Consider the following 280,298-nt stretch of genomic DNA (forward strand, 5'->3'; position numbering starts at 1 on the left):
GGCCTTTTGCCTGAGCTGGACCTAAGGGGCGACAGGTAACCTCCTCCATGGGTGTGGTCGAAATTAAACAGTCTTGCATCCAGGAAGTATAACTGCATGTGCTGCTCACACAGGTGGGTCTGCAGAGAGCAGCTAGCGGCCTCAGATGGTCTCACACTCCGTGGTGGCAGTGGAGCAGGCTCCGCAGTCACAGCGGATGGCCACGGGATAGGTGTAGAAGGGGTCGACTCCCGGGGCACAGTTGGGCAGCTTGACAGTCACCTGTTTGGTCTCGTTGTAGGTACAGACTCGATGATGGGCTTCAATATAGGGGGGTTCCAGAATGGGTTTCTGTCCCCATAGATAGAAAACAGAGAATTCATTAGAACATATGATCTTGTTTCAGTTTTTTAGTATCATTTATCACTATCAGAAATTAACTTGTTATTCGTTGATTTACTTGTTGCTCTGTCGTCTCCCAGTAGAAAACAAACTCCTGAAAGCAAGAAGCTGATTTCACTCAAGACCATATTCTAAGCTCCCAGGAGAGACCATAGCACACAGCAAGTGCTCCATGCATAGTCAGCAAATGAATCATCTTAGTCATTGCAAATACCTTCTAACTGGTCTCCCCTCTTCCATTTTTACTCCCTACAATCTATTTGCAACACAGCGGCCCTGAGTGATCCTGTTTAAACCTAAGTCAGATCATGTCACTCCTCTGCCCAAAGCCCCAGTGATTTCCCATCTCACTCAGAACAAACATCAAAGACCTTATGATCACCTTCAAGACCTACATCACCTTCTCTGCAACTCTACCTTCTGAAATGCCTGCAACCATTCCCACCTCACTGACTTCCTCACTAGGCTCACGGCGGTCTCCTTATTGCTCCTCTGACCCACCAGGAACAGCCCCAGCTCAGGGCCTTTGCACTTACCGTTCCTTCTGCCTGGAACATTCTTCTCCCGTATGATTCACTCTTTCACCAACCTTGGGTTTTTGTTAGAATGTCACCCTCTCAGGGAAGCATTTCCTGACCATCCTATTTAAAATTGCAACATTCCATCTCCATGCCCAGAAACTTCCCATCCCCCATCTTGCTTTATTTTCCACCACAGCACTGATCAATACCACACGACGTAGTCTACCTTTCATTCGTGTGATATTCCTCCCACTCTAGAAAGTAAGCTCTTTTAGGACAGAGATTTTTGCCCACTGTGCCTCAAGTACCCAAAACAGACCCCGGGAGAGTTTCAATAACTATTTGTCATTGAATCAATGAAAGAAAACATTACAAGACAGGTTCCCGAATACTCTGTGCACTGTTCTGATCATCAAAAAGATTCATTTCCTTCCTTCACCTTTTATAAATCTTAAGTTCAAAGACAATTTTGATAAACAGAACACACAGATCAGAAAAAATATCAGCACCTAGCTGGAGTTAAAATCTCGAGCCCTGCAGTCAGAACTAAGGAGCTTGAGTCCCTGTTCTGCCACTTGCTGGAGACCTTGGAAAATCCACTTAACTTCCTGAAGACTCAAGTTTCCTCCTCTGTAAAACAAAATAGCTACCTCCCACCATTGTTTGAGAGATAAGGTAAGATGATATACGCAATGCACAATGTCTAGAACAAAGTAAATGTTCAAAAAATGCAATCCATTTTTTTTTTTTTTGAGACGGAGTCTTGCTGTCTCCCAGGCTGGAGTTCAGTGGCGCAATCTCAGCTCATTGCAATCTCCGCCTCCCGGGTTCACGCCATTCTCCTGCCTCAGCCTCCCGGGACTACAGGCACCCACCACCACGCCTGGCTCATTTTTTGTATTTTTAGTAGAGACAGGGTTTCACCATGTTAGCCAGGATGGTCTCGATTTCCTGACCTCGTGATCTGCCTGCCTCGGCCTCCCAAAGTGCTGGGATTACAGGCGTGAGCCACCACGCCCAGCCAATCCATTGTTCTTATTAGTGCAATTATTATAAGAAAGTAATGTAAATAATAACAAGCTTTCAAATGACAGTACCTTTGCTTTTTGGTTCTTCTTTGTTCTAGGCAAAAAAGAATATATATACATATGTAACTCAAGATGTTCTTGCATGAATGTCATGAAAATAGCAGCCTTACCTTTTTTTTTTCTTTTTTCTTTTTTTTTTTTTTTTGAGATGGAGTCTCACTCTGTCGCCAGGCTGGAGTATAGTGGCATGATCTTGGCTCACTGTAACCTCCACCTCCTGGGTTCAAGCAAGTCTTCTGCCTCAGCCTCCCAAGTAGCTGGGACTACAGGTGCATACCACCATGCCCGGCTAATTTTTGTATTTTTAGTAGAGACAGGGTTTAACTCACCTCTTTACTAAAAACTGGCCAGGCTGGTCTCGAACTCCTGACCTCATTATCCACCCACCACAGCCTCCCAAAGTGCTGAGATTACAGGTGTTAGCCACCACGCCCGGCCAGCCTTGCCTTTGACAAAGACCAGAAGAGCTGAATTTGTCCTGAACTGTTTTCTCCTACCTTCCCGTATTTGCTTTAAGTCCTCTTACCATTAGTACTCTGGGAACCTAGGCAGACCAAACGCCCCGTAAAATTTCATTTTCAGATACATAATTTTTTAGTATAAGTCATCCCAAATACTGTATGAGACAGACAGACTTACGCTAAAAATTTATTTATTATTTATCTTAAATTCCAATTTACCTGGGCTTCCTGGTTTTCTGGTTTTATTTCAGTTTGGGTTTCTGTGGGGAGGGGATTGGTTTTGTTTTATTTTGTTTGTCTGTTTGTTTGTTTGCTAAATCTGGCAACTCTATACCCAGATTATGAGGAATAGCTATTTTCAACAACCTTCAAATGTAAATCCAGCCAGCCTGTCATCATGAACATCCTTATTTTCAGACATGCTTTCAGTTAAGATCCCCCCCACCAAAAAATCAAGTGCTTTATAGCGCAGAAACTTTCAGATTGCTGGGAAAATGAATCTCATTCTTTTATTTATTTTCTATAGGTAACCTCCCTTTTCATAACACAGTCAAGACATGAATGAAAGCTGGCTAACATCAGGGAGAATCTTGTTCTTTAACGGTTTTGGTGTTTCCATCTTTCCAGTGAGAGCACAGTTCCTGACCTCCTATGGGTGACCATGATCCAATTAAAGACATTCATCAGTTTTTAAAAAGAAGAGAAGATGGGCTGAATCGAACGGAAGCAGGAGTTTGAGGATTTGGCACAGAGAGGGCTTCAAATAGCCCAGACACTAGATGCGAACAGGGAGAGGCCCTGCCAGGCCAGTCCCTGAACAGGAGGAGGTGCCAAGTGCCCCAGGTGAATTTGCTGCCAATTGACAGGCAAAGTCTACTTAGCAAAACCCGATTTTCATTGGGCTAGTAGGGCTCAAGCCCCTGAATGAGGCAAAAGAAAACTACTTTGATAGAGTAGTTTCATCCAATTTGGAGATTTCATCACTATGACCCAATTCCATTCACAGGGCCGTAATTGTACCTAAGCAAGAGCAGGTTACCCTCTGGGTCCCCAAAGAGAAGGCTATTTTTCCCAATGGCAGTGTCCACTCACAGTGCAAGTGTGATTCTAAATGGCCTTCCATTAGGCTGGAGGATCTACAGCTCCAGGGGGAGGTCCATCCCAGTCAACCAACAAATGTGTATTGAATGCCTTGTTCATACACGACATCTTGACAAAAGCTGTGAAGGTTATAAGAATGAACCTCTGTCCTGAAAAAATTTAAATCACGCGTGTGGTGGGGGAGGAAGTAAGACGAAAAGTAGAGCATAGTCAAGGGCTTACCTGCAAGTCAAAAAAGGCCCAGAAAGGGAGCTGGCACTGCAGATAGGCATCAGGAATAAATATGATAATGACAGATGGGAAGGAGAAGGGATATGAGGGAAGGAACAAAATGAGATCCATAAGGGCTATTTGATAAAACCTTTGAAAGTCACTTACCAAGGCCAGAGTAAGAAAATGTGCTGTCTCCAGGAAAGCAGGCAGACGCCATATTGCTGAGCACCTTGAAAGTTAGTTATTGAATCTGTAGTAGTGTGTGGACATTCAAGGTTTTTGGGCCAGGGAGTGACAAGATCAGAGACAGCACTTCATTGGTTACCAAGTGGGCAGGCCTCAGGGGGAAGAGCCCACAGTCACTACGTAATGTGATCTGCTGGGGTGCTGAATAGCTCTCTTCCTCTTCATCACTCAAACAGCTCCTCTTAGCCCAATAGGATTTTAACTTTGTTTGAGAGTGTTATCTCCACTTTAAATTAAATGTCTCTAAAAAGGCCAGGTATAATTGAATATGAAGGAACTTAATGGATCCGTCAGTGATAACCCCAGAGGGCTCCCAGAGACTTGAGGAGGAAAAGGGCTGCAGAAGAGGCAGTGAAGGGGTCTCACCCTTCACTGGGACCAACGCTCACCCTTCAGCTCAGGGCCTCTTTCTTGGAAACTGGCTAATTTATCCAAAATGAGGAAACATAGGGAGGAGTTTGGGTCACAAGCTTGAACCACAGATTGATTCCCAGCTTTACACTGACGCTCTACGTGACTTTGCAGCCACTCTCCCTTGAATCCCTCCATGTCATCTGTAAAACGGGTAGAACAGTACATCTTGACCTCCCAGAGATGATTCCCAGATACATAGACACAATGTAAACCAAATTCTTAACCTTATCAATGCTTTGTTAGAGGGGCAACATCATGTTTTTCAAATCACTTTTGGAAGATGCCAATCATAGTTTTGTTTTGGTTTTTTAAGTCCACAGGAAAGGGCAGATGTCCCAGCTCTACCTCATATCATTTAAAAAGTGAACTCTTAAGAATCAGACCCAAGCTGCTGGCCTAGAAGACACTGTCATCTGCACAACTTAGCAACTCACCTCCCAGGTCTCACAGCGACCCCAGCAGGCATCCGTGGTGATCCGAAGGCCCCTGCAGCCTGGCTTCTTGGCCAGGAAAGTAAACTCCCTCACGGCACAGCCCACAAAGGTGCGCAGGTTCCCACTGGAGGCACCGAGGACACAGCCATAGCCAGCCAGAAGGAGGAGGGCCATGGGGCCAAGGAAGAGGAATGCCAGCTTCATGCTGCTCTTCCGGAGAGGGAAAGGACAGAGTTTAACAGATCTGGCTGCCTTCAATGGCACAGCCAACCATGCATTTGTCACTATCAAAGGGACCTTGCTCCTAGCATTTCAGGGAAAATGAGCCCAGAAATTGTAAATGCCCACAAACTCCAACACAGGCATCCAGAGATTCCTGTAACTGGTGCCAGTGTGGATTCCATGGCCCTCTCTAGATGCCCATCCTCCAAGTGCATTCTCAGGCTTTTCCTTATTGTAACTTAACTGCTGCAGTTGACTTGTGTGTTAAAGAAGTTTGTCCCAGTGGTCTTTCCAAAATAAACATAAAATATGAGTAACACCAAAACTAATCCATAATCCAACAGAATACATGAATACATATAAATTATTTTTATTCAGGTCCAGGGTATTTGGGTGCCATGTTACATACTTTGCTCAAAACTATATTTTCAGTGTCATGATGGGGAATGATTTGGAGGGGTTGATAAATATTAATAATAGTATTCCCTATATGCATCGTTACTAAACCAACTCACCACTAAACATGGATATGCAGAAGATATCATGAAACCTATCACCTGAGTTGGTGGCCATTCATAAATGTGTCCTACTCACTGTAAATTGCTTCTGCTCTAGGCTTCCACTGCAACAGCATCTACTTATGATTCAATTTAAATCCAAATGATGGAAAGCATAGGAGTTATTTAAAACATAACCTCAATCCACCGTCAAGTCCACCCTCTCTGGGTCTTGGTCATTCCCCGTGCTCTTTCCGGAGCCAGAATCAACCCCCTTCATGCTTGGCCCACTAGACAGAACTCACGTGGATTTTGAAGTATAAAGGATATGGCATTCATGGACCTTTACCCCCTACTGAATTCATTATTCTCACAGTTCCTACTTCTGACCTTACTGTAGCAAGTTCTCTGGGCTTCCCCTCCTCTGGAATGAGGTTACAAATACGGAGAAGCACTTACCTAATCTTGCAGGAGCCCACTCTTCTTTTAGAGCTGAAACTTGCACTAAGATTTCAGGAAGTCACAATGAATGGTAGAAGTTTGCCCTGGGTAAATGTCTCTACCTTCTGTTACTGGGCTGCTTGATTGCTCAAATATATAGGAAAAGTCTTGTCAATCAAAACAAAAGAGAGGCAGATCCTTACAGGAACTACTAAACACATCAAAGCCATGGAATAGAAAGCCAGTCTCTATTTTCCAAAACTGATTAACTTAAAGGGTGTTGTTTTGTTTCTCAACATCACCTACTGAAATAGAAAGTTACCTTGGTGGGTGGCATAATCCTAAGGAAATAGTCAGAGGTAGTTCCACCTGGTTCTCAGGAGAACAAATGCATTGTGGCAGATGGATTAAATTTTCCTTCATGGTAACCACAAGTTTCCTTTGAAACAGGGGTAAGTGACTAGCAGCTCATGGCAAACCCTTTCCTTTAACCGACAACATGTTTCAATGCACTGAAAAACAACAAAACGATAATTCTTGCTGGAAAGAACACAGGATCACTACCTGAAAAGATGGAAATCACAGTGAGAAGAAACATGTCGAAAGTCTTAAAATTAGCTAAGAATTAGATGATATTAATAACGCCTTAAAATGAATCATTTAGGAAAAAATACCACGATGTTCCAAGTGATTATCTTCCAGCATGGGAATTAAAGAAAACTTTTCATTTCCTTTATATGGTTTTCAGCATTTTTCACATGTTCTACATTGGGCAGACTTTTGTAATAAAGAGTCAGTCAATATCAATGTTTTAAAATTAAAATAAACCAAAAGGTATGCATTTGTTCTGTCTGTAAGGACATTCAGTGCTGCTCTGATAGAGAAGTTTTACAGATTTTTGGTCTTAAATGATTCAAATAAGAACAAAATATTTTTATGAGTATGGGATATAGTTTATATTTCAATCTACAATAACAGCATATGAGTGGATTAAAAATATACTTGTTCATGGCATTTTTCTGGGTGCTCTAAAAAGTAAATGAAGCAGACATCATCTTTGCCCTTAGGAGTTTTGATATCATAGTAAATAATGATGTAGGCAGAGACATTGAAGATGCACACTAACTAACTAGTGAAACAAAGTAAAGAAGTTAAACCATTTCCACTTTCTGCAAAGAAAAGTGTTCTTTAAATAAATGTACTGCTCATTGTAGATTTCATTTTCAAAACAGATAACAATGCCCAGTGAGTCCATCAATTTACCACCCCTCTCTCTAGAGCAGAATTATTATACATGTTTTATAGAATATTGAACTAGGCTTGGAAAAAGGACTTTCTTCAGCGCTTCAGCCTGTGAGTAGCATAACCAGAACTGGAGTACTCTGGGGACGGACTGCTCAGCTGGCCTGATCTTCCTAACTTGCTGGCCAAGAGCTGGCCAGTCGGCAGTGAGCTGCCATCCTGGGCTGTTTCTGAAGACGGCTGCCCAACCCTTTAAGACCTGAAACATACACACTTGTGTCTGCAGAGTCACACAATAAAGACAGATTACAAAGGCCAAGAGCATCTTTCTTTCACAATCCCCAAGTTCTTTATAATGCAGAGATGTGGCATCATGCATTCCACCCTGTCAGCATTAACTTTATAAAAATGACAATTTGGCCGGGCGCGGTGGCTCACGCCTGTAATCCCAGCACTTTGGGAGGCCGAGGCGGGCGGATCACGAGGTCAGGAGATCGAGACCATCCCGGCTAAAACAGTGAAACCCCGTCTCTACTAAAACTACAAAAAATAGCCGGGCGTAGTGGCGGGCGCCTGTAGTCCTAGCTACTTGGGAGGCTGAGGCAGGAGAATGGCGTGAACCCGGGAGGCGGAGCTTGCAGTGAGCCGAGATCCGCCACTGCACTCCAGCCTGGGCGACAGAGCGAGACTCCGTCTCAAAAAAAAAAAAAAAAAAAAAAAAAAAAAAAAAAAAAAACCGACAATTTATAGTCACTAAGCATCTACTATGGTACCATGGAATCTGCTGTGCTCTTACATATGTTATCTCTAGACCTTACAACAATTCTTTATGTCAATTATTATTTTCTCATTTTTACATTGGAAGAAATAGAAACTCAATCGTTTTGTAACCTGCCTACTTCCAAAGCCTTCAACAACACTGGGAAAGGCAAATGGGTCTATTTCATCCCTGTAACCAACTACAGTTAATGGGAAGAGGCTACTTGGAATGTTGTGTTAAAGAAGGCAGCTGAAATCATTCTAAGGGCAAAGGGCAGTGGCCCATCAGCTTCATCCTGGGTGTAGGAAAGGAGAATGGTGTACGGATGCCACCTTTTGCAATCTAGGCCGTGTCGCACCTCTCTGTGGACAGAGTGAGAGTTTGTAGCGTGACTTCAAAGGCTAATTAATGCCCTGCTACCTACGGAATATCTCTGCACCATGGTGTGCATGTGCCTGCCACCTTCCCTTCAATCTACATTGAAGTTCCCACCATTAAAGTCCCTCTCTTGAGGTAGCAAAGAAACATATGAGTAATGACTCCAAGGATAGACTCTGGAGAATCTTCTCTCCTTTTGTTCCATGATCATCTTCACATGGATTTATTGTCACCTTGGAGGGTGAGGCACAAGATATACGTTCATTAGGGGCAGAAAGAAAGGAGAAGTTGTGTATGTGAGCAATCATCTTGAATTCCAGGGGGATCGTGACTCCAGAGGAAGGAGCCAAGTGTTAGTGCCTCAAAGGGGTGACTGAGAAACTGAGACCTGGTCCAGGGAAGGCAGTCCCACGTGGGGAAATCCTGGGGTGCACACTGTGTGCAGGAGATGGAGACACTGACAGAGCCTGGAAACACTCCCTTCCCTCCCGCAGCCATGTTGATTCTCAGTGGCACAATCTCCTTTGGGACTACCTTGAGCAAGTCACTTCTCTGAGCCTCAGTTTCTTCATCTGTAACACAGTGGGGTTGGACCCTGTGACTCCTAAGGCCCTTCCCAGCTCCAGAATTTAAATATTTATAAACTATTTTATGAGCACAAGAAGCTGAGGACAAGTCAGAGAGAGAGTGCGGAAGGTTACACAACCATAAAGTCAGCTACATTGTGCTGAAATCTTGATTCTGACACTCGCCAACTTATGATCTTGCACAAGTCTAGTAGCCCACCTGAGTCTCAGCTTCCTACAAAATTGAAAATGCCTCCATCATAGGGGTCATGTGAGGATTCTACAAAATAATGTCTATAAATTACTTCTCACAGGGCTTGATACATGATGAGCAGGCAATAATTATTGTTTCTCTTTCCTTCCCTGGAAATGCATCACTATCATGTGTACCACTAAGAAATAAAAAGCTGCCAATAAAAAATTACATCACACCAGCAATTGTTAGGCATATCCTGATTTCGAAGATATTAGAGGTGAAAAAAAAAATGTGAGTCTGAGAAGAGAAGAAGCAAAGTCTTTGGGGACTATGAGACCTCACCAGCATTCTGAAACCAGGACATGGGTAAGCACCAACCTTGCTTTCCCAGCCAACATGGGGTGCTTTAATCTGACACTAAAATTAACAACATGTTTTCAGTAGAAGAAAAAATCTAAAGTGTTAGGCTTAATTTTTAAAGTCCAAATCTCATATTTTGAGGGTAAAACTTTATCACAGTTGCAAATTTCAATATATTAATAAATCTTCATAAACACTCAATTTCAGTTCTGACCAAATATGGAGTCAAACCAACTAAGCCAACCAATGCTCACTGAGCACCCACTGTTCTTGCACAGGTATTAAATGAGAGCCCACAGGAACTAAGCTGCTTGCTGCATCACTTAAATCCAACTCTTAAGAGTTTAGAAAAGATGCGCATGCTCTAGTATGTTTTTCCACACTGTGTTCTCAAAATACACAATGCTCTACCCAAGGGTCAAATTAATTAGCATTATGCTTCCCATGGGTGGAAAAAAAGCCACAAATGAAGCTATGAGTTTCAAGGAACTAATAGAATTAATGACAGAAGAAAGGTCAGCCTTGAATTTTATAAAGTGGTATGTTGCTTTTAATACTGCTTATTTTCCGCAGAGGAGAGGGGAGGAATTCCGGGCATATGAATGAAGATGAATAGTGAAGACTTGGAAGAAATTAATTTTATTGAAAAGTCATTTCTTCCTTTCAAAGCACTGGGTATTTGTGGGTCAGCTCCTCATGTTATTGACTTAAAGAGATAACATTTGCCCGAGATGATGGTGCAGTTGCTATGGGAACATTTTTTTAACAAGACTAAAAATAATGACTCCTGTGTCTGATTTACTAGGACAAGTCAAGCCTTTCTCCATAACTGTCTGAAAGAATTATCTGTCAGTCGTCACAGATTTATTTCAAATTAAGGGGTACATGGTTTAGGCGCTGAAGTGAAATGTTTTTATTTCCGCCTGACTCTTCCACTTTTGAATATCATAGCTTTGCAGGGCATGGCAGACACATGCCTAACAGGGAGAAACAGAGCAGAGTTTAATGAGTCACAAAGAGGCATTCTTTATTTCAGGTGCATCCTGTATTCTCATTGGAATGAGTCCACAAAGCTGCTGGGTCCCCAAACTCTTCATTTGTAATTCCCAGGGCAGTCACACAGACAAGGCCAAGGTTTTTGTTAGCTAAGCTTCGAAGCAACAGCACTTCATTTGTTAGCGCTTGACTTTGTTCCAGAAAAGATTCCTAGGCTCCTGGCCACTGACTATGCACACGTGTGTCTGTGTGTGTCCATCTCTACGCTCCAGTGATGGGAGGATGGAGAAGGGGAGAAGAGAGCTGTTCTACTCGCCAGAGTGTTATATCATTTAACTAACAGGTATTAAGCAACTACTGTCTCACACTGGGGTCGCTGGGTTTATTTTAAAAAATTAAAATATAATGATGTTGGGAGGTGGTGGGCGGGGGGAGCGGGGGTGAGCTAACAACTGAGAGTTCTCAAAGATTTCTTTCCTCCTTCCTTTCCTTTTCCTACTCCCTCCGTCCCTCCTTCTCTCTGGGATTCTGTATTTTATTGAGCACATCATCGAGTGTTACCATATGTCAGATACATACAAAGAAAATTTGATGCACATATGAACGAAGCTAACAAGCTGTCCTCAAAGTGTCAATAGTCTAAAGAGGATGATAAATAAATCAACATATATGGACCTAAAAACTGCATCCTTGGTCATTTACCCCAGAGAAATGGAAATTTATATTCACATAAAAACCTACACATGTTCAAAGCAGCTTTATTCATAATAGCCCCAAACTGGAAACAACTCAAGGGCCCCTCAACAGGTGCATGGTTAAACAAACTGTAGTACATCTGTAACACGGAATATTACTCACCAATAAAAGGGAATAAACACACAATTTAGATGGATCTCCAGAGAATTATGCTGAGTGGAAAAAAGCTAATCCTGAAAGGCTATGTACTGTATGATTCCATTTATATAACATTCTTGAAATAACAAAGTTATAGAAATGGAAACTAGACCAGTGGTTGCCAGGGGTTAATAGGGGTCAGGTAAGGGTCAGGGTTGGGGAGGAAGCGTCATGGTTATAAAAAGACAACATGAAGAATTTTTGCACTGATGGAAATGTTCTGTCTCTTTTTTTGTTTGTTTGTTTGTTTGTTTTTTGAGACAGAGTTTCACTCTGTCACCCAGGCTGGAGTGCAGTGGCAGAATCTTGGCTCACTGCAAACTCCGCCTCCCGGGTTCAAGCGACTCTCCTGCCTCAGCCTCCCAACTAGCTAGGATTACGGGTGCACACCACCACGCCTGGCTATTTTTTTGTATTTTCAGTAGAGATGGGGTTTCACCACATTGGCCAGGCTGGTTTTGAACTCCTGACCTCAGGTGATCCACCCACTTCGGCCTCCCAAAGTGCTGGGATTACAGGCATGAGCTACTGCACCCAGTAGGAAATGTTCTGTCTCTTGACTGCAGTGGTGGATACACAAAAGAAAGATAAAATTGCATAGAACTAAACACACAAATACAAGCAAAATGGGAACTCTGAACCAGATCAGTCATTACATCAACGCCAATACCCTCATTGTGATATCGTATAATAGTTTTGCAAGATGTTATCATTGAGGGAGACTGGGAAAAGGGTACAAGGGGTGTCTCTATATTCTTATAACTGCATATGAATCTACAATTTTCTCAAAATAAAAAATTTGACTTTTGAAAATTGACATAACAGTAAATGTGATAAGTCCTATGATAAAAATGACAATAGGAGGCTCTGGGAGCTTAGACTAAGGTGTGGGGGCCGGGCATGGTGGTTCATGCCCGTAATCCCAGCACTTTGGGAGGCTGAGGCGGGCGGATCACCTGAGGTCAGTAGTTCAAGACCAGCCTGGTCAACATGGCGAACCCCGTCTCTATTAAAAATATAAAAATTAGCCAGGCGTGGTGGCATGCACCTGTAATCCCAGCTACTAGGCAGGCTGAGGCAGGAGAATCGCTTGAACCTAGGAAGTGGAGGTTGCAGTGAGCCAAGATCACACCACCACACTCCAGCCTGGGCGACAGAGCAAGACTCTTGTCTCAAAAAAAAAAAAAAAAAAAAAAGGTGTGGGGAGGAGTGTTGTCAGGAGAGACTTCCTTGAGAGGGGATTCCAGTTAGTTATTGAAGGGGTAGTGGGAGAGAGACAGAGAGTGAAAGAAAATGTATTCCAGGCAGAAGATACCACATACAGAGCAAGGGCTTTGTCGGTCTTGTTCACCACTATTTCTCCAATGCCTAGAACACTGCCTGGCTCACAGTTAATTATCAAAAACTGTTGCGTGAATAACTGAACACACGAATGAGGGTGTGATGAGTTTTTCTTTCATCATGATTGAGCATAAAGTATATTCAGGAAGAGCCAGGGCCAAGAATGGTAGCAGAAGGTCGGATGCAGATCGGGCACTCTGAAAGGTCCCCACGGTATAGTAAGGAGAAAGACAGAGCAAACAAACTGGCTGGGGAGGTTACTACAGTGACCTAGGCGAGTACTTTGCCTACAACTTCAGATACTGAAAGCCCTTCATGGTAAGTTCTATGTCTACAGGAGAGGTATCCAATAAAGATAGAAGTCACATATGCAATGTTAAATTTTCTAGTAGTCACATTTAAAAAGGTAAAAAAAAAAAAACTGGTAAATTAATTTAAATAATCAGTAGGTAATAACTGCTAGAAATAAAATAGATTTTATTTAACCCAACATTACCTAAAATGTCCATGTTTCAACATGTAATCAACATAAAAAGTTATTGATGAAATATTTCACACTCTTTTTTTTTTGTTTTTTTTTTTGAGACGGAGTCTCGCTCTGTCGCCCAGGCTCTGGAGTGCAGTGGCACAAACTTGGCTCACTGCAAGCTCTGCCTCCCGGGTTCATTCCATTCTCCTGCCTCAGCCTCCCTAGTAGCTGGGACTACAGGTGCCCACGACCACACCCGGCTAATTCTTTTGTATTTTTAGTAGAGACGGGGTTTCACTGTGTTAGCCAGGATAGTCTCGATCTCCTGACCTCGTGATTTCACACTCTTTTGACATCCTTTATTTTTATATTAAGTCTTTGGAACCTGGTTGGCATTGGCTGGGTGCAGTGGCTTACACCTATAATCCTAGCATTTTGGGAGGCCAAGGCGGGAGGATCGCTTGGGCTCAGGAGTTTGAGACCAGCCTGGGCGACATGGCAAAAACCTATCTCTACAAAAAAAAAAAAAAAATACAAAAATGAGCTGGGCTTGGTGGCTCATGCCTGTAGTCCCAGCTACTTGGGAGGCTGAGGTGGAAGGATCCCTTGAGCCCAGGAGGTCATGGCTGCAGTGAGCTGTAATCATGCCACTGCACTCCTCCGGCCTTGGTGAAAGAAGCCGGTTGGCAATGATAGCACATATAATTGGCCACACATCTCATCCAAAAGGCCACATTTCAAGAGCTACATGTGGTGGCTACCATATTGGACAGTGCCGATGCTTCCCAGTGGCAAGAAGTAATTATTTGAGCTCCTTCTAGACCCTGTTCAAGTAGCATATCTATTAATTCTTACAACAATAACCACCGCAAACCTATGAACTGTTTTATTACCTACCCTTTCTGACAAGTTAAACAAATTAAACATGGCTTTCCAGCTAAGCAGCGATGGAGCTGGGATTCAAATTTGGCTCTGGCTGACTGATTTGCACTGTATCAGGCTGCTTTAGCCACTTTGTTATACTGCTCCCGTGAGAAACCTTGGCCTAAAGTGAGGGGATCATTAGATCACCCTTATAGAAATATCTGAGTCCTCACCAGCTGAGCCCATGCAGCTGATGCGTGTGAAATTTCAAAGCTTAAAGCCGTGAGTCCATAAAAGAGAATGTTTTTTCTGAACTTATCAAAATGCTCATTTACCCAGAACCATGATTTCTGATCTGCTGAACCAAATTACTGGATTTGAACATCTCAATCTTTAGAAATATGCCTGTTTGCCTAACTCAGTCACTGCTTCTTACCTTAACAACACTGAAGAGCCTGCATCGGAGTGATTTATAGATAGAAATTTCTCCTACGCAGAGATGGCCCTGACATTTCATGAACAATGAAGCCAGAATGGTAATCAGGTCCAGAAAAGAAAAACTAATATAATCAAGAAGATGGAGGACTTTTATAATGAAGAATAGGATTGAAAAAAAATGCAACCCAGGCTGGAGGGATGGAAAATACAACATAAGATCTCGAAGCCATCACAACTGTGAGTGTACTGAACAGCAGCATTTTAACAACTAATGTAAGACCCATTTCTGCCTGTGGCTCCTGGGTCCTGAGTGTCCCTTGGAGTCAGTGACCCACCTTTGCAAAATACTGGCCAAAGATTAGAGATATAGTTTGAGACTTAAGAGCTGGGTAATGTATAAGCCTTAAACTCAAGATTCTGGGTTAACAAGCCATGGATAGAAAACAAACTAGACCCAGGACAGAAAGCTGAAACAGCGTGGATATTAAGCACATAAACATCTAACACTATTTATTGATTTCCTCACTATCTACTTGATCTCCTTATTTGGATGTCACAGAAACAGTGCAACCTCATTATGTCCCAAACAAAGTTCATTATCTTTCTCCCCAGGCTCTTTCCCATCCTATTCATCTTGTTTTTCATCTCTGTAAACAATACCACCTGAGATTCATTCTAGATACCTCCCTATCTGATATCCTACCTCCACCACACACACACAGTCCTGTGGTTCTATCTCCCAAATGCCTTGTGACTGACCCAGCCTTCCTAATTCAGAGCCCTTGAAGACACCTCTTACTGATGCCTCTCCTCTGCCTTCACACTTACCCTTTCATCTCCCCAACTCCTGCCTCTGCTTTGCCTCTGCTCATTGTCTAGCACTTGGCTTAGCTGCTGCTTCCTTCTGGAAGCCCGCCCTGATCCTGATCCTCCAAGTCTGAGGTTGGCACCCAGGCCATGTGCTCTCATCAAGTACCTCCCCTACAGCAGTTCCTTTCACACTGCATCATCAGTGATAGTTCATTTGTCTCTAGCCCCTATCAGACCATTAGCTCCAAGTACCTATGCCCGCCATGACTCTCCTGCCCACTCTTACATCCTCCATGCCTGCACACAGTAGCCAATAAACACTTAAGGAAACAACTGACTAAATGATTGTGGAGAACACTAAATACCACTTATTCTCATTTTCTCCTGACTCATATCTTTGTCAGTCTCCGTTAAAGTTTGGCAAATATTTCCAGAACAGCAAATAGTCAATCCAAAAAGACTTCCCTTCCCATATCTAAATGAGAACTCAGTGGGCCAGTGCAGATGCCATCATGAAACACCAAGAGCTTTGTGTTGGTGCAGTGTGGGACCCACACAAGGGGGTGTGAGCTTACCCAAGCAACAAGTGGTCCTGGAAGCATTAGGTTCAGGCAGCTGGGTCAGCACCACTCCCTATTATCTTCTTTCCCATCACAGGACATTAAACCTGATCACTTTCACCCCACACCAATTTGAACCAATTCCTCCTTGTGAAGGGTCAGTGTACACATCTGCTTCTTGGCATTTTGCTCTGTTTGGCTGGGTGTTATGACATTAACTTCAATTACTTCAGGGAGAAAAAAACATTTTCCCTCTCTGCAGCTTGAAATATCTCATCAAAGAAATGTGGAGAGTATGGAAATTAGATTTGATTGACAGCCAGCTATTTGCTTCCATCACTTCTGCCATTCTGTAGCTTTCTTTGGATAAAGGAGTTTGGGCTCTTCTGACAGCCCAGTGGGCAACAACCTCATTTTAATAATCCTCTCCCCTCAGGGGAAAAAGTAAAGACGGAAACTTCATAATGAAATTACTGTGCCTCAAAGATGTAGTAACTAGATTCTTCCTTTTTGCATTGTTCATGTCCGGGGCTCTGGAAACAAGATACACATTTCAGGCATGCCTAACACTTATTAATGCTCTATTTTCTGAACTGCCTTGAAGATAGATAAGGCCTTCAGCAGGCTAGGCCAAGAACATCAAGTTTTAGAAATACTATTGAAACACACACACACACTCAGTTCAACTCCATTCATCACATAAAATTATGGATCTAATTTCTCAGTTGAAAAAATTAAAAGACCCTTTTATTTTTAGACTCCCATGTAATCTTTTTTTCCCCCAGTATTATGATAGGATTGGCTGAGGTCGAGGTGATTATCTTCCATTCTCACTTCTCCGTGGCAGGCAAGACGGAAAAGCCTGGGCAGGATACATGTGGCCTCTGTCTCTCTACTCCACGCTCCCACCCTGAGTCTCTTATCTGAGTGGTGAGATTGGAAAATAAACATGGTGACTCAACATTTTGGAGATTTTAAAATTCAGGAAGATTTATCTCTTAGGATGGTTTTGGCTGCAAGTTACAGGTACAAGCCACTGAGGGGGCATAAACTTACTTTAGTTTAAGTAACAAGAAGCCCAGAGTCAGGGAGATCTGCCATTGGTGTTGCTGCTCTACAATGTCATAAAGGACCCAGATGCTTTCCTTTTTTCTGTTCTGCCATCCTCAGCATGTTGACATGCCTCCCCACCTCCAGCCTTAGTGTCCTGAAACAGCAACAGCTAAAGCAAAAAGGAAGGGAATCAAGAGAGGAAGGTATCTTGTTCCAAGCGTCTCTCTTTCAAAAGAGGAAAAGTCTTATAGAAGTTTCCTGCAGATTTCCTCCTTAATCACATGATCTAGATATCAAGGAAGGCTGAGAATAACGGTATCAGGCATTTTCAGCCTCTATAGTTGGAGACCAGCTCTGCTGGAAAGGGATAAAAGCAAGGAATAGCTGTAGGGTAGATAACCACCAGTGTCTGTCAAATGTGTAGCTTCAATTCAGGGCAAAGGTCATTTGACTACATATCAAGCTATACTCTCATTTAACTTCGTTCAATAAGAAAGCCAATATTTTTATCTCCTCCTGTCAGATTCTTGCATCTTATTTTTCTATTAGTTCCAAGCTCAGAGCAAAGAAAGGAACATAATTACTTATTACCTCTGAACACTAACAATTACTGCCAGGAGCATTGTTGACTGTAGGAAAAGCAACCACCACCCATTTTTGGGCCACAATTTCTTTATCTGAAAAGCAAGGGGGCTGGATGAAAGCATCTTTAACGCCCTTTCCAGCCCTGACGGTTTATGATCCCATGACTGTGCATTCAAATGCCTCCATGCAGTGAATCAAATCATAAGCACCCTTAAAAAATGTTATGAAAGGAAGAAATTTGACTGACATCGACTCGCATTGGCCTTAGGGAATCAAAACTTTGAAGCCAGTGTCAGTTTAATAAAAATATGAACTTACGAATGTGCCCCAGCCATGTTATTGAAAATAGCCATGTAATAGGCTTACAAGACTTTAGGAAAATTGCTGCTACCTTAAGAATGAGTTGTATAAGGCAAGCAGAATGACAAGGCACTAAAATGGATCTCTCCTTCATCAATTTCATTAAGCAATCATTAAGAGACCAACGACCTGTCTTGTAGTGCCACCATCTTCAAGATGTTACCTATAAAACCACGACGGAAGGGAAAAAGGGAGCCTGGAGAATTGTGTAAACCTGAAAGTGGGTACATCATTTTCACCCACACTACACTGGCCGTAACTAAGTCTTATGGCCCTGACCTAACTGCAAGTAAGGCTAGGGAATAAAGTTGTCCTGTCTACCCAAGAAGATGAAATAAATTGGTGAACACACAATTATTGTTCCCACCATAGCTTCTTCACATTTCTATGGAGCAATGCCTTCAAATTCTAATGAAAATGATTTTTATCTCCAAATTCTATACCCAACCAAACCTTCAGTCAAGCATGAGAGTAGAATAAAAAAAAATACAGACATGAGAGATCTCAAAAATTGTATACTCCACACACCCTTTCTCAGGAAGCTACCACATAATGTAAACAAGGAAGTATATAAAAGAAGAAGCAACTATCTAACATAGGAATCAGGGACCCAATGCAGAAAAGAGTTGAAGTCCCGAAATAATAGCTGTATAGTAGGTCTAAAGAGCAGCAAATCTAAACCGGAGCAGCAGGGTAACTGCATTTGAAGGATGGAGAAAGGGGAAATGGGCTGGTGACCTATTCTATCACCAGGTCTTAGCTTATGCTGCTCGCTCATGTTCCATAATAGGAAGTCAACAAATAAAGCCTAAAATTTATAAATTGATAAATAGCAGTACAGGCATATTACTTATAAATGGAGAAGTAAATTCCAAAAGAAACAGCCAAAAAGAGTTGAAAATGGTTGCCCCAGGATAGCTGTACCTGGAGGAGAGGGGAAGGTTGAGCAAGAGAATGCCATTTTTTATTGTAACTCTTGGTATAGTATTTGACTTTTTAACCATGTAATATATTTTTGTGCTAAAAGATTTGACATGTTTTTAAGTAAAGATGAGAGAGGGAGATAGAAGTTTTTATAATCTTGAGAAGAGGGAGGATTGTGGCAGACAGGAGGCAGGACTAGATTGCAGTTCCTACTCAGACAGAGCATCATGTGGAGTCTTGCGTCATAAACTTTTACTCTAGAACTACTGCAGGAATATATCAGGAAAGCTGAGAGAACCCACAGGCCCTCTGAAGGAAGTGTATTGCTCCTGCAGGACCCAAGAGACACCCCAAATACTGTGAGTGTCCAAACTGTGGAAATGGGAAAGGGGGATCGTCCACCCCCAAACACACACCCTCACTGGGGAATCCGAAGGCCTAGATTATGGGAGAAGATTCTGACCTTACCTAGAGCTGAGTCAATTTAGAGAGCCCAGTGAAATACATGGGTAGAGGAAGCAGCGGGAAAAGCCCGGTGAGCTCTCTGGATCCTCTAGGAAGCAATTTCTGCCTTGCCTCACAGGAGTACTTGGGGAGGGCTGCCAGAGGCACTGGGAAAAGGCCACAGGGAGAAGGAAACCTCCACCTGAACTTTGTAGCAATTCCAACCAAACGAGAAGTCTCCTGGCCAGAACTCGGGGGTGGGCTTGAATCCAGGGTACAGACTCCACAGGCAGGGAAGGACGAGAGCCCTACTTGCTTTTGCGCTGGGAGGCGGGTAGCCTGGGGCAAGTTCTCAGCCCTGCTCACCCACTGCCTGGAAACAGACTCCGTGCTGTTGCAAGGGGCACGGTGGGAGTGAGATCGGCCTTTTGGATTGCATGGGAGCTGGGTGAGGCCTGTGGCTGCCATCTTTCCCCAACTTCCCTGACAACCTGCATGACACAGCAGAGGTAGCCATAATCCTCCTGGGAACATAACTCCATTGACCTGGGAACCACACCAGCCTCAGCAAGACCCACCCAAGGAGAGTTTGAGCTCAGACACGCCTAGCCCTGCCCCCACCTGATGGTCCTTCCCTACCCACTCTGGTAGCTGAAGACAAAGGGCATAAATTCTTGGGAGTTTTAGGGCCCTGCCCACCACCTGACCCTCCCCATACTACCACAGCTGATACTCTCTTGAAAGCACCACCTTCTGGCAGGAGGCCAACCAGCACAAAAATAGTGCATCAAACAACCAAAACTAAAGACCCTCACAGAGTCCATTTCATCCCTCTGCCACCTCCACAAGAGCAGGTGCTCATATCCACAGCTGAGAGACCCACAGATGGTTCACATCACAGGGCTCTGTGCAGACAACCCACAGTACCAATCCAGAGCCTAGCAGACATGCTAGTGGCTCAATCCAGAAGAGAGATAGCAATCACTACAGCTTGGCTCTCAGGAAGACACATCCCTAGGAAAACTGGGAGAATACTACATCAAGGGAACACCCTGTAGGACGAAAGAATCTGAACAACAGCCTTCAGCCCTAGACCTTCCCTCTGACAGAGTCTACCCAAATGAGAAGGAACCAGAAAACCAACTCTGGTAACATGACAAAACAAGGTTCTTTAACACCCCCAAAAAATCATGCTAGCTCACCAGCAATGGATCCATACCAAGAAAAAAATCTCTGATTTATCTGAAAAAGAATTCAGAAGGTCAGTTATTAAGCTAATCAAGGAGGCACCAGAGAAAAGTGACACCCAACTTAAGGAAATAAAAAAAAAATGATACATGAGGAGAGAAATCTTCAGTGAAATAGATAGCATAAATAAAAAACAATCAAAACTTCAGGAAACAATAGACGCACTTATAGAAATGCAAAAAAAAAATGCTTTGGAAAGTCTCAGCAATAGAATTGAACAAGCAGAAGAAAGAACCACAGAGCTCAAAGACAAGGTTTTTGAATTAACCCAGTCCAACAAAGACAAAGAAAAATGAACACAAAAATAAGAACAAAGCCTCCAAGAAGTCTGGGATTATGTTAATGACCAAACCTAAGACTAACTGGTGCTCCTTAGGAAGAAGAGAAATCTAAAAGTTTGGAAAACATATTTGGGAGAATAATTGAGGAAAACTTCCCCAGCCTTGCTAGAGACCTAGACACCCAAATACAAGAAGCTCAAAGAACACCTGGGAAATTCATTGCAAAAAGATCATCACCTATGCACATACTCATCAGTTTATCTAAAGTCAAAACAAAGGAAAGAATGTTAAGAGCTGTGGGGCAAAAGCATCAGGTAACCTATAAAGGAAAACCTATCAGATTAACAGCAGATTTCTTAGCAGAAACCCTACAAGCTAGAAGAGACCGGGGACCTATCTTCAGCCTCCTTAAAACAAAACAATTATCAGCCAAAAATCTTGTATGCAGTGAAATTAAGCTTCATAAATGAAAGAAAGATACAGTCTTTTTCAGACAAACAAATGCTGAGAGAATTCCCCACTACCAAGCCATCACTACAAGAATTGCTAAAGGAGCTCTAAATCTTGAAACGAATCCTGGAAACACATCAAAACAGAACCTCTTTAAAGCATAAATCACACAGGACCTATAAAACAAAAATACAATTAAAGAAAAAAAAAGGTATACAGGCAACAAGTAGCATGATGAATGGAATAGTACCTCACATCTCTATACTAACATTGAATGTAAATGGCCTAAATGCTCCACTTAAAAGATGCGGAATGGCAGAATGGATAAGAATTCACCAACCAACTATCTGCTGCTTTTGAGAGACTCACCTAACACATAAGAACTCACATAAACTTAAGGTAAAGGGGTGGAAAAATACATTCCATGCAAATGGACACCAAAAGTGAGCAGGAGTAGCTATTCTTAGATAAAACAAACTTTAAAGCAACAGCAGTTAAAAGAGACAAAGAGGGACGTTATATAATTATAAAAGGACTAGTCCAACTTTGTGAGCCAAGGTGGGCGGATCACGAGGTCAGGAGATTGAGACCATCCTGACTGACACGGTGAAACACTGTCTCTACTAAAAAAAATACAAAAAATTAGCTGGCCATGGTGGTGGGCGCCTGTAGTCCCAGCTACTTGTGAGGCTGAGGCAGGAGAATGGCATGAACCTGGGAGGCAGAGCTTGCAGTGAGCCGAGATCGTGCCACTGCACTCCAGCCTGGGCAACAGAGCAAGACTCTGTCTCAAAAAAAAAAAAAAGAAGGACTAGTCCAACAGGAAAATATTACAATCTTAAATATATATGTACCTAACACTGGAGCTCCCAAATTTATAAAACAATTATTACTAGGCCTAAGAAGTGAGAGAGAGAGCAACACAATAAAGTGGGGGACTTCAATACTCCACTGACAGCACTAGACAGGCCATCAAGACAGAAAGTCAACAAAGAAACAATGGATTTAAACTAAAACCTAAAACAAATTGACTTAACAGATATTTAATATTTACAGAACATTCTACCCAACAACTGCAGAATATACATTCTATTCATCAGTACATGAAACATTCTCCAAGATAGAACAAACAATAGACCACAAAACAAGCCTCAATAAGTTTAAGAAAATTGAAATTATATCAAGCACTCTCTCAGACCTCACAGGAATAAAACTGGAAATCATTTCCAAAAGGAACCTTCAAAACCATGCAAATCCATGGAAATTAAATAACCTGCTCCTGAATGATCAATGAGTGAACAGTGAAATCAAGATGGAAATTTAAAAATTCTTCAAACTGAATGACAATAGTGATACAACCTATCAAAACCTCTGAGATACAGCAAAGGCAGTGCTAAGAGGAAAGTTCAAAGCCCTAAATCCTATATCAAAAAGTCTGAAAGGGCATAAACAGAAAATCTAAGGTCATATGTCAAGGAACTAGAGCAAAAAGAACAAACCAAACCCAAACCCAGCAGAAGAAAGTAAATAACCAAGATCAGAACAGAACTAAATGAAATTTAAACAAAAAAAATACAAACATAAATTTAAAAGCTCATTCTTTGAAAAGATAAATAAAATTGAGAGACAAGATTAACCAAGAAGAGAAGAGAGAAAATCCATATAAGCTCAATTAGAAACAAAATGGGAGATATTACAACTGACACCACAGAAATACAAAAGATCACTCAAGGCTACTATGAACACCTTTATGCACATAAAACTAGATAACCTAGAGAAGATGGATAAATTCCTGGAAAGACACAACCCTCCTGGCTTAAATCAGGAAGAATTAGATACGCTGAACAGACCAATAGCAAGCAGCAAGATTGAAGTGGTAATTTAAAAATGGCCAACAAAAAAATGCCAGGCCAGACAGATTCACAGCAAAATCCTACCAGACATTCAAAGAATAATTGGTACCAAACCTACTGACACTATTCCACAAGATAGAGAAAGAGGGAATCCTCTCTAAATCATTCTATGAAGCCACTATCACCCTAATACCAAAACCAGGAAAGTACATAACCAGAAAAGAAAACTATAAACCAATATCCCTGATGAACATAGATGCAAAAATCCCTAACAAAATACTAGCTAACTGAATCCAACAACATATCAAAAACATAATCTATCATGATCAAGTGGGCTTCATACCGGAGATGTGGGGATGGTTTAATATGCAAGTCAATAAATGTGATACACCACTTAAACATAATTAAAACAAAAATCACATGATTATCTCAATAGATGCGGAAAAAGTATTCAACAAAATCCAGCATCCCTTTATGATTAAAACTCTCAGCATAATCAGCATACAAGGGACATACCTCAATGTAATGAAAGCAATCTATGACAAACCCACAGCCAACATAATACTGAATAGAGAAAAATTGAAAGCATTCCCTCTGAGAACTGGAACAAGACAAGGATACCTACTCTCACCACTTCTCTTCAACACAGCACTGGAATTCCTAGCCAGGGCAGTCAGACAAAATAAAGAAATAAAGGGCATCCAAATCGGTAAAGAGGAAGTCAAGCTGTTGCTATTTGCTGATATGATTGTATATCTAGAAAACCCTAAAGACTTCTCCAAAAAGCTCCTAGAACTGATAAGAGAATTCAGCAAAGTTTCCAGATGCAAAATTAACGTACACAAATCGGTAGCTCTCCTATACACCAACAGCAACCAAGCTGAGAATCAAATCAGAACTCAATCTCTTTTACAATAGCTGCAAAAAAAACAAAAAACAAAAAACAAACAACAAAAAAAAACTTAGGAATATACCTAACCAAGGAGGTGAAAGATGAAAGACCTCTACAAGGAAAACTACAAAACACTGCTGAAAGAAATCATAGATGACACAAACAAATGGAAACACATCCCATGTTCATGGATGGGTAGAATAAATATCATGAAAATCACCATACTGCCAAAAGCAATCTACAAATTCAATGCAATTCCCATCAAAATGCCACCACCATTCTTCACAGAACTAGCAAAACAATCCTAAAATTCATATGGAACCAAAAAAGAGCCCACATAGCTGAAGGAAGACTAAGCAAAAAGAACAAATCTGGAGGCATCATATTACCTGATTTCAAACTATACTATAAGGCCATAGTCACCAAAACAGCATGGTACTGGTACAAAAATAGGTATATACACCAATGGAATAGAATAGAGAACCCAGAAATAAACCCAAATACTTACAGCACCAACTGATCTTTGACAAAGCAAACAAAAACATAAAGTGGGGAAAGGACACCCTATTCAACAAATGGTGCTGGCATAACTGGCAAGCCACATGTAGGAGAATGAAACCAGATCCTCATCTCTCACCTTATACAAAAATCAACACAAGGTAGATATAGGAACTAAACCTAAGACCTGAAACTATAAAAATTCTGGAAGATAACATCAGAAACCCCCTTCTAGATATTGGCTTAGGCAAAGATTTCATGACCAAGAGGCTAAAAGCAAATGCAGTAAAAACAAAGATTAATAGCTGGGACTTATTTAAACTAAAGAGCTTTTGCATGGCAAAAGGAACAGTCAGCAGAGTAAACATACAACCCACAGAGTAGGAGAAAATCTTCACAATCTACACATCTGACAAAGGACTAATCTTCAGAATCTATAATGAACTCAAACCAATTAGCAAGAGAAAAACAAACAATCCCATCAAAAAGTGGGCTAAGGACAGGAATAAGCAATTCTCAAAAGAAGACATACAAATGGCCAACAAACATATGAAAAAATGCTCAACATCACTAATGATCAGGGAAATGCAAATCAAAACCACAATGCGATACCACCTTACTCCTGCAAGAATGGCCATAATCAAAAAATCAAAAAATAACAGATGCTGGCATGGATGCAGTGAACAGGGAACACTTTTACACTGCTGGTGGGAATGTAAACTAATACAATCATTATGGAAAACAGTGTGGAGATTCCTTAAAGAACTAAAAGTAGAACTACCATTGGATCCAGCAATCCCACTACTGGGTATCTACCCAGAGGAAAAGAAGTCATTATGCAAAAAAGATGCTTGCACACACATATTTATAGCAGTACAATTCGCAATTGCAAAAATGTGAAACAAACCCAAATGCACATCAGTCAACAAGTGGATAAACTGTGGTATATATATAAGATGGACTACTACTCAGCCATAAAAAGGAATGAATTAATGGCATTCCTAGCAACCAGGATGAGATTGGAGACTATTCTTCTAAGTGAAGTAACTCAGGAATGGAAAACCAAACATCATATATTCTCACTCATAAGTGGGAGCTAAGCTATGAGGATGCAAGGGCATAAGAATGATGCAATGGACTTTAGGAACTTAGGGAGAAAGGATGGGAAGGGGGTGAGGGATAAAAGACTACAAATTGGGTGCAGTGTATACGCTTGGGTGATGGGTGCACCAAAATCTCACACATCACCGCTAAAGAACTTATGTAACCAAATACCACCTGGTCCCCTATAACCTATGGAAATAAAAAATTTAAAAATAAGTAAATAAATAAGTTTTTATAATCTTTTCCTTTATTGTACCCAAAGGTCTCACCTAGGCCCTTATCATGTCCTCAGAAGGTCAAGGAGAGAAAAAGGAAACAAAGTAAATGTGCACATATATAACACCTTTTTTGAACCCCAAGCAGAATATTTTCTCCTTCATCCAATTAAAAAAAAAAAAAAAAAAAAACAAAACTTGCCAATGGCCCCCCTTCCTGAAGAATTTCAAGGGGAAAAGGGAAAGGGCTGGTCACAATAGATCTGGCCTGAATTTGTCTGTTCTCATACTGATATAAAGAAATACCTAAGTCCGGGTAATTCATAAAGAAAAGAGGTTTAATTGGCTCATGGTTCCACAGGCTGTACAGGAAGCATGGCTGGGGAGGACTTAGGAAACTTACAATCATGGTAGAAGGTGAAGGGGAAGCAGGCACATCTTACATGGCTGGAGCAAGAGGAAGAGAGAGAGGAGGGAAGTGTCTCACACTTTTAAACAACCAGATATCATGAGAACTCTATCACAAGAATAGCACCTGGGGGCCGGACACGGTGGCTCACACCTGTAATCCCAGCACTTTGGGAGGCCAAGGTGGGCAGATCACCTGAGGTCGGGAGTTCGAGATCAACCTGACCAACATGGAGAAACCTCATGTCTACTAAAAATACAAAATTAGCTGGGCACGGTGGCGCATGCCTGTAATCCCAGCTACTTGGGAGGCTGAGGCTGGATAATTGCTTGAATCTGGGAGGCGGAGGTTGTGGTGAACCGAGATGGCGCCATTGCACTCCAGCCTGGGTGACGAGTGAAACTCTGTTTCAAAAAAAAAGAATAGCACCTGTGGGAAAATCCACCCCCATGATCCGATTACCTCCCACCAGGTCCAACTTCCAACATAGGGGATTACAATTCGACATGAGATTTGGGTGGGGACACAAATCCAAACCATATCAGGGCCACAGACAGAGCCCCTGGAGTATCAGTAGTGACCCCATGTACGTTGGCCCTCTCCTCCATTGTGCCAAAAAAAGATATAAGGTATTTTACACATTTTTCTGAAATCAAGAGGCACTATATCCTTATCTAATGGCTTCATAAACCTCTCAAAAAATTTTTTTTGTTCCAGCACAGTGGCTAATACTTGTAATCCCAGCCCTTTGGGAGGCCAAGGTGGGAGCATCACTTCAGCCCAGGGGTTTAAGACCAGCCTAAGCAACATAGTGAGACCTTATCTCTACAAAAGATTAAAACATTAGGTAGTGCATGCCTGTGGTCCCAGCCTACTAGGAAGGCTGTGATGGGAGGATCACTTGTGCCTGGGAGGTTGAGGCCACAGTGAACTGTGATCACACCACTGCACTCCAGTCTGGGTGACAGGGCAAAACTCTGTCTCTTTTTTTTTTTTTTTTTTTTTAGTTTGACATGATGTTTTGGTGAGCTCATGTTGACTGCCAATGAATATTGCCTTCCTAAGTAATATATACCTTTCAGGCTTACCTTTGTAATTTCAACAACTCATCTTCTGATTTTTTTTTTAATTTGGGCAACATTCATTGATCTCTTGGCACTACTGCTGCCCTCCATGATTTTGAAAGTTCACAAAAATAGTTTTGTTGTCATTTCTATAAGATCTATTAGAATATAATTTGCTAGGTCCTAGATTCTTGACCATATTCATTGAATGAGGGTTTAATTGCCTCTTTCAGCAACATTCATCCTATAGTCATCTGTCGAGCACCATTCCAGGTTCTGGGATAGAGATGTAAAACATACTAAAAGTCCCTATCATTCAGTAGCTCTTTGTCTAAAGAAACAGCTGAAAAATAAGCCAACAATTACAACAATTTTAAATGCCATAACAGAGATTTGTGTAGGGAGCTACGGGTTAGAAGGGCACTTAAACAAGCCTGGAGGGGGCAGAGAAAGCTTTCCGGGATGAAATGTCCTCTGAGCATGTGAAGAGCTGGGAAGTAAATATGCCAAGAGAAAGAAAAGGGCATTCTGCACACACTTAAAGGCTCAGAATTAAGGGATAACTCAGAAAGTTCAGGAACTGAAAGTCATTTGGCCACAGGGAGAAGTAATAGGAGAGGAAGGGCACATCAAAGGTGAGCAGGGTCCGGTTCTGCTGGGAAGACACTAAGGATCTTATTCAGAGGAGTGAAATGATCAGATAGGAGTTTTATTTATTTATTTATTTATTTATTTATTTAGAGACAGAGTCTCACACTGTTGCCCAGGCTGGAGTGCAATGGCGTGATCTCGGCTCACTGCAACTTCTGCCTCCTGGGTTCAAGTGATTCTCCTGCCTCAGCCTCCCGAATAGCTAGGATTACAGGTGCCTGCCACCATGCCTGGCTTATTTTTTGTATTTTTAGTAGAGACTGGGTTTCACTATGTTGGCCAGGCTGGTCTTGAACTCCTGACCTCATGATCCACCTGCCTCGGCCTCCCAAAGTGCTGGGATTACAGGCATGAGCCACTGCACCTGGCCTTCAGATAGGAGTTTTAAACAAATCCTTCCAATCCTGAAAACTAAAGTGTGTGTGTGATAGGAATCAGAAGGTGAGATTCAGACTCAGTGACCAGACATGAGACCACTGAGTTAATGAGGGGAGAAATCCTGAGAAGACAATGGAACTGTGGATAAAAGAGGAGAGAGACCAGACACCGCGACTCAGGCCTATAATCCCAGCACTTTGGGAGGCTGAGGCAGGTGGACTGCATGAGCCCAGGAGTTCAAGACCAGCCTGGGCAACATAGTGAGACCCCATCTCTACAAAAAATACAAAAATTAGTCAGGTATGGTGGCACATGCCTGTAGTCCCAGCTACTTGGGAAGCTGAGGCAGAGGTGAGAGGACTGCTTGAGCCCAGGAGTTTGAGGCTGTAGTGAGTCATGACCATGCCACTGCATTCCAGCCTGGGCAACATAGCGAGACCCTGTCTCAAAAAAAAAAAAAAAAAAAAAAAGGAGAAAGAGCAATCAAAATCTATCTGGGAGGTTGACACTTGACAGGATCTAGTTACAAAAGGATGATGGAGGAGGACACATCTCCAGTGGCTTGTCTGGCTTTGCTGATGGGATAGACGGTTGTACTATTGACCAGCAGGGGAGTTTGGGGGAAGAGGTTTGGGAGCAGGTGAGTGCACTCTGTTGACTTTGAAAGATTTGCCGGACAGTACAGCAGAGATTACTCACAGGTAGAAAAGTAGGTCTGCACTCCAAAAAGAGGTTGGGGCAAGAAAGAAAACAACTGTTTTGTTTGCACACTGGGGTGGTAGAAATGGTTTGGGATGAACAAGATCTTCCAGGAATTATGTGGAGTAAAGAAAAGGGGCAAAAAGTCGAATACAGAGCCTTGTAGCTTAGTACCTACTAATTTAGACCCAAGTGTTTATCTCCTCAGGGATCCCACAGCGCCTTGACCTAACAATCACCATTTTTAAGTTCATGAAATTTTTTTTTCACATTAAACACAATTAACTTAAAGCTAGGGACAGAATCTTGATTTAGTATTCCCAGGATCAAATACACAACTAAGAATGTCTACATGTTCAATAAATATTTATTAAACAATGGTATATTCATATACAAGAGGGAGAGAAATAGCAACTCTGACATGCTTCTGTTTCAAAAAATTACCAGTTTTTAGCATGTCACTCAAAACCAACTTTTATCTAAGAACCCACTCCTTTCCCCTCTCTGTCCCCTCTTTCACTTTACTCACTTCAGAGCACAAATCTGGTTTCCAGACTCTACCACTTGCTTCCTTGCCTCACTATGAAGAGTATTTTATATTTCTGAATGTCCCCAGTTCACTTTTAAAACTAAAAACCATAGAAATAGTCTTGACTGACTTCTGCTTTCCAATTATCCTTCTCCGAGTCCCTGGCAAGGCGGGTGAGATCAGCCTCCTGGCTGGAGACGCCACCAATGTGAGCATCGCAGCTTGAGAAAAAGAGAGCTCGATTATTCTATGGGAGGCTTTTGCAATCAGAACCTCTCCCTGGGGACAGTTTATTGACATTGGAAATTCGTCATGGTTACAAAGCACTTTGATTTCACAAAAATAAGACTGTCTTCTCTGCTAAGGTGGCAAGTCGTGTTTTGCTTTTTATGAATTAACTAGGCAAGAACCACAAGTGCAATGCTGAAGAGCCAAGATTTCTCTCCCCTCCCTAAGCCAGCTACCTAAATACTCAGAAGACAGTGATCTGTGTACATAGTCACAAAATCAGGAGAGTCAGTGAGGAAGTAAAGATGGAAAGCATTTTATCTTTAAAAGGTAGCTCTTTCATCTTTAAAAGGGCAGGCTCTTGCCTATAGAATCTCATGTTCCCAGCCATTGTGTCTTGCTTGGTAACAAACTGGAAGCAAATACAGTTAAGGCACTGTGCTTAGTCTATTATAAGAACTCAATCAACATTAACTAAAGAGCAAAACAAAAACAAAAGGTGACAACGTCTGAGTTCTGGGAGTTAGCTTTAGTTAGTACAACGCAGCCAATAGTTGGGAGTGGGAACCCATTCAGAGCTCAGGCCTAACTCTTTCTACACCTGGGAAATGAGAGTAACAAAATCAACTCCCTAGGCTCAACGGGATGGGCAGCATTTAAAGGAAAGTTCTCCTCTTCCTTTCCCCACCCTTGAGACGGGACTAGAAGATGTTTATGGTGCCATTTTATACCTAATAACAGAAAAATATATTAAAATAACACCCAATACTGACAATGATGTTATGCAAATAATGTACCCAAATTCTACAACCCACGCAAATTGACACAAATCTTATGGAAAATACTTTGCCCATATGTGTCAAAGGTCATAGAAAGTTTTCTACCTTCCCATTCCTGGCAATTTATCTTAAAGGAAAAGAATTTAAATGAGAATACAATATATGCAAAATATATTTACTACAGCATTATTTTATAAAAATAGCAACAGAAAACATCCTACTCACACAAGGATAGGAAAATATTAAAGTATGCTCCATCTACACAATGGAATAATACCTATCCATTAAAATTATTATAAAGACTACAGCATGTGGAAAAACATTTGACATTAGGTTAAGGAGGAAAATCAGAATACAGAACTATACATAATAAATGCTAGAGCTACACCTGTTTAACAATTATGCAAGCCTATGGACATAACTGGAAAGTCATAAATTATAATTAATTTTTTAAGGTGAGTGGATTGTGTTTGCCATTAAAACTTAATTATTTCAAACCTTCAAGGAAAGAAAATCATGACACTATTTAAACAATCCCAGAGAGGAAAACATCCCAATTCTTTTTACAAAGACACTAATGCAACGACAAAAATAAATTAAGAGAACATCAGAAAAGAAACCTATATTATTTCTCTTATAAGTACCTATGTAAAAATGCTAAAGAAAATGTCAGCAAGTTGAATTCAGCAACATATTAAACAAATAACATACCATGACCAAGTTGGGCTTATTCCAGAAATGCAAGGATGATTCAGTAACAGGAAATCTGTTCATATAATTCTCCATATTAATAGACCCAAGGAGGAAAAACACATGATATCATCTCAACAGAGGCTGCAAAAGCATATGATAAAATAGATGCAACATTTATTTTTGACTTAAAATAATACTTAATTTCTTAGTCCAAAAGGAAAAAATGGGTACTTTCTCAATATCATATGTATATACATACATATATATATGTGTATAGTTATACTGAATTTTGATTATTCAAAACTATAAAAACTCAGCAACAGATGCTTAGTCTGATGAGTCCCTTGGAGACTAAATGGGCACAATGACCATTCAAAGGCTCAAAGCAGGCCCTGCTATTAGAGAGTGGTCTTCCCAGATTCTATCTTCAGCCCGAGTTACTTTACCTCTGTGCTCATTAAGATGCTTTGTGCTACAAACAATACCCATTCTCAACTTTCTCCAGTAGTTAAACAGACAATTCCTAGTCCCTACCCTGGCCTCCAGGGACTCTTATGTTCCCACCACTGCCGCCCTCTTATCACCAGTCTCCACCCGACTCAGCTCTATCAGCCTCCTGGTTTTTCCTAAAATGCACCAAGCACATTCCTGCCTTCGGACTTCTGAATTTGTTTCCCCTGCCAGGAAAGTTCTTTCCTCAGATATTTTAATGGCTCACTCTCTCACTTTATTCACTTCTTTTACCACATTGCCTCAAATAGCATGCCTCTCACACACAGGACCCCCGGCAACACTCCCCATCCCCTTACCCTGCTTTATTCCCTGGCGCTATAGTATAGGTTTATCTGTGTGTTGTTTTCTCTGCTACCATAAAGCCAGCTTCATGAAGGTAAACACTCTGACCATATTGTTCCCTGCTGCATACCTAGTATCTACGCCAGTGCCTGGCACATAGCGGACATATGCTGAATACGTTGTTGAAGCAAGAGAAAGCCTGACTCATATAGGTTTCAAAATTAGGAAATTTGTTGTTTTACATAGCAAAATTTCAGAGGTAGAATAGGCTCAAGGAGAGAGCAAAGCTTGGTCTCTTTCTCCCTGAGATTTTCTCTGTTCCTCCCTCTTTAGCATATCAGCTTTGTCCTCACATGGAGGCACCCTCATGGTCACAACATGGCTGCAGCAGCAACTGGAGCAAGGTACTTTGTCTTTCATGTCCACTGAGAAAGAGCAAAACTCTGACAAGTCATTCCTTTCAGTCTGATTGGTCCCCTTTAGTTCATGTGCCCACCTCTGAACCAATCACTGACGAGCAGGAGGGAATTCCATGACTGGTTCACATGAATCAGGACCCACCTGTAGAGAAGGCTGGTGTCAGCCTCCGCAGCTTCAAGTCATTGCATGAGGAAGGGGCGGGAGGAAGCCTGAAGAAAATCAAAATTGTATGTGGAAGTGAGAAGTAGAGAAAATGGATCCTGGATAGACAATGAACCATGACCACTAAAATCTCTGACTCCAAAGGAACTCCTCAAGCCTAGGGAACTCTTTCTCATGGAGTAACTGGCATCCTGGGATCTTGGAACACAATCCTTGACTTGGGATATTTTTTGAATTAAATACCACTCTTAGATTGGGAGCTGCCTCAGCACCTTTCCTCCTGGGAAAGCCTGAGCTCTGAGAAAAAGAGATAAATACAACTCTTTCTTGAAAGGGAAAAGGAGATAGAAACAATAATAATTCAAAATACATTTCACAGAGAGCAGTTTTTCCAAACTGATATCAAAATACAAAGCATCTACATAGTAAAATATTCCTCCACAGAAATTAAAGGTCATTTAATTCATATTCAGGCAGTGTGAATAAAGGCAGCAATTCAGAGCAGGAGAAAATATTTTGTCAGCACAATGAGCAAGGCTGTAAATTACCGAAAACGTCACCAGCCAGACACTCTAAAGTGTTAAACAAACAGTTTGACTAACAAGTTGCTCTGGGTACATCTCTTGCATTAGGGTGATTTACTAGAGAATAGAGGACAAGGAGACATTCACCAAAAAGCATCTGAAGTCTTGCCTACCCTTTGAACCACGATGCAATATCCTATTTCACCTGCTGCAAAACCACAGACTGACATCTAGTATGTCATTCCTGAAAGGGGTTCAATCATATTGTTACATTGTGACTCCTTCCCTAAAATCCCTACATGACTCTTTCTTTTTAATTATCTGTTGAGGCCTCACTTACTGTACTGAGACATTTTAGGGTGGATATTTCACATGCCTTGAAAATGCTGCTTTTCTCAACGTTAGATACACCTAAACCGGTATATGTTGGCCCCCTTCCCCCAGCCCTCAATGCTGGAGGCTGCATACAACATGTAGCAAAGCAAGCCTTTGGTTTCCAACACAGAAAAGGTAACACTTTGAGCATAACTTTCTTGCTTCTTTCTAATTGTCTTCTTCAAAGGGCTTCTGGTATTCATGTGACATGAGCCCCGACATTATCCAGAATTTATAAGAACTTTCATTAAAAATATCTACCGATTTTGCGATGAATGAGAGGGAATGGTAGGAGATTTGAAGAGGCATGTTATTGTATTACTAACCAAGAAAGTCAATGCAAGTTGCTCCAGAATACACAACCAGCAAGGAACAGAGCTAGGAGCAGATTGTAGGTGCAAGACGCCCAGCCCAGGGATCCTTTTGCTACAACAATGCCCTGAGTAGGTGGCCAACTCCCTTTCTGGTGTGTCTTGCTATAGACCCAGTTGGCGCCCACTCTTATGCTGTGTAGTAAAGCACAGATTTAACTCTGAGGTTCCTTTCATCCAAAGGAAAGTTCTGGTGAAGACTTAAATATCCATAAAGAGATATAAATTAGAGTAAATAGGCCAGGGATAGTGGCTCATGCCTATAATCCCAGCACGTTGGGAGGCCAAGGCAGATGGATCACTTGAGCTCATGAGTTTGAGGCCAGCCTGGGCAACATGGGGAAACCCCATCTCTACAAAAAATACAAAAACTTGCCAGGGATGGAGGCATGCACCCCTGTAATCCCAGCTACTTGGGAGGCTGAGATGGGAGGATCACTTGAGCCACGGAGGTCTAGGCTGCAGTGATCCATGATGGTGCCACTGGACTCGAGCCTGGGTGACAGAGTGAGACCAAGAAAAGAAGAGAAGAGAGAAAATATGGAAGGAAGGAAGGAAGGAAGGAAGGAAGGAAGGAAGGAAGGAAGGAAGGAGGCTAGAGTAAATATAGGTAGAAATACATATGAAATAGTTGCTCCAAAAAAATCACAGCAACTCCTGGTTCTGAGACTTGTGAGAACTTTCACCCACTGTCCCTCACTAAGCATGTGATATAATGAACAGTGGTACCCACACCATCTCCATAGACAGTATCAGATCAAGTTTAGGCTGTCTCAAGTTGCTTCTTATTGAAGGTAAATGGCCTAGTACCAAAACAAGGTTCAGTAAAAGAGCAGATGAGTTTGCCAGAGAGGGACCAAAAAGAAGTTTAGGAAGTATACATCTCTCTAAAATGGAAAGCAAGCCAGAGAGAGGAAAAAAAAATGGACTGGGGGTCTACAGAAGACAAGCAAATGTTTAAAACAGTCACTGAGTGGAATGGAGACAGAGGGGTTTGAGCTGAGTAAATAGGCAGCCAGGCTGCAATAAGGGGTCAGATGAGATGAAATGACACATCTGCAGAGACACCAATTGCCAGGTCTACATGACTTTATTCAGGAGCATCCAGCACCCCAGGCAAGCAAGGGTGCAGAAAGGCAGAAAGCAAAGTAAATTGAGCCAAGATCTCCAGGCCAGCTGAAAGGCAAGAGGCTTGAGAACTCTGTGTCGCCAAAAAGGTGGGTGAGAGAATGAGGCAGGGGTCTGAGCTAAATAGATGAGGAAGGGAGAGAGGAACAGGGAGGGTAGACAGCGCATGGGGTTCTTGCAGCAAGAGCCATGTCACATTTTGAATCTCCAGCACCCAGAATAGTAGATGCCCAATGTATACTGAGTTTATGAATGAATGCGTGAAATGGATAAATGAATTCACACACAATCCTGAATGTATACACACACACACACACACACAGAGAGAGAGAGAGAGAGAGAGAGAGAGAGCCTTATATACTACACTAGAAGACCAGGGTCACCATCAGACAGAGTTCACCATTATTGTTAAATCTGTTCATCCTTGTTACCTCATTTGGGTTCTTCATTGCTTCCCTTGCTACACCTTTCAAGATCTAAAATTTTGACTCAGGCTCTGCATTTTGGGGAACTCAAGCAAAGACAGGGAAGTCTCCTGGGAGACGTCTACAAAAGAATTTCCTCTCCAGTGGAAAGAGATCTGTAAGGAGAAATTCTTCTTCCTCCTTCTTGATGTACTGATATGAGGGCATGGTGCCCGGAGCTGTGGCAGCCATCTTGCAAGCAGGAGGATACAAGCCTGTGAATGAAAATCAGTGCGACGAGGACAGCAGAGTGGTGACAGTAAAGTCCCTGGCCCTTTGGGTATAAAAAATTAATCATCAGACTTATTATGTGAGTTTATAAATGTTTTCATTCCATAAGCCATTGTTATTCCTAATTTCTATTAGTTGCAGCTCCATCCTGCCTGACACAATGACACCAAAACAGTGTCCCTCACCTGCAGGTTTTTGTTATACAAGGCTGCTGCAACAGGGGAGATGGCGTTGAACTCACTAACCTGAAATATTCATGAATTTAGGTTAGGAAGTTCAGAAGCATAATTACTTAGGGTTGGTCCATGGGTATATTGATGATGATATTTCTGACCAATTAATTCAAGAGAGACTGATGGAAACAGATAAAATCTAAGCCTCGTATCAGCCAATAATTTGACCTCCCCCTTCCTCTCAATTAGCAAAACAAATTCAAATAAAATAGTTTACAATTCATATTTGTGGATCTTACTATGTACCAGGCACTATGTTGAGCACTTCATACAAATTATCCCTTTTAATCCTTGGGACAATCCTATGAAGTAGAGAATATTATCATTTCCATTTTAGAAATGAGGGAAGTCAAGCTGAAAGTAACCATCAGACTCCCATCTTGCGGCAAGTTTCTTCTCTGTTATAATCCTTACCCTTTGGTATTAATGTTAATAAGTAATATAATATGCAATTGTCAGGAAATGAGAGAAAGAACACCAAAATGCAAGAGACCCCAGTAATCAAGTGTTAACAATAAACCTAATCAGTGTGTAGGCAAATAAAGCCAACTTATTCAGAATTTAGAATAAGATAATTTGGAAAAGTTAACTTTTACATATCTCTTCCAATTCCATTATCCAATTTCTCTTTAATGGGCTCTAAGTGGATTTCTACCTCACTCCTTCCATGACTAGATCTGGGGAAAGTTTCTTTCAGAAAGGATACCCACATATTACTGAAACATTCTCCAGCCATTTTCAAAGTTTCTCCTAGATAATTAATCTTCTTTTCATGTTCATAAGCCACCAATTACATGTCACCAATGGTAATGAAAGCCATATCATTAAAATATAAAACTTTTAAAAACACATCTTACAAAGAAACCACAAAGAAAACAAAGATATATGTTGGTTTACTTTAGAGTAACATAGTAACTCCATGCCATTTAGACAACTCTCCAAGTAAACCACAATTTCTATTATTTATAACCATGACATTTGATCAAAGAAGAATACATGTGGCTTATTTCTCCATACTTTTTTCCCTGGTAGTTAAGCCAAACACAAATTTCATTATCTGGTTTCTAGTCACAAGAATGACTGTGATTGTTCTCAAATCTCAGACATCACAGCCAAAAATTTTTGAGAGGGATTGTAGGTAAATCTGAAGAAACAGAAAATAGCAGTAATGGTAATGCTTTTTAGAAATAGTCTGTCAAATGGAGGAAAAAGGTTGTAAGTAGACATTTTTTTTTAGTGCACTAAAGGAAATCTGTAATCTCTTCTCTTTGGAACTTGTCACTCAAATTCATTGAGGTTCCAGGATAGCTTTAGGATAAAGTGGTGTCATACTGGGTTTTCTAGCTCTCTGTAAGTATTCTGTAGCAGACTTCAGCTTTTTCTTTGAAGAAAAGCAACAACAATTGTTACTCAGAGGTTACTATTTGCACTCACTCTCCTCATGAAGAAAAATATCTAAACTACTCCTTGTATAAAACTTCCATTTGGCGATGAGGGAGAAATCTATAGAAATATATATACCACACAGAAATGTGCTAGTAAAGCTGCCAGAGAGAAATGTACCACTCAGGTAATTCCACATATTAAAGCATATTTATAAATGTACTAAGAAAAGAAAAAAAACATTGAGAAACCAGTAGAATTGTGTCATGCATTTTACATGTATTATCTAATCCAGCAACCACCCTATGAGTTTGGTGATATTAACCCCATTTTACAGGAAAAGAGAATAATAAACTATCAAAAGTGATGTTTAAAACTTGTTGACTCAATCATTCCCTGTCCTACACATGTATTTGTATGTGTTTCACTTCAACAGAGAATTTAGAAATAAAAACTTTAGGCTGAGCCCAGCAGCCCATGCTTATAATCCCAGCACTTTGGGAGGCTGAGGCAGGAGGACCGTTTGAGGCCAAGAGTTTGAGGTTACATAAACTATGACACACCATTGGATTCCAGACTGGGTGACACAGCGAGACCCCATCTATAAAGAAAATTTAAAAATTAGCCAGACACGGTCGTGCCTACCTGTAGTCCTAGCTACTCAGGAGGCTGAAGCAGGGGGGATTGCTTGAGCCCAGGAGCTCAAGGCTGTAATGAGCCAAGACTGCACCACTGCACTCCAGCCTTGGCGACAGAGCAAGACCTGTCTCTTTAAAAAAAATTTTTAAACAAAAAAGACTTAATCACATGAAATCATTGAACACAAGAGTAATACTGGATGTACATATGAATAGACAAAAGCTTTGTCTAGATCACTGGTTCCCAAACTTGTTGGTCTCAAGATCCCTTTATTTTCTTAAAGATTATTGAGGTCCCCCAAGAGCTTTTGTTTATGTTGGTTCTATCCGTCAATATCTACCACAGTAAAAATTAAAACTCAGTAATTTTTAAAAATCTACCTATTAATTTTAAAATAACAATAATAAACTCATTGCATTTTAACATAAATGCCACATTTTGTGGAAAAAATAACCATGTTGTCAAAAAATACTAAGGAACACTGCTTTCTTTCAGACATTTACAAATCACTTTAATGTCTGACATATAGAAACATCTAGATTCTCATGGGTATATTTATATTCAATCTATTGTGGTTTTTTTTAGCTGATTTATGAAGAAAATCTAGCCTCACAATGATACATAGTCAGAAACAAGAGGAATCTTTTAATACTCTTTTTAGATAACTGTGGATACTCTTTGATACTAAACCAAAACTCAACCAAAACTTACATTTCAATATGCAGCAGAAGTGCATTAAGCATTCTTATATCATCATCCCAGATATTAAACTGATTCAAGTACTGAAATTTAGTAAAATTAATACTTTTTGCTGCTTTATCAAAGACATTCTTAAGTGAAACTAGTACTATATATATATTTTTTTTTGAGACGGAGTTTCACTCTTGTTGCCCAGGCTGGAGTGCAATGACATGATCTCGGCTCACTACAACCTCCGCCTCCTGGGTTCCAGCGATTCTCCTGCCTCAGCCTCCCGAGTAGCTGGGATTACAGGCATGCATCGCCACACCCGGCTAATTTTGTATTTTTAGTAGAGACGGGGTTTCTCCATGTTGGTCAAGCTGGTCTCGAACTCCTGACCTCAGGTGATCTGCCCGCCTCGGCCTCCCAAAGTGCTGGGATTACAGGCGTGAGCCACCACGGCCAGTCAACTAGTACTATTTTTTAACTGAGAATGTGTGGTGGTAAAAATTTTAATGACCACTTTTCTCAGGTGGTAGTTTCTTAAAGGTTAGTGGTAATGTAGAATCTGAAACCATTATCAATAAACTTTTTATACTGAATTAGCTTAAAATCTGTTGGTCTATCTTGCACTTTGAATGGATCTCTTACCCAGGCAGGAGTTTGTAATATCCTGCATCAATCACTTAGAAAACATTAGTTCACTGACTTGGGCAAACCTTCCAAGTGTTCTCATATTTTCTCATACAAAATTAAAAAGAAATACATTAATTAATATTACCAGCATTCTCATCAGAAAAGTCTTGAAGTTTTTGGAAGCTGTCAAGCTCACAGTAGCAGAAATATGTTTTCCAAAATTCTAATTTTGTCCTTGAAATGTCCAATTGTATTGTTGACAATAAATACTGTCAGTTATTTTCCTTGAAGTGACAGGTCACTTGCTTCATTTTCTAGAAGATATCTGCCAAGTATCCAATTCTAAATAATCACAATTTGTCTGTCATTCTTTCAAGTAAAAATGGTGTTCCATGGAGGGGTGGTAAAGTCAGTTAATCCAGCTCTCAATCACGCAAACACTTTTCCTCAAGACAATATAGTTCAAAATGCAGCACACTCACATTATGTAAACCTCTCATAGCATCATCACACAAAGTATTAAGATGATTCAAGGATGGAATCCTTGAATCATCCTTTCCAAGGATGGAAATTTAGTAAAATTAATACTTTTTACTGCTTTATCAAGAATTTTCTTAAGTGAAAGTAGCATTTTTTTTTTTAACTGAGAATGTGTGGTGGTAATTTTTTTTTTCCTTTGAGACAGAGTCTCACTCTGTTGCCCAGGCTGAAGTGCAGTGGTGTGACTGTGGCTCACTGCAACCTCTGCCTCCCAGGCTCAAGGTGATTCTCCTGAGCCTCAGGAGAATCAGCCTCCTGACTAGCTGGGATTACAGGCGTGCACAACCACACTCGGCTAGTTTTTGTATTTTTAGTAGAGACAGGGTTTTCACCATGTTGGCCAGGCTGTTCTCGAACTCCTGACCTCAGGTGATCCACCCGCCTTGGCCTCCCAAAGTGCTGGGATTCCAGGCATGAGCCACTGCACCCAACCATGTGGTGGTAAAAATTTTAATGACTACTTTTACTGTTTGGTGTTGCTGCCTTAATTCACGCTAAAGCACCAGCACTTTTGTCCTCCACTGCTTTTATGCCACCAGAGCAAATGTCAACACATCTAAAAGAATAAATGACATCTTAATATTATTCCTTAAACAGTTTTTACCTTGCAAACCTCCTGAAAAAGTCCCAGGGTCTGAAGACCACACTTTAAGAACCATGGCCCTACAGAAGATATAGACTAAAACTAGAAAGAGAGAAAGGGGAAGAGAGGGAGAGAAAGAGAGGGAGAGATGATTTTTTGCTCATTTGTTTCTAGAATTCACTGGGTTTTTTTTTAACCTAACCTTACTCATGGTAGAACTAAAACAAATAAAATCTCAATACATTTTCCAAAAGGTAATCGCCAACTTCGACTAATAGTCATGAGGTTAGCAACCCATTGACTCGCACTGATTACCAAAGATTTCAAAATCAAATTCCTATGGTTTTTAGGAAAAGCTGCTTTAATCAGAGAAGGGCCTTTATATTAGACAATTAATCCATTAACAAAGTTGAATTTCAGATATGGTATTGGGAGTTGCAAACAACTTACACTTCCTCTATGTAAGTGAAATGACCAAAAAATTGAGCAGCAAAAAGTCAATATATGGAAATTGGACTCAGTTCTTCCCCCGTTTAAGCCCTTTCAGTAACTTTAGATTGCTCTTGGGATAAAATCCAAACCCTATGTCATGACCTTGGAAGTCGTGTGTGATCTAGCCCCTGCCTGCTTCTCCAGCCTGGCTCCTGCTCTCTCTCCACTCGGAACATCTGTCTTCTCAAGGCCTTCACTCCAAGCAAAAGACTAAATATCACGCTGAATTTTTAAAATTCTAGTTAGATAAATGACAGAAAGAAGAAAGAGATAGATTTTACGTATAGTATATATCACTTAACACGTTATGTTTAGAGAAACGAAATCTTATAAATCCTTTTCTTAAAAAGATATATTTACATGACTTTTAAAGCAACCAATATTAACAGTCCTGCTACCACTCTGACCCCTTTTATCCTGTTCTGCCCTCAGACAACATGTATATTAATTTCTTACTTATGTTTCCAGTGTTTTCTTAGGCAAATACAAGGAAATAACAAAAAAACCTTATATTTGCCTCTTTTTTTTTTTTACAAAAAAATGCATACTCTAAACTCTTCAGAAATTTTTTTTTTCACAAAATGATACCTCTTTGAGATCTCACCTTACCAGTTCATAGAGAGCTCCTCATACTTTATTTTTTGCTACATGCTATGGCAAAGGATATTTCATCAGTTCCCTATTGCTTCATTGTCTCTAATGTTCTGCTACCACAAACCATGCTACAATGAATAACTGAACACATTATGACTGTTTTTTAAACCTAGTCTTTCACCTCCTCATCAGGAGGAAAGTATAAGCATGCTTGTATTCTAATCCCTCAGCCAGCCCCTTGATCCTGTTAGCTTCCAATTTTTCATTCTAGAGCTCCAAAGAGCTTCATTTTAAACAGAATTCCAGAAAGCTTAATTTAAATTACACAACTGTGCAAACAAGAGAAACCAACTCTAGTGAACTTAAAATAAATAAGAAAAGGCCAGGCGCAGTGGCTCACACCTGTAATCCCAGCATTTTGGGAGGCTAAAGCGGGCAGATCACTTGAGGTCAGGAGTTCGAGACCAGCCTGGCCAACACAGTGAGACCTCATCTCTACTAAAAAATATTAAAAAATTAGCTGGGTGTGGTGACGCATGCCTGTAATCCCAGCTACTCAAGAGGCTGAGGCACGAGAATCACTTGAACCAGGAGGTAGAGGTTGCAGTGAGCTGAGATTGCACCACTGCACTCCAGCCTGGGTGACAGAGCAAGATTCCGTCTAAAAAAAAAGAAAAAAGAAATGAGAAAAAAGTCTGGAGAACAGGCTCAGACATTAGCACGGCAGGACTGCCCCAGTCAGGCTGACATGGGGTGGCCCTGGACAGTACAAGCCGTCACTGGTACTCCCGCCCTCTGGCACTAAACAGTTCTGCTGTGCCTCCCCTACCAGACATCGGAGGCTTCCAGTCGAACTCTCCTCATGACACAATGAAGTGACGCCTCTTTTAGAGGCATTACTCTAGATTCTACAACTCCGAAATGGAGTGGGAGATGAGCTCTGGATTTTCTCAAGAGTAGGAAAGAGATTCAGGTGTTTGGCAGTTGAAAACCCAAAAAAATGAGTACCAAATTAGTAGCACAGCTGCAACTGGAACCCACATCTCATGGTCATGAGTCTGGCCTCTCTCCCCTCTGCTTTAGTAAGTTGTTCTATCTCAATGAAGACAAGGCTAGAACTGGCTAGAACTCAGATCCTCCGGCTCCTCCACCGGCTGCAATGCTGTCATTCATGAAAGTCCATAGATTTGCCATTATGGCTGATCAAGAATGGAGAACAGCCAATTATTTCCCTCTTCTCTATTTAGATTATTTCCAATTATTGTTACCCTGTAGGAATCTAGATGTGCCAGCATTTGTAGAGATGCCTGGCTGATAAAATGTCAAATAAACCAGCTTTCAACTTCTATCCATAAAGTTGTAGCAACTCAGGGCTAGAAGGGACTCTGCCAAGGCATCAGGGCAATGTTTCTTAATCCAAATATACTCAGAATGGGCCTGGGTACCTCTTTTGTGACTCTTGATAGTACTGGCCTAGAAGGGGACAATCTGTAGACATCTCCTTATGCTTGAGGAGTGCTAGGCTGACCTGCAGCTCCTCAACATGTCAGACCACAAAGGGCAAATCCTTGCTTGGGAAGTAGGTGATGTCCCCTGTTCCCTGCACACACACACACACACACACACACACACACACACACACACACATACACACATAGAACCTCTCATTCCCAACTGGTGTCCTCTCACCCTCCAGGAAACTCCACTCCTCACCACATGAAAAATGAGGCTGTAGCTTCTGCCCTTATTCATATCTGGCAATGTCTAGCACCTGCATAAGCCAGATGCGAATGAACATTTTCCTAAGCACAGATTTTTTATGGCTCCAAAGGGAGAAGGGTGTTCTGCTGAGTGACAGGAAAATGAGTTTCCAATTCCAATTCAGTCTCTTCACTGGCAATGGCTGTGGTCATTTTCCTCTAAAATTCTTTGCATGCAAATAAATCCTGTCCAAGTAAGTGTTAATTTTCCAGCTAGAAAGCATGGGCTGGTCTGATATGACAGAAGTACACTCTTCTGAGCTATTCCTTCAGCCAAATACCTGGTGTGATTGAGCCAAAGTAGCCTCTACCCCGTCTTGGCCTCCTTTGGTTTTGAAGACCTTGCAGTAGCCATCCTAGACCCTTGACACCAGCTCCAAATAACTTCCTCTGATGCTTAGCTCTTTCTCTTGAAGATAATACAGATTATCCCCCATACCAGATAATGCTGCAAGCAGTAATGTCTCATATTTCTGCCACATCCCTTATTCATTAGCATCCTAGGTGCTGCAATAAATCACCACCAAGTGGTAACTTACTCTTTCACCCTTCTCATGGCCAGAAGTCCAAAAGCAAGGTGTGGGCAGGGTTGGTTCCTTCTGAAAGCCCTGAGAGAGAGCCCATTCCATCCCTCTCTCCTAGCTTCTGAGGGCTGCCAGCAGTCCTTGGCTTGGGGCTACATAACTGCAATCTTTGCCTCTGTCTTTATATTACCTTCTCCTCTGTGTGTCTGTGTTTCTGTCTCTCTCTTTTATAGGGGCACCTGTCATTGGGTTTAGGGCCCACCCTAAATCCAGAATGATCACATCTCAAGATCATTAACTTGATTATATTTGCAAAGACCCCATTCCAAGTAAGGTCACATTCATAGTTCCTGGTGGACGTATCTTTTGGAGGGGCACTATTCAACTCACTACACTCAAGAGAAGAGAATATAGGAAAGCCCACCTGCTCTTAAGAGGAGACAGGCAGGGGTGGAGAAATGGTAAGGAGGCTCTACTCAGCCAGCCTGTCCTCCGTCTCTGGACAGGTCACACTCCAGGCTTGATGGCAAGACATAATGTGACACAACTTGACGTAAATTGGAAACTACTTTTTAAGAGTTAATAAGAATTATCTTTTTTTAAAGAATTAGCATTTTCTACTTAGCAAGAGACTCTAAAACTGCCTATATATCACATCAACTAAAATGATCATTACCTATATGACCTGTCCTTGGGAGCCCCATCTCCATCCAAAAAGGGAAACAGACTGTGAGTTTTTTGTTGTTTTTTTTTTGTTTTGTTTTGCTTGAGACAGAGTCTCACCCTGTTGCCCAGGCTGGAGTGCAGTGGCACAATCTTGGCTCACTGCAACCTCCGCCTCCCGGGTTCAAGCGATTCTCCTGCCTCAGTCTCCCAAGTAGCTGGGACTACAGGCGCCTGCCACCAGGCCTGGCTAATTTTTTTACTTTTAGTAGAGATGGGGTTTCACCATGTTAGCCAGGATGGTCAGATTGTGAGTTTTAATTAAAGTTGGTTGGGAAGTTGGACAAACACTATCAGGGGTAAATATAAGGTAGGGCCAGCCACCATCGAAGGAGCCTTCCTAATAGTGAGGGGTAAAAATGAATCTTCCAAAAGAGAAAGATAATATATTTACATAAACGTAGAGAATAGGATCCTCACTAGGACTAAGGATTACATCAATCTGGATGAAATGGAAACATCTGTAAGGATGCTGCTGCTCATGCAGTAGCAGTTTGCCATGCAGAAGAATGATGTACTTGGTCAACCGTGATGTAAGGACGCCGATGGAAGGACATGTCCATGACATTCAAGACATCATGCTGAATTAAGCTCATGAGATACATACCAAGTTAGACAGGCATGATCCTTAGGGCACTCAAATGTCTGGAGATTTGTCACTTTGATCTGCTACAGAGAAACATTCGAGATTAGTAGGGACCAACCATCAACGCCAAGCAGCACTCCTGAGCCGCGGGAGGCCCCCAGCTGGTATCCCAAGGCTCACCTTCAGGGTGTATCCCCAGGAGTGGACATCAGCCATGGCGTGCCATGACAACTTGGCTTGTTAGAAGCAGAATATGGGTTTTCCAGCCTGAAGCCTTTTTATCATGTGTCAGGAAGCTTGAGGTGCCCTGACTGCCACTCGAGGGGACAGTCATCATGAGAGCTGCTCATCCTACTCGAAGGTCAGTCTGCTGGAGGAAGTATGTGGGCAGTGACCCAAGGGCCTGCCGGGTAGTCCATGTCTTTTCAGGTGGATTAAGAATCACAAAGCGCAAAGCCATCTCCAAATGTCCCATCCCTAATTCCCCTTTAAGCCACTCTCACCCAGTTGTGTCCTCCTTGATGCTAATATTTCCCAAGAACCCCAGAATCTATACCAATAACTTAGCTTCAAGAGAATTTGTCCTACTCACGAAGCACAGAGATAGTGAACCCTAAAGGCATATAAATGTGCAGAGAAAATAAATCTGTCTATGATGATGAAATAACAGGGCCAGGACAACAGTATCATCCTTGCCCAAAAAACCTAACTGTCATCCAATAGCTTTTCTTATATCTATAACCCTGCTGGAAGAATGGTAAACCTTGCTCAGCACTTCTGGAATGCAAGTGAATCAACTGTCAACCTCCTTTAACTCTGCTTGATGAAAGGCTTACACAAAGCATATCAATAGAAATTTTGACACATGGAAGTGGGGTGATACTGTGACAAATACCTAAAAATGTAAAAGTGGCTTTGGAATTGGGCAGAGATTGGACGAATGGTAGAGAAAACATAAATTGGCTCAAATAGGCTATAAGTAGATGGGATTTTGAGGATGGCTGCTGATGAAGGTGCAGAAGGAAATAACATGTTATTAGAAACCAGAGGAAGGGAGATGCTTGGAGTGGCAGAAAGCTGAGCAAAGTTGTTTCCTGTGGTATATGGAAAGCAAAACATTAAGGAATGACCTTGGTTATGTAACTAAAGGGATTTCCAAGCAAGATGAGGAAAGAACTACCTGGCTGCTTCTTGCTGCTTATAGTAAATTGCACAAGGATACAGATAAACTGAAGGAAAACCGTTAAACAACAAAGAACCAGGACTTAATCATTTGGAAAAGTATTAGATTTCCTAGATAGCAAAATATGTTAAAATTAAGAGATCGCTTCTTAGCACTGTCAGGAAAATATGGCATGGAGAAAAGGCCAAGAGTGTGACTATACAGCCTTTTATTAGAATCTAAGACAGATCAGAGGATCAGAGTAGTTTTCAGTTACTCAAAGGGCTCTTTCAACACATTAAAGGTATACCTCACAGATGCTTTAATCAAATCAGAGGGACCTGGGGAGCTTAAAACTCTTCTCCCTCAGTCTTCTCAGCAAGAGGCCAAGGTAGAGAAGGGCTATCTCAAAAAGATCTGTAAGTGTGGCTTTTGTTGAATGACACGAACCCCATTGAAATCTGTGGAAGACCTGCAAAGTTTTCAAGGAAGTTATTTCAGCAAAACCACTGCCAAATTGGACTGAAAGGAATAGAGATAGTACAAAATGTAGAGATGCATTTGGACTCCCAAAATCCTACTTACAGAAAACAAGCTGGCCGGACGTGGTGGCTCACACCTGTAATCCCAGCACTTTGGGAGGCCAAGGCAGGTGGATCACAAGGTCAGGGGTTAGAGACCAGCCTGGTCAACATGGTGAGACCCCGTCTCTACTAAAAATACAAAAATTAGCCAGGCGTGGTGGCGGGCACCTGTAATCCCAGCTACTCAGGAGGCTGAGGCAGGGGAATCGCTTGAAACCAGAAGGCAGAGGTTGCAGTGAGCCGAGATCATGCCACTGCACTCCAGCCTGGGTGACAGAGCGAAACTCCATCTCAAAAAAAAAAAAAAAAAGAAAAAGAAAACAAGCTGATACAACTAAGCTGCAAATGCATGCTATCTTCCACTTTAAAAAAGGATGGATGATTCAGAGGGTGGAAGCAAGAACTCAAAGGACAAAGTCAAGAGCCAAAGAGGATTATTCCCAGGACTCCTTTGTACCTCCCATTTTCCCCTTTTAGACAGAAATATCTTAGCTATTATCCTATTCCTATTCCACAACTGTTTGTTGTGTGCAGGGTGATAACTTGTTTCTCTAGTTTTAAAAACTGACAGATCTAGGGGAAATTTACCCAGAGAGTGAAGTTTCTGACTTAGATGGTGAGATTCTAGACTTTGAACAGATGCCATAATAGGATGAGACTCTTCGCCCCTTGGGAGAAGATGAATGTATTTCGCATGTGAAGGGACATGTGGGAGAGGGCAAATCATTGAGAATCAGATAGCAAACTGTAGTGGACAGATTCTGAGATGGCCTTATTGATCCCCACTTCTTAGCATTCACACTCTTGTGTAATCCTCTCTCCTGAGTGTGGCCTGTGCTCATGACTTGTTTTTAATCAATAGAATATGGCAAAGGTGATGACATGCCACTTCTGTGATCACGTTACATAAGGCTGTAATGCCCATTTTGCTAGAAGACTCCTTGCTGTCTTTGTGTAGCAAGCAGCCATGGTGAGGAGGTCCACAGGGTAAGGAACTGAGGATCGTCTCTTGTCAACAGCCAGTTAGAAACTGAGGGTAGCACCCAGCCAAAGGCCAGCCAGAGACAGGTTCTCAGTTTTATAATTGCAAGGAACTGCATTCTGCCAACAACCATGTGAGCTTGGAAGCAGATCCTTCCCCAGTCAGTCCTTAATAATAGATCATAATTCTGGACTATACCTCAACTACAGCCTCGTGAGAGATCTCAGCAGAAGACCCAGCTAAGCCACACCCAGATACCTAATCCACAGAAACTCTCAGATAATACATGTGTGTTGTTTTACATTGCTGTTTGTAATAAATTGTTATGCAGCAACAGATAACTGATAAAAATTTTAGCAAACTAGCCTGGGCTTTCCAGGAGTCTCTATGTAGAGCACAGCACTCAGACTTCTATGCTCAAGGCCCTGTGGGGGCTTCCCATGGAGAAAAAAAAATGGGCTCACTCTGCAAATATTTAGGCTAGTAGATATGTTTATTATGCATATTATCCATTCACTTACTTATCCAACACATGCTTACTAAGTACCAACGATGTGCAAGGCACTTTTATTTTAGGAGCTGGGCTACTGCTATGAGTGAGACAGACAAAGCCTTTGCCATGATAGAGCTGACATTCTAGAAAGGGAGGTAGTCAACAGGTAAGTAAACAAATTAAGTCAAAGGTAATTTCGAATGGCAGTCAGCTATTCAGTAAATAAATAAGATGATGAGATGGGATTGATTTTGGAGAAGGGACCCTGTTTTAGGTAGACCAGTTAAAAGAGTCCACTGACGAGTTGACATCTAAGCAAAGAGGGTGAAAAGCAGCCAACCATACAAAGTGCTAGGGGCAGAGGAAACAGCAAGTGCAAAGGCCCTGAGGCATGGCCAAGGACAGGACAGTGGCCAGTGGGGTTAGGATGAATGAGAAAAGGAGAGGAGTAGCGGGAAAGAGGATGAGAGTTAGGTAGCATCACCTTGAAAGCCGTGGTCAGGAGTCTAGTTTTTATCCCTTGCGTATCAGGTAGTTTTGGAAAGGTTCTAGAAAGAGGAGTGACATCAATCCATTGCCCTTTCTTCAAGCTTTCTGTCATTTATCTGAATCAGTGATGAATCACGGGATGGAAACAAACTATGAGTTTCCTGGGAAAAAAACACAGCAAGATCTTTGTATTTATTCCCTTAGGTGATCATAGTCCTGTTTCTTTTATAATCTAAACCTGGAGACGTACTGCCCTCCCAGGTGTTGCTGAGTACAGCCATGCAGTTGGCCAGGACCACCGTGGTTGTGGGCACCCTCACAGGAAGTCGCACCTGAGGAAATCATCACTGGTCCTTCTAGAAGTGGAGACACAGCCACACCTGGTCACCAGATATACACTGGAGCACCACAGCCTCTTGTCACTAGATGGTGACAGAGCAGAATACAGTCTCTCCCAACCTATCTTCTGTCTCTCACTCCAGTTTCTTGTTTTTGTCTTTAAAAAGAAACCAGTAAAAATTCAGCAAGCCACTCATGTATGAAACACGCACTTTTCTGCAAGGATATTACACTTTGATAAACAGTAAAAATGAAAGGATGCATGTAATTTCTTCATGAAAATAAAGCCTCCCATTGATGTGTTTTTTATTCATAAGCCTTTAAAATGATTCTCCCCAGCACGTCCCTTCTCCCCTCCATCTGCTGTAATTTAGCTAAATTGTCCTTTCAGCCAGCATTTATGGATCTTCAGAGGTTTCTCTCTGTGATAATTCCTCATCAAATTACCAATAAGAAGGATATGAAACTACAGCCCCCACAAGGATGCCTGGTGACCTTCGGCCCTGAGATTTACAGTCTGCGGAAGCAATAAAGTTCCTCTCCCTCTCTTGCCGATGGCCTTCTCTCAGGTCCCTCCGTGTGGCCCCTTCCCAGCCAGCCAGACCTCCTGTAGCCAGCACTGGGCTTTCTAAAGAGACAATGTTGTTCCGGAGTTCTCACAAAGAAATTGGCCTTCCTTTGCAAATCCACAGCTTGATTTGTTCAGTCATCATCACTTGACACTTCAGATTGCTCATTATGTGAATTCGCTATTGTCTGAGACGCTCCAGGTGCTGAAGTGCAATGGGGAACAGTGATAATATCCTTTTTGTGTCAGTGAAATAGCCTGTAAACGCCTAACTCATTAACACCATCTGATGTTCACATTTCCTCATTCAAGCAAACTAGAAGGCTATTTGTGCCAGGTTTCTTTCTAATCTGGGATACAATAAACAGTGGCACAAATCAATTCCTGACCCCTGCATTCTCAAAAGCTAAAAAAAAAAAAAAAAATGTATCTGGGGAGGTATCAGGCAACCTGTTCCTTCCTAACGCTTGATGTGGATCTGCTTTATCTTTATATATGTAATCACACTGGCCTCAAAGAAAGCCCCTTTATACCAATAGGCCTGTCTCAATCTGCTGAGGCTGTCTCAGGTTTGTGACACTGAGCTTTTGAAAAAAGAATGCAGGCTATTTATTTGACCCATTTTTCAGGCACTGAGACTTTAGTAAAACATGGTTATGCCTCCTGCATGAACACTCTCTTCTCTCCTTTTTTGACTACTTTTAACTAATTTTCACTTCTTAAACTGTCAGTAATTGCTTCCACATTTCCAGTTGGCTTATACTGCTCTTTCTTTTTTTAGCAACTCTACAGACATTAAGGATTCAGCTCTCTTGTTTCCACCTATACCTCTTCGCTCCCACCCTAATAGTTATAGCATCATTATTAATTAAATCAATAATCAAAGCTTGTGACTAATATGACTGTAAATATTCTCTGCCAGCCCAGTAATATACTATGATTACTTTTCCTCTTAGAAAGCTTTTTCCCATACAGTCTCTAATTGCCTATCTTATTCTCTTATCCTGTCTGCCATTTACATTTCATTAATCCTTTCCAATTATTGTATCAGTTTTTCTACAAAGTCCTTCCTTCAACCCTCCCCTGCCCCTTTTTTTGTTGCTTGCAGTCTTTCATCCCCATGCTTCAATCTACAATGGTTGCTTTCTAGGCCTGCTGTATAACTATCGTATTTCCCATTGGTGCCCCCCTAGGAGGGATCCACTGTTTCCTGGATCCTGTCTTCTGCCTTCTTGTTTTACTCTCTTTGTTTTGCTGGAGTACATCCTCAAGTAGTTTTGAACCTAAGTAAAATGCATGAGACGTAAATTTTCTGGATACAGCATGTCTAAAACCTCAACCCTCACAATTGAGTGGCTGCATATGGAAGTCTAGGTTGAAAATCACTTTTCCTTAAAAATTTAAAAGCATTGTCCCATTGTCTTTTTCACCCAGTGATACTTTTGAGGAGATCCATCATTCTGATTCTTGATTCTCTAAATGTTTTCCCCCTATTGGGAGCTTTTAGGATCTGTCTACTCTTTATTCTTCATATGTTGCGAAAATTTCAGAAGTATGTACCTTGACGAGAGTCTTTTTCACTCATTTTGATGGGCACCCAGTGGACCCTATAAATCTGAATCTGGGTAATCCTAGGTATATACCAAAGAGAAATGAAAACTTGTTATCAAACGCCTGCACACAAATGATTATAGTAACTTTATTCAAAATTATTTACCAAAAATTGGAAACAACCCAGACTTCCTTTAACTGGCAAGTAGACAAAGAAACAATGGAACATATTCAGCAATAAAGGAATAAACTATTGATTCACACAACATGGATGAATCTTAAATGCATTTTGCTAAGTGAAATAAGATAGGTCCATTTGTATGGCTACATATTGTATGATCCCATTTATATGGCACTCTGGAAAGGCAAAACTATAGGGAGGAAAATAGATTAGTGGTTCCTATGACTTGGGCTGACAAGAGGAATTGCCTGTAAAGGAGGAGCATGAGGAAGTTTTGAGGGGCAATGGAACTCTTCCACCTGGAACTGTGGTAGTAGATACCAGGTTCTATGCATTTGTCCAAACCATAGGACTGTATAAAACAAAGAAATAAATTGTGCTATATTTAAATTTTTTTTAAATCAACCAAGATGTGGAGGAAAAGATGAAAAGGAGATTATGACAAATGACTAACTTTATTACAAATTAATTATAATAACCACACTGAAGTGGATGGGGAAGGAGTTGACCTAAATTGCTGTGGAAAGCAGTGCTTTAAATGAATACTGTGAAGCTAAAGACAAAAAGAACTGTATACAAATGCTGTACTATAGTTGGTAAATTTGTTTCTTATTATAGGTGTTGGTTAAGAACTCTGAAACTACCTTACTTGTATATTAAAGTTGAACAAATAAGTAAATATATTACAGATCATATTACCAGTTTTATCACTGTTGGAGAAGGGAGTTACTAATAAGGAAAGGGAGAGGCTAGAATGAATTCTGTGGTGCTGGATTAGAGTTGGAGGTTTTAACAATGTATTCATGTTTTTAAAAATATAGGCAGATAAATATGGAAACACAGATGTGTGTATGCAGTAGTGTACAAACATAAATATCCTAGAAATCTCTACTGGGAGGGGCTAGAAACAGCAGCAATGAACACATCTAGCATCCAGATCTTGGTTTCTAAATACCATTCTCTAATAAAAGAAAGCAAGATTCACTAGAGAACTGGTTGTTCCTGGGGCTAGGGCAGGAAAAATATAAAATAAACCTGAAGCATGTGATGGTGCCAGAAAGAAAGAAAGTGCTTTAAAAAAGAGGGGTGTGTGTATGGGGTGGGGTGCACATATCAAAAGGTCATGGGAGCCAACCTGAAAAAGCTCCCAATGGAACAACTTAAACAAAATAATAGTACTGGATTATAACCCAAAGGATAAAATTAAATCCACAAGTCCACATAGATATAAATATGTGAAGAAATAGATAAACGGGGAAGAAGCAACTACTCTTCCTTACAGAAGAATTTCAATTCGTAAATTTATTAGGAATGAGAGAAAATAGAAAACTGCCATTAGAACACTGTATTAAAAATTAGCAGACAAGAGTTTAAGCAGAAATAGACATTTACATAGTCTCTAAGTATTTCCTCCAAAGTATTTAGTAATTATAAAAAGAAAAATAGTAATTTTATGGTGCAAAGTCCTTCTAAACAGAACCATAGCCAAATGATCAAGGTTAACATCACCAGCAATACACACTGACAACATGTACCCCTGATATCATGCACTGAAAGAGGCATATCATCTCCGAAATGCCTTTCCAAACAATGTATTCACTGCAATCTAATCATGAGAAGATATCAGAAAAACCCAAATTGAGGGACTTTCTGAGAAGCAACTGGAGAAGTACAAAAGTATCAGTTGTGGAATTTAGGGAAAGACTGTGGAACTGTCACAGATTGGAAAAGACCAAGGAGACATAACAATTCAATATAATGTGGAGTCTGGATTGAATTCTGAAAGACAAAAAGGGAATTAAAAGAAAGACTGGTGAAACTGGAATAAGTTCTGTATTTTAGTTAATAGTACTGTATCTAAGACAATTGTACCAAGGATAAATGTTCTACGGTTATAGAAGATGTTAACACAAGGGGAAGCTGAGGAGAAAGTAGGGTACTCAGGAATTTCTGGTACTATTTTTCAACACTTCCCTAAGTCAAAAATTATCTAAAAATAAAAAGTTTCAAAAACAAATTTGAATTAAAATGAGTCATTTTAAATAAGCTAAGTTACAAGTATAACAGCACAGAACAACATGAACCATTGAACAACATGGGTTTGAATAGCACTTATACACGGATTTACTTCTGCCCCTGCCACCCCTGAGACAGCAAGACCAACCCCTCCTCTTCCTCCTCCTCCTCAGCCTACTCAACGTGAAGATGACAAAGATGAAGGCCTTTATGCTAATCCATTTCTACTTAGTGAACAGTAAACATATTCTCCTTATGATTTTCTAAATAACATTTTCTTTTCTATAGCTTAAGAATACAATATATAATACATATAACATACAAAACATGCAAACATACAACATATGTTAGCTGACTTTTTATGTTACTGGTAAAGCTTCTGGTCAGTAGGCTATTAGCAGTTAAGCTCTTGGGGAGTCAAAAGATTTTCGACTGTGAAGGGAGTCAGTGCCCCTAACACCCATGTTGTTGAAGAGTCAACTGTGTATGGCAAAATTCGTGACAGTGATATGTAAATGGCTGATGTGTGGGAACCTATAATAATCTTGACTTAGCACGATGCCTGATATGCAGAATAGATATGTGTCAGGGGAAAAAACTATGGTTCTTCATAACATAACCTTTGAGGGAAGATCTGCTTTCAGAATATCTGATTAAAATCCTAATAAACCTCCTCTTGCAGATAAACACGATAAAATCTAGCCAAAATACGAAGAACAAAGTGCAAAATACAAAGGAAGGAAGGCAACTAGAAAGCCCTGAAAAGCATATTCTGGAGGGAAGTCAACTCGGGAAGAAAAGGATGATACTGGGTAAGCTTTCCATGTTTATGAGTTTGAGGCTGAGAGTTAGCACTACGTGAGGTAGAACACCAACAGAAAAACTGTCTTTCTGGCCTGAAGAACCAGAGGAGAGAGTTCGGAGCAACCACAGACACTGGGAGTGAGGGTATACCCCACAAAAGAGAGAATCAGAAAAGAGCAAACGAAATCCTGCATATAACTCAGCCCAAATCTATGGCTAACCCCGCCCTTGCAAGCCTGGAACAAACTCCAGGAAAGGACAAAATAATTGAACTGAGATTTGAGCTTCAGCTGCTGCCCCAGAGGAGGTGGCAGTTTGAGTTCTTCCAAGTTAATTGTTTGCTAAAACAAAATAATCAAAACTCTTCAGAGGAATACTACAGAATACAAAGTTCCCATAACATAATATTCAAAATAGCCAGGACAGGATCCAACATTGCTTGACCTATGAAAAACCAGGAAAATGTGACAAATTCTCAAGAAAAAGACTTAAAAACAGATCCTGAGATGACCCTGATGTTGGAATTTGCAAACAAGAAATTTATGACAAATATTCTAATTATGCTCAGTGATGTTAAGAAATAGTGAATGATGAGATAGGCAATCTCAACAGAGAAAGAGAAACTATAAAAATGAACCAAGTAGAAATTCTAAGGTAAAAAATGCAATATCTAAAAGAAAAAATATACTGTATGGGCTTAACAGCAAATAAAGATGACAGGAAACAACCAGTGAACTTAAAGATAAATCAACAAGTTATCCAATTTAAAGAGCACTGAAAAAAAAAAGACACTCTTTAAAAAAGAACATGGCACACTCACTAAGATGACAACAACAACAATAATAATGAGAAAATGAGTCCTGGCATGGATGTGGAGCAATTAGAACCCTCTGCTGGCAAGAATGTAAAATAGTGCAGCTGCTGTGAAAAAGTTTGACAGTTTCTCAAAAAGTGAAACAGCAATTCTACAATTACCAATATACCCAAAAGAATTAAAAATAGGTATTCAAACAATAACTTAAAATTAATGTTCCTAGAAGCACTATTTATAAGAGCCATAGAGTAAAAATAACCTAAATGCACATAAACTGATAAATGAATAAATAGATGGTATATCCATGACAGAATATGGTATATCCATGACAGAATATTATTCAGCCATTAAAAAGAATGAAGTACTCATATATGCTACAACATAAATGAACCTCAAAAACATGCTAAGTGAAAGAAGTCAGACACAAAAGGTCACATACTGTATGATTCCATTGATATGAAATATCCAGAATAGGTAAATCCATAAAGGCAGAAAGCATATTAGTGGTTGCCAGGGGCTGAGGCAAGAATAGGAAGTGACTGCTTCACGGGTACTATGTTTCCTTTTAGGGGGAAGAAAATATTTTGAACTAGAAAGAAATGATGGTTGCACAATATTGTGAATATATCAAATGTCAATAAATCATACACCATAACATGGCTACTTTTACTATTTACTATTGTGAATCTCATCTCAATTAAAACAAATTTTTAATCAACAGTACCTCTGTGACCTATAGTACAATACCAAAAAGTTAATACATAATTAGTGTCACAGAAGAAGGCAATAGAAAGAATGGGGCAGAGAGAATATTTGAAAAATAATTATTTCAAATATTTGACTAGAAACTTACCAAAAACATCATGAAAGATTATAAATTTAGAGATTTAAGTTCAATGATACACACACACACACACACACACGCACACACAGAGAGATCTAGATTCCTTTCTTACAACCTACACAGATGTTTATCCCAGAAATTTAATGTAATTAAGCACAATAAAACAATCATATCATTTTAATATATTTAATAAGTATTTAACAAATAACATTCTTCATTATAAAAACTCTCAGCAAACTAGAAATAAAAAGGTACCTCCTCAATCTGATAAAAGGCATCTAGGAAAAACCTATGGCTAACAACACATTTAATTAAGATTAAATAAATGAAGAGCAATACCATGTTTATGGATTATGTCTTAGTCCATTTTGTGCTGTTGTAACAGAATACCAGGGACTAGGTAACTTACAAAGAAAAGAATCTCACAGTTCTGGAGGCTGGGAAGTCCAATATCAAGGTGCTGGCATCTGGCAAGGACCTTCCTGCTTGTCATCCCAAGATGGAAGGCAAGATGTGGAGGTAAAAGGGGGAGGACTGGAGAGGGAGGGAGGGAGGGAGCAAGAGAGAGGGAGAAAGAGAGAGAGACAGAACCAAACTCACCCTTTTATTAAATAAAATGAACCCACTCCCTGTAATAACAAACCCACCCCCAGTCTCCCAGTAATGGCATCAATACATTCATGAGAGCACAGCACTCATGTAACCCCAATCATAATCCCACCCAGGCTTTTTTTTTCCCTTTGGTAGACATGCTGCTTCTAAATTTTATGCAGAAATGCAAAGGACTTAGAATACCGAAAGCAATTTTGAAAAATACAAAACTGAAAGACAACTTGATTCAAGACTATTATAAAGCTACAGCAATCATGACAGTGTGGTTCTGGCATAAGGATAAAAATATCAACCATTAGAACAGAAAAGAGAACCCAGACTTAGATATACACTTTTAATATATCTTATCTTTCTGATAAGAAAGCAGTTCTTTGGGGAGACTTTTCAACAATTGGCCCCACAATAACTGAATATCCACATGGAAAAACTGGACCTAGATTCCTATTTTACAACCTACACATAATAATCCAAGATGAATCACAGACCTCAATATAAAAGCTGAACTTATAAAGCTCTTACAGAAAAACGTGAGAGAATATTTTTTGGCCTGGGATAGGAAAATGGGGGAAGAACCGTTTCTTAGGTCACAAAAAACAATCATAAAAGCAAATAATTCTGCCTTTCCGAGAATGTGTATTGTATAATGAACACGCATCATAGAAGAATCAATCATGTACATTTAGACCCATTATTTAATTTGTGAGTCTCAATTTCCCCATGTGTTTAATAAGGCTAATAATCTCATTGATTTTTTTTTGTAATAATAAAATTGAGAATCTATCCAGAGGTTCTCTCATTTGGCTGATAGGCAATAAATGTTTATCTACTCTTGTTTCCAGTGGTCCACAAAAAGTATGTGCCTAATAACAAAAAAGCAATACTTTCTCCAAAAAAAATCATTAAAAAAAAGTCAAACTAATTCCCCTTTAACAATCACATACTTTGGTCTCCCTTAAAAAACTTTAAAAGTATAATGTAAACTTTAACAGAAACATTACTTATCTAATAGACATACTACTTATACAAAAATCTGTATCTTTAGTGTACATTTACTTTGCATCCATTCTTGTAAATATTTACTTATAGACAGGAAGCAACATTATGCAAAGAATTAAATATTTTCTTAAAATCATCTCTTAAGTCTCTTGAACCCTAAAATTTTCTGTTACAAGTTTCTTATTTCTAACTTACCAAGAGGTTGATCTTCAGGTGCTACAAGTGGTTATGCTTTGAAATACAAAATTGCTGACATATACAAGGGCTTTTCCCTTCCAAACCCAGATTAATTTTAATATGAAATATTAATTGGTTAATTCCACATGGTTCCAATTTGATGTAATTTAATTAGCTAAGGGCGTAGATCACACCTAAATCAAATACTTTACAAAAAAAAAAAAAAACTATCCCATGGTAGCTTAAAGATAACTGCAAATCACTGAAAATACTTCTCATTGATTCACAGTGAGGACTATGCCCCCTCCACTTGAATCTGAGCAGGTTCTGTGACCGCCTGACCAATAGAATATGATGGAGGTGATGCCATGATAGTTTCTGGGCCCAGGCCTCAAAGAAGAGGCAGTTTCCACTTCCTGCCTCCTAGAACCCAGCTGCCATGCTGTGAGGAAGCCCAAGAAGAAAGTACTGTGAGGAAGAACTGAGACCCCTGGTTTAACTCCAAGCCAAATGTCAGCACTAACTTGTCAACCATGTAAGTGAGCCATGTTGAAAGTGAAGTTTCCTGCCCCACCTGTGACACCCTGGTTGACACTCGAGGATCAGAGACACGATGTTCTTGCCAAGTCCTTCCCAAACTATAGATTTGTGATGAGAATAAATTGTTGTTTTTCTAAGCCTCTACTTTTGGAGTAGTATGTTATACAGCAACCGATACTGGACCATTTCCCAATATTACATACTCATAATCATAAACTGACTTCTCAAAATGAAAGCCTGAACATACCAACCCCACTGCCTCAAAGCTAAGTTAATCAAATCTAATATTTGTATGGTTCAAAAGGCCACGGAGTTCAGAAACAAACAAACAAAAACAGCCAGGCACCTGAAAACTCTTCACTGCTTCTTTATTATGATGCACCCACAGTACAGAACCTCTCACACATCTGTGAAAGGGGAAGGTTACATTTCTTTTTGGGGAGCACCTTCATTTTTGTTTCTGTTACCACTTTGAAGAAAGCAAATCATTTCCAAAGAAAAACATTTTAAATTCCAAGTGTTTAAGACTCAGCTTGTATTTTGTGGTGTTTGAAAAGGAAGTAGCATGTTTTAGCCAGAGGTGGAAGATTGTTTTGTGGCATTTTAAGTTTGATGTGGATCAGAAGTCTTCACTGTCTGGTTGAACCAGTCTATAATTTTCATATGCAACTTTTCATATCAAAAATGTTTCATTTTTACCTCTACTCACAAAGAGATGCTGTTTAAAAAAACACACACACAGCTAAATTTAAAACCGATCATGAACCACAGCATTACTAACAGGGAAAATGAACTTTTGCTGCCCTCTCCTGCTAAAACAATGAAATACTAAAATACCAAAAGATTTATGAAGCTAAAGCGAAGTCCTCAAACCAAAAGCAACAGACATGTCATTCTCATTATACTTCAATCAAAAATCAGACAACAACCAGAAAATGCATTGGTAATATTTATATTTGAAAATTCCCCATTGATACATGAGGTTTGGATTACAACTTATTTACAATAAGTGATTTCAAAAAAAGTAAAGAAAGAGGAAGGGAAGAGGGAAGGAGGAAAAGAGAAGCTGAGAGAGAAAAAAAAAAGAGAAAGGTGGGGGAAGGAGGGAGGGAAGGAAGAAAAGGAAACCTATATTCATAGACATCATAATATGGGATGTTTATTTCCAAGAGAGATACTACTGCTGCTATCGTGCACAAGAAGCAGCACAAATTAACATTCCGCTAGATCACAATTTGCTCAACTTTCTCTCAAGATGCACAATCCTTCTTTTAGGTTTTCAAAATTAAATATAGAGGAATATAAAATGCAATGCCAATATACCTACTACAAAAATCTTTGTGGCTCATTCCTTAACTCCACTCAGAGAAGCAGCTGAGCCAGAATACAAAAATAAAAATATTGATGTGCAAATAAAACATCAGTGATCATGTCTGGTGCCACCTTTTTGTTACAGGTGACTGTCACTTTATGATAACATTGGTAATAGCATCAAAAGAGAATCTCTTCATTTCCTGGGCCAGGTCAGTGCATCCAATTAAAAGGAAAAAAGGAAAACAAGGAAAAAAAACCACCCCAAACCCCAAAAAACTCTAAACACTTAAAAATGCCAATAACATCCATACATCCCTTTCCCATCCCACCCTCATCCCCACAAAAAAATAAAAAAGCTTTTAAAGCTCTAAATATACTTTTTTTGTTTCTTTCCATAGTGTGATTGAGCCTAGGGCTATACATTTAAGTATAGCAGGTGCAATTACAAGCAAGTCCTGGCTCTGCACCCTGGACTATCCCACGCATAGGAGGTACAAAATAAATTAAACCCTTTCATTTAGGCAAACAAGCCCAAGATGAAGGAGCATAACCCTGCTTGTGAGTATCCAGTGGCATCGAGGGTATTATTTATTTCTTTTTTTTTCTTTTCTTTTATAAAAAACAGTCAAATGTTAGGGAGAGCAAAATATAATAAAATTTAAAAGGACAAAAACTCAACACTGAAGGAAAACAACTGGGGATACTTCACAATGAGAAACAGGAATGCATGCTTGATTCAAAGTATGAGATGGGTGAATTCACTCACATAGTTGTTCTAGGCCCACAGCCTAAGGCCTCAGCGTCATTCTAAACCACAGGGTTGTGTGTATTTTTCTCTTCCAAAGACACTCTTAATCCTATCCCTGAAACCAATATGGTAAGGATAAGGTTGGAGTGATCATCACTCACTAACTACAATATTTGCTATTTAAAAAATATATTTATATATAGTTCTGGAAATTATGAAGCAAACAAAATATAACACAAAGATGCATTTGTCACAATTAACTCAAGTTGCAGCAACAGCAGAATTGTGGGAAGGGACAGAGAGAGAGGGCTGCTGCAAATGCAGCAAGTACGTCCTGAAATATGTCACATAGTGCAACAGTCAGATTACCTCAGTTACTCTGCGTCACCGCACACAACATGACTAATGTCACATTGTCACTTTCCATTAAAAAAGAAAAAGACGGTGTTTCTTCTCAGAAGTTGCCCTACGAATTTTAGACATATAGCTTTAATTGATTCTATAAATATGTCTAAAATGTGGCTTTATTCTTCTCAGTTTGGAATGATCAACATACAAAATTGACATCAAGGAGGAGAGCTGTAAGTGTTCACCTTTACTCTTGAAGACAGGGTAAGGTACAAAAAAGGATCCTGGCCTTTCTCATTTCAAATGACTGCATTTCATTCCAATGAGCAGAGATTCTTCATAAACCTGTGATTTTAATGTCTTCTACCTAAAAAGATGAATTAATGGCAAACAAAAGTTTACACTATATAAACTAAATATAATGCAGAGTTGAAACTAAAGGGCTAAAATGACAAGGGCTAAAAAGGAGAAGATTTGTTACAAATTTATTTTTTATCACATTGTTCCAGCATTTTTAAAGTCAGTTGTTTCGTCTTTGGCAGCCTCTGCCAACTTTACAGTGAATCCCCATCAATGTTCTTTAAAAAAAAAAAAAAAAAAACTATTAATTCCATTAAACCATGTTGCGTCTGGTGTTGCATATGACTTTTTTTTTTTACTGCTTTTTTTTTTCTTTTTGGAATTAACAATGCCAGTTTTGTTTGTTTTTTTACAAAGTTACCGAGATGACAATATCCATAATTAGCTGACTCTTACGTACACACTGTGACCTGATCATCCTGAAAAACTTTATGGGGGAGAAAGGTCAGCAGCTTCTCTTTCTTTTTCTTGAAAATAATAAAACTGCGTATTCTACTTTATATTTAAATGTAAGGAAGAAAATATACAAGCCCATATTTATATTGTATTTCTATTAAGAGCAACAATAGTTCATATGTTCATGTTTGCTACTATCACAATTCAACATATGAACACAGATCAGCTCTATACCATGAATACTGCTGGAAGTGATGGTTTAGGATTACCAACTCACTGCTGCCATGACCAAAACAAGCAAATGCATCCTGGAAATAAACCTCCAAACACATATCTTTCAGTACGTAATAATGCAACTGCATTAGGTAAGTACATACTGTACACAAATTTTATCAGCAGTTTACCTACCCAAGATGTAAGATTCTTCATTTAAATACAAAGCAGAGAGCCAATAAGATATATATATATATATATATATATATATATATATAAAATACAGCCCTAGATTTTGTTTTTTTTGTTTTTTTTTCTTAAACAATTTGGTCACGATGCACCTTTGATATAAAAGCATTTTTAAACTTTATTATTAATACTCAGGACATTAGGAATTTCCAGATTTTTTTCAGTAGCATTTGTAGAACCACTTTTGGTAACAAATACAGTAGTTAGGAATATGCATCCAATTCAGAATGCATAATAATGTTTATCCTGAATCCTTTCCGGCTAAAAACAGGGCTGGCGCTGTGATGAGATATAGAACGAGAATCTACAAAAAACACTGTAACATGTTTGTTTTTTCCCAGAGGCTACATCCTCTTTTGCTGGAATACTTTATAAATACATATTAAAAAGTAAGGCAACAACTCCAAACAGTCCAAGCTGTTTGCTCAACTCTTTTCCCAATTAGATTTGCAATCCCGGTGATCAATTTCATGGTTGTATTGTTTAGTGTTTGTCTTTCTTATTTCAAATGGTCCAAAAGGATGTTTTTCTCACATTTCTAAAACATCTCTGGTATGTGTGTTCAATGATATATGCAACTAATACTGGTCAGGTACTGAAGCCTGTGATGTCCCAGTGCCTGTTTTCAAAGGATTCAAGACATTGATTTGGATTCACCATAAACTGATGCATGAATCCGATATTCCCTTCCCTACTATGTTTATCACCTCTTCTCTCTTAACTCCTAATTTTAAAACTAAAGGAGTACCAGGACTACCTGGTTACTGGAAAGATGTTCACCCCAGTAAACAAAACTTTTATCAGGGACTTTTATAATTCATGACCCCATTCCACGTGGACATTCAACTCAGGAAGATGTGCAAAAGAAAAAGATGTTAAATTACAGTCAAGTTATCCAGAGGAGGATGTTACACAAACTTATAAGGAAATGACAGTCTTTTTTTCTTCCTTTACTATAAATACATTTAACAGCTTAGCAGAAAGACAAGCTAAATTTAAGATTGTTCACATTTGAAAATTGTATCATACTCTCTGCTAGTGATAAATAAGGAACTCCCGATAATGGAATTTTAACATAGCAATTTCATCAACAGATCTTTGAAGACCGATTTTTTTTTTTAAAAGAGGGTGAGAACAATGATTATGTTTGCAAAGTTCTGAGAAGTCCATCTACTGTCCAAACTTTGGATTGAAGTCCTTATTTTGTTTTTTCCTTTACTTAGAGACAGGTATATACAGTGCTGCTGTAATAATGAAACAAAGGTGAAATCTACTGTAAAGTTGCACAATACAGAAAACTGTTGCTCCATCTTCTACTACATAAACGTGTGACTCCACAGGTTAGTAATGTTGTTGTCATTGTTTTTGTTAAGTTGGAATTATTCCATCACGTCTAAGACCTCTCTTTAACTCCAGATCCTCCAATTTTTTCCACAATTCTTCACGCTCCTTTTCTTTCTTTTTCTCACTGAGGAAGAAACAGAATACAATGTAAACAGCTGAGGTTTAATGAGATTATGCAACAATGAATATTTTACAATTTCACCTTAACACTCCTTTATACTTAGCTTAATTGAGAAAATTAACTTTAAAATTACTAAGAAACAAAAATGGGAATGACTTATATGCATCAGTTATTGTAAAATCAAGGGCATATTAGTGATTTTCACTTGCAGCTTAGTAAGAATCTTAATTTTTCTTTATCTCCAAATAGTTTCTCAAAAAGGATGCTGGAGATGACACTGATACAGAGAATATAGTAGGTCAAGAAAATATATCTGCTCCTTTATTCCTATTTTTCCCACCTCATGCATATTTAAATTCTTCAGTAGTTTAGAAGAAACTGAAAACTTGTGATTTCACTTTTAATGATCTGAAAAGAACTTGGTTGATATTATTAAGTATTAAATTTTAATGCATCAAGCCTTCAAATTGGGTTCAATATCAATTTCACTGATTTTAAATTTAGTGATTTTCAGACTTTGAGATTTCACTATTTGGTAAAACTTCCCCCAAAAATTAGATGTCCAAATTAGAATCGACAAACTTTATATTTTGCCAAGGACATTTTAAAATTACATTTTTACAAAAAAAGGATTTTTAACATCAACCAAGTAGGAAGTACATGATGCAGGAATATAAGACTATATTGTAAGTTATATAAATTCACATTTACTAAAAATAATTCACTACACTGTCTCTGGTTTTTTTCCATGTTGCAGCGAACCAATAAAAAGCAGACCCAGGCTGGGCGCAGTGGCTCACGCCTGTAATCCTAGCACTTTGGGAGGCCGAGGCGGGTGGATCATCAGTGAGACCCCGTCTCTACTAAAAATACAAAAATTAGCCGGGCATGGTGGCGTATGCCTAGAGTCCCAGCTACTTGGGAGGCTGAGTCAGGAGAATCGCTTGAACCCGGGGGGCGGAGATTGTGGTGGACGGAGATTGCAGCGAGCCGAGATCACACCACTGCACTCCAGTCTGGGGGACAGAGCAAGACTCCGTCTCCAAAAAAAAATAAAAAAAAAAAAATGCTGATCCAGATTAACATTCATAAATCCAGGAATTCAGATAATTCCTGAAAATGGGGGCTCCACCATCTCAGGCATGGGGATGTAATCCATGCACTACCCCACTTAGCAAGGATTAAAACTTCAGCCACAGTACAATTTCTACGCAGGGAAATCCACATGGGTTGAGTGAAATTTGTATGTAATTCCAATGCCTCATTTTTTTTAAAACATTATAACCAATGTTTTTTAAAAGTTATATTAATATCTAGAGCAATAGAGATTAATCTTCATCCCCTCCAACTCCCAAAAAACTCAAGAAAAACCTAAGTAATTTTATATTCTTATTCCACTAGAGACTTGAGGAAATGTTGAATTATAATGCCATAATAGTCTGGTATTAACCAGAAATGTTTAAGACCATATGGGAGCACAAACCAGTGGAACTCTTTACAATAAATGTTTATGGCTTAGTAAAGCCATATGGTAATTAATATCATGATCTAATAGGTAATATTTTCATAACTTAGGCCTTGTTTACCATAATTAGTTTCAGCTATCTCAAATACAAATCTGCACAATATAAATTTCAGTAAGCAGACTAGTTTTCATAAAATTACCTATTTGTTAATTTTGACCCTGAAAAAATTGCACTTATAGGACAATAAGGGCAAGATTAGATAATCCTCCAATCTTCTTCTGGCTTTTTTGTTTTTGCTTTTGTTCTTTTCTTAGAGTCAGGGTCTCATTCTGTTGCTCAGGCTAAAGTGCAGTGGCACAATCATAGCTCACTGTAGCCTCAATCACCTGGGCTCAAGCAATCCTCTTGCCTCAGCCTCCTGAGTGGCTGGGACTACAGGTGTGCACCACCACTCCTGGTGCATTCCAGATTCTAAACATAATCAAGCTGTTTGACAAATTATCACTTTTTGTTTCTCAGTACAGTCTGGGAATAATTATGAGGTCTAAATCAATGTTAGCAAAAAACACAATTTGGGTATATATAAATCAATTGTATAGATCCTGCTGACTTTCGATGAATATGACCTTTTTATTTGGAGAGATAAGGGGATGGTAAGCAAGGGCTTGGAATTTTACTCAACTAAAAAACATTTCAATGTATTTCAGGTTCACATTGCCCTAATTTGCAGTTTTAACCCATTTATGCCAGAGGTTGTAAAACTTTCTTGTGAAAAATCAGACCTTGACGATGACCTTGAGCAGTGGGATAGAAATAACTCCCACAAGCTTAGCGTTCCAATAATGGAACACTAGGCATAAATTGGTTAATTAAGTGTTGACATCATTAAAACATTCATCATCTTGTTACTAAAGTGTTTCATGTTTTTGATCAAATATGGCACTCAATGCAATTTATCCTGTTGGGCTTTTCCTCCAACTGAGCATTATGCTCAGTTATCACACGGCTTTCATACTGACAACTCTATCTTTAAAAATCCTAAATATTGCTGACACAGTTATTGTCACCCCCAATCTTTCCCACTTTTCTCTCTCCCTGTAGGTGGAAATTTTAACGCTTAACCACACTGTCATGCAGGGGATATTGTCAAATTCTCTTCTAATTTCAATTTTACATAGCACTAATGTTGGCATATGTATCTAACAGTGTTAAGTACTTATTCCACCCACCATTTTCAGATTTGTAATACTTCAAAATTTGATCTGAACTGAAACCATTAACTTCTTGCCATCCTGAAGTAAAATTGTCCATTCAGTTATTCTCTGACAGTACCAACTAAATTTCTTCATTCCCTTGTCCTATTCCCACACCTATGGAGAAACCAATGTTTCCATCTGTCAGTACACCCTTCTATTGCTCATTTGACAAATTATTATTCTTGCTTTTAAAAACCCATTTTCTTTTTTTTTTTTTTCGAGACGGAGTCTCGCTCTGTCGCCCAGGCTGGAGTGCAGTGGTGTAATCTCGGCTCACTGCAAGCTCTGCCTCCTGGGTTCACGCCATTCTCCTGCCTCACCCTCCCGAGTAGCTGGGACTACAGGCACCCGCCACCACGCCCTGCTAATTTTTTGTAGTTTTAGTAGAGACGGGGTTTCACCATGTTAGCCAGGATGGTCTCGATCTCCTAACCTCGTGATCCGCCCGCCTCGGCCTCCCAAAGAGCTGGGATTCCTCTTGTTGCCCAGGCTGGAGTACAATGATGCAATCTCTGCTCATGGCAACCTCCCCTTCCCGGGTTCAAGTGATTCTCCTGCCTCAGCCTCCTGAGTAGCTGGGATTACAGGCATGTGCCTCCACGCCCGGCTAATTTTGTATTTTTTAGTAGAGATGGAGTTTCTCCATGTTGGTCAGGCTGGTCGCAAATTCCCAACCTCAGGTGATCCGCCTGCCTTGGCCTCCCAAAGTGCTGCGATTACAGGCGTGAGCCACTACGCCTGGCCCCCATTTTCTCATTAAGAAAGTACACTCATTATAAATAACTGTAATATGCCAGAATATCATAATCAACCTCAACCAGGAATAGATAAAATAATAGTTTTATCTATTCCTGGTCCCCTTAGTTAATTCTCATCTTTTTCAAGGGTTTAGTCTATTTAGTTTAGATAATAACCAGAAAATAGTTTTATTATTGAAGTTCACTAAATACAAACCAAATAATTTGAGTGGAAATAAGTTGTTCTTCAATATTCTCTCTCTTTTTTTTTTTTTTTTTTTTTTTTTTGAGACAGAGTCTCACTCCAATGTCCAAGCTGGAGTACAGTGGCATGATCTTAGCTCACTGCAACCTCCACCTCCCGGGTTCAACTGACCCTCCCAACTCAGTCTCCCTAGTAGCTGGGACCACAAGCGCATGCCACCGTGCCTGGCTAATTTTCATACTTTTAGTAGAGACAGGGTTTCACCATTCGGCCAGGATGGTCTCGAACTCCTGACCTCAGATGACCCGCCCGCCTCAGCCTCCCAAAGTGATGGGATTACAGGCGTGAGCTACCGTGCCCAGCCAAGTTCTTCAATATTCTTGATGAGATTCTACGGATTTAATCCTGGTTCAACTAGGATAATAATAATGTGCTTTCAGAGAAGATGTTATGCACAAAGCACCTTTAACGATGCAACACAGTATTAAAATGTACCCTTGGCCGTTTTTTTAAGTAACATCCTTTAAAGATTTTAAGTTTGGGGCAAGGAGGGTTATCATAAATTTATAATTTGCAACAATCGCTAATATACTGAATTAAAAGTTGTTTAGGGCTGGGCGCGGTGGCTTACGCCTGTAATCCCAGCACTTTGGGAGGCCGAGGCAGGTGGATCATGAGGTCAGGAGATCGAGACCATCCTGACTAGCACAGTGAAACCCTGTCTCTAGTAAAAATACAAAAAATTAGCCAGGCGTGGTGGCGGGTGCTTGTAGTCCCAGCTACTTAGGAGGCTGAGGCAGGAGAATGGCATGAACCTGGGAGGCGGAGCTTGCAGTGAGCTGAGATCGCGCCACTGCACTCCAGCCTGGGCAACAGAGCAAGACTCCATCTCAAAAAACAAAAAAAAAAAAGTTGTTTAAACTGTGAGTATGGAATAACATATCCCATAATTGATAATAATCCCAATATTCTGGGTAAAAAATCCCAGCCTCTTCTGAGATTCTCAGCTAAATACTCACCACATTCCATAATTAAGTTGGTTTTCATAAACCACATCCCTGGTAACTTAAAACAAAAAAATCATTGCAATGGTCCCTCTGCCATCAAACCTTTCCCCTCATTGCTCTTTTTATCAATAAAATGCAAGTTGACAGACTAAAAATGAGACAAAGCAAAGCACCAAGGGAACCAGAGAGGTTCAGCAAGACCCTGGGTATGAACACTCGCACACATCTCTGGGTCCTCTAAGGTCCATAGCTTTATGATATACAAAGCTGACATCTGCTTATGGATGATCAAAGCCAAACCACAGGCGCAACTACTAAGAGCTCTCTAGACTTCTATAATCTCCCCAAGTACATCTTTTGGAAAGTAGAATGCATTGGACAAGATTTTTACTAAGCCATAAGCATTTATTGCAAAGAGTTCCACTGGTTTGTTCTCCCATATGGTCTCAAACATTTCTGGTTAATACCAGACTATTAACCTTCATGTTCTTTTCACTGATCTTTAAATTGTAATAAATTTGTTGGGTTCTAGTAAGTCCTGGGCCCAAGAGCTAGATAAATGGTGCCTCATTCCCCCTGCTATTGGAGTGAAGTACAAGATCTGCCCAATTATACTTCAAGTAAGTTCAGAGTGGGAGTGAATCCCAGAGAGCAAACTACCTGATGGTCCCTTTAAGTGAACCTAAAATACCAGTTAAATGCTGGGCTCTTAACCCTGAGGCAGAAGTGAAATATTATTAAAGAAAGGAAAGAAAGCGGGCTTTATCAAAATGAGTGTCAGGAAGCTTTGTTACTCAGTGGCACAGTAATAAATAAATAAAGACACAGTTAATAAGTGTGCAAAAATGAATATATAAATACAGTCATGTGCCAAATAACAACATTTCGGTCAACACAGACCACATATACCACGGTGGTCCCATAAAATTTTAACAGGGTTGAAAAAGGCCTACTGCCTAGTGATTTGTGTTACAATTGGCTACGGTATTCACCACAGGTTTGTAGCCTGGGAAGAACAGGCAATACTACATAGTTCAGGTGTGTCATAGTAGGCTACACCATCTAGGTTTGTGTAATTACTGTATACTTATGATGTTCACACAATACAATTGCCTAAGGATGCATTTCTCAGAACATATACTGGTTGTTAAGTAATGCATGACTGTAAACAAAATTGTGCTGCTTAAGATTTGGGGTACAATTAGGCAACTTCAGCAAAGAGCAAGGAAAAAACTCAATAGCTTTATGCACAGCTGACAAAAAAGCTTTAAAAAGTTACCGCTGACGATCTGACTTGTATGTGGCTGTCAGCTCGTCAAACATGGTGCTGTTCATTTCCATAAATGCCTTCAACACATTGTACACCAACGCCACAATAGCCCTGGAAAGCACAGAAAAAAAGGAGTGTGTTAGTTAGTCTTATAAAATGGGATACTGAATGAAGAAAGCAAAAGCACAACTTTTGTCTGAATGATTTCTCGTACTGCACACTGTCTGTATCCTTTTTTAGTTGGAACAACTGAAAATGACCTACAGTTCATTTCCACATCAAGAGATTTCAAGGCAAGATAATTTTCTGAGGGGTGGTAGAACTAGAAAAAAAATCTAACTTTGCCCTTCTAATTTCTTTTTTTTTTTTTTTGCAACGGAGTTTCGCTCTTGTTGCCCAGGCTGGAGTGCAATGGCACCATCTTGGCTCACCGCAACCTCCGCCTCTTGGGTTCAAGCAATTCTCCTGCCTCAGTCTCCTGGGTAGCTGGGATTACAGAAGCGAGCCACCACACCTGGCTAATTTTGTATTTTTAGTAGAGACGAGGTTTCTCCATGTTGGTCAGGCTGGTCTCGAACTCCCAACCTCAGGTGATCTGCCTGCCTCGGCCTCCCAAAGTGCTGGGATTATAGGCGTGAGCCACCACACCTGGCCTGCCCTTCTAATTATTGGCACCCAGAATAGAGCTGCCTGTGGGCATTTGATAATTTCATTTAATAAAAAGGCAAGTATAATAGTAAAGCAATTTCACCCTAAAATAAGGATCTGTGATAGCACTAACCTTAGACATCTGAATTTGCATAGAATTCTATTTTCTAAATAACACATAATTCATCAAAATCAGAAGCTACTTCCCTAGAAACAAATGTTATATATATATGTGTATATATATAAATTATTCTTATCCAAAGAAATGAAATCAAGCCCTCATGTAGGTTGGGTGGTTCAATATGAATTATCTGTCTAGCTCTGATCTGCACCAGTCCTGCTGACCCAAAATATATGCTGATAACTGGCAAGCTGGGATGGTTGCTATTAGCTATGGGACACTATACAGCTAAACAGCCAAAATGGTAGCCCATACTTAACAAGAATTAGCTCTTGGGCAATGTGAGGACAAGGTTATGATGGGCTTGATAGCTTCAGACTAGAGTCTAAATAGCTTTTCCTTTTGCAAAAATATCCGTTGCTTCCGTTTTGCAACAAACATGCTCCTAATACCACTGAAAAATGCATTGGTAAAAATTAGCCATATATTAAATAAACCATGAGTCTGATGTTTCCAAAACATTTACAAGAAAGTACACTTGCTGTGTAGCTTCTGCCTTGTGCCATTAAAAGGAAAATTTAAGTTCTTTTCTGTTAAGGTTCCAGAATGACCTTCCTCCCAAGGGCAGTGATGGGAAAGCACCAAATGTAGTATACTGAGTAGTTACAGACACTTGCTAGAACCGTTCTCTAGGTCCTCAAGAGACTATCTGTATAAAGGGACTTAACTGTTTATCAGCTCCTTATTTTTACAAGTTCTATTAATATAATTAGGCAAATTTGAAAAATTAGAAATGTGATATTTTATAATTACATGCAAAATTTTTAAAGATAAACATATTATGAATATACTGAATTGTATCTCCCAATTTTTAAATACCACATTAAATTTTCCTTCTATTCCACAGAGAAAAATGTAAAGGCATTCAAATTCAGAATGCTTTAACTTTCATAGGGCTGGATGTTAAACTTCCCTTGATGATTTTAAACTCCTTCCTTTCCAAGAGATACATATAGCGACTGAGTTGGCTGTTAAATAGATCACACTAAAATGAAAACCTAGTCAGACCACTTCCCCACTTAACAACCCTTCAGTACTTCCTCATCATCTACTTGGTGAAGGCTCACACGAGTCCCACAGTCTTTTCTAGCCACATCCTCTAGCACCCTCCCCAAAAGACCTTGTGCCTCAGCCCTCCCAAACTCACAGGTCTCAGAAACTGACAGCTGCTTTTTACATCTTTGTGCCTTTTAACATGATGGATGGACCCACTGTCTGAAAGGGCTCTCCCCATGCCATCCACCTGCCAAATTCCTTTCAGATTCAGTCTAAGCATGGCCATGCTGTCAGTATCTACACACCTCTCCTCTCAGCTGCAGTGCCTCCCCAAAAGATCTGCTACCTTCATAGACAGATCAAGAAGCCTGTCTAGTAAACAGATACTTTAACCGGTATTTTGTTAAAGTATCTGTTTATTTTCTCCAGTCAGTGAATCCCCAGAAGGTAAGGATTTTATCTTTTCACATACGTCTTCAGCAACAAGGACAGCATCTGGCACATAATAAGGCTGAAGGGAAAGAAAGAGAGGAAGGGAGGAAGAGAACGGAGGAAAGAAACTGAAAACCTACGGATTCCAATGTTCTTTTGAAATCCTATAAAGGCTGGAAAACATGATGGGAAGGATGACGTTAGAGTTTTCTTCTATCAAACTCATGATGTATTCATTATTCCAATAATAGAGTGCTCTTTCTGCCACCTTTGGGAAAAGAAAAATAAAATGTTAAGAGAGAGAAAAAGACAAAGATAAAACAAAATTATAAATCTTTCCAAACAAAAGTATTTCAAAAGGCTATTTGTAAATCATTCAATTAGAGGTAAAATTAAATATTAATCACATTTTAATATATATATATTTTTTGAGATGGGAGTCTCGCTAGTGGCGCGATCTCGGCTCTCTGCAACCTCCGCCTCTCGGGTTCAAGCGATTCTCCTGCCTCAGCCTCCCGAGTAACTGGGATTACAGGCACATGCCACTATGCCTAGCTAATGTTTGTATTTTTAGTAGAGGCGGGGTTTCACCACATTGGCCAGGATGGTCTCGATCTCCTGACCTCGTGATCCGCCCACCTCAGCCTCCCAAAAGTGTTGGGATTACAGGCGTGAACCACCGTGCCTGGCCCACATTTTAAATGTTTGTGGATTTTTAATCTCTTGGAAAATTCCAAAGTGGGCCAGGCACGGTGGCTCACACCTGTAATCCCAGCACTTTGGGAGGCCAAGGCAGGCAGATCACTTGAGCCCAAGAGTCTGAGACCAGCCTGGGCAACATGGGGAGACCTCGCCTCTACAAAAACACAAAAATTAGCCGGGATTGGTGGCATGTGCCTATAGTCCCACCTACTTGGGAGGCTGAGGTGGGAGGACTGCTTGAGCCTGGGAGGCGGAGGTTGCAGTGAGTGGAGATCATGCCACTGAACTCCAGCTTGGGTGACAGAGCAAGACCGTGTCTTCTCCTCCCACCAAAAAAAAAGTCCAGAGTGGTTCAAGTGGTTCATCGACTCAGGGAAGGAAAAGAAGTTTTCCTGTTAATTTATATTCTTCTCTAATTCTGCCCATGTCATCTGATTCCACACTTTCCTGACATCACTTTAGCACATCTCACTGGTCCCCTTTCTTATGTTTTTCATCACACACACTTAGATCGAACCCAGGGCCCAGCATATGGTTAGCATTCAGTCACAGCTACTGAGGAACACCCACAGTTGCTCATCCCTGTAGAGCGGCCAATATTTACTAAGTACCTCCTATGGGCAGGCACTGTGCCTACACAGCAAGTAGAATGTATCATCCTTACCACCATCCCAGAAGGAGATACCATTGTGCTCATTTTACAGGTGAGGACACAGAGACTCAGGGAGACTGAGTAATGTAGGCAAGGTTACACTGACAATATGGTAAAGACTGGGGCCTCATTTCTAGGGCTTCTTCCAGAGTTTGTTTCTGGTCCCTTCCTGTGCAAGCCAGGAGATGTCTGCTCAGTTTCTGGTCTCAGGGACACTGGCTGCACCTACCCTCTCTGCTCTCTTAGATCCCTTTTCTCTGCCCACCATGCTATCAACTGGCTCTAATTTGGTCTGCTGGGCCTGATTGGCTCATCTTGGATTTCATGAATTCAAAAGAACATCTCAAAAACAAAACCTAAAATCTCTAAAAAGGGTAGTTACAGGGGAAAAGGGAAAAAGGGGTGGCTTCCTTCATTTATACAGATTAAGAAGCCCTGTTTTAGAAGAGAACAAAATGGTATAAGATGTATCTACCGAAAGACACTGAGAAAACAGAATTTTTCCATTTACATTATTCAGCTTGGTTCAAAAAACAAAACAAAACCCTGAGACTCATTAGGCACCAGACCCTGAGAGTACAAAGAAAACAATCATTACTGCATGTTCACTATATGCCAGGCACTGTGCTAAGTGTCCCACATATATAATATCTCATTTCCTCACAACCAACAGAGTTGGTACCATTACTTTTCTATTTTGTGGATGAAGAATCTGAGACTCAGAGAAGCCATTGGCTCAAGGTCACATGGCTAGTAAGTGGCAGATTCCAAAGTCTCTATTCTTAACCTCTTTACTCTGTTATCCCTAAAGAGTTCGCACACTGGTGGGAGAAGGGGCATCTACAAGCCTATCCAATGTAAACTGTGACAGATGCTATATCAGATATATGAATAAAGTGTCAGGGGAAGGAGGGGAAAAGAGCAGAATCAACAATCCAGATGACTTGGGAAACAGAAGGGTGGCAGAAATGTAACATAGGTGGGGCTGGGTGTGGTGGCTCATGCCTGTAATCTCAGCACTTTGGGAGGCCAAGGTGGGTGGATCATTTGAGGTCAGGAGTTCGAGACCAGTCTGGCCAACATGGTAAAACCCCCATCTCTACTAAAAACATAAAAATTAGCTGGGCATGGTGGGGCATGCCTGTGGTCCCAGCTACTCGGGAGGCTGAGGCACAAGAATCGCTTGAACCCGGGAGGCAGATGCTGCAGTGAACTGTGACTGTACCACTGCACTGCAGCCTGGGCAACACAGCAAGACTCCATCTCAAAAAAAAAAAAAAGAAGAAAGAAATGTAACATAGGCAAGTGGCATTTAAGCTCGGCTTCGAAGGATGAAGGAAAGGGCATTCCAGGTAGAGGGCATTAAGGAAAGGAGGACAGAGGCATGGACGAGGACAATGTGTTTGGGAATCATCAAAGCAAATGACGTAACTGACACAGATAAAGCAGGAGGCAAGGAGAGGGAGAAAAAAAGGAGTAAGAATGAGGCTGTTCTGAACATTCTAACTGGTTAGAGGAAAATCCTAGGTGCCTCCTTCTTTACTGGCATCCTCCCGTGGTCTCTTTGGACATTCCTCCAGAATCCAATATTTACCTGCCATTTAACTCTAACAACTTCCTTAATCTCTTATATATCCATTTTAATATGTAAACCCACTAATAAAAGTATGTATCCAGCCCCTTAAAGAGGAAAGGTATTGTTTATGCAAAGTTAAAAATTACTGTGTCTGACAACAGGACAGAGCCACTACTTTCCTGGGATCCACTGTCCTTCTGCACACACAGAGGCAGTGTCACCAGCGTGCAGACCTCAGATCTTAATGCCATACCTGAAGCAAGCAATGATAAGTGTCTGGCTACATAAGGCGGCCACTCAATAAATGGATGAACCAGCAAATTCATTAATAAATGTTTGTGGATGAACCAGCAAACATTTATTAATGAACACTTAATAAATAAGAGCCTCTTCCCTTTGTTCTCAATTTTACTTCTGCCAAATAATTTAAAATCCTTTTTTCTTTCTTCGACAAATTGAATTGTGTCCCCTCCACAATTCATATGTTGAAGTCCTAATCCCCAACGTGACTATATTTGGACACAAGACTTTTAGGAGGTAATTAAGGTTACATGAGCTCATAAGGGTGGGGTCCTAACCAGATAATACAGGGGCCTTATAAGAAGAGGAAGAGAGTGAGATTGCCTCTCTCTGTATGCACATGCCAGGAAAGGCCACGTGAGCATACAGCAAGAAGAAGGCCATCTGCATGCCAGAAAGCAGGATCTCACCAGAAACCAACCATGCTGTCATCCTGATCTCAAACTTCTGGCCTCCAGGGCTGTGAGAAAATAAATGTCGTTTAAGTCGCCAGTCTTGTTATGGCAGCCCAAGCTGACAAAGACATGGCCTCTCTTTTCTAAGCTTCTGAGTAACGCTTAGGCCTTTCTGGTGATGCTCTTTTTTTTTTTTTCTCCTTTCTTTTTTCTTTCTTTTTTTGTTTTTTAGATGGAGTTTCGCTCTTGTTGCCCAGGCTGGAGTACAATGGCATGATCTCAGCTCACTGCAATCTCTGCCTTCCAGTTTCAAGCGATTCTCCTGCCTCAGCTTCCCGAGTAGTTGGGATTACAGGCGCCCGCCACCACGTCCAGCTAATTTTTGTATTTTTAATAGAGACAGGGTTTCACCATGGTGGCCAGGCTGGTCGCAAACTCCTGACCTCATGATCCACCCGCCTCAGCCTCCCAAAGTGCTGGGATCACAGGCATGAGCCACTGCGCCCAGCCGATGATGCTCATTTTTAAAAAAATACTTGTTCCTTGACCTCCATAATGCCAAACATCCTGCTGAAAACTGAAAAAAATAAGGTAAACAATCCAGATGTGTGAGCACTAAAGGCCCTGAGTGGTATCAAAATATCTATATACTGTTCTGTAATTTTTCCATTTTTATTCAGGCTTGTCATGATTTCTATCTTCTTTTTTCTTGCTTTGCGGTACAACTGCTAGACTGCCATAAAGTCACTGCTTTAACATATTAACATGTCTTTTGGTCAGAAATCAAAACAACAGCAGCAGCTAGTGTCTCTAACTATACAGCATAGTTGACAGCTTAGGGAAAAAGTCCGCCATCAAATGACACCGTTAGAGGTCTGGTTCTGCGCTAAGAACCACAGTCTGAACAATCTCTTCCAATCAATAGGCACAGTCTAGGTTTATGAAACGGGCCTTAGGTGAGACAGCCAAAGAATCAAACCTAACGTGTGCTCCCCCAGTTTACCCTTCTTCCCTCCTGTGTGGGTTCCACAGCACTGCAGCCATGGCCCCAAGAAAGAAAAGTGTTGCCCCGAGTGGCCACGAGGAGGCAGAGCAGTGCTATGGGAAGGTCACCGGCTTTAGCAAGCAGCTACACCAAAGATCAAAATTTGACTCTACTCTCTATTAACTTGGGACCTATAGTAAATTGTTCTCCAAGCCTCATTTTTTTTTTTTTTTCATCTAGAAAAGCTTCAGAGGATAATGGGACATTTATAAATAATGTACCTAAAGTATCTAGCATAGTAAGGAATATTAGGTTTTCTCCTTTTCCTCTTAAACATTATTTAGCATTCTCTCTTACACACTAGAGAAACCTCACCAGCCCACTTATTTAGAAATTATCTGAAATACTTTTGACCACTTTGAGCTTCAGTGTTCACATCTGTATGTCTTTAAAAAAAAAACATAATGCCCTCCTTGCAGGGTGTTAGGAGAATTAAAGTTACTGGAGAGAAAGCACCATTACTGTGGCTGTTAGGCAGCAAGTGCTCAAGATAAGCTGGCCACTATTAAAATTATCATCATGTGAGGGGATAGCAAATAAACAATAGGTAGCTAGGGTCCATTACATTGCTTTTGAAACAAATAAAATTTAACCAAAATAACTCATGCTCCCTGGCTCATGTCCTCTTTACTACTAACCTGAAAATGGGGGCTAGATACACACTTGGCGATTTGTTTAAACAAAGGTTCTTGGATTTTAACAAATTGTGAAGGTTCAATCACATCCAATATTTCTTCCAGTTCCCCAAGGAACATGACCTGTAAGTACAAGCAAAATACAAGATGTGAGGCACATCATGAAAAAAAATCCATAAGAACAAGGAGGATTAATGAGAGTTTGGATTATTTTAAGAAAAATTTACACATAAAACCAAACATACATGAACCAGTCATTATCCCATGTTAGAAGATGTTCGTTCCACAAAGAATTCACCATAGGGTACTTGGAAAAATTCTACGTACTTGGAAAAAATACTCTACTTGGTATATATATTACATAGAACGAGGGACACTCACACACTGCACCGGCCCCTGAGAAGCAAAACTGACCCCGTAGGGCCTTCCTCTCTATTATTAGTAATCCAGCTCTCTTTCCACAACACTTTTTTTTTTAAAAAAAACAATGAGAAGGTGGCCCTCCTAAATGGAAGAGGCAAAAGTTCAAATGTGGTTATTTGCCAAATACGTACAGCCCCTGCTACATGCTCAATGCTCTAGAACGCACTCATTAATACAACAAAAAGTTCAAGAAACACAAATGAGCAGACTCACTCACATGCAGGTGCCACTTCAAACCCATAAGCATGCACTGACGCATTCTCGACACACACACACACACACACACACACACACACACACACACGCTTGCTCTCTACAAAGCACAGTGAATCTTGTGAACTCAGCACCGGGTGCCGCAAGAAACAGAGTTTTTAGATCACAATATGGAGCCAAATCTGCAGTAGAGTCAATTGTTTTAAATATAATGGGAAAATGACAGATAAATAAAAACCAGTTTACGTATTTAGCTATGAAAAAATAATTACTTTGAAAAAATAAAGTGAGCAATCAAAATATGAAAAATAACAATGCCTTCATATTTTGAGATGTATCTGGGTAGCAATGCACAGTTCAATTTTATCTAACAGATTTTAAGAAATTAAATGACTTTCTGAAATTAAAATAGAGTTTGGAGAATTGAAGCTGATTTGAGAAGGAAGGCGTTTCTGCTAAAAGTAAAATATAGTAGACCCTTGCCATTTGTTAATATGTATATGGAATTTCTCCCAAAGTTTTAACCAAATATAAAACTAACAGCTGATCTTTTTTTCTGAGCCATTTTCCACATGGTTGCTAACCTTCCAGAAGAATGGCTGCAGATCTGGTGCTCAGTTAGGCTCAACTCCAGCTAAGAAACTCATGCACTACCCCATAACAACCTCACAAAGTAGCACATGCCTGGTGAATTCTCAGCAAAGGTACAAATGATTGTAGGCCTGAACCCCCCAGGGTCATTTGTGAATGGCTGAAACTAAAGGTCTGTTGTCTATTCTAAGATGACACAGCAAGATCCACCTATACCATGCTTTAAAATGAGTATTTGGGCAGGCTGCTCTAGCGTCTATGTACAGTGACAGCAAAACCTTCATATTATGAAGGGGGCCACTCGGAAGGGAACATCAACAAAGCTAGACAACTGGACACCTGATTGGGGCCTGGCCTGGGCTTAGCGAGGCTGAAGAGCACAGTGAATAAAAAGACAGGGTTTAGGAGTCAAGGAGGCGAGTTCTGGCCTAATCATCTGTACTTACTTAGTGTACTGGGGCAGGCTATTTAACCTCTCTACAGTTTCATAACTAGTAAAACAAGAGTTCTGACAGCCCTGCCTTATAGAGTTACAATGAGGTTTAAATGAGATGATGCAGTTTTGCTTTGTTTTGTTTTGTTTTGTTTTGTTTTGTTTTGTTTTTGAGACAGAGTTCACTCTTGTTGCCCAGGCTGGAGTGCAATGGCACCATCTCGGCTCACTGCAAACTTCTGCCTCCCGGGTTCAAGCGATTCTCCTGCCTCAGCCTCCCGGGTAGCTGGGACTACAGGCATGCGCCACCACGCCTGGCTAATTTTGTATTTTTAGTAGAGATAGGGTTTCTCCATGTTGGTCAGGCTGGTCTCGAACTCCCGACCTCAGGTGATCTGCCCGCCTCGGCCTCCCAAAGTGCTGGGATTACAGGCATGAGCCACTGCGCCCAGCCCTGATGATGCGGTTTTATACATGCTTAGCCCAATCCTTGGCACTCAGCAAAATATTCAGTAAGCTATGAACACTCTCTGACAGTAAGCACTTACCTCTTTTTGACTACATGTTTTAGGCCAAAATTTCATTAACCCCCTAATAACCTAAAATGAAAAGGAGAAAAACAAATGGCATTTAACTTTTTCATATATACTTCTGGGAAAGGTAATTTTTCTTAAGTTTTTGAAATTATGGAAAAAAGACTTACTGGTTCTGTGAGTGAAGGATCTTTCTCCAGAAACTGTACTATACAATATGCCAGCTGAGTAAAAAATAAAATAAAAGGCAAAATTTTAAATTCTATACAGTAAGGGCTCAAAAGATACACTATTAAAACTTCCTAAAAGGTTTCCAGACTGCTTTTAATAACTTCACATTCAATTCATTTTAATTATCATAAAATCTATATAAAGTAAAATAAGAAACTACTTTTTCAAGCCAAAGACTAATATTAACAAGGCTCCAGGGAACTTTTCTTTAAAAAAGAGTATTAGGACATGAAATATGCAGCTAATGAAAAGCAGAGGTGAGACATCACATTCAGCATATTGTGGAATTATCTCACCTACATACACTTTGAGCTACATCTCAGGGGCTTCCTTTCTCTCTTTGCTAATATCAACAGTACTGAGTTTTACTGTAGTTCCACAAGAGTCCTCTATGGGAAGTAAGCACTTAATAAAAACTTTGCCAATTGCCTGAAATGGCACATGCAAACTAAAGCAGTTTCACGAGGAGATAAAAGGTTGTACCTGCCAGTCAGAACCTGGAGAAATGTAAGAATAGTTCTACATCTGGTACTAACACATCTAAGTAAGATTGTTTAAAATAATAATCATGAAATATGATATCCCATTTCAAAAATCAAAGGCAAGATTTGTAAAAGGGCTTGTAAAGATTCTTGGACAAGAAAACCACCCTCGCAAAAGAACATTTTGATGGTGTTCTAAATTAGAAACATATGGATTAATTTTTCCTCGAAATAGAGAATTTCACATTTAAAGAGGAACAGTGCTTAGAAAAATGTGTCACGTTTTTATGCAAACTCAAAACCTTCCCAATGGGGGGAAGAGGGAGTCAGAGTCTGGCAGTATTTAAAATCTTCCTATCCAAAATTTAAAATACTACCCAATAACTTATCTACCCCCAGTGACATGGTGACCATGCAAGGCAGTGTTAGCACAAAAATTAGAATGGGGACAAGACAGGGTATGCTTTTTAAAGTGATGAAGGCTTAAAGGAAAAAAAAAATGTGAAAATACTGATTGATTTGTTTACTTGTGAGAGTGCTTGTGTGTAGAAAGTGATAAAGACATGGTGAGTGACCTAGAACAGGAGGCAAAAAGGGCAACTGATAGACTAACGCAAAGTAGGATGGAACAAAATATTCAAGAACATTAAAACATGATTACATAGTCCAAAGATCTACATCTGCTAAGCTCCTGTGCATTTTATTATATGTAATAGGTTCAGTATGTTATTGTGTGCACTTGGGAAAGTCATATAAGTTCTCTGTAAAATAAAATGACCAAACAAGGGTTCCTCCCACTTTAAAAATATTTCCATGATTCTACTGTGCATAGAAAAAAAATGCATACATTTTTATTTCCCTCGGGGAGTATTTTAAACTTAAGTAAGTCTCTTTCCTTTGGGAATGAAGGCGATAGGCCCGGCGCCGTGGCTCACACCTCTGTAATCCCAGCACTTTGGGAGGCCAAGGTGGGCGGATCATGAGGTCAGAAGACCCAGACCATCTTGGCCAACATGGTAAAACCCCGTCTCTACTAAAAATACAAAAATTAGCTGGGCATGGTGGCGTGCGCTTGTAGTCACAGCTACTCGGGAGGCTGAGGCAGAAGAATTGCTTGAACCCGGGAGGTGGAGGCTGCAGTGAGCCAAGACTGTCCCACTGCACTCCAGCCTGGGCGGCAGAGCAAGACTCCGTCTCAAAAAACAAAAACCAAAAAAACAAAATGAAGGTTATATCAATATCAAAAAAACGAGTTTGCAAACTTTTTATTTTGCTTCTAAAAGTAGTTGTACAAAATCCTCCTACCTGTGCATGGAAGAGTGATAAGCTCCTGACAGTGTGTAAAGGGATCAATACTTTCACCAGAAACTGTTTGTGTTCTGCCTTAAGAGGTAAAGCAAAGCCATTGATAATACTAGGGAGAAAAAAGAGACACAAATTAGCAATGTTACCACAAGTTGAACTGAGACAAACTGTTCTTGTGATATTAATTAAACTTAATCAGTTTGTTTGTACAAAACAACATAATACCCACCCCAGTGGCATTCAGAATTTCCTTTTTTTTTTTTTTTTTTTTTTTTTTGAGACAGAGTCATCTTGCTCTATTGCCCAGGCTGGAGTGCAGTGGCCCAATCTCAGCTCACTGCAACCTTCGCCTCCGGGATTCAAGCTATTCCTATGCCTCAGGCCTCCCAAGTAGCTGGGATTACAGGCACCCACCACCATGCCTGGCTAATTTTTTTGTATTTTTAGTAGAGAAGGAGTTTCACCATATTGTCCAGACTGGTCTAGAACTCTTAACTGCAAATGATCTGCCCACCTTGGCCTCCCAAAGTGCTGGGATAATAGGCGTGAGCCACCACACCCAGCCAGGATTTCTTAATGACTTCAAGGAATACAAAAAGTTGGAAGGAAATTTAAGAGAAGAAAATTTGCTTCTGGTCACCCAACAAAGGCTCCTGTGCTCCTAAAATTAGTCAGATGGTTTCCAAAAGCTCTTTATCAAAACCCTTTATTTTCCCTCCCTTTTCCTTCTCCAAATAATGGCCCGCCTTGCTTGCTTCCGCCTTAAATATGACCTTTTCCATTTCCAGACATCATTCCTTCTCATTCCTGAAACCTCTGCCCAGCCTAGGGAAATCACTGAGAGAAAGCCATGTGACTCCACCTTCTTTTTCTCTTCATATTAGGAGAAAAGATTAAGTAATCATATTGTCCAGCTACATTATCCTCCCTTGTGTGTAGAAACTTACACCACAGCTCTTTCCAATTCATTCCACTACTCCAGGCTGCAGCTGTTCAAGGACTATACCTGGATACACAACTCCTTTGAAAATGGCAATCTTTCCAATTTATTATAAACTTGCTTTCAACAGATAAGGCAAAGGACCAGATAGCCTAAAAACTAATGAGAATAAGATGTTTTGGAGTAACTAGCCTGACCACAATTAGATGTACCATCTTTCTAGTAATGAATGAACTGTCAGCTCTTTCAGTCATTCCAGTGGAAATGGCAATGCATACTTGTGGAACAAGGGGAACAGGAAATTGTGTCTTGTAGAGTCAGCTGGAAAATATGCTAATAGGCACAAATGAGAGAGACCCAATGTACATACAGCAAGAGAACTAGGTGAGCATCTCTTGGTGCCACCTGAACCTAATTTTTAAAATAATATTCATCTGAGATTAGCAATTAGAAAAACCGTGCTCACCTTCCTAATATTTCCAGCAGTTCAGCTACACCATTGAAGTGTTCTGTTTCATAAACAAACCTGAGAGAAGAGGAGAAAAGGGAGGAGAAAGGAGGAGAGGAGGAGGAGAAGGAAGGGATAAAAAGAGGAGGAGGAGGAGGAGAAGGGGGAGGAGGAGGAGAAGAGGAGGAGGAGGAGGAGAGCGGGGAAGAGAGGAGGAGAGGGAGGACAAGGGGGAAGAGAGAAGGAGGAGGAGGAGGGGGGAAGAGAGGAGGAGGAGAGGAGGGGGGAAGAGAGGAGGAGGAGAGGAGGGAAGAGAGGAGGAGGAGAGGAGGGAAGAGAGGAGGAGAGGAGGGAAGAGAGGAGGAGAGGAGGGAAGAGAGGAGGAGAGAGGGGAAGAGAGGAGATGGGGGAGAGATGGGGGAAGAGAGGAGAGGGAGGAGAAGATGGGGAGAGAGGGGGAGGAGAGGAGGGAAGAGCGGAGGAGAGAGGGGAGAAGAGGGGGGAGGAGAGGGTGGAAGGGAGGAGGAGCAGAGGGAAAAGGGAGGAGGAGGGGGGAAGAGAGGAGGAGACGGGGGAGAGATGGGGGGAAGAGAGGAGGAGAGGGAGGAGGAGAGGAGGAGGAGGGGGAGGGGGAGAAAAGGAGGGAAGAGAGGAGTCGGGGAGGAGAGGAGAAGGGGGGAAGAGAGGAGGGGAGCGGGAAGATGGGGGAGGGAGAGGTGGGGGAAGAGAGGAGGACAGGGAGGAGAAGAGGAGGAGAAGGGGGAGGGGGAGAAAAGGAGGGAAGAGACGGGGGAGGAGAGGAGAAGGGGGGAAGAGAGGGGAGGGGGAAGATGGGGGAGGGAGAGGTGGGGGAAGAGAGGAGGAGAGGGAGGAAAAGAGGAGAAGGGGGAGGGGGCAGGAGAGGAGGAGAGCGGGGAGGAGAGGAGGAGAGGGAGGGAGAAAGGAGGAGGACAGGGGATAGAGGAGGAGGAGGAGAGAGGAGAGGAAAAGAGGAGAGGAGGAGGAGATGGGGGAGGAGGAGAAGGGGGAGGAGAAAAGCAGGGGAGAGGGAAGAGGAGGGGGAAAGTAGGGGGAGAGGAGGGATAGAGAAGAAGCAGTGGGGGGAGGAGGGAGAGGAAGAGGAAAAGAGGAGGAAGAGGAGGGTGGGAGGAGAAGATGGGGGAGGAGAGGAGAAGATGGGGGAGGAGAGGAGAAGATGGGGGAGGAGAGGAGGGGGAGGGGGTAGAGGAAGAGGCAGGAGAGTCAGTAGAATGAAGGAAGGCAGGCAGAAAGGGAGAAAGAGAAGTCAGTACACCGTTTTCAGATATTTGAGATTTACTTAATACTCATAAAAACACCAACTTTGCTTCTCCTTCTTCCCCCATCACACTCCACTTACCTTAGAAAAATATTGTTAATCTGTTTTCGGATAAATGCTCTAAGACCAAGAAACTTGCCATAAATTCTGTGTAAGACTGTTTTTAAGTAGTCCCGTTCCCGAGGGTCTTCGCTGTCAAATAGCTCCAGAAGCTGTTGTAAATGAAAGACATTATAGCTGTCAAAGGCGGTTTCAGAAAAGGATTTAGGAATTCTATTATTTAAAATCCCCTTCTTCCTTCCTCAAAAAATGTGTTGAATATCTATTATGTGCCAAGCACAGTGCTAGTCTTTGGGCATATCATGATAAACAAGTCAGACAAGGAGCTTATATTCCACTAAAGAAATACAAATACAAAATAACAACAATAAAAGTAATAATATGAATAATAGCTAATACACATATGGCACTTACTGTGATCATCAGGCAATTTTCCAAGCAATCTACATATTAATCCTCCCAATGAGATAGTTTTGTCCCCCTTTTACAGAAGAGGAAACTGGGGCACATAGGGTTAAGTAACGTGCCCACGGTCTCACAGCTAATAGGTGGTAAAGCTAGAATTTGAACCCCAGCAGTTGAGGCCAAAAGTCCGTAGCTCAACCACTGCACTATGCTACCTACTGATATTCCAAATATGCAGTTAAAATAAGCTGACTGCCTGTGGTGACTCATGCCTGTAATCCCAGCACCTGGGGAGGCCAAGGCAGGCGCATCACCTGAGGTCAGGAGTTTAAGACCAGCCTGGCCAACATGGTGAAACCCCGTCTCTAGTAAAAATACAAAAATTAGCCAGGTGTGGTGGCGGGCACCTGTAATCCCAGCTACTCAGAAGGCTGAGGCAGGAGAATCACCTGAACCCAGGAGGCAGAGGTTACAGTGAGCTGCGATCGCGCCATTGCACTCCAGCCTGGGCCATAGAGCAAGATTCGGTCTTTAAAAAAAAAAAAAAAAAAAAAAAAAAAAGGATAAGCCTTCAGCTCTACTAGAACATCTAGGAAAATGAAAAAACCTGAATCAAAACAAACATCAAAATGTCTCAATGATACTGGCAATGGTCCTTTTTAGATCCAGACTCTTGTTATGTAGGTGTGCTCACTCTGTAAATAGTCAACGAAGTGAACATTGATTATTTCTGTTGTATGTTATATGTGAATAACTTTTTTTTTTTTTTTTTGAGATGGAGTATTGCTCTGTTGCCCAGGCTGGAGTGCAGTGGCACGATCTCAGCTCACTGCAACCTCCGCCTCCTGTGTTCAAGCAAGCAATTCTCCTGTCTCAGCCTCCTGAGTAGCTGGGACTAAAGGCACCTACCACCGTGCCCAGCTAATTTTTTGTATTTTTAGCAGAGACAGGGTTTCACCATATTGGTCAGGCTAGTCTCAAACTCCAGAACTCAGGTGATCCACCCACCTCAGCCTCCCAAAGTGCTGGGATTAGAGGTGTGAGCCACCATGCCTGGCTGTGAATAACATGTTTAAGTTCCCAAACATTTGTAATCTAAAGTTAATAACCAAATCCTGATAACATCACATCTACATGCTCAAAATGAGGTCCACGCAACTAGTCCAAAAGAGGTAACAAGCTAAAGTTTCAGCCAAATGCCAGTGAGCACAACAGATTCAACTCAATCTCTATCAAAAGTTCTAGCTGCTTTGTTTTTGTATCATTGACAAGTTGATCCTAAAATTCATATGGAAATGCAAGAGAACCAGAAGAGCCAAAATACTCTTGAGGGAAACAAAACTTGAAAGATTCACACTTCTCTATTTCAAAACTTAGTCCAAAATACCAAGACAGTGTGGTACTGGCATAAAGACAGACATACAGATTAATGGAATAGAATTAAGAGCCCAAAAGTAAGCCCTCACATTTATGGTCAACTGATTTTCAACAAGAATGGTCAATAAACCATGAAAAGTGCTCTATTTTATTGATCATTACAGAAAAGCAAACCCTGGCTCACGCCTGTAATCCTAGCACTTTTGGAGGCCGAGGGGGTAGATCACGAGGTCAGGGGTTTGAGATCAGCCTGGCCAACATGGTGAAATCCTGTCTCCACTAAAAATACAAAAATTAGCCAGGCGTGCTGGCACATGCCTGTAATCCCAGGTATTCGGGAGGCTGAGGCAGAAGAATTGCTTGAACCTGGGAGGTGGAGTTTGCAGTGAGCCGAGATCGCGCTGCTGCACTACAGCCTAGGCAACAGAGGAAGACTCCATCTCAGAAAAAAAGAAAAGAAAAGAAAACCCAACCAACAAAGAGATACTCATTGGATGGCTATAATGAAAAAGAGGGATAATAAAAAGTGTTGGCGAGGATATGGAGAAACTGGAACCCTCATACATTGTTGGTAAGAATGTAAAATGGTGCAGCTATTTCAGAAAACAGTTTGGCAGTTCCTTAAATCTCCCACAGAGTTACTATATGACTAAGCGATTCCACTTTCATGTATATATCCAGCAGAACCGAAAACACATGTCCACACAAAAACTTGTACACAGATGTTCATGGGAGCAATATTCATAATAGCTAAAAACTGAAACAACCCAAATATCCGTCAACTGATAAACAAAATGGGATGCCATGGAATATTATTCAGCCATAAAAAGGAACAAAGTAACTGATACATGTTACAACATCAATGAATCTTTCAAACATCATGCTAAGTAAGTAAAAGAAACCAGACACAGAAGGCCATACAATGTATGACTCCATTTATGTGAAATAAGCAGAATAGGCAAATCCATAGTGACAGAAAGTAGAATGGGGAGTGGCTACTAATAGGTCTGGATTTCTTTCTTTTTTTTTTTTTTTTTTTTTTTTTTTTTTTTGAGACAGAGTCTTGCTCTGTCACTAGGCTGGAGTGCAGTGGCGCTATCTCGGCTTACTGAAACCTCCGCCTTCCGGGTTCAAGCGATTCTCCTGCTTCAGCCTCCTGTGGGTCTGGATTTCTTTGAGGGATGATAAAAACATCCTGCAATGATACTGTGGTGATGGTTGCATGACTCTGTAAACATACTAAAAACCACTAAATTGGAAACTTTAAAATGGTGAATTTTATGGTGTATGAATTACAACACAATAAATCTGCTACCTTTACAAAAAGTCAGTGTGCAAGTTCCTCTGGCTGAAGAACAAACTTGGAAATTGGTTTGAATGTTACTGAGTTGTTTTTTTTAACATTCATCATCATTGCAATAAAGCAAAATTCAGTTCTAGTGTCTTTACAGCAAAACATTTCAAGAGCACATAACACACAAATTAGACTACCATCGTCATCAAAAAGGCTATCCAGATATATGTAAGTTTGACCTCAGGTGATTTAGACATGAGGTTGACACTGACAGCAGAATAAAAACCTCATGGTCAATAATCGAATGTGCTTTTGTTCGGTGTTTTAATTTGAATAAAAGACAAGAGTTATGGACCAAAAAAAGGCCCCTCAAACATGGCAGGAAACGCAAACTAAAGGATGGTCTTCAAAAATAGGTAGAGACAGGACACAATTTTTAGCTACATAATGCCATCCACCATCCATCTATCATTCATTCATCTGTTCATTTTAAAAATGAGTATTTCAAGTAAATATTTATGGTGTGCTTATTAAAAGCCAGCCAGTGGGCGAGCTGTCAGGGATACAATGATAAGCAAGACAGATACAGTCTTTGCTTTCTCAGAGCCTATTCTAATGGGGAATACAAACAAGTAAATAAACAGCATGTTAAGTAGTTCAGGATGTTGTATAAATACACAGCAGACACATCTACTGTATTTGGAAGAAGTGGAGTGATCAGCAAAGGCTTCTAAAGGAAGAGACATCCAGGCTGACCGATGAAGAAATGAGGAGTTAGAAGTGGGATATGAGTGCTCCTCACAGGTTCAATAGTACATGCTTTTCCTAGCAGCCTATCCAAACAGAAGATGTTGTTAACTACAGCTCTCTGCCCATTCAGCAATACAATAAATACATACGTACTGAGTTCTTTCTATGTGCCAGCGATGGTCCTCATTGCTGGACATACACATTGTTGAACAATTTTGGAGCCCATCAGGGGAGGTAATGGGCAAGTTAATACATTTCCACAGGAAAACATTCTATCTAGGAAAGAAAGGCATGTGGCCCCAACCAGCCAAAAAAAAAAGGCCCCATATAGACTCAGTATCTCTTTATCTATAACATGTTCCAAATGACATAAGACCTCTAATCCACCTACCCAATCCACCCATCCACCCATTCCCATTCCAAGGTTAATAGAAATAATTAACCTTGTAAGTTTTATTTTTTAAATTTCGTTTCTACTTTTAAGTGTTTCAAAAGGCTTTAATGAATAACTTGTAACCAACATAAGAGAAGGTTTGAGGGTGTGTAGTATTAGCAAAACTTGAATCAACCTTCCTTGTATACTGTTAATCTTGAGTTTAATGAATACACAATAATTAAGCAAGAAATGTTTGATGTTTTCATTAGGCTCTCAACAAAATGCATTGCCGAGTGCCTAACTTTAGATATTTACAAAGCCACAAATATTAAATGTATCATATTCTATGAGAAAGATGAATTGCAGTATTAAACTATTTTTCTGCTTCTCTGTAGAGAACATGCTTTTGATGATTTTATGATGTATGAGAGAGAAATATAATAGTGCACAGGCCAAAACAAGGGGGGGTAGGATGAACTCTGATGAGCTCTGATTTCCAAAACAAAATAATATGAGTGTGCTTAGTCATATCTATAGTCCCAATCACTCCCACACAAAAAAGAAATATAATCCCACACCTGTAAATGCCTAAGTGGACTGTGCCATCCCTAATATAACAGGTAGCTTGTAGTCAAAGAAAAGAAGTTAAGAAGCTGGAGCGTTTCCAAGGTGATTACAGAGCAAAGACAGACCTGTCAACATACTAACTCCAGGTTTACAAAAACCAGCCTTCTTGAAGCTCACAAATAGGGTTAAACTACATAGTGATTTAGCCAAATAACCTTTCTTTGAACTTCATAAATCTACAATGAAATGAGAAGAGTGAAATGAAAAAGGGCTGTAAGGGTCTTCCAGCTAGGCAGGGGGATTGAACCTCTCTCCTCTTGAATCCTCCCTAAAATGACAGTGAAAGAATAAGAATAGAAGAAAGCCTTGGCATAGACAGGACTGGAGAGAAAATTTAGACTTATTTGTAGACTTCTCAAAGATGGAAGTGGATGACAAGAGGTAACTATCTTAAGTTTCCTCTTTCTCCAGTCTGCTAAGTGTTTTTCCATTCTGCAAGCAGGGAAGAAAGCCAACGAGAAGCAGGCCAGTTCACACCACGGAACCCTTACAAGGCTTAAAAACTAAAGGCACCAGATATATTTGATGGTAAGGGTGTGAGAAATAGCTAAAAACAGGAGGACTGGTTGAAAGTCTGTAGAAGACCCCCCAGATCCCTATCCCATGTGGTGTATTGATGATTTACAATGTAAGTCTGGAGAGAATGAGTAAGTATCTAATCTTGGAGACATCATACACGTTAAGTAAAGCACTTATTGGAAATAATGGGATGAAATAAAACTCTGCATACCTAAAAGTGACATATTTGCCAGCTTTCTTCCCTGACCAGGCTCCCAATTCTGTATAAGTCAGAAGATCAGAAAGTCCCTTTTGGAAGAAACTGACAGCCTCAAGAGGAAAGACCTACAGATATGCTAACAGCTGAGGGTTTCCTAATGAAATGGCAAGGTCCCTGACCAGTTATGCCATTCAAAGTCACCAGTTGCCAAGTGTCACCATGCAAATATAAACACACATGTGCACACGGTAACATACACAAGTTCTAAGCAACTTTTCGGTAGACTAACATGTAATTATGACTATGAAGTCAAAGATCACCAGATATTTTAACATAAAAGACCACAACAAACAATTATAAGGAACTCAGAGGAAACAGGCACAATGCTAGGAGTACCAAAAAAAATTGCAAGAAGGAAACTATTAACATCTTCAAAGATAAACAAATATGCTGGATCCTTGAAATAAAACAGTGCTATTATTCAGGTGGATATTCAGGAAATTTTTTAAAAGCTTTTAGAAGTTCAACATATAATAAATAAAAATTTTAGCAGAAGCACTAGAACATTAAAATGAGCAACTCTACCCCAGAGCATATAACCAAAAAACAGAGATAATATATAGAAGAAGATTTTAAAAACCAGAAGATCCAATACATAATAGCAATCCAGAAAGACATGGAGACAGAAAAACAGAAAATGAAGAGAAGGAAATTATCTGAAGAATAATTCAATTCAATTTCCAACAAAAAAAAAGTCATCAATGTCAATATAGATATGGTCCATTAAGTGTTCTGCACAATAAATGAACAAAGATCCACACCAAAGCACATCACTTTCTGGATGTGGAGACAAAGAGAAGATCTCAAAGAAGATACAAAGAAGACAGGTCATTATAAAGGATAAGGCATTCACCTGGTGCAGGCCTTCTTAATACCCACACTGGAAGCTGGAAAACAATGGATCAATTCCTTAAAACATCTGGGAAAGTTCCAAATTTACACTTAGCCAAAATGTCAATAAAGTATGTAGGCAGGCAGGGCACAGTGGCTCACGCCTGTAATCCCAGCACTTTGGAAGACGAAGGCGGGCTGATCACTTGAGGTCAGAAATTTGAGACCAACATGGGCTAACATGGTGAAACCCTGTCTCTACTGAAAATACAAAAATTAGTCTGGCGTGGTGGCATACACCTGTAATCCCAGCAGCTGGAAGTTGCAGTGAGCCAAGATCGTGCCACTACACTCCAGCCTGGGCGACAAAGCGAGAGTCTGTCTCAAAAAAAAAAAAAAAAAAAAAAATGTAGGCAGAATAAAGACGTTTTCAGACAAGTGATCTCAGAACACTTACATCCCATTCATGCTTTCTTAGGAAGAATCTAGAAGATATGCTCCACCAAAGAAGAAGTTAAACAAGCAAAGACACAGTCTAGAAGGGCACCAAAGGGAAGTGCTGGGATGACTGTGTGGATGGCCCAGAGTGCCAATTAGAGCAGGATGACCAGGGCTCCAGGAAGAAGGTCTCCAAGAAAAAAAAAAAAAAAGTAACTGATAGACTAGTTGATATGTGGGCCATACTGAGAAGGGCTGTATGGTTACTCTCAGAGAATTAAAGCACACACTAGTGATGAATACACAGGAAAGCAAGTAAAAAAATAAGGCACCTATTTTCCAGGGTTAAAAAAAGAAAAAAAAAAGCTCTACAAGAAAACAAATGTAATTATGTGCCTTGGAATGAACAACATGTATACAATAGTACTCATCTATCATGTGATTCATTCAAATTTTGTGATATAACAAATGTAGAGAGGGAGTTATAGTGGGAGATACATAATGGCTTACAGTAGGAAGTCAATAGACATAAATAAAATCTAAAATCACAAGTTAAAAAATAGCAGTATAAGCATGCTGTTTAGAAATATGGAAATAAATATACAGAAACAACTGGAAGACTTAAGTGTGGTTACTTCTAGGAAATAGGACTCTGGTTTGGAGAAAGATGAGGCAAGAGACTGCTATTTTTCATTAAAAATCATATAAACATATTGGAATTTTAAAAGTAGGCATTATCAAAACTATTTTTAAAAGTCATTAAGAGCAAAAGGTTTCGAGCAAAACAACCCAGTTGCTCTCTGCTATAATAAAGAATTACCCTGCCCTATTCCATGTAAAGTAAGATTTTAGAGAACATCAGAATTCTTCAAATAGATAACCGATAAAATTGGTATTCTAAATGTTTTCATCCAAAGTGCCACAGAGCACTAAAATCAGATGTCCACATTTCTGGCTTTGTTTGCAACTTTCTCCTACTACCTGAAAACTATCTTCCTCATACTTTCACCTTGGCCAAATACAGAGAAAACAGCCCAGAACAAAGAAACCAGAGCCAAAGGTAGTCTGACTCCAGTGAATCAGAACGACTCAAGGGATGCACTGTATAAAATGAAGCAACCTATGGGGCAAATACTGAGAAAGGACAATGGGGACAAGGCATCAAAAGGTTGCGATCACAAGCTTCTGGCAATTCTGACTCCAAGACTCCTATGGAAATTCAATACAAAACTTTCGAAAGTGTAAGGCGTACAAATATGAACAACTCCACCAAGTCACACGCTTTTATTTTCCTCCATTTAATTTCAAGCATTCTTTCCACAAACCAAAGAAGTCCATTTTTTTCCCCTTGAGCATACTATCTATTTCAAGACAACCTTGTGATTTAAATTTTTAAGACAACCTATTTGGTCAGCAATTCAAGAAAGAGCTATTGTGCTAAATAATGATGCACTTAGTGGGAAGCAGGCAGGGACTAGCTACATAATTTGTGGGGCCTAGTGCAAAATAAACATGCGGTGGTCCCTGCTCAAAAAGTATTAAGAGTTTCAAGACAGCAAGAGCAGAGCACTAAACCAAGCACAGGGCCCTTCTAAGCACAGGGCCCAGCACAACTGCACAAATTATACAACCAGGAAGCTGGCTCTGAATGCAGGAGTCAGAGCAATAAAGCCCTTTTTACAAGATTTTTGAGTTATACACTGGACAGGACAGGATGAAGTGATGTTAACTGGTAATTGGCAATGGCTATCTCATAAAATTCCAGGTAGAAATAAATGCTCCCAACACTTACTTGCTATAGGCTGTGAGAGAGAAATGTAAACATTTTGACATATTCAAGGAACTCGTTTGGAAAATAGTTCTTTGTATTGGAGCTGAGATTCAAGGCCTTGTGGAATTTATTTCAGTTTAGAACTAAAATTTTTTTAATAGGTTGGTTTGTGTCATGTCCAATTTGTCTTGAGTTTTTAAAAACACAATAACAAAAGGTCACTTTTAAGGACAGGCTGAATGATTTGCATGATCTGCATAATTTACATGATAATTACAGTACCTTTCAGCTAAATATAACAGCAAATGTGAAGTACAAATTACTAAATAGCAATCTCCAGCAGTACATATGTTTACGGGGATACTTGAATAGTATGTCTCTCAGCAACCACTGACTGTTTTTCAGATTTGCAGAGTAGTTGAAAGTAATCTTTAGAAATATGTTGCTAAACTCTTGCCACAATAATCCACCCAATGAAATAATCGAAGTATTGCTAATTCATTTAGGTCTAAAGAAGGGGTTGGGGGATCATAAAGAAACCATTTTCCCAACCATCCCAATACAGATGAAAATTATCTTTATTAAGAATAGACAAAATTGTTCCATAAAGCCTAGGCAAGTCTACATAGTCATAGCTCTAGAAGGCAGTTAACCAAGTTACTTAAGTCTGAAATCAACATTACCACAGACAAAAGTGCACTATGCAATGAATGGACTATCTTTGATAAATCTCTAACAGCTTTCTTGTCCAAACACTTAAGTGAGTACACAAAAAATGCTACAGGTTATGTAAATCTAGATTTAATAAAAATCACACTGAAATTCAAGTGAGCCAGTCATACTATTCTAGAATAAAAAACAACAAAACCCTTCAAACAAAAACATTCAAAACCCTTGAATGAAAAACGACAGACTGTTGGCCAGGCGCAGTGACTCACGCCTGTAATCCCAGCACTTTGGGAGGCCGAGGCGGGCAGATCACGAGGTCAGGAGTTCAAGACCAGCCTGCCCAACATGGTGAAACCTCATCTCTACTAAAAATACAAAAAATTAGCCAGGCATACTGGTGCATGCTTGTAGTCCCACCTATTCAGGAGACTGAGACAGAAGAATCACTTGAACCCGGGAGGCGGAGGTTGCCGTGAGCCGAGATCGAGCCACTGCAATCCAGCCTGGGTGACAGAGCTAGACTTCATCTCAAAAAAAAAAAAAAAAGAAAAAGAAAAACAACAGACTGTTTTGTCTGGCTCTACCAAAATATGGCTTTCCAGCTTCTCTTGAAAAGCCAAAAGATCTAGCAATACTTGGCTCACTTACCTAGAGACCAACCGTTACTGGGAGCGGATTGGCAGCAGGATCCAAGCTCTCTAAATCGCCACAGTTTCCATCACTCCTTTGGTCATACCAACACTACTTAATCATGTACCATTTGTCTGTCCTCTGTAAAGATTTAAATGGGCTATCCCTGGTTTTCACACATTATAAATTATACGTTCCTGGCACTAATAAACATTTATGTTCAACACTGATTGGAGGAAATCAGTTGGCAAAGTGGAACTGAAGAGAATCCAGAGACACAGGAAACCCATGTAACATCTTAAGAGAACCCAACAGCCTGTGAAGAACCATATACGTAGAGTTGAATGGATACCAATGATTTTTAGAATAAGAGTTGGATTTCAAATAATTCATAACATGCTAGGTAAGACATGACAGGCTAACACTATATGATTTCATGGACTGAAGCTATTAAAGAAAACAGAGCTTAAGAAAGTTCTCAAAACAAGAATCCTAATAAAAATATTAGTGACACCACCAGCATAACGTTTACTGAATATGAACCATGTGTTGGGAATACTTCTGAGAGTTTGTATAGGTATTTAGTTGTTAAATCTCCACAACAACCTTACAATGTGATTATGATATTTTGCATCTACTTTCTAGATGAGGAAACTGAGGCACACAGTAGTTATGTCACTTGTCCAAGGTCGAATACAAAAAAAATGGCAGAGCCCGAATTCAAATCAGTCTGTACACTTAACCACCAATCTATACTGCTTCCTGATAAGGAAGAAAAATTCAAGGTATTGAAAAAGGCACTTGAGGCAACACAGGAAGCTTTCATTTGAGCTTTAGATTTTCAAAGGGCAGATACAAATGGTGAAAGGAAGGAAGCAACGAATACTGGGCATAAAAGAATGGTGCTATCATACAAAAATAGTCTTAGGAAGGCTAATGCACAAAATCAGCTGAGGTTTATGAAAAATGCAAGGCAATAAAATGAGAATGTACTTGCAGATGAAATTTTTTATTCTTATTGATTACAACATATATGCTTATTTTTTTTATATAAAAAATAGAGATATCTAAAAAATAGGAAGTGAAGATCATCACACATAATCACCCCCTTCCAGCCAATTAACAACAATTTGGTAGAACTCCTTTCAAAATTGTTAATGCATATTGCTATAGTCTGAATGTGTCCCCCAAAATTCGTGTGATAAAAATTTAATCTCCAATGAAACAGTGTTGGGAAGTAAGGCCTTTTGGTGTTGAGGTCATAAGGGCTCTGCCCTCATAAATAGATTAATGCCACTATGAAAGGGGATTTGGGACATGGGTTCACTCTCTCTCATCCTTCTGCCTTCCACCATGTGAGGGCACACCCAGTAAGATGACACTCGTTAGATGCCAGCACCTCGATCTTGAACTTCCCAGCCTCCAGAACTGTAAGAAATAAACTTCTGTTCTTTATAAATTACCCAGTCTGAGGCATTTTGTTAAAGCAGCACAAAAGAACTAAGACAAAAATACTAACATTATTTTTCCCTAAAATAACAGATACAGGCTCAAAAATTATACTGTTCTATAACAATGCATGTTTCACCTAAAATAGATCATTGAGTAGGTCTATCACATTCTTTTTACAAACTGATGAATATTTCACTATATGAATGTCCACAGTACAATTACCTCCTACTAAGGAACTTTGAAGTTATTTTCCAATTTTCTAATAATTATTAGCAATGGTGCATTCAATAACCTTTGTATATATATCTTTTGTACATATCTGATTATTTCTCACAGAATTGTTGGGTCTAAATTTAAGTTGATAGAATACTATCGGTTTTCTCTTCAGGACAATTATGCCAATTTAACGTATATGTGTATATAGCCATCTATTCATATATTTATTCATTCGTTTATTTGGTACATCTTCTTATGGGTTTTATGGCACGCTCAGCAGGGTCATCTCCACCTAAGGCGCTATTATGTTCCATTCTACTGTTCCAAAGCCATACTGTTTTAATTAACTTACCTTTTCCTTTGTAGTATATTATTTAATAAGTACCATATCATTAGTCATCTTTTTCAAAAATTTATTTCATAACTCTAAACGTTTCAAGTTTTTAAAAAACTAATTTTAATTAGAACTGCACTAATGTATAAATAATTTGGAGATTATATAGACATCTTTCTGATGGTGAGTCTTTCCATCTAGCAATATGCTACATTTCTGCATTTATTCAAGCCTTCTTCAACTTTCATATATATTTTTAAAATTCTATTTCAAAAAATGAAGATTTTAAAATTAATACTGGAAGCCAGGCACAGTGACTCGCCTGTATTGCCAGCACTTTGGGAGGCCAAGGTGGGCAGATCACTTGAGTCCAGGAGTTCAAGAGCAGCCTGGCCAACATGGTGAAACCACGTCTCTACCAAAAATACAAAAATTAGGGCCGGGCTTGGTGGCTCATGCCTGTAATTCCAGCACTTTGGGAGGCCGAGGCAGGTGGATCACCTGAGGTTGGGAGTTTAAGACCAGCCTGACCAACATGGAGAAACCCCGTTACTACTAAAAATACAAAAAATTAGCCAGCCGTAGTGGCGAGTGCCTGTAATCCCAGCTACTCAGGAGGCCGAGGCAGGAGAATTGCTTGAACCCAGGAGGCGGAGGTTGCAGTGAGCTGAGACTGTACCACTGCACTCCAGCCTGGGTGACAGAGCAAGACTCTGTCTCAAAAAAACAATCAAATAAACAAAAAATAGCTGAGTTTGGTGGTGCACGTCTGTAATCCCAGCTACTCAGGTGGCTGAGGCATGAAAATCACTTGAACCCGGGAGGTGGAGGTTGCAGTGAGCTGAAATTACACCTCTGCACTCCAGCCTGGGCAACAGAGCAAGACTCTGTCTCAAAATAAATAAATAAAACTAAAATTATTGGAATCAAGAAAAATAATACATTCTATCAATGCGGGCAGATAACATATGAGGGGGTTGTGAAAAGATGAATTAATATTTAATGAGCAACTACTATGCCCCATAGGTGATACCAGTAGACATTTTTACAAGTCATCTCATTTTATCTCATAACAAGCCTACTTGCTGTGACTTGTTGTGATAGGTGATCTTAATGTCATTTTATAAAAAACGACACTGAGGCTCCGAGTGGTCAATAATCTGCCCAAGGTTTTCAGTCACCTGTTTAAGATTGAAGGCAGGGATCCTGTCTTTGTATCCACACTGCCAAGTGAACTAAGCAGATTTGACAACTGTCGATTTTGACGTGTCTCCTGTTTTACTTAACAGTATCTCATTTATCCTGTTATCCCATGTCATGAATCAGGAAATTCAGGCTTGGACAACAGGTATACAAACTTGCTGAAAGTCATACTGCAAGTAGGCAGAGAAGCCAGAGTTTGTATGCAGTTTCTTCTGACCCCAAAGTTCACATTCTCAGCTCCTAAAATATACTTACAATATATAGGGAAGTCAAGATTCAAACCCAAAGCTTCCTAACTTTCCACTACGTCATAGTAAAATAGCTCAATTCCTATTTTGCTTTTGTATTCACTGACAGAGGAATGACAGTCAGAAGACTGACTGCAAAGAACATATTCAGCTGCTACAGAAAATAAGTTGAAATCTCATGGATACAATAAATTCTGTCTAACTGAAGAAAGAAATTTTAAGCTGAGATTACCAAGATTCTTTTTTGAGACCACTGAAAACCCACAGAAAATAGAAATCTGCCCAAAGAAAAGAAACAGGGTAAACGTCATCCTGATTTGTCAAAAGGAAAAGGATGTAGGTTTCCATGTCATAAGAGAAACACACTAGGAACAGGTGGCACCATGGGAGACGATGGAGTTCAGAAAAATGCAAGGACAAGCGGGGGTGTGAAAAAGACCTGACTACCGAGTGCAGAGGTTAGAAGGACCTGTCAATTCAAGGACAGTTAAGTCACAGTGGGAAAGAGGAGGAGGAATGAGTGAGACGGGGGATAATGGGGTAAAATATCAGCATCAATCCCTCAAGCCCCAAAGGCCCACCCACTCCCCAGCAGAACCAAACTGGCCAGGAAGGGATCTCAGGAGAACCAGTTAAGAAATTAAGGCCCCCTCTTAGAAGGCACCGGGAGCGAAGGTAAGTCATCAGCAGACTAAAGGGTAAGGAAAAGGACAGGAGGCCAACTTACAGATTACCAACATGAATGAGCAGGGTATTCTGGAAAATGGGAGCTAACAGGTGCCCAGGGCTTATTCCCAACATGGCAGTTAATGCACTGATTAGTCAGATGATTTCATTCAAGCTCTCAATGGTGGTGCTGATTCTGCCAATACCCCTGCTTGCCACTTTCACAATTCATTCAGGAACTGGGGTGAGCCCTGGTGTGAAGGTCAAATTTATAACAGATCCAGCAGATGGAAAGTAAAGAAGGCAACAATTGGAAAAATGAGGAAGGGGCTGAAAACATAAAGTATATAAATGAACTTCACCACTGACACTTTATTTCTTGTCTCTGGCAAAATTTTAGGACAGATGAACAAACCCATGGTTTGCAAGCACTTAGGGCAGGATCATCAGTAAACAGCACTAGCTCTAGACGTTCACTAATACCACATGGCAGATAAATGGCATTCCTTTTTATGATAAAGTTACAAGGCCTATAGATGACAGTAATGCTATAAACACAGAGTCCTGGCTTTTACCATAGCATCTAATAGTCTCTATGTTCTCCATACAACCAAAATTAAGAAATGCAGGAAGGATGATAATATACTAGTAAATTTCTGGATCAAGGATAAAACTCAAAGATTACTGATTAATGATGAAGCTGTGTAATATAGGGAATTTCTAAAGGCTCCTATCTCAACCCTGGCTAGTTTAACAACTTTTTCTTTTTTTTAAAATTATTTTTATTTTTATAGTTTTGGGAGTACAAGTGCAGTTGTGTTACATGGATATATTGCATTGATATAGTTTGGTTTTTGTTCCCTCCAAATCTCGTGTTGAAATGTGATCCCCAGTGTTGGAGGTGGGGCCTAGTGAGAGGTATCTGGATCATGGAGGTATGGAGGTGGGTCCCTCATGAATGGCTTGGTGCTGTCCTTGAAGTAATGAGTGAGTTCTCACTCTATTAGCTACCGTGAGATGTGGTTGTTTAAAAAAAAAAAAAAAAAAAAAAAAAGCCTGACACCTCTGCCCCCTCTGTCTTGCTCCTCTCTCACCACGTGACACACATGCTCCCCTTTTGCTTTCCACCATGATTATAAGCTTCCTGAGGCCCTCACCAGAAGCAGATGCTAGTGCCATGCTTCGTGTACAGTCCGAAGAACAATGAACCAAATACACCTCTTTTCTTCATAAATTACCCAGCCACAAGAATTCCTTTACAGCAACACAAAATAGACTACTAGAAGCATGGCAGTGAAGTCTGGGCTTTTAGCGTACCCATATATAATAGTGTGCACTGTACCCAATAGGTAGTGTTTTATCCTAGTTAAACAATTTTAATCAATGACTTAGATGAGGCCGATAGCATATTTAGGTTACAGATGTCATAAAGATGGAAGACACAGTGAATAAGGTAGATATGAATAAGGGATAAATGATTCCACAGGAACATATGCCAAGTACTACACTTAGATAAAAAAGCCAACTGTGTAACAACCAACAATAAGCCAGGCATGGTGGTGCACACCTGTAGTTTCAGCTACTTGGAAGACTGAGATGGATCACTTGAGCCCAATCTGGGCAACATAGCAAGACCCTGTTTGTTTAAAAAAGGGAAAAGAAGAGAAACATGCAGCAATATGCAGAAAGCTCAATTAGAAGCCAGCTATAACCAGAAGCTTAACATAAGTTGGCAATGTCATGCTACAGCAAGAAATGCTCATGAGACTTTTCCTTTAAGAAACCTAAAGTCACGACAAGGGAATGAAAAAGCCAACTCTAAGCCGCACTGGGCTGACCAGGCTCAGGGCATTCTGTTCAAATATAGATGTCATATTAGAGGACAAATGGACACAACCAGGATACTGAAGGCTTCAAAACTAACAAATGAGAGAAGGTTGACAGAACGAAGAACTCGGTCTAGAGGAGAAAATGCATACTGACAGCTGGTAGGCTAGATCCAGAAGGCAAATGGGCTAGTTCATTCTGTACAAGATTTTAGTAATACCAGAAAACTTCACAGAAGAATCTGGATTTCTATTTATCTTGGGGATTGGCGAGGAGAAAAGTCTGGGGATAACTGAATGAAGAGGGGTAGCCAAAGCCCCATTTAATAGGAACCAGTCTACATCCTATTGTCTGACCCCTGGCTTTCAGACTTACTATGTATGAGGCTATGAGCATTTGAATTGCAACCACTGTTATAGAGAAAAAGAGTCAAAGGGTGAACACAAAAGCTGTGTTCTAAGACCTGAAAGGTTATGTCTGGGCTACAGATATACTAAGAAATTATTCTGGGGAGAATAAAGACAAAGGGTACAAGGCATAGAGAGGTTCAACATAAAAAAAGAACTTCCTAACAAAAATGGAACAAGCTACCTGTGTATATGGCTTTTCTTCACTGAAAAAGGGTCTCAAAGGAGACTAATTTGCTAAAGAACTAGAATACATAACCCAAAATGTCCTTTCCAAATCTGGGTTTCTCTGATGTTTTCGTATTATAAGTTTCATTATCTTCAGTACTGTCTACCATGGACAGCACACTGGGCTGAGCCCTGGATGTTTTTGTGTAAGAAAAGCACTGGCTTCATAGTAAGACCATAGGATTTACTGATTCCATGTCAACTAAATACAGGCTCTAATAGAGAATTACTATCTGATCCTCTTAGGCACATTAATTCACAAAAAATAGGAGAACCCTATTATTTCATTAGTCTTCAGATGTGAGGGCTACTTCTCCCTTGAAGTCACTCCAAGTTACAGTGAGGGAATCACAAGAAGGCATCACGGCATGATGGACAGAAATCCAGAATAGGAAATGTGCTTGAGCAAACTTGATAATCTTTCTAGACCTCAGTTTATGCATCTATAAAATGGGGCGGAGGGTGAGGGAGGGCATAAAAATTTAGTCATGACTACTTTACAAGACTGTTGTACAAATCAACTAACGCAGGCAAAGGTGCTCTGACAATTAGACAGCACTATATACATGCAAGGCTTTCCAATACAAAATGTAGATCTACTATGTATCACTTACATTTTTTTTGAAATAAGTTATGCTTCCCTGGCATAACAATCCATACCAATTTACCTATTTACCCCGTGATCCACGTATCCATCTATTTACCTACCTTTCCATCTCTATTTCAGACCTCACTTTTCCAAACCCTCTCATGTTAAAGTGTGAGCCAGGATTCACCAGTGTGGTACCAAAGTACTCTAAATGTGAAGTATTGCTCAAGGATCCGCCCCATGTACCTAGGGGAATAGGGTGTACAGGTACTAATGAGCCGCACAGGCAAGGCACCAAAGCTCCTTTCAGCTCTGAGCTGACATCTGAACTTTGGGTTTAATTCCACTTAGCCTTACTTAGGATGTAGAGAGGCCTCCATGCCCCTCAGCTCTCTGGAAGCTTGCCTGACCCTGTTGGATTGAACCCTATGAAACTGCTGTTTTGAGTGTCAAAAACAGTCAAAAAATTGGCTATGGTTCAACCTATATATCCTAAATTCCAAATGTATTAATTTAATTAAGGAGGGAAATGAGATCACAAAGGTTATCAGCCCCATCCCAGTAAGGCACAGGAGACCAATTTCCTGCCAAATTAATGTTTTACTTTTTATTTTATTTTTAGAGACAGGGTCTTGCTCTTTTGCCCAGGCTAGATCAAATTAATGTTTTAAATTTGAAATTCTTCTTACCGGCTTACTAGGAGATAAACATTTATTCTTTCCTACATTAGATGCCCCACATGTCACTCAGAAGAGAGCTACACCAGTTTGGCTCAAGCACCCATTTTTAGAGACGAATATATCAACAACAGGAGCAAGGAAGTGTTACCTAAAACTTCAGTGCCATGAAAGCACCCAAGTTCCAGGTAAAAAGGAAGATCCATTGTTATAACATGCACAATGAGGAGTCAGGAAAAAAGTGTTCCCGGAGATGTTCCAAATGGAGACATGAGAGTTAATCCCTTTAGGGAAATTTTAGAATGTTAAGCTATGCTATTTTCTAGCAGTGAAATCTCATCAGTACCCTGACTTTGATTATTTATTACAGGTTACTTATGCTTTGAAGTCTGAGCTTGCCTACTCAGTTTTAACAGATCTACACCACACTTCTTTAAGAATCCTTACGCAAATGTAAGTCTTTAAGCTATATAACGATTCCCACAAACCAAGGTTATATAAATGAAATTCCTTTATAATTAAATTTTTAGAGAAAACTGTAGGGATTTAGGCATTAGCATTCCTGGCTATTTAAAATGTAATTGATTTCTACCATAAATAAACTTAAATGTACCTATTACTTTTAATAGGCAGTAATGGAAATTAACTTATGTTTATATATATATATATATTTTGTGGGTGATATAACTGTCATTGCAAAACTTTTTTAACAAACATGAAGAGAAAATGAGATAAAGTGTTAACTGGATGACAAATACACACAACCACAATAATTTGCTTACCTGTAATACAAATTTCTGATCTATATATTTTTTGGCAATGCTGGGTTGGAATTCTTGGCTTTCCAAAAATCGTATGAAAAATTCATATACAAGCTGCAACAAACAGATTATAATTAATTTCAAATTATGACTCACTGAGAACAGTACTAAAAACCACCAAAAGCCTGTAACACTAAAAGTGACAGGGCTTAGAAAATTGATTTTAATATCAATCAACAAACCAGGCCAGCCTTTCTTGTGGCTCACAGTTGCTGTTATGCTTTCAACTTTTAAAATTTTAAATTAGAAAATACAACTAAACAAAGCAAAGAAAAATTTCCCATAATCTTGCCATTCAGAGACAACCACTGTTAACATTTCAATGTATATATTTCCTTCTACAACATACTAATGTACTATAAATATATTCTTCCAGTTTTGCAAACTACTTGTACCATTTAAACAATATATTATGTATATACTTCATTTAACATACCATATAAATATATTTTTACAGTTTCACAGACTACTTTTACCATTTAAACAATGTATTATGAACAATTTACATCAATAATATCTCAACTATCATTCTTAGTAGCTGTAAGTAGTCCATTATAATTTATAATGAATAATTCCATTATTCATAATTAATTTAACCAACCTCCCAGGCTTAGACATTTAAGTAGTTTCTGAATTATTTCTCCATCATTCTGCGACAACGTGCATCACATAACATACATCAGTATGTACTTGTTCAATTATGTCATGAGGAAATATTTCTAAATGTGGAATTGCTAGATCACAAGATATCCAAACATTCAGAATTTTTGATACTCACTGACAAATTTCTTTTCAGAAAGTTTATGGCAATTTCTACTCATCGGATCATAAGATGGTGTGGCACAATATACCCATCTGCAAAAAGTCAGCCTCAAATAATTGTTCTGATAAACAGTGGGGAATCACTGCGTATTCTCTTTGCATAATAAGCCTATGTCAAAGGCTACATCAGATCCTGACGAGGTATGCAACAGTATATCAAAACCAGAACCTTTAACTGGTACAACTGCCTGCGCCTGCAGTCTCAGCTACTCAGAAGGCTGAGGAGGGAGGACTGCTTCAGCCCAGGAGTTTGAGTCAAGCCTGGGCAAGAGAACAAGACTCTGTTTCTCTAAAAAATACATATATAATCCAGAACTTTTTAAACCATGAATACTGGGTTGAATGCCTAACTCTTTTCCTTACTAACTGTGTAACCCTGAGCAAGTTAACTTCTCTGAAACTTTGTCTCTTCGATTTTATAATGGAGATGGATAGTCTCTAAGATTAAATGTGAAAATACACACATAAAGCCCTCTGCACAATGACTAACATGTATCATCATCACTATTCCTAAAATAACATTTGCTAACTTTTTGGTCTCACTCCTTTACACTTAAAAATTAACAAGGACCCCAAAGCTTTTGTTTATATGAGATATATATGATATATATAATATCTAATCAGAAATAAAAAGTGAAAAAAACTTTAAAATTTCACTGTTTCATTTAAAAACAAGGTGCATTATATGTTAACATAATTATGTTCCTGAAAAAAAAAGAAAAAAAAAACTTTACTTTCCAAAAGAATTGAGAAGAAAGCCATTGTTTTATAGTTTTATAAATCTCTTTAATATGTGGCTTAATGTAAGACAGATTTTCATCTGCTTCTATATCCAATCTGTTGTGATATGTCATTTTGGTTTAAGTATACAAAGAAAATCAAGGCTGACGGAGATCCAGGGAGATCTCCATCAAAAAAGGGAGAGTATTTTACTAGTTTCTTTTTCTCCCACATAATTGTAGATATTCTTCTTTGATGCTACACTAAATTCAACAAATTGTCATTTCTTAAAGATTAGTTGCAACACAGAATCTGAAATGATATCAATGAACTTTTCATACTTTGTTACACTAAAATCCAATCATCTGTCTTGCACTTTGAATGGATCTTTATCCATGCATGCTTTCCTAACATCATTTGCCAACTGGAAAATATTGGTTCATTGAGTTACGCAGCTCTTTTAAATGTTGACATGTTTTATTATACAGTATCTAAAAAATCACATTCTTTATTATCTCAATTTTATTTTTAAAAAGTCTTTAAGCTTTGGGAAGCTGCAAGCTCAAGGTGACAGATGCAAGACAGATACAAGTTTTCTAAAATTCTAATTCTAAATTCTGCATTAATGCTCTAATTTTGTCAGTGGTAACAAATATTGTCAAATGGTTTTCTTGTTTGTTTCAGACAAAATATCCGCCAAATACCCAAGCCTGAATAATCATAGTTTGTTAGTCATTCCTTCAAGTAAAAATGATGTTTCATGAGGAGGAAAAAAAAAAAAAAAAGGCTAGTTTGGGTTACAGCTCAAAAACTATTACACAAATGCTTTTCCATAAGATAACCATTATATTTCAGTATGCAGTGGATGTTACTATGCATACTTCCCATTGTATCATGTAGAATATTTTTAAATGTGTGCTTGAGGGTCAAAATGTAATAAAATTATTAATTTTCACTGTTTCTTCAAAGATGTTCTCAAGTGAAATCGGCTTTTTTACATTTTTAATTACAAGTACGTGGCAGTGAAGAATACTCAACCAGTTTGACACAAGTGCCTTGATTCTCGTTAAGGTAGCAGCAATTTTAACCACCGCCACTTTTGCAATGAATAGTACAAACGTCAACACAGTGAAAGGACAAATCATATATACAGCACTGTTATAAAGGTAGTTTTGACCTTGCAGGACATGGAAAATCAGGTCTCAGAGCCCCTCTAAGGGTCCACAGATACCACTGATTTAAATGTTTCTTCTCACGTCAGACTCTAATTTAAGACTTAAATTAGGGATTCACGTTAGCATTTTACTTCCTTATAAAACTATGTTTTTCTCCTTGGAACTCTCTGAATTCAGAAAAATTTCTTTCCTAATGATCCGGACGTTGCCAAATTTCACATGTTATTTTGCTAGTCAAAATAATGCCCAAGTCCTAAGACCTCAGAGAATTGTTCCTTTTCTAATACACTCATCTGTCAACTCTCAGTTTTACATACAGAATGTCAGCCTTATTCAAATGACCCCATCAAGTGGGTTTTAGCCCTCTTTCGATTGCCACAAAGAGGGGAGATTCTCATCTTCTAAGCTGGCCTGTGGACTGGCAAGGCTTTCCAGCAAGACTGGCAAAGTGCTCTCTCCTCTCTGGTCACTTGAAAGCAGTTATGGTCTAAAATGTTTGGTGGAAACACTTCAGACATATTTATTAATAAGCATAAGTGTTCTCTGCACTTAAGAGAAAGATTCTACGTCAAAATCAAAAATCTCCCTTAAGTTTCTAAAGAGAAAGACTGGGGGCTGGGGAGGACAAATTACTTTTCAAGGTTACATAAATGAATTCTCCAAGGAACTTTAGTAAGAAGACTAGCATTCCTGTTTGTCAGTCTCAAACGGAAAGCACTAAAAACAAATTCTTAATTGTAAATGAAAGTCCTATAAAATTGTATTCTACTGAAGACACACCTAATTTCAGAAAATACATAAACAAGATACTATTTTGGATAACTGAAAAGGTTGAATAACATACAGAGTAGACCCCTTTGACATATTTGAACTAAAAATTATTCTTTTGTCTATTTTTAAAGATCCCAAAAGATCCACAATTTGTTATAATCAGTAATTTTTTTACTTTTTTTTTTTTTTTTTTTTTTGGTGAGATGGTCTCGCTCTGTTGCCCAGGCAGGAGTGCAGTGGCGCAATCTTGGCTCACTGCAGCCTCCGCCTCCCAGGTTCAAGCAATTCTCGTGCCTCAGCCTCCCAAGTAGCTGGGATTACAGGCGTGTGCTGCCACGCCTGTCTAATTTTTGTATTTTTCATAGAGGCGAGGTTTCACTATGTTAGCCAGGCTGCTCTCAAACTCCTGGCTTCAAGTGATCCACCCGCCTTGGCCTTCCAAAGTGTTAGTATTACAGGTATGGGCCACTACGTCCGGCCAATGGGTAATTTTGTGTATGCCACAAATTTAAATCAAAAAGGTATGCAGGAGCAGTCAATTAGCTGGGCAATGAGCACAGCCAACCACTCAACAACCACATCTCAATGTCATTTTGTTGTTTTGACCTCCTCCCGTCAGGTATTTATACTTTCTTCCTTGCAAAATGTGTTCCAGAAAAGGAAGCGTACTGCTAATTATGAAGTTAATAAAAAGTGAAAAGGTCTAAAACTATGCTGTGTTTTGGTCAGAAAAATAGACAGTTGGATCAACTAAAAAGTAAAATGTTAAACTTCATGATAGGTGACTATGACATGAATGACCTATCATGAAAAGAAAAAGAGACTTCTTATACATTCAGTGACTGCCCTCATTAGTGCTAAAACCACCTAACACTGAAAATGGAAAGGTGGCTAATTTGTGCTATAAGAATATACAAAGGAAACACAGGATTCTTGAGACCAAGTCAGGAGCCTTGGTCCAAAAGCAACAGATGGTGAAGGCAACAGTGTGCCTAGTGACCTAAACTTTACTATGAATGAAGGTTGATTTACGAATTTTAAAAGGTTCCTTCACCTGATCCAGCATTAGTAGGTCATATTTCCCCTTGAGCTAAAGAAAGGACCAAAGGATAATAACCTTGAACAGGATGTCAACACACATGAAACCAGCCCATATTATAATACCGTTTCTGCCTTTATATCCAAAAGGGCACAGGTCTCATTACCATTCTTCACTGTTTCTTTGGTTTTAGGATTTCAGATTAACTAATGGTTAATATTCCTGCAGTAATGACAGTGTAAGCTAGAGTGGTTTTTTGTGGCAGAATTAAAGAGTTTCAGAAATTAATTTGGTCCTGTATTTTACAGAGTCATTAAGTATGGGAAGGATTAACTGTAATAATGAGTAAAAGTTTATTGTACTTTAGGGGAAATTTATGTCTATGGTTATCATGACATAGAATATTCAAAAAGCTCTTGCAAATGGCAAGAGTGGTCCCAATGTCTTCTTTCGAATACAGAGAAGACAATATGCTGAGGCTTTGAAGACATCTCTTTCCTTGTCTTTTCCACCATAAGATGTGAGACTACTGAGGAGATCGTCTTTTTGTTGTTGTTAAGTTTCTTCCAGACTAAACTGTAATTCAATGAACTGTCACCAAACATTAAGAGTAAGACATGACAATTCACCCATTCAAAAAAGTAATTCTTTTTTGGATTGTGTCACAATCTGGGATATACCTATGAAAAGCACAAATAGTTTTACAAGTTTCTTAGATTGCAGACAATATGTCTGGGACCTTAAAAAAAAAATCAAACATCTAAGATAGTAAATCAATTACCGTGTTTTAACTAATTTACCCAGTCTTAGCATTGGAGGCAGGAATACATATGCATAACACGCCTGAGTAAGAGCTGAGAAAACAGAGCCCCCAAAAGCTCTCTACGTAACAACGGGAAATAGCACACGTGTGTACTTGCAGAAACTTTGAGTTGTCAAAGCAGGACAGACAGACTTGCAAATTTGTGTCAGAAATTCTGAAGTAGGGGGGAAAAACTCTTAGAATATCTCTAGGCCTTCTCTCTCTGCTGCACAGTTTGTTTGCTCTTCAAAAAGTCAACCTGAGGCCGGGCGCGGTGGCTCACGCCTGTAATCCCAGCACTTTGGGAGGCCGAGGCGGGCGGATCACGAGGTCAAGAGATCGAGACCATCCCGGCTAAAACGGTGAAACCCCGTCTCTACTAAAAATACAAAAAAATTAGCCGGGCGTAGTGGCGGGCGCCTGTAGTCCCAGCTACTTGGGAGGCTGAGGCAGGAGAATGGCGTGAACCCGGGAGGCGGAGCTTGCAGTGAGCCGAGATCCCGCCACTGCACTCCAGCCTGGGCGACAGAGCGAGACTCCGTCTCAAAAAAAAAAAAAAAAAAAAAAAAAAAAAAAAAAAAAGTCAACCTGAACCATGAATACATTTCTACGAAAATGCAGCAGCTTCTGCCTAGGGGTGAAGATGTACAAGGTATTATTCATTTTCTTCCACCCCTTCCCCCTTGCTATTTGTCGAGCAACCTAAGGATATTCTGACTCAATGGAAGGGTGACTTTGGGGTTCAACATGTACAAATTTCCTTGCTCTATTCTTTTGAGAAATTTTGGCCTTCAGAGAAGGCAGCACAAGGAAGGAACGAGCTGGAAAATTACCAGTATGTATTATACAAGTTAATACAATACAGATGGCTCTAATGCTGGAAACAGAGATGCAGTGATGCCCCTGATCCATCCTGGCACATAAGTGTGATTGGAAAACATGGCCTTCTCAGTGCAAGAGAACAGAATTGGCCTTTACCCAAGCTTTCTCTCAGCTGTTACTCTTCCTTACAGTACTGTGAACGAAATAGCTATTACAGTTTGGTTTTGTCCTTCTAACTAAAGAAACACATTTGTAGTTAATGTGATGACAGACATACAAAGTTCCCAGGGTACATACCACTAAAAATGAGATATATACTCTGTGAGCTAATCACATCCAACTAATGCTAATGTGAAAATAATTCTGTGCTTTGTTGGAGGCTCTAGAGGGCAGGATCATAAAGAAGCTCTAATAGAGAAATAAGAACTGCTGGCTGTACCTGCAACGTGGGGTTGGGGGACACTAAAGCATCACACTGACACTATTTTATTCTTTTGGCATTCTAATTATCAAGAATAAGAAACATAAAAAACATTCTCTAACTTTCCATTAGTGTACTCTAATTTGATTTCTTGGTGAATAAAGCCCTTCAAGGAATTCCCATGCTAATCAGCTAATGAGTTAATGGAGTTTTCTTTTATAACAAATGGTATTTCAAAGTACCTGTAAGTGTGGCCACGATGCCTCAAGGGTAGGTTCATCTTCTTCTGGATCAAATTCATTGCTGTCACTAGGAGGGAGAGTTCTGAATATATTGCAAGATACCTAAAAATAAACAAGCAGCAGAGTTAACGGGAAGCACCTTCTGCACAGTTTTACACAAGGTCCTTGGAGCCAAGCTGAGGGGAACCCAGATAACAATGCACAAGGAACATCACCAAACTAGAATAAGGACCTCTTTCTATAGGCTCTGAGGTGGGGACCACCTCCAGGCAAGCTGGAAAGTAGCAAAGCAGCACCATCCTACTCTCTTGAACACTATTAATCGTCCTTATTTAACCCTTCCCTCCCTAGGTCCCCATGATTTCATACCTCCCATCAAAGCCTGCTCTTGGTTACTTACCAGTCAAGCATGTTTCTGATTAACCAACTGACATAAGAAATAAATAACTGCTGGCCGGGCGCAGTGGCTCACGCCTGTAATCCCAGCACTTTGGGAGGCCAAGGTGGGGGGATCACGAGGTCAGGAGATCGAGACCATCCTGGCTAACACAGTGAAACCCCGTCGCTACTAAAAACACAAAAAATTAGCCGGGCGAGGTGGCAGGCACCTGTAGTCCCAGCTATGCGGGAGGCTGAGGCAGGAGAATGGCGTGAACCCCGGAGGACGGAGCCTGCAGTAAGCCGAGATCGCGGCACTGCACTCCAGCCTGGATGAAAGAGCGAGACTCCGTCTATTTAAAAAAAAAAAAAAAAAAAAAAAAAAAAAACTGGTAATGGGCTTCATGTGCTTCCCTTATCAGGCTTATTCACTATTTGCAAACTTATGGTTGAAATAACAGTGAAATTTCAGGCTTTTCTAATAACCTTAAAAATATTCCTTATCTGTCCTCAACAAGTTGGTTTACAAAATAGTAATGATACCCAGAGTAAAATCCTATCTGTGATATAAACCTCTATAAACTAGGCATTCCTTAACTATAGGCAAGATCCAAATTAAACAATGGTTGTTCAAAACATGGCCATGAGTTGATAACTGTTGAAACTGGGTGATGAAGAGATAAGGATTCATTATACTATCTATTACTTCTGTATATGTTACAATATTTCCTTTTGTTTTTTTGAGACGGAGTCTCGCTCTGTCACCCACGCTGGAGTGCAGTGACGCAATCTTGGCTCACTGCAACCTCCTGCCTCCCAGGTTCAAGTGACTCTCCTGCCTCAGCCTCCCAAGCAGCTGGGATTACAGGCGCATGCCACCACACCCGGCTAATTTTTGTATTTTTAAGTAGAAACCAGGTTTCACCATGTTGGTCAGGCTAGTCTCGAACTCCTGACCTCAAGTGACCTGCCCACTTCAGCCTCCCAAAGTGCAGGGATTACAGGCGTGAGACACCACACCTGGCCTATTACAAGATTTCTATAGTAAAATGTTTATGTTTTAAATGTTGTTGGTACTAGTCTCAGGATTCCTTTCTGGTTTCTGTTTCTTGCCCCACTCACCCACTCATCTTTCTCCTAATGACCCAAACATATCCTCCTAATGACCCAAACATAAGACAGGGAGGGACAGGAGAACATGCGTAAAAAGTGAGAAGGGAAAAAGAAAGGAGATATTGCATCAGAAGCCTTAGCTGGCCTTCCTATGTAATGCAGAAAATACTGAGCTACATAATATACTGCTCTGAAAGAGGAAAGAAGAAAGGCTTTGGGGTATCCACATAATCTGAATGTGTTTATTCATCCAGTAAATAATTATTAAGTGCCTATTACGTGTACACACTGTTCTAGGCACTAGGAAAACAGTAGTGAACAAAGCAGATAAAAACCCATGCCCTCATGGAACTTACTATATTCTAGTTAAAGCCACAATTATCCCCATTTCCTAGCTATGGAAACTGAGCTCAGATGGGTAAGCTACGGGAAGGAGATTCAATTTTATTTTAGTGCAATGAGAGGCCATTAGTGGATCTTAAAACAGAGAAGTGGCATGATCTGATTTTTGCTTAAAAAAAAAAATCACTCCAACAGCTATGTATAGAATAGGCAGGAAGAGGACAAGTTAGAAGGCTGTGAATGTGACAAGGAATGACGCTGGCTTGGCAAGGATGGTAGGGAAGACAGAAATAGACTGATTCAAAAAGGTAGTGCTTTGCTGCTGGCTTGGATATATGATGTGAAAGAACTAATTAAGGACAAGACATAGATCTGAGGCCATTAACCGAAGATGGAGATTACTGGAAAAGGGAAAAGTTTATTTCTTTACTTGCTTATTTTAGCGGAGAGATTCAGGGATCTAGTTAGAGACATATTAAGGGAGCAGTATCTAGGAGGCAATTAGAAATATGAAGTTGGACCTCTGAGCTGGACAGGTCAGAACCAGAGACATATAAGACTCAGCAGCATATAGATAATACTTAAAGCCACCAGACCAAAGGGATCACCTTGGAAAGGAGTAAACAAAAAGAAGAGAAAGGGTCGGCCGGGCGCGGTGGCTCACGCCTGTAATCCCAGCACTTTGAGAGGCCGAGGCGGGCGGATCACGAGGTTAGGAGATTGAGACCATCCTGGCTAACACGGTGAAACCCCGTCTCTACTAAAAATACAAAAAATTAGCCGGGTGTGGTGGCGGGCGCCTGTAGTCCCAGCTACTCGGGAGGCTGAGGCAGGAGAATGGCGTGAACCCGGGAGGCGGAGCTTGCAGTGAGCCGAGATCTCACCACCGCACTCCAGCCTGGGCAACAGAGCCAGGCTCCATCTCAAAAAAAAAAAAAAAGACAGAAAGGGTCCTTGGGCACCCAGTATTTAGAAATTGGGTAGAAAAAGAAGAGCAAATGAAAAGAAGCAGGGGATAATAGAAAAGAACTAGAGTTTGGGGTCTCAGAAGCTAAGAGAGAATAGTGTTTTAAGGAAGAGGTCAAGAGCAGCAAATGCTGTTCAGAGCATTGACTAAGATGAGCATAGAGCCGTATCTATTGGACTTGGTGGTCCTATGAAGTGTACACTATTACGATCCCTGATTTACCATTGAGGAAATAGAAGCATGGGTGTTATTAAGCTCTAAGGTTACAATTAGTAACCAGCAGAGTTATAACTGGACCCAGGCTGTCAGGATCCCCAGTGTTCTTTCTAGAAGAAAAGGTAGACCAACTTTCTTATTCGTTAGCCTAGATGACAGAAAAAAATGATCATGTGAGAATATGCTTTTGCTATCGCTAATGACAGCACACACAGTTCTATTGTTTTATTTTTGTCCCTTCCAGTGATTACTAGAAATTATTTTTATGAAGAAATAAATGACTTTTCAGATAACTATCAACCTACGACTTCCCTTCAACCAGCCAGCTATAATGTAATTGACAGGGCAAAGGTTCTTTAATTACTCAACTTTGAATCTTCATTAAACTATACATGTAATTCAAAAACTGAGTCTTCATCCCAACTGAGTCATTTATACGTACTACACTTTTTAACAAGTGTTTTTCCTCTCCCAAGACATGAAAGTAAACCATGAAAGGGGGGAAAAGGGGGCTTCTCTATAGTAAAAAATCTGGGTAAAGAAACAGAAACTTCTCTTCCTTTGTACTCCTGGGCATATAAACTCTCTTACAGTGTCCACTGCACGCTGCAGCAACTATCTGTTTAGGTATTTGTCTCTCCCTACTAATAACTAATTAGGAATATACAACACATTTGTCTTCCCAGCATATACTAAGCATTTAATAAATATTCACAAAATAGAAGTTTGGATATATTAATAAAGCTGGGTATTGTGGTTTTGCTTTAAACAAACTTCAACATTTTCTTGGTGACTTGAATAAATTTAAGTTATTTCTAAGGATGTTTATCCCTATATTGTGTTCTAATCTTCTGACTTAGTCAAAACTTCATCTCTCAGTTACAGCAAAAGAAGGCCAAGTTGGGTAAATAATCCAAAAGGCAGGTAGTTCTATAAGTATATACATTTCATTTAGCTACACACTGTCATTTCTTCAGATTTATCTTCCTGTCATGCTTTATTTAGTTTACTTCTCAACATTCACCAAATGAGGAATGAGAAAGCACATGTCTGCTGGGTTGGACAATTCAGAGTTGACTGGATTGGTGAAGTAGTTCTCTACCACAATGGGAAAGAATGGCAAAGCATATCAAGTGTCATAGAAATGGCCAAACCTCTGACCCAGCCTGGAATATACTAGGTACTTAATAAAAATGTTATAAATGAGCCATTACTCCCATCCTTGAGAATTTGCCCTGAGAAACTAATCCAAGACAAGAGTGAAAAAGCTACTTAAAGCTGTCACTTGCAACATTCTCCAAAAAATGTAAAACTGGAAATAACCTTTATGTCCGGCATCAGAGAGGTTTATCAACTCAGTGGAATATTGTGCAGCATTAAAGATGATGGCTATATGGGAGCACCAAAAAAAAAAAAGTTTATAAATAAAGATTTGGACGGAAAGGCAATTGAAAATTGTGTGATTATAAGGATAAGAATGTAAATGGTCCACTAAATGGAAATTAAAAGCTGTATTAAAGCAAGAGGACTATGAATGATAAACACAGTCCTAAAGCATACGTTAAAGATATACACTGTGAGTTACACCTTCCATTGCAAGATGAAAATGGGTCTTGAACTTGTTTATATAAGACTACTGCTGTCAAGCGAGAGTTAAGAATCACAGCCTCCAGGAGTGCCAAAGGCTTATCAAAAAAAAAAAAAAAAAAAAAAAATCACAGCCTCCCACAATACCAGAGAGCTTGGCTCATGAATGAATGATTTAAGAATTAAATGAATGAACCAGTTTAACTGTACAGTTGAGCTCCAAAATCATAAATTTAAAATCAGGTCATCCATGGATGGGCTTCCATTGGGGCACGGGGGAGGAAGCGGGGAGGCGTGTCTCTAAATCCCCTGATTTATCTGCAACAGTTTGTATGTTAGTCCAATTTGGGAAAAGGCCAGTTGCCTTCATCAGATTTTCAAAAGACTTCCAAGATCTAAAAATGGTTAAAAACCAAGGTCCTAAATAGTAAATTTGCTTCCATTAAATCTTCCTTTATCACTGGCAGTCACTTTTAATTTATAGTTTACGGTTAAATGGATTATTAAATAGGGCACTTGCATGCTTATGCAAATGTATCACAGCCATGAGTAAGCACCAACATCACTCCCCACCATGCAACAGTTTTGTGAAGAGCCTATGCGGCTAGATTAAAATGCATTCAGGTATTTCCAAAGTCACAAACGGTCTCTATTATATTAAAATATATGAGGTTCTAGCCCTACACCTCCTATTTTATTCATTCAAAAGTGGACTATCAAAAATGAACAAAAGGAAATTTTACAGTATATTAGATACATTTATTTTTCAAATATTGTATTTTAAACTACACTGGTGTCAGTGCAAAGTAAAAAAAAAAAGTTTAAGAAATAAATGCCTCTGAGGTAGTCTAATTCCTTTTCATACCAAAGATATTAGAATACACATCGGATGTTAGGATCAAACTAAAGGCTTGAAGGGGCTGGGAGCAGTGACTCATGCCTGGGAGGCTAAGGCAGGAGGATCACTTGAGGCCAGGAGTTTAAGACCAGCCCTGGTGACATAGCAAGACCCCCATCTCTCTATTAAAAAAAGAAAGAAAGAAAAAAAGGAGGCTTGAAGTCACTGGCCTGGCCTCCAAAAAGTGGCTATAAGGACAAAGCAAGGCTGAAGGGATGGGAGGAAAGGATGTCAAAACCTGGACAACCCCTCTTCAAAGACAGAAAACCTCCACTAACGAGCTTTTAGAATCAGATCAGGTTAGAAATTATCTTATCCAGCCCCTTCATCTTAGGAAACTGTGGTGCAAAGAGCTTGCAAGTTTTTCAGGGTAACAAATTACCATGAAACACAGAGAAAGTTCCCAGGGTTCCTTCTGATACATCACTTCCACCCTGACCCCTGAAGACCGTGGATGGACCTGACTTCTTTATTTCTCTCTTTTTCCTCTCATCTTCCCTACTCCCATTTCTTTTTAACATTTTTACTACTCTCATTTTCTCATCTCTCCTTTCTCATCAGCTCCTTCCGAGTTTTTTTGCCTGCCAGTGCCACTCAAAGGATGACTTCGCTCAGCATTAACAAAGAACTATAACGATCTCTCATCCCCACTGCCGGTTCAGACCTCCAGCAGCAAACATCTTGATTACTGCACAGTTTCCTTTCCGGTACTCTCTTCCTCACATCCCTTCTTTTTGTCTCCCCCAGTTAGATTTTGAAGCACTCAAGGACTCTATTCATCTCAGAATGTCTGGCACCTAATATACAATAAATGAAAATAACTAGAGGTGCCAAATAGAACTCAGGACACTGGTGAAATCTGACTTTCAGATAAACGACAAATAATTTTTCAGTATAAGTTCGTCCCATGCAATATTTGGGACTGTCTTATACTAAAAAATTATTCACTATTTATCTGAAATTCAAATTTAATTAGATGCCTTGTATTTTTATTTACTAAATCTGACAACCCTAAAATAACACTAATATTAAGAACCTCTACTGAAGGGGCAAGGTCAAGGACCTCATAACTGCTTGCTTTCAGGGCCCGGCTGCTCTATTATTTTTCAGTACATTAGTTTACTGCTGACTATTGTTAAGTATGGTGCTGCAACAAAAACAAAAAAAGTCAAATTCTTGGCCAAATGTGAAAGAAGAGACTACAAAGTTTCCAAGTTCATGACCTCATAAACAAAAGAGGAAGAAGCATTTAGGCATATTTTTATCAGTTTTTTATTAAACTTACTACTTTTTGACTTGCAAGAGCAAAATACAACTGTTATATTTCTAAATAGTTATTTAAATTACTGCAGAAAAAAAATCACCATTCCTAATCCATTTCCATAGAAATTACTAATTTTACACTATGATTTTGATTGGCATTTTGTTGTTAAGGAAAATATTATAATAGAACAGAGTGTGGCTAGCACCTAATAGCTACTCATTAAATATCTGCCAATATTAACAAAAAAATACACACGAAAGATAAGGACAATACAATGAGTGCTTTTTTAAAATTCATGAATACTTTGAATTTCCTGTAGTTATATTTTTGTTAAGATTTGAGGCTCTGGTACACTGGGCATGTAATGTGATCAGGGGACCACTTGTACCACAGTATAACAAGTCAATTTAAATCATCTTTGTGATTTAGAATGTATTTTCTAGATGGTTGAGTATCATCTTTCTTGAATAAAAGCAGATGAACTAGCTGACCTCAAAGATATTTTCCCCCTTTCATCTGTGAAACTGTAAGTTCATACAATTATACAATATTGCAAGCATATCAACTATAAATACAAAAAGAATGTTATCATGGCTATAAAGTGAATTTTAAGATTACATCTAAAAGGTAAATTTTCTAACCAAAAAGACTATATGAATGATGATAAACAGAAAACATTCCAGGAAATTTAAAGTTGCCACTATTTCTCCAGCACTATTCACATTAAGACCTCATCATGCAAGTAACAATTTCAATGGTATCCCTGAGTTTTCTCATCCAGTTTATGTATTCATTCATTCAATAATTCATTATGCATTAGAAAGAAACCAAAATGATTTAATCATTTACAACCAGGAGGGGCTAGTAAATGCAATGCTGTCACTTAGGTCATCATGGTTTTTTGTTTGTTTGTTTTTGTTTTTTGTTTTTTGTTTTTTTTTTTGAGACAGATTTTCATGCTTGTTGCCCAGGCTGGAGTGCAATGGCACCATCTTGGCTCACTGCAACCTCCACCTCCCCGATTCAAGTGATTCTCCTGCCTCAGCTTTCCTAGAAGCTGGATTAGAGGTACCCGCCACCACGTCCAGCTAATTTTTTGTATTTTTAGTAGAGATGGGGTTTCACTATGTTGGTCAGGCTAGTCTTGAACTCCTGACCTCAGGCGATCCACCCGCCTTGGCCTCCCAAAGTGCCGGGATTACAGGCGTGAGCCCCTGCACCCGGCCGTATTATTTTCATAATATTTTATGTTAGCACAAAAGATGAATCTAAGTAGATACGGTGAAATTGAACCTTGAAAGAAAATAGGCAAATCATCAATATTTACCATGAATGTCATTTTTTAAAAAACAATTAAATCTGAAACAAAAATATGAATATAAGCAAGACTTACTTTAAATCTCTAAATCAGACATTTAAACACCTAAGACTATTTTCAAACAGATTAGAATTTATATTAAATATTCAACCCTAACACCAGGCACAGTGGCTCACGCCTGTAATCCCAGCACTTTGGGAGGCCGAGGCGGGAGGATCACTTGTGGCTAGGAGTTGGAGACCAGAGTGGCCACAATGGAGAAAACCCATGTATACATACATACATACATACATACATGCATGCATACATACATACATACATACATGCATACATACATACATACATGCATACATACATATTCAACTGTAAGAATAAGAACTAAAATTCTAACCAAATTTTCTAACATAAAAATAATAAATAATAACATATATAACGTCAAGTTACTTTTGGTAACACCAAATTTAAGAGTTGTTAATGGTCTCAATAATAAAGAACCTCTCAAATCTGACATTTTTAAATGTCAGCTCCTTTAAATTAATTATAGATAATTATTGATAAATAAACATAGAAAGATCTCAAAGCATTTGTAATTATGCCTGAGGGACTTAGAATCAGAGCAGACAAATATCTTTTAAGCCGATACTTTAATTAGGAAACAAATGGCAAAATCTGTAAGCTTTCAATTACCGCTTAATTTAATTCACTGGTAATTTGTTCAATCAAATAATTTGTTTCTAAAGCCAAACTATGTATCTTAATTACCACAATAAATCTACTGTAGTTTCCACTTCAGACTAGGTATAAAGTCTTTTTTTAAACCTTGTCATCTATATGAATTAACACAGCTACTTAAAAGTTATCTGAATTTAAGAAACCATTCAAATCTGTTATTATAGTATAAAGGCATGTCCTGGCCAGGCATGGTGGCTCACCCCTGTAATCCCAGCACTTTGGGAGGCCAAGGCAGGCAGATCACAAGATCAAGAAATCGAGACCATCCTGGCCAACATGGTGAAACCCCATCTGTACTAAAAATACAAAAATTAGCTGGGCATAGGGGCGCATGCCTGTAGTCCCAGCTACTCGGGAGACTGAGGCAGGAGAATTGCTTGAACCCAGGAGGCAGCGGTTGCAGTGAGCCAAGATCACGCCACTGCACTCCAGCCTGGCGACAGAGCTAGACTCTATCAAAAAAAAAAAAAAAGCATGTCCTTAACACCTAATTCTAAGGATCAGAAATTTAAATTTAAGTCAGTTTGACAATTTCCTAGAATAAGCCATCCACTGCAGGTCTAGCTTTATTGCCTAACACATTAAATATTTAACTGTATTTGCTATGTAATGTCATCAATAATTATAATTTTCAGACATTATTATTCCAAACATGTTTATTTGAGTTACATATGATTCCTTGAGTCAAAACAATCTCCTCAATATCCTTGTTTATCACAAATGTAGATCTCAGTTGCATGATAAGAACTATCTGAAATACTGTAACAAGTAGGTATGATCAAGCCACTCCAGCAAGCCTGTCCATATCTTTATCATAAAACTGCATTTGCGGACAAAGCTCTATACTTTTGTGAAGACATTCACTGAACCAATGACAGGGTGCATTGTTTACATGTGACTAAGAAACATGCACTTGTGACAGTTGTGAGGTTTGTTTTACAACATCTAGAAATCCGGAAGAGGATTTAAAAGGAGATTTCTAAAGCGAGTAATTACTTTAGAAATAATTAGTAATTATTGTTACACATTTAGAAATAATTAGTAATTATTCAAATATACTTTAGGAATAATTAGTAATTATTGTTACACATTTAATGTCATACTTAAATCTGTATTAGCAGGGCTTTCTAGGACATAACAACTATTCTATTAAATATGATTCCTGAAATGAGGCAGAAAGAACATATTAAAATGATCAGAAGTTTAACAGGCAATTGAAGAAAGGGAATATCAAAAAAAAAAAAAAGCTTAAAACTTATAATACCCAATTAGAATTTTTAAATATAGCCAATATTCAAAAGGCAGTATTAAATTAATAGAAGTCTTGGCCATGTACTATTTTCATAACACACAAGGAAGACATCATTTTTATTTATATTTCCTGCATCAAGTATTTATTTTTTACTCTACTGGGTATACACTACAGATTTACACAGACCAAAAAACAAACACTGTTTTCATTGTTATTGCTGCTTACTGCTGTTAGAAGCAGTCGGAGTATTTAGCTGATAATTGTTATGATGAATTGGTATAACTAGATTTAACATACGGTGATTGCTTCTACAAATAATTTGGTCCCCTTAGACACGGAGTCTCTAGAAGATCGGAGCACTGCCAACTGTATGAAAGAAAGGAATCTGTCCATGAGATATCAAGAATAGAGAAACAATAGAATTTGAATACAGATCAAATGTAAATATAGGCATGGTTTGGAAGACTATGTCAACACTTCGTTAGAAGGGGACAACAGGGAAAAACTGAGTGAAAGAAAGGATTTTGTCTTTTGTTTCCACTCTCCTTGACCTGTGGCATGTTCATCAGAAGACAGAGGTGCCACAAAGACAGGAAAAGAGAAGAGACTGGGGGAAGGGGAGGGAAGAAAGAAAGAAAGATTCAAGGGAAAAAGAAAGACATTTGAGCTGGCCCCCTCTATGCAGTGATCACTAATGCCAAACTAGTATAATCAAGTTAATAGAAGCAGAATTTATAATAGCTGCAAACTAGAAACAACCTAAACGTTCATCAAACAGTAAAAAGGATAAGCAGTCATAACCAAACCCCCCAAACATATATAAGCTGTTTAATTCCTTTCATATAAAGTTCTAAATTAGACCAAACTAAGTCAAACTAAGTTTTCATTAAGTATTAATGTCAGGAGAGAGGACTCAAACCTAAAAAGTCTTAACCACAGCGCCACATACAGTTTTGTTTTTTGTTTTGTTTTGTTTTTTTTTTTTTTTTTTTTTTTGAGACAGGGTCTCACTGTGTCACCCAGGCTGGAGTGCAGTGGTGCGATTACAGCTCACCACAGCCTCAACCTCCTGGACACAAGTGATCCTCCCACCTCAGCCCCGCAAGTAGCTGGGACTACAGGCATGTGCCACCACACCCTGCTAATTTTTATATTTTTAGTAGAGATGGGATTTCACCATGTTGCTCAGGCTGATCTCAAACTCCTGAGCACAGGCAATCCACCTGCCTCGGCCTCCCATAGCATTGGGACTACAGGAGTGAGCCACTGTCTACAGTCATATTTAAAATAGGGGCTCTGTGGGTACAACATGGCACCAGTTGACTAGTGGGCTTGCCTATAGTGAGACTGGCTGGGCTAATTCCTTACCACCTGTTCATGCCCCTCCCTCCAGAACTCCCTTTTAAGTTTTGTCTTTAGGTCTTTTCTCTTGGGCTTGCCTGATTCTGCAGAGAAGAATCATCTAATCTCCTGGCTAGAGTGCATAAGGTATCTGGGAACTGAGTGGGTTTAGTCTCAATTCAACATAGTGTCCTACTTTCAGAAAGGTGCGCGCTGCTCTCAGCTGTGCGTAATGTCCCCAAGTCCAGATTCCCTCTAGTTTAGCCTCTCCAGAGAGTAAAGCTTCAGTGTTCTGCTGGGATTTGAGAGAGCAGTTACATAGCTACCTGGTTTTGGGAGAATGGGAGAAAAGGAATTCTGGCTACTTCTTATACAGACTTTCCAGCGAATCTCCTGTTTCGCCCCCATGCACCCTTCCTTTGAGAGGTTATCTTTCTGAAGTTCCTCGGAGTTGTGCATGTGACTTGCCCTGTCTTGACTTTCCTTGCTGCTGCTTTGGGTTCAGCTTTCTCTGATGGACCAAGGTAGTAACCACTGTTCATTTGCTTTCTAGCTTCCAAAATGTTAATTTTGAGATCTCTCTATTTTGCTTTGTTCTTGTGGGTTTTATTTCCTTTCAGTAATAACTTTTTCATTTCAGTAATTGTGGGGAGATTTTAGGGAATAAAAGTAAACATATGCATGGGTTCAATATACCCTATTTACTCAAAAGTTAGTGATTATTTCCTATTAAGTTATTTCTTCCATTCTCCAGTAACTTCTGCTAATTCAAGTAATTTAATTTGCTTATGCAAAAAAAATCAGTCTCTTTTTAGTGGGGAAGAGTCCAGTATAACAGCAAAAAAACAAACAAACAAACAAAAAATGGCAGATACTCTAATCTTAGCCAAAATAAACTGAGAGATCTTCACAAGAGTTTCTTTCTCAGAATTAGCACCAACTACATTAGTGGGTCTTAGTATAAAATAAAATAGAAAAATAAAGCATGTTCAGGATCTGGGAATACTGAATGCAAAATTCAAATGAACGCCTCCAAGTCATGATTTCATCCAGTGAAGAAGTACACAACCTCCCCAAAAAGAAAAATAAAGGTCAGCACTAGAGGTAGAACAAGTCCCAGCCCTTAGTATGCTGCTCTCCTCTCAATACTCAGTCCCCTATCACCTTTTCCACTACGACCTCTGTGTCCAGGGCACATGGATATCCTTAATTTCTTTACTTCCAGTTACATATAGAGCAGTTTTGACATCTCACTATCATCTCAAATTCAGGCTGGTCAAAACCAATTTCACTCTCATTGGACTCCATTTATCTCTCAAAGAGAATTCTCCTCCCACCTCCCCATTCTTTCAAGAAGTTCACTATTTTTTTAACCCTTTGGAGTTTTTGTTAACTCTTCTCCTTTATCTGCTATATACAATTTGTCAACAAGTCATTTTATTTATTACTTCAAAATGTCTCTTTGGTGCTCATGATGGTATTACTTTTAATAGTGGAAATTTGGAAACTGTTTAAATATCCCAAATTGGAAAATCAGTTAAGTAAACAATGGTACATCCACATAATGGAGTGTTAGGAACCATCAGAATTATGCTTTTAAAAGATTATTTAATTACAGGAGAGTATGTTTACATCATAATGATAATGTATATATAGTAAGATTAGAAAAAAAGGTTTAACAAGGAAAAACAGGAAAGAGCAAAAGGGGAATTTTCTGGGGAGATGACAATGTTCCAGATCTCATTTGGGGTGATGACTATACAAGTATATATAATTGCTAAATTCATTGAACGTTCATTGCCTAAGATCTGTTCTTCAAATTTTATTACAAGTTAAGTATATCTAAATTTTTTAAAGGGAAAAAAGTCATATTAAAAAAAAAGCAGACTAGGAGCAGACTGGCCAAAATGTGGGTAATGATTGAATTTAAATACCGAAACTATGGGTGATTCTTTTTTTTGATAAGGGTGGAGAAAAAAAACGGAAGATGGTGAGTTCTTTACATATTCTTAATTTCCTCTTCCTCTGCAATCATCTGACAAACCTAAGACAACAGCCCTCTGCCACAGGCCATCCTGGGTTATATCTGCCAGCCTAATCTTCCTTAAAGGAGCACAGACTTTCTTCATAGGGTCTGGAGAAAGAAAAGTAAGAATATAGTTTCATTTCACCTCCTGTTCAAAAATCCTTACAACTCCCTGCTCGCCATCTACAAGATTAAGTCTAACCTCCTCTGCTTAATTTGCCACACCCTCTCTAATCTAAACTCATCCCTGCCTCTCTCCACCTTACTGCCCACAAATTCTGACCATGAACCCTCCGCTTCCATTCGGCTCCTATTTCAAGATCAAACTTTGCTCAAAATAGGAGGCAACTTTTTACCTGCTGAAATGGTGACAGCAATGTTAAAATAATTATCTCTAGAGTCTGTTATCCTCACACAAAACCATCACAGGGAAATGATATTTCACACAGAGATGACTGTATTGTACTCGCTCCAAAATTGGAAATGTAGCAGTGAGTCCAAAAGTGAACATTGTTGATATTAAATCTTAGAATCCAAAAATAGACGTGTAAACATTGCAATAGTCATAGTGCTTACTGTGTATAAATCAGTGCAGGCCCTCGTACCGCCTGGGTTGGCCTCAAGCACTCCCGCCCCACACAGGCTAACCATGTGATACCAAGGCTTTGCTGCATTTCACCATCTGGGGACTGTGGGTCCTAAGTCCTAGAAGGTTACTAAAACTGAATTGAGTGTTTTCTGTAAAAGCCACAGTGCACAAGTTGATAAAACAATACCAACATAAGGCTTTTTTGAGAACACAAATTCTAAACATCTGCTATGAGGACTTCATGGTTCCAAATCAGCTAATGCTCAAACAAAAATTAAGCCTCTTGAATTGCGAATTTTTAAAAAAGCATACACAAAACATTTGAGGCTCCTGATGTGTGTTTCTGACTACTAGGTATGTGTTATTAATTGAAATCACAAAAAATAAACAAGAAACACAGCCAAAACTAACTGTCACTGTCTCTTATACTCTGTGTCTATGTGCACGTCTCTGTGTGTGTCTGTGACCTTTCATTAGCAAAACAAAGCCCTGAGCTAGTTGGTGAGTAATTAAAACACACCTGACCTACATATAACCATAACCATATAACCATATTTAGCACATATAACCATAGGTTCTGTCCATAAACTAACATTCCTCCTTATCCCAAAACTACTGCTTCATAATGAATTAAGTGTGATATGCCACTCCAGGGGAAGACAGGACAGCCAGCCCTCCCCGTTGACAGTGACACATAGCTGGCTTCATCTTAGTTCCTCTGAAGGAAACCAAGAGAAGGATCTAGGGGCAGGAACTGACCACCAACCCTGTAAGCTTACATTTTAAATGTGCTTTAAACACCACTGCCTTCTGATTATTTTATTGCTGAAACAACTGTCAGAGGCATTTGAACCTGAGCAACTCCATCTTGAACAGGGGCTGGGTAAAATAAGGCTGAGACCTGCTGGGCTGCATTCCCAGTAAGTTAAGGTATTTTTAGTCACAGGATGAAATAGGAAGTCAGCACAAGATACAGGTCATAAAGACCTTACTGATAAAACAGGATGCATAAAGAAGGCAACCAAAACCCACCAAAACCAAGATGGCAAGGAGAGTGACCTCTGGTCGTCCTCACCGCTACACCATGGTACTACATGGTACCACATACCAACGCCATGGCAGTTTACAAATGCCATGGCAATGTCAAGAAGTTACCCTATATGGTCTAAAAGGGAGAGGAACCCTCAGTTCGGGAACTACCTATCTCTTTCCCAGAAAACTCATGAATAATCCACCCCTTATTTAGAATATAATCAAGAAGTAACCATAAAAATGGATGACTATTTTTATGCCTATGGACTAGCCCTTCTTTTATTCCTTTGCTTTCTTAATAAACTTGCTTTCACTTTACTCTATGGACTCACCCCAAATTCTTTCTTACATGAGATCCAAGAACCCTCTCTTGGGGTCTGGGTCAGGACCCCTTTCCGGTAACACAACTACTCTCACTTTACAGAATAGGATATAACACATTTTGCACTTTGTTATTAAGGGCAGCACAAATACAAAACTTAATTTTCCAACAGTTTCTCTATTGTCTACAATTTTTTTTTAATCTGTCTAAGAGAAAAAAGCCAGAAATCTCTGAAAATGAAGTGGCCTGCCTTATTCCAGAGAGTGGTCTATCCTATTCTCATAAAGCCCTTACCTTCTGCAGGAAGGCCAATTCCACAGTATTTCAAAGTAGCCCATTTAGCACCTAACATTATCCTCCCAAGACCCCACTCCCTACCTTTCTGAAAAGTATAGAAACATCATATTTTCCAATAGAACTTCCTTGTCCATTTTGTCAAAAAAATACACTTGCTCTCCAACTTAGCAAATAATTATAACCAGCCTGATTTTTACTGAGAAATGTCTTTCCTTGTGTGTGCCACTCCTGACCCTCCTCACCATGACCCCACCAGCTGTCCCTCTCCACTACTTGGCCAACCCTCACCTCTCTCTACTCATCACAGAAATGGCATTTCTACTCTATAGTCTAGTGTCTTTGCACCATTTTTCAGAGGCAACTTGCTCCTGAGAAGTCACTGAATAGCATATTTCTTCTTGTTTTCCTACAGATCAAGTTTGGCTTTAAATACTGGTCAGCAGCCAACTGCCTCCTGGAAATGACCTGCTCATTGTCTGCTTGCCAGATTCTTGCCTCAGGCACTCCTGTCTCTGTGAATTCCACATTGAGGACACTCATTTTCTCAGCTTTTTCCTGCTCATCATGCACCACTGTGGTGTAACCAGCTTCCTCCAAACAATCAGCCAATAAATCCCTCTCTTTCATTTCTGTGTCTCCTCAGTAGAGAGACAGCCAAATCATACAAACTAACACCAAGAGCTGGGATTATCCAAGACCCACTTGCACATGCCACAAGCAAGATTTCACACTTTGTCATCCATGTGCTTAATAGATTTCCCAGAAGCATTGCTTATACCTTTAAACCACATTTTCAGCTTCAAGGTTAAATTAAAAGGTGGGAGAAAAGAGAAACCAAAACTTGAATGCAGTACTGTAACTTATCCTGCAAAATTCTGCTGCCAGCCACTGGGGGGAGGGGTAGAGACAGGGGGAGTATACTCATTACAGTGAGATATTATTGGATATATCAGTGCTAGACAAGTCACAGCTGTCAAACAATTTTAAGTATATTAAAAACTCTGAACAACCTTTAAAGCAGTTAAGCCAGAAGGACTACAGCTTGTAAATGAAGCAAATAGCAATCTCGAGTAGCTCAGTGGCTTCCTGAGTAAAAACCCTCTCTTTAGCACATTTAAATTAAAACTAAACACTTTAAAATCCTTGTCAGATTCCTTAAGAGAGAATGATTGCGGAGAGAAATGCTAAATTATTACTAGAGTTGGGGACGTGAATATGCAAGTATATCAGGAATTCATTTAGATGAACTTAGGGCAGTATATATATAAATGTATATATAACTATAAACACAGGGGCATATGCAGTTTCACAGGCAGTTCTCCCAAAAAAAAAAGGTATGAAAATAAAACTTCATAGAGAGTTTGAAATCAATAGTCAGACAAAAGATATGGAAAGTCATCTGAAAAAGACAAAAAAAAGCTTTCAGGTTAGCAAGACTTCATTGTAACCAGAAAAATGTATTAACCAATATAGACAGGTTAAGTCTACTGGGGTGCTAGAGATGGTACCATGAATAATGATAATAATGATATGGTGACTTTAACAATGCTTACCACAGTGCTAAGCACTGTTCATAAATTAATTTTCAAAACAACCTTATAGAGTTATAGTATAATAACAAGCTTAGAGGGATGAGACTCACCTGGGATCACATAGTTCAGTAAGTGGCCAGACTGGGTCCTGGTCTGTTTTTTTTTTTTGTTTTTGTTTTTGTTTCTGTTTTTTGAGACGGAGTTTTGCTCTTGTTGCCCAGGCTAGAGTGCAATGGCACGATCTCGGCTCACAACAACCTCCACCTCCCAGGTTCAAGCCATTCTCCTGCCTCAGCCTCCACAGTAGCTGGGATTACAGGCATGCGCCACCAGGCCTGGCTAATTTTGTATTTTTAGTAGAGACGGGGTTTCTCCGTGTTGGTCAGGCTGGTCTCGAACTCCGGACCTCAGGTGATCCACCCTCCTCGGCCTCCCAAAGTGCTGGGATTACAGGCGTGAGCCACCGCGCCCAGCCGGGTTCTGGTCTGTTTGTCTATGCCACTGACCCAGGAAGGACAGTAAAAAGGAAAAGCAGGCTGTACACACATAAGTGCTTCCAAGGATTAGGATGTCCATCATGGAGATGGAGGGATGTTTGAATCATCTAATTAACTCCCCTTGCTCTGAATTCAGGCTAACCAACCAACCTAAGGATTCCTTGGCAGCTCGCATAGCTTGCCTGCAGGGAGAGAAGGCACAGTTCAAATACACACAAACAGCTATCCACTGAGCAGTGCCCTTCTCACTCTGAATTCATACACTGGCACTTTCAATTTCCATATACGTTTTCTGTGGGTCCTACCAATTCAACACAAACAGGGCTGCAAGGTGGGGCCCCTCTATGATGCACAGGTAAGGTATCGCCACGCCAATGTTACCACATAAGGAGCACCAACGGGCAGAGGAGCCTGATTTTTGGAACTTCTAAGGGTGGGGCAGAGAGAGAAGTGGAGTGGGAAAGCACATGAACTCAGGGGACTGCTATCTGGGTGGAAGAGAGAGAGGGGTGTTCTGAAATACACGGCCTTCCTCCTGGGCTCCTCCTCACCTCCTCAATCACTATTTACTTTTCCAGACTGGGAATAAGTGGTAGGGTAGAGAGAAAAATTGAGAAGCAGCGTTAACAATTCAAGAATAACACAAAGGGAGTGTAAAGCTACTATATAGGGCAGCAGAAGTGGTAGGAGAGAGGGAGTGAAGAAGAAACTGTTCTTAAGCAAAAAAAAAAAAAATGAACATTTAACCCCAGAGCATACTATGTGGTCTGGCCTTGTCAGAAGCAGCAAAATACAGGGAAGGGCTTAAATCAAAGGCTTTTTTACTTTTTTAGAAGAGCTCAAGAAACAAACATAGCACAGAGGCAAGACTCCAACTTTTAGGGGTTTTAGACCTCATTCCTATTGGAAAGAATAATTCCAGGAAAGCATTATGGCTTAGCATCTAAGAGCATGGGTTCTGGGCCGGGTGCAGTGGCTCACGCCCGTAATCCCAGCACTTTGGGAGGCCGAGGCAGGCGCATCATGAGCTCAGGGAATCGAGACCATCCTGGCTAACACAGTGAAACTCCGTCTCTACTAAAAAATACAAAAAAAAAAAAAAAATTAGCTGGGCGTGGTGGCAGGCACCTGTAGTCCCAGCTACTCGGGAGGCTGAGGCAGGAGAATGGCGTGAGCCCGGGAGGCGGAGCTTGCAGTGAGCCGAGATCGCGCCACTGCACTCCAGCCTGGGCAACAGAGCGAGACTCCATCTCAAAAAAAAAAAAAAAAAAAGAGTATGGGTTCTGGAACCAGATCACCAAGGTTCAAATCTCAATCACCCAGGTGAGTGGCTTTGGACAAGTTTCTTAACCTCTCTCTTCCTTTACCTTATCTACAAAATGGTATCTATTAGATACTACCTATGTCACAGGTGGTTCTCATTCAATGTGAAGATTGAATTAACTCATATATTGTTCCTGCAGATTTTTATGCAGGTAACAATAGAAGGCATACGGGTGCTGGCCATCTTCTTTCATTAGTACACACCTTTGTGAAGAGACTCTAAGGATTAAGTATATGGCCACAAGTCTAAATCGTGTAACTTTACAACAACCTACCTAAATTCACACCATATAAAACAAAAAATCTGAACAGTCAGACATGTATTTAAGATACTGAGTTCACTACCAAAAGCCTTCCCACAGAGAAACTCTAGCCCAAATGGTTTCACTGGTGAAATCATTCTAACAACTTCATTTTTCATCTTTAGTTACTGCCAGAAATGGGGGGACCCCGTTCCTTTCCAATCTTGTACTCTCCAAGTGAGCAGCATCCAGCATAGATATTTAGTGCACACAGGGTAAAATCGCGCTTAAACCATTTTTGAGTCACATGTACCTTTGAAAATTTAAGCAAAAGCAAGTTATTTTCTCCTATAAAAATACATAGAACACAGCAGGGCGCGGTGGTTCACGCCTGTAATCCCAGCACTTTGGGAGGCCGAGGCGGGCAGATCATGAGGTCAGGAGATTGAGACCATCCTGGCTAACATGGTGAAACACCGTCTCTACTAAAACACAAAAAATTACTCGGGTGTGGTGGCGGGCACCTGTAGTCCCAGCTACTCGGGAGGCTGAGGCAGGAGAACGCCATGAACCTGGGAGGTGGAGCTTGCCGTGAGCCAAGATCGCGCCACTGCACTCCAGCCTGGGCCACAGAGCAAGACTCCGTCTAAAAAAAAAAAAAAAAAATACACAGAATACACAAAATTTTGCAGTTAACCTAAGAGGGTTCAGTGACCCCAAGAAATCCATCTATGGGCACCCCAAGCTGCTAAATCAATACTGTTAAATGAGCTTTAACTGGATTAGCACAGTTAAATTGTGGGAATTGAGGAAGTACAGACCAGTTTCCCTACCCTTTGAAAAATTACGAATGCTAACAAACTGTTCCTAACCTTGAGCAGTAAGTTCCTCCTGATTTCATTCTACAAATGTCTTTGGGAGATCTCATTATCATATCCTTAAATTTTTTCCTTTGTACCAAGGAATTCTTTAATTTCTAATCTAATTCTCAGGTCTTCTTTTACGCTTATCCTATCCTTCAAATTTCCCACCAGCTTCAGTTATTAAGTGTGCTTCTCAGATATCACTCATTTCTCTTCCATTATGTATAATTCTAATATTATAAACAGTCCACCCTCACCCACCCACCCCCAATGGCTCTTTTGCTATTAATGCATATCTACAAATCTTATCTCCTTTGGATCTAAAGAGTCACCTCCAAGGCAAATTCTGGCCAGGATGTATACAGTAGTCCCCGTCCTATCTGTGGTTTGACTTCCCATGGTTTCAGTCACCCATGGAATAAGTACAATAAGACATTTTGAGAGAGAGACAGAGAGAGAGACACAGAGAGAGAAGGAAGAGGGAGACCACATTTACGTAACTTTTACTACAGTATATTGTTATAGCTATTCTATTTTACTGTTATTGTTAATCTCTTACTGTGACTAATTTATAAATTAAACTTTATCATAGGTATATATGTATAGGGGAAAACATAGGATATACGTATGGGATTCAGTACTATCCACAGTTTCAGGCATCCCTGGGGTCTTGTAACATATCCCCATGGTTAAGGGGGGACTATCATGGTTATATTCTTTATCAGATGCAGGAAGATGAAAAATGGAAATTTCATATTTCCCCCCGGCAGTTATCATTCCAAAGCTACTTTTAGATAGTTGTTCTTTTATTAAAAGAAACTCTCTGCCCTTCAGCTAATAATGTAGCGAGGTTAACCAAGCACTACTAAGAGTACATGTCGGCAGACTCTGAGAGATTTAATTGCAACTTCATAATTTTCTACAATGTCATATTATTGTATTAAGAGGCTAACCAGAGCTCTGGTTTCCAGTTAAATCAAAGAATGTATAAAAAAAAATAAAGCACTTAGATAACCAAGTGACAGGTTATAATTTGAGAGTAGGAAAAAACAAAGCTAATAGTGGCCAAGAAACAACGTAACGAACTCAAAGAAAGACCTCAACAGCAAGGAAGGAAAAACCAGTGAATATATTTTATCTTAAAACTAAATTAACTTTGGAAAATTACATATTCTACCATTTGAGGTATAAGCAGAGATTGAGAATTGAAGCAGACTTTGAAACCAAGAAAAGCCAAGTCCTAGAGACAAAATAAAAATAATAACAGCAAATGATCAGTGTGACAAGGTTGAACACTTTTTGTAGGAGAGAAGTGACAGGATTTTACTCTAATGAAGACAGTACACCCAAGGTGCGAGCAATTATCTACAGCCGTCATCTCAACCTCTTGATTTTTTAATCTACTCTTCAACCCACTAGCTCCCACCTGTACCACTGCACTGAAACAATGATTCACTGGTATCATCTAGAGTTCCATCATTGTTCTTTTCCTCCCCTGCCCTACTCCCATTCTGATAACTACCAATTTCCACCTCCTACTTTCCACATCTAGGTCTCCCATAAGAACCTCAACATTAACTCATCGAAAACCAACTCCTCAGCTTCCATCCAAAGCCTGCTCTCCCTACTCCCCAACAGCAGCACCACACCACAAACTACCCAACTGCCAAAGCTATCCGAGACTCCTTCCTCTCTCACACTCCAAAAGTTCACATAAATGCTAACAAGCAGCATCAATTTTACCTCCTAGGTGAATCTCAAATGTTCCTTTCCTCTCCTTCTCTACTTCCATGCCTGCAGTTCGCTTAGGCCCTCCACAATTTCTCCAATAAAACAGTCTCCTAATTGATTCCTCTCTGCCTTCAATCTCAGCCTCCTCCAATCTCTCTGTCCCACTGTCACTGAAATACAAATCTGACCATGTCACTCCGCCACACAGAACCTTTCAACACTTATCCATCCATTGTCTGTCAGGTTCTTTCAGACTGGCCCACATCCACATCTTCAGCTGCCACCATTCACCTCCTCCCACTCTCCAACACACATATACACATAACACTGTAACAACGTAGCATGACTGTGTTTCCCTGTATATAACATGTGGTTTGGGAATTCCTTTGCATCACATAATTCTCTTTAAGTTCAGCCACATTCATCTTTTAATACCCTACTGAGGCTATAATCATTCTGTCAAGCCTTCCTTAACCACCCTTCTATCTACCTTCACGTCCCTTTACTCCTTCCTTGCCTTGTACAGACTTTACTACTATATATATGACATTATCTTGTTACTGTTCACGTGAGTATTCCCTCTACCAGATTGTGAGCTCACTGGCAAAGTGAAGCCCTGTCTTTTTTATTAGCAAAATGTAAAAGTGTAACACTGAGTCATTTAAATAAACATTAAGAATTAACTAAAACAATGTCTTCACCCATGAGATTTCATCTCATATTTGAAGTATCCCCAAAAAAAACATTTTCGAGAAAAAAAAAAGATGTGCAAATATAAACAATATAAAATACACAGAGTTCAAGCTCAGGTAAATAAAAATTTACACAAGGTGATTTGGAAAGCCAGAAATTCCAAGAAATCTTTCAAATGGATACATAACAACAAAACCAAAAAGGCATTAGCATAATGTGGTTAAAAAAAATATGCCTCAGGGACAGACACCTGACACTTGAGATGATGTGAAGCAGAATGGAGCAAAGCCTAAAGGAGCTGGAAGTCCTGATTCTCATTTTTTCATCAGCTATGACTCCAGGAGACCCCAAGAGAAATACATGACACAAACCACTTTCTGAAGGAACTACTTTGCACAATGGCCTGTAAACTTTAAGAAAGGCATAATCCATTCAAAATTTCTTAGACTGTGTTGATCAAAAGAGGTGTTAGTTTTCAGAAATGGAAAGATGTAAGGGATTCATCATCAACTCCCTCTATTTATAACAGAAGAAACTGAGGCTTAGAGAGAAAACTACTTACCCAAGTTCTTACCACTAGTTAAGTGGAAGATGAGAAATGAAGACAGTGGCTTCCATGTTCTCTGTCTGGGACTCTTTATGGGCTATTTTGCTTTACAGGCACACCTCACATACATTATAGGATCAGTTCCAGGCCATCACAATAAAGCAAATATCTCAATAAAGTAGTCACACACATTTTTGGTTTCCTGGTGCATGTAAAAGTTGTGTTTACAATACACCGTAGTCTATAAAGTGCACAATAGCTTTATGTCTAAAAAAACAAAAATGGATATACCTTAAAAATACTTTATTGCTAAAAAATGCTAACAATCATCTGAGCCTTTAGCGAGTTGTAATCTTTTTTGCTGGTGGAGGGTCTTGCCTTCATGTTGATGGCTGCTAACTCATCATAGCGGTGGTAGCTGAAGGCTGAGGTGGTTGTGGCACGTTCTTAAAATAAGATGACAATGAGGCCAGGTGTGGTGGTCTCACGCCTGTAATCCCAGCACTTTGGGAAGCTGAGGCGGGCAGATCACAGGGTCAGGAGTTCAAGACCAGCCTGGCCAACATGGTGAAACCCCATCTCTACTAAAATACAAAAATTAGCTAAGCGTGGTGGTGAGCGCCTGTAATCCCAGCTACTCGGGAGGCTGAGGCAGAAGAATCACTTGAACCCAGGAGGCGGAGGTTGCAGTGAGCGGAGATTGTGCCATTGCACTCCAGCCTGGGCAATAGAGTGAGACTCCGTCTCAAAAAAAAAAAAAAATGACAATGAAGTTTGTGGCTTCGATTGACTCTTCCTTTCATGAAAAATTTCTCTGTAGCATGTGATGCTGTCTGATAGCATTTTATCCACAATGGAACTTCTTTTCAAATTGGAGTCAATCCTCCCAAACCCTGCCACTGCTTGATCAACTAAGTTTACATAATGTTCTAAATCCTTTGTTGTCATTTCAACAATGTTCACAACATTTTCAGGAGTTGATTCCCTCTCAAGAAACCACTTTCTTTGCTCATCCATAAGAAGCAACTCCTCATTTGTTGAAGTTTGATCATGAGATTGCAGCAATTCAGTCAAATCTTCAGGCTCTACTTCTCATTCTAGTTATCTTGCTATTCCCATCACATCTGCACTGCAGCTACTCTCTCTATTGAAGTCGAAGCTCTCAAGGTCATCCATGAGGGTTGGAATCAACCCCTTCCAAACTCCTGTTAATGCTGATATTTCGACTTCCTCCTGTGAATCACAAATGTTCTAAATGGCATCTAGAATGGTGAATCCTTTTCAGAAGGTTTTCGATTTGTTTTGCCCAGATCCATCAGAGGAATTACTATCTATGGCAGCTACAGCCTTAAGAAATGAATTTCTTAAATAATAAGACTTGAAAATCAAAATTACTCCTTGACCCATGAGCTGAAGATTGGATGGTATGTCAGCAGGCATGAAAACAACATTCGGCCGGGCACGGTGGCTCACGCCTGTAATTCCAGCACTTTGGGAGGCCGAGGCGGGTGGACCACGAGATCAGGAGATCAAGATCATCCTGGCTAACATGGTGAAACCCCGTCTCTACTAAAAATACAAAAAATTATCTGGGCGCAGTGGCAGGCGCCTGTAGTCTCAGCTACTCGGGAGGCTGAGGCAGAAGAATGGCGTGAACCCAGGAGGCAGAGCTTGCAGTGAGCTGAGATAAAGCCACTGCACTCCAGCCTGGGGGACAGAGTGAGACTCCATCTCAAAAAAAAAAAAAAAAAAAGAAAAAGAAAACAACATTCATCTCCTTGTATATCTCCATTAGAGCTCTTGGGTAACAAGGTGGATAGTCAATGAGTAGTAATACTTTGGGGGAAAAGAAAAACAAAACGTTTTTCTAAGCAGTGGGCCTCAACAGTGAATTCAGAATATTTGGTGGACCATGTGTAAACAGAAGTGTTGTCATCTAGGCTTTGCTGTTCCATTTACAGAGCATAGGCAGGGTAGATTTAGCATGGTTGTTAGACGCCCTAAGATTTTCAGAATGGTAAATGAGCACTGGCTTCAACTTAAGTCACCAGTGGCATTAGTTCCTAACAAGAGAGTCAGCCTGGCCCAAGCTTTGGCACTGATTTCTCCTCTGCAGCTGTAAAAGTCAGAGATGGTAACATCTTCTAATAGATGGTTGTTTCATCCACATTGAAACTCTGTTGTTTGGTGTAGCCACCTTCATCAATGTCTCAGCTAAGTCTTCTGGACAACTTGCGGCAGCTTTAGCTTCTACAACAGCATTTAGTGCTTCACCTTGCACTTTTATGTTAGAGAGATGGCTATTTTCCTTAAACCTCATAAGCCAACCAACCTCTGTTACTGTCCAACTTTTCTTCTGCAGCTTCCTCAACTCTCTCAGCCTTTATACAACTGAAGAGAGCCAAGGCCTTGCTCTGGGTTAGGCTTTGGCATAAGGAACGTTGTGGCTGGTTTGATATTCTATCCAGACCACTGAAACTTTCTCAATTATCAGCAATAAGGTTGTTTTACTTTCTTATCATTCACATGTTTACTGGAGTAGTAGTTTTAATTTCCTTCAAGAACTTTACCTTTAAATTCACAACTTGTCTAATTGTCTGATGCAAGAGGCCTAGCTTTTGGTCTGTTTCAGCTTTTGACATGCCTTCCTCACTAAGCTAAATCACTTCTAGCTTTTGATTTAAAATGAGAGACATGTGACTCTTCCTTTCATTGGAACACTTAAAGGCCATTATAGGGTTATTAATTGGCCTAATTTCAATACTGTTGTGTCTCGGGGAATAGGGAGGCCTGAGAAGAGGGACAGAGGCTGAGGAACAACCGCTCAGCAGAGCAGTCACAACACATACAACATTTATCGATTAAGTTTGCTGTAGGGGCACATTTCATGGTGTCCCAAAGCAATTAAAATAGTAACTTCAGGTCGGGCGCGGTGGCTCACGCCTGTAATCCCAGCACTTTGGGAGGCCAAGGTGGGTGGATCACAAGGTCAGGAGATAGAGACCATCCTGGCTAACATGGTGAAACCCTGTCTCTACTAAAAATACAAAAAATTAGCCAGGCGTGGTGGCGGGCGCCTGTAGTCCCAGCTACTCAGGAGGCTGAGGCAGGAGACTGGTGTGAACCCCGGAGGCAGAGCTTGCAATGAGCCGAGACAGAGCCACTGCACTCCAGCCTGGGCGACAGAGCGGGACTCCATCTCAAAAATAAATAAATAAATAAATAATTTTTAAAAAGTAACTTCAAAGATCTCTCATCACAGATCACTATAACAGATATAGTAACAATGCAAAGGTTTGCAATATTGCAAGAATTATCAATATGTGACACAAAGATATGAAAGGGGCATATGCTGTTGGAAAAAATGGTACCAACAGTTTTGTTCCACACAAGGTTGCCACAAACCTTCAATTTGTTTGGGCACAGTGGCTCACGCCTGTAATCCCAGCACTTTGGGAGGCTGAGGTGGGTAGATCATGAGGTCAGGAGTTCGAGACTAGCCTGACCAACATGGTGAAACCCTGTCTCTACTAAAAATACAAAAATTAGCCAGGCGTGGTGGCTCCCGTGTATAATGCCAGCTACTCAGGAGGCTGAGGCAGGAGAATTGCTTAAACCCCGGAGGCGGGAGGTTGCAGTGAGCCAAGATCGTGCCATTGCACTCCAGCCTGGGTGACAGAACAAGACTTCGTCAAAAAAAAAAAAAAAAAAAAGCAACCCCCAATATCTATGAAGTGCAATAAAACGAGGTGTGCATGTGATTTGTTTATACCCATAAGAGCTGCTTTGCTTTCCTAATTCTAGAAGTCTGTAGGTGGTATCCAGACTTCATTTAATTGTTAAAAATGGTTTCCACAACACATAGATTACTTTTATCTCTTACTCTTTTCTTCCCCTAACAGGAATACCAGTTCTCAAAGTACAAGTCCCATCAAGTTGGATCAAAAGCTCTCGGTACTAATGCTGATACTGTAACATGCCATTATACATCATTACTCATCCTGGTTTGCAAAACCCATCTATCACTTCATTAGTATTTCATAAAAAACACTATCATTTCCCTCACTAATTCTGGTGAAGTGATTTTGTTTTACAGTAACACGAAAGAGAAATCAGCGGGGACAGTGATTACCCAACAGGCAGGATCATCTTGGAATTAGAGAACTTAAGAACCACTGTGGCAATGGAATAAAACACATCTCAGTGACGGAGTATTTTAAGTACAAAGAAGTAACAGTGGGTTCCACCAATGATCGTAAAATCAAGTATCTAATAAAATCATTGAAATGTAAAAATAGTATTTACTGAATACTTGCCACATGTTAGAGACTGTTCTAAAACTTTTATAAATATTGTCGCTAGTCCTCACAAAACCCCCCAAAGACAGGTATTACACAAATTAGGAAAGTGACCAGCACCAGGATGTATATATACAATGGGCTTAGAGGGAATGAGGGCACCAAGTGGGACGTGGTTCCAGTTTTCCTTACAGAACAGTAAGCACACGTTCTATGGACTGTATATGTATGTATGGTGTTGAGTACCCTGATATGCAAACAAAAGCACAAGCATGTTACCTAGGTGGAATATTTAAGGAGGGACTGGGAAAACTATGGCTACCCTCCCCCCACCCTATGTACCTCTTAGCACCACACAAAAATGGAGAACCCCTAAGTTAAAGTAACTTGCTCACATTGATGTAGAAAGTATGGCCAGAGCTGGCATTTGAACCCAGGTCTGTATGGTTCCAAAGCCTTGCCTTTTCTTTTCTTTTCCTATTTTTTTTTTTTTTTTTTTTTGAGATGAAGTCTTGTTCTGTCACCCAGGCAGGAGTACAGTGGCACAATCTCAGCTCACCGCAACCTCCACCACCCAGGTTCAAGCGATTCTCTTGCCTCAGCCTCCCAAGTAGCTGGGATTACAGGCATGTGCCACCATGCCAGGCTAATTTTTGTATTTTTAGTACAGATGGGCTTTCACCATGTTGGACAGGCTAGTCTCAAACTCCTGGCCTCAAGTGATCCACGCGCCTCAGCCTCCCAAAGTGCTAGGATTACAGGCGTGAGCCACCGCGCCCAGCGCCTTGTCTCTTTCTACTCTATCATAATATCCCCTTTCTGTAAATGCTCCAGAGTGTCTAAGTACCGTATATAATTAGTAGCTAACAATTTCAGAAATCACCAAATATGAAAAATAAGTTATACTTCTAAGAAGCCGAAACTACCATCTAGAATTTTCTAATGCCCTAGAACAGCATGTACACTAACAGACTCAATGCCTCCTAAGATAAAGCTCCAGTGTATTTTAAAACACATACAAATGATAGGAGTCTCTTTTTTTGGCTGGAGAATGGGGAGGAAAAGAGGGAGAAAACGGTCTCCCTTAGGAGACCAAAGCTGGTTTAACACCAAGCTGGTCCATATGGATGACAGAATTTTTGGATTATGCTAAACACTCAGTTTAAAATCTGGGTATAATCCAATGACATCCAATATCTTAATCATAATTTGAGAGACTGAAATGCCTACATTTTAAGGAGGAATTCATTCATTCAACAAATTTCAAGAAGACCTGGACTAGGTAGGAGGTATTATGGATGCCACAGATATGTGCAGGACACAGTTCCTTCTTAGGTGTGCTTACACCTAATTAGAAAAATCAGATAAATATGTGAAAAGACAAAAAAAAAAAAAAGGAGCAAATGAACAAATTCCCAAAATGGTGAGTTGCCAAGAAGCAGAGGAACTGAAGGAAGGAAAAAGCACTGTGTTTTTTCAGGAAAACAATAGTAGCACTTTAAGTCAGCCCTTGAAGGGAAAATGAGAATTAGAACTAGAGGTGAGGGAGTGGGGAATACGTGAAAGTCCAGAAACAAGGAAATAAAGGCTATTTAAATCAAATCAATACCAAATGCTGGTGAGGATGTGGAGCAGCAGAAATTCTCATTCACTCCTGGTAGGAATGCAAAATAGTACCACTACCCTGGAAGACAGTTTGGCAGTTTCTTATAAAACTAAACATACTCGTTACTTATAACAAGTAATAAAAGTAAATGCAAATTAAAAAAAAACTAAACATACTCTTACCATACAATACATACAGCAATTACACTCCTTGGTATTTACCCAAAGGAGCTGAAATCTTATGTTCATAAAAAAAACTTGTACACAGATATTTATATTAGCTTTATTCATAATTGCCAAAATTAGGAAGCAACTAAAATGTCCTTCAGTAGGTGAATGGATAAACTATGGTACATCCAACCAATAAAATGTTATTCAACACTAAAATAAATGAGCTATCAAGTCTTGAAAAGACATGAAGGAAACTTAAGTGCATATAACTAAGTCAAAGAAGCCCATCTGAAAAGAGTACATGCTGTATGATTCCAACTATATGACAGTCTGGAAAAAGCAAAATTATGGACACAGTAAAAAGATCAGTGGTTGCCAGGGAGTTGAAGGTGGTGGGTGATGAAGAAGTGGAGCACAGAGGATTTTCAGGGCAGTGATGTATGGTATGTATGGTACTATAATGGTGGATACATGTCATTACACATTTGTCTAAACTCAGAATGTCCAACACCAAGAATGAGCCCTAACGTGAACTCTGAATTCTGGGTGATAATGATGCGTCAATGTAGGATCATCAATTGTAACAAATGTACTGCTCTGGTGGGAGTGAGGGGGGAGGTGTTGATAATGGGGGAGGCTGTGCTTGTGCAGGGACAGGGGCATATGAGAAATCTCTGTACTTTCCTCTCAATTGTGCTGTGAACCTAAAACTGCTCTTAAAAAATTAAATTTTTAAAAATAAATAAGTATACAGATGTCCTCATACAAAGGCAAACTGATGTGTGTATAAGGATATTCATAGAGTACTGCTTAAATATGGTACATTCACACAATAAATATTATGCAGCTATAAAAAGAATATGGCAACTTTATATGTACTGAAATATATATTGCTAAGTGAAAAAAGCAAGGTACAGAAAATACATAGTGTGCCACCATTTGTGTGCTTACAAAAAAAAATATTTATACATATGTTTGCATATACTTATATATTCATGAACTATCCATGGGAAGATACAGAAGAAAGTCATAACCGATACCTCTGTTGGCTGATGATACAGGTAGGCTAAAACCAGGGACTGTGCTCTGCAGAAGGCAGGTAGACTAGAGAAGATCCTCTGCATCACATTAAGAGGTTTAGATAGCATGCAAACTCAAGAGCAAGGTTTCTCAACAGTGGCACTTGTGATATCTGGGGCCAGATAATTCTTTATTGTGGGGGCCACCCGGTACATTGTAAAATGTTTAGCAGTATCTCTGGCCTCTCCCACTAGATGCTGGTAGTACTCTCCTCTCACATCTAGTTGTGACTACCAAAAATGTCTCTAGACACTGACAAATGTCCCCTGTAAGGTAAAATCACACCTGGTTGAGAAGCACTGCTCAAGAGCCACACGGTCATCTTTAACCTACAAAACATTCTAGTGCTACATTCCTGTAAATTAACAACAAATCCAATATACATTCAGATATAGAACTGAGGAATATATTGGGCATCGTTTTCAGATGACCTTCATTATTTCAGTCACAGTCTCACGCTGAGATCATTCAAGTGCCTTTGCAAATCTGAACTATCATTTTTAAACATATCTACTCCATCACAAAAGTCTCTTTTCTGCATTGGTTGAATACAAATGATAAAGAACTAAATACAAAAGCCAGGCAGATGTTCCGCAGTACACAGAGAGTGTGCCAGATCCTGCAATGGACTCCTCAACGATGCACTGACCTTAAGGATCTCTGAGGCTATTTCACCAGTCAGTAGACCAGCTTCCCCACCCTGCAAAGCCCATCCCCAAATAGCGTGCACTCTCCAGCTCCAAGATCTTCTGGGATGCCAAGAAAGGCAACTCTCCCACAGAAATCTATCAGAAAACCACATTTTGGCTCAGCTTTTGAAAAACTAAAATAATTGTTCACACAGTAAGAATGTAATTACTCACATTATGTTAATAATGTTTTTCCTCATAACTCCTAATGACCACACAAAATCTAAGACACTATTCAAAAATCATAAAAGGTATCAACCCTGACTTCAAGGAGATTATAAAGAGAAGCGTTAGTTATAAAGCCCAAGAGAGGCCTTAACTACATTCTACAAATCACAATTTTATTAAGCATTAAGCCATTTCTAATATACCACAATGAATAAGATTAAAAAAAAAAAAGACATCCAACAGGCTTGAATATTTTTCAAACACGGATCTAAGACTTTTGTTATTTTCCTGTGTCTTTTCTTTTGCCAAAGCTAGAAATCCAGTAATACCCTGGCAATCTTGGCTTCATATTTTGAAGTCATTTATTGCTTCAGCACTGTCGTAGTTAAAGTTCTGGATTTCGTTCTCATGAAATCATGCTCTTCAAATTCTAGCACTGTGCCGACTACATTTGCTTAGCTCTCCAAAGGTTGGCTCTCATTTGTGGAGTTGACCTCCAATGACCTCACTCTTGCAATATATACACCTGTGAGTCACTATGGAAGATGCTTAAAAGTGTCCGCGGAGAAAAAAAGAAACTCACCATTCTAACTACTTCAGGGTAAGTCTGCTCTGTCAAACAGCCTCTGCTTATTGTAATGTAGTCCACCAGTTCATTAAGAGTGGAGCGCTTGTATTCTTTCATTTTAAGATCAGATAGCGTGTCCATGAAGTCAAAAATGACACAGCACTGCTGAAGTTTCTTTAGGAACAGTTCAGGCTGCTCTGAGGATGGAACGTCTAAGAAAAAAAAAGGAAATGGTGTAAGTCTGTCATCAATTTCCAGGTAACAGGAATTCTCTGTGAAAGTTACTTCAAAGGCAAGCTAAAAAAAAATAAGAATTCACATGACAACAGTGTTCTTTTTCACAGTTACACATGGGTGGGAGGGGATACCGTATCTACTACTTCAGAGACCTTGTCTTTGAAAACTACATTGTACCAACAAAATTGACTGTATTTGCTATTCCACAACCAAGGATTGACCAAAATCCCAAAAGACTTTAGAAGGTTGAAGCAAATTTTAACCAAAAACACCCCAATGTCAATACCTTTAAATTAAAAACACTGAAAAAGGTCAAACTTTCCCTTATAAGAAAGCTTTCGCTGTGGTTTAAATTAGTTTTACTAAAAAATTTCAAAGCAGAAATGTCAGTTGATTTATTTTAATTTCATGCTGACATCCTTGGTATTTAAAGCTATTGTTGTGTGTTTATATTTTTTTGTTTTGTTTTGGCTTGATCTGTATGAAGTTTCTTTCTGAAAGAAACCTGAAAAATCTACTAAATGAAACAATACCAACTCTCTCAAAAAGAGCACACCAGCAATAAGAAAATAAGAGTAAATGCCATATAAATCTACATTCTCTTTTTACCCATCTTCTTGTACTGTGAGAGAAAACCACTAACATCTTATATTAATATGTTCCCAGAATGGACATCTGCTCTTTTCCCGCAAACAGCAGGTCAGACATTTGGCTTGGCGTTGTTTCTAAAAAATATGTAGAAATTTTAGGTTAGTTGAAATTCCTCAGCTAGAAAGGAGCCTGATCTACAGTTGGACTTCAAATATACCGACTAAGCTGTAGACAGCCTATCCCCTCCTATCTTCTTTCCAATATTTCATTCCCCCAAACTGGAGCTTCCCTGGAGAAGCAATGAAAATTATAACCAGGGTAGGCTCTACTGCCTTCATCCAAGGTGATTAGCTCATTAATCCTCAGAACATCCTTAGAAAGAAGCAGGTGGCATTATTCTTCTCCATTTTTCACACACACACAAAATAGAGACAATCATTGAGGTCCCACAGGGAATGGGTTACAGAGCTGGGCAAAGTGCCCAGGTCTCTAACCACACTCCCATGTTCCTTTTGTACTAAGCAAGAAGGACCTTAACAGTGTGTAGTCACTTGCAGTCATCCTCAGTTGCCAGCCTTCTGGTAAATGCTTTACAATGGCCTCCTGGCTTGGGCTGCCTGCTCCCTGGAGAGGAGGGCAACAGCATACAGCACCCCCCTTACAGCCACCAGCAGCAGGAAGTGAAGGCCAGCCTCATTTTCACAGGACCCACCAGGCTCCTCTCTACAACCTTCTACCCCACCTTACACCCCACAACCCAAATGCCAGCATAGCTACCTCGGACCTCACAGGCAATTCTGGCAAAACACTGCCAGTTAAGTAAACCTAGATGAGAGTGGATAGGACACCTAAATACATAGGCTTTCTCTACCAGACATTAGAGAACAAGAAGCAGTCCATATCTTTGAATGTATAGCATCACTCCTACTCTCAGCAAAAACAAGTATTGAATTTAGAAATTATTAACCAGTGAGTTTCCCTTCCCCCATCACTCCTAGGTCCCCAAAAGCACAATGTGTCTTGCAGTCATGATATAGGTCTTATCCTATGCCCCCCTGGATTTAATCGGTTTTACAATATTTAGCCTTAGACTACAAGAACTAAATTCAGTCAGACCAAACTCTCTAAGTGCTACCTGCTTTGGGCGTTTAAAATAAATAAATAAAAATGAAATAAGGCTGCTTATGAGCATGACTATATCCTTAACCAATGACTAATTCATGCACAGGACCATCACAGTTAATTACTAAAATCTTTCGAGATCGAAATCAGACCCCAGACCTAGCAGCCGAATGGGAATACTGATGCTGCAAAGGGGGCAAGAAAAAGCTTTTTTTTTTTTAGTTTGAGATGAAGTCTTGTTCAAGCAATTCTCCTGCCTCAGCCTTCTGAGTAGCTGGGCTTACAGGCATCCACCACCACACCCAGCTAATTTTTGTATTTTTAGTAAAGACAGGGTTTTGCCATGTTGGCCAGGCTGGTCTCAAACTCCTGACCTCAGGTGATCTGCCCACCTCGGCCTCCCAAAGTGTTGGGATTACAGGCATGAGCCACCGCCCTGGCCAAGAAAAAGCTTATTAATATAACATTCGTTACAGGTCAAAATCTTTAGGGAAATTTTAATTAATTCAATATTTGATATAGTGATTTTAATAAAGTCTAAAAATCAGACTATCTACATGTTGAACTCCTTAACATAGCATATATAACTTATAAAAGCATCGATGAATTGTAGTCTTTCCTCCTAAAGTACATCATCATTTAAGCAGTGACAACAACAATTAACATTTGTGGTCACTGCAATAGTACTCAAGAGATTCATATACTTAGCAGTTCAAAAAATTTAGGCAGTTAACACTTAGTCCTATTTTTTAATGTTAGGCAGTTGAAATTTATCCTTTATTTGTGCAAAGTGATATAATGTCATAGACAAATGTGAAACAGGCTATCCACCTGTCCAGTGGAATAAGGATAATAACTTACATTTATTGAATATATTGGGTACATTTATTGGGCACTTTATCTAAGCACTTATACATATTATATCTCCTTTAATCCCTTCAATGGCCTTCTGCAGTAGGTACTATTTCTAACTTAACAAATGAGTAAACCAAAACACAGAGTCAGTGACTTGCCCATAGTCACACAGTTAATAAGCAGTGGAGACAGGATTCAAACCCAAGTGGATTGGCTCCAAAGCCTGGACCCTTCACCACTGTGCAATGCAACACGAAACACAGTGAAAGACCAGAGTGATACCCTATTCCAGAACACAGGGTGTGTGCAAACACAGAAGAGGAGGAAGAAAGCAGACAAAATGAACAAATGACTCTCCATTCATAAAGCATCATGCTAAACCCCTTCTCTATCTCCCCTCTAGCCCATGCACCAAGAATTAACACAGCAAAAGCTGCGATTTGTCCTTTATCATAAACTAAATTCTTTCTAAAATGACCTACCTTCATTAAATTAAAAAACTTGCACAGTCAAGATGAACCAAAAGGGGGTTCTTAAAGAGACAATCCCTTTATGGTAACAATTTAGGAAAGTTTTATACATGTTGAAGGATGACCAGTCCAAACAAGAGGTTCTTCATATAATGTCTGGGCCTCAGACTGTCCCATATAGCTAATACTGCTCCCAATCTCCTCTCTCATCTACCTAGTCCCAGGTGGATGTGAAAAGGTAGAATGTGAGAAGGCAGGACAGGCCAGAGATCAGAGAAGGAACAATCTCTGAGTAGTCCAGAAGGTTTCCACTATATAAGAAAAGTTTAGTGTCTATGTAAGCAGTCCCTGAAGTAGATCCAAATATTCTTTTTAAATAAACATTTATTAAAAGGATCACTTAAGAAGCCATAAAGAGAATCTCATAAAAAACAAAAACATATCATAAAGGCAATGAATTCTGACCACAATACAGTAACACTAGATTTTAACAACTCAAAGCTACCCACCTCCAAAATCCAAGTCACCTGGAAATCTAAAAACTTCAGAAGTCAAGACTGAAGAAAAAAACAAATTACAGTCATTAAGAAATAAATGTGAATTAGGAAAATTAAAGGTCATCTTAGAATCCCAAAGCAGACCAGGCAGTGGATGCTTCCGTCACCTATCTTCCAGTGAAAACCTCTGGCCAGCAGAGGCCATCCCTGCTCCCAGGAAAGGGATCCCACAGAAGCACGGCCATAAATAATGAGCAATCAATAAGCGGTTATGTAATACCGTGAAGGTCACTGGCACAATGACTCCTCCATCCAAGGTTGTATGTGTTCAAAAGAGAGAATAATTGATCCCATTATCACAGCTTGGTAAGATCCCATAAGGTCAGATTCCACTGCTCTAGAAGAATTCTTAAAATTTTAAGTTGGTTTCCAGAATATGTTTCTCCACCAAGAAAAGAATGCAATGACCAGCTAAACTGTACTTCTCACTGCACTGTACTTCTCTTTACTTTTTAGCAGTAGTCATTCTCCCCCTTATGTCTTTATATCACCGTCTTCCAGTATCCACCTATCAATTTTCATCAATAAGCAGGGGAAAATGACTACGCCTACCTCCAAGGTGTTCATTACATCTGAATATTTTTTAAATTTACGAGTGTGACATGCAATGGGAAAATGGACATAAAACTCAACACAGAGTGAGGATGCAATCTCAGATTAAGACAAAGATTCTCTTTGTATCTAAAGAAGTCAACAGGATCTATATACAGTTTAGCTCTTGCTGGGGGGCACTCCCCTCACCCTAATCATGATTTAAAGGGAAGGTTGTTTACAATTTGCAGAAGTAGCTCATTCTTCCCTACTAGTCCACTTCCATCATTCCACCCTATCTAATGTTTGGGGCACATAATCATGGATCCAATATCACCTCACATTTTCTTCAGGCCTGCCTCATTCAGCACTTTGCAAAGCAAAAAGTAACAAGGGTAGAAGAAATAAAATATGTGCCCAGTCTCTTGAGTTTGGTACTCTGGGACTCCGATCAACAAAAGTTGTTAAAAATCAGAACGTTAAATTCACATTTGCAAATATGCCAGCCAAGTAAATAAAGGAGGCCTACATCATTATATTTATTACCCATCATATCATAAAAATAAGGTAAATTGCTTTTAAAAAATAAGTTAATAAAGAAAATGTGGACTGGCAAATTATTTACACATAAACTATTGAAATGTATGTGGAAATAGAGTGAATAAGTATTTCTATAAAATGTTCATATGTTTGCATTGGAAGCTAAACTATAACATTGCTTGAGCTCCTAATGAACAATATTTATAATATCATTCAATGAATATCTATAAATTATATTTATATTTCCATTCAAAAGATCTAAAATAAAATTCTTCTAAATTAACAATACTTTTTACCTGAAAATGTCCTAAGGTATTACTCACTTAGCCCTTTTACTTCTATTTCTCCAACTTTCACAAAAAATAATAGGACCAGCACACAATGAGAATAGTAAGTATGGCCTCTGATCCCACAGAACTTTCTCTTAAGATGTACAAATCCTCATCCATGTATACTCTGTCCTTCACGGGCAACTCTCCATAAACTTCAACAAAATCACTGAGAATTTTACTTGCATAAGACATACGAGTCTATATTTACAGAAAACTAAGTGTCTCATAGTTCTAAGGAGATGCTTAATACTAAAACATTAACATAAATAAAACATTATTAAGCAGATTGAGCCGTGATAGACTGAAGCTAGGTACACTAGCATATGCGGTAAAATGCCTAATTACCTGCCCATGTAGTCTGTCCAAATCATTGCTATCAATTTTACCTCTACCTTTTCATAGCACATATTTCAAGAAACCTAGAAATAATCCTATTTTATTAGTAGAACTAAGCTTCCATTACAGGAATTGCTTTTGACACCAGTAAATCACAGATATAACCAACAATATTTCCTCAAAACGAGGAGACAACTATAAGCCTTTATAATAAATCAAATAATAGACTTCATGTCCTATGAACTGGAGCCAAATATAACATGTTGATTACACAGGATATTTCAATGCACATAAGCAAATAAAAAACTAACCCAGAACCAATCTGTTAACTAAAATAAGCATTAAATACTTGACCAATCCAATTACTTTATTATTGTATTCAAAGAAGTGAGTTCAAAGATGTTTGTTGTTGATGATGGTGGTGATGGTGGTGGTGGTGGTGATGTGATATTTCACTGCTAAGCATTTGTATTTTATAAAAGTGACTCCAGTGATTTCAGTATGTCACTACGGTTAAAAACCACCGTTTTTAAAGTAAGCACTCTAAAATCCTTCTTTCATCCCCTCCTCCTTTGAAATTCTTTCTCTCCATTATTTAAAGCTAGCAGTGAAAACTTTTAGTTTCCAAGCTAAGGAAGGTCCCTGGAAACATTTACAACAGTGAAAGCGTTCTTTCTTGGCCTTGGCTATAATAGGTGAATGTCGAGTTGGCTGCTTTTAGAAATCTTGCCAATCTGTTAGAGAGCTTGAGAAACACTTTGCTGATTATTAGCATACACGTTTTTTAAAGGTTCAAAACGTGTCATAGAATGACTAGCACAGATAGAATACTGTCAAAAGGATGAGATGAAGGTGTGGGTATTGACTGAAATTTCCAGGTAAAAAGAATAGAGACAATAACAATCATGAACACTTACAACCATAAAGCACTGTACTAAGCTCCTGACACACATTATCCCTTTTAATCCTCAGAATATCTTAGGTGTAGCCACTATTAATATCCCAGTTTTTCAAATGAGGAAACTGACACCCAGAAAGGCTAAGTCATTTGTCCAACATGACACACTGGAAGGGCTGCAGCTAGTATCTGAACCCCAGTAGTCTTACTGCCCCAACAGTCTTGCTGCGGAGGAGGGAAGGGGCATACCAATAACAATGATGATAATGGTGATGATCATGCTAAATAACAGCAACTAACCCCCATTAGAGTTGTACATATACTTCCATTGCTATGGTTAGTTATTTGTTTAAGAGAAGTTGCAGTCTAAAAGAAAAATTGGTTGACTTTTCTATTAAATACAAATATTCACGTTTTAAAACTTACAACAGTATAAAATCAGCCTTAAGCTAGTGAACAAGTTTAGGCAGGTAGGTTTAAGTTTTAGATAATAATAACATATTAATTATTCTTCCCAAATGAGACAACGAACATGTATTTATTATTATTGTGTCATGAAGCTCTCCAGTTTCCCTTTCCCAAAAGCTAACAATATGCTCTCCAATTTACAAATAAAAACCAAAGGTCACCACCACTAGTACAAACTAGTATGGCTTCAAGCAGCAAAATTACATGATTCAGGGCTTTCGTGTTATTTTGACACTATGATCTAATCAGAAGAAATAGAAAATATACTCACACGCACACATACACACATGCACACTGATAAATGACACACAGTGATAAATGCACACAGTGATAAATGACACAGTGTTTCCAACACTGCATGTTATCCCTCATGCTTTATCTTCTAATGCCAAGTTGGTTACTGAAACTTGTCAACACATGAAAAAATATTTTAAAACTGATCAACTCCTCATTAGAGGTTTAATTATTTTCCTGCCACCAAACTCACCACAGGACAGATGCCACCAAAGGTTCTGACAAAGTCAATGTCTTTATTAGTAATTCATTTCCTAAGGGCTTATTTCCAGGGCAGTAATGCCAGGAGGGAAAGAACCGAGGCCTTTTGAATATGAGGAATTCCTAGAGCTTGACAGGCTATACTAAAAAAGAGCTGCAAGAATTATATACAGTATTCTACAGTTTGCATTTCAGTGGTTCCCTCTTTTGAGGATGTTACGTGCCAGTAAAATTACAGAAAAAAAAAAAGCAGTTTGTCAATTTTTCTTCAGGTAAAGGCATTAAAAACATAGCCACCATTTATTTTCACTATAATTTCATAAAAATAAAGCACCTTTATAATAACAAAAGAAGATAAAGAACGATCATAGAATAAAAGACAATACTTCCTTTCAAAAGGAGGGTTGGTGCTGGGCACGTTGGCTCCCACCCAAAATCCCAGCACTTTGGGAGGCCAAGGTGGGAGGATCGTTTAAAAGCCAGGTGTTTGAGACTAGCCTAGGCAACACAGCGAGATCGCGTCTCTACAAAATTTAAAAAAAAAAAAAAATTGCTGGGCTTGGTGGCGTGTGCCTGTAGTCCCAGGTACTTGGGAGGCTGAGGTGGGAGGATCACTTCAGCCCAGGCTGCAGTGAGCTATAAGCGTGCTACTGTACTCCACCCTAGATAATAGTGTGAGACCTTGTCTCAAAAAGATATAAATAAAAATAAAAAGGAGGGTTAGCAATTACCCCTCACACATACACACACACACACATGCATGTGCACACATACACACATAGAGTGGTATATTCTCTCTCGACCTTCCTTTCTCTTCTTATTTTTCACTTTTCCCAGTACTGCCAACAACTTTTCCAAGGGCCTGTATTTGGGGATCTCTGAGCCATATTATTCCTTTCTTCCAATACTTTTCTAGAAGCACGGACAACAGAATTCTAGCTGTAATGACAGTACCGATTTCAACTGTATTTTTTTTTTTTTTTTAGACGGAGTCTCGCTCTGTTGCCCACGCTGAAGTGCAGTGGTGCAATCTCGGCTCACTGCAAGCTCCGCCTCCTGGGTTCACGCCATTCTCCTGCTTCAGCTTCCCGAGTAGCTGGGACTACAGGCACCTGCCACCTTGCCCGGCTAATTTTTTGTATTTTTAGTAGAGATGGAGTTTCACCGTGTTAGCCAGGATGGTCTCAATCTCCTGACTTCATGATCCGCCCACCTCGGCCTCCCAAAGTGCTAGGATTACAGGTGTGAGCCAGTGCACCCAGCCTTCAACTGTAGATCATCATAAAAGCTGAGAAGATAAATCATACGTTCTGCAATTGTAAAGGAAGAGCAGCCATGTCAGTCCTTAAAATTCTTAACACAAAATTCCCATGAAACTGCACATACCTCCATTCAAGCACTTGCTACATTATACTGCAACTTTTTTTTTAACCAGCACTACACCTGCCTTGCACGTTTTAATAAACTGTTCGTATCAGAAGTTTTAGAATATAGTAGGTACGTAATGTTAGTTGAGTAAGTAAATTCTACATATTTGCATCTTATTTCCCCATGTTTTCATTTTTAAATTATAACTTTATTCCTCCAGAAATAAAATTAGACTAAAGAATAGAGGAAAAGGCTTGATATAATGTATTTAATAAAATAAATTATTTCCTAGTATATTAATAATATCAAGTCATGAAATGCAAATTTTAAAAGTAAGATGGTTTTATGGCTGGGCACAGTGGCTCATGCCTGTAATCCCAGCACTTTGGGAGGCCGAGGTGGGCAGATCACCTGAGGTCGGGAGTTCGAGACCAGCCTGACCAACATAGAGAAACTCTATCTCTACTAAAAATACAAAATTAGCCAGGTGTGGTGGCGCATGCCTGTAATCCCAGCTACCCGGGAGGCTGAGGCAGGAGAATCGCTGGAACCTGGGAGGCGGAGGTTGTGGTGAGCTGAGATGGCGCCATTGCACTCCAGCCTGGGCAACAAGAGCAAAACTCCATCTCAAAAAAAAAAAAAAAAACTAAGATGGTTTTTTTGTTTTTGTTTTTGTTTTTGTTTTTAGGCAGAGTCTCGCCCTGTCACCCAGGCTGGAGGCAATGGCACAATCTCTGCTCACTGCAACCTCCGCCTACTGGGTTCAAGTGATTCTCCTGCCTCAGCCTCCCGAGTAGCTGGGATTACAGGCACGCACCACCACGCCCAGCTAATTTTTTGTATCTTTTAGTAGAGACGGGGTTTCACCATGTTGGCCAGGATGGTATCGAACTCCTGGCCTCGTGATCGCCCACCTCGGCCTCCCAAAGTGCTGGGATTACAGGCAAGACAGTTTTTAATGACCCAATATGTATAAATATAAGAAGGAGTGAAAAGAGCCAGCTTATCTGAAAGAACCTAACCAAAAAAAAATGCATTAGTTCCTCAGTTCCCTGAACTATGTTCCCTTATTAATATCCAGTAAGGTAATGCCTTATTTTAACAACTTATTTAAAACTCGAATTCGCTTTTTTTTTTTTTTGATACGGAGTCTAGCTCTGTCACCCAGGCTGCAGTGCAGTGGCACGATCTCGGCTCACTGCAAGCTCCGCCTCCCGGGTTCATGCCATTCTCCTGCCTCAGCCTCCCGAGTAGCTGGGAATACAGGCGCCCGCCACCATGCCCGGCTACTTTTTTGTATTTTTAGTAGAGACGGGGTTTCACCGTGTTCGCCAGGATGGTCTGGATCTCCTGACCTCGTGATCCGCCTGCCTCGGCCTCCCAAAGTGCTGGGATTACAGGCGTGAGCCATCGCGCCCGGCCGAATTGACTTTTTAAAATAAACAGAATGGTTTATATTCAAGGATAAGAGAAAAATAGGGAAAAAATTCAAAATGAAGATGAGTATACAACATTAAGTAGCATAATTTGGAAATGCCCTCTATAGCAAAATAACCCGAAAATTTTGTCATTTATTATTTATAAATGAAAAATGAGAAGGTCTAGTGCAAAGGGAATGGGCTCCTCTATTCATTCACTCACTCTATCATTCACTGATCCGCCAAATATTCATTGAACACCCACCAACAGCCAGGGACTACTGTGATAACATAATGAAGAGGAGACAAAAGTCCTGAGCTTTACATTCTAGCAGGAAGAGACAAATAATAGAAACTAAAAATAATAAACATGTTATACGGTGTATGCTATGGGGAATAATAGTGTGCAGGGCAAGGGGGACTAGGCACGCTGGGGTTGAAGGGTACAATGTTAAACAGAGCATTCACCTGGAAGATGACATTTGAGCAAATACTTGAAGGAAGTGGGGTAGTCAGCCAAGGCTGTCTGGGGAAGAGTGTCCCAAGGAGAGAAATGGCAAGTGCAAGGTACTGTGGCAGGAAGAAGGAGCATGCTGGTGAATCTGATGATCAGCAAAGAAGTGAATGTGGCTGGAGCTGGAGTGGAAAGTGGGGAAGAAAAGGACAGAAGAAGAAAGGACAAGTGGCTGCAGAAGATCATCTTGGGTCTTGTGAAACACGGTGAGGACTTTGGCCTGGAATCTGGTTCTGAATTAGAATCACACTTTTACTGTTTACTGACAATGGACAAGCCACTTACTTCTCTGAGCATTAGTTTCCTTGCATGTAAAATTAAGAAAATATACTCTGGCCAGGCACGGTGGCTCATGCCTGTAATCCCAGCACCTCGGGGAGGCCGAGGTGAGCGGATTACCTGAGGTCAGGAGTTCAAAACCAGCCTGGCCAACATGGTGAAACCCCGTCTTTACTAAAAATATAAAAATTAGCCAGGTGTGGTGGCATGTGTCTGTAGTTCCAGCTATTTGGGAGGCTGAGGCAGGAGAATCGCTCAAACCCAGGAGGCAGAGGTTGCAACGAGCCGAAATTGTGCCACTGCACTCCAGCCTGGGTGACATAGTGAGACTCTGTCTCAAGAAGAAGAAAAAAAAAAAAAGACAAGAAAAGAAAAAGAAAATGTACTTCACAGGGTTGAGTAAAGATTAAATGAAAAATCATTTCTAGGGTGGAAAGTGCTTTCCACAAAAAAGTCATCATTCGTTTGACAAATATTTATCAAGTATCTATAAATACTGTATGGAATCAATTTCCTATTTCATAACTTATTAAAACTATCTTCTGTGCAGAAATACTTATATTTGCTATTTCTGGCACACCTTCAAAATTAGTTTTAAACAATTTTTTAATTTTATTCTGAAGTATTTCTAGAAACATTAAATTTTTGACCGGGCATGGTGGCTCACGCCCGTAATCCCAGCACTTTGGAAGGCTGAGGCAGGAGGATCACTGGAGTCCAAGAGTTCGAGACCAGCCTGGGCAACATGGTAAAACTCCACCTCTACAAAAAAAAAAAAAAAAAAAAAAACAACAACTAACAAAAGATTAGCCAGGCCTGTAGTCTCAGCTACTTAGGAGGCTGAGGTCAGAGGATGGCTTGAGCCCAAGAGGCAGAAGCTGCCGTGAGCCGTGATTGCACCACTGCGCTCCAGCCTCGGTGACACGGTAAGACCCTGTTTCAAAAAAAAATTTTTTTTAAAGAAACATTAATTTTTTGTTAAAATTTTATTCTAGTAATACCAAACTTGAATTAAACAAAGGCCATCTATTTAGAACTCTCAAATAACCATAACTTCTCTTCTGCACTTGTCTTTTAAGACAAGGAGCAAATCATAAAATCCTAATTTGATAAAAAGGAATTACGGAACAAATTTCCAGGATGTGCCTGAGAGTCAGCATCACTGAAGCCCAATTTTCAGTCAGGTTCAGAAGTATGAGAAACAAAAATCTTCAAGAAAAAAGATTATTTTTTATTTACGCCATGCTTATAAGGTAAGGAAATAAGTTAATGGAATTAAAGATTTTCAGCAAGCATGTAACATTCAATTGACCCTCCCTCCCCACAACCCGGCCAAAAAAACGGCAATAAAAGGAGACATTATTTTCAAGCATTTCAGTTAATTGAGGGTCCTTCCCCAAGAGATTACTTCTAAAGGGGATAAAATGGCCTATGTATTTTCCATTTGTTTTGAAGATTAACATCAACACCAATTGTTTCAGAATAAAATGAACCTGCAGCTATTTTAACAGCCCACTTATCTGTTAATTCATAATTTATAGTTGATCAAAGACATCATGAAACTTAAAAAAAAAAAGTTTTAAAAATACAAAAAAAAAAAAACAACAACAAGAGTCAATCCAATGTTGCAATGCCAGCTTAGAGATGCTATTTTTGAACCTCTGTTGGGATTTTAAAGTATGAGAGCTTAAGCTCCTGAGACTGACACAGGACTGAGAACAGTGGAATAGCTTCTAATCCCAAGAGTAATAAAGAGTGTAAATTTATAATTAAAGTCATAATCTCAGCAGTAAAATCCAGGGATGGCATGTAGTACACAGGCATGTAGTACACAGTCCCCTAATTGTGAAGCTCTCCCATGCTTCATACAAAAGATACTACTTAATTAATATAGTTAAATACAAATGTAAGTCCACATAGAACAGTTGAGGAAATCCAAAATTCAAATCTGAAATACCATGCCAAGAGACAAGAAACCCATTTCAAAGCTTTATTTCCTCGTGTGTATAAAAGCAGAATTATTCAAGCATAAAACAATAAAGACGGAGAAACTTACAAGTGTGTACTTACGTATGTATGTGTGTATACATATGTGTATACATACATATGTGTATGTATGTATGTGTGTATGAACAGTTTTGAGTATATGACTCCAAAATCAAAACTTGGAGAACAGTAATGCAGAGAGTTTAAAAAGGACAGCGAACGTGTCTGGGAAGCTTAACACTTTCAGAACAGAAAAGTATTTAAAAACATTATTGGCCGGGTGCAGTGGCTCACGCCTGTAATCCCAGCACTTTGGGAGGCCAAGGCAGGCAAATCACGAGGTCAGGAGATCGAGACCATCCTGGCTAACACGGTGAAACCCCGTCTCTACTAAAAATACAAAAAATTAGCCGGGCGTGGTGGCAGGCGCCTGTAGTCCCAGCTACTCGGGAGGCTGAGGCAGGAGAATGGCATGGACCTGGGAGGCGGAGCTTGCAGTGAGCCGAGATCTTGCCACTGTCCAGCCTGGGTGACAGAGCAAGACTCCGTCTCAAAAAAAACAAACAAACAAACAAAAAAAACACTATTTACAACATGTTCCTTCTATGCTGCTGGTTTCCTAGCCACAAAACATCCGTCTCCAAGGGTAAGACAGTCACTGAAACCTAAAGATATGCATGCTTACAGTGCAATTCTAAGCACAGCCTTTTTCTGAATTTTGATATAATTCAGCATTCTATGTCTAATACTGTAACCCAGAGTTTAGCTAAACATGCCATGGGGTAGTACAAACATTTTCTCTTCAGATTGTACTGAAAATGACTTTCCCTTTCAGAAAACATATTATATAACTCTATCTTCCACTTAAGGAGCCAGACCACATATGAGAAATAAGAGTTGACCTTAATAAGTATAATAAAGTTAAAACTAAGCTCGGCAACTAGGTCCACTATCTCAAAAGTCTGTCAGTTATAATTCTGGAAAAACATCACAGAAACGTTTAAGATGTCAAATGAATTCGATTTCTTTCAGCATAATTGGGAACTTGAAAAAGAAATGTAAGCCCATTCTGCATTCTTCCAGATGGCTGAGGTTGTCCTTGGGGTCACACACACACAGACTTTGAAATCAGGGGACCTGGGTTCCAATCAGGCTCCAGCTGGGCAATTTTGGGCAGTATAGTGTGACAGCTAAGACGATGGGCTACAGAGTTAGACTGCCTGGAGTCCAAGGTCAGCTTTGCCACTTCCTAGCTGGAAAAGCTTAGGTGAGTCTCTAGCCCTTAGTTTCCTCATCTATAAATGAGGGTATAATAACAGCACCTACCCCACAGAGTTTACTTAAGAATTAAGTGAGTACATAAAAATAAAAACACATAGAAGAGTATCTGGGACACATTTGGTGCTCAATAAACTTTAACTGCTAAATTAATGTTGTTGTTAAAAAGCACTGCTGAGCCTTAGTATCTTTTACAAAATGAGCCTAAAAACAGTAGCTTTGTCACAGTGATAGCACGAGCGTTTAAGACACAGAATGTTTACTGAATATTTTCCATATTCTAGGCATTGTGTGAAACACAATGCCAGTCTTTTTTTTCAAAAATGAACAATATAAATTGTTGATACATATAGATCTCCCCTCCCTTTTTGGTATGTCTGGTTGTGTAAGCATATTTGAAGAAAATAATATTGACCTTGACCTACTAATATAATACCCAGTGAAATAACTTCAAAATAAAGTTGTAACTTGATTAGAGGAAAGGTAAGATGCTGACTCAATAGGTGAGATGAGTCAGCTATCAGTACATGCATCAGCAACGTGTCAAACTCCTGAAGGGTGAAGAGAGTTAGCATTTGGATGGAAGAATGAATGACAAACAGAGCATCTGGGACAGAGAAGCTAGAATTTATGAAGACTGCAACAATCTGGATGAGCACTGCCAAAACAAGGATACCACTTGGGTCTCACACATCAAGGCTTCTTCTGATATAATCAGGTTTATGCAAAATGTGCAAAGGAAATAAATAAACAAGCAATGTTCGACAGCTTTGTCCTTGGAGCCAAAATTTTAAATTAGTATCATACTCACAAATATTAATACTTATATATACTAACTAAAAGTAATAATAGTAACTTACACTTAGAGTTCTTTACAACATATTCAAAACAAACAGTATTAACCTCCCACTAAAATAACATAAAATACTAAACCACTTCAAAGTATCTCTAAACCTTTCTTTTCCCCACACACTCTGTTATTTAGAGATCTAAGGACTTAACTAAAATTTTGCAAACTTTTAATTGCCTCCTAGAAGGGTTCAGACTAAGTCTGGAAGGGATATGATAGGTGGTTTCAACCTTCCCACAACACGAATTTGTTTAGAATCTACCATGTTTAACTTAATCATTCATTCATTCATTCCACAAATATTTACAGAACACTTTTTACATGCCAGGCACTAGTCTAGGCTATAAATATACACTATTAAGCAAAACCAAACTTCATGTTCTTAGCCTTCATGAAGCTTACAGACCAAATGGAGAGAAACCCTAATTAAATGACCATATAGATAAATATAAAAGTTAAAACATTTTACATTACAAAAAAAGGTACAAGAAGATATTATAAGGGCATATGTTGTAAAGAATGAAAACAAATGGATCTACTCTCAAAAAAAGTACAGTCCAGGGGGAAGCAAGATTTGCACCTATTAATAATGGCAAAAAATACAATTAAAGTGGCCGGGCGCGGTGGCTCACGCCTGTAATCCCAGCACTTTGGGAGGCCGAGGCGGGCTGATCACGAGGTCAGGAGATCAAGACCATCCTGGCTAACACGGTGAAAACCCATCTCTACTAAAAAAATACAAAAAAGTAGCCAGGCGTGGTGGCGAGCGCCTGTAGTCCCAGCTACTCAGGAGGCTGAGGCAGGAGAATGGCGTGAACCCGGGAGGCGGAGCTGGCAGTGAGCCGAGATCGTGCCACTGCACTCCAGCCTGGGCGACAGAGCAAGACTCCGTTTCAAAAAAATCAAGTAAAGTATCTGAATTTCATGGACCAAGTTGAGAGACAGAAAAGAAAAAAGCACCTGACAAGGAAATGGACCTCCAGCTTAGGTCCTTCATTATATCCTCCCATTAAAATCTTACAAAATTCCTGCCTAATACATGTTAATATTCCCATTTTACCTGTAAGAGAACCAAGGCTGCAAGATATTCAGTTTTATTATTCTGGGTCAATGGCTAACGTGTAAAAACAACTTCACTACAAAGAACCAGAAGGGATAATTTTACACCAAAATGAAATACTTCCTCCTCTCCATTTATTTGGACAGATAAATGTGGCAGTAGGATTATAAAGAATAAACAATGATTTTTGTCCTCCTCATCTCCTACCTCCCCACACCCCCCACTTTTTTTGAGACAAGGTCTCACTCTGTCACCCACGCTAGAGTGCAGTGGCACAGTCACAGCACACTGTAGCCTCGACCTCCCTGGCTGAAGCAATCCTCCCATTTCAGCCTCCCAAGTGGCTGGGATTACAGGCATGCACCACCACACCTAGCTAATTTTTGTAGTTTTTGTAAAGACAGTGCTTCACTATGTTACCCAGGGTGGTCTTGAACTCCTAGGCTCAAGGGATCCTTGCCGCCTGGACCTCCCAAAGTGCTGGGATTACAAGTGTGAGCCCCTGCATCCAGCCTCCTACCTCCCTACTTATAGCCCAGTTCCAACCCCAAGGCACACAGTATTCCACAATCACACTCTGCACTCATAACCTTTCCATAAGTTTAAAAAAAAAAAAAAACCGACTTGCCCTCTGATAATGTGGTGATTGATTATCCTGTCTACTAAAGGGTTAAGGGGTTATCTCTAGGAAGAACATATTTATATTATTAAAAAATACTTCATAGTGACAATAACAAAATGGCTTCATCCAATTGCATAATTTTAATAGGAATTTCCAGCATAAAACAAGCAAATTATCTGAAGACTCTATTGACACCTAATCTACTTTCACAGGATCATAAAAACAAGCCTTTATCAACAGATTAAAAAAAAAAAAAAACGTGGCTGAGCACAATGGCTCACACCTATAATCCCAACACTTTTGGAGGTTGAGGTGGGAAGATCAACACAGAAAGACCTCCGTCTCTACAAAAAAAAAAAAAAAATTACAGCATCCTAATAAAAAGATAAAATGTCTAATTCTGAAATTTTGACAATCTACATTGCTTGCTTGTACCATTAATGCACCCTGATATTACAAAGGTGACCAAGCAATAGCTTCTGAGCCATTTTTTACCCCACCCTGAAGTCCAAAGCAAGCATAGCATGCAGATGACAACATTTCTTTGAAAAAAGCCAAGTGGGGCAAGTTCAAGAGAGACCACTCTGAATGACATTCATCTAGATTCCAGAAACTCTCATATTACATAAATCTGCAAAAACACGCACCAGGCTCTCTTTGAGAATGGAGAGTACACATAAAAATGCGTAAGTTTCAAATTTCTGATAAAACCAGATGTCTTATGTATAGATTGTTCATAGACCCAGATGGGCCAGAAGAACCTCATTCATACAACTCTCACAAGTTTTCAGAATCTATCCTCTATTGAAAATATCATGATCTCCTACAGACAATACACTCTTTCAGGATCTTGACTATAAGCAATGTCAAAATACACTTGTTAATTAATGAATGAATAACCCAAAATAAACAAGAGTCACTGAAGACAGGTCAGGTATTAGAAAAAGATACGCATTCTAAAGAGCCATTTCCTGTTTCACAATAAATAGTTTCTGAAAATCTTGAATGAGTCATCCCTTCCCAGTCATATCATGTATACATAATAATAGTAAAAACTTAGTAAGCACTTACTCTGTGGCAGTCACTATTATAAGGAGTTTACATGTATTAACTCCTTTAATCCTTTCTACAATGCTGTGAGGTAGGTATTACCAACCTTATTTTTACATATAAAAATTGGCCCAAAGATATTTAGCAACTTGCCCACCATCACACAGCTGGAAAGGGGGCCCTGCTGAGCTTCAGACCTCCACAATCTGGCACCTGTACACTATCCCACCTCTGCTAAAGACTAATGAGAGCTGGCTTATCACTACTGATCATTTTTGTTTTCATCTAATATCTACAACGTACACTGGAGGGACCATCTGGAAGGGTTAATCTTCCTAATCTTCCTAACAGACTCTTTAACATAGATTGAGGAAGACAAGCATTCTGTCATCTATCTCCTCTTTGTACCAAGCAAAATGCAACTACCAAGGGTTAGAAAGATTCTCCAGCTGGCCTGTTATTTCTGTTAATATTTAAAAGCCCCCTTAGGCTGGGCACAGTGACTCATGCCTGTCATCCCAGCACTGTTGGAGGCCAAGGCAGGTGGATCACCTGAGTCAGATGTTCAAGGCCAACCTGGCCAACATGGCAAAACCCCATCTCTACCAAAAATACAAAAATTAATCGGGCATGGTGACAGGCGCCTGTAATCCCAGCTACTCAGGAGGCTGAGGCAGGAGAATCGGCTGAACCCAGGAGGCGGAGGTTGAAATGAGCTGAGATCACGCCATTTCACTCCAGCCTGGGTGACAAGAGTGAATCTCCATCTCAAAAAAAAATAAAATAAAGGACCCCTTTACATTAGTGTTAAGTCTCTCAAAAGATGATTCAAAGTCTTCTCTAACCTTCCAGCCTTCTCCTTTGCACTAAAGCTGGCTTACTTCAAGACTTCAACCTTGTTTGGATTTAATTTACTGTTCAGGAAAATGTAATGACACAGAAGTTTGGTTGTTTCATTTTGTTTTGAACACCTGACATTTGTTGAACTTGCATATGATTTGGAGTCTAACTGAGAGTTCAAACCTGTATTATCACCAGCACAGCCTAAGGTCAATTAGAAAGCCAGTTAGGTTGAATTGCTTTCAGCTAGTGATGGGACAGAAAGGAAGCATGAATAGAACAAGGAATAAACAAAGGAAAGGTGGAAGATATTTTAGACAAGAACAGCACAGAGGTGAGAGTGAGCACATTATGGGAGAAATTATAAGAAGATATGCATGTCTAGGGCATGGAAGACAGGTGACTAGAAAGAGTGGGAAATGAGAGGGAGGAATGAGGACATACCTGGCCAGAAAGGACTTTACAAACTGCAGGGTAACCTGGGTTTCATGTGGCTGACAACACAGAAATGTGGGACAGGAGCAAACATAATGAGAAGTGTTTTAGCGGGGGCTGAAGGGAGGCAATCAAATTAGCCAAAAACAATGTCATCAGAACCAAGTATGAAGAGTTATGAGGGCTTATACGAAGTTGATGGCCGTGGAAGAATAGAAGAAAAAGAAGCTGAGATACCAGAAGGTAAGAAACAAAGGGATTTTTTAAATTACATTAGATATAACAGAAAGGAAAGATAGTCAAAGATTACTAATGTTTCCAGGTTGGAAGAATGATGATACTGTTGGTAAAAATGAAACAATCAGACAGAGAAGTTAGTCAAGGAAGTTCATGAACTGTAGTGGCAACAACAGAATGTGAGGTAACTCCAAGGGAGAAAAAGACTCGAAATAGGACTGGAAACAAGGGGCTATAAATTAAACGGTAGAGATTCCAGAGTTTTCCCATAAAGGTGAAAGTTGAAATCAAAGGAACAGATAAGCTCAATGACTGAGTAAGGGGAAAACGAAGAACAGAAGGTTAAAAATGGAACCATGGGGCAGCTAGAGACAAGCTAAAGAAAACTCAACAATGAGGCAGAAAACTCAGGATAGGAAGGGACAGAGAACCAAGATGATGAAGTGCCCGCAAAAACAAGAAGTAAAGCTCTGAGACATTTCCCAGTGCTAACAGTGTACTAAAGATATACAAGAGTAAAACCTTCCGTAATTTTAAAGAAATGCCTCTAAATGCTAATGAAACAACCAAAACAGCTCTCTAGGAAGTCTGAGAAATGTCTGATGCAATCAGACTCAAGAGGCTGAGACAGGGCTAATTGTAATTTGGTTTTGGTGTGGATTTTATTAAATGAAGAAGAGTAACAGGAAAAGGGGATGACATGGAGAGAGAAAATCAAGTCTCTTAAAGTTTTTAGAAACTTGGGAGTTTTAACCCACATGCATTTGACTTTAACATTAAATTCTAATTAGTGATGTCAGAAAAATTGCAATAGAAAAGCCAAGGTGAAAAGAAAATAGTGAAAGGTAAAGAGAAGGAACCTGGATTTAATTCCGGATTCAGTAAAGAATCATGACAGTATTAAAGTTGGAGTGAGCACATGGTTTGTATTATTAAAACCTGAGGGAGAGACATTCATATGATTTGTATTGTTAAAAAGATCACTCTGGTCACAATGAGTTGAATGAATGGAAAAGAGGCAAGATAAGAAACAGGGACACCAGTTAGGAGACTACAGCTACATAGGAGGCAACTGTTACAGAATCGTGGGAAGGATTGGAGACAAAGTGGACAAATTAGAGATAATTTACTGGAAGAAGAATTGGTAGAATCAATTGTGCTTGCTGATAGAAACTACTCTGGGGGGAGAATACAGAGGTGAAAAGTGACTAACAGACAGAGAGGGATCAAAGGTGACTCTTGGCACTTGCCCCACTTCTCCACGTTCAGTGGGTGGGAGCCGGGTTGTCTGGTTTGAGCACCTGGGTGAACAGAGGAGTCAGCAAGTAAAAGAGGGAAGAAATAGTTTGGTGGGGGAAATCAAGTGTTACACTGACAATGTGTTACATTAGAGATGTTTATAAGACATATACATGGAAATGTATTGTATATACAAGACCAAAGTCTGAAAAGAGTGAGGTGGAGATAGAAATGTGGGCACCTCAGCTGGGCGCAGTGGTGTGCTCCTATAATCCCAGCTACTCGGGAGGCTGAGATGGGAGGATGGCTTGAGCCCAGGGAGGTCGAGGCTGCAGTGAACCACAACTGCACCACTGTACTCCAGCCTGGGCAATAGAGTGATACCCCATCTCAAAAAAAAAAAAAAAAAAAAAAAAAAACAAGAAGAAGAAAAGCAAAAGAAATGTCATATTTGGGGGAAAAAAAGGAAGAAAAGAAATGTGGACACCAACAACATATAAATGGTAATATATAAGTGGTCTTAAAGCCAATAGGCCGGATGAACTCACCTACGGCAAGAGTGCAGAAAGTGAAGCAGAAGGAGCTCTGAAGAAACCCAACACTTACAAGTTGAGTAGAGGAGGAAGAGCCAGCTAAGAGAATGAGAAGAAACAGCCAGAGGCAAAAGGAAAACCTGAGCAGGGTCACAGAAGCCAAAGAAGAGTATGTTTCTACAAGGAAAATGTGGACAAGTGTCCAACGTTGCTGAGAGACATGTGACATGCAGGTGGCCCTGACAAGAGTAATTTCAGTGAAGCGATGATCAAGGCAGATCAACCCACACCTCACCCTCCCTGCCCTATCAACATGGCTTATCACTTCTTTGCTTCTTTTTCTTGGGTCTTTCAGCATCTATTCCTGCCTTCGTCAACTCTTTATCAAATTCAAACTTCCCTAGAGAAAGGTTCTGCTGGAACAGCATTTCACTCTCTTCTCTGTTGGGTAGAAGCTCTGGGCCACATTATATCTTGCCTATAGATGGGATGATCTTGGGTCACGGAGTCACCCAATCCGTCACGTGAAACCAGAACACACGTACCACATGACATCCATTAGAAGGGGGTGTCTGGATATAAAGGGGCAGTCTAAGTCCTGGCCTGTTTCCAACACACTTTACAAATACTTAAATCAAAGACCAATGAACACTTTTAGTGATGAAAGTCTAAGGAAGCTTATAAATTCTAGGCAGTTTACTTTTTCTTAACTTGGGATGGATATCCAGATGTTCAATATATCACTGTTTTTTTATATATTACAATTAGTTTACAAAAATTATTTATAATCTTTCATTTAGATAATACATTGAAGACTAACAATTTTTGGAGGAAAAACTACAAAGGCAAAGAAGAACTGTTTATAGGTATGAAGTCACAACATTTAACACACTTAATGATTTACAGAAAAACACTGCCTAGAAGTGGCTTTTAAAACTTTTATGATAAAATATTAAAAAACATAAGATAGTTTTTTTAAATAGCATGCATTCATGCCCTATTAAAAAGAAGGAAAAAGTTTCCATCCAAAAATATTCAGGCCCTATAATTTTAACCCACAGGAAAGCCAAGCTAAAATGAAAAAACATTCAAAGGGAAGTTTACAGTGGAAACTCTGACAAATGCTTAACTACAGTGTCATGAACAGCACTGCTATTGTATGCATGTCTATATATTCAAACATGAATACATACATTCTTCATTTCAATTCATGGCCATAAAAATAGAGGATTATGATACTTAAATCTTCTATCTGTCATTGATAAACCTAAACAACAACAAAAAAAGTAAAAGCATTAACACAAGCTGGAGTCAGAATATTCCACAAACAATGCCCTCACATTTGAAAGTAGGAAGAATGCTAACTTAAACCTGTATAATGCTCGAGTTTTTCAAGCTTTCTCAAAATGTATTATTTCTTCTTCTTTTTCCCCCCCTTTTGCTTTTTGTTGTTGTTGTTGTTCTCATGGAAGGCACAACACTGGATCAAAATGAGTTATTTCATTTAATGATCCTACCAACCCAGTGAGCTAAGCTGGCTAGGTTTGATACTCACTTTGCAATTGAAAAACCCAAATTCACCAAAGATAAATGCTTTGCTCAAAAGTATATTTCAGTAACAGAGATTATATTCAAGTACATATCTTATAGGCTACAAAAAGACCACTCCTCCTTCCGCTAAAGTTTATATTATTAATAACATATCCTTTAATAAGGAGGCTTCAAATCCCTGCTCAATCAGTTCAAATATCACATACCATACTCTGACTTCTAAATCAGACTCTACTGTCCACCCAACTAATAGTTTTATTAATCAATCAATGATTAGTAGTTTTTAGGCATTCAATGCCCTACTATATGGATGTATTACCAGCACAGAGAACCCTATACTGCTGGTGATCACTGTTCTTCTATCCTTAGATTTTTAAGGCCTTTAGATCCATTAACAATTAGTAATCATAAAATCATCTATAAATTACTTATTCATGACATTCACAGATAGGATCACATATTTAACACAAACTTAACTGAATAAGAAGCTACTTTATTATACCTGACTAGTGTCCACTAACAGCTGAAAACTAAGAACAAGAGGAAGCACTTAGACTGTAGAGTAGTAGAGTCTGTTTTATGACTTTACTACAAACGTACACACACACAAAATATGAATCCAATACATCTCCATTTCTAAATGGTGATTTACAAGGACCAAATCTCCACACCTCCCATTTAATTAGTGGGCTGTTCTCAGGAGTAGGCTTATAAAGGCCACAATACCTACTAAATATTTGGATTACAGCCATAGAGTATCAGCATCTGCATCATTTCGTAAAAAAAGAAAACCATTCTCATTAAAAAATTAAGACAGCATATAATACTACTACTACACCTACTATACATCTGCCTCAGCCAAACTCAATAGACCATCTAAAAGCAAATGTGCAATGTAGTAATATTAAATAATATAAATAACCACCATTTATTGAGTACTCAATACATTCCAGGAACTGCCAACCTGCTTTAATGATAACAACAACAAAAATTGCAGCTAACATTTATTGATCCTTGATAGTCAGCCAGGCAATGTTCTATGTGGTTTACAGAAATTATTTCACAACATCACACATTACAAATGGAGAATCCAAGATACATAGAGACTAAGTATTTCACCCAAGGTCATAATGGCAATTAAAAGAGGGGAGGGGAGAAGAGAAAAAAAGCAGTAATGGAGAAAGGAGATGGGAAGGAGAGGAGAAGAGGGAATAAGAAAAAAAAGGGAAAAACAAATTAGATATATTGCCTATAAAACTTAATTGCCAAATAAATGCAAATACTCATTTTAAGGAAGGTCCTTAAACCTTTTCAAAGAAAAGTATAAGGCAGCCATAAGGTTAAGGTTCTCTTATCTATACAATACAGGATCTTACTGAAAAAGCTCTTAATAAAAATGTACACTGAAGTGCTATCACTTCAGCAGCATATATACTAAAACTGGAATGATACAGAGAAGATTAGCATGACCTCTTTTAAGAGAAAAAAATTTAAATATATATATATAAAATTTTTAAATGTATACTGAAACTACAAATCCAAAAATCCACGAGAGAAACAATGAAGTCCAACTGATATTGCTCTTACACAAAACATGGACAAACAATTCAGCTTGGAGATCCTTCAAATATTCACTTGAGGCTGCTTTTCTACTTCAAATGGGGAAATAAAAATGACATAGCTTCAGTTAATACTTGGTCACCTGCTTAAACTACATATAAGAAACCAAGGAAGGGCAAATTGAATAAAGGTTTTTATGATGTGGATATCTATCCTGTAGAACTGAAAACAGACTATTTTCAAATGACTTGGGACACATCGAATGACAACTTGTGGTCCTCTGCAACCTAACATCTGGCCTCTTTTTGAGAACGGTGAAACTGAAACCCAGAGGTCTCAGTGAAACTTTTGGTTTCACAATTACTCAGGATCTCAAAGAGCTTTTTAAAAATATGGATTATATCTACCAATATTTACCACATTAAAATTAAAAATGGGAAAATTTTTAATATTTATTAATTCATTTCAATACAATTGTAAATATTTTTTAAACTACTTTAAACCACATTTTCCTCAAAAAAATGAGTGAGAAAAGTGGCACCATTTTACACTTTTATACATCTCTTTAACATCTGGCTTAATAGAAAGCAACTGGATTCTCAAAACCCACTTTTGCTTCAATTTCCTGCAACAGTACAGGTAATGCAGATTCTGGAAAACACGGTCATGGGAGAGGGAAAAACATATAATGTCTTAAGTATTACTATAAAATTAGTTTTGACCTCACAGACCCCTGAAAAGGTCTCAGGAACCTTTGGGGATCCCCAAAGCATGCTCTGAGAACCACTAATCTAGGATATGAAGTACACACTGAGAAACCATGAGAACCTGGCTCCAATGCTGACTTACCCTGAGAGGAGATTAAGTCACTTAACTTCTCTAGATGCCAATCTCCTTCTCAATAAAGAAATCATTGGCCGGGTACGGTGGCTCATGCCTGTAATCCCAGCACTTTGGGAGCCTGAGGCAGGCAGATCACTTGAGGCCAGGAGTTCGAGACCAGCCTGGCCAATATGGTGAAACCCCCATCTTGTACTAAAAATCCAAAAAAAAATTAGCCAGGTATGGTGGTGGACGCCTGTAGTCCCAGCTACTCAGGAGTCTGAGGCATGAGAAATGCTTGAACCCAGGAGAAGGAGGTTGCAGTGAGCTGAGATCATGCCACTGCACTCCAACATGGGTGACAGAGTGAGACTGTTTCAAAAAAAGAAAGAAAGAAAAAAATCATTAAGAACAATACCTATCTCCAGTCTGTTATTCCCAGATTTCATAATAAAGATGAAAACACACAGAGATACACTCTGAGCTCTCTGGAAGATTAACTTCTATATAAAGTCAACTTCCAGGGCCTCTCTCCCATGGTGCTGTGGGTGGGGGAGGAGGGGTGCTTTTCTCCTCAGCGAAGACTGGAGGCAGACATCACCCCTCAAGGATCATCCTCAGAACTGCCACGTGCTGGACAGCCTTGTTTTTCTACCTCACACATTTACAGTAAAAAAAATAAATAAAGCCAACTTCTCAGGTACTATTCAGGTGAAAGCTTCACCTGCCTGTCCCTAAATATTCTAGCTCCGTTCACTTGGCACCTTGCTAAATGAACTGACTGGTTTGTTTGTCTACACTTAGAACAGACACTGAACAAAACATAACTTAAGTCTTTAGTACAATAAAGGTAAGAAGTGGCTGCCTGTTTAACTCAGTCTATGTAGCACCTAACACCATACTGACAACAAACTAAAATTCTTTTCAACAAATCTTAACTGAAAAGGATGATCTCTGAGAATGGGAGAACCTAAAAAAAAATTCTCACTGAATCCCAGTTAGTGAAATGAAACTGATGGAGAGGGAAGAACTAATATATGCAATAAAAGATTAGGTTAAACCATATGCAAGTGCCAGTTTTATACATCAAGATGGTCAAATATTGGAAATTTCATCTGGTTCAACCTAAAAGAATGCCTTATTTTGTTAACACTCAGACTAACAGTGTTAAGGCACCAAAGGTCGCTACTCAAATTTGAATGCATACATAGTAAAACTTTCCACAAAGAATTTTTGCTTTGTTTTTCCTTTTTGTAATATAAATATTAAAATATACTCAAAAGTAGAAAGGACAGTATAATAAACCTTCACATACTCATCACCCAGGATCAAAAATTACCAACCTTTTACCAATCTTACTCCACAGATAATTTTAAGGAAATTCATTTCCACAGCCTCAATTTTCTTTTTCTTAAGAGTTGGGGTCTCGGCCAGGTGTGGTGGCTCATGCCTGTAATCCCAGCACTTTGGGAGGCCAAGGAGGGTAGATCATGGGAGGCCAGGAGTTCAGGACCAGCCTGGCCAACATGGTGAAACTCTGTCTCTACTAAAAATACAAAAATTAGCCAGGTGTGTTGGTGTGCCTGTAATCCCAGCTACTCGGGAGGCTGAGGTGGGAGAATTGCTTGAATCTGGGAGGCAGAGGCTGCAGTGAACCGAGATCACACCACTGCACTCCAGTCTAGGCAACAGAGCGAGACCCTGTCTCAAAAAAAACAGTTGGGGTCTTACTCTGTTACCCAGGCTGAAGTGCAGTAGAGTGATCATAGTTCAATGCAGCCTCCAACTCCTGGGCTCAAGGAAACCTCCCACCTCAACCTCCCAAGAAGCTGGGACTACAGGCACAAGCCACCATGCCCTGCTATTTTTTCAATTTTTGGTAGACATAGGGACTCACTTTCTTGCACAGGCTGGTCTCGAACTCCTAGTCTCAAGCGATCCTCCTTTCTCAGCCTCTCAAAGTGCCGGGATTACAGGCATGAGCCACTGTGCCTGGCCAGACTCCATTTTTTTATGTATTTCATCCTAAAACCACCAGCCTGAAATCTTGTCTGCAATGACACTGCAAATTCTTCTTTTTCAGCTTCCCTTTCAAAATCTTCCTTCTCTCACATTAAAAGGAGAAACACACCTGCTCACTGATCCCAAACCTTAGCACAGCTCACTTCCCTCCCTGTCACCAAACAAAGGGTCGGTTTGAGTGTTAAGAAAATAGCAACTGGAAAACAAATTCTTTTGCAAATCTAGTAGTTTATCTGCTTTCAACAATACTGAAGGAGGATCTAACCAATTGTCATCAAAAATAATTTTTGGTGGTAGATTGATTTTTGACACATAACTCAGAAACAGTTCAAGGGACTGAGTGATGCTGCAATAACAGAACACTTCCCATTCCTATCTCTTATTTATATAATTAGGATTTGTCAGTGCTCTATCACAATAAAAAAGAAAAGTATGAAATAGAATTGGCCGGGTGTGGTGGCTCACACCTGTAATCCCAACACTTTGGGAGGCCGAGGCGGGTGAATCACCTGAGGTCAGGAGTTCGAGACCAGCTGGCCAACATGCTGAAACTCCGTCTCTACTTAAAATTTAAAAATTAGCTGGGCGTGGTAGCGTGCACCTGTAATCCCAGCTACTAGGGAGGGTGAGGCAGGGGAATTGCTTGAATCCAGGGGGCGGAGGTTGCAGTGAGCCGAGATCGCACCACTGCACTCCAGCCTGGGCGATAGAGCAAGACTCCATCTCAAAAAAAAAAAAAAAAAAAAAAAATTGATGCTAAATCCCCATTCTGGCAATAATCAATATTCACCCATGTATGAAGAGCTCATTTATTTAATTTAAAAAAAGCCACAGTCCTATGCATTTCATTGAGATACATTTCCAATAACTATTTAATAGTTTTAACAATCATTTATCAAAATGTAATACCTTTATATTAGTTTGAATTATGTGATAATGGCAATGACAAATTCTGTTTACTTCTGAATTGAATTAACACAGCCTCATGGTCACAAGACATTTTAACTTTCTTTATTTTAAAATGATATATTTTTAAAGTATGAGAAGTATGAGAGGGTTATCGGTTAATAAGACTTTCGAGTCTAAAAATATTTTTTATTCTGACAAAATTCTGGAGTGAGTACAATGGAAATACAACTTCAACAAACAGTTAAAGAATTCATTCAATTTTTTAGAAGATGATGGTAGGAAACAAATTGCTGTCCACCAGTACCTTTAAATACATATATAAAAGTAATGCAACAGTTTAATTATTAAATGTCAACATTTTAAAATATCCTAGAAATTACACGTTATGCAACTATGTAAACATGTAGGAAAAAAACTTTTCAGAATCAATACAAAAAATACATTGTTTTACAAAATTCTTTCAAGCCTATATGAGCAAAAATGTTTGAAAACTGTTGGCATGGAGGCCGAGCACAGTGACTCATGTCTGTAATCCCAGCACTTTGAGAGGCTGAGGTGGGCAGATCACCTGAGGTCAGGAGTTCGAGCCTGGCCAACATGGTGAAACCCCGTCTCTACTAAAAATACAAAATTAGCCGGGCATGGTGGCGCGTGCTTGTAATCTCAGCTACTCAGGAGGCTGAGGCACAAGAATTGCTTGAACCCAGGAGGCAGAGGTTGCAGTGAGCCAAGATCGCACCACTGCATTCCAGCCTGGGTGACAGAGTGGGACTCCGTCTTGGAAAACAACAACAACAAAAAAAAACTGTTGCCATGAGTCACGCGTGATTTTAGCCTCTATTTAGATGGTATTCTGAAAACATGACCTTTGGTGAAATCTTTATTTATTTAGTTGTTGGGGTTTGGTTTACGCAAGAAAGGGGAGTAATATGAGAAGGCATGAAACACATCTGGCTGACTCCGACATCTGAAACTAATAAATACAGTAAACCAGACTGTTAACAAAACATTTTATCTGAATGCATAAAAATCTTAAAAAGTGTTTAATTATATTTACTTTTAAGTACCAAAACAAGGCATAGTCAGACAGCCCCTAGAAAATCTAACAGAATAACCTGTTCATCATCAGTTTAATTTACCCAAGGCCTACTGTGAGCTGGGCCCTCAACATACAAGTACACATTCCTTGAACAAATAATTTTGAGCATTTTCTAGGGCTCAGACACTGTTCTAGGTACCGACAATACCGCAGTGAACAAAAGTGACAAAGATTTCTGTCCTGCTGGAGTTTACACTCTAGCAGGATGCACAGATAATAAACATTAGAAATAAGAACATAATATAGGCCAGGCCCAGTGGCTCACACCTGTCATCCTAGGACTTTGGGAAGCTGAGGCAGGCAGATTGCTTGAGCCCAGGAGTTCAAGACCAGCCTGGGCAACATAGCAAGATCTCATCTGTACTTTAAAAATATAAATAAAATTTTTTTTAAAAAATCATACAGTATGTTGAAAACAGACAAGTGCAAGAGAAAAAATAAGCAGAGCAAGGAAAGGAACATGGGGAGGGGGGGTCACAGTTTTAAACAGAATGCACTCGCAGACATAAAGAAGATAGATATTTGCCTAATTATGACATCAGTGTGGTAAGTACTATAGGAGATTAAGGCTGTCAGTGGGAATGAGGAGGAGATACCTAGTTCTCCCTCAAAGAAGTAGTGATATCTGAGCCAACTCTTGAGAGAGCAAAAAGAAGGGGTTGGCCAGAATCACAAGAGGAAGAAGGGCTCTCCCAGCCAAGAGAATAAATAGCCCGTGCAGAAAGGGCACAGAGAGGTGCACGTACACAGCGCATTCACGGCAGGCAGCTCCCCATGAACTGGGAGGAGGAAAGAGGGCGCCACTAGAGAAAAGCTGGGCAGGTTCAGATCCGAGAGCTTCCATTTTCTGCTGTGGGGTCCAAGGGAGCACACTACCAGCTCCTGCAGGCAGCTCCATGAAAGGTGGGTCCACAGGGGCCACGCTAGAGACAGAGACGTATTGACATTCCCACAATAGGAAGAAAGGAAAGAGCAGAGCCGAGATGGGGGAAGGAGAGAGCAGCACAGACTCAAAAAGCTCCCGAGGCCAGGCATGGTGGTTCACACCTGTAATCCCAGCACTTTGGGAGGCCGAGGCGGGTGGATCACGAGGTCAGGAGTTCGACACCAGCCTGGCCAATATGGTGAAACCCTGTCTCTACTAAAAATACAAAAAGTAGACGGGACTGGTGGCGCGCGCCTATAGTCCCAGCTACTCAGGGGGGCTGAGGCAGGAGAATCGCTTGAACTGGTGAGGCGGAGGTTGCAGTAAGCCGAGATCACACCACTGCACTCCAGCCTGGTGACAGAGTGAGACTCCACCAAAAAAAAAAAAACTCCCAAGGAGTTAGAAGCAGAAAGATAAAGGGCCCAAAGCAATGAAGCTCAGGCCACAACAGAGATGATGGGGCCACTCCCTAAAGGCAGGAAACCTGTGAAAGGGACCGGACCAAGGAGTAGCTGGAAATACAAGTCTGGACTGGAGAAAATTTTCTAGCCTGGAGATACAGACTAAAAAGCCTGAGAGGGGAAACTGAAGGCATCAGAATGGATATGATCGATCTCTTTCTTTCTCTTTCTCTCTCTCTCTCACACACACACACACACACACACACACACACACACACACAAAGAATCGTATCAAGTGTAAAGAAGAACACCAAGGACTTCTAAGCATTTCCTTTTTCAGAATGAACTTGCTCACATGAACACTATTATTAGTATTTTTTTCATCTGTCTTAAGCATACACTGTGTCAAACACCCACAAATATTCAAAAGCAAAAAAAGCAACTTCTTAAGAATGAGGCAATGACAAGAACGAGGCTATTACAGATAACTTTTGGAACCACAAGAAACAAAATTATAATTCAAACCAAAGAGAAGTATTCTGAACCTACTGAAAAAATTGGGAAGGCCAGACACAGTAAGTTCTAAGTCTAGGCCAGGTATATTTTCAAAGTCCTTCACACTTTCCTTAAGCTAGCAAAAGATATGGAGAGGTTCAAAAACACTATCAGGGCACCACAAAGTTTGATTTTTATGGCCTAATATTTTAGTAATTCACAATAAAAACACATAAGCCAATAGTATCTTGTAAATTTACAGGAATCCTAAGCAGCAAAGAACTACCCACAAAAAACAAGTTTGCTCATCTTTCCTGAGAGGTTGCACTTTCAACAATACTTCTGTATTAAGGAACAATGCAACAGCACTCTTATTTTAAAATTAAATAGTTTTTCAGCACTTTAAGAAAAGAAAAATAAACACCTCTGAAGCAATTAATATATTCAAATTCAACAGTCATTTCTTTCAACAGCTTTTTTACTTGTATTGTTTTCACAAAAGTAAATGTTCTATCCAAAAGAAACATCAATTTCTTTTACAGAAGTTTAGCCTGTTATCTAATTCACAAAAGAACTGCTACTGCTATACTCATTTAAAAAAAAAAAAAAAAAAAACATACTGGCAACAATATGAATTAAGATATGTGAATACCCTCTTCCATTTTATTTTATTTTATGTATTTTAGAGACAGAGGTCTCACTATGTTGCTCAAGCAGGTCTCGAACTCTTGGCCTTAAGCAATTTTCCTGCCTCAGCCTCCAGAGTAACTGGGACTACAGGCACTAAGCCATGGTTTGTTTTTTTTGTTCGTTTTTTGGGGGGTTTTTTTGAGACGGAGTTTCACTCTTGTTGCCCAGGCTGGAGTGCAACAGCACGATCTCGGCTCACCACAACCTCTGCCTCCCAGGTTCAAGCGATTTTCCTGCCTCGGCCTCCCGAGTAGCTGGGATTACAGGCATGTGCCACCACGTCCGGCTAATTTTGTATTTTTAGTAGAGACGGGGTTTCTCCATGTTGGTCAGGCTGGTCTCGAACTCCCAACCTCAGGTGATCCACCCGCCTCGGCCTCCCAAAGTGCTGAGATTACAGGCATGAGACACCGCGCCCAGCCAGCCATGATTTTTTTAAGGTAGAGAAAAATAAAAGTCTGCAAGTGTTTTCACTTCTAGTAATTCATAAGAATTAACACTATTATCTTTGTCATTGTACATATACTGACAAACTTTTTTTTTTTTTTTTTTTTTGATACTGAGTCTCCCTCTGTCACCCAGGGCTGGAGTGCAGTGGTACGACCTCAGCTCACTGTAACCTCTACCTCCCAGGTTCAAGTGATTTTCCTGCCTCCACCTCCCAAGTAGTTGGGATTACAGGCATGCGCTACTACGCCCAGCTAATTTTTGTATTTTTAGTAGAGACAGGGTTTCACCATGTTGGCCAGGCTGGTCCCAAACTCCTGATTTCAGGTGATCTGCCCACCTCGGCCTCCCAAAGTGCTGGGATTATAGGCATGAGCCACTGCACTGGCCGACAACAAACGTTTTTGATGGCGAAGTCCCCTAAAGGCATTTCCTCTAAAAAATGTACCCTAATCCCATTTTAAAGTTCTAGGTCCTCTTTTCCCAATTCCCACTTCTCTCCTCCCCTCTCCTGATTTCTCCTCCCCCGACCCCACCCATCTTTCTTTCCCCATTACACACACACACACACACACACACACACACACACATCCTTTAAACATTTCTACCAGGGAGCAATTTTTCTTCATGATGCTCACAAGTAGAAACATTTGCACAAATGGTAGGTTCCCTAACAAATCCCAAAAGGAGCACTCTTTTCTGGTATAAGTTACACACACATTCATACATAAATATCTATTATGTATATAGGCCAGTATTCTTACTTTGAAATGTATACTAAATTATATACACACTAGATACAAAATCCCATCACAAGTGTTTACCAATACCATCATTTGGGTTATACCAGAATATAAAGCTGCAAAACACATGTGGTCCACAGTACTCCACTGTTTCCCACCCTCCCATTTCCTTTCCTATCCTGTTCCTGCTTTCCTGCCTCCTTTTTCCCCACCATCCCGCATAAACTTTAAGTCCCAGTCTGTGGCTCAGCTAATCCCATGTCTAACCCCTGGTCTGTTAACTCTGAAGGCCCCTTTCCACTCCAGCCTTTCTCTCCAACCACCCTTAGAGGGTTCTCTCAAATGACACTTCTTTCATGAAGACTTTCCTGGCTGATTCCCTGAACCTGATGTGATCTCTCCCATCCTTTGAGCTGCAGGGGCCCCTCATTCACATCTCTCTTACAGCACTTAATTTGACTGCATGATGCAATCATATCTGCCCTCTTGAATTATATACAATTATATTTGCATCCCTGTAGTCCTATGAGACCAGCACATAACATGAATACAGCTGAACTGTCTCAAACCCACATGCTTCTGTAACAAATAATGTATTTCCAATACAGCTGTCCATAAACCCACATCTATACTCAGGCCCTCTAACAAGAATATTTCCTACCTTAGGAAGAATCTGAGAAAGTTATTTGTCGAGAAAAGTAACACAAAACCAGTATCCTAGTATTTTAACACATTGCCTCAATTTCCATAATGTCATATTACTTGAAAGTGAAAATAAACATTAGCTCAAGTTGTTAAGACATAAAATAAGAGAAATGTGATATAGTCCAGTAGGAAATCAGATTTGGAATTAGAACTATTATAATTTACCACCCCCCCCTCTTAAATTCCTCTTGTCTTTTTCTCCAATGCTCCTAAACATTGTTGCTAGTAACACCAACAGATGTTTTGCTTCTTCAGGTGAATAGTTTGGAGAGGAGAAGCTTGAGAATGGTTAAAAAGAAGGGAAGTGAAAAGTGTGGATAAATGGATGGGGTCAATGCCAACGATGTAGGCATTTCGAAATCAATCTAATGATTTCTGAAAAGCATTCAGAGACTGCTATATAAGCCTGAGAGGTATATCTATGTTTTGAGGGTCTTAACAAATTTGTAATTTTAGTCCTTTCTATACAAATTAGTGTTTCACCTTTCAAAACATCTTTAAACCCAGTAATAATCTCAATCGTGTATGCTCTATGTATTTCCTCTGTCAAAGAATACTTCCTCTTATTTCTACAACTCAACAACACTTAATTTCAGGATTCCATCCTCACATTGATCATCTCAACATAATCACTTTTTCTTAATTTTCCTCTCAGATTCAGTCCAAATATTCTTTTCTCAGGTGACTCCAACTGCTTTATTACAGTACCATCAAGGTTTTAGTAACTTCCTCTTCTTTATTTGTCTTTCACATGGTCTCAACTGCTTCCTTATATTCTCCCTCATGTCTCCAAAATAAAAAATGACATGAAATGAGACACAAAACTGGGAAGCACCTTTTACATTATACTGTATTACATAAATATTTTATTTCTATTATTCGCTCTCATGTTTTTGCTTCTTTCCACCCCATCTCACCCACACACCTACTTAGGACAATTTCTTCCAAACGCTTTCCTGCTAAAGGGCACTGCTTGCTACTTAGCAGGCATTTAATAAATATTCTTTCAGTGAATGATTTTTTTTTTTTGAGACAGGGCCTTGCTCTGTTGCCCAGGGTGGAGTGCAGTGGCACAATCATTGCTCACTGCAGCCTCAAAATCCTTGGTCCAAGCAATCCTCCCACCTCAGCCTCCCAAATAGCTAAGACTAGAGGCGCACACCACCATGCCTACCTAATTTTTGTTTTATTCTTTTTGTAGAGACAGGGTCTTGCTATGTTGCCCAGACTAGTCTCAAACTCCTGAGATCAAGCAATCCTCCCACTTTGGCCTCCCAAAGTGCTGAGATTGCAGGTGTGAGCCACTGTACCCAGCCGTGTGAATGATTTTAAGAGAATCCCCTAGACTCTATAATTCCTTCTAAAAAATTCCCAAAAAAGGGCCAAGCATTGTGGGTCATGCCTGTAATCCCAGCACTTTGGGAGGCTGAGTTGGGCAGATCACTTGAAGTCAGGAATTTGAGACCAGCGTGGCCAACATGGCAAAACCCCATCTCTACTAAAAATACAAAAATTAGCCTGGCGTGGTGGCGCATACCTGTAGTCCCAGCTACTCGGAAGGCTGAGGCAAGGGAATTGCTTGAACCCAGGAGGCAGAGGTTACAGAGAGCCAAGATCGCACCACTGTACTCCAGACTGGGCGACAGAGCAAGACTCCATCTTAAATAAATAAATTAATTTAATTAAATATAAATATAAATATAAATTTAAAAATTCCCAAAAAGACTTTCATGAAAGCTATCATGGAACTGTGTTACCCAACTACATGACCAAAAAGACCTAAAGAATCTAAGCAACTTTAATTTCTGGTTTTACAGATGAAGAAATGGAAACCCAGAGGCGTTAACTGACTTATCCAAAATCACACAGATGGTTAACGACAGAACCAGAATTAGAATCCAGGTCTTCGAACCTCTTTACTTTTGTGTACTATTGGTGGTATTGGATTTTTGGTTTTGTTCTTGCTTTGATTTAATTACTTTTTGCATTAATTTGGGGGGGTAGTTTATTTCTGATTTTAAAAATAGTATAGGCTCACCAAAGAAGATTTGGAAAGTAAAAAATGAACATAGAAAACTGCTAATTCACTTTTCAAGTACCACTGCCTCTCACATACCCTCACTCAACACAAACTATTTGTCCCAAAACTCTTCTTCATGGATTTATATAGCCCCATACTCAATGTTGGTCACCAAATACCATAATTTTTGTTGTTGTTGTTGTTGTTTTCTTTTTTTTTTTTTGAGACAGAGTCTCACTCTCACCCAGGCTGGAGTGCAGTGGCCCGATCATGGCTCACTGCAGCCTTGACCTCCCAGGCTCAAGTGATCCTCCCACCTCAGCCTCCCAAGTAGCTGGGACTACCGGTGCAGACCACCATGTCCAGCCAATTTTTGTATTTTTTGTAGAGATGGGGTTTTGCCACATTGCCCAGGCTGGTCTTGAACTCCTAAGTTCAAGCAATCTGCCCTCTGGCCTTCCAAAATGCAGGAATTACAGGCATGAGCTGCTGCGCCCAGCCAATACCAAAATTCTTAATTTTAGGTATCAACAAGCTTCCTGATGACACCAAGATTTAGAACGTTTCTATCATGGTATGTCAGAATTCAAGTACAAGTCATCTTCCTTTTCTCTGAGTGATGCCTTTCTCAGCTACATTATCTATGTTTAAAGAATACATGGAACTAGAAAACTGGCACACGCACAGCCACAAATCCAATGAAGTCCAGGCCAATTTATATCATTACCTACAATGCTGAAACATGATATATTTTGAGTATCTTAAAAACAAGTAGCTGAGGTAAGCAACTATAAACATATTTTTTTCCTTAAATTTTATGTATATGTTAGTATATGAATACCTAAGTCTGAATGACCTCTAGCTAATAAGTAGTAAAATTCTTGCAGAGTAGAAGAACTAGGCCGAATAAAATTGTGCTAACCAATATAGCAGCCACTAGCCACATATAACTACTGAGCACTTGGGAAATATGACTAGTCCTACCTAGTCAATAAATGGTGCTGGGAAAACTGGCTAACCATATGCAGAACGAAACTCGACCCCTACACCTTTCACCATATACAAAAATTAACTCAAAATGGATTAAGGACTTAAATGTAAGATCTCAAAACTATAAAAATTCTAGAATAAAACGTAGGAAATATCATTCTGGAATGCAATAAAATCAAAAGTTGACAAGTGGAACCTAATTAAACTAAAGCACTTCCGCACAGTGAAAGAAATTATCAACAGAGTAAACAGACAACCTACAGAATGGGAGAAAATATCTGCAAACTACACATCTGATGAAGGACTAATATCCAGAATCTAGAAGAAACTCAAACAAATCAACAAGAAAAAAACAACCCCATTAAAAAGCGGGCAAAGGACATGAGCAAACACTTCTCAAAAGAGGACATACAAGCAGTCAACAAGCCTATGAAAAAATGCTCACTATCACTAATCATCAGGGAAATGCAAATCAAAATCACAACGAGATACCATCGCACACCAGTCGGAATGAGTACTATTAAAAAGTCAAAAAATAACATGTTGGCAAGGTTGCAGAGAAAAAGGAACGCTCATACACTGATGATGGGATTGTAAATTAGTTCAGCCCCTATGTTAAGCAGTTTGGAGATTTCTCAAAGAACTAAAAATAGAATTACCATTTGACCCAGCAATTCCATTACCGGATATATACCCAAAGAAAAATAAATGGTTGTTCAACCAAAAAGACACCTGCACTCTCATGTTCATCATAGCACTATTCACAATAGGAAAGATATGGAATCAACCTTCAACAGTGGACTGGATAAAAAAAAAAAATGTGGAACATATACACCATGGAATACTATGCAGCATAAGAAGAATGAAATCACGTCCTTTGCAACGTGAATACAGCTGGAGGTCATTATCCTAACTGAATTAACACAGGAACAGAAAGCCAAATGCTGCATATTTTCACTTAAAAGTAGGAGCTAAACATTGGGTACACATGAACATAAAGATACGAACAATAAACACTGGGGACTTTAGAAGGGGGAAGCCAGGTGGCAAGGGTTGAAAAACTACCCACTGGATACTATGTTCACTATTTGGATAACAAGTTCAATTCGAAACCAAACCTCAGCATAGAGTGATATATTCATGTAACAAACCTGTACGTGGACTCCCTGAATCTATAATTTTAAAAAAAAAGCAGTATGACCAGTCCTTATTGAGATATGCTGTAAATATAAAATACACATGAGACTTCAAAGATGTAGTGTGAAAAAAAGAATCTAAAAATAGCTCATTTTTATATTGGTTACATGTTGAAATGATAATATTTTAGATATACTGAGTTAAAGAAAGTATATTATTAAAATTAATTTCAGACTGGGCACGGTGGCTCATGCCTATAATGGCAACACTTTGGGAGGCCAAGGTGGGCAGATCACCTGAGGTCAGGAGATCGACACCAGCCTGGCCAACATGGGAAAACCCCGTCTCTGCTAAAAATACAAAATTAGCCAGGCATGGTGGCATGCACCTGTAGTCCCAGCTACTCAGGAGGCTAAGGCAGGAGAATCGCTTAAACCTGGGAGGCAGAGGTTGCAGTGAGCAGAGATTGCACCATTGCACTCCAGTCTGGGTGACAAGAATGAAACTCCATCTCAAAAAAATTAATTAATTAATCAATTTCTTCTGTTTTTCACTTTTTTAAAATCTGGCTACTAGAAAATTTAAAATTACATATGTGTCCTACATTTGTGGTATCATATTTTTATTGGGGAGCACTAAAGTAAGACAATAAAGGAAACAAAGGGGACAAAGAAACACATCAAGAAACAAAGGGGAAAACTTTCCACTCCCTAGGCCCTGGAAGAGCCCAGAAACTTTCTGTGTTCACAAAAGAAACCTAATAATTCTCTGTTCTTCAATAACCCGACCTACAGCTTACTACCTCTGAACAAGAATTACAGGTTTATCTTAAAAGCACACTGATTTTTTACATCTTTATATATACCTAATATGCTTAGCCTAAACCTAAATTGTCATGAAAAAGGAAGAAAAAATAATAATGCTTTATTTTCTAATAGGAGATCTTCCTTTTTATTCAAAAGGAGACTTACTTCATGAGACTTTCTGCACCAAGCAGCTGTTCTTCCCAGTTAAGGACTCAAAAATTCCTGTTTCTCTCTTACATGATGGTTGACAATGTAAAAAATTAAACCAAATATAAAGGTGGCCTTTAGAAAGGCTTCTACTAAACAAGCAGTATTCCATGTTATTATGGCTCTGAGGCCTCTTATAAAAATTTTTAAAGGGTCATAACAGGTTTAAATTAATCCCATGGAAAGAATCTGACATTTTAAAAGGATCTGATGACTCAAAACATTCTTTTGGACTCTCCCAGCCTCTTCACTGGAAATGCACTCAGGACAGTCATACCAGTTGGGTTTCTTGTATGATGGCACAGATCAAGTACAAACTTGAAATGTGGAATAAGAAGAGTTATCATAGGTTCTCCTTGATCATCAAGTGTTTTGTTTTTGTTTGTTGAATTTTTTTGTTTTGGTTTGGTTGGGAAGGATGGTGGCATGTGTGTGTTTTACTTTTGCATTTGAGTGGAAGGGGTACTTAACAGCAAAACAATGACAGCCAAGTCTTCCAGTCCAGGAATTACCAGGAGCCTTATCAGAACCAGAAATTGCGTCTTTAGACAACGTTTATAGCCTCATAGAAGATACCAGGCTTCACTTTGTCAAGCTCTACTAAATTGGCCTGCCTGTCCCTACCACTGAGCAAAACATGAAAAAGCTAGAAACAGCAACACAAAGTCAAGAGCAGCCAGCCGCTCTAGGCAAGGAATTCTGATCTACTAAAGGTGAGTGTGGCACGCAGCCATAAGAAATGGGGTAGAATCAGTTTAAGCAAAAGAATCATCAGATAGTTGTATGATAGAGCACCCTAACTCCTTTGTGTAAAGCACTGTTGATAGTCAGGCCCAGATAACTCTTTTTTGGTTTGGTGGGTTGTTTTTTTTTTTTAACCCCAAACTCCTGGGCTCAAGTGATCCTCCTGCCTCTGCCTCCTGTGTAGCTGGGACTACAGGCACTTGCCACCAAGCCAAGCTAATCAGATAACTATTTATTGTGAGCAGCTCTTCTGTGAACTATAGAATATTTAGCAGCATCCCTGGCCTGTCTGCCACTAGATGCCAGTAGCAAGTCCTTACTCTTTCCCGCTTCAATCCTCTCTCAAGTGTCACAACCAGGTCTCTCCAGACATTGCCAAATTACCGCGCGCGCGTGTGTGTGTGCGTGTGTGTGGTGGGGGGAGGGGGAGGGGAGCAAAAGAACCCCTAGGTGAGAATCATTGGTAGAGAGCAAAAACACCAGAAACAGTTGTGACAGCAGCTAAATAAAGGCTGCTTACACTGTATCCAGTGTGACAAACTGTACTCAAGCTGTTAGTTTTGCACATGTGGCAAGACATATTTCTGACAAAATTTCTGATATTACTAAACATGAAGGATAACAATATAATGAAGTACTCTAGGAATATTAAACAGGTGAGCTTCAAATGACACAGGATTCTTAAATCACTGTGGAAGTGATGCTATCTGCCTCACTAACTAATTTAGCTTGTAAACTTTTAAAAATAAGATTAACCAGTAATGATGGTCAAGTATTCAGATGATGTTCCAACTCCTAAAGTCGGGTTACTTGTTCTTTTTAAAATTATAGCTTTAAATTTTAACTGTTTAAACTGTAGGAAGAAGGTATTCTCAAATACTCTACTAGAAATGTAAAACGCAACGTCTAAAGCAATTTAGCAGCACCTACCAAGGCTTTTATTTTTTACCCAGAATTCCACTTTTAAGAATGTATCCTATAGACATACTCCCCTATGTGAACACAGAGATATGTCTTAAGTAGCTCCCCACCAGCGTTGTTTACAACAGCAGTAAAATAAAAATGCTCCAGATGTTATCAATAAGAAAGTGGTCTTAAGTAAGTAACTACTTATTCATACCTTAGAAGACTGTACCGCCATTTATTTATTTATTTATTTATGAGACAGAGTCTCACTCTGTTGCCCAGGCTGGAGGGCAGTGACACATTCTCAGCTCACTACAACCTCTACCTCCTGGGTTTAAGCAATTCTCCTGCCTCAGCCTCCTGAGTAGCTGGGATTACAGGTGTGTACCACCACACTCGGCTAATTTTTTGTATTTTTAGTAGAGACAGAGTCTTACCAGGTTGGCCAGCCTGGTCTTGAACTCCTGACTTCAGGTGATCTGCCCCTATTAGCCTCCCAAAGTGCTGGGATTACAAGCGTGAGCCACCGCGCCCGGCTGTACAGCCATTTAAAAAAAAAAAAAAGACAACCAAAAAAAAATGACAAACTTTTCAGTAGGAAATGAAACATTCACAGAGGCCAACATGGTGGATCATGCCTGTAATCCCAGCATTTTGGGAGGCTGAGGTGGGTGGATTACTTGAGCTCACCAGTTCAAGACATGCCTGGACAACATGACAAAATCCCATCTCTACAAAAAATACAAAAACTAGCCAAGCATGGTGGTGCGTGCCTGTAGTTACCTAGCTACTTGGGAGGCTGAGATGGGAGGATGGCTTGAGCCCAGGGGGCGGAGGCTGCAATGAGCCAAGATCACGCCACTGCACACCAGGCTGAGCAATAGAGCCAGACCTTATCTCAAAAAACAAAAAGCAAAAACAAAAAGGCCAGGCATGGTGGCTCATGCCTGTAATCCCAGCATTTTGGAAGGCTGAGGCAGGCGGATCACTGGATGTCAGGAGTTGGAGACCAGCCTGGCTAACATGGTGAAACCCCGTATCTACTAAAAATACAAAAATTAGCTGGCCCAGAGGCATGCACCAGTAATCCCAGCTACTTGGGAGGCTGAGGCAGGACAATCACTTGAACCCGGGAGGAGGAGGTTGCAGTGAGCCAAGAACGCGCCACTGCACTCCAGCCTGGGTGACAGAGTGAGACTCTGTCTCAAAGACACACACACAAAAAAATTCATAAAAATATATATAGTGAGAGAGAAAGAGTACAGTACTATTTTTATAAAAATAAACATGTCTGGCCAGGCACGGTGGTTCACGCCTGAAATCCCAGCACTTTGGGAGGCTGAGACGGGCAGACCACTTGAGGTCAGGAGTTAAAGACCAGCCTGGCCAACATGGCAAAACCCCATCTCTACTAAAAATACAAAAAAAAAAAAAAAAATTAGCTGGGCAATGTGGTGACCTGTAATCCCAGCAACTAGGGAGGCTGAGGCAGGAGAACTGCTTGAACCCGGGAGGCAGAGGTTGCAGTGAGCTGAAATTGTGCCACTGCACTTCAGCCTGGGTGACAGTGCAAGGCTCCATTTAAAAAAATAAAGTAAAATAAACATGTCTACATATATGTATATGTAGACAAAAAAGTCTAAAAGAATATATACTAATTTCTTTTCTTTTTTTTTGGCAAGCATTTTTGGGGTTTTTTTGTTCATTTTTTCAAGAGAGGATCTCTCTCTGTAACCCAGGCTGGAGTGCAGTGGTGCAATCATGGCTCATTGCAGCCTCAACCTCCTGCGTGCAAATGATCCTCCTGCCTCAGCCTCCCAAGTAACTGAGAAAACAGGCATGTACCACCTTGCCCAGCTAGTTTCTTTGATTTTTGTAGAGACAAGGTTTCCCTATGTTGCCCGAGCTGGTCCCAACTCCTGGGCTCAAGCGATCCTCCCGCCTCAGCCTTTCATAAGCGCTGGGATTACAGGCGTGAGCCACCATGCCCAGCCAAGCATATGGTTAAGCCATCTACAGTATTTTTCAAGACCAAGACTTAAAAACAATTTGCACTGTTCATTTTACATATTAAGTGTTGAAGATTTTTTTTGTTAAATATCACTACTTCTATAAATCATGCTTTGTGGATTATTCTGCATCATACACTGGGATGTATTGGTGTTCACCGTTTATCCAGCAACATTATTCCAACACTGCTTGAGCCCTCAAGAGTGAGCCACTTGGCCAGGCACAGTGGCTCATGCCTGTAATCCCAGCACTTTGGGAGGCCAAGGCAGGCAGATCACCTGAGGTCAGCAGTTAGAGACCAGCCTGGCCAACATAGTAAAACCCTGTCTCTACAGGCTGAGGCACAAGAATCGCTTGAACCTGGGAGGCGGAGATTGCAATGAGCCAAGATCACGCCACTACACTCCAGCCCAGGCAACAGAGTAAGACTCTGTCTCAAAAAAAAAAAAAAAAGAGTGAGCCACTTAAGGCTTAATTAAATTTGCCAAACCAACCTCAAAGAGTTAAGAAACCTCATCCAGCTCGCCTCTTGAACCATAACCCATCAATAACTAAGAACATATACAGAGGGAAATAGTTCAATTTAGAACATTGTTTTAATAAGTGTTTACAAAGTGCTTAATAAACATGTAATTTATAGTTTAATTTAGCAGAATCTCATCATATGCAGTCAAATTTAAATGATTCTAATTTTCCTTTTCAATTTATTGATCTGAGTAATCAAAACTAATGGATGTGATTTTTCTTCTCCGACTTAAATCTTAAAAGAATAAGCAAAGAAGCCAAATGCCTGAAAGACTGACAGAAATAAAAATTAATAAAAATTAAAATCTCAATTCTAGATTTGGAATAACAAACTATTTTATCTGGGTACACAGTTTAAAAAAAAAAAAAGGTAGTTTTCCAAGAATTTTTCTGGTTCTAAAATACACAGGCAGAGACACACTTCAAATCAAAATGTCAGGCACTCACCATAATAGCTATGGCCTTTAAACCACCCCAGTACCCCTCCCCCTGCCCACAGCTCTAGCCAGTTTAACTGCTTTTAAATGGAACATTCTAAATTGCTAAAAATAAACTATCTCTATTTCCTCCTGCTTAAGTTTTCCCATTTTCCCATGACATTTTAACCTTTATTCAGGCAGTTATGATCACAAACATGCAATACCTATATGATACCATTTCTAACCATTTTATATACAGATGCATAAACGTATGACAGTATTTCCTTTCCCTTCAAAAAACAACATGGCAAAATAACTTGCAAGATCTCTAGCCAATTAAGAACCCTGGATCTGAAGACTGACTCCGTGGGATTTCATAAAACTTGGCTCCCCATCAAAAGGCCACAATTACTCTTTCTTGACTACAAGCATCATCTCTGGATTATCCACACCTCTTCCATCTCCAAAGATAACTAAAAAAATACAGGGTAACTAAATGAGTATAAAAACACATGAACCTGGCCAGGTGCAGTGGCTCCCCCCTGTAATTCTAGCACTTTGGGAGGCAGAGGTGGATCACCTGAGGTCAGGAGTTCGAGACCAGCCTGGTCAACATGGTGAAACCCGTCTCTACAAAAAACACAAAAATTAGCCGGACATGGTGGCACATGCCTGTAATCCCAGCTATTCAGGAGGCTGAGGCAGGAGAATCGCTTGAAACTGGGAGGCAGAGGTTGCAGTGAGCCAAGACTGTACCAGTGTGCTCCAGCCTGGGCGACAGAGGGAGACTCCATCTCAAAAAAACAAACAAACAAACAAAAAAAAACAAACACAAAAAACACATGAACCTGCTCAAGGTTTATGCAGAAAGTGGAAAGGTAAATCAATGATTAATGCAAGATGTCATACAACATCCTCCTTTAATGGCCAGAAGCATACTCACGTTAGTGGCATCACCTGGCATCACACTTCTCTACTGTTCAATATTTCTATTATAATATCAATAAATCTCATTTTCTTATTCACTTAGAATAATACATTTGGTATGTGGTGAACTTCTGGCAATAACTGAATTTAGTTCCTACAGCTTATGTCTTATTTTGAGCATGATGTCAATTCAGTCAACAAAACTAACCATCTTATCAGAAATGAACTTAATATCTCTTCTTTGTAATTTAGAGAGCTTTTTCAGGTAGTATCAACCAAGTCTTGAGGGATTTTTAAAATGTTTGTTTTTTTCTTGAGACTTAAGGTCCTAAAGACAAACAGTGTGGTTTTTATTCAGTGAAAAAGCAAAGATTGCTTAAATTCTCTAAGTTCTACTTACAAAAGAAACTACAAAATATATGCATGCTTTTAAACAAATGTATACTATCAGGTTGACCTCTCTGTCCACTTCACTAACCTCTTGACATCATTTCTTTTCTTTTCTTTTTTTCTTTTTAAGTCTACATCATGCTTTGCTTGACATGGTTTTAGAAAAGGATGTTTTTCAAGTTTTGTGTGTATGAACCTTTGGAATGTTTTTAAGTGTCTTGGATCTTCATTAATATCACTAAAGAAAATACAATAACAAAACATTTTTATGAATTCAGGAAGTACTTTTAAGTAATTTTTTTTTTTCCCAGACAGGGTCTCACTCTGTCACCCAGGCTGGAGCGAGATGGCACAAACATGGCTTACTGCAGCCGCGACTTCCCCAAGCTCAAGTAATCCTCCCACCTTGGCTTAACAAAGTGCTAGGATCACAGGCATGAACCACTGATCCAGCCTTAAATAATTCTTCATTAGTCACAAATCCCTATATACATCTGAAAACACCAGTACAAATCAGTCTGCAGATAGGGGTTCATTTGGATAATCAAATCCCTTATAACAACTTCATATACCTCTCCAGCATTCGTGGCCCAAAATTAGAAACCACTGGCAGAGACTATGAAATATAAAACTGCCTAGTTACAAGCAGAATGGCTCTTTAAAGTAAATATTAGGAATCGTAAGTGAAAATTTATTGTGTGTCAGGTACCAATGTTTTCCCACTATAAAACTGTATTTCCAAATTTAAAATCAAAATTAGTCATGAAAATCATTTATATATGCACGTTTACTTCATCACAGGCAATTTTTAAGAAATGCAGCTACTCATAAAAAGGCCCCAGGACATACTGGAACACAGAATGTGCCAGCTTCCATTTCCACCACCAAAGAGAGAAGGTTGGTTTTGGTTTGAGCTCCACTACCCAACCAGAGTATCTGTAACTAAAACCTTAATACAATTTTGAACATATCACAGGTCAGAGCTGCCTAAAAGAGAGAAAAATATATATGACAGCAGAAATGTAAAAATACAAATCATAAAATAGCCACCTCACTGTGAAACTAGAAGGGCTATGGCAGTAATAAGGATGAGAAAAAGAGCAGCAAAAACACAAATTTAGAGATTTCTCTAAATTAATCAATATTTGGTAGTATCTTGTTATTATGAGAAATAAGGCTGGGTGCAGGGGCTCACACCTGTAATCCCAGCACTTTGGGAGGCCGAGGTGGGTGGATCACCTGAAGTCAGGAGTTCGAGACCAGCCTGGCCAACACGGCAAAACCCGTCTCTACTAAAAATGCAAAAATTAGCCAGGCGTGGTGGCACTGCGTGCCTGTAATCACGGCTACTCGGGAGGCTGAAGCAGGAGAATCACTTGGACCTGGGAGGCAGAGGTTGTACTGAGCTGAGATCGCACCACTGCACTCCAGCCTGGAAGAGAGACTGGGATTCTATCTCAGAAAAAAAAAAAAAAGAAAGAAACCAAGGAATTTTTGCTCTGGATAAGCCCCAAGAGACCATCTATTCTAGTCCAGTTGTCTCATTTTACAGATGAGGAAACTGGCCCAAAGAACTTAAGTGGCTTGCTCCGGGTCATTCAGCTGACTGGTAGCAAGTCCTGATCCCAGATCTTCTGGTTCCTAGCCCAATATCTCCAGTTTTTTGTCTGGTATTTCACAATCCCTCTGCCACATCCTAATCTGGATTTGACTCATTATTTATGCTGAAAATTATTTGGACAATGTGTAACTATTGTAAACAGGTATTTCTCAAGCTTCATTTAACTATCCTGCACATCACTCAAATTAAACCTCAGCAGTTTTCCCATCTATAGAGGGGGTGGTGATGGGTATGTTTTGGGCACTATGAATTTTTCTTATAGGAACATATTGTCTCCCCTTTGATATTGAAAGTCTATGAGAAATAAATGTGTTTTTAAAAAATTAGTTTCAAAAGCAACTTTTCTTGAAATTCACTTTAATGAAAGTAAAACTTGGTTTTCAGAAACCGACGCCCTAGATTTATTTTGACTTTAACTAAATCAGATGGGTACATCACCTCTCATTCAAATAAATACACCAAGGTGCCAAATGAAGATGCATACTTACAATGCCAAATGCTGCAGTTCTTTTTACCAGCTAAGTCTTTGTGACAGGAAATCGTTTACATTGACTAAATTCTAAACTCAGGATTTAGGACAAAATAATAAAACTGATATGAATAATTGTTACATACTTGTATGGTTAACTGGTAATGACACAGAAACAGTAAATACCAATATGGAAGACCATAAATGAACCAATTAGAAATATGACAGATCCCTGGGTGGGCACAGCGGGCTTTGGGAGGCCACGGCAAGAGGATCTCTTGAGGCCAAGAGTTTGAGACAATAGAGCAACATAGATAGGCAATATAGCAAGACTGCCGTCTCTACAAGAAAATTTTTAAAAATTGCCAGGCATGGTGGTGCATCTGTGGTCCCAACTACTCAGGAGGCTGAGGCAGGAGGATCTCTCGAGCCTGGGATTTTAAGGTGGCAGCAAGCTATGATTGCACCACTACACAATCAGCCTGGGTGACAGAGTGAGACCGCATCTCTAAAAAAAAAAAGAAAAAGAAAAACTATGACATCCTAGCGTAACAGCAGCTAAAATTTATAGAGTACAAATTGGAGCCAAGTGCTTTCCACATGTTAACTCATTTAATTCTTACAACTCTACATCTACATACTATTATTATCTCCCACTTTACAAATCAGGAGACCAAGGTAGAGACAAATTAAATGACAAGTCCACAGTCAGACACTTGTAAGAGGGAGAGCCAGGATCTGCATAGAAAATGTTAATAAGGGCCGGGCGCAGTGGCTCATGCCTGTAATCCCAGCACTTTGGGAGGCCGAGGCGGGCAGATCACCAGGTCAGGAGATCGAGACTATCCTGGCTAACACAGTGAAACTCCATCTCTACTAAAAGAAATACAAAAAAAAATTAGCCGGGCGTGGTGGCGAGCGCCTGTAGTCCCAGCTACTCAAGAGGCTGAGGCAGGAGAATGGCGTGAACCCGGGAGGCGGAGCTTGCAGTGAGCCGATACAGTGCCACTGCACTCCAGCCTGGGCGACAGAGCAAGACTCCGTCTCAAAAAAAAAAAAAAAAGAAAATGTTAATAAGATATAATGATGGTGGAAATTTTACATCAAATGTCCAGAATAGGCAAATCCAGAGATACATACATAAAGTAGATTAGTGATTAAAGTAGATTAGTGATTGCCTGCAGCTGGAGAGAGAAGGTAGCGAGAGGAATGAGGAGTGACTGCTAATGGGCACAGAATTTCATTCTGAGGTGATAAAAATGTTCTAAAAATAGATTGTGGTGATGGTTATACAACTCTGTGAACATACTAAAAACTAATGAATTGCACACTTTAGATGAGTGAACTGTATAGTACGTGAATTATGTCTCAATAAAGCTGTTAAAAAATATGGTGGTGACATATATTCAAAACGGAACCATACTCAGCAATAAAAAGTGGAAAAGACAGTTAGTTGCCAGTATTAGGGGAAGCAATCTGAGTTCTCTATTTTTGCTACTTTGTCTAAAATTATTTCCAAATAAAAATTAGAGTTTTGTTAATTTTTTATTTTTTTGAGACACGGTTTTATTCTGTCAGCCTGGCTGGAGTGCAGTGGCGAGATCTCAGCTCACTGCAGCCTCCACCTCCAAGGTTCAAGCAATTCTTCTGTCTCGGCCTCCCGAGTAGCTGGGATTATAGGCACGCACCATCACGCCCAGCTAATTTTTGTATTTTTAGTTGAGATGCGGTTTCACCATGTAGGCCAAGCTGGTCTCAAATTTCTGGCCTCAAGTGATCCACCTGCCCTGGTCTCCCAAAGTGGTGGGATTACAGATGTGAGCCACTGCACCCAGCTGGAAGTTGTTTTTTTAAATGGAACCATCTACATAGCATGAAGCAGAGGGCACCAGACTTAGAGGCAGGAGGTGCTGCCCGGCCTCCTGACACCCCTAACTTCCCTTCTCGAAGTCCTGAGGGTGACAAGATTCATCCTGCTCAACACCTCACTTGCCATGAGGACCCCACAGAAGGTGGCATAATGAAAACACTCCCACTTGCCAGGATGCAGTGGCTCACGCCTGTAATCCCAGAACTTTAGGAGGCCGAGGCAGGCAAATCATGAGGTCAGGAGTTCGACACCAGCCTGGTGAAACCCCATCTCTATTAAAAATACAAAAATTAGCCAGGCATGGTGGTGTGTGCCTCTAATCCCAGCTACTCGGGAGACTGAGGCAGGAGAATTGCTTGAACCTGGGAAGCAGAGGTTGCAGTGAGCTGAGATCATGCCACTGCACTCAAGTCTGGGTGACAGAGCAAGACTCCATCTCAAAAAAATAAAAAAGAAAAAGAAAACACTCCCACCACAATACCCAAATGCCATCTATAGGAAGGATAAATATTACCATGTTGAAATTTTATAAAATTTTATAAAAGCAAATCTACCAGTAGAAAACTATCAGAAAAAGGTGTCTGAAAGCTCATGAAATATAGTAATAGTCAATAACTAGGCCGGGTGCAATGGCTTACACTTGTAATCCCAGCACTTTGCGAGGCCAAGGCAGGAAAATCACTTGTGCCCAGGAGTTTGAGACCAGCCTGGGCAACATAGCAAGAAACCTCATCTCAGAAACAAAAATACAAAGACAGAGGACTAGCACATTAATATTATGCACTGCACAACCTCTGAAGTTGCACATGGGAACCTTGAAAGATAACCAGTAAAGCAGTGCAATATACAGGAATGGTCCAATGAGCAATACAGACCATAAATAAAAAATTACATACTATAAGAGCCAAACAGGGAAAGTTAGCCATTTTTTTTTTAACTACTGTATGTACAGAGGGATTTTGGGAAAGGCATCATCAGAGTGAGCTAGACTAGACAAAGCTTCTTGGGAAGGCCTCCTCTTGAGCTGAGCCCTAAGGAGACAGAAGACGAATTTCCATCTTAGGAGGAATGAATAGAGCAAAGGCACTGAGGCCATTGAAGAACGTGGGGTGTGGAGTGACAGGCAGGAACAGGCCTCTATGTAGAGGTTAGAAACAAGCACTATGACACTGCCAAAGCAATATCCAGTCTGCTCAAAAAGCATTTGAACCACCTGGACTGCATATCCCCCAGGTAAAAGATAGCAAATCAACAACTCCAACCAATTTCTCAGGTGATTCCTATGCCCACTGAAGTCTGAAAACAACTGTTCCAGAGCAAAGGAGGTAACATAAGGCAAGCAGTAAGGGCAAAAAACACCACATTTATATCACATGTTAACACTGCAAGGAAGACAGTTGTTTTAGATGTTCTGTTTCAATACTCCCTACTATTATCCTTCCCCAAAAGCACTTTAATTTACTATATAGTTTAATGAATTTCACATCTGAAAATCATTAATAACCTGTCTTCTCTTAGGTATACTGAAACTACCAGAATTGCATGGGGGCCTTGAAAGCCCTTATTTAAGAGGTTCCGATGGCAAGATGTGAGGAAAACCATTTGGAAAAAATCCCAATCAGTATGCCTCCCTGCCCCAAAATATGCTTTACTAAGAAGGGCAGAACCCTGGTTTTAAAAGCAAAGCAAACAAAACAAAAACTCTTTCAAGTTCTGATTAAGCATGCAGTCCCAAAATCACACGCCAGTGTCCTCTGAGTGCAAAATTTGAATACATCACTTCATTATTCAGAAATGAAATAGATTAAAAGAGCTAGGGAATATGAGAAGTTTTGAATCACTCTCTAAACTACTTCCAAATTTTTCTTCCCAATCAAGAATCAGGCACAGGTATAGATTATTTCCACCGTAACACCTGAGTAGCCACTTGCCCAAGACCTGTACGTATTGTATAGATTATAAATTTCAAAGTTCCAAATACCTCTCACATTTTCTTGGCAAGCAAAACTTTTCTTGGCAATCAAAAAAAAAGCAAAAACAAAAACAAAAAAAACCCACCCAAGAAGTCAATTGGCCAGGCACGGTGGCTCACACCTGTAATCCCAGCACTTTGGGAGGCCAAGGCAGGAGGATCACTTCAGGTCAGGAGTTCAAGACCAGCCTGGCAAACATGGCAAAACCCCATCTCTACTAAAAATACAAATATTAGCCAGGCGTGGTGGCTCACGCCTATAGTCCCAGCTACTTGGGAGGCTGAGGCAGGAAAATGGCTTGAACCTAGGAGGCGGAGGTTGCAGTGAGCTGAGATCTCACCACTGTACTCCAGCCTCGGCGACAGAGTGAGACTCCACCTCAAAAAAAGAGGAAAAAGAAGTCAATCAAGTACTGCTTGAGAAACTATTTACTCATCGTATTAGATGTTTGGGGGAATGAGATACAAAAAACAAGGCTTACAGTCTAACTGGGGAGAGAAAACCTATACCCATGAAAAGCAATGGCCTGTAGAATGCAAGTGCCTTACACGTCTTAGTCACCCTTTACCCCCAGGGCATAGCATAAAATATGTGTTCAGTAAACACTGTTAAAAAAAAAATGCTGTCTTGGTCATCTTTGTCACTCCAGCATCTAGCCAAGTTCCTAATGCAATGTTTGCTGAATGAATGAATGATACCATGCTGTTCACATAAATATGTCTTGCATGACTTAGGTTAAGAAGATGGGGATCATTAAGGACTAAAGTAATCAAGAAAGATTTCATTGGGAAGACAAAGTTTTGAGTTATGAAATCTTAGAGCTGAAAGAAATCTTAAAGTATTACTAAGACCGGCCGGGCGTGGTGGCTCATGTCTGTAATCCCAGTACTTTGGGAGGCCGAGACAGGCGGATCATTTGAGGTCAGGAGTTCCAGACCAGCCTGGCCAACATGGTGAAACCCTGCCTCTACTAAAAATACAAAAATTAGCCGGACATGTTTGCTTGAACCCCAGCAGCCGAGGCTGCAATGACCCAAGATCATGCCACTGCACTCCAGCCTGGAGGAAAGAGTGAGACTCTGTCAAATAAATAAATAAATACTAAGACCATCTAATCTGGTAGCTCCAAAAGAAGTTTCCAAAGATGCCAAAAGCAGCTTTACACCTCTAAGGTTAAGAAGATAATTAACCTTGGTAATGACCACTTTAAAATTGAAGAAATCCCATAAACACCATGGTCATTACGATACATTAATAATGACAACCTGCTCACACACTGAACACTTCGCCATTCACTCTGCTCTCCCCACCCCTTCTCCACACTAAGAAGCCCATGCAAGGAGGCTGAGTTCTTCAAGCTCGTCTGCCTCCAAGCAGTCCTTGATAAAGTATGGACTGCAAGCTGGAGAATCACAGCCTTCTGCACACACTCTACAATCTGAATCTAAGCTGGTTCATAAAAATTGAAGACCAACAATCTGGACCAGCTGCATCCCCTCTCACTTGACAGAGTTCCACAGAGAAATCCATGCATTCATTCAGGCAACATTCAGTGACCGTCACATACTACCCTATTACCCACACCAGAAACTCAGTTAGGAACATAGTAGACACAGCACCTGCCTCCCAAGGTATCACTGGGTGAGGGAGAAAATACTACAAATAAATTACAAAGCAATGTGGGGAGTATTATAATCAATATGAAAAAATATATACACCCTAGGTATCCAAGAGACAAAATCACAACGTTGTGTAAAGTCAGGCAAGGCTTTCAATAAAAGGTAGTGTTTCTTTCATTCATTCTTTGACAAATATTTTCTGAGCATGTAAATATTTGCATGCTTCAAAGGGCACCATCAAGAAAAGGCAACCCACTAAATGGGAGAAAATATTTGCAAATCATATATTTGATAAGGGACTTATACCCAGAATATAAAAAGAATTCTTCACCTTAATAACAAAAAGATTGGCCGGGCGCAGTGGCTCAAGCCTGTAATCCTAGCACTTTGGGAGGCCGCGGCGGGTGGATCACAAGGTCAGGAGATGGAGACCATCCTGGCTAACATGCTGAAACCCCGTCTCTACTAAAAATACAAAAAAATTAGCCGGGCATGGTGGCGGGCGCCTGTAGTCCCAGCTACTCAGGAGGCTGAGGCAGGAGAATGGCGTGAACCCGGGAGGCGGACCTTGCAGTGAGCCGAGACTGCGCCACTGCACTCCAGCCTGGGCGACAGAGCAAGACTCCGTCTCAAAAAAGAAAAAAGTAATAATAATAATAACAAAAAGATAATCCAAAAGTAGGCAAAGGATTTGAATAGACATTTCTCCAAAGAAGATACACAAATGGCCAGTAAGAACATGCAAAGATGTTCAACATCATCAGCCATCCAGGAAATGCAAATCACACCCAATAAGATGACTATCATCAAAAAGAGAGAAAATAATACGTGTTGGCAAAGATGTAGAGAAATTAAATCCCTCATACCTTCCTGGTGGGGATATAAAATGGTGGAGCTGCTGTGGAAAACAGTTTGGCAATATCTCAGAAAGTTAAAACAGAGTTACCAAATGACCCAGCAATCCCACTCCCAGGTATAATATTTACCCAAGGTAACTGAAAGTATGTCCACTAAAATTGTACATGAATGTTCATAACAGCATTATCCATAATAGCCAAAAAGCAGAAACAACCCAAATGTTCATCAACTGATAAATGGATTTTTAAAATGTGGCACAATGGAATATTATTCAGCCACAAAAAGGAATGAAGTGCTGACACATGCGACAACATGGAGGAACCTTGAGAATCTGGCCTCAAGTGATCCCCTACCTCAGCCTCCCAAAGTGCTGAGGTTACAGGTGTGAGCCACGGTGCCCAGCCTGGGACAAGAGTATTAAATGCACCCATTACCTCCTATCCCAGGCCACTGCTGCAGGGGGCACAAGGGAGGATCTCAGTAGCCTGGGTAAGTAGTGAGCACTAAAGGACCATCAGTGGGCCTTCAAAAACTCACAAGTTGCCTTACAGAAAGGATATGGGGCCTTAAAGGCCTAGAAGCAGCAGTGAGGGAATACCAACTGCCTACCTGCTGTGAGTACAAGGCCCCTTCTAAAGACCTCTCTCTTTCCTGGCATCCAACTACCATAACTGTTAATTACCTTGCTCCTGGATTAATCTCAGAAGGGCAGTGTGGGTTCCTTTTAGAAGCCATGAGATAAACATGGCACTTCTCCCTTGGTACGATTAACTTTACTAAAAATACCAGCGTTTAGAACGAAAAGAAACAAATAGATTATGAAATGCAAAAATCTCTGAATTTTTAAAGTAAAAAAAAAAAACAAGACTTAAAAATAACTGCAGCAAGGGTAATTCTCTTTTTTTTTTTTTTTTTTTTTTGAGACGGAGTCTTGTTCTGTCGCCCAGGCTGGAGTGCAGTGGTGTGATCTCAGCTCACTGCAAGCTCCGCCTCCCAGGTTCACACCATTCTCCTGCCTCAGCCTGCCAAGTAGCTGGGACTACAGGCGCCCGCCACCACTCGGCCAATTTTTTGTATTTTTTAGTAGAGACGGGGTTTCACCATGTTAGCCAGGATGGTCTCCATCTCCTGACCTTGTGATCCGCCCACCTCGGCCTCCCAAAGTGCTGGGATTACAGGCGTGAGCCACCGCAACCGGCCCCAGCAAGGGTAATTCTCTTATGCCTAGGGGCACTTGATTAGATAAGTTTGAGAAGCCTGACCCTAGGGATTTATCATAAACCCACAGAACTCTTTTCTTCCGGAGCCTCAGTTTGTATGAGTCCCCTTTGTAGAGATCCAGCTTGAGTGGCACCTAATGCCTTTGGGATCCAATGTAATAGCCTGATCCAAGCCCATAAACCCTCACTCCACCCTCCTTCCCACCCCCACACACACTTCTACACACACGAGTGTTCTCTTCCAGCCCCTGCAGCTCTCAGGCCTTCATTACCAAGTGTGTGCTCTTCCCTCCTCGCACACCTCACACACCTCTTTGGAGCCACTATGCACACAAATGCTTTCCTCTCTAAACCACGCGGCTCACTTGTTTACCCCAATGCTATGGCAACCCCCTCCCTCTGCCTGTCACTCTTTGTTCTGTCACTCTCACAAAACAACTGCATATATTCGCTAGTTTCATAGGGACCACAATGGCACATAAAACTGTGTCCTGGGTGCCCATTTAAGCCCTTCTGGTATCATTTTCCTGAATTCTTCAGAAAATATGCCTTCTATATATATTAGCTAACATTTCCTGAGCATCTACAATAAGCCTTTTCCATATATCACTGCATTGAATCCTTACAACTCTAAGGTATGAGCCCTCTCAATATTCCCCTTTTTACCACCAAGGAAACTGAGGCATAGAGAGATTAAATAACTTAATCTAAGATCACTCCAACAGTAAATGGCAAAACTGGACTGAAGTCCTAGCTTGTCTTCCCCAAAAGGGGATGTTCTTAACCCTTCCTCTCGTAAGAAGCCAGAGTCCAGAAGAGACCCACAATCCTGACTGTCATTATCAGCACCCTCTTTCCACTAAATATTTAAAGCTCTCTCTTGCTTTGCTTTCCAGCTTTCTAATTCAACCAGCTTTGGGGCAGCAAAACATAAATTTCCACTTCTGGAATGGGAGACATCTCCAGTGAAAGTTACCTTAAGGTCCAGAAGAAGCCAGGCAGAGAAATCACATGTCTCAGCTTTTCCACTGCAAAATTTCTATTTTATACTTGAAGAATATGATTCTAATCAAGTACAAGTTAATCTGCACCTGAACATCTTCAGGTCCATTAATATAAAATCAGTAACTTTTTCAAATCAAAGGTTTCAAGAAATTAGATTTATCTGGTTCTTTAGCCTTCAAAGTCTGAGTCAAATAACTCTTACACAGACTTTGCTGCTTAAAATCCTTCACTTCTTCTCTAGGCCTGTGTAGACTGCAAATATTTCCATTACAGTTGCTTTTGGGACTCATACCCCAGTTGTATCTTAGTCTATGACATGCGCTATAATTTAAAAATCATAGAATTACCTTTATTTTAAAATATCCTTTTTTTTTTTTTTTTTTTTTTTTTGAAACAGGGTCTTGCTCTATCACCCAGGCTGGAGTGCAGTGGCGCGATCTCAGCTCACTGCAACTTCTGCCTCCAGGTTCAAGCGATTCTCGTGCCTTGGCCTCCCAAGTAGCTGGGATTACAGATACGCACCACCACACCCAGCTAATTTTTGTATTTTTAGTAGAGAAGGGGTTTTGCCATGTTGGCCAGGCTGGTTTCGAACTCCTGACCTCAAGTGATCCACCCGCCTTGGCCTCCCAAAGTGCTGGGATTACAGGCCTCGTGAGTCGCTGTGCCAGGCCTAATTTTAAATATTCTGTGCATCAGATATTTCACTAAACCAGACTGCCCCTCCTCCTACTCATTCTCATCTCATCTCATTATTCCAAATGTTAGAGGTTTGACTATATGTTACAAACACACACCTGCAAATGGAGTCAATGCCTGTGGACTAACAGAACCCATATTCAAAGCCTGAGAATCAGCTATGGGAAAGCCATCTGAGAGACAAATTATACTTGAAGGACAGCAACTCTATCCCTGAGTTAGCTAACGCTCAGCAGAAGTCTGGCCCACTGGGACCTAAGCAATTTGGTACGTAGATCTGAGTATAATAAGGTTTGGGAGCTTGCAGGAATTTCAAGAGTACACAAAGAAGGCATCAACACCACTACCTGAGCATCCATGCCTAAGTAAAAAGTGTTTGCTCCATGTGCCACCCTCTTCAAAAAAACAAACATATGAATACTCATATTTATGTAAACCATAAGCATACAATGATTATATATTTAAATCCATGAAGATGGGTATTTATAAAGAAAAATGACCATAAAGTCATCAAATTAAAATTCTGTTGGCAAAAAGGGATAGGATGAAACTTTCCTTAAATATCACAACACCGGTCCAGCTGAGCATCAACGAATAGGAGAAAACCAGCTGCCTCCAGCCCAACAACAATGGGACACAGACCTCACCTCACTTCTAGGGAAGAGCCACCACTAAGACCAGGTGATGAATGTCACTGGACAGTGATTCTGCTGAGGCTTAGGTGGCATACACCCTGCACCAGGCACTGTTCTAGGCACTGGGGATAAACAGCAAACAAAATACTCAAGGTCACTGCCCTCATGGAGCATGCAGTCTAACTGAAGGGGATAGAAAATAAACAACTGTCAAGTGGTGATAAGTGCTAAGGAATAAAATACAGCAAGCCAGAGACTGGTAAGCAAGAATGTTATTTTATGTAGTGTATCATTGACAGCCTCTCTGAGAAGGTGACATATAAACAGAGACCTTAAAGAAGTAAAGAAAGGAGACACGCTGAGTATCCGGTAGAGAAAACCACAAATGCAAAGCCCTACGGCCTGTTAGTGTGTTTGAGAAACAGCAAGGAGGGAGTGTGGCTAAAAGCAGTGAGTTAAGATGAGGTCAAAGAAAGAGCCACATCATGTAAAGTTTTGTAACCTCAGAAAGTAATCTAAATTTTATTCTGAATGAAATGAGAAGCCAGTGGAAGGTTTTGAACAGAGGAGTGACATAATCCGACTTCTGTTTTTAAAAGCTTGCTCTGGCTGCTGTGTAGAACACACGTGAAAAGGTGGAAGCAGCAGGGAACCTGTTGGGAGGCAAAAGATGATAGTGGTTTGGACTAGGAAGTAGCAAAGGAGGCAGAGAAGATAGTGAGAAGTGGTTGGATTCTAGACATATTTCAAAATAAAGACAGTATCCATTGAACCAAGGTGAGAAGTCCCAAGTACATTTATGGCAGATTGCAGAAATGGCCACAAATTCTTTCCCTCCTTGTGTTCATGCCACTGCAGTATAATTTTATAGCTCCTCCCACAAAGAGGTAGTCTTTCTCCATCCTTGGAATTTTAGCTGGACTTGTAACTCACTTTGGCCAATGGGACAATAGCAAACATGATGCAGAGATTTCAAAAGTTGTTAAGCATTTGCATTTGCCCTCTCTTACTGCTTTAGAGAACCCCAGAAGCCACCAAGTGGAGAACCCCAGGCTTTAGAGAACCCCACAAGCCACCATGTGGAGAAGCCCAGGCTAACCTGCTGGATGATGAGACTCACAAAGCCCAGGCATCCCTGTAGCCCTTGCCAACCGTCATGTATGTGAGTGAGACTATCCATCTGACGGGATGTTCATGAGTGAGCTCAGAGGAGAAGAGAACCATCACATAGCTGAGCCCAGCTTAAATTGCCAAACCACAAAATGGTGAACTAAATAAATGCCTGTTGTTTTAAGCCACCAAGTTTTGGAGTGGTTTGTTGAGCAGCAAAAGCTGATTCAAAATCTATTTATCCCCCAAATCGAATGCAAGCCACCTAACAGCATTATATAAAAGGCAAAATTTCAATTCTAAAGTAAACTGACATAGAATGGGTATGGTGTTGATGAGCTGATTAGAAAAGGAAAGAGCACAAGTCATAAATCACCGTGTAGCTCATTAAAATGTAGTATGATAGAGAGCTGAGTTCTCTGTGCAAAAAATTACCAAGATAAGAATCTCAGCTGGGTGTGATGGCTCACGTCTGTAATCCCAGCACTTTGGGAGGCCGAGGTGAGTGGATCACATGAGGTTAGGAGTTTGAGACCAGCCTGGCCAACATGGTGAAACCCCATCTCTACTAAGATACAAAAAATTAGCCGGGCGTGGTGGTGCACCCCTGTAATCCCAGCTAGTCAGGAGGCTGAGGCAGAAGAATCACCTGAACCTGGAAGGCAGAGGTTGCAGTGAGCTGAGATTGTGCCACTGCACTCCAGCCTGGACGACAGAGCGAGACTCTGCGGTAAAAAAAAAAAAAAAAAAAAAAAAAAGAATCTCAGAACACTGAAAATAAAAGATTTCACACCAATACAATGTATCTTTTCAATGTCCCACACACCATTTTTGAAAATTACTAAGTACTTTACCCTCTTGCCAAACATCAAAAATAATATGCTCTTTCAAGATCATCTAGATAGAGGAACAGTTACGCTCTTTCCTTATAGAAAAGAAACCAAGCTGCACTTCTCTTCCTTAGCAGATACAGATAGATGGGTAGAGATAGATGATGGGTGGATGGAAGGATAGAAGGACAAACATACATACCACAAATAATACTTAAGAGTAAAAGCATTTATGCTGTATTGAAAGTCTCTGGTAGACTCTGTAAGTGATCATACAAAGGCTTAATGTGATGATCACCAATGTTTATAGATATCATTTTTCTTCTCAGTAGTTGTTACTTTCTATTAATTGGAAAGGCAGATTTGAGACACATAACTACCCTTCTGTTTTTAATTAATTTTTTTAATGTTAAGATAGAAAGTGAAAACTTCCACTCCTATTCCCCAAAGATGACCAGTGTTAAGTTTCCTCGTATCTCCTTCTAGGCCATTTCTCTTTTCCAAATTACTTGTTGTTACTTATAATAACTAATGTAATATAAAAAATAAAAAATTTTTTAAAACAAAGTTAATTGTCACATACTGTAATTTTGAAAACTAAAACATATCTTCCAAGCTACCTCTATAAATTAAGTAGAATCCTCCCTACCTATAAATGTTCTGTCACAAGCTTTCCAAACTCTGTAAAAACCTAACATTAGTATTATATATTGAGTTTTAAACAACTAGTATGAAGATGGCTTGATTTCTGAAACATCTCATCACCTATCACCAAAGAGAACCAACAGCAGCAGTGGAAAACCCCATTCTCCACCCCCCTACCCCCCACCAAGAAAACAACAACAACAACAACCAAAAAACCCCAGCTATTTAATGGCTGGGGGGGAAAAATTACCTTTTTTGGAACTGAAATAGAAACTGTTTGGATGGTTAAATGAAACCACTCACTAGAGTTTATAGGCCTAGTTTATACTTGACATGTGGAAATGAGTCTTCAGGAAGAAAGAAAATTCCTGAAGATGGATACTGATTATCTCTGTTTCTGAAGATACACTCACCAAAGAAAGGCCCCTCAGGATCATGCACTGGTGTATTCAAAATACACACTGCATCGCCCTCAAGTAAAAAGGACAAGGATAGACTAAGTCTTATCAAATTATGCCCAGCAAAATGAAGAACTTGGAAAATGAGGTTCCGGTAAAAGAAAATCTCCCCTCAAATACTGTACAATCTTTCAAAAATATGAACCACTCACTAAGTGTGCTTCTCATGTTACATAAAACTTTGGAAAACCACATCAAATCCTGTTACCTCTTAATTATACACACTAATGAAGGGATAAAAACATGGAGAACCTAAAATTCACTTCCTGCATATTAAAAACAAATGAACAGATTGTAGAGCTTGGGAGGCAGGGGATAGAGGTGGGGAGGGGTTCCTGCAACAACAAACAGAAATTTTCCTTTCTAATTGTTTACTTAAAGTTAGAATTAAAATAAGCTTTTTATATTTCCTGAACACACATCAAACAAAAATAAAGAGAGCCTGGGTGTCCATCTGAGTGGAAGGGAAACTACACAGAAGACCAGAGGAGAAACTTATATAGCGCTCATCTTTCATTAATTGTGATGAGCCAGAACTGGGGCCTCTGAGCTGATATGAATCCCTATAAGGCAAGAGGGGCCAGGGTAAGAGAAAGGACTAGAATATCACACTCTCTCCCGCAGCTCACTCTTCCACTTGCACATCCCCCAGACACAAAGGTACTATGCTCTTTAGGTCCTGGGCTCCAGCCCAATGTTTTCTACGGCATATTTCAAGGAGAGCTGCAAAGTGTCAGGTTAATGCCAGCAGCAATTCTTGTGAACCAGCAAATGTCTGTCCAGTCTAAGCCCCAGATATGACAGGAAACTGAGTTTGTTTTATTGTCAAGACTGCACCAAAAGTCACTTAATGTTTGTATACTATTTCCGCTCTCCAAATCTAATCAAATAAATACTACCCAATAAATTTAGACCCCACTAAATCTTTATATCTGAATATCATATTTATTCATTCAATAAACACTTATTCCACACCTCCTACATGCCAGACACTGCCAGCTCTCAGTCACAACTGAAAAGATTGATAATAAAACCAGAAAAGGAACCTTATGCCCAGAGTCTTTCAAAGCATTTGGCCACCTTTGATACTCATGGGTCTTTCACAGACTATGCTCTGTCCAAAGCAACACCTTTCCTGCTAACCAGAGCAAGCCATAATCATAAATCTCTACCTTTAAAACTATGTTTATTATACTACATTACACAAAAACTCTCTTCATTAAAAAAAAAAGAGAGAGAGAGACTCTCTAGAAGAATATTTAAGATGCAAACCAGAAAAGAAAAAGTAATGAGTAAGAAGCGATACTATAGTAAGAATCAGCACTGTTTTAAATACACAAAGAATTCCTTTCCTGCCTGAAAGGAGGGTTTCCCTCAGCAGGTACTCTAAGCAGCGAAGATGAGAGGGGGCACTATCCTAGACAGCAAGAATACAATCGTAAATGGACATGGAATATTGACCATTTCCCTGACCTCAAAGATGGAAATATCATGACAACTGTCAATTACCAAGCGCCTATCATGTGTTAGCTGCTACTCTAGGCATTTCACATATATCACCTCTAAAATGAATCCTGCAAGGTAGACGATATTATCACCACTTTACAGACAAGCAAACAGAGGCTGTGAGGTCATCTGTCCAAAGTCACTCAGCTCACAAGGAAAATTCACTAAAATTCTAAGATTTCTGCCTAGCTCCCAAACCTATCCCTCTTTTCATAACTCTACCCTGCTGAACATGCAATATCTCTGTGTCTTTATCTTCAGTCTCCCTAGCTTCCCATGTCACTTCTGTATTTCTGACCTGGCCATACCTCCGTACAACCCTAAGCAAGCCCACCTGCAAAACTACTTAGAGAGGGGAAAAAAGAAGAAAAAAATAAATGTCAAAAATGTTAACAGATGGGAGAAAATAAACAACTATACGGGACACTATCTCAAGCTTCAATAAAGTTGAAGTCAAACAGTATACACAACTGAAATACCCTCCTCTGATTGAAGCTTTCGCTTCAGAGTCTTTGAGAATTATTCAAATTATTTAGAATAAAAAGTAAGAACTCGAGGTAGAATAGAAACTTCAGCATCTACCAAGTCAAGAAGATAACTTGGAAAACAATTCTGACTGACATTCCAATTTAATCACACTTAATGAATTCTGCACTGTCAGTGATTTCTTGGAGCCTTGGTTTCCCTCATTATATACCTACTTCAAATACACATAATGTTGTTTTTGTGAACATTATCATTCACAGACACTTTTTTTTTTTTTGAGTCAGAGTCTCACTCTGTAGCCCAGACTGGTGTGATCTTGGCTCACTGCAACCTCCGCCTCCCGGATTCAAACAATTCTCCTGCCTCAGCCTCCCGAGTAGCTGGGATTACAGGTGCCTGCCACCATGCCTGGCTAATTTTTGTATTTTTAGTAGAAATGGGGTTTCACCATGTTGGCCAGGCTGGTCTCGAACTCCTGACCTTGTGATCCACCTGCCTCAGCCTCCCAAAGTGCTGGGATTACAGGTGTGAGCCACTGTACCCAGTCATAGTCACTTATTTTCTTTTATTTTTATTTTACTTTTTTTTTTTTTTTTGAGACAGAGTCTTGCTCTGTCGCCCAGGCTGGAGTGCAGTGGTGCAATCTTGGCTCACTGCAAGCTCTGCCTCCTAGGTTCACGCCATCCTCCTGCCTCAGCCTCCCAAGTAGCTGGGACTATAAGCGCCCGCCACCACGCCTGGCTAGTTTTTTGTATTTTTAGTAGAGATGGGCTTTCACCATGTTAGCCAGGATGGTCTCGATCTCCTGACCTTGTGATCCGCCCACCTCCGCCTCCTAAAGTGCTGGGATTACAGGCATGAGCCACCACACCCGGCATAGCCACTTATTTTATTTAAATTACTTATGAAAGGAAAATTCCACAAGGGTGAATACATTTTCTTATCTCAACAGAAACTGAAGACATGTCAATGACGACCCTCATTATCTTGAGAAAAGAATGAGAAATGAGTGTTTTGGACACTGTAATAACCACAACTTCCCATGAGGAAGAAAAAGAAAAAAATCTAAGAATAAAGACTAAATATAGGTTTCATTGCTAATCAAAATTGCATGCGTGCAACAAATCCATAATTTCAGTTCATAAAAATAGCTTTAAGTAAAAGTTCACAGATGAAGAAAAAATGTTTAACACAACATGAAATTCATATTCTAAGCCACCTGCTGCAAAGATACTTTCACAAAACTCCTAGCAACTTCTTTGGATCTTGTTTAGAAGACTTTTAGATGCTCCCACTGAATGAAAGGTGTTAGGTTAATAGCGATTTCCTATCTGTCCACGTATCATCAACGTATTTCCTACATTTGGCAACCACCACCAATCCCGATGTTTCACAGGCAAGATACCAAGATCATCACACACATCCAATTCCCCAATCTCCAACCTCCCCATCTCAACACACACCAGCTGGGAAGACAGGTGAACACAATGCTTTCACATCTGTCATAGAGCAAAGCAGCTCATATTTGGCTAGGCTAATCCTTCGGTTCAGTAATGTACTAACTTTGACAGCTTCCAAATATTACTTCACTCAAAAATTCTTTCTGAATGCTTTTTAGAGCTCAATAGCAAACCTAATATATAATATATAGTGATATATTGTTTTGCTTAAACAATTTAGTCTATGGATGAACTAAATAGATTTTTAAAAACAAACACTCACTTCCCTAAACGTAGCATACAAAGAGATCAACTTTATAGGATCCACTTGAAACCCAAGTCTTATGACTCAAAAAATATGTATTATTTAAGAGGCAGAGAACTGGTCAACTATCCTTGCATCTGTGGGCACAAATGAGTATCAATTGTTAACTATGACACCCTGAGGTGGTGAAATTATGTTATGACAGTACATAATTATTACCAGCCTTGCTTAAAAAAAATAAAAAATAAAAATAGGATATCCTCCTAGTCAAGTAATGTAGGTGTAGTGCCCTACATTAACACACAAATGAAAAAGAATATTCCATTAAGTAAAACTGTGAAGAAACATAATTTCACCAAGAATATTTTGATATTAAATATAGATTTGGGCCCACAGGAATGCACACTGTCTTGACTAGCCATGAAATGACTAAAAACACTTTGAAATTTATTAACTATTTAGGTACAAGAGTGGTCATTTAAGCACTATCAAAAACCCCAAACTCCACAGTCCTTTATTTATTTTGTTAGACCCTGTCAGGTCAGAGTCTGACATAATCATGGATGATGCTTTCTTCCTTACGTAAACCATCACAAATCCAGTTTCGCTTCAAGCACTGGTACTGAAAAGCACTCACTCCACTCAATTTTCACCACCCACAAAATGCAGTGCAGATAATTCTCAATAATTTAAATTATAATAGCTCAGGAAAATTTAAAATTAGAAAGTGACAAGGAGGTGGATTCAATTTTTAACTTCATTCCATTTGTCAAATTTGAAATACTTTCAATTATTTATTTTTCCAGTCTTCACAGTAACCATAACACCACCGATGTTAATTGCTTCACCTAACTGCGGTTTTACTGTTGCTTGCATTCTCATTTAATGAACTTCAGTTGGTACTGACAATAATTCTAGATCTAATCTTCTAAACTTTTATTCTCTTAATGAATTAATTCTATTGCATTATGTTCCCCACTATTCCAAGCAGTAGTTCATAAAATAGGGAATTAAAACACATAAAAACTTAAGATTGTGTACTTTAATAACACAGTGGCATCCATAGAACATATAGCTGAGCCTACAGATAGATTTTATTTTATTAATTTTATTTTTTAGAGACAGGATCTCACTCTGTCACCCAGGCTGTGTTGCAGCGATGCAATCACAGCTCACTGCAGCCTCGAACTCCTGGCCTTAAGCAATCCTCCTGCCTCAGTCTCCCAAAGCACTGGGATTACAAGCATAAGCCAACATTCCTGGCCCAGATTTTTTTGTTTGTTTATTTATTGGTCTCACTCTGTCACCCAGTCTGGAGTGCAGTGGTGCAATCATGGTTAACTGCAGCCTCAAACTCCTGGGTTCAAGGGATCCTCCTGCCTTAGCCTCTGGAGTAGCTGGGACTACAGGTATACATCACCATGCCAGGCTAATTTTTTTTTTCTTCTGTAGAGACAGGGATCTCACTCTGCTGCCCAGGTTGGTCTCAAGCTCCTGGCCTCAAGAGATCCTCCCGTCTCAGCCTCCCAAATCACTGTAATTACAGGGGTGAGCCACAGTGCCCACACAGATTTTATTTACAGTTTTTCTTTAAGAGACTTGATGTTTTTTTGTTGTATATTTCATTTTTATGGTCTAAAAGTAAATTAGCAATATTTTTAAAAGGCAAGCAATGAAGTGACTTGTTTGCATGGAAACCACAATATCATAAAATACAATAAGCACAATGTTACCATGACAAGAGAACTTTTTAAAATTCCAACTCCAACAATAAGACTACCTCAAAGTAATCTTCCATCATAATGTTATTATAAATAATCACATGGAAAAATAAAAGTATAATATAAGAATATGCAGGCTGCTCTGCCTACAGAGTAGCCATTCTTTTATTCCTTTACTTTCTTAATAAACTTGCTTTCACTTAAAAAAATTAAAAATAAAAAAATAAAAAAAATAAAAGAGGCCGGGCGCAGTGGCTCATGCCTGTAATCCCAACACTTTGGGAGGCCAAGACAGGCAGATCATCTGAGGTCGGGAGTTCGAGACCAGCCTAACATGGAGAAACCCCGTCTCTACTAAAAATACAAAATTAGCCAGGCGTGGTGGCACATGCCTGTAGTCCCAGCTACTTGGGAGGGTGGGGCAGGAGAATCGCTTGAACCTGGGAGGCAGAGGTTGCAGTGAGCCAAGATCGTGCCATTGCACTCCAGGCTGGGCAACAAGAGCGAGACTCCGTCTCAAAAAAAAAGAAAAAAATACGTAAACATGAGGGGAAAATATTATTCCTTATGACTGGGTAGGGGATCTAGAGGTGATTTATATATTCTGTGGTTGTATATTTGAGGGTGTATAAATGTTCTTGGGATCAAGGACAAACTCTTTTTTTTTCTCTTGAGACAGAGTCTTGTTCTGTCACCCAGGCTGGAGTGCAGTGGTACGATCTCTGCTCAATGCAACCTCTGCCTCCCGGGTTCAAGTGATTCTCCCCCCGAGTAGCTGCGATTACAGGCACACACCACCATGCCCAGCTAATTTTTTTTTTTTTTTTTTGTATTTTTAGTGGAGACAGGGTTTCACCGTGTTGGCCAGGGGGGTCTCGAACTCCTGACCTCAGGTGATCTACCCACCTCGGCCTCTCAAAGTGCTGGGATGACAGGCATGAGCCACCGTGCCTGGCCTAAGGACAAACTCTCTTTTTTTTTTTTTGAGACAGAGTTGCTCTGTTACCGAGGCTGGAGTGCAGCGGCGCAATCTCGGCTTACTGCAACTTCCGCTTCCTGGATTCAAGCAATTCTCCTGCCTCAGCCTCCCGAGTAGCTGGGATTACAGGCATGTGCCACCATGTCCGGCTAATTTTTGTATTTTTAGTAAAGATGGGGTTTCACCATGTTGATCAGGCTGGTCTCGAACTCCTGACCTCGTGATCCGCCCGCCTCGGCCTCCCAAAGTGCTGGGATTACAGGTGTGAGCCACCACGCCTAGCTCCTACGGACAAACTCTTAATTCAGTCTTGAGGATTTGGCCCCAGAAAACCTTAATAGCCCATCCAGTCTCTGATCTCTAGCTACAACATTTTTTGAAACGGAGTCTCGCTCTGTCGCGCAGGCTGGAGTGCAGTGGCGCAATCTCAGCTCACTGCAAACTCCGCCTCCCGGGTTCACGCCATTCTCCCGCCTCAGCCTCTGGAGTAGCTGGGACTACTGGCGCCCGCCACCACGCCCGGCTAATTTTTTGCATTTTTAGTAGAGATGGGGTTTCACCGTGCTAGCCAGGATGGTCTCGATCTTCTGACCTCATGATCCGCCCGCCTCGGCCTCCCAAAGTGCTGGGATTACAGGTGTGAGCCACCGCGCCCAGCCAAGAAGAACCTTATCAACCTGCCTGCCCTGTCTTCTTCTCTCAGCATAATCGCTTCCTCTGAGAAACCTTCCCTGAATGGCCACCCTATTTCTCCAAAAGCACTTGCCATTGTTGGAATTCTATCTTTGTCTGTTCAGGTGATTAATATCTATCTCTCCAAATATCAGAGACCAATCCTGTTATGCTCATCACTGTATTCCCAGAACAGTGTCTGGTGTATCATATGGCTCAACAGAAATGTGTTGAATGAATGAATAAATGGACTGAACTGCATAGCCCACTGTAACAATCATAAAAATGAGAATTTAAGGCCCTTGGAGGAGACTGAGTTAGCCAGGTCCTAGGCGGACTCCTTTCATAGCTGTTTGCTTCATATACATTTAGAAAAACACATGCGTGGCCAGGTGCAGTGGCTCACATCTGTAATCCCAGCACTTTGGGAGGCCGAGGCGGGTGGATCACGAGGTCAGCAGATTGAGACCATCCTGGCTAACATGGTGAAACCTCATCTCTACTAAAAATACAAAAAAAAAAAAAAAAAAAAAAAAAAACAATTAGCCGGGCATGGTAGCAGGTGCCTGTGGTTCCAGCTGCTTGGGAGGCTGAGACAGGAGAATGGCGTGAACCAGGGAGGTAGAGCTTGCAGTGAGCCAAGATCGCGCCACTGCACTCCAGCCTGGGCAACAGAGTGAGACTCTGTCTCAAAAAAAAGAAAAAGAAAAACACATGCATATAATGTATTTTATTCAAATCTTGCCATAATTCAAGAGTATGAATACAGTCTACCACTCCTAAGCCCAAGAGTATCTAAAGCATATACCATTTCTAGAACATCTCACTAAACCAGTACAGTTAAAATAAATCCCAGTTACTTGAACTGCCTTTTAAAATGTTAAGACATAAATCTAAATATAATACAATATAGCTCTATTCAACATAAGTTTTAGAACTTCATCTAAACTGTTTTTGATTAAAATATCTTTAAACTTTCTTAAAGTGAAATGAGCATTATTTCTAGAAGACGGGTTACTATTAAAAACACCAGTTAGTTGGCCGGGCGCAGTGGCTCATGCCTGTAATCCCAGCACTTTGGGAGGCGGAGGCGGGCAGACCACAAGGTCAGGAGTTCAAGACCAGCCTGACCAACATGGAGAAATCCCGTCTCTACTAAAAATACAAAAATTAGCCAGGCATGGTGGCACATGCCGGTAATCCCACTCAGGAGGCTGAGGCAGGAGAATCGCTTGAACCCAGGAGGCAGAGGTTGCAGTGAGCTGAGATCACGCCACTGCACTCCAGTCTGGTGAATAGAGCAAGACTCAGTCTCAAAAAAAAGAGCCCAGTTAGTTGTATCAGTTGTAGGTGGAGTTGGAGAGACAAGTGCAGATGGATGTATAGAACACCTCACAGAACAGGGAATACTGAAACTTTCTTCTACTTTAAAAAGTCCCCTGTTTCAATCTGCTTTCCAGTCCTTTTGATTTTTGCTCACAAACTGGGGGAAAACACCACTCCTTCTGATGCATGGCTATCTTCCTGAAAAATTAATTTGATGAGGTTGTGCAACCAGAGGCTGAAGTGAAGTTACAAAGGTTACACGCTGCCCTCCCCCTCCCCCTCCCCCTCCCCCTCTCCCCACGGTCTCCCTCTGATACCGAGCCGAAGCTGGACTGTACTGCTGCCATCTCGGCTCACTGCAACCTCCCTGCCTGATTCTCCTGCCTCAGCTTGCCGAGTGCCTGCGATTGCAGGCACGCGCCGCCACGCCTGACTGGTTTTCGTATTTTTTTGGTGGAGACGGGGTTTCGCTGTGTTGGCCGGGCTGGTCTCCAGCTCCTAACCGCGAGTGATCCACCAGCCTCGGCCTCCCGAGGTGCCGGGATTGCAGACGGAGTCTGGTTCACTCAGTGCTCAATGTTGCCCAGGCTGGAGTGCAGTGGCGTGATCTCGGCTCGCTACAACCTCCACCTCCCAGCCGCCTGCCTTGGCCTCCCAAAGTGCCGAGATTGCAGCCTCTGCCCGGCCGCCACCCCGTCTGGGAAGTGAGGAGCGTCTCTGCCTGGCCGCCCATCATCTGGGACGTGAGGAGCCCCTCTGCCTGGCTGCCCAGTCTGGAAAGTGAGGAGCGTCTCTGCCCGGCCGCCATCCCATCTAGGAAGTGAGAAACGCCTCTTCCCGGCCGCCATCCCATCTAGGAAGTGAGGAGCGTCTCTGCCCGGCCGCCCATCGTCTGAGATGTGGGGAGCGCCTCTGCCCCGCCGCCCCGTCTGGGATGTGAGGAGCGCCTCTACCCGTCCGCGACCCCGTCTGGGAGGAGAGGAGCGTCTCTGCCCGGCCGCGACCCCGTCTGGGAGGAGAGGAGCGTCTCTGCCCGGCCGCCCCGTCTGAGAAGTGAGGAGCCCCTCCGCCCGGAAGCCGCCCCGTCTGAGAAGTGAGGAGCGTCACCGCCCGGCAGCCACCCCGTCCAGGAAGGAGGTGGGGGTCACCCACCGCCAGGCCAGCCGCCCCGTCCAGGAGGGAGGTGGGGGGGGTCAGCCCCCCGCCCGGCCAGCCGCCCCGTCCGGGAGGGAGGTCGGGGGGTCAGCCCTCTACCCGGCCAGCCGCCCCGTCCGGGAGGGAGGTGGGGGGGTCAGCCCCCTGCCCGGCCAGCCGCCCCGTCCGGGAGGTGAGGGGCGCCTCTGCCCGGCCGCCCCTACTGGGAAGTAAGGAGCCCCTCTGCCCGGCCAGCCGCCCCGTCCGGGAGGGAGGTGGGGGGGTCAGCCCCCCGCCCGGCCAGCAGCCCCTTCCGGGAAGTGGGGGGCGCCTCTGCCCGGCCGCCCCTACTGGGAGGTGAGGAGCCCCTCTGCCCGGCCACCACCCCATCTGGGAGGTGTGCCCGGCAGCTCATTGAGAACGGGCCATGATGACAATGGCGGTTTTGTGGAGTAGAAAGTGGTGAGAGGTGGGGAAAAGAGTGAGAAATCGGATGGTTGCCGTGTTTGTGTAGTAGGAGGTAGACATGGGAGACTTTTCATTTTGTTCTGTACTAAGAAAAATTCTTCTGCCTTGGGATCCTGTTGATCTGTGACCTTACCCCCAACCCTGTGCTCTCTGAAACATGTGCTGTGTCCACTCAAGGTTAAATGGATTAAGGGCGGTGCAAGATGTGCTTTGTTAAACAGATGCTTGAAGGCAGCATGCTCGTTAAGAGTCATCACCACTCCCTAATCTCAAGTACCCAGGGACACAAACACTGCGGAAGGCCGCAGGGTCCTCCGCCTAGGAAAACCAGAGACCTTTGTTCACTTGTTTATCTGCTGACCTTCCCTCCACTATTGTCCCGTGACCCTGCCAAATCCCCCTCTGTGAGAAACACCCAAGAATGATCAAAAATAAATAAATTAAAAAAAAAAACAAAGGTTACACGCTAAAAAAAAAAAAAAAATTAATTTGATGAGATAAAGATCAAAAGTAGCCTTCTTACCCTCAAAAAAACTCTTCACCTTTGCTATAAATATTCTTGCATTCAAAGTACTCATTCAATCAAAAACAGTGTTGTGTGCTTATAATGTGTAAGGCACACAACAGCTGTGATTCCTACACTGCTAGTAGAAGACAGCCCTTAGGAGCCTGAACCTACTCTGAATTCTCACTATATTTCCTCATAAGATATGGTGGAGGAGTATGCCCTACTATTGCCAGATATTGTTTCCTGGGGGCACTTCAGTAAAAGGTTAATTCAAGTCTGTATCTCCCTTATTAGAAGACAGTATTTTTCCTGAAATGGTGCCAAGTCTCAATTTGCTACATGTTCTTTTTAATGTTTTAACATTTTACTTTGAACAGTGTTCCAGGCACAAGCAGCCCTGAATTAATTAAATTAAAATTTAACGTCACTGTGAGACAAAAGTCTTTCATGGTGCCTACATAACGGATGAACTTTTGCCAGATTGCTTCTCTCACAACACTGCATATTCTGAAACAAGATCCAGGTCCACAGGGCTGACTTCAAGAAAGATAAATGGCAAACAGAGAGATGAGGGAACGCATATTTATTAAGCAGCCAACCACTATTCAGACAGTTTACCCACAATGCCTCACTTACTCTTCACAACCACCTTGGGCAGCATGAATCTCGTTTTACCAAAAGGGAGACTGAAGTTCCAAAGACGTTTAAATAACTCACCTCAGTTCATAAAGCTAAGATTATCACCTAGACTTGAACCCAGACCCTTTCCTACAATAAGTGAGTTCCCCAAAGATGGAGGGATGAGTGTTCAAGGACACCACAGCCAGAATGCTACCAGTTTACTGAACTGTTCCTTACTATTCCATGACTGACATGACTGACATGCCTTCACCAGGACACAGCATGAGTTGCACAGGGGCCCAGGGACACGTCTTGTGCCCAGCTCCCCGGCCTGGCCAGCCTTCTTGAGGAGCCCAGAGCCCACGGCCTGCCACACCTCTCCCCATCACCACCCACAGTGCTGCTGCAGGCCTGGCTGCTCCCCTCATTCTTCTCTTCTCTGCTTTGCTTTCTCACCACCTTCAGTCTCCTCGTAATTTTTAGAGTACTTGCAAAAACGTCTTAGTAAATCACCCCAGCACAGTATGACCAAGATTGCGGTTAGCTGTTCTCACCTGCACACATTTATGACTAACGGCCACAACAAGGAAGTTACCAGCTTTAGAGCCAGACCGGCCTAGGGTCCCACCCCTGGCTCTCTCTGCACGAGTGGGCAAGTTACTTTGCCCTCAGTTAAAAGCAAACATCGCTTGTTCTTGGTATTGGGCGTGCAGCTTAAATGAGACGCCATGTGGTACATTGCCTGGCACACCGAAAAACCAACAGACATCTCTTCTTAACTGATTGCTAACCTATTTCTTTACCAGCAGAAACAACCTGACTTTCTCCTCCCAAATTCTCCCAGGTCCACAGCCATTCCAGAAAAATGTTTCTTTACAGGCACACTCAATTTTATCACTGGTATTCCTATTCACCCAGCTTAATTTTTCAAATGATGCAGATCAAAATTTTCCAGCCAACCACACACTACAGTCATGTAGTAACTTCTCCCTTCAAATACCTTTTAAAATTCTATTTGGTATCAAAAAGAATCAAAAATCAGGAAAGACATACAGGAGAAGAAACCTCTAGTCATGAGAGCTCCCTTCTACAGAGAGAGATGACAAATTCTGTCTCCACTCTGAGTGAGAAAACATGCCAACCACCCAAAGCAACTGTTCCTAGCCTTTGGAGAAACTCCTTTGAGAATCTGATGAAAGCTCTACCTTTGTCCGGAAAAGTGTCAGTCTGCACAGAGACACAAAATACTCCCTGGAATTTCAAGAGGGTCAAGGGCCCTCTAAAACTCACCCACTGACCACAAGATAAGAGCCATCAACAAAGAGCCATCTGTGATACTCTTTAAACTGGTAAAATCCTCAATTCAGATTTTGTTTCCTTAAGGTGCAATAAACTTAAAAGCCTATGCAAAGACCTCAAGAAGGTACACTAAGAAAGAAGTTTCTCATTCAGTTCTTCCTGTCTTTTTTTTGAGATGGAGTTTTGCTCTGTACCCAGGATGGAGTGCAGTGGTGCAATCTCAGCTCACTGCAACCTCCGCCGCATGGGTTCAAGAGATTCTCCTGCCTCAGCCTCCCAAGTAGCTGAGATTACAGGCACCTACCACCACACCTGGCTAATTTTTTTTGTATTTTTAGTAGAGATGGGGTTACACCATGTTGGCCAGGCTGGTCTCGAACTCCTGACTTCAAGTGATCTGCCTGCCTCAGCCTCCCAAAGTGCTGGGATTACAGGAGTGAGCCACCATGCCTGGCCCTCTTCATGTCCTTCGCTGGTTCAAAATAAAATGCTGCAAAACTAACATGGCTCAAAACCCAAAGAGAAAGTTCTCTCTTTGAATCTAAATATCAAAACAAAGCTGTGTTCCAGACCAGTGTGTGTGCTGGGGAATGGGCAAGCGAAATGGAGGCACGAAAGTATTAGAACTCTATATCTTATTTTTCAATATCATCCTTTTTAAACATCTCTATGTTTGTATATGTTTTAATGTTGTGTAACAGGACAAATACAAGAGTGCTGAAGTTATATTCTCTGATAGAAGTAAGCAATTACAAAAACATTTGAAGATCCTGTCCTGGGAAACAACTTTCTCTCTTTCTGTCTCTCTGTCTCTCTTTCTCTTTCTCTCTCTCTCTCTCAATCTTTCTCTCTTTCTCTTTTTCTTTTTGAGACAGGGTCTCACTCTGTCACCCAAGCTGGAGTGCAGCAGCATGATCTTGGCTCACTGCTGCAGCCTTGACCTCCCGGAATCAGGTGATTCTCTCACCTTGGCCTGCAGAGTAGCTGGGACGACAGGAGCATGCCTCCACACCTGGCTAATTTTTCTATTTTTTGTAGAGACAGAGTTTTGCCATGCTTCCCAGGCTGGTCTTGAACTCCTGGGCTCAAGCGATCCTCCCACCTCAGCCTCCCAAAGTGCTAGGTAGGATTACAGGTGTGAGCTACTGCGCCCAGCCTAACAACTTCCAAATTAAGTTTACCTAGGCCGGGCACAGTGGCTCACGCCTGTAATCCCAGCACTCTGGGAGGCCAAGGCGGGCGGATCACCTGAGGTTGGCAGCTCAAGACCAGCCTGACCAACACAGTGAAACCCCATTTCTACTAAAAATACAAAATTAGTCAGTTGTGGTGGCACATGCCTGTAATCCCAGCTACTCGGGAGGCTGAGGCAGGAGAATCACTTGAACCCAGGAGGTGGGGGTTGCAGTGAGTCAAGATCAAGCCGTTGCTCTCCAGCCTGGACAACAAGAGGGAAACTCCGTCTCAAAAAAAAAGAAAGTTTATCTAATAATAATTTTACCTGGTAATGCTCCATAAATGGAATTTCCCTTGAAAATAATTACATTAGCCACTTTAAATTCTGATTCCAGAAACAAGAAATCTGTCTCAAACTGACATTAACTAAACAGTAATGCTGAGATTGTTCCATAAGAACTAGTTTCTCCTTTTTGCTTTAAAAGTATAATTCTCACAGCTGTATATACTCCATATTTTTCTTCCTTAAATGCAAAGAATCCATGTAACGTGTTAAAGGAACAAAAATCAACTAAAAGACGTTAGTAAACATTTGCCATTGTGTACTTTTTCCTATAATTATAGTAGTTAATATTCTTCAACTCATACAGTGTATCTAGCACTAGGCTAAATGTTTTACCTGCCTTCTGGAATTTAATCTGACTCTATGATATGGCTTCTATTACTCTCCCAGTTTTAGAGAGAAGAAAACCAAGGCTTAGAAGTCAGCTCCTGGCCAGGTGTGGTGGCTCAATGCCTGTAATCCCAGCACTTTGAGAGGCCAAGGCGGGCGAATCACACGGTCAGGAGTTCAAGACCAGCCTGGCCAACATGGCAAAACCCCATCTATACTAAAAATACAAAAACTTAGCTGGGCGTGGTGGTGGGTGCCTGTAATCTCAGCTACTCAGGAGGCTGAGGCAGAAGAATTGCTTGAACCCGGGAGGTGGAGGTTGCAATGAGCAGAGATCGCGTCACTGCACTCCAGCCCAGGCGACAATGTAAGAAAAAAAAAAAAAAAGTCAAATGGCTTCTAATGGTGGACTCAGAATTCAAACTCAGGTATGTGTGACCCCAGGGCCTACATTCTTACTGAGGGAAACTATGCTTAATTCTACTGTAACATAAAAATAAGATTCCATATAAGTTTTCAAAAAAAAAACCTTCAAATACAAAAGGTAGAAACCATTTTTAAGTATTAAAAGAGGATGTCATCACTTGCAAACAAAAGAACTACTTTAGCCTATTCGAAATATCTAGAAACTTTACTGATCTTTTTCAAGCACTACAAAATCTAATTACTATTATGAGCCAATATTATAAAATGTAAGTTTTACAAATCAGAGAACATTTGCCCATAAAACTCTGCTCTGAAAGTCCATTATAATATTCAGATATGCTATTCTCTCTTAAACTATATAAAGTCTGGTGATCTGATTAGGCTATAATCAGTCCTCAAATACGCAGAACAGAGGGATTTCACTGGACTTAACGTCTTAACTTTTGTGAAATGAAAGTGATGAATTTGCAAAGTAAAAGGAATCACTCTAAGTTTTTCGTCTATAAAATCCACTCCATTCTCTCTATATAATATACCACTTATGTTTTTAACCTGAAACATGCAGAATTACCAAAGCACAAACCCACTCAGGATTTTAATTGAACACTCAGCAATGTGATCCTTTTAAAATAAAAAGTTTTCATTAAACAAGTTTATATTTTGTGTAAATTATAAGTTAAAATAAAATTGGCATTAAAATTTTATTTTTTTAAACTAAAATTGGCCTGGGTTTTGCAAAAAAAAAATAAACTGTTTAAATATTTATGAAGGAAAAATAAATGCCTTTATTACTTATTAGTCAACTAAGTCAACCTAAATGTGAAATAAAAATGTTCGTTCATTTACTAAGAAATATTTATTGAATGCCAATTACGTACAAGGCACTGTTCGAAGCCCTAGAGATAAGAAAAACAAGATTTCTACACAGAAGATCATATTTTAATGGGGGAGGGGAGATATATCAGACAAGTGAACAAACAAAGATAAAATAATTAAAGATTATAAGAAACAACAGAGTAATAGAAACTTCAAACACTTTTTTTTCCAAGAGACAAGGGTCTTGCTGTCACCTAGAGCAAGCAATCCTCCTTCCTGTCTCGGCCTCCCAAGTAGCCAAGACACAGGTGCATGCTACCATTTCCAGCTAATTTTTTAATTTTCTAGTAGGAACAGGGGTCTCACTATGTTGCCCAGGTTGATCTTGAACACCTGGCCTCAGGAGATCCTCCTGCGTCCTCCCAAAGTGCTGGGATTACAGGCATGAGCCACCTTGCCTAGCCAAAGACTATTTTTTTTTCTTTTCTTTTTGAGATAGATCCGCCCACCTCAGCCTCCCAAAGTGCTGGGATTACAGGCGTGAGCCACCGCACCCAGCCCAAAGACTTTTTTTTTTTTTTTTTGAGACAGAGTCTCACTCTGTCGCCCAGGCTGGAGTGCAGTGGCGCAATCTTGGCTCACTGCAAGCACCACCTCCCAGGGTCACGCCATTCTCCTGCCTCAGCCTTCCGAGTAGCTGGGACTACAGGCACCTGCTACCACGCCCGGCTAGTTTTTTTTTGTTGTTTTTTTCTTGTATTTTTAGTAGACACGGGTTTTCACCGTGTTAGCCAGGATGGTCTCGATCTCCTGACCTCATGATCCACCAACCTCAGCCTCCCAAAGTGCTGGGATTACAGGCGTGAGCCACTGTGCCCAGCCGAAAGACTGTTTTCTAAAGTCATCAAGGAAGTCCCCAAGGAGGTCCCACTGGAGCTAAAACTTGAATGATAAGAAGTTGGGGAAGAAAATTCTAGGTAGAAAAGGACCACTTCATCTTATGAGAACATTCATTTGGCACTTCAATATTTATATGCCCTGTCTTGCATATAAATATTGCATATAAATATCCAGGTTACATCCTGGACGGACGCACATTATGATGAATGCTGTTTATGGCTTACAGTGTTTTATGGTAAGGGTAGATGCATATGTGCACACAGAGCAGCTAACACGATACTCAGAAAATAGTAACAACACAATTCCCATTTAGTCTAAGCCAAAAACTCTTAACTATAGAGAGAGAACGTGAATGGAAGGGATGAATCTTTGAGAATCTGATGAAAGCAATCAATTCTCTCCTCCAAAAAAGAATGCACATACACAGAAACTTTACATATAATTTTAGGAGGGTCTAGAAACCCTGAAGCCCATCCAGATATACACTGTCCCAACCAGAAATCCACGAACCCTAAGTTAAGAAATTTTTCCGTTTTTTTTTTTTTTTTTTTTTTTGAGACGGAGTTTTGCTCTTGTTGCCCAGGCTCAAGTGCAATGGTGTGATCTCAGCTCACTGCAACCTCTGCCTCCCGGATTCAAGCGATTCTCCTGCCTCAGCCTCCCGAGTAGCTGGGACTACAGGCGCGTGCCACCATGCCTGGCTAATTTTTGTATTTTTAATAGAGACGAGGTTTCACAATGTTGGCCAGGCTGGTCTCAAACTTCTGACCTCAGGTGATCTGCCCGCCTTGGCCTCCCAAAGTGCTAGGATTACAGGCATAAGTCACAACACCTGGCCAGGATTAAGCAATTAGTTCTTAATGGGATGAATATGAATGCAAGCTTCTATCCTACTTTTAAGTGATGAATATATCAGGTACACTGACTCTCAATTTCTTTTTTTTTTTTTTTTTTTTTTTTTGAGACACTCTCACTCTGTCACCCAGGCTGGAGTGCAGTGATGCAACCTCTGCCTCCCAGTTCAAGTGATTCTCCTCAGTCTCCCAAGTAGCTGGGATTACAGGTGCGCATCACCACGCCTGACTAATTTTTTTGTATTTTTAGTAGAGATGGGGTTTCACCATGTTGGCCTGGCTGGTATCAAATTCCTGACCTCAAGTGATCCACCCGCCTCAGCCTCCCAAAGTGCTGGGATTACAGGTGTGAGCCACCGCGCCTGGCCAATTTCTTTTGGCCCACATAAAACTCTGTACAATAATTTTACCTATGCTACAGAAGCAAACTATTAGGATATATTAAAAAATGTATATTCCTTCCTAAAAGTGAATGAAATTATCTCTTCATTACAACTGGGTACAATCTTTCATAAATAAAAATACAGGAGAATTTCCTGAACTCGGGAGGCGGAGGTTGCAGAGAGCCAAGATAGCGCCATTGCGCTCCAGCCTGGGCAACAAGAGCGAAACTCCCATCACAAAAAAAGAAAGAAAGAAAAAAATAACATATGTATACATGTGCCATGTTGGTGTGCTGCACCCATTAACTCGTCATTTAACATTAGGTATATCTCCTAATGCTATCCGTCCCCCATCCCCCCGACCCCACAACAGTCCCTGGTATATGATGTTCCCCTTCCAGTGTCCATGTGTTCTCATTGTTCAATTCCCACCTATGAGTGAGAACATGCGGTGTTTGGTTTTTTGTCCTTGCGATGTATACATATGTAACAAACCTGCACGTTGTGCACATGTACCCTAAAACTTAAAGTATAATAATAATAAAATTAAAAAGAAAAAAAAAAATAACATAGTTTGGCACTTGCTTTTGTGCAAGATCTTAAAATTGCTTCCCCCCAAAAAAATTATTACCACACTTTTTCAAAGGTTCTAAAACTGAACTTTAACATCTATTAACATATAGATGTTCTTTCAGTTCGAAAGTAAAGCTTATGGTTATTTTTTAAACACACACACACACGGCCGGGTGCGGTGGCTCATGCCTGTAATCCCAGCACTTTGGGAGGCCAAAGTGGGAGGGTCACTTGAGGTCAAGAGTTCAAGACCAGCCTGACCAACATGGTGAAACCCCATCTCTATTAAAAATACAAAATTAACTGGGTGTGGTGGCGCACACCTGTAATCCCAGCTACTTGGGAGGCTGAGGCAGGAGAATTGCTTGAACCTGGGAGGCAGAGGTTGCACTGAGCCGAGATGGGGCCACTGCACTCCAGCCTGGGCAACAAGAGCGAACCTCCATCTCAAAACACACACACACACACAAATCTTAGATGCCTGAAGAACACACATCATTAGTCAAAGGTACAAACTAGATCAATAGATCTTAACCCGTTTTAAGTCAGATATCCCTTTGAGAATCTGAAAAATCCCTATTGATTCCCCATTTTTAAAATAGATACACACATACAAAATGTTCACATAATTTTAGGCTGCTCATTGCATTTTAAATCCAACCAAGGATTTAAGAATCTCTATACCTACTATACAAGAGTATAATGACTGGTTGCTTCTGGGAAGGGAAACTAGGAGAAGGGATGGAAGGAAGATTTTTCACTACACTTCCTTTTGTAACCTTTGGAATTTGAACCATATGGCTGTATTATCTATTCAAAAAATGAATAAATTAAAAATAAAAAGCATTACACTAAATAACATGGCAAGATACTAATGCAGTAGATGCAACTCTCCAGGTGAAGATGTTTAGAATAGCTATTATATTAAATTCACCATATTTAAAAACTGCTTCTTTGAAATTTTTGGTTGAAAAACGTTTGTGGCTGCAAAATTATGCTCTTCATAATTTTCAGAGAAATTTCCAATTTCCACCTTTTTACTAGTAAAATATGTCATAAAAATTTCATATTATTCATATTCTAACTTTTGAAACCCCCATTAAATAACAACAGCTAGTATTTACTGAATGTGGCACTGTCACATCTATTGACTATTAACGTCATCATCATTTTACAGACAAGGAAAACCAAAGCTTTCAGCAGTTAACGCATTTGTCCAAGGCAACCCAGCTAGTGGTAAGCTAGGACTCTTGAGGACCAACAAAACCCATGCGACAATGTATCACGACATGGAGTGTAGTAACCACTAAAATAGATGACATTATTCCTTAAAAGACTATTCTTTTTTGAGACAGCATTTCACTCTGTTGCCCAGGCTCAAGTGCAGTGGCACAATCACAGCTCACTGCAGCGTCGATCTCCTGGGCTCGAACTATCCTCCCTCAGCCTTCCAAGTACCTAGGACTACAGGTGTGTACCACCACACCCAGCTAATTTTTTATTGTATTTTTTTTTAGAGACAGGCCTGCTATGTTGCACAGGCTGGCCTTGAACTCCTGGGCTCAAGTAATCCTCCCACCTCGACCTGCCAAAGTGCTGGGATTAAAGGTGTGAGTTATTTACTGTACCTGGCCTCTTAAGAGACTATTCTTATTCTAATAGGTTTTAGCACATTCACTCGTTATAAAAATCTGGTATTATATTGCATGTGCCTACTTTACTATACACAAAGCAGATATAGACGAAAAAGGCAATCATTAAAAAGGCACGAAAACGGCCGGGCACGGTGGCTCACGCCTGTAATCCCAGCACTTTGGGAAGCCGAGGCAGGCAGATCACCTGAGGTCAGGAGTTCATGACCAGCCTGACCAACATGGAGAAACCCCATCTCTACTAAAAATACAAAATTAGCCGGGCATGGAGGCGCATGCCTGTAATCCCAGCTACTTGGGAGGCTGAGGCAGGAAAATGGCTTGAACCCGGAAGGCAGAGGCTGTGGTGAGCCGAGATCGCACCATTACACTCCAGCCTGGGCAACAAGAGCTAAACTCCGTCTAGTCATCATAGTTGTAAGAATATCTAAAAGTGAATGTACAAACTATCTGCAAAATGCCTCGGAAATGTATAATGAATTGTGAGACAAGAAATAACAATGGCGGCCGGGCGCGGTGGCTCATGCCAAGAATCCCAGCACTTTGGGAGGCCTAGGCAGGCGGACGCACCTGTGGTCAGGAGTTCGAGACCAGCCTGGCCAACATGGAGAAACCCCGTCTCTACTAAAAATATAAAAATCAGCCGGATGTGGTGGCAGACACCTGTAATCCCAGCTACTCTCCGCAGGCTGAGGCAGGAGAATCACTTGAACCTGGGAGGCAGAGGTTGCAGTGAGCCGAGATTGCGCCACTGCACTCCAGCCTGGGTGACAGAGCGAGACTCTGTCTCAGAAAAACAAACAAACAAAAGAAATAACAATGCTACTTTCACTATAATTCCATCTTCAAAGAGGCAGTATTCTTCAGAAAACGTTCACCCAAATCTAAACTTACAGAATTGCTTAAAGTCAACGCAAGGAAATGAGGCACAGGAGGCTGGGGTGAGGAGAGAACATAAATCACCCAGCCAGGTGCTACTACCACTGATTATTATTAACATAAATTTGTGTGTGTGTTTGTGTGTTTGCCTAACTGTTTAGTTTGACTGTCTTACTCAACAACTTACCTAGATAACAGTCAAGGCTTGCTTCATGTCCTGCTGTGTAAGTGTAAGGAAAGTATCCAAGTCTTGACTTTCTTTTTTTTTTTAAGACAGAGTTTATAGTGGCACAATATGAGCTCACTGCAACCTCCACCTCCCGGGGTCAAGTGATTCTCCTGCCTCAGCCTCCTGAGTAGCTGGGATTATAGATGCACACCACTACATCCACGAATTTTTGGATTTTTAGCAGAGATGGGGTTTTACCCTGTTGGCCAGGCTGGTCTCAAACTCTTGACCTCAAATGACCCGCCCCCTGTCGGCCTCCCCCAAGATTTTACTTTCTTATCAAGTAAGTAAGGCACTAAACCTCTACTAGGTTTTCCCTATCAGTGAATGAGTAAGAATCTTTTAGACTCAAAGAAAAAAATGTTTTTATTTTGAGACAAAGGTCTCACTCTGTCAGCCACACTGGACACAGTGGAACAATCACAGCTCACTGCAGCCTCAGCCTCCTGGGCTCGGGCAATCCTTCTGCCTCAGCCTCCCAAGTAGCTGGGACCACAGGTGTACACCACCACCCTGGCTAATTTTTTAAATTATTTGTACAGATGAGGTCTCACTATGTTGCGTAGGCTGGTCTCAAACTCTTGGGCTTAAGCGAGCCTCCCAACTCTGTCTCCCTATGTGCTGGGATTATAGGTGTGAGCCACCATACCCAGCCTCAAAAATGTTAAGGCTCTCCAAGAACACTTTCACAAAAGCATATAAAGATGGAGAAAATGTAAATGTCTATCTTTGCAAAGTTCATCCTATAATTTCCTAACACACAGATACGGAAAAACCAGGTAGATTTATACAGAATTACAGGTGGTGTTGCTTTCTACAGGAAATAACATCAGTGATACAGATTTCAAAACCCCACCTATTAGACATAGGGCAAAATAGGCTGGGCGCAGTGACTGACGCCTGTAATCCCAGCACTTTGGGAGGCCAAGGCAGGTGGATCACCTGAGGTCAGGAGTTTGAGACCAGCCTGGCTGGTCTCAACACGTCTCTACTAAAAATACAAAAAAATTAGCTTGGTGTGGTGGTGGGCACCTGCAATCCCAGCTACTCAGGAGCCTGAGGCAAGAGAATCACTTGAACCAAGAGGCAGAGGTTGCAGTGAGCTGAGATCGCACCACTGTACTCCAGCCTGGGCAACAAGAGCAAAACTCCATCTCAAAAAAAAAAGAAATAGGGCAAAACAAAAACTTTCCCTTCACATTATGTTGCAGTTTTGCAAGTGAACAGACTTTAAAACGCTAAGAATTAATGCAGTATTATTTATAAATCAAAGATTATGATGCATATAATAAACATTCTGATAATGCATGCACAAAACGAGTGGTTATTAATGCATATCTGAGCATTCAAAAATGACATATTAAAAGATGAGTTACATAATCACTGTTTGTATAATTATCGTATTCAAACTCCCCTGAAATTAAAGACCTTAAGGACACCTCTTTGACTTCATTATTTAAAACAACTCACAAAATTCAACCATATTTTATATTGTACTCCAAATAAAATTAACCCAATTTAGTCAAAGCAATACTATAGAAAATTAAATCAATAACTACCCTTAGCATGCATATAGTGTTTATCCTGGTTTCTCTTAAGGCAATGGCCAAAAAAAATAAAATCCTAGAAAAGAAATTCCTCCTACATTTTCTTTATATTCCATAAATTACTTCCTAGAAAATCAAGAGCAAATACACATTACTGAAGTCTATTTCTGATTATACTTCCTTATGTTATTCTACAGACAGAGATGGATTTCTAATTTATAGAATACTTTCCAGAGTATTTACCCAGAATGTGCTTACTACATAACAATCACTGTTAGTCACTCTGGAATTAGGTTTGTGAGTATATAGTCCTGTTACTCTCCAATTCTCTCATACTGGCAAAATATACAAGTTCAAAAAATCACATTCTTGGAAAGCAGAGTTCTTGGAAAACTGGCAACACTAGCAGACTTCACTTTTAAAAGTGAGAAAAAGGATACAGAAATGGCCAAAAAGCACAGGAAAAGATGCTCAACATCACTAATCATTAGGGCAATGCAAATAAAAATCACACTGAAATACCACTTCATACCTATTATAATGACTACTATCAAAAAATTAAAAAGCAGAAAATGAGTGATGGTGAGGATATAGAAAACTGGAACCCTCATGCATTGCTAATGGGAATGAAAAATGGTCCAGTTGCTGTGGCAATATGTATGGCAATTCCTGAAAAATTCAACATATGATCCAGCAATTACACGTCTGGGTACATACCCAAAAGAAATGAAAGCCAGAACTTAAACAGGTATCTGTACATCATGGTCACAGCAGCATTATTCACAATAGCCTGAAGGTGGAAGCAACCCAAGTGTCCACCAATGAATTAATGGATTAAAAAGTATATGGTATGTATATACACTGAAATTATTCAGCCTTAAAAAAGAATGAAATTCTGACACCTGCTACAACAGAGATGAACACTGAAGACACTTGACTAAGTGAAATAAGCCAGTCACAAAAAGACAAATATTGCATGGCATCACTTATAGGAGGTACCTAGAGTAGTCAAATTCATAGAAACAAAAAACAGAATGGCGGTTGCCAAGGGCTGGTGGGGGAAACAGGGAGTCAGTGTTTAACAGGTACAGAGCTTCAGTTGGGGAAGATGAAAAGGTTCTGGAGATGGATGGTAGGGACAGTTGCATGACAATGTCAAGGCACTTAATGCACATTTAAACATGGTTAAGATGGTAAATTTCATGTTATGTATATTTTACCATAATTTTTTAAAATGAGAAAAAAGACATGAAAGCATTAAAGAAAAAATACATTAAAGCATGTGTCCAAATTCTTCTCATGCATGCTTCTTTCACTACCCACAAAACCAATACCCTGACTATGAGTGGTCAGTGAAGTCCTAATTTAATTGTTTACCATAAGATCCAAGAAATTAGTGTAAGTTTTTAAATTCCTTCTAATTCTAAAAAAAAAAATTTAACTGGCTTCCTCAGAATGAAGTCCTTTACAGATACAGAAGTTAACACCCATTACATATCTACTTCAGATTAAATAGATTACTAAAAACCAGTGTCTCCCAACTTTGTATTTCAAGCATAGTTCAATCTACAGTGTTTCCTACATTTTCTTTCCAAAGCCTCATAATGACTATTTTCATTTTTACCAGCAAAATCTCTAGTCAAAATTTTCTCCCCCAAAGCTCACAGGAGCTCATCTTTACTGACTGGTAGATATATCATCTTTACAGTAATCAGTATTCAGTTTCCAAAAATTTTGTATAAACATTGGAATCTTATTTATGAATCTCTCTCTCTTTTTTAAAAAAAGTATTCATATGGAAAAAATAGAAGCTTGAAATATCCTAAGCTAAATTTTGAGGATCTTTTCCGGTTACATTCCAGTTTTTCTTATAATACCTTCTGATTTCACAAACTGTTACAGAAATAAGTCTGCAATAATGAACTAGCAAACCAGGTTGCCTGGTTTCCTCCAAGCCACACTAAAGCTCATTGTGTTGTTCATATCCCCTTTCTCCCATTCTTCAGTATTCAGCACATAAACATCCACCTCAAAGGTAAATTCTGATAGTTTCCACACTATAAAAGCTATGTTCTGATATTTTTCAAACAACACCTGTTCATAAACATGAAGCAAACATGATGAAAATTAAAAGGGACAAAAAGTAACCACATACCCAAACAAAAGTTGAAATGCCTAATTTAGAAAAAATTCTTCATATTAAAAACGTGTTGGGCCGGGCATGGTGGCTCACGCCTAAATCCTGGCATGGGAACACCATGGCAATTCGAGACCAGCCTGTGCAACATGGCAAAACTCCATCTCTACAAAAAAATGGAAAAATTAGCTGGGCGTGATGGCATGCTTCTGTAGTCCCAGCTACTCGGGAAGTTGATCCCGGCTACTCGGGAAAGGGAGGATCACTTGAGCCTAGGAAATAGAGGCCACAGTGAGCCCCAACCTGCACTTTCTTTTTTTTTTTTCCCCCGAGACAGAGTCTTGCTCTGTCACCCAGGCTAGAATGCAATGGCACGATCTGGGCTCACTTCAACCTCTGCCTCCCGGTTCAAGCAATTCTCCTGCCTCGGCTTCCCGAGTAGCTGGGATTACAGGTGCCACCACCGCGCCTAATTTTTGTATTTTTAGAAGAGACAGGGTTTCACCATGTTGGCCAGGCTGGTCTCAAACTCCTGACCTCGTGATCTGCCTGCCTCGGGCTCCCAAAGTGCTGGGATTACAGGCGTGAGCCACCACGCCCGGCCTCAACCTGCACTTTCACTCTGTCCCCACTGAACTCTAGCCAGAGTGACAGCATGAGATTGTCTCAAAAGAAAATTTAAAAAACCAAAAAACTTGTTTTTAACAAATTTCAGGCCAGGCACGGTGGCTCACACCTGTAATCCCAGCACTTTGGGAGGTCAAGGTGGGCAGATCACTTGGGGTCAGGAGTTCAAGACCAGCCTGACCAACATGGTGAAACCCTGTCTCTATTAAAAATACAAAAATTAGCTGGGCATGGTGGCGGGCACCTGTGCTCCCAGCTACTCGGGAAGCTGAGGCAGGAAAATCACTTGAACCCAGGAGGTGGAGGTTGCTGTGAACCAGCCTGAGCAACAGAGGGAGACTCTATCTCAAAAGATAAAAATTAAAATTAAAAAATTAACAAATTTCAAAGAAAAGATCATACTAAACAAGTATGATCATCATACTTGTACATAGAAAGGTATATCTTTTCTACTTGTACTATGTGAAAACAAGAGTGCATGTAAACAACTATAAATGGACCATTTTTTTCTTGATTTTTAAAAACGAATTCTTCCAAATACCATTTTCTATATGTAAATTAATGAATGGTACCATCTCCTCTACTAGGGTCTACTTCCTAAGACCATAATCTGTAGTTGTCATTGTATATAATGTATCCCTAAACGTCAACAGAAGAAAAAATGAAAAACACAAACCCAGACATCTTAAAGTTTCTCTAGTACTTAGTTTACCTACTCATCAATGTGAGATATTCTCCTGATAATGTTTCTTTTAACTTGCCCAAAGACAGACTAAATTGAGCCTTTAAAAAGGAGAGTGGGTATATTTGGTCACACATTAGTAACTTCAATGTATGTGAAGTATCCCATCCCTTCAATTTGCAACACATATAAAACTCTACAAAAAGGAAATTATATATAGATGTAGAAAGATCAATTGAAAAAGAATGCATCACCTGGTCATGAGCCTTACCTTTTAGCAGCGGCAGAGGTGTTAACTCAATAGGCTTGCCTTGAGACCTAAACTGTGAGGAACTTTGCGACCTCTTCTGTCTGGCTTTTCTGACGGACTTCCGAGAAAATCCGTCTACTTTATCCACTGATGGAGGAGTAGTTGGTGCTGAGGACATATCCCTACTGAAGAGAAAGAAGTATCATAAACCCATACATTCCCAAGGTGGAAGCATACATGTGAGTTATACAAATTCTAAAATTCCCATATACAATATTCATGAAAATGGGAATATGTGCTAAAGAAAATAAAATCAGTTAAGAAAAGTCTTATCTTGGCCAGGTGCAATGGCTCACGCCTGTAATCCCAGCACTTTGGGAGGCTGAGATGGGTGGATCACTTGAGGTCAGGAGTTCAAGACCAACCTGGACAACATGGTGAAATTCAGTCTCTACAAAATTACAAAAATTAGCCGGGCATGATGGCAGGTGCTTGTAATCTCAGCTACCCGGGAGGCTGAGGTGAAAGAATCGCTTGAACCTGGGAGGTGGAGGTTGCAGTGGGCCAGGATCCCGCCATTGCACTCCATCCAGCCTGAGTGACAGAGTGAGATTCCGTCCTTTAAAAAAAAAAAAAAAAAGGGCTGGGCCCGGTGGCTCACACCTGTAATCCCAGCACTTTGGGAGGCCGAGGTGGGTGGATCACTTGAGGTCAGGAGTTCGAGACTAGCCTGGCCAACATGGTGAAACCCTGTGTCTACTAAAAATACAAAAATTAGCCAGGCGCAGTGGCATGCACCTGTAATCTCAGCTACTCAAGAGGCTGAGAAGGGAGAACCGCTTGAACCTGGGAGGCGGAGGTTGCGGTGAGCCAAGATGGCACCACTGCACTCCAGCCTGGGCAACAGAGCAAGAGTCCATCTCAAAAAAAAAAAAAAAAAAAGCCAGGCACAGTGGCACACACCCGTAATCCCAAGGCGGGCAGATAACTTCAGGTTGGGAGTTCGAGACCAGCCTGACCAACATGGAGAAACCCCATCTCTAATAAAAAAAAAAAAATACAAAAATTAGCCAGGCATGGTGGCGCATGCCTGTAATCCCAGCTACTCGGGAGGCTGAGGCAGGAGAATCACTTGAACCCGGGAGGCGGAGTTGTGGTGAGCCAAGATCATGCCATTGCACTCCAGCCTGGGCAGCAAGAGGAAAACTCCTTCTCAAAAAAAAAAAAAAGAAACAAACAAAGAAAAGAAAAGTCATATGTTAACAGGAAAACATGAAAATTTAGTGAAAATAATTTAAGTATCACGGAAACAATATGAGAACTCTAATGTATTGTGCCACTCCATTATAAGCATTAAAGATACTCATCTAGGCTTAAAGAAATCTATGCTGCCTGCCCATTTTCTAACTGCAAAGCTCTTCACATCTTCAAGTAATTTTTGGAGCTATTCTGTAACTGGAAAACTTCCATTGATACATTTTCCCAAGATACTTAATATTATGAATGGGTTCTGGAGTTGAAAAACCCTTAGTGTACTTCAAGAATCTATACCAATGTATCACAGCAAGGTGAAATTTACTACTACTGAAACTATCTAGGCATAACTTTTAATGGGATGTGCTATGTTAGCTATGATAAACTATACCACACTGCAAATGAGGACAGGCTAGATTACTTTAAACAAAACACATAAAAGGCATAATTAAAATATTTCAAATAAGTCTTCTTTTTGAATGAAGCCACCTTACGTTATTAACGCTTAATAAAAACTATGAGAAAATCAAGCACCAAAGTTGAACTGAAAACATAAATTCACAGCCTACTGAAACAACCAAGTTGAGTTCCCTTGAGGTTTAGACCTTGAAGTTCATCATCAAATACCAATTTTCATTCCATCAAACTTACGGAACTGAATAGCACTTTTGAATTGTTTAACCCTCTCGAGTTATTAAAATGAAGGCTATTTCCTGAAAGTAACAAGCGTTAAGCTTAATTTCATTCACCAAATTAAACAGATGCCATCATTTCCATGGCACTGAGGCTTCATGCAAGACTAATGGCAGACTCGGATAGAAAGAATGCATATGGGGGAAATGCTGAAATGCAATTACTCACCTGTCATTCCAATAGACAAGACAAGTGGTTTTTAACTTCTAAATAAAACAGTAAGGGAATTTCTTCCTGAACACGTGAGAATAAAAAGTTACCTGGATTACGTGGATTTTGACAATGTAAAAATAACAAAAACATTTTAAAACACATGCACACATATGATGTTGACGTTTGGAATTTGGAAGTCTTCTTTGGTTTTCTTTAAAAAAAAAAAAGTTTTTAAAAATCTACCTAATTTAGCCTTAATATAATGTGATGGATTCAAAATAGAATCACAAACTATGAATGACTATAGATGTTAAGATCACTTTAAAATATCAAAATGACTGCATCAGCCAAAAGCTCCACATCTTATTTGTACGTTGTAAATTTAGGGGCCGATTTTCCATTCGGGTATGTGAATTATTTAGACTTCACTCTAACTCTAACACTACAACATTTCAGTAAATCCTCTTCCTCCATCACTCTTTTCGTCTCTTCTTTATTCCTTATCTCTCATCTCTACAGACGATATATAGGTAGCTTTTAAAAAAATCATTTACCCCTTATGCCCGAGGCCCAGAATAAACGTCAAGGATCGCAACCCTGAAGCACTGCAAAACTGAACGTAAGGTAACAGCGGGTCCGTGCAAAGCCCAGGGAAACAGGTTTCGCCCTGGGCCAGGGCTCCCGAAGCTTTATCATCCTCTAATCAGCAGGCATGGGGCATTTCCATGGCTCAGGATAATCCAAAGGGGGTAAGGGGAAGTAGGGAAAGACAGGGAAGGGGTTTGTCTGTGGGGATGCTTACATACTCCCTTTGCTCCTAACCCACACCCCAAGCCCTGGAGACGATAAGCTGCTAGAGAATCCTCCTCACACCAAACCCCTCTTTATTCCCCGCCCCCGCCAGTGGATAAAGGGGGGCAAGAAAACGCCTCCAATCCCAGAAGGTGGAGAAAAAGGGGGGAGGGGGCAGAGTGAATGAGAGGTATCATCAGAAGCATTTGTAGGTAAATCAGACAAGTGGGACGGGCGCTCCCGCTCCCGCACCCCACCCCACCGCACCCCTCGCCTGCCCGGCCAGGCCTTCCCAAGGCCGGTGCCCCATAGGTTCCCCAGGAGGACCGGGAGGAAGAAGGGAAGCGGGCGAGCCGCGGTGCTGGAGGGACTAAGTTACCTTGAAGCTTCTGGGGAAGAATCCAAAGATGATCTGTGGCTTGGAGGGGCGGGAGACGGGCGAGGTGGCCGCAGCGGGGGCGGGCGGCGGGACCGGGACGTGCAGGGGGAGGTCCGGGCAGCTGCGGGGAGCCTGGGGCGACGGCTGTCCGGTACGGGGTCCCTCCGGTTCCGCGGCGGCGGAGCCTCTAGGCCTCACGGCCGGACCCGAACCTCAGCGTTCCGGTGGCGGCGGCGGCCTCACGATCCTCCCCCGCGGGCCCGTCCCATCAAATCGGCACCGACCCCGTTGCGGCTCCGCCGGTGGCTCCTCGCTCACATTCCTGGCGGGCGGCGCCTCAGCTCGTTGCCCCGGACCCGGCGGCGGCGGCGACGACGTGGGGAGGGGGGGAAGGGAGGGAGGAAGACTGGATCTGCAGCGGCAGCAAGAGAAGGGGACAGAATAAGGAGGAGGAGCCGCAGGAGCTGGAGCCGCCGCTGCCAGAGCCACCTTTCGCTACCCGCGGTGGGTCCCAGTCAATGCCCCTTTCTCTCTCCTATTGTCAATATCACCGGGCGGCTGAGTCCATGGCACACGCGCAACCGAACCTTCTGGCCAGCAGCGCCCGCCTCCGGCGCCCGCCCACTGGAGACTTCAAACGGGAAGCGAGGCCTCATTGGCCAGTATCCGCCTTCACTCCCCTGACAGCATGTTCGGCTGAGACCTGATCAGGGATTGGCGGCAGGAGGGCGGAGAAACGGGAGGGTGGGAAGAGAGAAGGTCGAGGATTGGGCCGAAGCTTGAGGAACCCGGATGCAGCCGCGATCTCGGGCGGTGCAGCCGCCGCTTCCGCCCGGCAGTGGGGCAAGCTGAAGTGAGAAGCCGCTGGGCCTGAGAGGAGCTCTTTAATTCCGGGAGGTGTGCGACTAGCGGATCAGCGGGCTGGCTTTCCGTGCTGTGCGGAGCCTTTGGGCGGCGGTCGTCTTGGACCGGAGGATTCCAAGGGCTCGGGTCGTCTAAGGGTCGGGGAGCCCCGGAGACTTGATCCCGCCCTGCAGCTAGTGTGGCCCCTCAGGGTTTGGGGAGTCCCACTCTGGACGGGACCCTGTGATGCGTAGGCAGGAATAAGATCCCCCGCCCGTGCCGGTGTGCCACTGCTTGTGTAAATGGGCCCCTTGAAACCCCCAGCAGTCGCTCTCCGCTGAACCTTCTTCGAATTTTCTCTCACCTCATCTCCTTTTCCTTAAACGTCTGTTTTGAATATCAGACCCCTGTAGCGTTGAAGCCAGCGCTCGTTTAATTAATGCAGGTGGGAACGCTGTCGCCACAGTTTGCAGTCTATTCATTCAGAATAACCCGCCAGTCAGCCGACTGCTCAGAGCTCGGAAAGACCCAGCTCCAAACTAGGAGTTTCGAGATTTTAATTGGCAAGTTGGACCCGAAAGAGTTAATGGAGAAGACTACTTAAATCTATCTAGAACAAGTGATGAGATATTTGGAGATGTGTTTGCATGCTTGGTGAATGCAGACGGCCAAATGGTACATTTCCAGATAATATTCTTGGATTAATGTATTTGAATGCACCCTACGTACATTTTTTGAGAGGAAAAAAGGAAGAAAGAAATTATTAATGCTAACTACAAACGTCAGAGTACCAGTTGTTCAAAACTTAGAAATTGGGGGGGGGGACAAAAAAATTAACATTCTTATTTTCTCAACTCAGAGATAACCACTTACAGTATTTGCATACTTCCTTTTAGTATTTTTTCTCTTTATGTTAATAATGTGTGTCGATCTGTAGCCTAGTTTTTTCCCTCAGCATTATATCATCTTTTCGATACGGTTAGGGAATAGAGCTATATATAAATAAAACTATATGTACCATATGTACAAGTGACAACGAAAAATGCATTTGCATTTCTCCTGTTTGTGTTGTTAAACACTAGAGTTTTGAAATTTTCTTTGCACACTCCCAGAAATGGCTCTTGAGTGGAAAAATAATTTTGTGCCATGAAAGATAAAAATATTCCTGCTTTGAACTGAAATGGAAAACGAAAAGATGACTCTTAGATGGAAGCAGTCTCCCCCTACTGACTCCAGATGATTGGCCACTGTATGGCTAGTGCCCACTTTTGCCGTGATAAAGTTCATCACCACTAAGTATGAACTATAGAATACCAGCAGTCTAGTTCCTACCCTCAAGAACCTTAAATTTTCCATATCTCAATATCCTGTACAGTCTTCATGAAAGTTCAGTGTCCCAGCCAAGGACCTGTTTTCTTCAATCTTTGATTGAGGGTAAATTCAGAATTAAAACCAAGGAAGATTTTGAAGCCAATTCAATTTCCCTTGGCAACAGTTGAACTGTTAAAAGCATAGTGCACGTTTGAAATTCTCACAGCTGTTGCTTAGAACATGTCATAGAGTGGGGATTTTGCTTGCAAATTATGGATCTCTATAAAGACAATTCATTTCAAAGTCATTTCACTTTCTATAAAATGGCTGAGCAACTGAAATGAGCAGGTTTTTTAAAATGGAAACATCCTTGCCTATGTGAGAAATTGTTCTCTGGACCAGTAATTTCTCCCATGTATCCCAGGGATTTCGGTACTCCAAGAATAGTGCAAGACAATCTATTTCGGATGCAGTAAAAGAAAGTATTAGGAAATATATTTACATTTAATTTTAATCTAAAAGGCATTACGGTCAACTACTATTTTATATAGAGTGAATGGCTCTGCCCTCAGTCCATGGAATGGTGCCTTGGCCTAGAACAGCATAGGAGATGTCCTCAGGGAAAAGTGGGAGTTACCCATTCCTAGGGGTTGGCAGTGGTGGGCCCACCCAATCAGCCCCTGACAACATATGACTTATTGCGGTTTCTTATTGCAGTTTCTGGATTCAACTAAGTGGACTTACTGATTATATTATCTAAGTTTAATTAAACTAACCCTCATAAAACAGACAAATGACTCTATGAGTCCTTTGCAAATAAACCACGGGAGAACAAGAAGAAAATGTTAGAACTGACTCTTCAGTATCAAATCTTTTTTTTCTTTTTTTTTTTTTTTTTTTGGTATTTTTAGTAGAGACGGGGTTTCACCATGTTGGCCAGGCTGTTCTCAAACTCCTGACCTTGTGATCCACCCGCCTCGGTCTCCCAAAGTGCTGGGATTACAGGCATGAGCCACCACACCCAGCCCAGTATCAAATCTTTGACAGCCACTTTTCAAAAGTAAAATACCAATCTAATAAATTCAATCAAATTTTGACTAGAAAAAAAATCAAGGCTACTTGAAATGTAAATTTACATCCACTGTTGTTGTTGTTGTTGTTGTTGTTGTTGTTGTTGTTGTTGTTGTTGTTGTTTGAGATGGAGTCTCGCTTTGTCGCCCAGGCTGGAGTACAGTGGCGCAAACGACTCACTGCAACCTTCACCTCCCGGGTTCAAGCAATCCTTCTGCCTCAGCCTCCCAAGTAGCTGGGATTACAGGCATGTACACCTGGCTAATTTTTGTATTTTAAGTAGAGACGGGGTTTCACCATGTTGGCCAGGCTGGTCTCGAACTCCTGACCTCAAATGATCCACCCCACTCGACCCCCCAAAGTGCTGGGATTACAGGCGTGAGCCACTGCACCCAGCCTACATCCACTGTTATTAAGAATTGAACTTCATTCTAAGTGTATATGTTGATTGAGTTAAGCTAATGATGGTAGCGTATGTCTATACTTTATGGACAAATACACATATATTTGGAAGAATTTTTTTGGCTGGATGTCACAGCTAATGCCTGTAATCCTAGCACTTTGGGAGGCTGAGGAGGGTGGATCACTTTAGCCCAGGTGTTTGAAACCAGACTGGGCAACATCGTGAAACCCCTTATCTACGAAAAAAATTTCAAAATCAGCCAGGCCTGGTGGCACGCTCCTGTTGTCCCAGCTACTGGGAGGCTGAGGTGGGAAGATCACCTGAGCCCAGGTGGTCAATGCTGCAGTGAGCTATGATCATGCCACTGCATTCCAGCCTGGGAGAGAAAGTGAAAACCTGTCTCAAAAAAAAGAAGTTTGGAAGCCAGGCACAATGTCACAGGCCTGCAGTCCCAACTACTCCACAGGCTGAGGTCGGAGCATCACTTGAGCCCAGGAGTTGGATTCTGTAGTGTGACATGATGTAGCCTGTGAATAAAAACATTCTAGGCCGGGCACAGTGGCTCACGCCTGTAATCCCAGCACTTTTGAGAGGCCGAGGCAGGTGGATCACAAGGTCAGGAGTTCGAGACCAGCCTGGCCAATATGGTGAAACCCCGTCTCTATTAAAATACAAAAATTAGCTGGGTTTGGTAGCAGCTGTCTATAATCCTAGCTACTCAGGAGGCTGAGGCAGGAGAATTGCTTGAACCCAGGAGGCGGAGGTTGCAGTGAGCCAAGATCCCAACACTGCACTCCAGCCTGGGTGACACAGCAAGACTCCATCTCAAAAAACAAAAAAAAATGAAAAGAAAAACATTATAGCCATCTGAGAGGCCATTATCAAGTGACAAAATGTAGTCTATTGCTCTCACATGAAAGCATTCACTTCCCAGATATCAAAGCTGAGCTTATCATGAATCTACTAGTGAGCTAGCCACGTGATAAGACCAAGACATTGACTATCAAATGATGGCTGGCTGGGGAACTAAAGGAGAACTAAAATAATAAGTAGAAGCATCGTCAGAACAATTGTCAACCAGTAGAGGAGGAAAAGACCTATGCTGATTAGATATCATGATCAGAGGTAGACTAGTTTGGTGTGTGTGGAGTGGCGGGGTACATGAAGCTGGTCGTGGACTGAGAGGAAAGAACAGTGAGGGTGAGAAAGCCTGAGGCAGTAGCTGCCTCTTAGGAAAACAGAAAGAGTATACACTGCAGGTGCGGTGGTTCACACCTGTAATCCCAACACTTCTGGGAGGCGAGGCAGGCAGATCACTTGAGAACAGGAGTTCACGGCCAGCCTGGCCAACATGGTGAAACCCCGTCTCTACTAAAAATACAAAAATTAGCCGGGCATGGTGGTTCGCACCTGTAGTCCCAGCTACTCAGGAGGCTGAGGGGCAATAATCACTTGAACCTGGGAAGTGGAGGCTACAGTGAGCTGAGATCATGCCACTGTACTCCATCCTGGGTGACAGAGCGAGACGCCCTTTCAAAGAAAAGAGTATACACAAGAAAAAAGTATACACATGGCTACTGCAGACAAGGGATTTTGGTGTCATATTTCTCTGAGTTAACATTTATCCACCAGGAAACATCCTCAGCAGTGACATTTTCTTGGGTCACAGTTTAAATACTCTAGTTACATTTTCAGATGTGCTTCAAAGATTGTGGCTTATTCGTAGCTTTCCGTGTGATTAATATGTATAATTATTGCTTGAGATTTAAAGTGTTTAGGTGTTCCAGTTCCCTAGTTAGCAGTTTAAGCTGCATTCCAGAGATGACTATCAGAGGACCCTTGCGCTGTTCTTAGTGAGAGCCCTCTGTCACTGATGGATCAAGACAGAAAGACCTTATATCACGGACAGGGAAGCAGAGTTGGAAAAAAAACAGGAAGAGAAAGCCAGTTTTGTTTGTTTGTTTTTTTTGTTTTTGAGACAGAGTCTTGCTCTGTCGCCCAGGCTGGAGTGCAGTGGCACGATCTCCACTCACTGCAAGCTCCGCCTCCCGGGTTCATGCCATTCTCCTGCCTCAGCCTCCTGAGTAGCTGGGACTACAGGCACCCACCACCACGCCCGGCTAATTTTTTTTGTATTTTTTGGTAGAGATGGGGTTTCACCATGTTAGCCAGGATGGTCTCGATCTCCTGACCTCGTGATCCGCCCGTCTCAGCCTCCCAGAGTGCTGGGATTACAGGCGTGAGCCACCGCACCCGGCAAGAAAGCCAATTTTAAGTGCCCTTTATTTCATACAGGATAAAATACAAAATAATGTACCACAAGCAATAATTTTGTTTGTAAAATAGTCAAATTACACAATTAAATGAGCTTAAAGCTATACCTAATAATGAGCATGATGGTGAGAACCCACTCTGAAATCCAAATTTATCTTAGCTCTGACAGTCAGGAGATAGGGCAGATTATTAACCCCTTCCTCCAGCCTTGGTTTCCTCACCTGTGAATAAGCAGACTAACAGTTCCTAACTCAGGATACTCATCAAATTGAAATGATGTTATGCATTTACTACAGTGCTTTGCATCTATTAACTGCTTGATAAATACTACTTATTACCACAGTCGTCTATTTTCTTATTTTTAATACTCCTTATCTGGCCAGGTGTGGTGGCTCACACCTGTAATCCCAGCACTTTGGAAGGCCGAGGTGGGTGGATCACTGAAGCCAGGAGTTCGAGACCAGCCTGGCCAACATGGCAAAACCCCATCTCTACAAAAAATACAAAAATCAGCTGGGTGTGGTGGTGCATGCCTCTAGTCCCAGCTACTTGGGAGACTGAGGCAGAGAATAGCTTGAACCTGGGAGGTGGAGGTTGCAGTGAGCCAAGATAGTGCCAGTCCAGCCTGGATGACAGAGCAAGACTCTGTCTCAAAAAAAATAAATAAATAGGCCGGGCACAGTGGCTCACGCCTGTAATCCCAGCACTTTGGGGGGCTAAGGCGGGCAGATCACGAGGTCAGGAGATTGAGACCATCCTGGCTAACACGGTGAAACCCCGTCTCTACTAAATATACAAAAAATTAGCCGAGCTGGGCGTGGTGATTGGCGCCTGTAGTCTCAGCTACTCGGGAGGCTGAGGCAGGAGAATGGCATGAACCCGGGAGGCGGAACTTGCAGTGAGCTGAGATCGTGCCACTGCACTCCAGCCTGGGCGACAGAGCGAGACTCCGTCTCAAAAAAATAAATAAATAAATAAAAACGTAAAAAATAATTTTAAAAATTCCTTAGCCATCTAAAAACTAAACTTTAGGAAGTTTTCTGTTGAGTGTTTTTTTCCCCCTCAAAATTTTCTTCTGGCATACCCCCTGTGACAGGAAGAAAACAAGGAGCAGGGAAATCACAGGCATGCCTCTCAATCTACTTCCACACTAAATTAGACAATGTGTGTGTGGGAGCATTCATTAGCAATAGCAGGGATTTCCATTTTAGAACATCCGTTTACCTCTAAAACTGAACAAAATGGTTATTTGACTTCATTTCAGAGCTTTAGCTTCATTCTAATTTTTTTCTTTTTTGAGATGGAGTCTCACTCTGTTGCCCAGGCTGGAGTACAGTGGCACCGTCTCAGCTCACTGCAACCTCTGCCTCCCGGGTTCAAGTGATTCTCCTGCCTCAGCCTCCTGAGTAGCTGGGATTACAGGCACGTGCCACGTCGCCTGGCTAATTTCTGTATTTTTAGTAGAGTCAGGGTTTCACCATTTTGGCCAGGCCAGCCTTGAACTCCTGACCTCAAGTGATCTGCCTGCCTCAGCCTCCCAAAGTCCTGGGATTACAGGTGTGAGCCACCGCACCCGGCCCTTCATTCTAATATATATTCTTTTAAAAGAGGCTCAGGCTGGGCACAGTGGCTCATACCTGTAATCCTAGCACTTTGGGAGACCAAGGAGGGAGGATGGCTTGAGCCCAGGAGGTCAGGACTAGCCTGGGCAACATAGCAAGACCCCTATCTCTACAAAAGAATTTAAAAGTTAGTCAGGTCTGGTAGTACACAAATGTTGTCCTAGCTACTCAGGTGGCCCTGTGTGTCCTAGCTACTCAGGTGGCTAAAATGGGAGGAGCGCTTGAGCCCAGGAGTTTGAGGCTGCAGTAAGCTATGATCATGCCATTGCACTCTAGCCCGGGCAAAAGAATTAGACCCTGTCTCTAAAAAAAATAACAACAACAACAACAAAAAAAAGAGGTGGCCAGACACAGTGGCTCATGCCTGTAATCCCAGCACTTTGGGAGGCCAAGGTGGGCAGATCACTTGAGGCCAGGAGTTCAAGACCAGCCTGGCCAGCATAGCGAAACCCTGTCTCTACTAAAAAATACAAAAATTAGGCCGGGCGCAGTGGCTCCCGCTTGTAATCCCAGCACTTTGGGAGGCTGAGGCGGGCGGATCATGAGGTCAGGGGATTGAGACCATCCTGGCTAACACAGTGAAACTCCATCTCTATTAAAAATACAAAAAAAAAAAAAAAAAAATTAGCCAGGCGTGGTGGCGGGCGCCTGTAGTCCCAGCTACTCAGGAGGCTGAGGTGGGAGAATGGCGTGAACCCGGGAGGCGGAGCTTGCAGTGAGCCGAGATCGCGCCACTGCACTCCAGCCTGGGCTACAGAGTGAGACTCCATCTCAAAAAAACAAACAACAACAACAAAAAAAAAAAAAACAAAAATTAGCTGGGCATGGTGGCACACACCTGTAAACCTGGCTACTCTGGAGGCTGAGGCAGGAGAATTGCTTGAACCTGGGAGGTGGAAGTTGCAATGAGCCGAGATCACGCCACTGCACTCCAGCTTGGGCGACAGAGTGAGACTCCATCTGAAAAAACAAACACACAAAAAATAAAAGAGGCTCAAAGTATTTTTGCTCTGGGCTTATCTATTTCTCATCCTCATTTTAACCTCTAAAACTGCACCAGGACTGAGATTCCAGTTTCTAATCCTAGCCCTGCGTTTAATAGTGGTCTGGCCTTGGTGTTTTGAATACGTGCCTCCCAACCGTCCCCTTCTTTTCCTTTGAGGCCCACACCCTCCCTCACTTTATGTGATTCTGATGGGACTGTTACTCATGGTGCTTCCCTCTTCCCTCCCTCCTCCCCCAGAGAGATGGGTACATGACTCAACTGGGTCTTCCCCAAGATTTGCTTTTTGAATGCTGGAGGAGGGATGCCTCTCTTCCTCTTGGATCAGAAACCATGAAATGATATAAATTAGAGCTGCTTATAACTGTCTCCCTTTTCCTTCCTTCATCCTAGAGGAAGCCAATCCTTTAGAAGAGACTTTGGCAAATTCCAAGTTCCATCAGCCTTGTTGGAACTGCTGGATTCAGCTTTACCTAAGCTAGTTTCAGTTATATGAGCCAGTAAATTCCCTTTTTTGTTTAAGCCACTGTGGAGTTTGATTTCTACAATGGACACCCAAAAGAATCCTGACAGGCAATTCACTTAACCTCTTCAAGCTTCAGTTTACTTTTTAGACCCTGAAACTGAGGTTTTCTAAATGTTGAGAACTAAGTGAAACGTTTATGAATCTTAAGCATGAAAGGAAATAATTTAAAGTGACCCTGCCAGGAGTTCTTTCCTAATGTAATTGATCAAGTGTAATTTATTTCTGGGTTTTTTTGTTGTTGTTTGTTTGTTTGTTTTTGAGACGGAGCCTCGTTCTGTCACCCAGGCTGGAGTGCGGTGGCGTGATCTCAGCTCACTGCAACCTCCACCTCCTGGGTTCAAGCAATTCTCCTGCCTCAGCCTCCTGAGTAGCTGGGATTATAGGCATGCGTCACCAAGCCTGGCTAATTTTTGTATTTTTTAGTAGAGAGAGGTTTCACCATATTGGTCAGGCTGATTTTGAACTCCTGAACTCATGACCCACCCACCTCGGCTTCCCAAAGTGCTGGGATTACAGGTATGAGCCACCACACCCGGCTGATTTCTGTTTTTCTTAAAAGTTTAGACTCAAAGAAGATATTCTTAAGAATTATGCATTTTTGGCCGGACGTGGTGGCTGATACTCATAATCCCAGCACTTTGGGAGGCTGAGGCAGGCAGATGGCTTGAGGTCAGGAGTTCAAGACCAGCTTGTCCAACATGATGAAACTCCCTCTCTATTAAAAATACAAAAAAATTAGCCTGGCATGGTAGTGCACACCTGAAATCCCAGCAACTCGGGAGGCTGAAGTGGAAAGGTCACTTGAACCCAGGAGGCAGAAGTTGCAGTGAGCCGAGATGGCGCCACTGCACTCCAGCCTGGGTAACAGAACAAGACTGCATCTGAAAAAAACAAACAAACAAACAAAAAAAAAAAACCTACGCATTTTCTAAGTGACAGGGAGCTCAGGAAAAAAAAATTAAAAAGGAATTATGCATATAGAGTTAAGTCCTTCTAGAACACAAGGAAAGAATAGTGTAATGACCTACTAAACATGAAAATAAGCCTTATTTAGCAAACTGTATGCTGCTTTTCAATAGTTTATTTTTACTGAGTCTCTTAATACACCAAGGCCATATTTTAGAAAATGCAACCTATGGTTGAGTGTTACATCTAGGCTTCTTATCGATCATAGAGAGAGAACATTGTTTTTGAGCTATCAATAAAATTGGGTAAAATCTATGAACATAGTACGAATCAGACCTAACACATTCTAAGGGGCAAGACAACCAAAAGAGGGTGAAAACTGAAATCTGAGCACACTGTTATTGAAACAAAATAAACCAATAAGGACAATGCATAGTATGGTACTTGTAAAAATCTCATATGGTATTGGTAAAAATAACTGCAAGCATGTGCATAGCAATTTAGTGCATTTTCATATGCAGTATTTAATTTGAGCCTTAACTCTGTAGATACATATTATTTTCATTTCAAAAATAAGAAAACTGAGGATCAAGGAGGTTGCCCAATGTCAGACAGCTAGTAATGAGTGGAACCACAATTTGAATCCTGTTTGTCCAAGAGCCAGGTCTTTTCACGCTATATACCAAGTTATCACTGTGTTTAAGTCATTTGCTACTAATATATCCAAGTAATTGAATATATGGCTACTATTTTCTTCATCTTACAAAGGAAAGACTAATAAGATACAGAGGTTAACTGTGACCTTTTATGAGATCATAAAGTAAAGAAAGTAGAAACAATGGTCCAAGTCTTCCATCACCATAACTCCCATTCATTGAACACTATGAGCTAGGAACTGTGGCAGACACTTTACTTGTATTATCTTGGTTTTTGTTTCGTTTGTTTTGTTTGGTGTGGGGTTTTTTTGTTTTTTTGTTTTTTTGAGATAGAGTCTTACTCTGTCACCCAGGCTTGAGTGCAGTGGCACGATCTCGGCCCACTGCAACCTCCATCTCCCGGGTTCAAGCGATTCTCCTGCCTCAGCCTCCTGAGTAGCTGGGATTACAGGCGCCCACCACCACGCCCAGCTAATTTTTGTATTTTTAGTAGAGACAGGGTTTCGCCATGTTGGCTAGGCTGATCTCGAACTCCTGACCTCAGGTGATCTGTCTGCCTCGGCCTCCCAAAGTACTGGGATTACAGGCGTGAGCCACCGAGCCTGGCCATAGTATCTTGTTTAATCCTCAAAATAACCTATTGATGTAGGCACTATTATTCCACTTTTTTAGATGCAGAAACTAAGATACAGAAAGCTTAAGTTTCTTTATTTTATTTTTATTTTATTTTATTTATTTATTTTATTTATTTATTTTTGAGAAGGAGTCTCGCTCTGTCCCCCAGGCTGGAGTGCAGTGGCGCAATCTCAGCTCACTGCAAGCTCCACCTCCCGGGTTCACGCCATTCTCCTGCCTCAGTCAGCCTCCCAAGTAGCTGGGACTACAGGTGCCCGCCACCACGCCCAGCTAATTTTTTTGTATTTTTAGTAGAGACGGGGTTTCACCATGTTAGCCAGGATGGTCTAGATCTCCTGACCTCGTGATCCACCCACCTCAGCCTCCCAAAGTGCTGAGATTACAGGCGTGAGCCACCACACCCGGCCTTTATTATTATTTTTAGAGACAGAGTCTCTGTCACCCAGGCTGGAGTGCAGTGATTCAATCATAGCTCACTGTAACCTCAAACTCCTGGGCTCAAGCAATCCCCCACTTAGCCTCCCAAGTAGTTGGAACTACAGGCAGGTGCCACCACATCTGACTAGAAAGCTTAAGTTTCTTTTCCAAGGTTATACATCTAGTAAGTGGCAGAGCTTGGATAGGAATTCTGACTAGAAGAAAGGTGCTGAAATTCTAAACTTAGTTTACTACCTTTTCCCCATAGAAATCCTCTATACCAGCAGTCCACAACCTTTCTGGCACCAGGGACTGGTTTTGTGGGAGACAATTTTTCCACTGACTGGGGTGTGGGGACTTGAGTGGGTGGTTTCGGGATGAAACTGTTCCACCTCAGATCATCAGGCATTAGATTCTCCTCGTAAGGAGCACGCAACCCAGATCCCTTGCTTGCACAGTTCACGGTAGAGTTTGCGCTCCTATGAGAATCTAATGCCACAGCTGATCTGACAGGAGGCCGAGCTCAGGCAGTAATACTGCCTTGCCTGCCACTCACCTCCTGCTGTCCAGCCCAGTTCCTAACAGGCCATGGACTGATACCGGTCCGTGGCCCAGGGTTGGGGACCCGTGTTCGACACATTCTGGTCTATATATAGTGCTGTGTAGAGTATCTAGAAAACATAATGCCTTTCCAGCTCATTTCCTTTGATATTTAAGTCTTTTTAAAAAAACATAAAGAAACCCTATTCTGTCTTTGGAGAGAAGCACACTTTGCAGGTAGAGGTAAATTTCAGTGTGAATCCAAATCAAGCTTCTTTTTTTGTATCTTAAGTTTTATCTTTTTAACATGGCCTAGCATTAGAACAACTTTCTTCTTAATGAACAGAAAATGTTGTAGGAAACTTCGGTTTAAAGAGCTTTGAAAACAAGGATAGAGGCAGTAGTCATCTCCAGTACTTGAAAATGTTCCGTTTGATGGCATTTCTAAGTCAAGGAAGCATATATTCTGATTTGGAAGGTCGATGACCCAGTTAACAAGCCAATTGGCAAATGGAACAGGGTATTTATGAAAAAGTATTTTTGAAAAAAAAAAAAGTATTGAAAGAGACTAATTCAAAGTATATAATCACAGCTGTCTTGACCCCTAAAATGAAACAAGTTATAATTAGCTAAAAGTCACTGCCTTCATTGGCAAACTGTCGCAAACGCTCAACTTCAAGAGAATTCATCATCTCATGATGATCAGTACATTTCCATAAGCCTTTCATACACGTCATATAGAAGTTTCCTAACCAAACTTTCATTATTGTATTTAATCATTCCCTCATACATAACATTCCATACGTTTAAGTACCTACTTGGCACTCTGGGGCAACTCAAATATGAAAAAGACATAAATAGTATCACTTGGTTGGGCGCGGTGGCTCATACCTGTAATCCCAGCACTTTGGGAGGCAGAGGTAGGTGGATCACGAGGTCAGGAGTTCAAGACCAGCCTAGCCAAGATGGTGAAACCCCATCTCTACTAAAAATACAAAAAAAAATTAGCCGGGCATGGTGGTAGGCACCTGTAATCCCAGCTACTCAGGAGGCTGAGGCAAAGAATTGCTTGAACCCAGGAGGTGGAGGTTGCAGTGAGCTGAGATGGTGACACTGCACTCTAGTCTGGGCAACAGAGCGAGACTCCATCTCAAAAAAAAAAAAAAATACTATCACTCTACTCTACTACAAGATGTTATGAACAAGGACTAATTACTATGAAAGCCCAGAGTTTGTTGCAATATCTTATGATCAGGAGGAAAAAATGGAAAAAATAAAAAGAGAAACAGAGGCGGTGATACTGGTTATACTCAGAATTCTCCTTCAGGCCTGGCCTGGCACACTTGGCCTCCTTTTGTTTGTTTAAAGTATTGTTTACTATGAGAGGCCGGGCACGGTGGCTCGTGCCTGTAATTCCAGCACTTTGGGAGGCTGAGGCGGGTGGATCCCTTGAGATTAGGAGTTTGAGACCAGTCTGGCCAACATGGTGAAACCCTGTCTCTACTAAAAATACAAAAAATCAGCCAGTGTGGTGGCACACACCTGTAATCCTGTAATCCCAGCTACTAGGGAGGCTGAGGCAGAAAAATTGTTTGAACCTGGGAGGTGGAGGTTGCACTGAGCCAAGATTGTGCCGCTGCACTCCAGCCTGGGCAACAGAGAGAGACTCAATCTTAGAAAATAAAACAACAACAAAAAAGTATTGTTTACTGTGGGCCAGGAACTGTCTAAAGTGGTTCACATAGAATATTTATTTTCGCCGGGCACAGAGGCTCACACCTGTAATCCCAGCACTTTGGGAGGCCGAGGTAGGTGGATCACCTGAGGTTAGGAGTTCAAGACCAGCCTGGCCAACGTGGTGAAACACTGTCTCTTCTAAAAATACAAAAATTAGCTGAGTGTGGTGGTGGGCGCCTGTAATCCCAGCTACTCGGGAGACTGAGGCAGGAGAATCACTTGAACCCGGGAGGCAGAGGTTGCAGTGAGCCGAGATTGTGCCATTGCAATCCAGCCTGGGCGACAAGAGCAAAACTCCATCTCAAAAAAAAAAAAAGAATATTTATTTTCATTTTACCAAGTGCTCCACCAGTATTAAGTTCTTCCTTCTGCTCCTCTCTTCTCCATGGTAGACCTTCAGAGTTGGAAATTAAATGTTTCCCTCACTCCCTCTGTTCTGCAATATTGAGGCACTGAGCAGGATCTGGGGCTCTCTCTCTTGAGTTGGAGCAGCAGGAGCTTTACCAGGGACTTACTGGAGTTGGCACGCGCAAAGGAGGATAATTGCTATTAGGATTTTGGGCAGGGATGCACTTAGCCTCAGCAAGCAGGGACTAGCCGTAGGATGGAAAAGCACTCAGGCCTTTCTGTCTCTGTCCTTGCTGTGATTGTGCTTCGGTCATTCTCCTCTCACTTTTTCTGAGGGGCAGGCTAGGTTGGGCAAAATGGCAGGTCAAGCTCTCATTTTTGCATTGTCTCCATTTAATAGAGCAGCCAGAACATAGGCGAGGATCCGTTAGTGTTAATTCAAAGTTCCTGGGAAAGCGACCCTAGCCCAGGTTAGCTCAGGTACCCTCACCTGGTCCAATCAAATGTGGTCAGGATATGAGACTCACTGCACAAAATGAGTGTTGGAGGCTTTCTGCTGTTTCCATGTGCATTGGAGGAGAAAAAGAGGAGAAGGAGCTTGACATTTTGGGCTGGATGATTCTTCACTTGGAGGTAGTGGGGAGAAGAGTAGGAGCAGTAGCCCTGAGATGTAGCCAATGGGTGTCTACTTATGACATCTTTATTTCCTCAAATTTGTGAAAGTAGAATTCATGATTTAAGGATATGAATTTTTTTTTTTTTGAGATGGAGTCTCACTCTGTCGCCAGGTTGGAGGGCAGTGGTGCGATCTCAGCTCACTGCAACCTCCACCTCCTGAGTTCAAGCAATTCTCCTGCCTCAGCCTCCAGAGTAGCTGGAATTACAGGCGCGTGCAACCACGCTTAGCTGATTTTTGTATTTTTAGTAGAGACAGCGTTTCACCATGTTGGCCAGGATGGTCTCGATCCCTTGACCTCATGATCCGCTCGCCTCTGCCTCCCAAAGTGCTGGGATTACAGGCGTAAGCCACTGCGCCCAGCCCCAGGATATGAATATTTTAAAGCTCTTTTTGTATTGTGGTTGTTTTTTGAGATGGAGTCTCATTCTTGCCCAGCCTGGAGTTCAGTGATGAGATCTCAACTCACTGCAACCTCCGCCTACCGAGTTCAAACGATTCTCGGACCTCAGCCTCCCAAGCAGCTGGGATTACAGGCACAGGCCACCACGCTGGGCTTTTTTTTTTTTTTTTTTTTTTTTTTTTTTTTTTTTTTTGCTTTTTTTTAGTAGAAATGGGGTTTTACCATGTTGGCCAGGCTGGTTTTGAATGCCTGACCTCAAGTGATCCTCCCATTTCAGCCTCCTAAAGTGCTGGGATTACAGGGATGAGCCACCATGCCTGGCCATATTTTTAAGTTCTTGCTAAAGTTCTGCCACATCACCATTACTTTCTCCTCTCATCTTGTTAATTACAGAGATAGAATAGTTAAAATATTTTCCATGTATTTAGTAGTCATTGGTATTTCTTTTTCTGCAAATTGACTATTGGTGGGTTTTGCTTATTTTTTCCATTACAGTTTTAGTGCTTTTGTGATTTATCTATATGAATTTGTTATATGTTGATTTGACACAAGAGTATACCATATCTCCCTTGAGATTTCTTTCATTACTAAGCATAAATTCTTAGAACGTCTTTCCCTTAAAAATTCCTCCCCCCTGGCCAGGCACTGTGGCTCATGCCTATAATTCCAGCACTTTGGGAGGCCAAGGCAGGTGGATCACTTGAGGTTGGAAGTTTGAGACCATCCTGGCCAACATGGTGAAACCTCATCTCTACTAAAAATATCAAACTTAGCCAGGTGGCTATGCACCTGTAATTCCAGCTACTTGGGAGGCTGAGTTGGGAGGATCGCTTGAACCCAGGAGCTGGAGGTTGCAGTGAGCTGAGAGCATGCCACTGCCCTCAAGCCTGGATGACAGAGCAAGACTCTACCTCAAAAAAAAAAAAAAAAAAAAATTCCTGCCCCAGAACTCTTTCTTACAAAAATACTGCTAATGTTCACCTGGGATATTCACTGCAGAATTTCAGTGACAAAATATAGAAACAGCTGGGCGTGGTGGCTCATGCCTGTAATCCCAGCACTTTGGGAGGACAAGGCGAGTGGATCACCTGAGGTCAGGAGTTCGAGACCAGCCTGGCCAATATGGTGAAACCCCGTCTCTACTAAAAAGGCAAAAATTAGCTGGGCGTGGTGGTGGGCACCTGTAATCCCAGCTACCTGGGAAGCTAAGGCAGGAGAATCGCTTGAACCTGGGAGGCGGAGGTTGCAGTGAGCCGAGATCGAGCCATTGCACTCCAGCCTGGGCAACAAGAGCAAAACTCTGTCTCAAAATAATAATAATAATAATTGAAAAAAAAAAAACTGTCCCCATGATCTCATTAGCTCCTCCCAGGCCCCACCTCCAGCACTGGGGATTACGTTTCAACATGAGATTTGGGTAGGGACACAGATCCAAACCATATCACTACCCAAGTGTATAATTTAATCTTTATCACCTACCTCAGTGCATGCCCAAAGATATTCACTACTAACAGTTCCATGTATATCCTTCCAATACTTTTCTAGATATGTACAGGTGTGTGTTTGTGTATGTGTATGGGTGTATATAACATAGTTTTCCCTAGTATACATAGGATACTACTTTACTTATAGTGCTGTGGCTTTTATTTTTCATGTGACATCAGAGACACTTTTCCATATGATATACATCTCCCTTATATCTTTTCTCTCTCTCTCTCTTTTTTTTTTTTTTTTTTTTTTTTTGGCATTCTGGGGTGGGCCCGAAACATCTCCCTTACATCTAATGTCTGCCTAGTATTTTATAGTATGGATGAACCTCCGCCTCCCAGGTTCAAGCATTTCTCCTGTCTCAGCCTCCGGAGTAGCTGGGATTACAGGTGCCCACCACCACGCCTGGCTAATCTTTTGTATTTTTAGTAGACATGGGGTTTCACCATGTTGGCCAGGCTGGTCTCGAACTCCTGACCTAAGGTGATCCACCTGCCTCAGCCTCCCAAAGTACTGGGATTACAGGCGTGAGCCACCATGCTTAGCCTATTTTATTTTTTTTGAGACAGGGTCTCACTATGTTGCCAAGGCTGGTCTCAAACTCCTGAACTCAAGCGATCCTCCTGCCTCAGCCTCCCAAAGTGCTGGGATTATGGGTGTGAGCCACCGCGCCTGGCCAGATCACAGGGGCAGCTTCTAATGGTTTAACACCATCCCCCTAGTGCTGTTGTCATGACAGAGTTCTCATGAAATCTGGTCGTTTAAAAGTGTGTGGCACCTCCCACCTCTCTCTCCCTCCTGCTCTGGCCATGTAAGACGTGCCTGCTTCCCCTTCACCTTCAGACATGATTGTAAGTTTCCTGAGGCTTCCCCAGCCATGCTTCCTGTACAACCTGCAGAACCGTGAGCCAGTTGAACCTGTTTTCTTTATAAATTACCCAGTCTCACTGGGCGTGGTGGCTCACGCCTGTAATCCCAACACTTTGGGAGGCCGAGGTGGGTGGATCACGAGGTCAGGAGTTTGAGACCAGCCTGACCAATTTACTGAAACCCTGTCTCTACTAAAAATACAAAACTTAGCCAGGCATGGTGGCACATGCCTGTAGTCCCAGCTACTCGGGAGGCTGAGGCAGGAGAATCGCTTGAACCCGGGAGGCAGAGGTTGCGGTGAGCCAAGATCAGGCCACTGCACTCCAGCCTGGGAAAAAGAGTGAGATTCCATCTCAAAAATAAATAAATAAATAGATAGATAAATAAATTACCCAGTCTCAGGTATTTCTTTATAGCAATGCAAGAATGGATTAATACAGATATCACTTTAGTTTTATGAGGAATATGTATTACTTTTACCTTTTTTTTTTTTTTTGAGACAGTCTCACTCTGTTGCCCAGGCTGGAGTGCGGTGGTGCGATCTCGGCTCACTACAAGCTCCGCTTCCTGGGTTCACGCCATTCTCCTGCCTCAGCCTCCTGCATAGCTGGGACTACAGGTGCCCACCACCACGCCCGGCTAATTTTTTTTTTTTTTTTGTATTTGTAGTAGAGACGGGGTTTCACTGTGTTAGCCAGGATGGTCTCGATCTCCTGACCTCGTGATCTGCCCACCTCGGCCTCCCAAAGTGCTGGGATTACAGGCATGAGCCACCACTCCCGGCTTACTTTTACATTTGAAGAAAAGGAAGGTAAGTGGAACTTTCCTGGAGAGACAGCCAGTAAGAACAGATGCTGGTAAAAGGAGCAGCAGCCATGCTAAGTATTCCACTTTTTTTTTTTTTTTTTTTTTTTTTTGAGACAAGGTCTCACTCTGTCTCCCAGGCTGGAGTGCAGTGGTGCGATCATGACTCACTGCAGCCTTGATCTCCTGGGCTCAAGCAATCCTCCCACCTCAGCCTCCCAAGAAACTGAAGCTGAAACTACAGGTGTGTGCCACCATGCCCAGCTAATTTTAAAATTTTGTGCAGCCACAGGGTCTTCCTATGTTGCCCAGGCTGGTCTCAAACTCCTGAGCTCAAGCGATCCTCCCACCTCAGCCTCGCAAAGTGTTGGGATTACTAGTATGAGCCACTGCATGCAACAGGCATTCTACTTTTACATCTCAATAAACTAAGCTGAACAAACAGAAATCTGAAGTGTTTTATCCATTAGTGGAGAAAAGTAGGCTAAATATTAATAATGCAGTATCAAAAACATAACTTACTTGTTTTTTGGTTTTGGTTTTTGTGTTTTGGAGATGGGCACGATCTTATCTCACTGCAGCCTCGACTTTCTGGGCTCAAGTTATCTTCCCACCTTAGCCTCCCAAGTAGCTGGGATTACAGTCATAAGCCACTGCACAAATATCAACTCATTTGTTAAGATTGTTTTGCCTTTCAGAGAAAAATGAGCACGTAAGACAATATAAGTCATATTCCTTTACTAGGAAGGCTTAGTTGAATTAATCAATCCTCATTCTTTCAAGTAAAAGTACAGTCAGCAATGAGTATATGTTCAAGCTCGTATACAATCCCTAATCATTCAAGATGCTCTAAAACTTAGTTTGATCTTAAATTTCTTTCTTTCTTTTTTTTTTTTTTTTTTTTTGAGACAGAGTTTCATTCTTGTTACCCAGGCTGGAGTGCAATGACATAATCTCAGCTCACCACAACCTCCGCCTCCTGGGTTCAAGCAATTCTCCTGCCTCAGCCTCCCAAGTAGCTGGGATTACAGGCATGCACCACCACCACACCTGGCTAATTTTGTATTTTTAGTAGAGACGGGATTTCTCCATGTTGGTCAGGCTGGTCTCGAACTCCTGACCTCAGGTGATCCGCCCACCTCAGCCTCCCAAAGTGCTGAGATTACAGGCATGAGCCACCACACCCAGCCTGATCTTAAATTTCAAAATACATATTTCCTAATCTGTTGACCACAAAGTTGTGTGGTTTTAATACTGACACTTTACATGATAAAGAAGTGAATGGGCAGAGAAATGCACAAAACCCAGGCAGCACCAATACGCAGGAGACATAATGTATGAGTCATCTCAAAGCTAGATGATTGAGAGTTGGTTTATGGATCAGAGAGATTGATTTACCAGTGGTTCAGTAATTGAATAGTAAATTGATTCAATGTGACATTGCTGATTGCAGTGGCAGAAGATTACATACAATTTGCCAAATGAACAACAAAAATCATCTGACACATTTTTCAGTTTCTCTTTTTTATTTTTCTGTATTAATTACTATAACTAATTTTAAAGAAATCGAGCCCTTTATTTAGCAGAGGTGGAAGGGAATGAGAGGTCAGTATTAACTAGGCACCTATCCTGTGCAGTCATGCTAGGCTCTTACTGAGTTCTTCCAATAACCCCAGGAAGTAGGTGTAATATTATTTACAAATGAAAAAACTCAGATTTAGAAGGGTAAAGTTAACTTTCTAAGACATACGAGAGGAGTTGAAATTAGATGTGAATCTAGAATCGCTCCCCTTTCTTTTACTATCCCACAACCAGATCAATTTCCCTACTGATGCAAATTTAGACAGCATGTTGGGTTTCAATTAATAAATGGAATGTATTCTAAAACTTGAAAAGCTTGTCAAATAGTAAACCTGAGATGCAGGGCTTTCCAGTGCACAATGTACAGTAAGAGTAACAATACACTAGTGATATTAGAAAGATGAAACAGGTTGCATGTTATTCTCTAGAACTGCCATGAGCCTAAAGCCATCCAAAGCATATAGAAACCACCAGGTATATCTTCCTTAGGTTCTGGAGTGACATCAGAGGGAATGACAGAGTGAAGACTTTTGAAAATATACTCTTTCATTAGAACACTGAAAACACTGACAAAAATTGTCAAAATCAATTTCTTTGGAACACTGTACAATAACAAACGTTTTGCAGCAAGTCCAGGAGCATTTATTCGAGAAAAATGGCTGAATCTTGGTAAGAACAGTGAACTTTGTGACAATTTATCTTGTCCTATTCTCATCCCCATCTTTTTAGGTCCACAGTAATCTTGAAAACCAACTACTCTGTATCATGGCGAACGAACAGCCTAGTAGCCACTGTAGAAAACCAAATGGGTTTAGAGCTCCCCAAAGCACCATTCACAGAGAATTCTCATTATTTGACCTGTCTGGCAGTTCCCTGGAAACCTCCACTCACAGGACTTGTCTTTATCTGATCTGACTCAGAACTCAGTGCAAAAAGTCTTTTCCCTCAGGGCATTGGTCAAAAACAATCAGTAACAATTATTTAACATTACAGTTGCTATGGTAATGATAACAACTAGAGCAAACCAGAAGCTGAACAAAAAACCCGAAAAGAGAATCTGGGGGCTGGGTGCGGTGGCTCACGCCTGTAATCTCAGCACTTTGGGAGGCTGAGGCAGGTGGATCACCTGAGGTCAGGAGTTCAAAGCAAGCTTGGCCAACATGGTGAAACTCCATCTCTACTAAAAATACAAAAATTAGCCAGGCATGGTGGCACATGCCTGTAATCCCAGCTACTCGGGAGGCTGAGGCAGGAGAATCACTTGAACCCAGGAGGTGGAGGTTGCAGTGAGCCGAGAGTGCACCACTGCACTCCAGCCTGGGCAAAAGAGCGAGACTCCAAAAGCTGAGGTATAAGATATCCACAGGGGGCTTTGGAAAACTCTTTAACACATTCCTTGGAATCTACAAGTCCTTGAGCATGTGCAAAGTTGTGCACTTGCCCAGAAAATGCCTGAAAGTCCCTATATTCTCATTTCTGTCAGACCCTGAGGCCCTTCACAAGCAGAAAGTAAAGGCTAAGGCAGAGTTGTGAAAATCCTGCCTGAGCATTGAAGGCAGGCCCCCCCACACAGTCTCTCAGGAAAGGCTGCGAGACTTATTGGTTCCTGGAATTTGAGGAACTCTGTGTCCAGTAATCAGCTGACTACTAAGCTAACTGAACAGATTTCAGTGCCACACCCTTGAAAAGGAATACTGACTTGGCTGGGTGCAGTGGTTCATGCCTGTAGTCTCAGGTCTTTGGGAGGCCAGGCATTTGAGACCAGGCTGGAAAACACAGTGGGACCTATCTCTACAACAATTTAAAAAGAAAAAGGAAAGAGACTCAGCTGGGAGCAGTGGCTCACGCCTGTAATCCTAGCACTTTGGGAGACCGAGGCAGGTGGATCACCTTAGGTCAGGAGTTTGAGATCAGCCTGGCCAACACGGTGAAACCCTGTCTCCACTAAAAACACAAAAATTGGCTGGGCGTGGTGGCGGGTGCCTGTAATCCCAGCTACTTGGGAGGCTGAAGCAGGAGAATCTCTTGAACCTGGGAGGCGGAGGGTTGCAGTTTGCCAAGATCACGCCATTGTACTCCAGCCTGAGCAACGAAGCCAGACTCCATCTCCAAAAAAAAAAAAAAGGAAACAGACAAAAAGGCATAAGAATGATATAATGGACTTTGGGGACTCAGGGGTAAGGGTGAGAGGGGAATGAGGGATAAAAGACTGCACACTGGGTATAGTGTACACTGCTCGGGCGATGAGTCCACCAAAATCTCAGAAATCACCACTAAAGAACTTATCCATGTTATAGTCTTGCCAATGCACCACAATGTAGCAGTCTCTCCTTGCCTGAGGTAGTACCCAGAGTCCTTTGTCTCACAACCAAGAAAGTTAAGGAGCACGGACACCAAGGATGAGGTTAGAACAAAAGTTTAATAAGGGAAAGAAGAAAGCTGTCTTCTGCGGAGAGGGGACCTGAAGAGGGTTGCCATTTTTTACAGCTGAATGCAAAGGCTTTTATAAGAAACCAGTGAGGGCTGGGCATCTCATTTGTATAAGGCGTGAATTTCTGGTAGCTTACCCCATCCTCCTAGTGCGCATGTGAGCCCTTAGCTTGAGTTACTCCATATTGCTTTGTTCCCCTTACTAAGCAAGTGTCAGAGGATGGAATTTTCCATTGCGAGTATGTCTGGGCAAGTCACCTGGGTAACCTTTCTTATCTGTGAGACTGTGGGCATGTATTAGGCAAGCCCCCTTGTGCAAGTTCCCTTACCTGTGCCTGCAGGCTGTTCTTTTGTTTGAAAGGATTCAACCGAGGACCCACCCTAACTGCCTGCCTGACTGGGTTTTTTTCTTTCTCCTCTCTCATAACCAAACACCATCTGTTCCCCAAAAACCTATAGAAATAAAAATAAATAATAATTTAAAGAAGAAAATAAAAGAAAAAAACTAGCTGGATGTGGTGGTGCATGCCTATAGTCCTAACCACTCAGGAGGCTGAGGCAGGAGGATTGTTTGAACCCAGGAATTGAAGGCTGCAATGAGCTAGGATTGATTGCATCACCGTGCTTCAGCCTGGAAGACCAAGAAAGACCTTGTCTTTAAAAAAAAAAAAAATACAAACTTTACAAAATGGGTTCAGGAAGTCACTAAACAAACAAAGAAACAGCAGCAGTAAAACTCCTGGGGAAAGAAGGGAATCCAATTTCAATTATTGCCATGTTATATTATTTTGAATCCCCAGTTTCCAACAAAAAATTACACAACATGCAAAGAACAAGAAAGTGTGTCCCAGGCACTGGGAGAAAACAGTCAATAGAAACTCCCTGAGGAAGCCTAGACTTTGTACTTACTAAACTTTAAGTAAGATATTTAAAATATCTTTACGGCAAGCATGGTGGCTCATGCCTGTAATCCCAGTACTTTGGGAGGCCGAGGTGGGCAGATCACCTGAGGTCAGGAGTTCGAGATCAGCCTGGCCAATATGGTGAAACCCAGTCTCTATTAAAAATACAAACATTAGCCAGCGTGGTGGTGGGCGCCTGTAGTTCCAGCTACTCAGGAAGCTGAGGCAGGAGAATTGCTTGAACCCGGGAGGCGGAGGTTGCAGTGAGCCGAGATCACGCCATTGCACTTCAGCCTGGGCAACAGAGCGAGACTCCGTCTCAATCAATCAATCAATAAATAATAAATTACCTAGGTGTGGTGATGCATGCCTGTACTCCCAGCTACTCAGAAGGCTGAGGTGGGAGGATCACTTGAGCTCAGAAGTACAAGGCTGCAGTGAGCCATGTTCATACCACTGCATTTCAGCCTGGGTGACAGGACAGGAGCCTGTCTCACAAAAAAAAAGAAAAAAAAAAAAAGAAGAGTTAAAGAAAAGCATGAGAAAGATATCTCAGCAAATCTCAATGAAAACATGAAGAAATAGAAATACTTATTTCTCTACATATAACCAAATAGAAATTTTGGAGTTGAAAGTATAACTGAAATGAAAAACTCTCTAGAGGTGCTCAACAGTAACCTCTAGTTTGCTATACCCGTTCGTTACAAAAGCTTGAGGCCAGGTGCGGTGGCTCATGCCTGTAATCCCAGCTCTTTGGAGGCCAAGGTGGGCAGATCACTTGAGGAGTTGGAGACCAGCCTGGCCAACATGGTGAAACCCGTCTCTACTAAAAATACAAAAATTAGCCAGGCATGGTAGCACGCGCCTGTAATTCCAGCTACTTGAGAGGCTGAGACATGAGAATGTCTTGAACCTGGGAGGTGGAGAGGTGGAGATTTTGGTGAGCCGAGATGGTGCCACTACACCCAGCCTGGGTGATTATGACTCTGTCTCAACAACAACGATAAAAAAAGCTTGGGAGTGTGTTTGGGAAGAGACTGCTATATTATCATTGACATCATTAGTTATCTCTGCCTTTTCCTTTCTGGAATGTTTGAGCAGAAAAGACCTGGATAGACCCGGCATGGTGGCTCATGCCTGTAATCCCAGCACTTTGGGAGGCTGAGGCGGGTGGATTACCTGAGGTTGGGAGTTCGAGACCAGCCTGACCAACATGGAGAAATCCCGTCTCTACTAAAAATACAAAATTAGCCGGGTGTGGTGGCGCATACCTGTAATCCCAGCTACTCGGGAGCCTGAGGCAGGAGAATTGCTTGAACCCAGGAGGCGGAGGCTGTGGTGAGGCGAGATTGCGCCATTGCACTCCAGCACTCCAGCCTGGACAATAAGAGTGAAACTCTGTCTCAAAAAAACAAAAGTCCCTGATAACTCAGTTTGTCTTGACCTCTCATTTAATAGGTAAGAGAACCAGATAGCTTATGAGATCTTGCTAAACTCCTCACCTTAGCTCCCAATGTAATTTATGATGTCTTGATGTAATGCCTTGAGACCTACAAATTAACATAACCAAGAATTTAAAGTAGATATGTTGCAGGGATGGAGGAGTGACTATAAATCTCATCTATTCCCATTTGAGCTAGCTCCATTCTCCTCCAGTGTTTCAAGAAATACCTTCAGGGAACCGCTGCTTTCTTTCTCCCACAATCTGTAGTTCTCTTGCTTTCCAACTTGGGCCCGGCAGGATCGCTCTTGCAAAGAAGGATGGCAAGAAGAAGAGCCTTTCTGCCATCAGCATTCACAAGCGCATCCATGGTGTGGGCTTCAAGAAGTGTGCCCCTCGGGCACTCGAAGAGATCCAAAAATGTGCCATGAAGGAGATGGGCACTCCAGATGTGCACATTGATACTAGGCTCAACAAAGCTGTTTGGGCCAAAGGAATAAGGATTGTCCCATACCGTATCCCTGTGTGGTTGTCCAGAAAACGTAACGAGGATGAAAATTCAACAAACAAGCTCTATACTTTGGTTACCCATGTACGTGTTACCGTTTTCAAAAATCTACAGTCAATGTGGATGAGAACTAACCACTGATTGTCGAATACATCAAATGAACTTATAAAACAAACAAACAGAAATGCTTTCTATTTCTCAACCTATGCTTTTTTTTTTTTTTTCTTTTTTGACAGTGTCTCACTCTGTGGCTCAGGCTGGAGTGCAGCAGTGGCACAATCTCGGTTCACTGAAACCCTGCCTCCCAGGTTCAAGTGATCCTCCCACCTCAGCCCCCAACTAGCTGGGACTAAAGGCGCATGCCACCACACCTGGCTAATTTTTTTTTTTTTTTTTTGTATTTTTAGTAAAGACAGGGTTTTACCATGTTGCCCAGGCTGGTCTTGAACTCCTGAGGTCAAGCAATCTGCCCACCTCAGCTTCCCAAAGTGCTGGGATTACAGGTGTGAGCCACTTTGCCTGGCCTAAAAATGCTTCATTTTTTTTGTTTGTTTGAGACGGAGTCTCACTGTGTTGCCCAGGCTGGAGTACAGTGGTGCAATCTCAGCTCACTGCAACCTCCACCTCCCGGGTTTAAGAGATTCTCCTGCTTCAGCCTCCTGAGTAGCTGGGCTCACAGGCGCCTGCCACCACACCCGGCTAATTTTTTGTATTTTTAGTAGAGACAGGGTTTCACCATGTTGACCAGGCTGGTCTCAAACTCCTGACCTCAGGTGATCCACCCGCCTCAGCCTCCCAAAGTGCTGGGATTACAGGCATGAGCCACTGCACCCGGCCGTAAAAACACTTTCTTTACTGAAACAGTGGCATTGCTGCTTTGATAGACTGTTATGATCACATGGATTGGATTTGGGCCACATACACAAATGCTTGTACAAGCATTTGTACTAAGCAAGTGCTTAGTACAAATTTATTTCAATGAATATTGATTAAATTAGTAGTCCTTTCCTCAGCTTCTTTCTTGCTGCCATTTCTTTGCATTTAAGGGGTAGGAAGTAGGAGGAACAGAGAGACAGTTCTTTCCCACAGGTAGGCAGTAACATGGCATCATCACTGCTATCCCGGGTCTCCTTTCCATTTCAGAAAATCCAAAAACTCATTTTACAGAATTGATCAAATTATTGAGTCCTTGAGCAATTTGAATAGCACACAAGCCATATCTTAATTTTTGTTTTGTTTTGTTTGTTTGTATTTTTGAGACCGAGTTCCATTCTGGTAGCCCAGGCTGGAGTGCAATGGTGTGATCTCAGCTCACTGCAACCTCTGCCTCTGGGTTCAAGCAATTCTCCTGCCTCAGCCTCCCAAGTAGCTGAGATTACAGGCAACTGCCACCATGCCCAGCTAATTTTTGTATTTTTTTTTTTTTTTTTTTTAGAGACAGGGTTTCACCATGTTGGCCAGGCTGGTCTTAAACTCCTGACCTCAGGTGATCCACCCACTTTGGCCTCCCAAAGTGTTGGGATTACAGGTGTGGGCCACCACACTGGGTCCATACCTTTGTATTCTGATCACTTGATTATCTTTCTAGCTCTACTACCTTTCATTCTTCCTACTTTACACTTTATGCAAAAGCTAAGAAAAACTACTTGAAATTTCCTGAATGCACCTGAAAATAATGCAACCACTCTTTGCATTGATTTTATATAAAAAATGAAGATGGCCGGGTGTGGTGGCTCATGCCTGTAATCCCAACACTTTGGGAGGCTGAGGCAAGCGGATCATTTAAGGTAAGGAGTTCAAGACCAGCCTGGTCAACATGGTGAAACCCCATCTCTACTAAAAATACAAAAATTACCCAGGCATGGTGGCAGGTGCCTGTAATCCCAGCTACCTGGGAGGCTGAGGCAGGAGAATCTCTTGAACCTGGGAGGCGAAGATTGCAGTGAGCCAAGATTTCGCCACTGCACTCCAGCCTGGGCAATAGAGGTATACTCAGTCTCCAAAAAAAAAAAAAAAAAAAAAGGCCAGGCACGGTGGCTCATGCCTATAATCCCAACACATTGGGAGGCTGAGGTGGGCAGATCACTTGAGGTCGTAGTTCGAGACCGGCCTGGACAACATGGTGAAACCCTGTCTCTACTAAAAATACAAAAATTACCCGGGCATGGTAGCACGCGCCTGTAGTCCCAGCTACTCAGGAAGCTGAGGCAGGAGAATCGCTTGAACATGGGAGGCTAAGGTTGCAGTGAGCCAAGATCGTGCCACTGCACTCCAGCCTGGGCAACAGAGTGAGACTCCATCTCAAAAAAAAAAAAAAATGGAGATAAGAATATGTGACAAAAATAGCTAATTGTCTCCCATTATCTGTTCTTCCCTTTCACAGGTATAGAATGCCAAATTTTTCGGTGGAGACGTGATACCCAGAATAAATACTATATTTCCCAGAGAATTTTGCTGCTAATTGTGGTTAGGAGACTGTGTTGGGCTAATGGGATGGATGTGGACTAAGAAACTGCATAATATGATAGTTGTAAAGTTCCTTTGGATTTCTTCTGTGCTATCTGGAGTGTGGATGTGATGGCTGGAGCACTAGCCAATGTCCTGGACCATAAAGGATGAAGGCCACACCTTGCTTTTGGAATAGTTGGATAAAGAAGTCTAGGATCCTGAGGTCTTTGTAGAGACAGAAATAAATTGCTTGGTTGTTTAAACCACTGTTATTTTATTTTATTTATAATTTTTTTAAGACAGAGTCTGGCTTTGTTGCCCAGGCTGGAGTTCAGTGGCACGATCTCACCTCACTGCAGCCCAACTTCCGCCTCCTGGGTTCAAGTGATTCTCCTGCCTCAGCCTCCCAGGTAGCTGGGACTTCAGTAGGTGTGCACTATCATGCCTGGCTAATTTTTGTATTGTTAGAAGAGACAGGGTTTCACTATGTTGGCCAGGCTGGTCTCAAACTCCTGACCTCGAGTAATCCGCTTGACTTGGCCTCCCGAGTCCTGGGATTACAGGTGTGAGCCACTGTGCCCAGCCTCACTGTTATTTTAGGTCTCTGCTCCAAGCAGTGGAAACTGCTTGCTTTGTAAAAGCTGTTCCCTCTGCCTGACAGTTTGCTTGAAGTATTGGTCTAGGTTGCCTAGAGAAACAGAACTAATAGGATGGATGGATGGGAAAATAGATAGGTAGACAGACAGACAGATAGATGAGAGGGGATTTATTAGGAGAATTGGCTCATGCAGTTATGGAAGCTGAGGCCTCACGACATGCTGTCGAAAGGCGGAGGACCAGGGAAGCAGGTAGGGTGGCTCAGTCCAAGTCCAGAGACTTGAGAACCAGGGGAGTCAATGGTGTAACTCTCAGTCCAAGGCCAAAGACCTGAGAACATAGGGGTCTGCTGGTGCAAGTTCTACAGTCCAAAGACTGGACAACATGGGGTTCTGATGTGCAAGGCAAGAAAAGATGGGTGTTTCCGTTGAAGGGGAAGAGGGGGAGTTCTTTCCTCTGCCTTTTTGTTCGATCTGGGTCCTCAGTTGATTGGATGGCGCCTGCACACATTGGGTGAGGGCAGATCTTCCTTACTCCGTCCACTCATTCAAATGCCAATCTCTTCCAGAAACATCCTTGGAGACATACCCAGAAATAATGCTTTACCCGCTATGTGGGTATCCCCTTAATCCAGTCAAGCTGACACCTAAATTAGCCGTCACACTCAACAAACTTCTATTTATCTTTCAAGACTGAGATCAATCCATTTCCTCCTCTGTGGAACTTCTGATCTCCACCTGGGGATTTAATTCTTCTTTGGCTTCATACCAGTTCTTAATCTTTTGCATAGTTTTATAGCAAGCTGCACATTTCCGTTTATAAATTTGTCTCCCTACTAAAACAGTCTCTCACTTAAAAAATAATTGGAATTTTTGTTTTCTTTGAGACAGAGTTTCACTTCTGTTGCCCAGGCTGGAGTGCAATGGCACGATCTCGGCTCAACCTCCACCTCCCAAGTAGTTCAAGTGATTCTCCTGCCTCAGCCTCCCAAGTAGCTGGGATTACAGGCGCCCACCACCACGCCCAGCTAATTTTTTGTATTTTTAGTAGAGATGGGAGTTCACCATGTTGGCCAGGCTGGTCTTGAACTCCTGACTCCTGACTTCAGGTGATCCACCCGCCTCAGCCTTCCAAAGTGCTGGGATTACAGGCGTGAGCCACCGTGCCCGGCCTGAGATCTCTTTGAATAAACATAAAAAATCTCATGGCTCATGCAGATTCTGAAACTGCCCACCAAATCTATTGCAATATTGAATATGCCAATCCTGCAAGCCACCACTACCTATCCAAAGATTCTGATTTACTTTTTTTTCTTTTTTTGAGACATGGTCTTGTTCTGTTGCCCAGGCTGGAGTGCAGTGGCATGATCTGATCTCGCTGCAACCTCTGTCTCCCAGGTTCAAGCGATTCTCCTGCCTCAGCCTGACATGCAGCTCGGACTACAGGCATGCACCACCACACCCTGCTAATTTTTTTTTGTTTTAGTAGAGACAGGATTTCGACATGTTGCCCAGGCTGGTCTGGAATTCCTGGGCTCAAGCGATCCACCCACCTTGGCCTCCCAAAGCGCTGGGATTACAGGTGTGAGCCACTAGGCCCGGCATTGATGTATATTCTTTGAGGCGGAATTTCGCTCTTCTCACCCAGGCTGGAGTGCAGTGGTGCGATCTTGGCTCACTGCAACTTCCACCTCCTGGGTTCAAGGGATTCTCCTGCCTCAGCCTCCTGAGTAGCTGGAATTACAGGTGCCTGCCACCATGCCCAGCTAATTTTTTATATTTTTAGTAGAGACGGGGTTTCGCCATGTTGGGCAAGCTGGTCTCAAACTCCTGACCTCAGGTGATCCACCTGCCTTGGCCTCCCAAAGTGCTGGGATTACAGGAGTGAGTCACCACACCCAGCACTGATGTACTTTTTAGGATAAGAATAACCTTCCTCTCCTCTCCTGGTCCACTCAATTGATCCATTGAATAAATACCTATTTGGTTGGGCACTGAGGTAGATGCTGGGGAGAAGAGGTTTGGGTTCTGCCCTCAAAGAGCCTGCAATGTGCTAGGTGAGACAGATCCTCAAATAATAATATGACATACGGAGAAGAGAAGTAGGAGAGATGAGGAAATAATTCATTCTGTTCTCAGGCACAGGTTATGATGATGCCTGGACTACATTCTGAAAGAATAATACTTTACCCAATGGACTGGGGAAAGGGGAGAAAAGGGTAACAGAAGATATAATGGGCAGAAGGAATAACATGTGTGAAGGCGCAGAGGCATAAAATACGTGATTAATTTTAGTCATGAGCATTGCACTCAGGTCTTACGAAGTTTCCCTGCAAACACATTCACAGAACATTTCTTAGGGTGAGTTACCTCTACAGATGGTGCATCTCGTCGATTATGTCTTGATTTATCACTGTTTTAATTCTGAGGACAATGTTTCCCTGAGCCTGTTCCCTAGACTCCATACCACTTGGTAATGACTGAAGCTGTTAATTATACTGTTCCTGGAAAAAATTTTCCCTAGTGCCAGTTCAAGGCCCCACCATTGACTCATCCTGCAGTTATGTACATTCAGGAGCTCTTCCTTCTAAAGGCTTATTCTTTTTGCTGATATTCGGAACACTTGTAAGACTGTATTGTAAAAACTTCCTGGTTAGTTTTTAGCTACTTGTTTTTAGTTAACAGCAGGTTTGTCAGTTTCCTGTCGTCTGTCTTTATTTTTTGTATGTGAATATATGTTCCTTTTTTTTACATTGCATCATATATATGTATATGTATATATATATATATATATATATATATATATATATATATATATATATGTATATGTATATGTATGTATGTATTTTTTTTTTTTGAGATGGAGTTTCACTCCTGTTGCCCAGGCTGGAGTGGCACAATCTCAGCTCACCACAAACTCTGCCTCCCAGTTTCGAGCGATTCTCCTGCCTCAGCCTCCCGAGTAGCTGGGATTATAGGCATGTGTCACCATGCCCAGCTAATTTTATATTTTTAGTAGAGACAGGGTTTCTCCATGTTGGTCAGGCTGGTCTCGAACTCCTGACCTCAGGTGATCCACCTGCCTCAGCCTCCCAAAGTGCTGGGATTACAGGCATGAGCCACCACACCCGGCCATTGCATCATATATTGTGCAGGAAATATTTAAAAGTAAAATTTTGGGGCCAGGTGCAGTGGCTCCTGCCTGTAATCCTAGGACTTTGTGAGGCTAAGGTGGGTGGATCACCTGCGGTTGGGAGTTCGAGACCAGCCTGGCCAACAAGGCAAAACCCTGTCTCTACTAAAATTAGCTGGGTGTGGTGGTGCATGCCTGTAATTCCAGCTACTTGGGAGGCTGAGGCATGAGAATCACTTGAACCCAGGAGGTGGAGGTTGCAGTGAGCAAAGATCATGCCTCTGTATTCCAGACTGGGAAACAGAGCAAGACTCCATCTCAAAAAAATAAAAAGAAAAAAGAAAAGTAAAATTTTTAGAGCAATTTCAATCTTTATATTGTGGTAAACAATTTATTTCTTTTTCAACTTATATTTTAGAATTGGGGGTACATCTGCAGGTTGTTACAAAGGTATTTTGCATGGTACTGAGGTTTGGGGTATGACTGAACCCATCATCCAGGCAGTGAGCATCATAGCCAACAGGTAGTTTTTCAGCACTTGCCCCACTCCTTCTCTCCCTTCTCTAGTAGTCCCCAGTGCCTACTGTTCCCATCTTGTGTTCATGCGGACTCAGTGTTTAGCTCCCACTTATAAGAGAACAGGCAATATTTGGTTTTCTGTTTCTTTCTTTCTTTTTTTTTTTTGAGACGGAGTTTCACTCTTGTTGGCCGGGCTGGAGTGCAGTGGCACAGTCTCGGCTCACTGCAACCTCTGCCTCCCAGGTTCAAGAGATTCTCCTGCCTCAGCCTGCCGAGTAGCTGGGACTATAGGTGTCCGCCACCATGCCTGGCTAATTTTTGTATTTTTAGTAGAGATGGGGTTTCGCAATGTTGGTCAGGCTGGCCTCAAACTCCTGACCTCAAGTGATCCATCCACTTCAGCCTCCCAAAGTGCTGGGATTACAGGCGTGAGCCATCACGCCTGGCCTCTGTTTCTGTCTTAATTGGCTTAGGATAATGGCCTTTAGTTCTATCCATGTTGCTGTAAAGGACATGATTTCATTCTTTTTCTATGGCTGCATAGTATTCCATGATGTACATGTACCACATTTTCTTTATCCAGTGCACCACTGATGGACACCTGGGTTGATTCCATGTTTTTGCTATTGTGAACAGAGCTGTCATGAACATATGAGTCCTTTTGGTAGAAAAATTTATTTTCCTCTGGGTATATAACCAGAAGTGGTATTGCTGGGTTGAATGGTAGTTCATCACTTAGTTCTTTTTTTTTTTTTTTTTAGACGGAGTCTCCCTCTGTTGCCAGGCTGGAGTGCAGTGGCATAATCTCAGCTCACTGCAACCTCCACTTCCCGGATTCAAGTGATTCTCCTGCCTCAGCCTCCCGAGTAGCTGGGACTACAGGCGTGCACCATCACACCTGGCTAATTTTTGTATTTTTAGTAGAGACGTGGTTTCACCATATTGGCCAGGCTGGCCTCTATCTCCTGATCTCGTGATCCACCCGCCTCAGCCTCCCAAAGTGCTGGGATTACAGGCATGAGCCACCGTGCCTGGCTCATAACTTAGCTCTTTCAGAAATCTTCAAACTGCTCTCCACAGTGGCTAGACTAATTTATATTCAGTGTATAAGTGTATAAGAGTCTTCAATAAATAATGTTGAATGAATGAATTTATAAAACTGTGTATACACTTATACACAGTGTATAAGTGGCTGGATAGAGCTGCAACACTCTGCCTGGTAATTCCTTTTAAAGTTGGATTGAGTTTTCTGTAAGCCTGGATGGCTATTCTGGATCTGAATGCCACCTGTAGGCACCTGGAAGTGCTATTTTCTCTCAGTTTCCATTGCTCTTTACTCACTCTTCTGCAGTTACATGTATGACATGCTGTAGATTTTTATTTCCATTTCTGACGGTTCCCTAGTGTATGTAGCCATCAACCATTACCATCATTAGCATTGACCAAAGCCAAATAATTGAATTAATAAGAAGTAAGTGTCCCATCTTGTCAATATGGATGTTTTTTTTTCTAACAGGAGCCTCATTACTTGGCCATGACTGATAAGGACCGAGTTAGAGTGCTGAACCTTGACATTAATCTGGCCATGCAAATGTATTCATTAATAGATGCTTAATTAATTGTTCCTTTTAGATTAGGATTGCTTGTTTTTTGCAGCAGTGTGGTCCTTTTGCTTCTCTTTGCTGCTGCATCTGTTGCAAAGCAAACAATCACTGCCGGGCATGGTGGCTCACACCTGTAATCCCAGCATTTTGGGAGGCCGAGGCAGGCTGATCACCTGAGGTCAGGAGTTCGAGACCAGCCTGGCCAACATGGTGAAACCCCATCTCTACCAAAAACACAAAAATTAGCCAGGCGTGGTGGTGGGTGCCTGTAATCCCAGCTACTCAGCAGGCTGAGGCAGGTGAATCACTTGAACCCGGGAGGCAGAGGTTGCAGTGAGCCGAGATTGCACTATTGTACTCCAACCTGGGTGACAAGCAAGAGTGAAACTCCATCTCAAAAACAAAAACAAAAACAAAACAAAACAAAAACAGAAAACAACAACAACAATAAAAAATCATGGCCGGGCGCGGTGGCTCACGCCTGTAATCCCAGCACTTTGTGAGGCCGAGGTGGGCGGATCACGAGGTCAGGAGTTCGAGACCAGCCTGACCAACATGCTGAAATCCCATCTCTACTAAAAATAAAATAATAATAATAATAATAAACAACAATCACTAACTCTGGGCTCTAGGTTTGATTGCCTTCTCGGCTTTGCTACCTGAGGCTATGCTATGGTTTGAATGTGTCCCCCAAAAGCATGTGTTGGAAACTGAATCCCCAATGCAACAGTGTTGGGAGTTGAGGGCTAAGAAGAGGTGTTTAGGTTATAAGGGCTTCACCTTCATGAATGGATTCATGTCAACTATAAAAAGGCTTGAGGCTGTGAGTTCAATTTCTCTCTTGCACATGTGAGTGCTCTTTTTCCTTTCAGCCTTCTGCCATGGGATAATGGGCTAGAAGGCCTTTACATAATGTTGAGCAGATGCTGACACCATGCTCCCGAACTTCCTAGCCTTCAGAGGCATGAACAAAATAATTTTGTTCCTTTTTTTTTTTTTTTTTGAGATGGAGTCTTGTTCTGTCACCCAGGCTGGAGTGCAATGGCGCAGTCCTGACTCACTGCAACCTCACTTGAACAGGGTTCAAGCAATTCTCCTGCCTTAGCCTCCTGAGTAGCTGGGACTACAGAAGCACACCACCACGCCCAGCTAATTTTTGTATTTTTAGTAGAGACGGGGTTTCACTATGTTGGCCAGGCTGGTCTCGAACTCCTGACCTCGTGATCTGCCTGCCTCAGCCGCCCAAAGTGCTGGAATTACAGGTGTGAGCCACTGTGCCCGGCAAAATTTTTTTCTTTCTTTTTTTTGAGGCAGAGTCTCTCTCTCTGTCACCTAGGCTGGAGTGCAGTGGCATGATCTCGGTTCACTGCAGTCTCTGCCTCCTGGGTTCAAACTCCTGTATCAGCCTCCCAAGTAGCTGCAACTACAGGCACACGGCACCATGGCCGGCCAAATTTTTTGTAATTTTAGTAGAGATGGGGTTTCACCATATTGGTCAGGCTAGTCTCAAACTCCTGACCTCAGGTGATCCACCTGCCTCAGCCTCCCAAAGTGCTGGGACTACAGGTGCACACCACCATGCCCGGCTAATTTTTGTATTTTTAGTAGAGACAGGGTTTCACCATGTTGGCCAGGCTGGTCTCAAACTCCTGATGTCACGATCTGCCCGCCTCAGCCTCCCAAAGTGCTAGGATTACAGGTGTGAGCCACCACGCCCGGTCTAATTTTTTTCTTTATAAATTACCCCGTTTGTTGTATTATAACAACACAAAATGAACTTAGACAGGCAGTGTTAGAGATAATCCTTGCAAACAACTTTGTGAGATAAGAACCACTAATATGTCCATTTTATATATGAGAAAACAGAGGTTTACAGAAGTAAAGTTGATTAGGATTCCAAAATTGGAGCAAGAAGCAATGTAGGGATGGGAAAGAATGAGCTCCAGGGCTCATCCTCAGGACTTTGTGTAAGAGGCAGTAATATGAATTGGTTAACAGTGCTGACTCAGATGCCAGATTGCCTGAGTTGAAGTTCTGGCTGTATTACTTACTACCTCTGTGATTTGCGGGGGCAAGTTACAACTTTTTTGGGCCTTAGTTTCCTCATATGAAAAAAATGTGGAAATGACTATCCCTTACCCTTTGTTATAAGAATTAAATGATTTAATGTGGGTGAAATATTTAATATAAAGCTCTGGATATAAGAAGTGCTCAATAAATGTTAGCCATCATCATTATCATCATCATTATTGAAACTAAGTTTGCCTGGTAGTAAGAGTCAAATAAAATGAGGTGCAGAGGTATTAGTCACTTATCACACATTTTTTTTTTTCAAGATGGAGTCTCACTAGTTGCCAGGCTGGAGGGCAGTGGCATGATCTCAGCTCACTGCAACCTCCACCTCCCAGGTTCAAGTGATTCTCCTGCCTCAGCCCCTCAAGTAGCTGGGATTACAGGCGTGCGCCACCACACCCGGCTAATTTTTGTATTTTTTAGTAGAGATGGGGTTTCACCGTGTTGGTCAGGCTGGGCTCGAACTCCTGACCTCAGGCAATCCACCCGCCTCTGCCTCCCAAAGTGCTAGGATTACAGGCATGAGCCACCATGTCGGGCCCATTATCACACAATTTTGTACTTACATAATGCTTTCCAGCATTCAGAGAACTTTCATATTCATTATCTTACGTGATTCCATCACTACAACGCTCTTGGCTAGTACAGTCAATTATACCATCTCCGTTTTATAAATTCATTCATTCAACATTATTTATTGAAGACTCTTATGCACCAGGCATTGCTATGTCCTGAACATTCAAAGATGGGAACTTATGGTCCCTGTTCTTACATTAACCAAAGCTATCTTTGGGAGTATGTGGTGTTGTTGTTATTTAAGACAGCCAGGCTGGAGTGCAGTGGTGCCATCTGGGCTCACTGCAACCTCCGCCTCCCAGATTCAAGCAATTCTCCTGCCTCAGCTTCCCAGTAGCTGAGATTACCTGCGCCTGCCACCATGCCTGCTAATTTTTGTATTTTTGGTAGAGACGGAGTTTCACCATGTTGGTCAGGCTCGTCTCGAACTCCTGACCTCAAGTGATCCACCCACCTCCACCTCCCAAAGTGCTGGGATTACAGGCATGAGCCACCCATGTCGGGAGTATGTTTCTAAGGGACGTTTTACTTTTACTTTTTACACTTCGTTTGAATTTTTTTTTTTTTTTGAGATGGATTTTGTTCCGTTGACCAGGCTGGAGTACGGTGGCCCAATCTCGGCTACTTGCAACCTCCACCTCCTGGGCCCAAGCAATCCTCTCACCTCAGCCTCCCAAGTAGCTGAGACTACAGGTGTGCACCACCACACCCAGCTAGTTTTTCTGTATTTTTTTTAAAGAGACAAGAGTTTCGCCATGCTGCCCAGACTGGTCTCAAACTCCTGAGCTCAAGCGATCTGCCTGCCTTGGCCTCCCAAAGTTCTGGGGTTACAGGTGTGAGCCACCACGCCAGTACAGAAGTGGCAGTTAAGCAGAGACAGAAAAAAATGAGTAAAAGTTTGCCAAATGAGTGAAGAGAGAATTTCAAGCAGAGTAAGCATGAATGAGCATGGTGTATCCCGAAAGAACTACCTACTGTTCAGTATTGCTTGACATGAAGTGAGGGGTAAATGATGTAAGTTAAGGCTGCTTGGGTAAGAAGGAGTCAAATAATGAAAGAATGTACTATACAGAGATGTTCAGAATTTGCCCTATAGGCATAAAATTATCCCCATGAAGAATTTTATGTTGGGGAGAAACATGGTCAGATTTGTCTCACACTGTTGGCAGTGTGTGTGATGGAAACTGATCATTCTCTAAAAGGCTAATGTGGTCCAGGCAATACTAATATCTGAATGCAGATCTTCTGAGCCCAAGTTTAGTGAGTTTTCTATTAAGCCACGTTGACTCTTCTATAAAGCAATAAATAAAAGATTCCACTATTCACTGTATTGATTTGTTAGTAAAATTTAAACTCTTGACTAAGGAAATAAGAAACTATTTCATGTAATCACTAAGCAACCCAACCTTGTCTTTTATCCCTTTGGGGGGATATGCCTGTTAAAAGGTATTTTTCTCTTGAATTTCATCTCTTCATTTGAATGGAAGTGAACTTACAATTCATTAATGCTTCAGATATGTGACAGCATCATTTCCACTGAACAATTTGCTCCAGGGCCTATATACCCTTTATAAATTATGCAATTTTTGTTCTAAGTTTAATTTCTATTGATACAGTGTAATCCCATTTTCTCCAGTTAATTTCCTAAGATTATGTATCAAGTGCAAAGATGTAAAGACAGCAGCCTTTAGCAGGAGAGCTTGATAACTACTCTTGGTGTGTTGAATCCCCTCTTTACTTCACACTCCAGTCCCCATCAGAGGGCTTCAGTGAGCCTCGTGTGCAGCAAGCTAGACAGCAGGGAATCTTCCACTTAGGGTGTGACGAGGCTTTTGCTTCCAATGCTCCTCGCCCCACCCACCCAAACCCCAGAGTCCATGCTGTGTGGCAGAAGAGAAGGGGAAGCAGGTCCTGCACTATTAGCACTCCCTTGGGGTTTTTTTTTCCTAGAACACAATCCCGTTAATCTGAAAGGACCTTATCATTAGCATTCCATGGGTTTCCCAACTCCTCAAATCTTCATGGCTGGTATGATCCTATGTGATCATCAGAGCTTTACTCTGAATTCATCCTAGGGATGGTATCATCATTCTGGCAAAATTCATGTCATCAAATGTCTCTTTGCCATCTGTGTTCCACTTCCTGCTTGCTGGAAAAAGAGGTACTTTTCTCTCACTCCTGGAGCTAAGTTCAATTTTTTACACTATTTCTAGCAACATGGTCTTCTTATTTATGCACTCACTGGTTCATGTATCCATTCTTTTTGAGTGCTTATTCTATGCCAACTACTGTGCTAGTTACTTGGGGCACAGTTTGAACAACACAGGTCCTTCCATCAGGAATCTTCTGCTCTAGTGACCCTGATACTGGGGGAGGGCGTTGATAAAAGTAAAGAACAGCTTGTTGACTGAGACTGGGAGGAAATGAAAGCGTCTACAGTTGCCAGCAGTGTAATTGATGCATCTTAAGTAAGAAGTTTAAACATATTTTAATGGTTATATATGAGCATGATTGCTATTTTCAATTTAATTAGAGGGAAGGCAATATGCCACTTCTTCACATATTGCACTACAGTCCGTGAGAATGGGGCTATTTGTTTAAAAGTTAACATGATTCTTCAAAAAACTAAAAATAGAATTACCATATGATCCAGCAATTCCACTTTTGAGTATATATCCAAAAGAACTGAAAGCAGGATCTTGACGAGATATTTGTACACTCATGTTCACTGTAGTATTACTCCCAACTGGCAAGAGGTAGAAGGAGCCCAAATGTCTGTGAACACATGAAAAGTTAAAGAGAATGTGGCATATACGTACAATGGAATATTATTCAGCCTTAGAAACAGAAGGACATCCTGCCACATGCTACAACGTGGAGGAACCTTGCAAATATTATGCTGAATGAATAAGCCAGTTATAAAAGGACAGATTCTGTAGGATTCCACTTATGTGAAATATCTAGAGTCGAAATCATGGACAGAGAAAGTAAAGTGATGGTTCCCTGGCACTGGCAGGAAGGGGAAATAAGGAGTTGTTTGATGGGTACAGAGTTTCAGTTTTGCAGGATGAAAAATTCCAGAGATCTGTTACACAACAATGTGAATACAGTTAACATTACCTGGTTCTACATTTTAAAAATGGTGAAGTGAGTTAATTTTATATTGCATGTGTTTGCCACAATTTTTTTTCTTTCTCTTTTTCTTTTTTTTTTTTTTTTGAGACAGAGTCTCACTCTGTTGCCCAGGCCTGAGTGCAGTGGCGTGATCTTGGCTCACTGCAACCTCCGACTCTTGGGTTCAAGCCATTCTCCTGCCGCAGCCTCCCAAGTAGCCAGGATTACAGGCACATGCCACCACACCCGGGGCTAATTTTTGTATTTTTAGTAGATAAATGTTTCATCATGTTGATCAGGCTGGTCTTGAACTCCTGGCCTCAAGCGATCTGCCTGCCTCAGCCTCCCAAAGTGCTGGGATTACAGGCGTGAGCCACCGTGCCCAGCCCACAATTAAAAATAAATTTTAAAAAAATACTTTAACTCCAGTACAATGGCTAGAGCCTGTTATCCCAGCTATTCAGGAAGATTACTTGAAGCCTGGAGTTCATGATCAGCCTGGGCAATATAGCAAGACCTTGTCACATACACACACAAAAATGAAAGTTAACATGCTCAGGAGACTGAGGCAGGTGGATTGCTTGAGCCCAAGAGTTCAAAGCCAGCTTGGGCAACATAACAAGACCCTGTCTCTTAAGAAAAGTCAGGCCGTGCGCAGTGGCTCATGCCTGTAATCCCAGCACTTTGGGAGGCTGAGGCAGACGGATCACCTGAGATCGGAGTTCGAGACCAGCCTGACCAACATGGAGAAACCCCATCTCTACTAAAAATAAAAAATTAGCTGGGCATGGTGGCTCATGCCTGTAATCCCAGCCACTCGGGAGGCTGAGGCAGGAGAATCACTTAAACCCGGGAGACGGAGGTTGCAGTGAGCCAAGATCTCGTCACTGCACTCCAGCCTGGGCAACAAGAGCGAAACTCCATCTCAAAAAAAAAAAGAAAGAAAGAAAGAAAGAAAAGTCAACATAGTTAATACGGAAGCAGCTGTGGGTATGGTAGAAAGGGTGGTGAAATGGAGTCAATTATAAGGTCAAGGTTGCAGACCTGGCACTGCTAATTCCTAGCTGTGTGACCTCGGGCTTACATTTAACCTCTAAGCCTCCGTGTCCTTACTGGTAAAATGAAGATCATGCCTCCTACTGCAAAGAGTTTTGCAAGGGTTAAATGCAATGATGTGTGTGCAGGATTGCCAACACTAAAGCATGATTCAAAAGGAAGGCATGGTGATAACGATGGATTTCTCTATAACTTGGCTTCCCCACTGTCATGTCTGGCCATATCTTGGCATGGTGGGGCATTGGGGCATCAGCTCCAGCTTCTTCACTTTTCCATCTGTCCTACTTTCTCAACATCAGGGCGTCAGGTTAGTTTATCAAGTTTAACTGCTGGCCGGGCATGGTGGCTCAAGCCTGTAATCCCAGCAGGCTTGGGAGGCCGAGGCAGGCGAATCACGAGGTCAGGAGTTCAAGACCAGCCTGGCCAATATTGTGAAACCCCATCTCTACTAGAAATACAAAAAATTAGCTGGGCTTAGTGGTGGGTGGCTGTAATCCCAGCTACTCTGGAGGCTGAGGCAGGAGAATCGCTTGAACCCGGGAGGCAGAGTTTGCAGTGAGCCGAGATTGAGCCACTGCATTCCAGCCCAGGTGACAGAGTGAGACTCCGTCTCAAAAAAAAAAAAAAAAAAGTTTAACTGCTAACATTTGACTTTGTTTCTCCTTTGGCCCCTCTCTCCAATATTATACTATTTAATTTAGAGGGACAGTTTCTTCTAGTGTACAGCAAATACAAATATACAAACTATTCTTGCTGTTCAATCTGCTAATTAATTTCAAATCTGAAAGAATAGATTTTGTAAGATTCAGTCACCCTACAAGTAATCATTAGTGTCAAGCATTGGCTAACAAATACAGTAATAAACAGTGGACAAGATCATTGCCCTCAAGGACCCAATCATTTTAGCAAGTGAGACAGGTATTAAACAAGTAAGCAAAAGTATAGACTGTGATCATTGCTAGGAAGGAAATAATCAGAGTGGTGTAATGGAGAATGACTTCAAAGGCAGGGGCTCCTTAGATAATAATGCAATATCAGACAGGGTGTGGTGGCTCACACACCTGTAATCCTACCATTGTGGAAGCTGAGGCTGGAGGATCACTTGAGACTAGGAGTTTGAGACCAGCCTGAACAATACAGAGAGACCCTGTCTCTACACAAAAACTAAAAATAAAAAAGAGTAGCCAGCATGATGGTATGCTCCTGTAGTCCTAGCTGCTCAGGAGGCTGAGGCAGGAGGATCACTTGAGCCTAGGAATTTAAGGCTACAGTGAACTGGGATCATGCCACTGTACTCTAGCCTGGGCGACAGATCAAGACTGTCTCAACAACAAAAAAACCAATATAAAAAATGTAGCTTATTTGCTAATATTGTTTAGCCTCTCAAAGAAAAATGAGGGTGGGAATGGTTACAATGTATCATCTTCCATGAATATATCTAAGTCTTTTAAATTCTACCTCGGGTTTGTATACTTGCTGTTTCCTCTGCCAAGAATGTGCTGCCTTCAACTTTTTAACTCCTTATCTTTCAGGTCTCAGTTCAAATATTGTCTCCTAAAAGCAAAGCTTCCCAAAAAGCTAGGAAGGTTTATACATACCATGCTTCTGCAGTCATGTGCCACATAATGACATTTCAGTGACAGATCACATATATGGAAGTCCCGTAAGATCATAATGGGTATTTTTACTGCACCTTCTGTATGCAGTGGTGCGATCTTGGCTCACTACAAACTCCGCCTCCCGAGTTCAAGTGATTCTCCTGCCTCAGCCTCCCGAGTAGCTGGGATTACAGGCGCCTGCCACCATGCCTGGCTAATTTTTGTATTTTCGGTAGAGATGGGGTTTCACCATGTTGGCCAGGCTGGTCTGAAACTCCTGACCTCAGGTGATCCACCTGCCTCGGCCTCCCAAAATGCTGGGGATTACAGGCATTAGCCACCGAGCCCGGCCCCTTCTGTATGTTTAGATACACAGATACTTACTATTGTGTTACAATTGCCTACAGTATTCAGTGCAGTAACATGCTGTGCAGGTTTGCAGCCTAGGAGCAACTGGATATACCATATAGCCTAGGTGTGCAGTAACCTATACCATCTAGGTGGTGTAAGTATACTCTATCATGTTCTTACAACAAAATTGCCTAATGATGCATTTCCCAAAATGTATTCCCATCATTAAGTGATGCATGGTTGTATTTCTTTTCTGGTTTTTGTTTGTTTGTTTTTTGAGACAGTGTCTTGCTGTGTCACCCAGGCTGGAGTACAGTGGCACCATCTCGGCTCACTGCAAGCTCTGCCTCTCGGGTTCAAGCGATTCTCCTGCCTCAGCCTCCCGAGTAGCTGGGATTACAGGCAGCTGCCACCACACCCAGCTAATTTTTGTGTTTTTAGTAAAGACGGGGTTTCACCATCTTGGCCAGGCTGGTCTTGAACTCCTGACCTCATGATCCACCTGCCTCGGCCTCCCAAAGTGCTGGGATTACAGACGTGAGCCACCATGCCCCACCTTTTCTGAATATTTTTAATTGAGCTGTCTTAGTCTTCTGCTGCATCTGATGTTAAATTCATCCATTGAGTTAACTTAGTGACAGAATGTCCGTTTGAATTTTTATAGATATGTTAATGTTACTGTTGAAATTATCCACCTTTTCATCTTTTTAAATGTTTCATATGTTAATCAGTAATTATTTTTAAATTTTTTTTCATTCAGGAAGTTCCTAAATTATTATTTTAAGCCTTTTTCTGCAAATGCTAATATCTGGATCTCCTTTTATTGTATGTTTTTCCCTCTAGATTATCAGTCTATGGTTTTGTCTTTTTTTTTTTTTTTTTTTTTGAGACGGAGTTTTGCTCTTGTTGCCCAGGCTGGAGTGCAATGGCGCGATCTCAGCTCACTGCAACCTCCGCCTCCTGGGTTCAAGCAATTCTCCTGCCTCAGCCTCCCGAGTAGCTGGGATTACATGCATGTGCCACCACGCCCAGCTAATTTTGTATTTTTAGTAGAGATGGGCTTTCTCCATGTTGGTCAGGCTGGTCTCGAACTCCCGACCTCAGGTGATCCGCCTGCTTCAGCATCCCAAAGTGCTGGGATTACAGGCGTGAGCCACCACGCCCGGCCGGTTTTGTCTTTTTGCATGCCTATTTAGTATTGAATGTCAGACATTTGTGTGTATGTGTGCACACACACGTGGCCCAGATGATATTATTTTTCCCCAAAGATGATTCCTCCTTTCATGATTTTTCTTTAATTAATTTCATATTTTTTAGAGATGAGATATTGCTATGTTGCTCAGGCTGAAGTGCAGTGGTTATTACAGGTGCAATCACATCACACTACAACCTTGAACTCCAGGCCTCAAGCGATCCTCCGATCTCAGCCTCCTGAGTAGCTGGGACTATAGGCTTGCACCACATGCCCAGCCCCTTCATGAATAATTTTAATACAATCAATTAAAGGCTTACATAAACATTGTAATTCCTAGAATATCAAATATCAGACCTACAGCACTGGAGTAGGTAGTTGTTAAGTTCTTAAGACCTTCTCTTGAATTTGTGGTAAATCTCACAGACTTCTACGAAATCATAATCTGTAGCAGCATAAAAAATAGTTCTCTAGAAGCTCAACTAGAAGCTGTCTTAAAATTCATATATGCCCAGTTATCTGCCTTTACTTGTCTTTATATAATAATGGCCTCATTTATTATTTATTTATTTATTTTTTGAGATGGAGTTTTGCTCTTGTTGCCCAGGCTGGAGTACAATGGCGCCATCTTGGCTCACCGCAACCTCCGCCTCCCGGGTTCAAGCTATTCTCCCGCCTCAGCCTCTGGAGTAGCTAGGATTACAGGCATGCGCCACCACGCCGGGCTAATTTTTTTTTTGTATTTTTGGTAGAGACGAGGTTTCTCCCATGTTGGTCAGGCTGATCCCGAACTCCCGACCTCAGGTGATCCGTCCGCCTAGGCCTCCCTAAGTGCTAGTATTACAGGCGTGAGCCACTGCACCTGGCCTATAATAGCCTCATTTCTTTTTGACCTTTCAATACTCACATGAATGCCTCTTATTAGTAGATGTGTCAGACTAAACTGGATAGGAAAGAGGTTCTGAGAAACGCAGTTCCTAGATTCTCTGCAATGCAGAGAAACCCTTAAAATGGGGGTGTTTGTGATGCCAAGTTGACAATAAACAATTCAACTTAAAAAAGGCATTTGATCCAATGTCAGATTTGGGGCTACAAACTTTTCTTCAGCATTTTCATCACAGAAAACAGTTCAAATAAAATTTAGCAGTAAAACACAAAGCAAACAAAACAACTACAACCTGACGATCTGTTAGTGTAATTCAACTAGAATACCAAATTCCAAACCAAAAAGCTGTTATTTGAATTATTATTATTATTATTATTTTGAGACGGAGCCTCGTTCCGTCGCCCAGGCTGGAGTGCAGTGGTGCGATCTCAGCTCACTGCAACCTCCGCCTCCCGGGTTCAAGCAGTTATTCTGCCTCAGCCTTCCGAGTAGCTGGGACTACAGCTGGGACTACAGGCGTGCGCCACCACGCCCAGCTAATTTTTTTTTTTTTTTTTTTGTATTTTTAGTAGAGATGGGGTTTCACCATATTGGCCAGGCTAGTCTCGAACTCCTGACTTTGTGATTTGCCTGGCTTGGCCTTCCAAAGTGCTGGGATTACAGGCGTGAACCACCGCACCTGGCCTCAATTATTTTTAGTGCAATTTTCTCTTGAAATACTTAGGAGCGGAGCTTGAGTCATGCCTGTAATCCTAGTACTTTGGAAGGCCTAGGTGGGTGGATTGCTTGAGATCAGGAGTTCGAGACTAGCCTTGCAACATGTTGAAACCGTCTCTACAAAAAATACAAAAATTATCTGGGCATGGTGATGCATGCCTGTAAATGGTGTCACTGCACTCCAGCCTGAATGACAGAGTAAAACACTGTCTTAAAAGGAGGAAGGAAGGAAGGAAAGAAGGGAGGAAGGAAGAAAGGAAGGAAGGAAAATACTTGGCTTTGGTTTTCTTTGTAATCCAGCTGGTAAGAGGCAGTTGAAAGCAAATATGTATGTAATATGTATTTATTTCTTTTTTCTTTTTTTTTTTTTTGAGACAAAGTCTCACTGTGTCGCCCAGGCTGGAGTGCAGTGGTGCGATCTCGGCTCACTGCAAGCTCTGCCTCCTGGGTTTACGCCATTCTCCTGCCTTAGCCTCCCAGGTAGCTGGGTCTACAGGCGCCCGCCACCACACCCGGCTAATTTTTTTGTATTTTTTTTAGTAGAGATGGGGTTTCACCGTGTTAGCCAGGATGGTCTCAGTCTCCTGAGCTCGTGATCCGCCCGCCTCAGCCTCCCAAAGTGCTGGGATTACAGGCATGAGCCACCGTGCCCAGACTATTTATTTCATTTCTTATTTCTCTATGTTTTCATGTGGACCAGTCTGCTAGTACAATAATAGTGAAATAACAGTGGACCAACTAACATTTACACTATTGCTTTCAATAACTTATTGGGGAAGTCACCTAATAAAGTTGGATGAATATGTTACTCCTTTAGAGCAATGGCTGAACTTCCAGATATTGTTTTTTTTTTTTTTTTTGGTTTTGTTTTGAGACAATGTCTCTCCCTGTCACCCAGGCTGGAGCGCAGTGTGTGATCACGGTGCTCTGCAGCCTCAACCTCCCAGGTCAAGTGATCCAACCACCTCGGTCTCTTGAGTAGCTGGAACCACAGATGTACACCACTACACCTGGCTAGTTTTTTTGTTTTTTGTAGAGATGGGGTCTCACTATATTTCCCAGGCTAGTCGTCTCAAACTCCTGAGCTCAAGCAATCGGTCGGCATTGGCCTTCCAAACTGCTGGAATTACATGTGTGATCCACTGCGCCCAGCCCTGAACTTCAAGTTTTTTAAAGGAAGGTAGGGTTTTCCAGTGATCAGATCTTTTTTTTTTTTTTTTTTTTTTGAGACAGAGTCTCGCTCTGTCACCTAGGCTGGAGTGCAGTGGCACAATCTTGGCTCATTGCAACCTCCACCTGCCAGGTTCAAGCAATTCTCCTGCCTCAGCCTCCCCAGTAGCTGGGACTACAAGCACACACCACCATGCCCGGCTAATTTTTTGTATTATTAGTAGAGATGGGGTTTCACCATGCTGGGCAGACTGGTCTCGAACTCCTGACCTTGAGATCCGCCCACCTCGGCCTCCCAAAGTGCTGGGATCACAGGCATGAGCCACCGCGCCCGGCCTTTTATTTATTTATTTTTCTGAGACGGAGTCTTGCTCTGTTGCCCAGGCTGGAGTCCAGTGGCACGATCTCAGCTCACTGCAACCTCCGCCTCCCTGGTTCAAGTGATTCTCCTGCATCAGCCTCCCGAGTAGCTGGGACTACAGGCACGTGCTGCCACGCCTGGCTAATTTTTGTAATTTTAGTAGAGACAGAGTTTCAGCATGTTGGTCAGGCTGGTCTCGAACTCTTGACCTCGTGATATGCCTGCCTCCACCTCCCAAAGTGCTGGGATTACAGGCGTGAGCCACTGTGCCTGGCCGTGATCAGATCTTTAAAGAGAAAACAAATTAATAGTATAAACTCATAAAAGTAGTATCAGAGAAGAAAAAAGAGGCAGATTTTAAGTAAATAAAAATAGCAACAAATACAAAAACAACAAATAATACCTAGGTGCCACTGTCCAATAGAATATGCAATCTAATAATTTCCACAGCTCAAGATCATGTTATCTTTGTTTTTGTTTTTGGGACAGGATCTGGCTCTGTCACCCAGGCTGGAGTGCAGTGGCATGATCTCAGCTGCCTGCAGCCTCTGCCTCCTGGGCTTAAGCCATCCTCCCACCTTAGCCTCCCAAGTAGCTGGGGCTACAGGTGTGCGCCACCACACCAGGTTAATTTTTGTGCATATATATATATATATATAGAGAGAGAGAGAGAGAGAGAGAGAGAGACAGAGACGAGGTTTTGCTGTTTTGCCCAGGCTGGTCTCAAACTCCTGGGGTCAAGCGATCTGCCTGCCTTCGCCTCCCAAAGTACTGGGATTACAGGCATGAGCCACTGTGCCCTGCCAAGATAACGTTATCTACATCAGAGTTACCTTTAATTCTTGCTATTTTGTAGACCTTGTTTTCAGCTTCTTTCTGAATTTTCTCACTTAGAGAGCAAGGGAGCAGTGATGCACAGATGTGTATACAGAAATACAGGCTCGCTAATTAGGCAAGGACATGAGTTGTTGGGGCCACTTGAGACCAGTTGGGGAAAGAGTTTGAGGCTCAGTGGTAATTGTGGTGGTAGTTGGACTAAAGCAGTGTTGAAAGTGAGTTCACAAGAGGTACAAGATTTTCTCCTGGTTGGGCACATTGGCTCACACCTGTAAACCAACACTTTGGGAGGCTGAAGCAGGAGGATCACTTGAGCCCAGGAGTTCGAGGCTGCAGTGAGCTAATTGTGCCACTGTACTCCAGCCTGGGCAACAGAATGAGACTCTGTCTAAAAAAAGAAAAAACAACGAGAATCATAGGCAAAGAAACAGACCCTCTTCCACTGGATGTTGTTGAATGTGGACATGATCACTGGCACTATTACAGTCATCTTATGAACTTGAAGGTAACTAGCTGACAAGCTGAAGATTTGCAGAACAAAAAAATGGAGAGCTGGGTGGGGTGGCAGTCATCTGTAGTCCCAGCTACTTGGAAAGCTGAAGTGGGAAGATCCCCCAGGCCCAGGAGTTGAAGACCAGCCTGGGCAACACAGTGAGACCCCAACTCCCCAAAAAGAAAAAAGGTAAGAATTTGGATTCTTGCTCACAACCAATCCTGGAAATGTCCTACTTCTGAACTTATGTGAGATAATTTTTTTTGTTGTTTTTTTGAGATGGAGTCTCACTCTGTTGCCCAGGCTGGAGTGCAATGGTGCGATCTTGGCTCACTGCAACCTCCACCTCCCACGTTCAAGCAATTCTCCTGCCTCAGCCTCCTGAGTAGCTGGGATTACAGGTTCCTGCCACCACACCAAACTAATTTTTGTATTTTTAGTAGAGACAGGCTTTCGCCATGTTGGGCAGGCTGGTCTCAAACTCCTGACCTCAGGTGATCCACCTGCCTTAGCCTCCCACAGTGCTGGGATTACAGGCATGAGCCACCATGCCTCGCTGGAATTTTAAAATTTTATGTAGGAACAGGGTCTCACTATATTGCCCAGGCTGGTCACGAACTCCTGAACTCCAGTGATCCTCCTATTTCAGCCTCCCAAAGTGGTGGGGTTACAGAAGTGAGCCACTTAGTCTGGCCACATTTGTATGTTTTCTGTATGCCTATTACTAGCTCCCAAACACACCAATATTCATTCAAAGTGACTTTCTTTTCAAATTTCTTCTCTTTCTCCCTCTGTCTTCCTCCCTTTTTCCTTCTTTTTTTTTTTTTTAAATTTTGAGACGGTGTCTCACTCTGTTGCCAAGGCTGGAGTGCAGTGGCACCATCTCGGCTCACTGCAACCTCTGCCTCCCAGGTATAAGCAATTCTCCTGCCTCAACCTCCCGAGTAGCTGGGATTACAGGTGTGCACCACCACGCCTGGCTAATTTTTGTATTTTTTAGTAGAGATGGGGTTTCATCATGTTGGCCAGGCTGGTCTTGAACTCCCAACCTCAAATGATCCGCCCAACTCCCTCCGTTTTATTTCTATACCCGCTCCCATTCCCTTCTCCCCCATGCCAGGTAACCATTCTATGGTGTTAATATATAAAATTGTTATGAGTTCTTGCATAAAGTGAACTGTTAGTTGTAATATTTTAATTAATATAAATGATTTTCCCCACACATGCATTCTTACTGCTTTCACTGGGTACTATTTTTTATGATTGAGCCATATGGCTAAGTGTACATCTTGTCTGTGGTTTTTAACTATTGTTACTTCATTGTCTACATCCACCACATTTTTACCTCTCTCCAGGTGTAGATATCCAGGTTGTCTCCGACCCCATGATGTCAAAAATAATTCCCAATAATGGACCTTTATGAAAATCTCTTTAGGATATTACACCAAGCAGTGCAATTGCTAGGTCAGAGAGTACATGAACACTTAGGTATGTTCTTGCTCTCCAGAATAGGTGCATCAATTTACACTTTTTTTTTTTTTTTTTGAGACAGAGTCTCGCTCTGTCGTCCAGGCTGGAGTGCAGTGGAGCGATCTCGGCTCACTGCAAGCTCCGCCTCCTGGGTTCAAGTGATTCTCCTGCCTCAGCCTCCCGAGTAGCTGGGACTACAGGCGCCTGCCACCACACCCAGCTAATTTTTGTATTTTTTAAGTAGAGACAGTGTTTCACCATATTGGCCAGGCTGGTCTCGAACTCCTGACCTTGTGATCATCCCGCCTCGGCTTCCCAAAGTGCTGGGATTACAGGCATGAGCCACTGTGCCCGGCCCTTCCATACAAATTTTAAAGTAAGCTTGAGTTCATCAAAAAATCCAACTGGAATTTTTATTGGGATTAATGTAATCTGCTTTTTCACATTAAATTTAGAATGTTCACTTTTATAATATTGTCATCTCATTGGAAGCACAGAATGTTTCTTAGGTTATTTTCTATGTCTTCATTAGAGTTTTTAAAGCTTTCTTCAAATAGACCTTGTGTAACCTTGGTTAATTCCTTGATATTTTACATTTTTATACCTATTGTGAAATGATATGCTTTGGATTTTCATTGGCTGATCTTATTTATAACTGGCGACCTTGCTGAATCTCTTAGGAGTTAGAATAGTTTGTTGATTGTTGAATTTTTTAG

General features: G+C 41.0%; 2 protein-coding genes, 1 long non-coding RNA gene, 1 other non-coding gene and 2 pseudogenes across 13 annotated transcripts, besides 16 other annotated features; 4 read left to right on the forward strand and 2 right to left on the reverse strand.

Annotated features, from left to right (window-relative positions):
- Nucleotides 1-48: 48 nt before the first annotated feature.
- GPHB5 (glycoprotein hormone subunit beta 5) lies at nt 49-6,149 on the reverse strand. Its single transcript, NM_145171.4, has 3 exons — nt 6,038-6,149; nt 4,860-5,064; nt 49-330 (listed from the first exon to the last, which is right to left on the reverse strand). Exons 2-3 carry the CDS (start codon nt 5,061-5,063, stop codon nt 142-144), a joined length of 393 nt encoding a protein of 130 aa, NP_660154.3. The 5' UTR covers nt 5,064; nt 6,038-6,149; the 3' UTR covers nt 49-141.
- Nucleotides 19,675-20,174: an enhancer, noted in NCBI's record as "H3K27ac hESC enhancer chr14:63799179-63799678 (GRCh37/hg19 assembly coordinates)". NCBI's record gives its function as "activates a minimal SCP1, AML or CMV promoter by ChIP-STARR-seq in naive H9 embryonic stem cells {active_cell/tissue: H9 hESC(naive)}" and the evidence as "EXISTENCE:reporter gene assay evidence [ECO:0000049][PMID:30033119]".
- Nucleotides 46,083-46,252: an enhancer, noted in NCBI's record as "experimental_34994 CRE fragment used in MPRA reporter constructs". NCBI's record gives its function as "activates a minimal promoter by MPRAs in K562 erythroleukemia cells, with activity observed for both the introgressed and non-introgressed 14:63825672 variant alleles {active_cell/tissue: K562}" and the evidence as "EXISTENCE:reporter gene assay evidence [ECO:0000049][PMID:34662402]".
- On the reverse strand, nt 58,578-230,591 carry PPP2R5E (protein phosphatase 2 regulatory subunit B'epsilon). 10 transcript variants are annotated; one of them, XM_047431543.1, is made up of 14 exons: nt 229,993-230,591; nt 226,743-226,903; nt 140,903-141,099; nt 109,207-109,308; nt 102,354-102,446; nt 83,800-83,930; nt 82,440-82,499; nt 81,034-81,142; nt 79,186-79,239; nt 79,031-79,081; nt 76,826-76,945; nt 71,658-71,785; nt 69,285-69,371; nt 58,578-63,322 (listed from the first exon to the last, which is right to left on the reverse strand). In XM_047431543.1, exons 2-14 carry the CDS (start codon nt 226,897-226,899, stop codon nt 63,223-63,225), a joined length of 1,389 nt encoding a protein of 462 aa, XP_047287499.1. In that variant the 5' UTR covers nt 226,900-226,903; nt 229,993-230,591; the 3' UTR covers nt 58,578-63,222. The 10 variants fall into 10 exon arrangements, 9 of the variants coding, with proteins under 9 accessions (XP_047287499.1, NP_001269108.1, NP_001269109.1 ...); NM_001282179.3 differs by having other exon boundaries at nt 69,270-69,371; NM_001282180.3 differs by having other exon boundaries at nt 226,743-226,906.
- Nucleotides 125,225-125,519: a silencer, noted in NCBI's record as "tiled region #14795; HepG2 Repressive non-DNase unmatched - State 10:DNaseD". NCBI's record gives its function as "represses a minimal TATA promoter and a strong SV40 promoter by Sharpr-MPRA in HepG2 cells {active_cell/tissue: HepG2}" and the evidence as "EXISTENCE:reporter gene assay evidence [ECO:0000049][PMID:27701403]".
- Nucleotides 158,869-158,948: an enhancer, noted in NCBI's record as "active region_8504". NCBI's record gives its function as "activates an Ori minimal core promoter by ATAC-STARR-seq in GM12878 lymphoblastoid cells {active_cell/tissue: GM12878}" and the evidence as "EXISTENCE:reporter gene assay evidence [ECO:0000049][PMID:35858748]".
- Nucleotides 164,988-165,094, forward strand: LOC124903414 (U6 spliceosomal RNA). Its single transcript, XR_007064393.1, has one exon. It is a non-coding gene; the product is annotated as a U6 spliceosomal RNA (small nuclear RNA).
- Nucleotides 166,196-166,335: an enhancer, noted in NCBI's record as "active region_8505". NCBI's record gives its function as "activates an Ori minimal core promoter by ATAC-STARR-seq in GM12878 lymphoblastoid cells {active_cell/tissue: GM12878}" and the evidence as "EXISTENCE:reporter gene assay evidence [ECO:0000049][PMID:35858748]".
- Nucleotides 166,486-166,627, forward strand: LOC124900352 (uncharacterized; annotated as a pseudogene).
- Nucleotides 170,517-171,018: an enhancer, noted in NCBI's record as "H3K4me1 hESC enhancer chr14:63950021-63950522 (GRCh37/hg19 assembly coordinates)". NCBI's record gives its function as "activates a minimal SCP1, AML or CMV promoter by ChIP-STARR-seq in naive H9 embryonic stem cells {active_cell/tissue: H9 hESC(naive)}" and the evidence as "EXISTENCE:reporter gene assay evidence [ECO:0000049][PMID:30033119]".
- Nucleotides 171,019-171,518: an enhancer, noted in NCBI's record as "H3K4me1 hESC enhancer chr14:63950523-63951022 (GRCh37/hg19 assembly coordinates)". NCBI's record gives its function as "activates a minimal SCP1, AML or CMV promoter by ChIP-STARR-seq in naive H9 embryonic stem cells {active_cell/tissue: H9 hESC(naive)}" and the evidence as "EXISTENCE:reporter gene assay evidence [ECO:0000049][PMID:30033119]".
- Nucleotides 200,103-200,392: an enhancer, noted in NCBI's record as "active region_8506". NCBI's record gives its function as "activates an Ori minimal core promoter by ATAC-STARR-seq in GM12878 lymphoblastoid cells {active_cell/tissue: GM12878}" and the evidence as "EXISTENCE:reporter gene assay evidence [ECO:0000049][PMID:35858748]".
- Nucleotides 211,925-212,074: an enhancer, noted in NCBI's record as "active region_8507". NCBI's record gives its function as "activates an Ori minimal core promoter by ATAC-STARR-seq in GM12878 lymphoblastoid cells {active_cell/tissue: GM12878}" and the evidence as "EXISTENCE:reporter gene assay evidence [ECO:0000049][PMID:35858748]".
- Nucleotides 212,135-212,184: an enhancer, noted in NCBI's record as "active region_8508". NCBI's record gives its function as "activates an Ori minimal core promoter by ATAC-STARR-seq in GM12878 lymphoblastoid cells {active_cell/tissue: GM12878}" and the evidence as "EXISTENCE:reporter gene assay evidence [ECO:0000049][PMID:35858748]".
- On the forward strand, nt 229,998-231,878 carry LOC112268140 (loricrin-like). Its single transcript, NR_158218.1, has one exon. It is a non-coding gene; the product is annotated as a loricrin-like (long non-coding RNA).
- Nucleotides 230,087-230,226: a silencer, noted in NCBI's record as "silent region_5827". NCBI's record gives its function as "represses an Ori minimal core promoter by ATAC-STARR-seq in GM12878 lymphoblastoid cells {active_cell/tissue: GM12878}" and the evidence as "EXISTENCE:reporter gene assay evidence [ECO:0000049][PMID:35858748]".
- Nucleotides 230,267-230,406: a silencer, noted in NCBI's record as "silent region_5828". NCBI's record gives its function as "represses an Ori minimal core promoter by ATAC-STARR-seq in GM12878 lymphoblastoid cells {active_cell/tissue: GM12878}" and the evidence as "EXISTENCE:reporter gene assay evidence [ECO:0000049][PMID:35858748]".
- Nucleotides 230,643-231,634: an enhancer, noted in NCBI's record as "H3K27ac hESC enhancer chr14:64010147-64011138 (GRCh37/hg19 assembly coordinates)". NCBI's record gives its function as "activates a minimal SCP1, AML or CMV promoter by ChIP-STARR-seq in naive H9 embryonic stem cells {active_cell/tissue: H9 hESC(naive)}" and the evidence as "EXISTENCE:reporter gene assay evidence [ECO:0000049][PMID:30033119]".
- Nucleotides 230,697-230,906: an enhancer, noted in NCBI's record as "active region_8509". NCBI's record gives its function as "activates an Ori minimal core promoter by ATAC-STARR-seq in GM12878 lymphoblastoid cells {active_cell/tissue: GM12878}" and the evidence as "EXISTENCE:reporter gene assay evidence [ECO:0000049][PMID:35858748]".
- Nucleotides 231,994-232,073: an enhancer, noted in NCBI's record as "active region_8510". NCBI's record gives its function as "activates an Ori minimal core promoter by ATAC-STARR-seq in GM12878 lymphoblastoid cells {active_cell/tissue: GM12878}" and the evidence as "EXISTENCE:reporter gene assay evidence [ECO:0000049][PMID:35858748]".
- Nucleotides 250,966-251,788: an enhancer, noted in NCBI's record as "H3K27ac-H3K4me1 hESC enhancer chr14:64030470-64031292 (GRCh37/hg19 assembly coordinates)". NCBI's record gives its function as "activates a minimal SCP1, AML or CMV promoter by ChIP-STARR-seq in primed H9 embryonic stem cells {active_cell/tissue: H9 hESC(primed)}" and the evidence as "EXISTENCE:reporter gene assay evidence [ECO:0000049][PMID:30033119]".
- On the forward strand, nt 255,126-255,494 carry RPL31P5 (ribosomal protein L31 pseudogene 5; annotated as a pseudogene).

This window comes from Homo sapiens, chromosome 14 (assembly GCF_000001405.40).
Source record: "Homo sapiens chromosome 14, GRCh38.p14 Primary Assembly".
Lineage (NCBI taxonomy): Eukaryota > Metazoa > Chordata > Mammalia > Primates > Hominidae > Homo > Homo sapiens.

Excerpts from the sequence above, each read along its gene's own strand:
- GPHB5 (NM_145171.4), bottom strand. The coding sequence starts at position 5,063 with ATGAAGCTGGCATTCCTCTTCCTTGGCCCCATGGCCCTCCTCCTTCTG. Across the intron at positions 331-4,859 it reads GTCGCTGTGAGACCTGGGAG|AAACCCATTCTGGAACCCCC; the intron begins GTGAGTTGCTAA and ends CTATGGGGACAG.
- PPP2R5E (NM_001282179.3), bottom strand. The coding sequence starts at position 226,899 with ATGTCCTCAGCACCAACTACTCCTCCATCAGTGGATAAAGTAGACGGA. Across the intron at positions 109,309-140,902 it reads ACCCTGAAGTAGTTAGAATG|GTATCTTGCAATATATTCAG; the intron begins GTGAGTTTCTTT and ends GTTTATTTTTAG. Across the intron at positions 79,082-79,185 it reads ATCCTTCACTCACAGAACCA|GTTATTAGGGGGTTAATGAA; the intron begins GTAAGTCTTTTT and ends TTTTCATTTTAG.